Source organism: Choloepus didactylus, chromosome 4 (genome assembly GCF_015220235.1).
Source record: "Choloepus didactylus isolate mChoDid1 chromosome 4, mChoDid1.pri, whole genome shotgun sequence".
NCBI lineage: Eukaryota > Metazoa > Chordata > Mammalia > Pilosa > Megalonychidae > Choloepus > Choloepus didactylus.
This window is the reverse complement of record NC_051310.1, coordinates 5,010,328-5,213,544: the sequence shown is the minus strand read 5'-3', so window position 1 is coordinate 5,213,544 and position 203,217 is coordinate 5,010,328. Positions and strand designations below refer to the sequence as shown.

Sequence of the window (203,217 nt, the reverse complement as noted above, 5' to 3'; positions counted from 1 at the left end):
CTGCACCCATGGAGGGGGGAGAGCACCATCTCCTTCTGCTGTCACCCTTCCCCCCCTCTTGGATCTAGTTTGGGGTTGGGGGATACGGCGATGTGCGTCAGCCCCTTCTTGGTGTAATGGGTGACGGGGTGGCTGCCGTCCTCTGGAGGAGTGGATTCCAGGACCCTCCTACCGCCCCGTGCACACAGTGGAAAAACAATGTGGTGATTATGACATAGGGCAGTACAACATAGTGGCGATTTAAAACACCTTTGAATTGTTTTTTTGTATGTCTTAATTTCAGATGAATTTTGTATATTTTTTCCAAATTATTGATGACACCAGAATTCAAATATTATGGGAAAGAGGCAAGGTACTGAAAGAAAAAAATGTAAACTGAAGGAAAGATGGGCAGAGAATTCAAAACATTAAAAGTTTTTATTATATCTCAAAGAAAACTAAAAATTCTTATGGTTAAAATCACAGAGATAAGGGAAAATATCATGACAACTGAGAAAAATAATGAAAATTACTACAGTAGAGATAAAGAAGATGATGATAATCAGAAAACTCCCTGACAGGAAACAAAAAAGCATAAGGAAGATGGAAATGTATGTATTAGTTAGGGTTCTCTAGGGAAACAATCAACAAGAGATGTCTGTGAATATAAGATTTTATAAAAGTGTCTCATGCAACTGTGAGGATGCATGAATCCAAATTTCCATAAGGCAGGCAGCAAACTGGCAACTCCAAAGAAGGTGTTCAATGGACCCCTCAGAAACGCTTCACTGGCTAGCTGAAGAAATGAAGGCCTCTCTTCCTTAAAAGTCTTCAACTGATGGGATTAAATCCAGCTGACTGAATTCCCTCAATGTGGAAGACACTCCCTTCGTTGATGTAATCAGCCACAGCTGCAGTCAACTGACTGATTCAATAAACCAACCTTCTGGTTTATTAACCAGCCACAAATGTCCTTGTGGTAATAGTTAGGCCAGTGCTTGCTTGACCAGACACCTGGACACCATCACTTGGCAAGTTGACACATGAACCTAACCATCACACCAGAACAAAGAAAAACTTTGATACATACCATAATCTTGCACTGTGGCCTGTTAAAATGAGCCATGTTTTTAAATCTTACAATTATAATTTTTAATTTCTAAAGCGCTTTACTCTTGGGTTTAATTAATTAATTAATTTGTAGAACTTTTTACCCCAAGGTTTGGATCTGAGCAATTATGTGGTCATGATGCTGTCGTCTACGGAGAGCAGAGGACTGGGGAGAAGTAAGTTTAGGGGTGAAAGTCGAGAGTCCTATTTTGTTTTACACCTGGAAAAGCAATAGCATTACGGAATTGTAAGTCGTTCACACACTCCTGGTTTGTCGTAGTACACCCATTTGCTGTGCATCTCATTATTGTCTACATGACTACTACTATCTCGAAGCTATCTGTGCAAGACGTGGAGATGTGCTGGTTAGATACCCCTTCAGGAAATAGCTGCCCGGAGGCGAGGGGCGTGGCTAGCTGAGAGCCTCTAGCTATTATCTCCTTCTCCGAGTCCATCTCAGCTTTCAAGCCAAGGCCCCTCTCTCCTTGGGGCAGCTCCTAGCCAGTGACTGACAAGGCGTGGGAGCCGAGGGCCTGCTCTTCTTTGGGTGGTTCCCATCCATGACTGTCCAAGACAAGGGCCTAGCTGTCCCCCCTCCGCCCTCACTTAGAGACGCCCCCAATCAGCAATCTTTGCTCTACTGCTCCCCGTGGGGCTTCCACCCCTTTCCCTTCACTGTTGCTGTTCCTCCAAAAGCCTTTTGTACCCCTAACTTGATCGCGGCATCTGCTTCCCGGAGAACACAACCTGTGACACTGCTTATTAGGGTATAAATTCCAGACTCAGCTTGAGCTCTGTGCCACCTATTAATCTGATCATATGAAAGACTGACTTGGGGTGATGTATCAGCCAGATATCAACTCAAAAATGCTGTGTACCCAAACAGCTACAGACGCTCGATGACACACAGCAAGCATTTATTCCTTGCCCAAGCATACGAGAGTCAGCTGGGGCAGCTTTGTGTCAGGCTGCAGGTCTATGGTCTCACTCTGGGGCCAAGCTGAAGTTACCAGGAGGAAGCTCTTTTCATGGCAGATTATCAGAGTTTAAGAGATAAGAAAGCAAAGCCCAAATGCCCACGGTACAAGCATATTTTGAGCCACCACTCACATCGTGTTCATTAGCGTTGAACAAAGCAAGTCCTACATGGCCAAACCCAAAATCAAGGGGTAAGGAAGAAAACGGCCCACCTTGACCACCCCTGGGCAGGTGGGTTTGGATGTGCAACACTACTACAGAGGACCGAAAACTTACATACTACAAGGGGCTGGTGTGAGACGTATCATAACCATTCGTTGTTAGTCTGTCAATGCTTGCTTGGAAGGTTTTCCTTGAGTATAAGGCACATCTATGGATATCTGGATAACTGAAGATTTTAGGGGGAGTCCTAAAGATTATCCAGATTAAAATGTTTTCTCGTTGGGCTAATGCAAAATTTAATGCTCCTCTATTCCTGATCTCTAATTGAAAGGTCTGAGAATACATCCTAGTTCATTGAGCACTAACAATTTTGGTGGAATACATACTGTGATTCTGTCTTGCTGTTAAATATGTTTCAGAACACTGATGAACATTTTTCTAATTAGAGGTTCATATGATACACTCTCAGTATAAAAAAAAGTAGACCTCTAAGTTCTGATCTTCTAATGCCCCTGAATCTCATCTTTTGCATGATCACAAACTCCTATCTTGAATCCTTGTTTTCCAGATTTATAGAATTATTAGAACAGAACAGAACTTTTGGAAATAGCCATTGCATCCACAGCTCATATCAACCTAAAATTAATTTTTAATTTAACTTTTTCAAAGTAACATGCAGTTAAAAAAATCAAACTATTCTGAAAAGGTTATAATGGAAAACAGCTGTCCCCTGCCTCACGTATTCCGTTTCCTCCACACTGTTCCACAAGAGGCAATCACTTCCAACTTTCTGAAGTTTCCAAATAATACGCTTATTCAGCTATTTTAAAAATTAACAATCGGTACTACTGACTTCCTGTAATGATAGATGCTGATTTAGCTTTCTTTTATCATCACCAACTCCTGCTTCCCCATCCTGTCGTTCTAATTTATATTTTGACTAAATCAATAATCAGTGTTTACATTAAGGATATGTGAGAATCGCTCAGTGATGAGCCTAGAAGTGTACTATTATAGGAATTGGATTTCAACTATTTGTTATTCTGAGAACTCATAATTGTCTTGTATTTCTATCTGCATTGTTTCAATTTTTCCTAAGGTCCCCAACAGATCTGCCAAATACCTATCAACGCAATGTTTTCAAACACTGAAGTGCAATAGATCATCTACGAATTCCCGGAACCTCTCTCCTGCAGCCTTGCAGCTTCTGCCCAGCCTAGGCCAGATGCACGCCCCAGGGATCCCTTGCATCACTTTCCTTGGTTACAGACCCTGTCTCCTAAATCCACGTCTTCTTTTTTCTTGGTTTCTAGCTCCCAGTTTCGGGGAAGCATTCTCTAGAGGACACGGCGAGCATGTCGGCTGGTGCAGCCCTTCTGGAGAATCATCTGGCAGGTCCAGTCATTCGAAGACCACATGAACCCCCGGACCTGGCAATCCAGTTTCTGAGAGCACTTCCGAGGGAAACGTGTATGAAGATGTCCACCGTGATGCAGTTTGTGCACATGTGTATATGAATGCTTCTGATTTGAGATAAGTTTATCCTCTATCACTTTACTGAATTATTAAAAATTAACTAAAAAGTTGATTCTCTTAGGTTTTCCATGTATTTGATCAGATCATCAACAAATAGCAATTTTTAGCTCCTCTTTTCTAATTTTTATACTTCAAATTTCTTGTTTGGTTGCTATGGCTAATACCTTCGTTGCCATGTTAAACAGCAGTACTGATAGTGGACGTTCTTGTCTTGTTCTGACTTTAGCAGGGTTATGTGTGTGGCATCATTTAATTTTTATTGGAGTTTTTACTTTCTTTTTAACTGAGGTATAACTTACATATAGTAAAGTGCTCAAATCCTAAGAGTAGAGCTTGAAGTTGTACCTATGGACACACCCAAATCAAGATGTAGAATATTTCCACACCCCAGAAGGATCCCTACATCCCATCCCAATCCATATCCCCACCAAAGGTAACCACGATTCTGACACCATTTGGTTGGTTTATCTGTTTTTGAACGTCATATAAATGGAATTGTACAATATGTCCTCTTCTGTCTCGCTACTCTCACTTAACATTTTGTCTGTGAGAGCCTGTGGTGTAAGCGTAGTTGTAATTTTTCTTTGCCATGTAATATTCCACAAAAATGAACAAATATACCACAGACTATTATCCGTTCTACTGCTGATAGACATGGGTTGTTTCCCGTTTTGGGCTATTCTAAACAAATTTGTTAGGAACATTATTGTGTCCATCTCTTGATGAACATAGTACTCATTTCGGTCAGATCTATCCCCTGGACTGGAATTGCTAGGTCAAAGGGTATATGGATGTTAAGCTCATATATATGCTGCTTTAGTAAATACCACTGAATAGTTTTCTAAAGTGGTTGCGCCAATTTACACTTCAAATCACTCCATTCCTCACCAACACTCAATGTTTTAGCCCCATTGTTACCACTCTGGCGGAAGTGCAGGAGGATCACTGTGGTTTTATTTTGTTTTCTCTGATGAGGAATCACCTTGAACAGCTTTTCAGACACTTATTGGCCATTTGGATGTCGTCTTTTGTAAAGTGTCTGTTAAAGTCTTTTACCCATTTAAAAAATTGGGTGGTCTTTTACTTATTGATTTGTTCTGTGCATTTGAAATTTTCATAATGTAGAACTGTACTCTAAGAAGTTTACATCAGTTTGCACTCCCATCAAAAGTTATGAAGATGCCAGTTTCAGACACATGCTCCAATGTCGAGTATGTTTGCCAATACGACAAGGGCAAATGGCATTTCATTACTGTTGTGTTTTAAACTTTCTTCTTAAGTTGTGAAATTATTCATATATACCTAAAATGTATGTAAAATATGTACATATGATTAAAAAAATAAGCATAGAACCTCCCCATGTGCCTCTCCCTGAGGTGGCTACCATCCCCTATCAGTTAGGGTGTTTATCATGCTGTATTAGTTAGGGTGGAGAATAAAGTGCTGTAACCAAGACTCAACTCTGCATTAAGGAACAAAGAAGTTTCCTCCCTCATGGGCCAGGGCCAGTCCACGGGGGAAAGGTCGAGACCGGCGGGGCAGGCCTTGCTCCCCCAGTGGTCACTCAGGGAACCTGACTCCTTCCATCAGCTTTTCCACTCTCCCCTAGGGCACTTTCACCACCCGTGTGGCGCAGGCTGTGGGGCACGGTACTTCTGGGTGCCAGCCAGCAGGAGTGAGAAAGAAATAACGGGAGAGGCCCCCCAAAGTCTTAAGACCCAGACCCAGAAGCAGCACATCACTTCTACTCAGGTTTCATAAGTCAGCTCTTGGCCACCTGGCCATCCTTACCTGCAGGGGAGGGTGAGAAGCGCAGTCCACCTGGACAGCCACAGGCCCACTTACACCTCCACCTGTTGCTTGGAGGATGGGGAGAATGGATTTTGGTAGGCAAAAATCACACATTTGGCAGTGTCCACCACACATTCCCTGGCTTTCCTTTGAGGTTTTACCACCTTGGGGTGTTCCTCACACCTTATCTTTCAGTAACAAACCAAACCAAAAAGTAAGCAGCGAGCATGCACTATTGCTACAATTTGATTCAGGGCTTCCAGGAAAAAAAAAAAACTAAATAGAGGTTCTCAGTCAGTCTGGCTTCAGCCTCCCTACCTCTTTATAAGAGCGTTTTCTGGATAGATCTGTGGGCAAATGTGCAAAAAAGAGGTGTTCTGATTCACTAAGCTGCCGGAAAGCGAAACACTGGATATGGATTGGCTTTTATAAAGGGGGTTTATTTGGTTAAAGGGTTACAGTCTTAAGGCCATAAAGTGTCCAAGGTAATGCATCAACAATCGGGTACCTTCACTGGAGGATGGCCAATAGCATCTGGAAAACTTCTGTTAGCTGGGAAGGCACGTGGCTGGCATCTGCTCCAAGTTCTGGTTTCAAAATGGCTTTCTCCCAGGACGTTCTTCTGTAGGCTGCAGCTCCTCTTCAAAAACGTCACTCTTGGTTGTTCTTTGGGCTTTTGTCCTCTCTCAGCTTCTCTGGAGCAAACGTCTGCTTTCAAAGGCCGTCTCCAAAATGCCTCTGTAAGCTGAAGCTCCTCTCTCAGTTCCCATGCATTCTTCAAAGTGTCCCTCTTGGCTGTAGCTCCTCTTCAAAAATGTCACTCAGCTGCATTGCAAAATGTCACTCACAGCTGCAGTGAGTTTATTCTGTTTGTCAGCTCATTTATATGGCTCCAGTGATTTAATTTAGACCCACCCTGAATGGGTGGGGTAACACCTCTATGGAAATTATCCAATCAGAGTCATCACCCACAGTTGGGTGGGGCGCATCTCCTTGGAAACACTCAAAGAATTACAATCTATTCAACACCGACACATCTGCCTACACAAGATTACATCAAAGGTAATGGCGTTTTGGGGGACATAATACATTCAAACCAGCACAGAGTCAGATCCCACGTAGGGGGAGAGCAGTGTGTTCACCTGCCAAGTGGGCTTAGAGACACAGGCCACATCTGAGCAACAAAGAGGCTCTCTGGGGGAGACTCTTAGACTCTGCCTAAACTATTCATGCTGAACACCTGATTTCCTTCTAGGAGTCTGGAATGTGGGTATATGCTAGGCAGAGGGTGCCCACGTGATTAGCTCCAAATAAAAATCTTGGTTGCAGATCTCTAATGAGCTTCCCAGTAGTCAACACTTCATGCATATTGTCACAATTCAGGGCTGGAGGGATTAAGTGGCACTCCACTGGGAGAGGATTCCTGGAAGCTTACACCTTGTTTCCTGCAAACTTTGCCCCTTTGCCTTTTCTCTTGGAAGATTTTGTTTTGTATCTTTCAGCTGTAATAAATCATAGCCTTGAGTCCAACTACATGCTGAGTTCTGTGAACCTTCCTGGTGACTCACTGAACCTGTAGGTGGTCTTGGGGATGCCCACACAGCAAGATTACGAAAATGTACCAGGAAACATGGGGGTCACCACAGTTGGAGCATTTCTGATGAGAAATCAGCACTTCATCTTCTTGATGCTCCCTTGTACGTGACATGTTGCTTCTCTCTTGTGGCTTTCAGAATTCTCTCATCTTTGGCATTTGACAGTTTGGTTATAACCTCGTGTGGTGTGGGTCTATTTGGGTTTATCCTGTTTGGAGATCACTGAGCACCCTGGATGTTGTTCTGGTTTGCTAATGCTGCCGTCATGCAAAATACCATAAGTGGATTAGCTTTTATAAAGGGGGTTTATTTGGTTACAAAGTTACAGTCTTAAGGCCATAAAGTGTCCAAGGTAAGGCATCAACAATAGGCTACCTTCACTGAAGGATGGCCGATGGTGTCCAAAAACCTCTGTCAGCTGGGAAGGCAAGTGGCTGGCTCTGCTTGCTCCCAGGTTGTGTTTCAAAATGGCGTTCTCCAAAATGTCAGTGTCAGCTTCCAACAGCCGTCTTCAAAATGTGCCTCTCAGCTGCAGCTTCTCTCTAAAATGTCACTCTCAGTTGCTCTGAGCTCCTTCCGTCTGTGGACTCTTTTTACAGGACTCCAGTGATTTAATAAAGAATGGGTGGGGTAACACCTCCATGGAAATTATCCAATCAAAGGTCTCACCCAGATAATTGAGTCACATCTCCATGGAAACACTCAAAGATTCCAACCTAATCAACACTAATATGTCTGCCCCACAAAATTGCATCAAAGATAATGGCGTTTGGGGGGACATAATACATCCAAACTGGCACAGATGTGTGTATGTGTCTTTTGTCAAATCTGAGCAGTGACCTACTTCCCTTTCCTTCCAACCATTACTAATTTCTTGTGCATCTTTCCAGAGATGTTCTATGCAAATATAGGATATTTGTTCTTTGTTTTACAGAAATAGTACATATTGTGCACATACTGTTCTGCAGCCGGCCTTTCCTGTTAACATTGTATTTTAGAAGTCATTTCATATTAGCCTTTTCACAATTGCTTACTATCAGACAGTTGTTTCCTATCTTTTTGGAACTTTGACTAATGCTACAATAAAGATCCTTTTATCTACATTGGTTTGACTTTGCAAGGATATAGGCAGGATAAATTCCAAGAAGTGGGATGGCTGGGTCAAAGAGTACAGACAGTTTAGATTTATGTCAGTTACTGCTAAATTATTCTCTATTGAGCTGGTACCAATTTACATCACCAGGAGCCATTATGAGTACCTGTTTCCTCATACCTTGCAAACAGTTATTGAATTTTTTGACTTTGAAAAAGGGTGAAAAATATTTTACCTATGTTGTTTTAATTTGTATTTTTCCTAAGTTTGAGATTGAGTACCTTTTCATGGCTGAGAGGCATTTGTGTTTCCATTTGTTTCCTATTAAGTGTCTGCTCATATCCTTTGCCCATTAGATTGTCTTTCTTTTATTGATTTCTAAGAGCTACTTTATTTTTTTCAGTTCACTATTTGTTTTGCTAATACAGTATCTTGTCAGACAGAAAACCATTTTTTTTTTTTAAATGTGGTCAAATTTCTTCTATGGTTTCTGAGTTTTGTATTATTTTCAGAAAGGCTTTCCACCTCCTGAGATTATTAAAAAATTATCCCCCACTGGTGGTTTGATGGGTTGAGCCTTCTACCACAGGATTTGCCCTTGGGAAGACTGTTGCTGTAAAGGAGAGGCTAGGCATCCCTATAATTGTGCCTAAGAGCCTCCTCCCGAATGCCTCTTTGTTGCTTAGATGTGGCCCTCTCTCTCTGGCTAAGCCAACTTGAAAGGTGAAATCACTGCCCTACCCCCTACGTGGGATCAGACACCCAGGGGAGTGAATCTCCCTGGCAACGTGGAATATGACTCCCGGGGAGGAATGTAGACCCGGCATCGTGGGATGGAGAACATCTTCCTGACCAAAAGGGGGAAATGAAAGGAAATGAAATAAGCTTCAGTGGCAGAGAGATTCCAAAAGGAGCCGAGAGGTCACTCTGGTGGGCACTCTTACGCACAATACAGACAACCCTTTTTAGGTTCTAATGAATTGGGGTAGCTGGTGGTGGATACCTGAAACTATCAAACTACAACCCAGAACCCATGAATCTTGAAGACAATTGTACAAAAATGTAGCTTACGAGGGGTGACGATGTGAATGGGAAAGCCATGTGGACCACACTCCCCTTTGTCTAGTTTATGGATGGATGAGTAGAAAAATGGGGCAAGGAAAAAAACAAACAAATTAACAAACAAACAAAGGCACCCACTGTTCTTTTTTACTTTAATCGCTCTTTTTCACTTATTATTCTTATTATTTTTGTGTGTGTGGTAATGAAGCTGTCAGGGATTGATTTTGCTGATGAATGCACAACTATGTAATGGTACTGTGAACAATCGAACGTACAATTTGTTTTGTATGACTGCATGGTATGTGAATATATCTCAATAAAATGAATTTTAAAAAAACTATATAAGACAAGCTATTTTTATCCACTGCATATTTATATGTTTTAACTTTAGTTGCATATTCGGCTTGGCAATTTTTTTCTTTAAAAAAAAAAAATTATCCCCCTCATTGCTTCTACTACTTTTTAAAACATCTTTTAATCTTTCATCCACTTAGAATTTTTCCCCAGTAGACTACCCCGTTGTCATAATACTATTTATTGAACAATTCACCTTTTGCCTACAGATTTAAAATACCATTTTAAAAATCACATACTGTGACATGAACAGACATTTGTACACTGATGTTCACAGCAGCATTGTTCACAACTGCCAAGAGATGGAAACAATCCAAGTTTTCCTTCAACAGATGAGTAAACAAAATGTGGAATACAGATACGATGGAATGATATGCAGCAGCAAGAAGCAATGAGGTCTTGATACACACGGCAACATGGATGAACCTTGAAGATATAATTCTGAGTAAAATAACTCAGACACAAAAGGAGAGATATTGTATGTTACCACTTCCATGAACTATCTGAACAATGTAAAATCAATGTGTTATAATATAAGACTACTGGGGACCTAGTGATAGACAAGTAGCTAGTGAGGGGGAATGACAATCTAATATGTTCAGATATGTTAATTAGGGTGAATTCAAAGGTATGGGAATGGATAGGGGTGATGATTGTTTGTTAATGAGATTATAAGTATCAGAGACGTATTGAAGGCCAACAGGAGTGAAAGGGGTTGTTTAAAGGCATGTTTCCCACACATCAGCACCACAAAAGAGATAGGGTCTTGCATGATATACCTCTAAGGTATGACACTAGCACAGGGAGTTGACAACAGAAGGGTCTATGGGAAAATCTACCATATTGCATACTAGGGACTATAATTAATATGGATACCATACTAGTATTACACAAACACTAGGGACAAATAATTAAGGGCTGACAAGAGCTACAAGATGTTTTGGGTCATGAGAATTGTTTAAAATGGAGAGTGATGAGGACTGTACAACTAAGTGATGATAATGTGGGATATGGATGGCTTATCATGGATATAACATATGCTCTGTGAGTTTAGAAACCACCTACTTTATAAGTCAAGCCCTCAATATTGAGGCTTGCTTGGGTGAAACTTATGGCTGTAAAGAGAAGGCTAAGCCCACCTATAATTATGCCTAGGAGTCACCTCCAGAGAATCTCTTTTGTTGCTCAAATGTGGACTTTCTTTCTCTAAGCCTAACTCTGCAAATAAATTCATCACTTTCCCCAATGTGGGACAGGACCCCTAAGATGAATCAGCCTTCCTGGCAATGTGGGACATGGATTCCGGGAATGAGCCTGACCCTAATATCGAGGGATTGAGAATGCCTTTTTGACCTAAAAGGGGAAAAGAAAGGCAACAAAATAAGGTTTCAGTAGCTGAGAGAATTCAAATAGAATTGAGAGGCTGTCCTGGAGGTTACTCGTATGCAAGCTTCAGCTAGATATGCCAAATGGACACAATAAGATAAGCCCAAGTCAACTGTAGTCCCCCAAACCCTAAAGAATACGCAGATCCCTATCTGAGACCCTATAAAGTTTCACTCATTAAGTTTATTCTTCAGAAACTTAAATCCTTCAGAGAGCTCTGATGTTAGCTAAGTTCCAAAATCCAGAGGCAACAGACACTTCAAGAACATCAAGTAGATGTGTCCCCTTTGCTTATAAAGTTGACACCCCTTTTCAACACGAACAGGTCAGGGTGGTCACTGCCTAGACATCCCTGAAGATCAGGAAAGTGATGAAACTAGAGGAAGGCATAGCAACAGAGACGATGAATTTAACAAAGGATGACGAATACTGAATCTTTATATAATTTTCTTTTTCTTAGTTGCTAGGGTATTAGAATAGTTAGAAGGAAAGAACTGAAATAGTGGAATTGTAACCCATAGCATCCTTTGAAATTTGTTCTATAGCTACTTGTTAAATTGTAATTTGAAAGCTATACTTTTGTGTACATATATTTCACAATAAGGAAATAACTGAAATTATGGTACTATAACTCATAATAACTTTGGAGATTTCCTATATATCTACTAGTTAAATCACACTTTGAAAGATATTACTTTTTGGTATACATGTTGTATTTCATAATAAGGAAATAACTGAAACTGTGGAACTGTAACCTATAATATTCTCTGAAATTTGCTAACTACTTGTTAAATTGCACTTGGAAAGTTAAAAAAAATCACATACTAAATTCTTCTGTGTGTATGGGTTTATTTTTGGATTTCTTATACTGTTCTTTTGATCTGTCTATTCATGAGCATGAATCACATTATTTTATTTACTATAATTTTCTCATATCTTTTAAATACCTCAGAGTTGATTCTCTCTCCCTCTCCATTTATTCTTCTTTTTTTCAGAATTTTTCTGGCTCTTCTTGCTTGTTTTACTTCTTCCACTTGAATTTTCAAATCATCTGGTCTAAATTCCAAACTTAATTTGGAACTTAATGGGATCTTATCAACTTCCTCTATGGTGCTAGGTCTTTCTTTTTTTTAAAATGTGATTTCATTGAGATGTATTCATATAACATACAATCACCCAAAGTGTACAATCAGTTGTTCACAGTATCATCATATAGTTGTGCATTCATTACCACAATCTTTGAACATTTTCATTACTAGAAAATATAAAATATTAAAATTAAAAATAACACCCAAAACATCCCATTCCCCTCCTCCCCCCATTGTACATTTACTATTTTAAAAATACAGTTTTACTGAGATATATTCACACAACCTACAGTCATCCACAGTGTACTACCTATTCACAGCACCATCATACAGTTGAGTGTTCATCACCAGAATCAATTTTTGAACCTTTACCTTATTCTAAAATAAAAATAAAAGCAAAAAAGAAAACCCAAAACTTTCCATTTCCTCCATCCCACCCTATTCTTCATCTAATTTTTGTCTCCATTTTTTTACTCATCTGTCTACACACTGGATAAAGGGACCGCGAGCCACAAGGTTTTCACAATCACACAGTCACACTGTGTAAGCTACACAGTTACACAATCTTCTTCAAGAATCAAGGTCACTGGGCTGCAGTTCAACAGCTTCAGGTATTTCCCGCCAGCCATTCCAACACACTAAAGACTAAAAGGTGATATCATATAGCGCATAAGAATACCCTCCAGGGTGGCCTCTTGACTCCATTTGACATCTCTCAGCCACTGGAACTTTATTTTGCTTCATCTCTCTTCCCCCTCTTGGTCAAGAAGATCCTCTCAATCCCACAGTGCTGGGTCCAGGCTCATCCCCAGGAGTCATTTCCTGCATTACCAGGGAGATTCACACCCGAGAGTCGTGTCCCTCGTGTCCCTCGTAGAGGGGAGCATGGTGAGTTCACCTGCTTAGTGGGCTTAGAGAGAGAGGGCCACATCTGAGCAACAAAGAGGTTCTCTGTGGGAGACATTTAGGGACAATTATAAGTGGGCTTAGCCTCTCCTTTGCAGCAACAAGCCTCACAAGGGAAAGCCCCCAGGTTGAGGGCTCGGCTCACCAAATTGGCAGACCTCAATGTTTGCGAGAAAACCAGCTACAACCCAGGTGGGGATGTCCAACATTTCGCATTTCTCCCCAGTTCTCCGGGGACTCTGCAAATATACTTTTACTCTCTGCCCCTAACACTCTGGGATGTATCGGGATTTTACCCCAGCTTGTACAAACTCACCAAATCCTACCAAATCCACTCAAAGCTCCACACATCTATGGTATTCAAACAAACTGATTGAACAAGTTAAATGATCTAGTGTGCTACAGAAAATATAGATCCTGCACCAAATAAACATCTTTTCCCTTGATCTCACACAAAAGTTGTAGTTTTAAAACCCAGTCAGTATTGTCCTTTACCCTTGGGTCTGATTTGCCTTAGTCCTAACCAGACCCGCTTCATTCATATCTCTAATTTAAGTCTGAACTCTTTTTCAGCTCTTTCAACAGTTGCCCTATGGGGTAATACTGACATTCATAGCTGCTGAGCTCTAGCTCCAAGTCTCAGGCGTCACACAGATACGCGAAGTTTCAGAGATCAACCGGGTTATATACAAGGAGATCAGCATCACATGATTTAGAGATAACCATTACAACTCAGGAATAGACGTGACTGTTGTTAAGAGCGTAAATCTAGGGATCATTTTACAATAAGCGTTCCCTTGATAAGCTGTGCCCTAAGATTCAGTTCTGAGTTTACACATTGTGGTTAGTCCATATTAGTGAGGCATTATAATTTTTGTCCTCTCATTTCTCGCGTACTCCACTCAAAATGCTGCCCTCAAGATCCATTCACCTCGCTGAGTGTCTTACAGCTTCATTCCTTCTTTGTAGCCACTCAATATTCTATTTTATGCATACGCCACAGTTCACCATTCTGTTCATCAGTTGACGTACTCTCAGGCCACCTCTGTCCATTGTAAATAGTGAGTACTGTCACCGCAAACACCAGTGTGCAAATGTCCATTCGGGTCCTTGCTCTCAGATCTTCCAACTACATACTCCAAAATGAGGTTGCAGGACCTTATGGCCCCCACATACCTAGCTTCTTGTGGAACCACCACACTGTTCTACACCATTCCACTTCCCCACTAACAGTGAATACATACACTTCTCTCTCCAAGTTTAGGGAATTTTTAATTGGCATGGTAAAACAGAGCAATTCTGATTGACAATGGCCAGCGCCATTCCCAACCCTCAGGCAGAACCCACCACTGTCTCACCCATGCTGCCACTGTTCCTTGCTCCGCAGGTTTACACAGCATGGAGGTGTGGGAGTCTGCCCAGGGGACAGGAGGGACTTATTTCAAGAGCATGGTAAAGAAAATAGCTTGAAAAGGAGAGATAGGTCTTCCTTTGATCCCAGAAGAAAAGAATGAGTTCAGGCAAGAGATAAGAATGCAGGTATATGGTGGAAGTTGAGGGAGGTTCATGCCTTCTAACAGGTTCCCAAGCTTCCTTGGTTCTCAGTGTCTCACTGTCTCAGTAATTTTTTCATGATGTCCCTAGACCAAAGAAATATGTAACAGGTCTGTTCATTAAGTAGTTAAGTAGAAATAAATAAGTATTTATGTCCTAACACTTCAGTAGCACTTGAAAAATAAGTTCGGTACTATACAGAGTTCACTCTAATTTTTATTTTTAACACCACATACAATGCAGCCATTTAAAGTGTACAATTCAATGGTTTTTTTTTTAATCTTCATTTTATTGAGATATATTCACATACCACGCAGTCATACAAAACAAATCGTACATTCGATTGCTCACAGTACCATTACATAGTTGTACATTCATCACCTAAACCAATCCCTGACACCTTCATTAGCACACACACAAAAATAACAAGAATAATAATTAAAGTGAAAAAGAGCAATTGAAGTAAAAACCAACACTGGGTACCTTTGTCTGTTTGTTTCCTTCCCCTATTTTTCTACTCATCCATCCATAAACTAGACAAAGTGGAGTGTGGTCCACATGGCTTTCCCAACCCCATTGTCACCCCTCATAAGCTACATTTTTATACAATTGTCTTCGAGATTCATGGGTTCTGGGTTGTAGTTTGATAGTTTCAGGTATCCACCACCAGCTACCCCAATTCTTTAGAACCTAAAAAGGGTAGTCTAAATTGTGCGTAAGAGTGCCCACCAGAGTGACCTCTTGGCTCCTTTTGGAATCTCTCTGCCACTGACACTTATTTCATTTCCTTTCACATCCCCCTTTTGGTCAAGAAGATGTTCTCCGTCCCACGATGCCAGGTCTACATTCCTCCCCGGGAGTCATATTCCACGTTGCCAGGGAGATTCACTCCCCTGGGTGTCTGATCCCACATGGGGGGAGGGCAGTGATTTCACCTTTCAAGTTGGCTTAGCTAGAGAGAGAGGGCCACATCTGAGCAACAAAGAGGCATTCGGGAGGAGGCTCTTAGGCACAATTATAGGGAGGCCTAGCCTCTCCTTTACAGCAACCGTCTTCCCAAGGGTAAAACCTATGGCAGAGGGCTCAACCCATCAAACCACCAGCCCCCTATGTCTGTGGTCATGTTAGCAACCATCGAGGTGGGGTAGGCCAATACCCCTGCATTCTCCACAGGTTCCTCAAGGGGGCTCTACATATTTTTTTTCCTTGTTTTTTTTTTTTTTTTAAACTTTTTTTTTCTTTTTTAAATCAACTGCATGAAAAAAAATTAAAAAAAAAACATACAATAAAAGAACATTTCAAAGAGACGATAACAAGGGAGTAAGAAAAAGACAACTAACCTAAGATAACTGCTTTACTTCGAACCTGTTCCTACTTTACCCCAAGAAAGTTACCTAATATAGCAACATTTCTGTGAACTTGTTCCTACTATATCATCAGAAATTAACAGACCATAGTCATTCCTGGGCATCCCCAGAACGTTAAATAGCTTATCTGTTCTTCTTGGACTATTGTTCCCCCTTCCTTAATTGCTCTCTATTGCTAGTTCCCCTACATTCTACATTATAAACCATTTGTTTTACATTTTTCAAAGTTCACATTAGTGGTAGCATATAATATTTCTCTTTTTGTGCCTGGCTTAGTTTGCTCAGCATTATGTCTTCAAGATTCATCCATGTTGTCATATGTTTCACGAGATCGTTCCTTCTTACTGCTGCGTAGTATTCCATTGTGTGTATATACCACATTTTATTTATCCACTCATCTGTTGAAGGACATTTGGGTTGTTTCCATCTCTTGGCAATTGTGAATAATGCTGCTATGAACATTGGCGTGCAGATATCTGTTCGTGTCACTGCTTTCCGATCTTCCGGGTATATACCGAGAAGTGCAATTGCTGGATTGAAGGGTGACTCTATACCTAGTTTTCTAAGGAACTGCCAGACTGACTTCCAGAGTGGCTGAACCATTAGACAGTCCCACCAACAATGAATGAGTTCCAATTTCTCCACATCCCCTCCAGCATTTGTAGTTTCCTGTTTGTTTAATGGCAGCCACTCTAATCGGTGTTAGATGGTATCTCATTGTGGTCTTAATTTGCATCTCTCTAATAGCTAGTGAAGCTGAACATTTTTTCATGTGTTTCTTGGCCATTTGTATTTCCTCTTCAGAGAACTGTCTTTTCATATCTTTTGCCCATTTTATAATTGGGCTGTCTGTACTATTGTCATTGAGTTGTAGGATTTCTTTATATATGCAAGATATCAGTCTTTTGTCAGATACATGGTTTCCAAAAATTCTTTCCCATTGACTTGGCTGCCTCTTTACCTTTTTGAGAAATTCCTTTGAGGTGCAGAAACTTCTAAGCTTGAGGAGTTCCCATTTATCTATTTTTTCTTTTGTTGCTTGTGCTTTGGGTGTAAAGTCTAGGAAGTGGTCACCTAATACAAGGTCTTGAAGATGTTTTCCTACATTATCTTCTAGGAGTTTTATGGTACTTTCTTTTATATTGAGATCTTTGGTTCATTTTGAGTTAATTTTTGTGTAGGGGTTGAGGTAGGGGTCCTCTTTCATTCTTTTGGATATGGATATCCAACTCTCCCAGCCCCATTTGTTGAAAAGACCATTATGACTCAGTTCAGTGACTTTGGGGGCCTTATCAAACATCAGTCGGCCATAGATCTGAGGGTCTATCTCCGAATTCTCAATTCGATTCCATTGATCTATATGTCTATCTTTGTGCAGTACCATGCTGTTTTGACAACTGTGGCTTTATAATAAGCTTCAAAGTCAGGGAGTGTAAGTCCTCCCACTTCGTTTTTCTTTTTTAGAGTGTCTTTAGCAATTCGAGGCATCTTCCCTTTCCAAATAAATTTGATAACTAGCTTTTCCAAGTCTGCAAAGTAGGTTGTTGGAATTTTGATTGGGATTGCATTGAATCTGTAGATGAGTTTGGGTAGAATTGACATCTTAATGACATTTAGCCTACCTATCCATGAACATGGAATATTTTTCCATCTTTTAAGGTCCCCTTCTATTTCTTTTAGTAGAGTTATGTAGTTTTCTTTGTATAGGTCTTTTACGTCTTTGGTTAAGTTTATTCCTAGGTACTTGATTTTTTTAGTTGCTATTGAAAATGGTATCTTTTTCTTGAGTGTCTCTTCAGTTTGTTCATTTCTAGCATATAGAAACATTACTGACTTATGTGCATTAATCTTGTATCCCGCTACTTTGCTAAATTTGTTTATTAGCTCTAGTAGGTGTATCGTCGATTTCTCAGGGTTTTCCAGATATAAGATCATATCATCTGCAAACAATGACAGTTTTACTTCTTCTTTTCCAATTTGGATGCCTTTTATTTCTTTGTCTTGCCGGATTGCCCTGGCTAGCACTTCCAGCACAATGTTGAATAACAGTGGTGACAGCGGGCATCCTTGTCTTGTTCCTGATCTTAGAGGGAAGGCTTTCAGTCTCTCACCATTGAGTACTATGCTGGCTGTGGGTTTTTCATATATGTTCTTTATCATATTGAGGAAGTTTCCTTCAATTCCTACCTTTTGAAGTGTTTTTATAAAAAACGGATGTTGGATTTTGTTGAATGCTTTTTCCGCATCTATTAAGATGATCATTTGATTTTTCCCTTTTGAATTGTTAATGTGTTGTAATACATTGATTGATTTTCTTATGTTGAACCATCCTTGCATACCTGGAATGAACCCCACTTGGTCATGGTGTATGATTTTTTTAATGTGTCTTTGGATTCGATTTGCAAGTATTTTGTTGAGGATTTTTGCATCTATATTCATTAGGGAGATTGGCCGGTAGTTTTCCTTTTTTGTAGCATCTTTGCCTGGTTTTGGTATTAGATTGATGTTAGCTTCATAAAATGAGTTAGGTAGTGTTCCATTTTCTTCAATGTTTAGAAAGAGTTTGAGTAAGAGTGGTGTCAGCTCCTTCTGGAAATTTTGGTAGAACTTCCCTGTGAAGCCATCTGGCCCTGGGCATTTATTTGTGGGAAGATTTTTGATGACTGATTGGATCTCTTTGCTTGTGATGGGTTGGTTGAGGTCTTCTATTTCTTCTCTGGTCAGTCTATGCGGTCGCTGTTAACTCTTCTGGGGGGGGGGGTGGCGGCCGGTTGCTAAATCCTAGGCTCTCGGGATTGCTCGGAGGGTACCGGCGGCGGGGGCTCTTTCCCGGAGGCGAGGGCGAGGCGGGGGACTGGGCCCGGTCCCCGGCGGTGGCGTGCAAGGTGTGGAGGGCGGCGAGAGGAAACAGGCGGGACACGTTTCTTTGAGGGTGAGGAAGCCAAGAGAGCTTTATTAGGGGAGAGTACAAGCTTATATCGGGCGGTTTAGAGGGCGGGGTAGCTGTAGGGGTTGAAGGCTTGGATTGGTTCTGAGAGGGCGCGGAGGTTGTTTGAAAAGGGGCGGGAGTTGCTCCGGTAACGAAGAGGGTGGAGGGTGCGGGTAAGGCACGGGGGGGGGTTTTCTCCGGCAAGCCCTCCCCAACGGTTGTACTTTGGGGTGAGGAAATGGGGCCTGCATTCAGCTCCACTTTCTCAGGCCCGGGGGGCCATGGAGGGCGCTACCACCCGTGCCCCACTACCTTTCCTAGGGGCTGATCAGTTCCCCTGGCCCAGGCCCGCCAAGTCGGAACTCGATAACAGTGTCCCGCATTTCCCCCTTCTTTTCTAATTAGAGGAAGAAGCTTACCGGAGAGATCCGCCAAGGGATGAGGGAAAGGGGAGGTGGGGGAAGGGATAGGGGGTAGATGGTAGTTAGAGAGGCTGGAGCTCGACGTTGGTGTGGCGCCCGGGCGTTCGAGAGGGGCCTCGCTGCTTGCGGGATGGACGAGGGTGGTGACGCTGCGGAGGGTCAGTTTCTTTAGTAGAGGTGAGTTGTTGATACTGGACTTGCACAAATGATGAAAAGACAGCATTGGCTTGGTTCTTAGCAAGCTGGACAATTCTGCGGATAATGCAGGGCCCTAGGGTGAGAGCTAGAATAATCATTAGTAGGGGGCCGATGAGAGGGAGGAGGTATGGGAGGAGGGGGGTAAAGATGTGGGACCAATAGTTGGTGGTTTCACGGTTTCTTTTGCGTTGTTCTAGTCCCTCTCGGACCTTTTTTAGGCTGTTTTCGGCGAGACCTGTGGAATTGGCATATACACAGCACTCTTCTCCTAGGGCGGCGCAAAGGCCTCCTTCTTTGAGGAGGAGAAGGTCGAGACCTCGGCGGTTTTGGAGCACGACCTCAGAGAGGGAATTGACAGAATTTTTAAGATGGGAAATAGCGTCTTGTAGGTGACGAATGTCCTCGTCAACAGCCGCCCGGAGGTGAGTTAGGGCGGAGCCTTGACTGGCTAATGCAGCGATTCCGGTGCCAGCGCCTGCAAGACCTAGGAGGGAGGCAATTGTGAGGGCGGTGATGGGTTCTCGCTTTTGTAGAGTGGCAGGAGCTGCAGTTCTTTCCAGGCGGAGGAAGAAGTCTTCCTCGCTGTGGTATAGGACCCTGGGGATAAGGACAATTAGGAGGCAAGTTTCATGAGTTGTATTGAGGGTCTGCACGTTAAGGCAGGGGGTAAGTCCTGTAGAGGAGCAGAGCCATTGGGAGGAGTTGTGAGGAATAAGAAACTTGGCAGAGCTGCTGGGAGATGAGTAGTTGGCACAGGCTGTGGTTGGGAGAGTTGTTTGAGCGAGGGCGGATGCACTTTCCTGTGGAGGAAACTGAATGAAAGGTTAGGGGGACGGTTGAGGTATTCCAATTGCATTCTGAGGGGTTGTCTTCTGCATTTTCTGAAAAGGAGAGGTTGGAGGCGACGGGCTCATACAGTGAGGAAGAGGTGGAGAGGCAAAGCCAACAAGAGGAGGTAAGATTGGGGTAGGAGACATTTAGTGAGGTGAAGGTTGCTTGGATAAGGCTGAAGAGGGGAGAGGAGTAATGAGAGGGGGGTAGAAAAGGTTGGGGTGGTGGGGTTGGTGATACGCTGTTTGCAGCTGAGGTGCAGCTGGAGGCAGCTGAGGTGCGGCTGGAAGGCTGTGGAAAAAGGGGGTTAATGACTTTATTGGGACCAATGGCAGAGGGGATTTTAGTACAGCCTCCTTTTTTATGAGAATAAGTGATCCTTGGTCGGCTCCTTTCTCATAGATTCTGAAGCCCCAAGTTTGACCGAGTAACCAGGAGGGATCAGTGGGGAGCTGCACTGTAGGATTAAGATGTGTGCAGGATCCCTCGCTTTCTTGGCCGAGCCAGTTAACTGTAGGGAGTTTGCACCCTGTAGGGGCCCACTTTAAGGTAAGGTATTGATCAGGAACAGGAGGCTTCCAATTAGTGGCTAATGTTTCACACCCCCAGTATGCACAGTAGTACTCGTTGGGGGAATTGCAGTACGATTTTCCAGGATTTGAGGATGGGCACATGTAATACTGGTCTAGATTTTTGTTACTGCGTACTCCAACTCGGCCTCCCCTTCTAGAACTACCAGAATCGCTATTGGCGGGGGAAAGGTTTTGGGAAGAAACAGTTCAGAGGCATTAAAAGAAAAGGAGGGGGGTTGTGCAGGCTGCGGGGAACCCATGGGAAGAATATGCTTATTGATCTCCCGCAGATCATGGAGGAGCCTAAATTTCCCTGTGGCTTTTTTATGAATAACAAACACTGGCGAATTATAGGGACTAGTAGAAGGTTCTATGTGGCTTGCGTCCAATTGTTCTTGGACAAGGGCTTGGAGTGCAACTAATTTGTGCGTGGGAAGGGGCCACTGCTCCACCCATATAGGTTCCTCAGTATCCCACTGCAGAGGAACGGGCGCTGGAGGTGTTAAACGAGCAGTGGCGCACATTATTGGGGGGGCTGCGTGGTAAGCACTGCCCCAGAGGCGGCGAGGATATCACGGCCCCATAAAATTTGGTCTATGGTGTGTAGGAATAACGGGCGGAAGGTGCCTGAGTGGCCTTCTTCATCCTCCCACTTAATGGGTCCCATGGCCTGAAGAGAAGTGGAGGTACCAGTGGCTCCCACTACTGAGGGACCATCGAGAACCACGCACATGGTGGCATACTGAGCGGGCATGCAAGAGACTTCTGCCCCTGAATCGAGCGTGCCCATGTACCATTGCCCCCCTATTTTTAATTTACGGGTAGGCTTTTCCGGAGTGATAGGGACTGTCCAGAGAAGCGTTTTATTGCCGGTGAGGTGATTAGTTTTATTAGAACCGGCCGGCACGCTGCCTCTTAGGGGCGGGGCTGAGGCTTGCCCCGCTTGGAGTTTAAAGCTTGCTCAGCGTTTTGGCGCTGATTAACACCAGGGCAGCGGCAGAGGGTTTTGGGGTTATTTTTGCAATTGCGCGCCCAGTGATAGCCGCGCTGGCAGCGTGGGCAGGGAGTGGGAGGGGGGGCGCCCATTGCGCTGCATGAAAGGTGGGCGGTTGACTTTTGCATTGGGGCACTCCCGGGCAAAATGACCGCTCTGCCCGCACTTAAAGCAACCGGTGGTGGCGGCTAAGGCGGCAGTGACAGCGCCAGAGACAGCCTGGGCTAGGGACACGGCAGCTGGGTCAAAGGCGCTGCAGGCAAGTACCCAATCGTGTAGGCTCTTCTCCCGTAAGGGAAGGATAGCCTGCTTGCAAGGGGGATTGGCTCCCTCGAGAATGAGTTCTCGAGCGAGGGCCAGTTGGGCTTGGGGATCACTAACTTTTCGAGCGCAGGTTTCTTCAACCCTAGAGACAAAAGTGGCAAAAGGCTCATTTGGCTCCTGGAGGAGCTTGGTGAATTTAGTAGGCCGACAGGCGGAACAGTTGGCAAACGCTCGCAAGGCGATTCCCCGAAGGATAGGCCAAAAGGTGGCAGGTGCATTAATATAGGCGGATGCATTTATAAACGCTCCCGTGCCCAAGTAGGCTTCGGGGTGATGATAGACTCCAGTGGCTGCGTCTTGCTCGCTTTGCTTAGCTGCTTCCGCATGGAAGTGAGCACGCCAATCAACAAACTGGCCGGGGTTAAGAATGGTACGGGCAAGCGAGGCCCAGTCTTGGGGGAGGCAAAAGTCCATGGCGATATCCTGTAGTAATTGGGAAGCGTATGGGCTACCTAACCTGTCCTCCTTGACGGCCCTGCGAAGCTGCTTGGTAGTATCTGAGTCAATGGGATACCAGTCGTACGGTTTCTGCGGTGTGGGGGTAAGGTTAAGGGGAAAGCAGCGAAAAGCATGAGAGAAAGGAGGACGCGCTTGCAGAGGGCCTGGCACGGGAGTGGGGGTAGGGGGAGCGTTGTCCCAAGGGTTGCCTTGAGGTGTAGAAGGCAGCCAGGGGTTGTTAGTCGGCAGGGTGGGAGGAGCGGCGGCAGCTGCCGGTAGCGGCTCCGAGGGGGAGCTCGCCGAAGGGGGAGGCAGAAGTGGGAGGCCCCAAGCGTCGCAAGATGGCGGCGTGGTGGGAGTGGCTAAGGCATAAGATGGCGGACTAGCCCCGTCCTGTGAAAGGGCGGGGCCTAAGGCATAAGATGGCGGACTAACTCCACGCTGTGAAAGGGCGGGGTAAAGCGCATGCGGTTTCCGGCCCGGCTTAGGGCTGACGTCATCGCCGGAGCACTTCCTCCCCTCGATGGAAGAAGAAGGAGGAAGTTCGCCATTTTGGAGAGGCTTAGTATTGCTTTGTTTTTGGGGGGCGACTTCGAGCGCGTTGTTAATCTGCTCGACTAAGGATTCTGTGTCCGAATCGTGGTCCACATTAGTATCGCTGTCTGAATTTGTTGACTGGGTTGATAGGGCCTCCTTGGATTTAATGGGGCCTCGATCAGGGGGGAGGGAGCCTTGAAGGCAGAAGCGGACGGTTATTAAGGTGGGGAGCAAGCCAGGAGGGAAGCGTTTGCTCTCATGTTCCATGGCGTTGGTGACCCGATCAATAAGGCGATTATAAGTGACAGGGTCCCAAAGATGGCAAGTGGTGAGCCATGGGTTAAAGGGCAGCAGGAGGTCCCAGTATACTTGCAGCTGCCGGACAGACACCTTACAGCGATGTGTGTCTAGGAGACCCGCTAGAGCGCGAACTTGAGGTGCTTGGCGTGCAGATAAACGATTACCCATAGCGGAGGGAGAAAGAAAAAAAAAAGGGGGGGTTGATTATTGAGTAAAGAAAATGAGGTAAACCGTGGCCGCGAGGCCGAAGGAGACGGCGAGAATAGAAAGCAGGACCCTCTGGTAGCGAGAGCAGTTTGGGGGGGGGGTTGCAAAGAGGCACACGGCGCCAAACAAAGAAACAAAGACACAAAGGACCACAGCAAAGTAATGGAGGGGAAGAGGGAAAGCTACTGGAGGAAGAGTGTTAGGAGGAATGGGGGGACATAGGAAGAGAAGATGAAAGGTAGTCGGGGGCAAAAGCCAGGTTAATGCGGGAAAGGAAGAGCGGCCCGGGCGCGGAGCGGCGTGGGAGAGGCGGCTCCGGACGTGGAGCGGCAAGGGAGAGGCGGCTCCGCGGGGCGGCGAGGGAGAGGCGGCCTTTACCTTGCAGGCGAGGAGAAGGGGAGTTGGAGAGGCGTCCGGGCGAGCGGGTGGTTTTACTGGACTGCTGCGTGGAGAGGACCGGCCCCACGTTGGGCGCCAGTTGCGGTCGCTGTTAACTCTTCTGGGGGGGGTGGCGGCCGGTTGCTAAATCCTAGGCTCTCGGGATTGCTCGGAGGGTACCGGCGGCGGGGGCTCTTTCCCGGAGGCGAGGGCGAGGCGGGGGACTGGGCCCGGTCCCCGGCGGTGGCGTGCAAGGTGTGGAGGGCGGCGAGAGGAAACAGGCAGGACACGTTTCTTTGAGGGTGAGGAAGCCAAGAGAGCTTTATTAGGGGAGAGTACAAGCTTATATCGGGCGGTTTAGAGGGCGGGGTAGCTGTAGGGGTTGAAGGCTTGGATTGGTTCTGAGAGGGCGCGGAGGTTGTTTGAAAAGGGGCGGGAGTTGCTCCGGTAACGAAGAGGGTGGAGGGTGCGGGTAAGGCACGGGGGGGGGGTTTTCTCCGGCAAGCCCTCCCCAACGGTTGTACTTGGGGTGAGGAAATGGGGCCTGCATTCGGCTCCACTTTCTCAGGCCCGGGGGGCCATGGAGGGCGCTACCACCCGTGCCCCACTACCTTTCCTAGGGGCTGATCAGTTCCCCTGGCCCAGGCCCGCCAAGTCGGAACTCGATAACAGTGTCCCGCAAGTCTAGGTTGTTCATATGTTTCCAGGAAATTGTCCATTTCCTCTACATTATCCAGTTTGTTGCCATACAGTTGTTCATAGTATCCTCTTATAATTTTTTTAATTTCTTCAGGATCTGCAGTTATGTCACCTTTTTCATTCATTATTTTGTTTATATGGGTCTTCTCTCTTTTTGATTTTGTCAGTCTAGCTAGGGGCTTGTCAATCTTGTTGATCTTCTCAAAGAACCTACTTTTGGTGATATTTATCCTCTCTATTGTTTTTTTTGTTCTCTATGTCGTTTATTTCTGCTTTAATCCTTGTTATTTCTTTTCGTCTACTTGGTTTAGGATTGGTTTGCTGTTCATTTTCTAGCTTCTTCAGTTGATCCATTAGTTCTTTGATTTTGGCTCTTTCTTCCTTTTTAATATATGCGTTTAGTGCTACAAATTTCCCCCTCAGCACTGCTTTTGCTGCATCTCATTGGTTTTGGTATGTTGTGTTCTCATTTTCATTCGTGTCTATATATTTAGCAATTTCTCTTGCTATTTCTTCTTTAACCCACTGATTGTTTAGGAGTGTGTTGTTTAACCTCCAGGTATTTGTGAATTTTCTAAGTCTCTGATGGTTATTGACTTCTAATTGTATTCCATTGTGGTCATAGAATGTGCTTTGAATAATTTCAATCTTTTTAAATTTACTGAGGCTTGTTTTATGTCCCAGCATATGATCTATTCTGGAGAAAGTTCCGTGAGCACTAGAAAAGTATGTGTATCCTGGTGATTTGGGATGTAATGTTCTGTATATGTCTGTTAAATCTAATTCATTTATCAGATTGTTTAGGTTTTCAATTTCCTTATTGATCTTCTGTCTGGTTGATCTATCTATAGGAGAGAGTGATGTGTTGAAGTCTCCCACAATTATTGTGGAAACATCAATTGCTTCCTTTAGTTTTGCCAGTGTTTCTCTCATGTATTTTATGGCACCTTGATTGGGTGCATAGACATTTATGATTGTTATTTCTTCTTGTTGAATTGCCCCTTTTATTAGTATGTAGTGGCCTTCTTTGTCTCTCAAAACATCCCTGCATTTAAAGTCTATTTTATCTGAGATTAATGTTGCTACACCTGCTTTCTTTTGGCTGTAGCTTGCATGAAATATTTTTTTCCATCCTTTCACTTTCAATTTCTTTGTGTCCCTGTGTCTAAGATGAGTCTCTTGTATGCAACATATTGATGGTTCATTTTTTTGATCCATTCTGCGAATCTGTATCTTTTAATTGGGGAGTTTAATCCATTTACATTCAACGTTATAACCGTGAAGGCATTTCTTGAATCAGCCATCTTATCCTTTGGTTTTTGTTTGTCATATATATTTTTCCCCTCTCTCTATTAATATCCTTTATTGTACCCATACTGAATCTCTTTAGTACTGAACCTTTCTCCAAGTCTCTCTGTCCTTTCTTTGTTTCTCTGTCTGTAGGGCTCCCTTTAGTATCTCCAGCAGGGCAGGTCTCTTATTAGCAAATTCTCTCAGCATTCGTTTGTCTGTGAAAAATTTACGCTCTCCCTCAAATTTGAAGGAGAGCTTTGCTGGATAAAGCATTCTTGGTTGGAAATTTTTCTCACTCAGAATTTTAAATATATCATGCCACTGCCTTCTCGCGTCCATGGTGGCTGCTGAGTAGTCACTACTTAGTCTTATGCTGTTTCCTTTGTATGTGGTGGATTGCTTTTCTCTTGCTGCTTTCAGAACTTGCTCCTTCTCTTCCGTGTTTGACAGTGTGATCAGAATATGTCTTGGAGTGGGTTTATTTGGATTTATTCTATTTGGAGTTCGCTGAGCATTTATGATTTGTGTATTTATATTGTTTAGAAGATTTGGGAAGTTTTCCCCAACAATTTATTTGAATACTCTTCCTAGACCTTTACCCTTTTCTTCCCCTTCTGGAACACCAATGAGTCTTATATTCGGATGTTTTATATTATCTATCATATCCCTGAGGTCCGTTTGGATTTTTTCAATTTTTTTTCCACCATTCTTTCTTTTATGCTTTCATTTTCCATTCTGTCATCTTCGAGGTCACTGATTCGTTGTTCAACTTCCTCTAGTCTTGTACTATGAGTGTACAGAATCTTTTAAATTTGGTCAACAGTTTCTTTAATTTCGATAAGATTATCTATTTTTTTATTTAGTCTTGCAATGTCTTCTTTATGCTCTTCTAGGGTCTTCTTGATATCCTTTGTATCCCGTAGTATGGTCTCATTGTTCATCTTTAGTTCTTTGAGTAGCTGCTCTAGGTGCTGTGTCTCTTCTGATCTTTTGATTTGGGTGCTTGGGCTTGGGTTATCCATATCGTCTGGTTTTTTCATATGCTTTATAATTTTCTGTTGTTTTTGGCCTCTTGGCATTTGGTGAACTTGATAGGGTTCTTTTAGGATTTGTAGACCAATTGAAGTCCTTATCTCTAATTTATCAGATCTACAGCTTCGTGGAGTACACTTTCTCTAACTAACCAGCAGGTGGCGTCCACCAGCCACCTGTTCTCCACAAGCCAGTTCTCCCCTGCTTTGTCTTTTTGGTGAGTGGGGGAGTGAGTCTTGTGGGGTCCAATTGGTGTACCAAGCTTGCGTGTGTACTTGGTGATGCCCACCCTGTATATGGGGTGTGTTTCTGGGCAGTCAGGGAGGGGGTGTGGCTCTAACAATCAAATGTCCCTGGTGATCCTGGAGTTTTAAAGCTGCTGCAATAGTGTAATCCTTCAGTTCAGTCCTGCCACAGTTTGTCTCTGCCAGTGGCCCACAAGTCATTGGTATTGGCGTATAGCTCCTGAGACTTGCGAGTAGGTCCCTCTTCCAGGCCGTGCACCCCCTGGTCCTCTGTTGAGGGATGACTGTGCTATGTCACAGGTGAGTGCCGTCCCCCCAGGGCAGTTCTGGGCTCCTGGGCTGTGTAGGGAGGCTCCCAGTCTGCTCAAATGATGGCTGAATGGGGCTTTGTTAATTCACACTGCTCCACCTTCCCAACTGTGGGACAATCAGCTGAGGTTGCAGGGAAGGCTAATGTCCACGCCCAGTTTTGTGGTGTGTGCCTGTTATTTGAAGCACTTCCGTCACCCTGGGTTGTCTGGGGCAGCTCTGGGCTATGGGGCTGGCGATGGGCAGGAGTGTTTCCTGTCCACCAGGATGATGGCTGTGAGCAGACACCCCCCTTTTCTTGGGAAGTTGTGGTGTTTAGTGAATTTTCTCAGCCACTGGATTATTGCCTTTTGTCTCAGAGCTCTCTTAGTTCTGCTCTTGTCTTGACTTGCCCAAATTGCAAGTCTTTGAAGCTTTCTGTATTGGGCTTCTTAGAGTGATTGTTTTAGAAAAAGAAAAAAGGATTAAAAAAAAAAAAAAAAAAGGGCCCTCCTCACAGATCTAATAGGTTATTGAAGTGCTAAGAGACAAAGCAATTAGGGCCATTAAGGAAAGGTCCAGAGGGCAGAGAGATCAGCTTTCCTTCGGGATTTGCATATGAGCCTCAGGGCCTGAGCTCTGCCCTTCCCTTTTCTATGTTCACCAGAACTCCAAAAATCCTCCGCTTTTATTTTGGAGTTTTTCGTGCTGTTTTTTTCTATGCCTGTCTCCTCTCTGCTGGGCTGGCTGCTCCCAGATTCTCTGGTGTCTGGTCTCAGTCTATCTATGGTTGGAGTTTGGATCAGTAGAATGAGTTTCCGATAAGGGCTGCCACTGCAGTTCTCCCTTCTCCTTCCCAGAGCTGACACCCCCTCCTCCCACGGGACTGAGCCTGACCGGGGGTGGGGTGGGTCCCCTGGCCACAAAAACTTACAGATTTCGCTGATCTCAGCAATTCCATGTTTTCATGAGTGTTGTATGAAGTATGCCCAAAGTCAGATTGCTCTGTGGTGTCCAGTCCACGCAGTTCCCGGCTTTCTACCTACTTTCCTGGAGGAGTAACTAAAACATACAGCTCACCAGTCCGCCATCTTGCCCCGCGTCCTCTCAATGGTTTTTAATATATTCAGATTTGTGCTCCTAGTGTCACATTTTTGGAACATTTTCATCACTAAATGAAGGAAACCCCGTACCCAGTAGCAGCCACTCTCCATTCCTCTTCATCCACCTCCCACATAACCAGGCAACCACTGATCTATTTTCTGTCCCTATAGTTTTTCCCATTCTGGGCATTTCATATACTTGGAATCATACAATATGTGACTTTTTGAGTCTGGCTTCTTTCACTTGGCAGAATGTTTTCAAGATTCATCCACGTTTTACCAGGAATCAGTACGTCATTCCTTTTTTAAGAAAAAAATTATTGCAGTAACATATATACAATATAAAATCTCCCCCTTTTTGAAAATTAGAGACATTGTAGCTTTACAGGAAAATTATGCATAAAATTCAGAGTTCCCATACATCACACCTTATTAACACCTTGCATTGGTGTGGTACACTTATTACAATTTATGAAAGAACATTTATGTAATTATACTATTAATTATAGTCCACTGTTTACATTAGGGTTTACTGTGCTGTACAGTCCTATGCTGTTTTTTTAAATTTTTTATTCTAGTAACATATTTATTACCTAAACTTTCCCTTCTAACCACATTCAAATATATAATTCAGTGCTGTTTATTACATTCACAACATTGTGCTACCATCATTTATTACCAAAACTTATCCACCAACCCTAATAGAAACTCTTTACAATAACCATCCATTTCTTATCAACACCCCAGTAATGTATATTCTAGTTTTTGATTCTATGAATTTGCATATTCTAATTATCTCATGTAAGTGAGAACATAAAATATTTATCTTTTAGTGCTGGCTTATTTCACTCAGTATGATGTCTTCAAGGTTTATCCATGTTGCTGCATGTATCAGAACTTCATATCTTATTATAGCTAAATAATATTCTATTGTATGTATATACCACATTTTATCCGTTCATCTGTTGATGAACAACTATTGGCAATTGTGAATAATGCCACTATGAACATCAGTGTGTGCAAATATCTGTTTGAGTCCCCGCTTTAAATTCTTTGGGATATTTACCTAGCAGAGGAATAAGGGGATAATTTGGTAATTCCATATTTAACTTTCTGAGGAACCATGAAACTGTTTTCTACAGCAGTTGTACCATTTTAAGTTCTCATCAACAATATACAAGGGTTCTGGTTTCTCCACATACTCCCCAACACTTATTATTTTCCATTTTTTAAATACTAGCCATTCTTGAGGGTGTGAGGAAGTCTCTCATTGTGGTTTGATTTGTATTTCCCTAATAACTAATAATGTTGAGCATCTTCTCATGTGCTTATTGGCCATCTGTGCATCTTCTTTGGAGAAATGTATATTCAAGTCCTCTGCCCATTTTAAAAACATTGGGTTGTGTTTCTGTTGTTGAGTTGTAATAGTTCTTTATATGTTCTGGATAGTAAGCCCTTATCAGATTTATGGTTTCCAAATATTTACTCCCACTTTGCAGGTTTCTTTCACTTGATAATGTCCTTTGATGCATGAAAGTTTTATATTTTGATGTAACCCAGTTTATCTTTTCTTCTGTCACTTGTGCTTTCACTGTAAAGTCTAAGAATCTATTGCCTAATATAAATTCCTGAAGATGTTCCCCTAGGTTTTCTTCTAGCTTATTTATAGTTTTAGTTCTTTGATCTATCATTGGTTAATGTTTGCTTACGGTATGAGATAGGGTTCAACTTTCATTCTTTTGCATGTGGATATCAAGTTTTCCCAGCACTATTTTTTTAAATCAAATTCAGTTTTATTGAGATATACTCACATATCATACATCATCCACCGGTATACAATCAACTGTTCATAATACCATCATATAGTTATGCATTCATCACCCCAATCTATTTTTGAACATTTTCCTTATACCAGAAAGAATAAGAATAAAAAATAAAAGTAAAAAAGAATACCCAAACCATCCTCCCCATCCCACCCTCTTTTTCATTTAGTTTTTGTCCCCATTTTTCTACTCATCCGTCCATACACTACATAAAGGGAGTGCGATCCACGAGGTTTTCACAATCACACTCTCACCCCTTGTAATCTACATTGTTGTACAATCATCTTCAGGAGTCCAGAAGGGTTGGCCTTGGATAGTTTCAGGTATTTACTTCTAGCTATTCCAATACATTAAAACCTGAAAAGCGTTATCTATATAGTGCGTAAGAATGTCCACCAGAGTGACCTCTTGACTTTATTTGAAATATCCCAGCCAGTGAAACTTTATTTCGTTTCATTTCGCATTCCCCTTTTAGTCAAGAAGATGTTCTCAATCCCATGGTGCACGGTCCAGATTTAACCCCGTGAGTCATATCCTGCGTTGCCAGGGAGATTTACACCCCTGGGAGTCAGGTCCCACGTAGGGGGGAGGGCAGTGAGTTCACCTGCGGAGTTGGCTTAGCTAGACAGAGAGAGGCCACATCTGAGTAACAAAGAGGTACTCAGGGGGAGACTCTTAGGCACAATTATAAGCACGTTTAGCATTTCCTTTGCAGCAATGAAGCTTCATAAGGGCAAGTCCCAAGATAGAGGGCTCAGCATACCAAACCGTCAGTCCTAAATGCTTGCCCAGCACCATTTTTTGAAGACATTATCCTTTCACTCGGCCCCCCTGTTAAAAATCAATTGGCCATGGATGTGAGGAAGTATCTCATTCCTATTTATTATTTATAAATAATACTCCAGTGGATGGATATACCTATCTCCTTTTGTTTATCCATTCATCTGTTGATGGATATCAGGGGTGCTTCTATTTTTTTTTGGCTATTGTGAATAATGGTGCTATGAATACGCACGTGCAATATATTTTATGACATTTTCATTTTTCTTGGGTGCATACCCAGCATAGTTTGACAATTCTGTTTAAACTTTTGAGGAACTGCCAGACTAGTTTTCCGAAGTGGCTGTACCATTTTACACACTCGCCAGCAGTGTACGAAGGTTTAAATTTTTCCACATCCTCATGAACACTTGTCTTTTTGATTATAGCAATGCTGGTGGGTATGAACTGATATCTCATTGTGGTTTTGGTTTGCACTTCCCTAATGGCTAATGATGATCAGCACCTTTTCACATGATTGTCGGTCACTTGTATATCTTCTTTGGAGAACTTTCTATTCCCAAGTTTTGCCCATTTTCAATGGAGTTGTCTTTTTTAAAAATTGTGGTAAAATATTTATAACACAAAATCTGCCACTTTAATCATTCAAGTGTACAGTTCAGTAGCACTACTTACATTCACAATGTTGTGCAACCATCATCACTATCTAATTCCCAAATTTTTCATCACCCAAAAACTCTATACCTGTTAAGTAATAATTCCCCATTTCCCATTCCCTCAGCCCCTAGCAACTTCTAGTTTGCTTCCTGTCTCTATGAATTTGCCTACTCTGGATATTTCATGTTTAAGCGGAATCATGTAATATTTGTCCTTTTGTGTCTGGCTTATATCACTTAGCAGCAAGTCTTCAAAGCTCATGTTGTAGCAGGTATCAGTAATTCCTCGCTCTACTAGGGTAAAAACTTGGGCAAGTCACTTCATTATTGTGATCTATAAATTTATCATGTGAAAAAGAGATAACAGTACCTATTTTATAAGGTTTTGTTCTAGTTTGCGAATGCTGCCAGAATGTAAAACACCAGAGATGGATTGGCTTTTATAAAAGGGGGGTTTATTTGGCTACACAGTTACAGTCTTAAGGCCATCAAGTGTCCAAGGTAACACATCACCAATCGGGTACCGTCACTGGAGGATGGCCAATGGTGTCCGGAAAACCTGTTAGCTGGGAAGGCACGTGGCTGGTGTCTGCTCCCAAGTTCTGATTTCAAAATGGCTTTCTCCCAGGATGTTCCTCTCTAGGCTGCAGTTCCTCAAAAATGTCACTCTTAGTTGCTCTTGGGGTGTCTGTCCTCTCTTGGCTTCTCTGGAGCAAAAGTCTGCTTTCAATGGCCGTCTTCAGACTCTCCCTTATCTGCAGCTACTCTCTCAGCTTCTGGGCATTCTTCAAAGTGTCCCTCTTGGCTATAGCAAGCTTGCTCCTTCTGTCTGAGCTTATATAATGCTCTGGTAAACTAACCAAAGCCCATGCTGAAAGGGTGGGGCTACACCTCCATGAAACTATTCAATCAGAATCATCACCCACAGTTGGGTGTGTCGCATCTCCATGGAAACACTCAAAGAATTCCAAAATCTAATCAACACTAATATGTCTGCCCACACAAGACAATGGCTTTCTGAGGGACATAATACATCGAACTGGCACAGGTTGTATAGGAAAATAAGAGCATAAAGAACACTTAGCACAATGCCCAGTAAATTAGTAGAAGCCTGCTAAATGTGCTGTATTTGAAGACAAAAGACCTGCATGCTGAAAACTGCAAAGGACTGCTGAAATAAATTAAGGAACACCTAAATGATTAAAAGACTTAATATTGTTAAGGTGTCAATACCACCAAAAGTGATCTATACATCCAATGCAATACCTATCAAAATTCTAGCAGCCTTTTTTTTTGCAGAAATGGAAAAACAGATCCTCAAATTCATATGGAAATGAAAGGGGCCCTGAATAGCCAAAACAATCTTGAAAAAGACTCACCTTCCTTTTATCAAAACTTATTACAAAGCTACAGTAATTAAAACAGTTTGGTACTGGCAGAAGGATAGACATCGACAAATGGAACAGAACTGCGAGTCCAGAGATAAAACCAAACATCTATGACAAGTTGATTTTTTTTTTATCTTCATTTTATTGAGATATATTCACATACCACGCAGTCATACAAAACAAATCGTACTTTCGATTGTTTACAGTACCATTACATAGTTGTACATTCATCACCTAAATCAATCCCTGACACCTTCATTAGCACACACACAAAAATAACAAGAATAATAATTAGAGTGAAAAAGAGCAATTGAAGTAAAAAAGAACACTGGGTACCTTTGTCTGTTTGTTTCCTTCCCCTATTTTTCTACTCATTCATCCATAAACTAGACAAAGTGGAGTGTGGTCCCTATGGCTTTCCCAATCCCATTGTCACCCCTCATAAGCTACATTTTTATACAACTGTCTTCAAGATTCATGGGTTCTGGGTTGTAGTTTGATAGTTTCAGGTATCCACCACCAGCTACCCCAATTCATTAGAACCTAGAAAGGGTTGTCTAAAGTGTGCGTAAGAGTGCCCACCAGAGTGACCTCTCGGCTCCTTTTGGAATCTCTCTGCCACTGAAGCTTATTTCATTTCCTTTCACATCTCCCTTTTGGTCAAGAAGATGTTCTCCGTCCCACGATGCCAGGTCTACATTCCTCCCCGGGAGTCATATTCCACGTTGCCAGGGAGGTTCACTCCCCTGGGTGTCTGATCCCACGTAGGGGGGAGGGCAGTGATTTCACCTTTCAAGTTGGCTTAGCCAGAGAGAGAGGGCCACATCTGAGCAACAAAGAGGCATTCGGGAGGAGGCTCTTAGGCACAACCATAGGGAGGCCTAGCCTTTCCTTTGCAGCAACCGTCTTCCCAAGGGTAAAACCTATGGTACAGGGCTCAACCCATCAAACCACCAGTCCCCTATGTCTGTGGTCTTGTTAGCAACCACGGAGGTGGGGTAGGCGAATACCCCTGCATTCTCCACAGGCTCCTCAAGGGGGCACTACATCTTTTTTTTTCCTTGTTTTTCTTTTTCACTTTCCCTTCTTTTTTAAATCAACTGTATGAAAAAAAAGTTAAAAAGAAAACAAACATACAATAACAGAACATTTCAAAGAGACCATAACAAGGGAGTAAGAAAAAGACAACTAACCTAAGATAACTGCTTAACTTCCAACATGTTCCTACTTTACCCCAAGAAAGTTACCTAATATAGCAACATTTCTGTGAACTTGTTCCTACTATATCCATCAGAAATTAACAGACCATAGTCATTCCTGGGCATCCCCAGAACGTTAAATAGCTTATCTGTTCTTCTTGGATTATTGTTCCCCCTTCCTTAATTGCTCTCTATTGCTAGTTCCCCTACATTCTACATTATAAACCATTTGTTTTACATTTTTCAAAGTTCACATTAGTGGTAGCATATAATATTTCTCTTTTTGTGCCTGGCTTATTTCGCTCAGCATTATGTCTTCAAGGTTCATCCATGTTGTCATATGTTTCACGAGATCGTTCCTTCTTACTGCCGCGTAGTATTCCATCGTGTGTATATACCACATTTTATTTATCCACTCATCTGTTGAAGGACATTTGGGTTGTTTCCATCTCTTGGCAATTGTGAATAATGCTGCTATGAACATTGGCGTGCAGATATCTGTTCGTGTCACTGCTTTCCGATCTTCCGGGTATATACCGAGAACTGCAATCGCTGGATCGAATGGTAACTCTATACCTAGTTTTCTAAGGAACTGCCAGACTGACTTCCAGAGTGGCTGAACCATTATACAGTCCCACCAACAATGAATAAGAGTTCCAATTTCTCCACATCCCCTCCAGCATTTGTAGTTTCCTGTTTGTTTAATGGCAGCCATTCTAACCGGTGTTAGATGGTATCTCATTGTGGTCTTAATTTGCATCTCTCTAATAGCTAGTGAAGCTGAACATTTTTTCATGTGTTTCTTGGCCATTTGTATTTCCTCTTCAGAGAACTGTCTTTTCATATCTTTTGCCCATTTTATAATTGGGCCGACTGTACTATTGTCATTGAGTTGTAGGATTTCTTTATATATGCAAGATATCAGTCTTTTGTCAGATACATGGTTTCCAAAAATTTTTTCCCATTGACTTGGCTGCCTCTTTACCTTTTTGAGAAATTCCTTTGAGGTGCAGAAACTTCTAAGGTTGAGGAGTTCCCATTTATCTATTTTCTCTTTTGTTGCTTGTGCTTTGGGTGTAAAGTCTAGGAAGTGGCCGCCTAATACAAGGTCTTGAAGATGTTTTCCTACATTATTTTCCAGGAGTTTTATGGTACTTTCTTTTATATTGAGATCTTTGGTCCATTTTGAGTTAATTTTTGTGTAGGGGGTGAGGTAGGGGTCCTCTTTCATTCTTTTGGATATGGATATCCAACTCTCCCAGCCCCATTTGTTGAAAAGACCATTATGACTCAGTTCAGTGACTTTGGGGGCCTTATCAAACATCAGTCGGCCTTAGATCTGAGGGTCTATCTCCGAATTCTCAATTCGATTCCATTGATCTATATGTCTATCTTTGTGCCAGTACCATGCTGTTTTGGCAACTGTGGCTTTATAATAAGCTTCAAAGTCAGGGAGTGTAAGTCCTCCCACTTCGTTTTTCTTTTTTAAAGTGTCTTTAGCAATTCGAGGCATCTTCCCTTTCCAAATAAATTTGATAACTAGATTTTCCAAGTCTGAAAAGTAGGTTGTTGGAATTTTGATTGGGATTGCATTGAATCTGTAGATGAGTTTGGGTAGAATTGACATCTTAATGACATTTAGCCTTACTATCCATGAACATGGACTATTTTTCCATCTTTTAAGGTCCCCTTGTATTTCTTTTAGTAGAGTTATGTAGTTTTCTTTGTATAGGCCTTTTACGTCTTTGGTTAAGTTTATTCCTAGGTACTTGATTTTTTTAGTTGCTATTGAAAATGGTATCTTTTTCTTGAGTGTCTCTTCAGTTTGTTCATTTCTAGCATGTAGAAACATTACTGACTTATGTGCATTAATCTTGTATCCCGCTACTTTGCTAAATTTGTTTATTAGCTCTAGTAGCTGTATCGTCGATTTCTCAGGGTTTTCTAGATATAAGATCATATCATCTGCAAACAATGACAGTTTTACTTCTTCTTTTCCAATTTGGATGCCTTTTATTTCTTTGTCTTGCCGGATTGCCCTGGCTAGCACTTCCAGCACAATGTTGAATAACAGTGGTGACAGTGGGCATCCTTGTATTGTTCCTGATTTAGAGGGAAGGCTTTCAGTCTCTCACCATTGAGTACTATGCTGGCTGTGGGTTTTTCATATATGCTCTTTATCATGTTGAGGAAGTTTCCTTCAATTCCTACCTTTTGAAGTGTTTTTATCAAAAACGGATGTTGGATTTTGTCAAATGCTTTTTCAGCATCTATTGAGATGATCAATTGATTTTTCCCTTTTGACTTGTTAATGTGTTGTAATACATTGATTGATTTTCTTATGTTGAACCATTCTTGCATGCCTGGAATGAACCCCACTTGGTCATGGTGTATGATTTTTTTAATGTGTCTTTGGATTCGATTTGCAAGTATTTTGTTGAGGATTTTTGCATAGCCTTTTTGGTGAGTGGGGGAGTGAGTCTTGTGGGGTCCAATTGGTGTACCAAGCTTGCGTGTGTAGTTGGTGTTGCCTGCCCTGTATATGGGGCGTGTTTCTGGGCAGTCAGAGAGGGGGGGTGGCCCTAACAATCAAATCTCCCTGGCGATCCTAGAGTTTTAAAGCTGCTGCAATAGTCTAATCCTTCAGTTCAGTCCTGCCACAGTTTGTCTCTGCCATTGACCCACAAGTCCTTGGTATTGGCGTATGGCTCCTGAGACTTGCAAGTGGGCCCCTCTTCCAGGCTGTGCACCCCGGGTCCTCTGTTGAGGGATGACTGTGCTATGTCACAGGTGAGTGCCATTCCCCCAGGGCAGTTCTGGGCTGCTGGGCTGTGTAGGGAGGCTCCCAGTCTGCTCAAATGATGGCTGAATGGGGCTTTGTTAATTCACACTGCTCCACCTTCCCAACTCTGGGACAACCAGCTGAGGTTGCAGGGAAGGCTAATGTCCACGCCCAGTTTTGTGGTGTGTGCCTGTTATTTGAAGCACTTCCGTCACCCTGGGTTGTCTGGGGCAGCTCTGGGCTATGGGGCTGGCGATGGGCAGGAGTGTTTCCTGTCCACCAGGATGATGGCTGTGAGCAGACACCCCCCTTTTCTTGGGAAGTTGTGGTGTTTAGTGAATTTTCTCAGCCACTGGATTATTGCTTTTTGTCTCAGAGCTCTCTTAGTTCTGCTCTTGACTCACTTTCCCCAAATTGCAAGTCTTTGAAGCTTTCTGTATTGGGCTTCTTAGAGTACTTGTTTTAGAAAAAGAAAAAAGGATTAAAAAAAAAAGGGCCCTCCTCAGAGATCTAATGGGTTATTGAAATGCTAAGAGACAAAGCAACCAGGGCCATTAAGGAAAGGTCCACAGGGCAGAGAGATCAACTTTTCTTTGGGATTTGCATATGCGCCTCAGGGCCTGAGCTCTGCCCTTCCCCTTTCTATGTTCACCAGAACTCCAAAAATCCTCTGCTTTTATTTTGGAGTTTTTCGTGTTGTTTTTTTTTCTATGCCTGTCTCCTCTCTGCTGGGCTGGCTGCTCTCAGATTCTCTGGTGTCTGGTCTCAGTCTATCTATGGTTGGAGTTTGGATCAGTAGAATGAGATTCCGATAAGGGCTGCCACTGCAGTTCTCCCTTCTCCTTCCCGAAGCTGACAGCCCCTCCTCCCACGGGACTGAGCCTGGCAGGGAGGGGCACGGGTCCCCTGGCCGCAAAAAGTTACAGATTTCGCTGATCTCAGCAGTTCCACGTTTTCATGAGTGTTGTATGAAGTATGCCCAAAGTCAGATTGCTCTGTGGTGTCCAGTCCACGCAGTTCCTGGCTTTCTACCTACTTTCCTGGAGGAGTAACTAAAACATACAGCTCACCAGTCCGCCATCTTGCCCCACCTCCCGACAAGTTGATTTTTGACAGGGATGCCAAGTCCATTCAATAGGGAAACAATAGTCTCTTCAACAAATAGAGCCGGGAGAATTAGAAGTTGACATACAAAAGAATGAATGTAGACCCCTACCTCTTAAGAGGTACAAAATTTAATTTGAAATGATGAAACCTAAATATAAGAGGTAGTACTATAAAACTCTTTCAAGAAAATACAGGGAAACGTCTTCAGGACTTCGAAGTAGGCAATGGCTTTTTGGATTTTACACCAAAAGCATAAGAAACAAATGAAAAAAAAAAAAAAGATAAAATGGACTTCATTATAATTAAAATCTTTTGTACCTCAAAGGATATTATCAAGAAAGTGAAAGACAACCTAAAGAATGGGAGAAAATATTTGAAAACTATATATCTTATAAGGGTTTAATATCCAGAATATATAAAGAACTACTACAACTCAACAGAGACAAAGAACCCAAGTAAAAAAAGGGGCAAGGATTTGAATTAACATTTCTCCAAAGAAGAGATTCAAATGGCCAATAAAATATATGAAAAGATGCCCAACATCATTAGCCATTAAGAATTTCAAATTAAAACTACAATGAGATACCACTTCATACCTACTAGGATGGCTATGATTAAAAAAAAATACTGAAAATAATAAATGTTGGCAACGATGAAGAGAAATAGGAACACCGGTACATTGTTTGTGAGAATGTGAAAAGATGCAGCCACAGTGGAAAACAGTTTGGCAGTAACTCAGAATTACCATATGACCCAGCAATTTCACTCCTATATATATACCTAAAGAAATGAAAGCAGGGACTCAGGTTTATACGTCAACATTCATCACAGCCTTATTCACAATAGCCAAAAGGTGGAAGCAACTCAAATGTCCATCAATAGAAAAATGAATAAACAAAATGTGTTCTATCCATACAATGGAATATTACGCAGCTGTAAAAAGAAGTGAAGTGTTGGTGCAAGCTACCACATGGATGAAGCTTGGAGACATAATGTTGAGTGAAACAGGTCAGACACATAGGACAAATATTGTATGATTTCTTTCACATGAAATAACTTAGAATAAGTAAATCCATAGAGACAGAAGGCAGAATGGTGGTTACCAGGGGTTGGGGGAGGGAAGAATGCAGAGTTATTGCTAAATGAATATGAGTTTTGTTTTGGATGATGAAAATAGTCTGGAAATAGACAGTAATGAAAGTTACACAGTATTGTCAAAGTACTTAATATCAAAGAATTATCCACTTAAAATGGTTAAAATTACTTTTATTTAAGTTATGTATATTTTATCACAATTAAAAATAAATGAATTATAAAAGAGACTAAGATGCTTTGCACAGATCAACTTATTTTAAAATATGACAGCAATTCTGCTGGTTTGTGAGTTTTAACATTCTGTAAATTTGAAGCAGAAAGTAGGAGTGGTGTATTAAGGAATTTTATATTATGTGGTGCTTTCTAAATTTGTTTTCAAGTCCCATAATGGTCTTACAAGGAAGTACTGAGGCATAATATAATAATAGAATAAGCTTGTCCATCGAGGAAATTTGAGAAATTGCTTATTTCACATCATGTGTCAGGGAAGATTTCAAATTTGGTTCTGAAAGACACCCATCCATGCCTATTTCTCTTTATAAGGTCAGTGCAATCAAAACTCATTTTCCTCAAAGTTAAAATAGAAAACATGCTTTTAATCATATTATTGGATTAATCTCTGAATCTAAAAAATGATAAAGTTAGACCAAAGTGAGTAAGTTGTGCAAAAATTGGTTTACTTTAAGTCATCAACAAATATTCCTCCTCTTCTCCCTAACATCTTAGCTTGTTCCGTGGTTCCATTTTTGGTCCTCTTCTTTATCCACACTCGGTCCTTTGGTGACGGGATCAAAGTTTTAAATACCACCTATGTGTTGATGACTGCCAAATACACGTCGGCCACTCAGCTCTCTCTCTCCAGACTTGATTATTCAACCATCTCCTGGACATTTCCTCTGAATACCTAATAGATAGCTCATACTCAACACTGCAAAGTTGAACTGCTCTTCCTTTCAAAACCTGCTCCTCCCCAGACTTCCCTTCTCAGTTAGTGACATTTTCATCCTCCAGTTGCTTCCGCCTACCAGGGACTCATTCTGGACTCCATTTCTCCCACAAGCCACATCCAATCTGCTGGGAAATCCTACTGGTTTTTGTGCTAGTTTGAATCTGTTATGTACCTCATAAAAGACTATGTTCTTTAATTCAATCTTGTGAGGGCAGACCAATTGTAGTGGGGCCTTTTGATTACATTATTTCCAAGGTGGGTCTTAATTAGTTTACTGGAGTCCTTAAGAGAGCTCAAAGATGAAGCCTGGAGTTTGCTCTGTAGAAGCTAAGTGAGAACCCACACACACTTAAGGAGAAAGCCACTGGAGTAAGAAGCTGAAAGCAATGCAACCCAGCAGATGCCAGCCACATGCCTTCCCAGCTGACAGGTGTTCCAGACGCCATCACCCTTTTTCTCAGAGAAGGTATCTACCTCTTGATGCCTTAATTTGGACATTTTCATGGCCTTAGAACTGTACATCTGTGAACTAATAAATCCCCATTGTAAAAGCCAATCCATTTCTGGTAGTGCATTTCCGGCAGCTTTCTCAAAACTGGAACAGTTTTACTTTCTGAATATGTCTAGGACTTTCTTAATCTCTCTGAATCTCAACTGCTACCAGCTCTAGTCCAAAACACCATCAGTCACCTTTAGCCGGATTACTGCAGTTATCCTCCTACGTGGCCTCCCCATTCTACTCTTTCCTGCTTGCTTTGCCCCAGCCACAAAGACCTCCTTGCTATTCCTGGACATTCTTGGGCTCTCCTGCCTTGGAGGCCTTTGCTTGGTCTGCTCTTTTCCCATGGCCCACTCCTTCACCTCTTTCAAGTCTTGGCCGAAACATCACAGTTTCAATGAGGCTTATCTTGACCACAATATTTGAAACTGCAAACTACTCAGCACACTCCCAGTCCCCCTTACCCTGCTCTACTTCTTCCTAGAAGTAATCATTATATAATTTAATTATTTATGTTTACTACTTATCCTCTGTCTTCCGCCCCACCCCGCCCCTCCCAAGAACATAAGCTCCATAAGTGAAGGAGATTTTGTTTACTGACTGATCCCAAAGGCTAGAATAGTGTGGCCCGCTGGAGGCACCCAAATAAATGTGTGAGGATATAAAGAGGAACAAGGTTCCCCTTATCCTTGAGTGTGCTCATAATATGGTTGAAAGGCAGCATGTATGAATTAGAAAACAAATATCAACACAAGATATTAGCATATGCTAATAAACACGAAGATAATAAAAACGAAGATAACATTAGGAGAGTAGCTAGTGTATTAAATAAATGACAAACGAAAACTCAGAGAAGTGCCACAGATATTTAGTGAGGTGATTTTTGGGGGAAGGTGGTCACACTTTGAAAATCTGATGAAAGTTATAGACTGTGTTGATATAAGTGAACATACACATATACTTTTAAATACAATTACAGGGTTAAAACACTTCCGGGAAACAGCCATGGATCCTGAATTGAGAACCCTTGGTTTAAAGTACAGTGTGGTTGGGAAAGGTTTGGTGAAGATGGGCCATGAACTAGTTCTTGAAAAACAGGCTAGGAAGAAGGGAAAAGTCTTTTTGGGCAAGGGAAATAGCTAAGAGTGACAGCAGTACAGATGATAGTAACGGTAGATTTATGTGATAGGTAGGGACAGGCTGAGAATTGTTTGGCGTATGACTTAAATCTTGTGGATGTTGCCAAGTCAGTGAAAGCTTTTGGTCTTTAACGTCTAAAGCAGTGTTTAAAGAAGAAGCAGTGTTTTTAAGAAAATTAGTTTGGTAGTTGTTTATAGAAGAAAAACTGGGAGAAAAACTGAAATGAAGGAAATCATTCATGAAACCATTATAATTCAAGTCTGAGGAAATGGAAAGGGAACTGACAAGGTTTAGAGAACGATCAGTTTGAGGCACAAATTCATTTGGAAATGCCTGGTTTGAAAATGAAATTCAGAACTATATAATTAGGTCAGCCTAGTTATACAGATGTGGGAATTATTGTATCTTGGGAGTGGGAAAAAATACAAGAGAGAAGTACTCAGAATAGAGATTACTCAAATGCTTCAGATAGGACGTAATTTACTTGAATTTATATGCTGAATAAAATATGTTGAATTTATATAGAATAAAAGCTTAATAGAATGCTTAAGGTCTATAGGTATCATGGGTAATTGAATTTTCTGGTTAACTGAAGGCTAAAATTTTTTGTTGAAACTTTTGCTTGCTGAATTTTTCCCCCCAAAAGTATTATTATTCTTTAATATATATATATATATTTTTTCCCTTTGTTGATAACCAGGGAATACAGGTGAACTATTTTCACATAATTCAAATTTTCACTATTCCTTAAGGTAATCATTATAAATACGAAATTTTGATGTAAAAAGCCACAATTATAGCAGATTGTGATAAATCCACGATGACCACAGAACATACTCTGGTATTTTAAAAGACTTCTGATATCAATTTGACTTTTAGAGAAAGGCCAATGATATCAAAACAATTGTAACAAAAAACTTAAGTATTTTAGGGATTTATTAATTAAGTGGTATTTTAGTCCAGTGCTTTTTTGTCAACATGCACAAAGGCTACAGGATGTTAGTGTCAAATGCATTATTACATCATTGGCAGTTTCTACTGGCTGTTTGCTTGTTTTGTAATATATAAGATGTTTATGATTTAGACACTCCTTACTTTAGACTTATTTCCCTCAATTTCTTTTGTGACCTTCCAGCAAGGATGTGAATTTGAAGAAACAGTTCATTCTTGGTGTAAAAAATGTTGGCTTTTTTTCCCACTGGAATTCTATCAGAACGTTTCTATCACTTAGGCGCTTTCTTCTTCTAGAGCAACATGCCAAGAAACTCAGGTCTAAAATGGTGATTAATCTAACTCTAACACCTGTACGTGTCTCTGCACACCTAATCTAGTATATGCATACAATGATACCAACGGATCTCCTAGTAAATATTTCCCAGATTCCACTTAAGCCTTTAAAAAAAATTATCTCTTTTTCTTAAATTAAGAGCTCATAATAAACTATTGAGCATGCTACGTGAATCCTGCATAGATTCAGTCTCTGCTTCCCAAAGCCATTTCCCGCTCCCCCACTTTTCTCTGAACAACCCCTGTTGAAGACAAATTCTAGGTAAGAAAAAAGCGCCAATACGACCTACTCTCCTTAATATCAGCCAATGCTCACTACAGGTAGGAATTCAGATGCTTGACCTGCAAATACAGACGCTAGATATATTTATACCCTCCCCCACCCCTCCCCACCCCCCCACCCCCACCCGGACCCCCAGAAAAGATGGTGAAGCGTAAAGCTCAAGTCCTTGGGTACCTTCTCGGAAACCGAGACTAGGAGGTGCAGGGGGTTTCCGGACCGCGGCCTCCAGACAGTCGGGCGGGTCCGCCTCGGCCCTCGTGGATGGGACGGTCCCTGGGTGGCTGAGGGAGGGCCAGCGACAGGCGAGGCCCCCCTTTCCCAGCGTCCGGGCGCTCCCACACCCTTCCCGAGGGCAGAATACGAGGGGCTTCCGGCGCTCGCTCAGGATCCCACGCGCTGACCCGAATCCAGCGGCGGCCGAGGCGGCTGTCTCCCCGCAATCCTCAGGGCCCCGGTGCCTCCCACGCCGCGGCCGGAGGTGGCTGAGGGAGCTGCCCCGAGTTCACCTCAGCACTCCGGACCCCAGCCCCGTCGCGGCCTCCCTTCGCCGGCTCTCCCCGTTGGGGCGCCGGAGGAGCGGCTTGCCGGCCCGCGGGTCTGCACCAGCGCTCACCTGGGCCGCTGGGCGGAGCGCGCCAGGTGAGCACGCCTGGTGAGCACGCCTGCGCAGTCGGGCCGTAAACAAGCCCGCCCCTGCCCCTCTGCCCGGCTCCGCGGGGCCGACTCGCGGGTGGGAGGGGCTAGAAGGAAGAGGCGGGGGGTGGGGGAGCGAGGGCCAGGGACGGCGCCTGCGCGGTGGGCGTGATCCGGGCACTTAGGGCAGGATGAACGCTGCTTTCCAAGATGGCGACGGAGGGAGGAGGGAAGGAGATGAACGAGATTAAGACTCAATTCACCACCCGGGAAGGTCTGTACAAGCTGCTGCCGCACTCGGAGTACAGCCGCCCCAACCGGGTGCCCTTCAACTCGCAGGGATCCAATCCTGTCCGCGTCTCCTTCGTCAACCTCAACGACCAGTCTGGCAACGGCGACCGCCTCTGCTTCAATGTGGGCCGGGAGCTCTACTTCTATATCTACAAGGGGGTCCGCAAGGTACCGACCCGGGCGTCACCGGGGCTCGCCTGCGGCGTGGGCAGAGGCCGGGAACAGGGCGGTGACAGCGGGGGCCAGGGTGACCGACGGGGGTGGCCGTCGCTCTTACTTTTGAGTGGGCCGGTAACTCCGCTGGGGTGTTTCTGAGGAAGGGGGATTCAGGAGCGCGGAGGGTGGTGGCGGTGGCGTCCCGAAGGGGTGGGGGCGGCGGAGAGGGGCCGTGGGGTGTGGGGTTCCGGCTGGGAGGCCGCGGAGGAGCGAGCTGCCTCCCCTCCGTCAGGGTCCGTCAGGCTCTGACACGGCCAGTGAGCGGGCCTGCGAGTCCCCGGAAGAGGTGGGGTGGCCGTCTTATCTGCCCAGAGCGCCTCGCCTCCCGGGAGGGCTGGGAGTCTCCCGCTGGGTTAGGGAACAGGGGCTCGGGGCGGCTTGGGAAGGTCTCTAGGGAGGAACTGGGGTTGGGAAGCGGAGGACTGAGACTAGGTCAGAAAGGACCTGCTCGGCACGAAGGGCTACTCCACTTGCTGCCGCACTGACACTTCCTCGGAGCCTCTCCTGCTGGTGGTAACACTTTGTTTCCGAAAACATCCGAGGGAGGACGGCTGTCACCGTCTCCGCCGAGGAAGCCTTTTTCGGAGAGATCGTTAGAGAGGAGTATCTTGTCCCTTACAGTGTGGGAAGGGCTGAGTACTAACAGTTAGGAGGTCGAAATGATGTTTCCAACGAACTAAACTGGTTCAGAGGGGTTCTGTGTGAGCGTGCTCGAATTAATCTTGTCCAACAAGTCAGACTGTGTCCCATACAGGGAGGGATATGCCTTAAAAGCTACTTTACAGGAACGATCCTTGGCGGGCGACTTAACAGTAATTCTGTGAAGTATGTAATCATCCTTTAAAAATATTTCTTTAAAAGCAGCAACTTATAGAACTGGTTTTTTTTTTTTTTGTTTTTTTTTTTTTCCCCATTGGCTACGCAACAATGTTCTCACTGAGAACTGCTTGCTTTTGCGGTGATGGTCTCTGATTTGACTCTTGGAAGAGTGAGGAAATTAATGCACCTCACAGCACCTCGTTTTGGGAAAAGGTTATACAAGATTAATTTACAGATGTTCGGTTAGGATGAAAATAAATGGTGCATGTTGAAGACTGAACGTTCTCTAGGATTTAGTGTTTCCAGATCCAATACAGAGTTTTTGCTTGGTTCTGAGAAGTAGGGGAGTAACAATGTTAACTAAATGTATCAAATTTTCTCAGTTCTTTCAAGGTGAATCTTCTTTGTCAGCGTTTGTCGTAATAAGTGTGCTATTGTGTTTGGAGTATGCCATTAGAAGTTACGGGGAAAACCCCGTTTGACCTCGTTTCTTCTTTTGGAATTGGGAAAGGGTGTAGTACTTAGTAGTCTTGGAGATGAAGTTTTAGGCCTGGTCCCAACTTTGTGACTGATTCGTTTGGAAACCTTGGACAAGTTAAACTTCCACCTTCTCTTTAAAAGGAGGAGAATGTGGCAGTGTATATGTTTTAATTGATAATATAATAATTGTGATGAACTTTAAAGCCCTGGAAAACAGTGGATGCAAAATATAGTTAAAATAAGCATTTAGAGTAAGTGTCAAACAGGAAGCTGCCATCTTGACATTGATTTAGGTATGAACAGATCAACTTTTTCTCTGGAAATATGTTTAGGTTTTAAGTTATTAAAATTTGTATTATAAAAATTCAAAGTGTTTAAAAACTTAATTTCACTTAACTTTTAGTGAGCTTAAATTCACTAACAATTAAAATCACTAGGCATTACCCTTTTAAAAGTTTATCTTCTTTTATATTTTTATATTTCTGAGACATTCTAATGGTGAGCCTTATCTGGATGTTAGTCCTGGTTTGCATCATACAAACAAGGCTCTTGCCTCAAAATGTGGTTAGAACAGTGTTCCTTTTAGTGGGATTCTTTATTCCCTGAAGAGTAAAACCAAGAGAACTTTTCAAAACTACACCCCTCCCCAAAAAAAGATCTTAAGACAAATCCTAAACATTTACATTACCTTTACCCCCATAATTTATTTGAGCACTTTAATGTTTTTTTGTAAAATTTTGGTCTTGTAAATATATTTGCATTAAATAGTGGACATATCAAGTCTCTCCTAACCGTTGTAATTTTGTTTTGTTTTTGTTTTCCATGAATGACTTGGCATTTATTTATTGTTATTTCTGAGTATAAGTGATTGTTTTTGTGATTTTTATTTTCTGATTGTAAAACAGCAAATAATCAGAAAACCAAGATTTATGTTTTATGTTAGGAGTTGTAAATTTTTTGACAGTTGGTTATTTTGACTTTTGTCCCCCCATTTTTCCTTGAGGAATATAAAGTTTTACAACAGTTTGGATCATTCAGAAGGTCTGATTTGGTTGAATAAGTTCAACTTCAATCTGCATGTAAAACTAGTGGAAAATAGGTCTTTTAAAACACTTAAGTTCTGAACTGTGTGCTACCATTCCTGAGAGGAAGAAAACTGCTGGGGAGTGGAGAGGATGAGGAAGTGATCTAAAATCTAAGCCAAGGAGTGTTTCTCGGTTGTTTTTAAACGTTTACTCGTCAGATTCTAGAGCTAAAAGAGACCATAGAGTTGATGTAGTCCCACCCTCTCAGAGAAAGCCAGGGCTAGAGAGGTACACACACTTGTGATAGTTTTTCTTATGGTAAGAGAAAGAAACTACGATTGAATCTAGGGAACGGTCTTAGTGAGAAGAGACTGGTCAAGCTTTTTCATTACCATATACTCCAAAAACACTTTAGAATTTACCCCAGCATTTTGCCATATATCACTTCAATTTAATCTTCACAGAAGTCCTGTGAGGTAGATGGCAGCACCTGCATTTCACGAGGGAGTTTGGAATGCAGTTCCTTGTGTGAAGAGATGTAGTTTTGTAAATTTATTTTGCTTAACTAAAGATAGTATGAACATTGATTTAATACTGGTACTAGTCATTTCAGCAAAGATTTGAGTTACTACTATGCTAGCGATTATTTCTGGCAGGGTGATGTGAAGTATTCAAAGATAACTAAGACCCTGTCCAGCCCCCCCAAAGGACTTTCAGCCCCTAGGTTTTAAACATTTCTGTAGCATACTTTGTTTTTCTTTTTTACGAGATTTTTTTTTTTTTTAGGTAGCAGGGCCTTTTGGACTAAACCTCTCATTTTTATGGAAACCTGTTTTAACATAAATGTGACTGGCCCGCATTGAGATCCCAGTTTACACATCACTTCCTTGGCAAATCCTTCTTTGAATTCCCAGGCTAGATCAGTTTTCCTGTCTTACATATCCTCATGGCATCCCGGACTTTGCATTCTTAGCACTTTTCTCAATTTGTGATTTCTGTTGGTGATCATCTGATTGTCTCCTCTATAAACAAACTCCCTTAGAGTGGGGGCTGGGTGTTCCCAGCTCTCACTGACTCCCCCACGCCCAGCACAATACACTGTCCAGCAGAGAGTAGACCCTCACTGTGTATTTGTTGAGTGAATGACTGAAGAAAGCCATGTCCAACTACGTCATACTTTAAAAGATTTTTAGAAGATGGAAAACCTAGTCAATTTGGCCCCAAAAGTAGCTCGGATATTTTTAGTAGCTCACATCCTTTTAAAGACATTTAAAAATGTTGTTGGTAGGTGACAAATTTAGCCTTCTTACAGTTGGGAATTGTGTAGCAAGAGACATTGAAGTAATGATGGGAAGTAATGGAATGCACAGATTACTTTTACTCTAATTTTATCAAACCCTGTTACCTACAAGATCTTTGTACTAACAATCAGCTTTTTAGAACTGTGCTCAGAATAACAACACTCAAACCAAAGAAAGAACTTCCCCCTCCCCCTGCCCCATCTTAAGATTCCAGGCCAGGAACTGTTATTGAAGCAATTCCTACAGTAGGTGGGAAGTAGAATTAGATAGCTTCTGAGGCTTTTTCAGTTTTTAAGGTTGTATGCTTCTGTGTTAAATAATAGTTTTATGAAAATAAATTTGTCTTTCTATTGGGGAGATGTCTTCATGCCTTGAACTCATTACCTACTTCTTGTATGGTAATTGAGAGGGGTGGGGTGTGTTGTGAAAGCATTCTGATGCCAGTTTTCCTTATGGTAGAAAAAGCTTTGTACTCACCACCTTGGGATGAAGCTGGGGCCAGAAGAAAAGTCATTTGATAACCCTAAAATATTTTTAGAGCCAGAGTTACCCAGGAGGGTAATGGGTTGACTTGGGAAAAAATGAGCATTCTGTTCCTGGAAATATGCTGTCTCTTTGTCAAAACTGCAGGACCAACTGTTGGTGACATTGGAAGAATTACTGCTTTGTGTGGGAGGGTGAACTAGATCCTTTTAAAGGTTTTTGTTCCCCCACAAACTGAGTTCAAATACTGCACTGCTCCAGAGAAGGTAGTGGTCACCTCCTTCTCCCATTTGTAATTTTATATATCCCTGTTCCCTGTTTATAATTTAGAAAGAGATTTAAAAGTCTAGAAATGTTTATTATCAAATTTACTTGGAGAGATTTTGTACTTAATTTAGTAGAGGACATGCGGGATTGCTGAATGAGTGGAAACTTGTATTTCTTTTCTATTAAGGGCTACTTAATGACTCCTGAAATGTTGATAGAATCTTTTCTACTGAGGGGAAAGCATCTTCATTGATCACTTAAAGCGGGCTTGAGAAGGTTCCACATGGTAGCATGGTTCTCTTAACCTTGGATTGAGGGTGATGTGAATTTTGAGACTCCACAGGTGAGTGTGAGCAGTGGTAAGCTCCCAAATAGATGAGTGTCACACCTTTGAAATCCATTAGATAGTCATGAATGTCATTCTTTCAGCAAATATTCATGGAGCGTGCCTACCAGGTATGAATACTGTTGTAGTCGCTGGGTAGACAAGAAACATATTTTTATCATCGAGTTAATCTAGTGATTTAGGTGTTATTATGCTTTGGTAGAAACCTTGAGCAAGAACCAAAAACGGGATTTTGTCACTGACTGGTTTGGCTATATGCCTAAAGAAGCTCTTTTTAAAAATAAATATGAACCTGGCCGAGAGATTTCAAATGGAGTCGGGAGGTCACGCTGGTGGACATTCTTACGCACTATATAGATATCCCTTTTTAGGTTTTAGTGTATTGGAATAGCTGGAAGTAAATACCCGAAACTATCAAAATCCAACCCAGTAGCCTTGACTCTTGAAGACGACTGTATAACAATGTAGATTAAAAGGGGTGACAGTGTGGTTGCGGAAACCTTGTGGATCACATTCCCTTTATCCAGTGTATGGTTGGATGAGTAGAAAAATGGGGACAAAAACTAAATGAAAAATAGGGTGGGATGGGGGGATGATTTGGATGTTCCTTTTTCCTTTTTCTTTTTTTATTCTTATTTCTGGTGTAAAGAAAATGTTCAAAAATAGATTGGGATGATGAATGCCCAACTATATGATGGTACTATAAACAATTGTTTGTACGCCAAGGGTGATTGTATGATATGTGAATACATCTCAACAAAACCGAATTTAATTATAAAAAAAAAAAAGGTGAACATTTTTGTAGTGTGGTAGTTGATGTCTTAGAAAGTAATTTAATTTATTTATATTTCAGTGAGGTTAGTTTTTGCAGAAATATGAAATGTGTTCCTATTTGGTTATTAAGGGAGAAGACATTAAAAATAGAAATAACTTTAATTGGTAGGCATTACCAGTTTTAATTTTCAAGACATTTTAAATTAACTGAGAATGTCAGTGACAAGTTACTTCATTCTCTGAACATTTGGCATCTGCTTTTTAAAATGCAGTACAGTAGAATCTTCCTTTTAAAAATAGTAATCCTTATTCATAAGCATTTATTGAGCACCTGTTATATACAAGGCACTGCTGTCTGTTGTGGATGATGTGACATACTTTCTTTCTTTAAGGAGTGTATATTCTTGTGCTGGTGACTGTAATATAAAGCAGAAAGTTTGTGCTCCAGAAGTGGCATAAGTAATACAGATATCAAGTGGAATTAGGGGTAAAGGTGAAGTGGAGAAATATTTCTCTGCCCAGCAGGAAGAATGTTGGGTTAGGTTTCAAATAGATGATTTGCCTCAAGATGTTGTAGACAGATCATATTTTTGTAAAATTTAAAACTTGTTGCCTTATATTTCTAATTTCAGAAATTCTTTTTCTTTATTTCCGATTGAGCTTTAATTGGCAGTTACTCTTACCTTTTAGCATTTTTGTTAATTTTCTCAGTTTTTGTGCAATTGGTAATTTGTAAATCGAGTGATATTTTGTAGTATATCTTGTCAATTCTATTTTGTCATTATGGATTTTCTTAAAATAGGGTATGCTGTACTAAAAACATGCCAAATCAGTCTTGTTTTGTAGCAGTAAGAAAATGTACTTGAAACTATAGGTTTTTATAATAAAAAAGCAAGAATCATTCATAAAGAAGAAGGAATTTATAAGGTTTTTGTATTTAAAAAGTAAGAATTATTCAAAAGGAGAGAGTATTTGAACACACTCTCAATTAATGACATTTTGGATTCTCGCTTGACCCAAAGCTGTTTTTCTTTTCGTTGGTTCATAACCAGCCTACTGTTCCACTGGACTCTTTTTCCTGCTACAGCAAAACTGGTACAGGTGCTCATTCTCTTTTTTTTACTTTGATCTCCGCTTTAGAGGCAGAGAAGGTTCTGTCCTGATGGTTCTTCCACTAAATATTGGAGTGGTTTTTGTGTGAAAAGCTGTGTACCAGACTTTGGGAAGTCAGAGAAGTCTGAGACATGGACCCTGATCTTGAGAGGATTATCATCTAACAAGAAGACAAGCTATCCACTCTGTTCATTCTGTAAAGATTTACTGAGTGCCTGCCCTAAATTGTTGAGACGGTCTCTGCCATTAAGGAGTTCACAGTCCAGTGGAACGATAAATGGCTGATTGGTCCGGCCAATGTGCATTGGACCTGTGGACCCGAAGACAATTTGAGTCCCTGGCCTGAAGCGCTGGCAATCTAGCGGTAAGAGGAGCAAGTAAACCAGCAACTATAGGCAGCACATGGAAAGCTCTCATGATTGAGCATTGCCCGAAGAATTAGCGAGAGGATCAATGCAGAGCCTCAGCAGTTCATAAAGCCTCTTCATTTTCTCCTCAGAACAGTCCTTTGGGGGAAATTTTTTTGTTTTTAACCATTAGAGAGACTGGTGTATCCACAGTTACTCAGTGACTATGGTAGGGGCTGGTGGTGAATCCAAGGTCTCTGACTAGGGTTCCTACATAGGTTTTGTGTCAAAAGTGAAATAGTGCAAGGCTGCAAGGCCTACCTGTTGAGTGATACATCATTCCAGAGAGTGGGAGATGGTGGGCTAGATGGGAAATACTTTATAGAAGAGATGTGACACAGGTACCCTCCTGCTCTCCCTTGGATATAGAGATATGAGAACATCCCTGGATGTACCAGAGAGGGAGAGGGGAAGATGTAATAGCTCATCTAATAAAAATGGCTGGTATTTATTAAATGCATATTACAGGCCTTCTGCTATCTATATTCAGGCATGATCTCACATAATCCACACAGTAATCTTATAAAAGAGACACTATTAATATCCCCATTTTACAGATGAGCAAACTGAGGTATATAGAGATTGAATACTTTGCATAAGGTCATAAAACTAGCAAGCATTTGTCCTGCGGTTTGAGTCCAGGTTTATTTGACCTTACAGCCAGAGTGCTTAACTAGTTAGCTAGACTGCATGTGACTAGGAGTCTCAGTGGGAGCCGTGGCCCAACCAGTGCTCTCTTTAGAAGTCCTTTATACCAGCCGTTTACTCTGCCAGGGATGCTTACCTCCTTGAGTGTGTGCACTGCTGGCTCCTTGTGATGTAGTTTGTGCCCTCAAAGAGGCCTCTTGAGCAGTAATTCATAGTGGCCATCAGTCACTTTCAGTGACATCAACCTGTTAAAAATCCCTTGTGTAGTACTTATTACTGGGAGTTTTCATGTTTACTTAACACATTTACTGTCAGTCTCTCCTACCCTCCTTGTTGAATATAAGCTTCTTGAGAGCAAGGCCTTTTCTGTCTTTCTAATCATTGTATCCCCAGCTGGGTAATTAAACAGTGCTTGGCACATTGTAGGCACTGAGATATTTATTTACTGAATGAATGCATACTGTGTTGCCTTTTTGTTTGTGTTGGTCAGAAGGAGAGACACCTAAAGAGATGTCAACTCACTCTACTATAGGTGGTGTGGTCACCAGCAAAAGCATGACTTGTATAGGCTCTGAGGGATAGACCTTTTATTTATATAGAGAAGAGACAGCAAGGTTAGCTTTTCTAGTGAGCATTGGTTTTCCATAGCCAGTGGGTGTCAGTCTGTGGGCTACACAGGGGGATATTTTAGGTGCTACACTCCTCTTGTGTGTGTGTGCGCGCACACACCTGTGCACGGTAGCTGAGGAGCCCTCTCCTTCCCTGCCAGGGACAGATATATCACCAGGGTATGAGCTGGACATTGTAAAACATGCCCACCAGAGACAGAGCATCTCCAGAGAATGTTTGCACATGCTTGGTATAATAGGGGAAGGAATTTCCCAGCAGTTCCTTACCTAGTGAGGGATTGTGTTTTATCCTGCCGGGTCGACACATCTGAGCACAGGTTGTATTTTGCGGGTTCCAGAGAAAAACAGCAGGCTGCTCTAGGACTGCCCCCTACACTGTTTGTATGGTATCCTTTAGTATCAGTGAGAGTGATAACTTTGCAGTTTATAAACATTTACATAGAGCATCTTACCTGAGTTCTATGAGGGTAAGACCAGGCAGTCATGATTGTTATCCTACTCTGTGGAAGAGGAAATAGAGTCAGAGCACTTTAGGTAACAGGATAATAACGGTAGGATTAGTACTCAGTACTCAAGACTTGCCACCCTTTGTCAAGTGTTTACTGCCTGCTCAAACCTGAAGCTGCCATCCCAGGAGTTCTAAGAATTTTAAATAGACCATCCCATGTTTGGAGTCCTTTTAGCAGTTGAAGTTGAGATTGCTCCCACAGGGTATTTGTTGCCTTTTGCATGACAGCTGTGTGACCCTGAGCAATCGCTTAACATCTCAGCCTTAGTTTTCCTTTTTTGTAAATAATAATGAGGATATCTGTCCTGCCCACTTCACTGTTTTTGTTTTTGCTTTCAGGATTAAATGAGATAATTATGTAAAAGCACTTTAAAAGGTGGCAGGGTTATATATGCAATGCAATATATTATTCATCCACAAAAAGGAATGCAATACTGATCCATGCTACAAAACAGATGAACCATGAAGACATCCTGTTGCGTGAAATAAGCCAGACACCAAAGTATACTATTGTATGATTTCACTTATATGAAATACCTAGAATTAACGAATTCAAAGAGAAAGAAACTAGATTAGTTTACCAGGGCCTGGGAAGAGGGGGCAAGTGGGGATTATTGCTTAATGGGTACAGAGTTTCTGTTTGGGTGGGTGATGAAAAAATTTTAGTAACAGATGGTGGTGATGCTGATACAATACTGTGAATGCAATTGACGTCACACATGTAAATGGTTAAAATGGGAAATTTTGTGTTGTTTATGTGTTGACACAAAATTCTAGTGTCTCTCCCTTCCTGTGATTTGCTAATTGACTGCTATCTTCTTTCATCTGGAGCACTGCAAGAGGAAGGGGAGGAGCTGGGTAAGAATGGGGAGAGTAGAGCAAGCCTTAGAGACCAGAAAGAAATACAAGGAGATTACTGGTAGACCAGTGTGGTAATTTTAAAAGGAAGAAGAGACTCTGGGGAGAAAGAAAATCAGATGCAAGGATTTCAGCCTTATCCAACCCTTTGTGAGAGATGTGCAGATGGTGTCTGCTATTTCGGACAATATTTGTTTATTGGGGCTTCTTAACTTTAAGAGAATTTACGGACTGTTGTCAGCCTCAATGGGAAAAATAAAGATATGTTACATCTTTATTTTTACTAACCCCTAACTGAAATTATGGTAACTAGTGGATCAATATCGCACTAGATTCTGTTATTCAGTGCGTAATAAATTTTTCTAAATCTTAAATTGGTTTAGTATAGTATAATTGTATTTCAGTAGAATTGGTTTCTTTTGTAAACTTAGATATTTAAAAATAGTATCATGAGGAGTTCATGGCACAAAAAGTTTAATTCTGGGCTTACCTCCTTTCATACCGTAGGTATGATTGAATGTAAGAGTTATGTCAAGTTATGAGAAACTTTTTTGTTAGCTGCATGAAGAGGTCTCAGTGGTACCTGTGGTCCTTTTTTATGCCCCAGTCAATAATCTATAGTTCTCAGTTGTCAGTGTCCTTTTCTTTTCCTTCCTGATCATTCTTGTGTCCTTGCTGCCAAGACTAGAGGGAGGAGGCGGGGAACTACTCTACAGGGTTACTTAACGGCTGTGTTCCAATTGATTGGGGTAGTAAACGATTACAGTGTAATGTTTATTTTCCTCAGTTTCAGTGGGAGCTCAGAGGCTTTAGCAAGGTGACATTTGAACTGCATTTGGATGGGTGGGCGGGTTGAGGGGAGGGGTTACTAGACCAAGAGCCAGAAGCCCAGGGTCTTGGTGCGAGCTGTACTGTGGAGTTTGAAGCTCCGCGAGGCTTGGGAGGGGAGGATTCCCTTCCTTAGGGACAGTCACTTAAGTGTTGCTAGATCCTAGCTTCTTTTAGAATCTCTCAGTTGGATTTAACAATTTCGTAGTATATTTTCGTTCTTTTGGTAATGCACAGGTAATGGCCCAATGCATAGGTAGTGGACTGCGTTAGCTGTCCTCCTTAAGGACTCATGGCATCGGGTTGTACCAGTGCTGTCCCTCCGTGCTCCCTTGCTGCTTCCCTCTGTTTCTCGATTTTTCGCTCCTGCCTCTTTTTCGCTCCTGCCTCACCGCTCTCTCCAGCATTACTCCTGACCTTGGCAATTTCAGTAGCTATGCAGGTGACCCTTCCAGCGTGTTAGTGGCTTGGGTTTTTAAACTTGCTCCCCCAGTGCTGTTTTCCTCCATCCGACCTCAGCCATCCACCCCCGTGGTTACACTGTGGACCCTGTCAGCACCAATGACCACAGCCCTGCTGTAATCTCAAGTCTACGTGTTTATGTGGCTCCAACACCGATCTATAAAATGGGGTTATTTCAAAGACGTCTAGTTTCCATTTCTCTCCTTTCCACTCAGTACCCTCCCTCCCCCTACAGATAATCATTTTATTCATTTTGGTCCTGTTTTATCTTTCTGTTGTTATAAGAGTAAGACGTTTGAGCAGAGCTTTGAAGAAATTGAGAGAGTATGTTACATGTAGTGTTTTGTATCTTGTTTTTCTGCTGAATAATATTGGAGATCGTTCCGTAGAGAATTTCTCTGCTCTTTCTTATAACTGCTTTATAGTCCATGCTGTGAATGTAACATAATTTACTTAACCAGATGACTCTTGATTCTTAATATCTTTTTTATTACAAAAAAATGCTGCAACAAATAACCCTGCATGTATATTATTTTGTGCAGAGGCGGGTATATCTGTAGGATAAATTTCTAGAGGAAGTTCTCCTGGGGCAAAGAGTAAGTGCGATTGTATTTTTGATAAATATTGCCAAATTGCCCTCCCTAGGAGTTGCACTATTTTGTACTCCATGTATGTGGGAGTGCCTGTTTCTCCACAGCCTCTCCCATAGAGTCTGTCGTCACACTTTTGTATTTGATCTAACAGGTGAGGAATTAGCATAGTTTGTTTTTTTCTTAGGGATGAGTGAGATTGAGAGTCTTTCTGTATATTTAAGAGCCAGATGTATTTCTTTTCCTGGGAACTGCCTCTTTCCTGTCCCTTGCCCATTTTTCTATTGGTTTGTTAGTCATCTTGCTTTTTAGGAGCTGTTTATATATTAGAGAGATTAGTTCTTTGTTCGTGATATGAGTTGCAGATTCCCTTCTTTCCAGCTTGTCATTTGTCTGTTTTCTGACTTTGTTTCTGATCTGTGTGTGTTTTTGTTTTGGCCATGAAGAATTTTCCTATTTTTTGTAGTTAAATTTATTAATCCTTTTTTTTAATGGCTTTTGGATTTTGAGCCACAATTTTATTATTTATTATGTACTTATTAACTGGTTAATCGGTTGCCCTTTTCCAAGGTTTAAATTAGAGGAAACAGATTTACATTTTAATATTTGGGAATTAGGTTTATGAGAATTTTCTGGAAGTAAGAGATAAACATTGGAATGTACTGTGAAAGGAGTTGGACTATGATTCACTAGTGTTTTTTAGGTTTCAGCATATCCTAGTAAATTATAATGTTAGGGATGTTTTGTTTTGCAAGTCACAGGAAGCCCTACTCAAACTAGCTTAAACTTTGAAGGGGATTTATTGGCTTATGTCACTAAAACTTCCAGGCATGGTTTAACTGGGGCTCTAGCTCTGTTTTGCCGAGATTCTCTTGGTTCTGCCTTCATGATGTGCTCACCTGGCTCTAGTGGGAAAATGGTGATAAAGCCTCTAGGCTTCACGTCTCTGTACCATGTAGACCAGAATGAGAGCCAGTATCCAGGAGAGAGAATACCTCTTTTAGTCACTTTCTCAGGCAAATAAGGAAGCATTTTTTTCACAGAAGCCCCAGCAACACAACCTCCTTTGACTCATTGCCCCAGTTGGATTACTAGTCCCTTCCTGAACCCTCTCCTGTAGCCAAGGAAATATTATGCCCTCATTAGCTGAATTTTGGTTAACTCACAACATTAGCAAAAGATTGGGTTATCCAATACCCCTGATTGCTCTGAAGCCTACTCTGGAGCTGGGATAAGTACGTACCAGAAGAGGAGAACAGATCTAGAGAGAGAACTGGATAGAGAACCAAGAGATGCAAACTACCCTGAGGGTCTCATACTGCATTAAGTATTGGGGATCTAGACGTAATAGACACAATTCCTTTCCTCCAGAGAGGAGCTCGTAGGGAGATGAACCAGTAAAGCAGGGATTACAACACACTGTCATAGACACACTGATTGACTTCAGCTTTGGTTGCACTGCACTCTTGCATGGTTTGGAAACCAGTCTTTCTTCTGCATTAGCTATGTGACTACATTTCATGCAGTGTGGGAATTTTTTTTTTCTTCAAATTTTTATCTCCTCTTCTAGACTGAATCTTTAGGGCAGAGACCATAACTTATTCATCTTTGTAACTACTCCATACTCCATCACAGTGCCTGTACATAGTAGGCACATTGTGTTCGTTAAAAGAATGAATTGTTGAGATAATAGTCCTCCTAGGAGTCCTCAGGTGGGGTCATTAGATAATCTTTTAGGATTCCTTTCACAAGCCATATCTGGTTAGTGTTAGTTACTTGAGGCTCACAGAGATAGGCTTGCCAGCTCCTTTTGCATTGATTGAGAGGCTTGTAGACTGAGTCACAACCTTGAATCTTGAGCTGTTAGAATTCCTATAGGCTAACCCAGGAAATGGCCATGTCTAGTGTTTTGATTGCCTGGAACTAGCTTTGTTTGGAAACATCTTCCTTATAGTGTTCTAGAAGAAAGTGCCCACACTCTCCCTTCCAGAAGCAAGCAACTTTGCTACTACTATCCCTTCAGCTTCTTTCTGCTTAGTTATTGGAATTGCATACTTTCTTATGTTGCTGTTTTCTCTGGCTTTTGGAGTAGGTGTACACATAGTTAGCAAGACTGAGGGTGATATTAGCTCAGATAATTTTAAACTGCTGGGTATTGTGCTCGGGGCTTTCCTTGATGCCACAGTAGTTTGAGTTGCTCAGAGAGCTCAGAGATCAGGGGACAGGCTGAGCTGGAGAGGATTCCGAGTCTGACTGATCCTCTGCAAATCATAACACTAGACTAGGCTTAGGTCCATTCACCTGGCCTCCTGGCCTCCCAGCCTCCCTTTGGGGCCTCATGCCACCTTTCTGTTTCTTCCTCACCATCATATACTGGCTTCCTGGCCACCACCGCTCACTGACTCATAGCCTTCCTTTCCGCTCCTGTTCCACTATTGTCTTGAGTGGTTTCATATCCACTTGTGTGACCCGTCAAACACTTTGGGTCCTCTGTTTCTTGGCTTACATATCTACCTACAGTGACTTCCTCCAGTCCACCTCTGCACCCTTGCCCTTAGTCACACTCTGGATCTTGTTAGCTCCAGAATCACTAATTCAAATAGAAAGAGTTGTTAATCCTTCCACTCCAGTATGACATCAGCACCCCCTGCTCTAATTTCCCCGGGGTACTGGTTACTCAACCTCATGCTGCCAAATCCATCGGACAGCATTTGGGCCACAACTTCCTTGTCCTCTGAGCAGCATTTGACACAGTTGACCATCTTTTCTTTTTTGAAACACTCCTTTCTTGACCTTTAATCCCAATTGTCTTCCTACTTCTGGCCCATTCACTACTTCACCTCCTTTGCCAGTTACTTCTATTCAACCTAGTCTTTAAATACTGGATTTCCTTAAAGACTTGGTCCTATTCTGTTTTCCTTGCTTACTCCTCTGATTATGTCTGAAATTTTGTTTCCCTTTTGTTCCTCAAATTGTTTATGTCTTTTCTCCCACCCCACCCCCTTCCCCCCAAGGAAAAAGTATTTATTGCAGTAAATTAATCCAGTGGGTATTCCTGTGAAAGCACAAATCAGCTGGGTGGGGCAATTAAAACATCGGCCACATTGCCCACATGCTCCAGCAAGGCTCCATCTCTTGTCATTGCCAGCTCTAGATTTTCCTTCTTGATAGTGACCTTTCCCAGTTCCTTCTCCTGCTAGTATTGTGCTCTGCTTTCTGGACATTCTGTCTCCAGTCGTGGATATGGCCGTCTCCAGTTGGAATTGGGCTCTCCTCACCTGCAGAGCTGTGACCTCCAGAGCCTCTGTGGCGCTGTCATGTGTCTGAGGCTTCTTAGGTGGCTTCTCAGGTGCTTGAGTCTTACCTCTTCATTTATATTTTTATTTTTTTCTTGAACAGACTTGCAAGAATTTGTCAATTAAAAGGATTTTTTTTTTCCTGAAGAATCACCCTTTTTTTTTTTTTGTTTCCTAATATTTGTTATCTTTATTTCCTTTCCATTTTCTTTAGTTTACTTTGTTCTTTTTCTGGCTTACTGAATTGAATACATAAGTTTTCAGCCTTTCTTGCTTTTTAATGATTTACTTATGTATACATACATGTACTATACAAATCCCTCTAAGTTTTGCTTTAGTATCTTCCCATTTAGTTAGATATGTGGTAATTTCTATCCTTAAGATGTAAATATTTTATTTCCATTTTTATTTCCTCTTGGGTTTCTAAGCATGTATTTTGTTTTGTTTTGTTTTGTTTGTTCTTATTGTGTTTTTTTTTCCTAAGCATGCATTTTTGAGTTTCTAATCCTGATATCTGACTTTTGTTTTGATAGATTATTTTATTTATTTGCATTCTTTGTTTATAGAATATGTTTAATATCAGTTACTTAAAATGTGATGAGACTTTCTTTGTGATCTAGTTAAAATGTTCCATGTGTACATTACATATAGAGAATGTATATTCTCTATTTGTTAGGCCTAGGGTAACATATCTGATTGTGTGTGTAATCAGGTTTGTTAATGCCGTCGCTGTTGTCCATATCCTTGCTAATTTTATGGCTGTTTTATTTATCAATTTCTGATAGGTATGTTAAAATACCTTACTGTGATTATGGACTTACAGTTTCTCCTTGTCAGTTTTGTGCTTTATATTAAGTTCAGGATTGTTAATCTTTGTGGTTTGTTTTTTGTGTTAGTATACTATACTCCTCATTATTTCTATTTTTACCGTAAATTCTGTTTTGAGAATTGGAAAATCAGTTTGTTTTGGTTGGTATTGGCATGGAATGTCTTTCTCTCCCTATCTTAAACTTTTCTGTGTACTTTTATTTTTGGTATGTCTCTTTGGTCCTCTTAAATAAAGTTTTCTATTTCGTTGTCATCTATGACCCTTGCTTCTCATTTAACTCTCCTGCCCCCCACTTATTTTCACCTATTCCTGTGGACTTGATGTCTACAGTAGATCTTGAGCACATCTGCATCTCTTCCCACATCCATCATCTGTGTCCTCTAATCTCTTCTCTATACAGCAGTGTACACAGAATGATCTTTAAAAAGATCTGTGAATGTCACTCCCAGACTTAAAATCTTTCATTGGTTCTTGTTGTTTTTAGCACAAAAAACAAAATTATTAAATTTGGCCCTACTAGGCCCCGTATGAGCTAGCCCTTGCTTGCCTTAGCCTCTCTTTTACCATCTTTCAGACTCACTGAAAGATCACTTCCTTTTAATTCCTCTAACAAGCCTTACCCTCTTGCCACAGATTCTTCTGTGCTGTTTTCGTTGTCGAGTATGTGCTTCCACTTCTCACTCCCTGTCCCCTTCACTTGATTCCTGCTCCTTCAGATCTGAGCTCATGTGTCATTTCACCCACTCCCCTTGTCCTGACCCCCCGACTGGGTCAGGTCTCCCTGTTATCTTGTCACGTCTTTGCTCTAACACAGGTAACAACAGTAAATAGTTAAAATGTGGTATTTATTGATCCATGTCACCCCCAACTAAGGTGCAGACCCAAAGGGCTGACTTTATATGTCTTATTCACTGCTGAGCCCCTTGAGTCTAGGTCAGCAGCTTTGATACAGCATAGGCATTCCGTAAATACTTGAATGAATGAATCAATATGGAAGTGACTTTGTTGTTGGTTTTATTGACAGTGGACTACCGTGGAAAGCATGGTAGCATATGTAATAGGTATTTGGTTAACCATCCTGAATGAATCAGTCTCTCGTCTCATCTTTCTGATCTGTATTTGGCAAGATCATGTATTTAAGGAGTGGCAAGCTGTTACATGTACCCCATCTCTCTCTACCATGTTCTTCTTTTCCCCTCTTCTCTCTTCTATATATCTTATCTTAGCACTGGCAACAGGTAGAGGCATAAAAGAAAGACCTGAGAAATCTGTTCAGTTTAAAAGGTTTTCTTAAAAGGAAAGACTACTAATCGTTCAAGTCACTAATAAGTTTGCCCTGTAGGAATTTTTCCTTAATTGATGACAGTTTAAAAAAAAGAGATTTTTTTCCCTTAAAGGTAAAAATATTTTGATGTTTTTTCTGCAGTCCTTTTTGGCTGCTCAGTTATACATTTAAGTACAATTGGATCCCTAGATCCGTTGCACCTGCCACAGTGCTCAGTAAGTATTTAGAGCATGAACCCATCTTACCTGATATTTTCAACTTTAAAAGGCTTGCAGCTTCCTAATTTGGTATGTAGATAAGCATTGCTTTTTGTTGATAGAGTTTGTAACCTATTTTAGAGTAGATGAGAGTGTGGCTTGTTTTTTAATGAAACTACCACTACATCATTGTAGAAAAGCTGCTTGGGCTTAATTGGAGTCACCTGTGACTTCTTTTTTTCTCCAAGTCTACTTACAATCCTTCAGTAAAGTCTGTTGGCTCAGCCTTAAAACCTGTGTAGAATCTGATCACTTCCTGCCTCCACTGCTTCCACTTGAGTTTATGGAAGCCTCTCCTCTCACTTGGATTATTACAGTGGTCTCCAGCTGGGCTTCCCTGCATCTACCCTCACCTCGTACAGCCTGGTCTCCTGATCACAGCCAGCATAGGCCAAATCATATTTTTCCACTGCTCAAAACTTCCTAATGCTCTGCAGGGTCACTCAATGAAATCTAAATTTCTTCTTATGCTCTGGTACCCCACTCCATGTGCTCAGTGTGATTTCCTCCCACAACCCCTCCTTACTTCCTCATCTGTTCTCACTGAGCACACTCCAGCCCCAGAGCCTGTTGCAGAGCTCTTCTGACTGCAGTCCTTCCCTTGAGTAGCTGCAGGGCTGGCACCTTCACTTCTTCACATCTCTGCCCAAGCCCGGTGCTGCCAAGGAATCCTTTGTTCCCCCGTCCTGAAAGGCACTGCTGTCACCTTCCTCCCATCATTGACTCTCTGTCCCTGTAGACTTTTCTGCAGTTCTTACTCCTCTCTGATCCTCATGTGATAACTTGTTTACTGGCGATGTCCTTCCTCAGCTCCATGAGAGGAGGGAATAATCTGTCGTCTTTGCTGAGACCCCAGTGTCTAAAACAGTGTCTGGCAATAAATATTGATGGAGTGGATGGTGAAAGAAATTCATTATCTCTAGTAACTTCATGATAAATCTGCATTTAAGACATAGGTATTACAACTTCTCATAAGCATATTTTAGTTTTTATATAGCTAGTACGTTCATGTGGTTAAAATTCAAAGGGCACGCAGTTAGAAGTCTTTTCTCATACCCTGTCCCCTAGCCACCCTGCTCCCCTTCTCAGAAGAACCAGTGTTAAGTGTACATTTCCAGAGACAGTTAGGACTATATGCATAAAATCATAGATGTATTCCTCTCTCCTTTAAAAAAAAAAAGGCAAATTTTAACATCTGTACTGTTTTGCACTGTTTTTGTTTAGTTTTATAAAATATATTTTGATTATTGTTCTTTTTCAGTTTGTAAAGAACTTTATTTTTTTAAATAACGGTATGATATTCTGTTGTATGGTTGTACTGTATTTAATTTAACCAGTATCCCTTTTAAAATTTTTACTTTGAAATAATATCAAACTTACAGAACGCTTGAAAAATAATGACAAACCCCATACAGAGAACTCCAGCTTACCGCCTTACCTCCCTAGATACCCAGATCTTCCAATTTTAACATTTTGCCAACTTTGCCATATCATTCTATTTATCTATTATCTACTTTTGTTTCTATTCCTCTATCTTATTTATCCTCTTAACATTTGAGAACAGGCTGTATACATCATAATTATGGAGCACATAATACTTTCATATACATTTTCTATGAACAAGGGTATTCACTTACGTAAGTACCTTAAGTGCATTTATCAAGGTCAAGAAATTTAATATCGATATAAAGCTTACAATCTATATTCCAATTTTTTATTTCTCTTGAGTCTTTTCTCCTCCTTTTTTAGATCTCATCCAGTATTATGTATTGCATTTAATTGTCATTATCTCTTCAGTTTTTCTTTCTTTTTTAATTGTGGAGACAACATAACATAAATCATCTTCCTGTCTCAGCAGATCTCAAGCATACTATTCAGTGGGATCAGTCACATTCACAGTGTTGTACCTGCAAGACCTTCTTTGCTAGAACTTTTCCTTGACCCCAGACAGAAACTCTGCACTTCTCAATAACTTTCCATTGCCCACTGCCCCCTACCCCAGGTTACCTGTACTCTACTTTCTCTATGAGTTTCCATATTCTCTCATATTTTCTTTGTGGTTACTATGGAGCTTAACTTTAACATCCTAAATCTATAACCATCTCATTTGCTTTGATACCAGTTTAACTTCAACAGCATACACACACTATGTTCCTACTATACCCTTCCACCCCTCTACTCTTAGTAGTTCTTGCCACAAATTGCATATTTATACATTATGAATCCAAAACCATTGATTTATCATTACATTTTATGCACTTACCTTTTAAATCCTGTAGGAAGTAAAAAGGGGAGCTACAAAACAAAAATACAGTATTATTATCATTTGTATTTCCCCATATCATTATCTTTACCGGGGTTCATTATTTTTTCAGGTTGCTTCATTCCATTGTCTAGTGTCCTTTCTTTTCGACCTGCAGAACTCCCTGTAGCATTTCTTGAAGGGCCAGACCAGTGGTAATGAAGTCCCTCAGCTTTTGTTTATCTGCGGATGTCTTAATCCCTCCCTCATTTTTGAAAGACAGTTTTTTTTTGCCAGATATGGAATTCTTGGTTGGCAGTTTTATGCTTTCAACACTTAAATATGTCTTCTCACTGCCTTCTTGCCTCCATGGTGTCCACTGGGCAACCAGCACTTAATCAGTGATGTCCCCTTGTATGTGACATGTTGCTTCTCTTCTGTGACTTTCAGAATTCTCTCTTTATCTTTGGGTTTCAGCAGTTTGATTATAACATGGTGTGGTGGGGTATGTTTGGGTTTATCCTGTTTGGAGGTCATTGAGCAAACTGGATGTGTATACTCATGTCTTTAGTTAAATTTGGGAAGTTTTCAGGCATTATTTCCTTGAATATTCTCTCTGTCCCTTTCTCTTTCTTCTCTTTCTGAGATTCCCGCAATGTATATAGTGTTACACTTGATGTTGCCCCAGAGGTTCCTCAGGCTCTGTTTACTTTTCTTCATTTTTTTCTTCTTTCTGTTCCTTAGACTGGATGATTTCACTTATCTTCAAGTTCACTGATTCTTTCTTCTACCAGCTCCAATCTGCTGTTGAACCCCTCCCGGGAATTTTTTAATTTCTCTTACTATGGTCTTCAGTTCTTTTTTATTCCTTTTCATGATTTCATCTCTCTGTTGCTGTTCTTTGTGTTCATCTGTCATTTTCCTGTTTTCCTTTAGTTCTTTGTCCATGTTTTCCTTTAGCTCTTTGGGCATATTTAGGACCATTTTTTAAAACTCTTTGTCGTGAATGTTCCAGGTCTGATCTCCTCATTGATGGTTTCTAATGCTTTAATCTTGTTTGCCTGGGCCATCACTTCCTCTTCCTTTGTCTGTTTTGTAATCTTTTGTTGAAACCAGAACATTTTGATATTTTAATGTATTGTTGCTGGAATTTAGACTCTGAGGCGTCTGTTCTTTAAGGTTGATCCAACTAATGTCACGACAGAGCTTTCTTTGAATGCCGATAGCTAACAAAAAAAAAAAGGGTGTGTGGGGGGTGGAGAAAGTGTCTTTCCCAGTCTTTGCAGATTGACCTGTGCTAGTGCTTTCCTTCAGAATTTATTCTTACAATGAGAGTAGCTCCAGCCCAGAGTGTAGAGGCTGTCCAGATTCTTTCTGCATGCACTTGGCTCTAGAAATTCCCCCTTTTACATGGGACATATGTCTCCGTTTCCCTAGGAAACAGTTTCCTCACAGTCCTGGGCACTGCACCCATGTCCTGTGCACTGCACCCATGTCCTACAGCCAGCAATCCCTTGCCTTGGGGAGCCAGTTGACTGCTCTCCTGCAGCTTTCTTGTAGGAGAGGTCGATGAACCGCCTTCTACACACAGGGCAAGTTCTGGGACGGTGAGTCCCTGAGGCCACAAGCAGACAGATTGGGCCAGACATACATCCTCCCAGTATGTGCACAAGGGTCACGTGTCACCCACCGCAACCAAGGACCCACACTGGTAGCATGGGCTGGCTCCACCTAGCCAGTGAGGGGTTGGGGAAGGAGCCAGCCAGGGCATCCCAAGCCCGTACCCTTTTTAAGATGCTTTTTTTTTTTTTTTTTTTTTTTTTTGATGGACCATTTTTTTTAGTTTTTAGTTATTACAAACTATGATGCAGTAAATAATCTTGTACGTATATTGTTTTGCCGTAATACTAGTATATATGAAGAATTGAATCCTTTGAGTGCCTTGCTGGCTCAGTGGATATGTACATTTGCAATTTTGATAGACATAGTCAAATTGTCTTTCACAGGTTATACCAGTTTAAACTTGTACCAGTTTAATAGATGAAAAATATTATAACACTGCAGTTTTATTTGTATTTCTTTTAACTGTGAGTTTAATCGTCAGTTCATTTACTTAAAGGCCATTTGTATTTTCTTTTTTGTGTTAGTTGAGTGTCTGTTCATATCCTGTGCCCATTTCTCTATTAGGATTTTGGTGTTTGTTTTTTTTCTCTTGACTCTGTAGAAGTTCTCGTTTATGTAAATTAGCCCTTAATCTGTGATCTGAGTTGCAACCGTTTTGTTCTGTTTGTCATTTGTCTTCTGATTTTGCTAGGTAGAAATTTTATTTTTTTTTATAGGCAAATTTATTAATCTTTTCTGGCTGTGAGTTTTAGGTCATATTTAACCTTCTTAACTTTATCTTAAAATATCCCCATGGTTTCTTTTTATGCTTCTGAGGTTTCCTTTTTTTCCATTTGATATCTCTTTGATACCTTTGAGATTTATTCTGGTATAAGATGTGAAGTGGAATTTCAACACCCACCCCCTCTTTTTTTTAATAATCTTAAGATTTCTTGCCCACTATGTCTTGGAAAATAATTTGTTGGCGTTTTTCTGGTACATTCTGAGTTGTGTAGACTGGTGGACCATGTCCTTTTATTTTTTTTAATGCAATTTTTTTTGAGATATAATCACATAACATACAGTCCTTCAAAGTGTACAATCAGTTGTTCACATTATTGTCATATAGTTGTGCATTCATCACCATAGTCAATCTTTGAACATTTTCATTACTCCAAAAAATAAAATAAAGATTAAAATAAAAAAGAATATCCAAAGCATCCCATTCCCCTCCTCCCCCCCATTGTTCATTTGCTTTTTCTAAAATACAGTCTGAGATATAGTCACACACCTGACAGTCATCCACAGTGTACAATCAGTTATTCACAGCACCATCATACAGTTGTGCGTTCATCACCAGAATCAATTTTTGAACCTTTTCCTTACTCCAAAATAAAAATAAGAGCAAAAAAGAACACTTAAATCTTTCGATCCTCTCCATCCCACCCTATTCTTCATTGATTATTTCTACCCATTTTTCCACTCATCTGTCCATACACTGGATAAAGGGAATGGGAGCCACAAGGTTTTCACAATCACACAGTCACACTGTGCTAGCTACATAGTTATACAGTCATCTTCAAGAATCAAGATCACTGGGTTGCACTTTGCATGTCCTTTTATTTTTTAGTGTAAAGTGTGGTTACATTTGTTTTACCAACATGGACTTAAAAATAGTGATTGAAATACAACCTATTGGCATTTTAAAATCGAATTTTGTAGTGTTTTTCAGTTGGTAAAGATTAATGAGATTAGAAATAGTAGGTGCAATGATAGCTAATTAACATTATGCACTACACTTAAAGGACATGCTTAGTGGATTGTATAAAACTGGAGAAGTAAGGGATTTCCCTCTCTAATTTGAGTGGATCATGTTTCAGGTCTCTTTGCTTCCGTGATTAATGCCTGATAAAGCCAAGTTAATAATTGGAGGGATTAAAATGAGGTTAATTCTCATGTAGCTATATTTCTCATATACAGTAGTCTCCCTTTGTGGCCATCATTTTGCAGGATGACATTTCTGGAGTCGCGGCTTTCATGGTAAAGGGTTTTTTTTGGGTCACCTGTGTTGGAATCAGTGATGGTTCTTCCCTGCTTTTGCCCTTTTGTTCCTTTTTCCATGCCACTTAGTCTGGCCTTATCATTTGGCCCTTCTTTCTGACAGCTCTGTTTGCAGCTGCCATTTTCAACAGGTGACTAAATTTTCCAAGATTCAGAATGGCTCACTGTAATAACATCGAATCCAACTTGGCCTAGGAATCAAGCTGGCCTACTAACAGTGTCTTCAGAGTCTCTCCATTGTCATTTCTCATGATGAGATTCTCCCACATAGATGTTTAATTCTGACCAAGCTGACACCATTGTTGTCCTGTGCAGACTCGCATCTGTCTGACTTGGTCCTCTCTGAAGTGCCTTCCCACACCTTTCTGCTCATTATATCATTGCCTAAATATCCGACCTCCTACATTTGCAAAAAAATTAGCAGGCTGCAGGAACTTTGAAAAATTTCAGTAGTTGTCTTAGCCACTTAAGGGCTAGTTATCACTGGAACCTGACAGTCCCATTTTTTATAATATGAATTTGTACTTTTTGTAGGGTGGTAGGGTGCTAAGGTCTGAATGTATGGAGTTAAATTGTTCTGGAGGTATTTTCTACCTCCACCACTTTTCTGCTCCTCTTCCGTCTCTCTTCCCTTGCAGCAGTAGTTCTCATCATTGTGATCCCCAACCACCAGCAGCAGCATCTCCTGGGAACTTGTTAGAAATGCATATTCCTGGGGCTTCACACTTCCCCTGGGAATGGGGCCTGGCAATCTGTGTCTTAACTAAGCTGGCCAGGTGATTCTGATGTCCGCCAAAGTGTGAGAGCCACTTATTTATAGGATGTAATTCAGAGCTCCGTCACAATAAACAATCAGTAAAAGTTTATTGGCTATTTAATTTGTATAATAATAGCCATTGGATAATTTGTATCTCATCATAGCTACCATGTATTGAATTAGGTGTTCAATTATGTCGCATAATCCTCACTTAATACATAGAGGACGAAGTGAAGGTTCTGAGGAATGCAGTAACTTGCCAAGGCTACCCAGCTGGTGAGTGGCAGTTTGAAATTTAAACAAGGTTTGTGAGACTCCAAAGCCTCTGTTCTTTCTAGTACAGCGTACTGACTTTCATAGAAACTCTTGTTCTCAAAGAATAAGTGTGAATATGTGGCTGTCATATGGTCACATAAATTGTTTTGAAACCCATACTTCTAGACAGCCTCACCTTTTCCACATCATATACATAACCCCATCCACTGAGCCAGCAACCTTTCCACTATTTTTTAAAAATAGAAACAGATTATTTTTCTTTTCTTAATATTTATTTACTTATAGTATGTCAGAGAATTAAGGAGATAAAAGAGGCCTTTGAGATCATAGTCCAACTTCTGCATTTTCACATATTTAGATATCACATTACATGTGCTATTCAGAAATGAACTTGTACTTTCATTGAATTGTAAATTGTTGTACTACCACAGCTCTGACCTCTGAATATTATTTTTTTAAAGCAGTTTTGTTCATGCACCATGCAGTCCATCTAATGTGTACAATTGGTGGCTCTCAGTATAATCACAGAGTTGTGCTTTCATCACAACAATAAATGTTAGAACATTTTCATTGCTCCAAAAAGAAAAACCCGTAACCCTACCCCCCCCCATTGTTGACCCTTAGTATTGGGCTGTTAACTCTGTTACAAATGATGGAAGAATTAATATTACTGTTAACTGTAGCCCATAGTTTGCATTAGATATGTTTTTTCCTATTATTAACGCCTTGTAATAGAGACATGCATTTGTTCTGGTTCATGAAAGAACATTCTTATATTTCTATTATTAACCACCTTTGTTGTGCACAGCAGGGTCCCATGTTTCATCCTCTGGCTTTCCTTCTAGAAACATACACAACCCTCAGTTTCCCCTTTCACCCACAATCACACGTGATTCAATGCTGTTAATTATGCTCACAATATTCTGCTGCCATCACCGCTGTCCACTTCCAAAGATTTACAATCAAGCTTATTAAAATTTCTGCACAAAGTAAGCATCAGCTCCCCATTCTCTACCATTATTCTGTCTTCTGGTAACCTGCATTCTAGATATTAACTCCATGAGTTTGCTCATTATATTTAGTTCATGTTAGTGAGCTCATACCACATTTGTCCTTTTGCATCTGGCTTATTTCACTCAGTATAATGTCCTCAAGATTCATCCAGGTTGTCACATGCATCAGGATTTCATTTCTTCTTACAGCTGAACAATATTCCATCATATGTATATATCACGTTTGGTTTATCCTTTCATCAGTTGATGGACACGAGTTGTTTTTAATCTTTTGGCAATTATGAGTAATGCTGCTGTGAACATTGGTGTGCAAATATCTGTTCGTGTCCGTGCTTTTGGTTCTTCTGAGGATATACCTAGTAGCAGGATTGCTGGATCATATGGCAGCTCTATACTTAGCTTCCTGAGGAATGGTCACACTGTCTTCCACAGTGGCTGCTCCATTTTACATTCCCACCAGCAGTGAATGAGTTTTCCTATTTCTCCACATCTTCTCCAACACTTGTAGTTTTCTGTTTCTTTAATAGTGGCCGCTCTAGTTGGTATGAAATGATGTCTCATTTTGGTTTTGATTTGAGTTCTCCTGATAGCTAGTGATGCTGAGCATGTTTTCATGTGCTTTTTAGACATTCATATTTCCTCTTTGAAAAACTGTCTATGCGAGTCTTCTGCCCATTTTTAAATTGGATTTTTTTTTATCGCTGAGTTGTAGGATGTCTTTATAAATTCTGAATAGCAAACCCTTATCAGATATGTGGTTTCCAAATACTTTCTCCTATGGAGTTGGCTGCCTTTTCACCTTTTTGACAAAGTCCTTTGAAGCACAAAAGTCTTCAGTTTGGAAGAAGTCCCATTTATCAGTGTTTTTTCGTTGCTTGTGCTTTGGATGTCAAGTCCATGAAACCACCGTCTACCACAAGATCTTGAAGATGCTTCCCTACATTTTCTTCTGGGAGTTTTATGGTCCTTTCTATTATATTTAAGTCTTTGATCCATTTTGAGTTAATTGTTGTATAAGGTGTGAGGTAGGGGTCCTTGTTCCTGTTTACTGATGTTACCATTATGCAAAATATCAGAAATGGATTGGCTTTTATAAAGAAGATTTATTAGGTTACAAATTTGCAGTTCTAAGGCCATAAAAATGTCACTAAAAAAAAGGCCAACAGTGTTCGGAATACATCTGTTAGCTGGGAAGCATGTGGCTGGCATTTTGCTCCCAGGTTGTGTTTCAAAATGTCTTTCTCCAAAATGCCTCTGGGCTTTGATCTTCGCTCCTCTCTCTCCCTGCTCCTGTGCATCCTTGCTTCTTTCTCCCAGGGTGTTTCTCTCTAAGCATCTGAGGTTCCTCTCTTAGCTTCTCCAGGGCAAACTCTGGGCTTCATCTCTTAGCTTAAAATCTCCAAGTGTCTCTAAGCATCAGCATCTGTGTCAGCTCTTGAGCTTTCTTAACCAAGACCCAATCGGAATGGGCAGGGCCACGCCTCCATGGAAATAACTCAGTCAGAGTTGTCACCCACAGTTGGGTGAGTCACATCTCCATGGAAACACTCAATCAAAACACTCAACAAGATTGGGTTAAAAGCTCATGGCTCTTCTGGGGTCTATAACAATTTTAAACCAGTACAGTCCTCTTTCATTCTTTTGGATATGGATACCCAGTTTTCCCCAGCATCATTTGTTGAAGAGCCCGTTCTGTCCCAGTTGAGTGAGCTTGGGAGGCTTTTCAAAGATCAATTGACCAAAAATGCATGTTTTTTTTTTTTTTTTTTTTTTGGTTAGGTACAAAATACTTAAGACCAGATTAAATCTGAAACCTTGTATAAAGAGGCGCATGTGTGTGTATGTGTATGTTTTCCTCCCCCATGCTCCCATCCTCTTTTGGAAACAGCTCTGATAAGTTCAGGGGTATACACTCTTGCTCTGAAACCATTCCTTCCTTTCTCCCTTTATGTCTTCTGGCCTGCCCTGCATAGGTGGGTTTCATGCTTTTGACTCCCCAGGTTTCCAAGTGCCAGATTGATGGGGGATAGGAATTCAGCACCTCCTTCCCCTCCTGCCCTTCCCTTCCAGGGAGAGGAGACACCAGCTTTGGCCTGGCACCATAGTCTCTGAGGGTTGTTTCTCTGAGGGGCACCTGGGGCTGCTGGGCTCCAGTGCGGTAAGGGTTGGCTCTGACAGAGCTGTTGGGGAAAGGGCGGTGGGTCCCTGAGGGGTTCGCTGGCCCTGGCTGCTGGAGTGATTCTGTGACCGCAATACCATGGGCTTCCTCCAACTCCTTGGCCCACCTGCACTTTCTCTCCCCCACTGACCTTCCGTTCTCATCATCAGTGAACCCCAATTGCTCAGCCCTGCAGGTGCCTGGCAGAACCATTTCCCTTCCCCTTGTTCTCTTTGACAGTGCTCTCCCTCTCATCTGCACTTCCCGAGACCCTGTGAGCCCAGGTGTGCCACCATGGGTCTATTTCTGAACTCTCAGTTCAGTTCCATTGATTAATATGCCTATCTTTATGCCAGTACCATGCTGTTTTAACCACTGTAAATTTGTAAGATGCTTTAGAGTCAGGAAGTGTGAGTCTTCCAATTTCTTTTTTCTTTTTCAAGATGTTTTTGGCTTTTGGGGCCCCTTACCATTCCAAATAAATTTGATAATTGACTTTCCATTTCTTCAAAGTAGGTCTTTGGAGTTTTGATTCTGAACATCAGTTTGGGTAGAATTGACATCTTAACAGTAGTCTTCCAATCCATGAATGTGGAATGTTCTTCCATTTATTTAGGTCATCTTTGATTTCTTTTAGGAATGTTTTGTAGTTTTCTGAATATAGGTCCTTAACTGGTTAGATTTATTCCTAGATATTTGATTCTTTTAAATGCTATTGTAAATGGATTTTTTTTTCTTGATTTCCTCCTGACATTGCTGATTACTACTGTATAGAAACACTCCTGATTTTTGCATGTTGATCTTGTATCCCACTACTTTGTTGAACTCATTTATTAGATCTAGTAATTTTGTTGTAGATTTTTGGGGGCTTTCTAAATATAAGATCATGTTATCTGCAAATAATGAAAGTTATACTTCTTCCTTTCTAGTTTGAATGCCTTTTACTTCTTTCTCTTGCATAATTGCCCTGGCTAGAACTTCCAGTACAATGTTGAATAACAGTAGTGACAATGGGCAAACTTACCTTGTTTCAGATCTTAGAGGGCAAGCTTTCAGTCTTTCACCATTGAGTATGTTAGCTGTGGGTTTTTCATATATGCCCTTTATCATGTTGAGGAAGTTTCCTTCTATTCCTATCTTTCAAAGTGTTTTTATCAAGAAGATAACATGATCCTATTTTTTTTTGTTGTTGTTCTCAATTTCATTTGTTTTTGCTCTAATCTTTGTTATTTCTTTCCTTCTGCTTGCTTTGGGATTAGTTTGGGATTTGTTTGGCACTATAAATTTCCCTCTCAGCACTTCCTTTGCTGCATCCCATAAGTTTTGATATGTTGTTTTTTTGTTTTCATTTGTCTCAAGATAGCTACTGATCTCTCTTGCAGTTTCTTTGTTGACCCACTGATTGTTTCAAGAGTGTGTTGTTCAACCTTCATATATCTGTGAATTTTCCAGTTCTCTGCCCATTATTGATTTCCAGCTTCATCCCATTATCATCAAAGTACTTTGTATAATTTCAATCTTTTAAAATTTATTGAGACCTGTTTTGTGACTTAACATGTCATCTATCCTTGAGAATGATCCATGAGCACTTGAGAAGAATATGTGTCCTGCTGTTTTGGGGTGCAGGGTTCAGTATATGTCTGTTAGGTCTAGATCCTTTATCATATTAATTCAAGTTTTCTCTTTCCTTATTGATCTTCTGTCTAGATGTTATGTCTGTAGTTTATTACTCCCTTCAGTTTTGTCGGTGTTTGCCTCATGTTTTTGGGGGCACCCTGATTAGGTGCATAAATATTTAAGGTTGTTATTTCTTCTTGGTGGATTGTCCATTTTATTAGTATATAATATTCTTCTTTCTCTCTTACAACAGCTTTATATTAAGTCTGTTTTGTCCTATATTGGAATACCTACCTCAGCTCTTTTTGGTTAGCATTTGTGTGGAATATCTTTTTCCAGCTGTTCACTTTTAACCTACTTGTGTCCTTAGGTCTAAGGTGAGTCTCTTGTAGACAACACATAGATGGATGATATTTTTTTAAATCCATTCTGCAAATCTGTGTTTTTTGATTGGAAAGTTTAAGCCATTAATGTTCAATATTATTACTGTAAAGGCAGTACTTCACACATTTTATCCTTGGGCATTTATATGTCATATCTTATTTTTGTCTCTTTTTACCCTTTTAGTTACCCTTACTGATAATCTTCATTTTTACACTCTCCTCCAAGCCTCTCTCTTGTCTTTTCTTTTCAGCTAGCAGAACTCCCTTTGGTAATTCGTGTAGGGCAGACCTCTTGTTAACAAACTCTCTGAGCTTCTGTTTAACTGTGAATATTTTACACTCTCCCTCATTTTTGAAAGACTGTTTTGTTGGGTAAAGAACACCTGGTTGGCAGTGTTTCTCTTTCAGTATCTCAAATATGTCATACTACTGCCTTTTCACTTCCATGGTTTTTGAGGAGAAATTGGCACTTAGTCCTCTTTAGCTTCCCTTGTATGCATCACTTTTCTCTTGCTGCTTTCGGGATTCTCTTTATCTTTGGTGGTTGACAGTCTGAATAGTGTGTGTCTTGGAGTGGGTCATACTTCTGTTGGGAGTATGTTGTGCTTCTTGGATATTGTTCTATTTTGCTAATGCTGCTGGAATGCAAAACACCAGAGACGGATTGGCTTTTATAAAAGGGGATTTATTTGGTTACACAGTTACAGTCTTAAGGCCATCAAGTGTCCAAGGTAACATATTAGCAGTCAGGTACCTTCGCTGGAGGATGGCCAATGGTGTCTGGAAAAAACTCTGTTACCTGGGAAAGCATGTGGCTGGCGTCTGCTCCAAAGTTCTGGATTCAAAATGACTTTCTCCCAGGACGTTCCTCTCTAGGCTGCAGTTCCTCAAAAATGTCACTCTTAGTTGCACTTGGGGTGTTTGTCCTCTCTTAGCTTCTCCGGAGCAAGAGTCTGCCTTCAATGGCCGTCTTCAAACTGTCTCTCATCTGCAGCTACTCTCTCAGCTTCTGTGCGTTCTTCAAAGTGTCCCTCTTGGCTCCTCTTCAAAATGTTACTCTCAGCTGCACTGAGTTCCTTCTGTTTTGTCAGCTGATTTATATGGCTCCAGTGGTTTAATTTAGACCCACCCTGAATGGGTGGGGTAATACCTCCATGGAAATTATCCAATCAGAAGCATCACCCACAGTTGGGTAGGGCACATCTCCATGGAAACACTCAAAGAATTACAGTCTAATCAACACTGATACCTCTGCCCACACAAGATTACATCAAAGATAATGGAGTTTTGGGGGACATAATACATTCAAACCGGCACAGATATGTATTTTTATGTCTTTCATAAGTATTGGGAAGTTTTTGGCTCTTATTTCCTCAGATATTCTTTCTGCCCCCATTTCCCTTCTTCTCTCCTTCTGGGACATCCATGACGTGTATGTTTGTGTGCTTCGTGTTATCATTCAGTTCCCTGAGACGCAGCTCAAATTTTTCTAATGTTTTCTCCAGCTGTTCTATTGTTTGTTCAATTTTGGATGTCCTCTCTTCTAGTTTGCTGGTCCTTTCCTCTGCCTGTTCAGATCTGCTGATGTATGCCTCTAGCATATTTTTAATCTTATCTGTTTGCCTTTCATTCCCCTAAGTTCTGTTATTTTTCTTTGCATGCTTTCAGATTTTTCTTCTTGCTCAGGCATTGTCTTCTTAATATCCTTTATCTCTTCAGTCATATTTTCCTTCACTTCCTTGAATTCGTTTCAGGGATTTGTTTGAACATCTTTGGTTAGTTGCTCCAAATTCTGTATTGCCACCTGCTTTTTAATTTGTTCCTTTAACTGGGCCATATCTTCTTGTTTCTTAGTATGGCTTGTAAATTTTTTGCCGATATCTGGGCATCTGATTACCTTGATAAGATTGTTCTGAAAGTCAGTTTCTCTGTCTTGTCTAGAATTTTGTTGTTGATTGGGTTTGTGTTAAGGCTCTTCTTTGACCCTTGGTTCATTGGTATTTCCCAGCCAAAATAGGGGCAGGGACCCACACTGGGGATGCTGACCAGTTCCAAAGGTCCCTGAGGAGAGGGTCAGGAAAGACTCCAAAAAGCCTTTATTTCAGCTCCCCAGGGTTGTGCTTTCCTGGCCTGCCCAGCAGATGACGCTTTTTGGTAGCCTATTCCCCATAGCCCTAAGAAGGCAGGGTACTTCTTGCCCTATGGCAGTTCCACCTCAGAAGCAGGTTGAAACAATAGTGCATGCAGTGTCTGTCTGGGACCGGCTAAAGCAGTGGGGCCCAGCAGTCTAAATTACCCAGCTAATAGCTGGCTCGGTACTGGGCCATGGCCCCCTCCGTTTTGGGGGAGGAGGGCTTCTGCAGACCTCCCAGTCCAAAGCAGCCCGCCAGGCAGAGACTGGACCGACCTGCAGCTGCTTGCCTTGAGGGTGGGGATGGGCACCAGGAGCCTCGGCCACACAAAGTACTCACAGTTTTCCTCAGTCTCTGAGTCCTGCTCTCCCTGGATATTGTGCAGTCCGGCCCTGCTCTCTGAGCCCAGAATAGTGGTTTTGGACAGTTTCCGCCTGTACCTTAGCAGTTTGGGGGAGAGGAGAGAGCCCTGCAATTCGCAGTTCCACTCCCTTCCCAAAAGTCTGAATGTTGTTCTTATAACTTTAAAAATACGCTACACTGAATTTAGTAAACTCTTAATTGGTCAGTAAAAGCAATTTTGCTGGCTTAACTTTAGGCCAGCTGTGTTGCAGAAGTGAAGTGAGTATGATTAGCAGATTGATCACGGCTTTGACCGGAGGAACATTTATCGTCTCTGGTGAGAAGGGAAGAGAACTTGTCGTTATGGCTCAGTGTGCTTCCTTGTAGCTCTTTACCTTCCCCCATCTTTTCACTTTCATTCCCAAGCATCTGCCTCCCCACCCCCTTATTTATAAATACATACATTTTTGGATGGGCAACTAAATGGAAAAATAAACTTATTTTTAAAATGCCTTGTGAGGAATCAATGGTTTGCTTCCATGCTAGCTCACTGTACTTGATTTGAATGCATTTAACAAATGTAATTTGATGTTATTTACTTAATAGTGATAATAGCTATTATTTATATAGCGCCAGACACAAATCTCATCACTCTGCATACATTAACTCTTTAGTCCTCAAATGTTGTATAAGGTAGTGTTCTGGTTTGCTAATGCTGCTGTTATACAAAACACCAGAAATGGATTGGCTTTTATAAAGGGGATTTATTTGGTTACAAAGTTACAGTCTTAAGGCCATAAAAGTGTCCAAGGTAAGTCATCAACAATAGTGTACCTTCACTGGAGAAAGGCCATTGGCATCCGGGAAACCTCTGTTAGCTGGGAAGGCATGTGGCTGGCATCTTCTTGCTCTCAGGTTGTGTTTCAAAATGGTGTACTCCAAAGTGTTGCTCTTTGGGTGTTTTGTTCTCTCTTAGCGGCAGCTGCTCTCTCAGCTCCTGTGCGTTCTTCAAAGTGTCCCTCTTGGCTGTAGCAAGCTCGCTCCTTCTGTCTGAGCTTATATAGTGCTTTAGTAAACTAATCAAGGCCCACGCTGAATAGGCAGGGCCATACCTCCATGGAAATACTGAACCAATAGGTTCCAACCTAATCCACATTAATATATCTGCCCCCACAAGATTGCATTAAGGAATATGGGTTTTTATGGGGGGCATAATGTATATAAACCAGCACAGGTGGGAACTATTTTATTATCTCCATTGTCCCATTTTGTGGAAACAGAGGTGTGAAATGGTAGATACTTGTCCAGACTCAGGGTAAGGAAGGGCAGGGCCCAGATTCCAACCCAGGCAGTCTGACTACTCAAAATGTAGTGCATTATTTTAACCAGAGCTTTCCCTGTAACATGTCACTTTATACTTTGCAACACTGAATATTTTTGTTTCCCTGGGGTAGGACCTGTGTGGAGGATGGACTGAGGTATGATTTCACATGTGGAAATAATTCAGTTCCTTTTAAAATGTTAAATGACTCAGCTGTTTGTCATGGAATTGGGTAGAAGAAGCTGTCCTGCAGTGAAGGCACGGGGCCTTGGGATGGGTTTAAATACTGGCCGCACAGTGCCGTTTTTCAGCCTGGTCTTGCATCAGCGAGTCCTCTCTGGCTCTGTGTGCTCTTGCCTTACTGTTCCCATTGCATTTCCTTGACTAGGCAATGATTTTTGCCCAGAATTCTTCCATGTTGCTTGGGGTCTGAGAACTTTGTGAGAACACAGGTACCCAGACTTGGTGTGGACAACAGGAAAGTCAGGGTACATTGTGTTATTGAGTCCCTTCAAATTTAAAGAAAGGCTAGATGCAGTACTGTTCAGAGAAGAGAGATCAGAAGATCTTTCTGTCACCACTGTAAAGACTGCCTTTTAATCCATGGCAGCTGCATGTGGGACCTGCTGGGGTTTGGATCCTTAGCCTTTTTTGTATGTTACCATTTTTGGTAATAAAACCACATTTTCACATGCAAAATACTAACATTTGAACACAATCTATGTTCATAAATATTCATACTATTCTTTACAGTTTCCTAGTGTATATTTGTCTTTTGTTTTTAAAATATTCATGTTTTTAACTTTTTAATTTGAAAGAATTATGATTCACAGGGGGTGGTTCCATGTCCCCTTCATCTATTTTCCCCATTTTGCATAACTTGTACAATATGAAAACCAGAAAACTGACATTGATAAAGTCTGGAGAAGTTATTCAGCTGTCACCAGTTTCACATGCATTCGTATGAGTGTGTATTTCTTTCTGTGGAGTTTTATCACCTGTGTAGAGTCATGCAATGAGTACCACAAGAAAGTGTCCTTTTACCACTGGTTTATTCAAATCCACTTACAAACATTGCATTTAGTTTGCATGCCTCCTTAGGCGTCTCTCTTTTTTAAAAACAAAACAAACAAACAAACACAAAATCTTATTTTGCAGAAAAGTTACAAGACTAGTACAAAGAACTCCCAAATATCCATTACCCTGATTGACCAGTTGTTTAAAATTTGCTGCATCTGCTTTATCTTTGGTATGCTCATTGGCACACTCGCCCGGGCGCACTTGCTCTCTCAGTAATGTGTGTGTGTGTGTGTTTGAGAATAATTTGCAGACATCATGCCCATTTATCTATTAAAAACTCTTGTATCTATTTCCCAAGAATAAGGACATTCTCTTATGTAAACATAGTACATTTATCAAAATCAGAAATTTAACATTGATATATTATTCTTACTAATCCACAGACTGCATTAAAATTTCACCAGCTGTCCCCCAGTAATGTCCTTTAATAGTTTTTTTCTTCCAGATTTGAGACTCAGCCCAGGTTCACACAATACAGTTAGTTGCAGTCTCTTTACTCTCCTTCAATCTGGAGTTTGTTCCTCAGCCTTTCTTTGTTTTCATGATTTTGACATGTTTTTAGAGTTTGGGCCAGTTATTTTATAGACTATATCTCTATTTGGATTTATGTGATATTTTTTCATGATTAGATACATGTTCTGCATCTTGGTCACCATACTGCAGAGTTGATAACATGTCCTTCTTGAGGACAACATGTCAGGAGGCACCTGGTGTTGATTTTACCAAAAAAGATTGTTTGCTAAATTAATCCATTGTAAAGTTCCGTTTTTTTCCCTTTGTAATTGATCTGTAATATTTGGGGGAATACTTTGAGATTACATAAATATTCTGTTTAACATTAAAGCTTCACCCACTAGTTTTAACACTCACTGATGACTTTGCTGTATTAGTATGATGGTTGTAAAATGGTGATTTTCAAATTCTTCCCTACATTTACTAGGTAGTTTTCAACTAAAAGGGGAGCTTTCCCTTCTCTGCTATTTACTGACATTAGTATGAACTCAGATTTTTATTTTATTCCATGAGACTTCTTCAGTAGTATTTTGATTTTTAAATTGTCCCATCCTTGGTTAATGGTAGCCCCTTTACCTTGCCTTTCCAGTCTTTTTGGCCCAACTTCAGTAGTCTTTGATAGCTTCCTTGCTCTCTAGTTCAAAAAGATGTTCCAGATTCATCTTGTACATTTCCTGCCCCACATTTGGTGTCAATGATTTTTCTAAAGAGCCATTGTTGCTTTAAGTGGCAAATAACATTTGAGACAGTCTGGACACTGGTAGTTCCTATTGCTGTTTGGTTATTGTTTTTAAGCCATGGTAAGCTTGAAAATGTTTGGTTGTTTTTTTTTTGTTTTGTTTTTTGTTTTTTTTTTTAAAGAAAAAATACATCATGGGTTCATATTGATGTTTCTTATTCAAAAATTAAAATTAATGATTTCTGCATTTGTACCTCTTTTATGTGCAAAATCTTGGTTCCTAATGACATTTACATAATTGACTTTTTTGCTTTATTCTGGAAGATATATAATGGTTTCAAAATAACAATATGTTATGATTACCAAAATTATGATTGCAGTATGAACACAATTTAAAGACTTTTTTGTAATTCTTTTGTCCTTAGGTAATTTTTTTTTTTATTTTGGCATTTTTCAGTGATATAGCATGAGCATCCTTCTTTGCCAATAAACATCTTCATTTTAAATAACTACATAGTATATTTGCCCATTGCCTTTTGGGGCACTTAGGATATTAATAATGTTTTGTTATTAAAAAAACTGAATTGACTGTCTTTGTTCATTAATTTTTTTTTATTTAAGGATAACGTACAAAACAAGAAAGTGTATAAATCATAAATGTAAAGCCCAATTAATTTTCACAGAGTAGAATCAGCTCCAGATTAAGAAACAGCATGCCCAGAAGCCTCCCTGGGCCCCTTCCCTTCCTCTCATCCCTAGAGGTGACCACTCTCCTCTCTCCCTATGTCAAGGTTAGTCTTCCTCATTTCTGAATGTTATATAAATAGAAGCATTTAGTGTCCACTTTTTTTGTATCTAGCTTCTTTTGCTCAAGAATATGTGTTTTGAGGTTTGTCCATACTCTCATCATGTTCCATGTTATGGGCCGTTACTTAACCAGCCTACTGGAGATGTATGTTTGGGGTGATCCAGTTTTTGGCTATTAAAAATAATTTTCTCACTTTATAAAAATCTTGTCTAGGAAAAATCCCTAGAGTTGAATTTGTGTTGAAAGGAAAGGAGGCTTTTGACACGTCTCCAAGTTGTGGGAGGCTTCTCCACGTTCCTGTGTGTGCCAGTCTCAGTAGTCCACGTTTTGAAGCCAACTGCAGTTAGGACTAGGGCCATCCCCAGTACCTGATTTATTTCAGGGGCCTAAAAAGTTTTTTAATATTGTAGAAAGAGCCCATTGGAAATGTTTAACTTCTTGTTACTGAGGTGGCCTATAGGACAGTTACACCTTTAGAAAAATTCAGATTAATTGAGAGATGAGATACACATGAAACATGAAATATTTCCAACACCAGATGGATGCTGTAGGGCCTGGGGTGGAGGGGAAAGCAAAGGCTTTGCCCCACCCTGGTGTTCAGCATAGTGGTCACTCCTTACCCTCGTTGCTTGGAGGCCTGGCCGAACCAGACACTCACTGCCTGGATTATAGAGGACAAATTGAATAATTTGGCTGCTTGTGTTAGTGACTGCTCTCCTTCATCAATGTGTGAGTTAGATTTAGTGTTCTCTCACTGTCTCTAGCTTTCTTGTTTCCTGTTTGAAAACACGGCATTGTCCTAGGTTCGGAATGCTGTCATTTGATATGAAATCATTGGTACCTGTCAGTGTCAGTTTTGAAATTTCATGTTGCAGATTCATAAGTTATTTGTTCTGACTGACGTTGGGTGCTTGAAAAGGGAGTGACAGCTCGGTGTGGTTGGAGAGCAGCAACTCCATCCTGTTTAAGTCCTTGGGCAGGTCCCCACCTGCCGTGGGTTTCTCTGTGGGATGATGGCAGGGTGGTGGGCACAGCTCACCTGGCGGGAGCTCTTCTGCAGGACCTGGCTGATGTGACTCGGCCATTTGAGTTGGAAAGTATAAAAATCATCTTTGTGCTCTGCCAAATGAAATAAGCGCATGGGTCATCTAAATGTCAGAGAAACAAGAGCAAAGTGGTTCGGCAGTACTTAGGAACGCCTGGCTGCCCGGGAAGGGCCTTTAGTCCACCAGCCATGGTCACAACATTTCAGATGAGCCTGGACGGTGCCCCTCCTCTGCCTTTCGGGGGGAGGGGCTGAGGCTTTTTGAAAAACTGTGCTTTAAGAATTTAAAATGGGTATCTTTGCAGAAATGAAGGCATCTTGCCTTTCTTCCCTTCGAGATGCTGGTATTCCTTCAGGAATAGGAATCTATTTCCATGCATATATAGCAGAAGGATTTAATAAAAATCGGTCATTTGAATATGTCATCATGTTAATGTGATGAGCTCTGTTAGAATGTGTGCAAATTGAATTTATCTAATGTTTATTCATAGTTTTTCTTTAATGAAGAAATCAGTGTTTCATTAGACTAAGCCCGGGCGTGGCAGCAGCCGTTTGTAGTGTCTCACATTGGGTTAGGGACTTGACCTACACCAGGAGGGCAGCCCCAGAAAGTGAGGAGATGGTGGCGAAGAGGTTGTGGTTTAGCAGCTTGTTAAGTTCATTTTTAAAATATACTCTGAGGGAAGAGGAGCAGATTTTCATAGCTAATAGTTTTTAAGTGACAGGCTGCCTGGGAAAAAGTGACTAGTGGTAACAGCAGAAGCTAGTTGTTTCAGGAGATGCTTGACGGACAGTTTTGGGCAAGGGGAGAAGATGCTGGCACCTGAACCAGCCCCACTGCTTCTGCCTTGGCCGCTGTCCTGCCCCGGGCAGAACCTCCAAAGGAAGAACTTTACCTTGACTCCTGGGAGAATCCTTCCTTTGGTGAAGAGCAAGCAATTCCAAGGAGATTGTTGCTGTGAAAATGTCATTTAACTTAATGCATTCTGTGTATTTGGTGACTGTGTACTCTCACCTTTTGGAAATGTCACAAAGGTGTGGCGCACCTGCATTCTAACATGGCACTGCATCCTGACCAGCTGGTGTCTGGCTTGTGGTCCTGCCCATCTCCCCTCCATCCAGTTCCCTGCCCCTTCTCTGCTGCCCTTGCTGAGGCCAGGCCTCTGAGAGGTGCCCACTGTGAAGCCTGTCAGAAGGATGCTAGCCAGTGACATGCCTGTGGCTTGTGGTCAGCAAAGAAGAGGGTGGCTGCTGGGTTGCTAGAGCAAGTGTGGGCTGTGAGCTGCTGCTTGTGAGCAATGCGTTGTTCCGGACGATTACGGTGGAAGGAAAACACACTGTATCCTTGGCTCCTGCTGTTGTTATCTTTGTCCAGGAAATATAGGGCAGAAATATTTCTGGTTTTCCTTATTTATATTTCTTTGGAGGTTTAATGATGAGAATTGTTAAAGCCTGTAAGACAAGCAGCAAGTGAAACACCTTATTATTCAGAAGGGGAAACACCAGTTTAAAAGACATCTAGGGAAGGAGGGGAAGGCTCTTTGCCCATGAGCCTCCTAAGTGCCAAGCATTATTCTGGGGACTGTGTGTCTCTTACTCCATTTTGATAAAACAGCCCCATGAGGTACAGGCACTGAGAATGTAGAGCTGAAAATGGGACCAGGCTGAGCAAGGCGGGGATATTTGATTCCCGCTTCAGCAAGCATAGGAACGTAGAGTCAGGTGCCACCTCAGATGTCCCCTTGTCAGCTTCCCTCCACAGCAGCATGGGGCAGGGGAAAGCACAAGGCTGGAATGGGGATGCCTGGACTGCACCACTTGGTCTCCTGGGGGCCCGATTTGGGTTTCCCATTTCTTGTAACGAAGGGTGCAGGAACTGGTGCGTGAAGGTGCTTTGTGAACCTTAAATGACGTACCAGTATTTGCTAATGGAGGTTGTTTTCTCCCACAAATGGGCATCCAAGAGGGCAGCTGTTGGATTTGGGCCAGCAGAAGGGTTCTGTATTTGCTGGAGGTCTCTTAGGGTTCCTATTGATTTAGTTTTCTTTCTACCCGTTTTTAAACGTGTTTCATTTCTGCAGCAGGTAATTACTGATGCCTCCTGTGTGCCAGGCCCTCCACTAGGAGTGGAGTGGTGAATGAGGCAGCTAAGTCCCCAACACTATACAACTGATTGACATTTTCTTCCTACTAGAATAAGTGATCCCAAGCCTAGCTGACCTCTCATAGCCCTGATACGTTTCTTTTTAGAGAAGTGTTGGGCCCTTTAAACACCATTCATGTCAACTATGTAGATATTTTGGCAGTGACTATCTAGCTGAGGAAAGAAATCATGTGAGAAAGATGGATTATGTGGGTGTTTCCCAAGAAGAGACAGTTTTGTTTCTACTTCAGGGGCAGGTGGGCTGGACTATAGAATTGGCATCAGCACAGTGCCTTACAGCTCCATGCTTCTTGAATGTAAGCTTTTCGCTGGCCTGTGATGTGTGAGCAGTGAAGATATTTGGAAATCAGTGTTTGGTATTTCTGTTATTGGGCCATGGTTATTTTCCACAATGTTGAAGGAAATTTTAGTTAAATAGGACATTGAGCTTTGTTCAAAAAGTGAGTATATCTCAGCTCAGAGTAGTCAGAGTCCAATTTCATTCATGCCTGCAACTTGGGAGGCATCGGTGTCCCCAGGTTTCAGCAGGGTGACCAGCCCTGGGGGGCCCAGCCTCATGAGTAGGTGCTTGGGAACCCTAACCCTGACTAGTTTAAAAGTATCCCCCACCCCACCCCCCAAACAAACTCTGCAAAATCTTTATAATGTGGGATTTGGGGAGATCCTGAGTCTAAGATATGGCCTCAGTTCCACTCCTTCCAAGTTGGTGATCCTTTGTGGCCCTGGGAAATAAGCCCTTGATCACCTTGTTTGAGATGTGGTCAGAGGTAATAATAGAAAGCACTACGCAGTCCTCTTCCGGTTTGCAGAATGGCAGTAATGGAGACCTTTGATGAAGCCATTCAGACTGCCTGACTCCTTTGTTTCTAAGGAGCAGGACTTTAACAGTGTGTGGACGACAGTGAATGTGCTGCACCCGGGAAGTGTGGCACCCAGTGATAGGAGCAGTGCGGCTGGGTGAGACTGCCACGCCAGGTGAAACCAGGAGGAAGTGGCATTGTGCTGGGTTGGGGTGGGGGAGGGGTTTGAGCAAGAGTTGCGTGGCTGCTGGAGGTGGGGAAGGTATTCAAGTAAAGACAAGAAGGTGTAAAGCTCAGGCAGTGAATGAACAAATGCCTTGGGGACAAAGTGTGAGTACAGGAGGGAGACCATAAAGCCAGGTCTGGTGGCGGCCTGTGAAGGCCACACCCAGGAGCTCCGCTGTGGTTGTGTGTTGCCGAGTGGCTGAGGACCAAAGGCTTCGTGGAGATGAATCTAGCACAGTGCAGGTAGAAAGGGGCAGAAGCAAGGCTGATGCAGAGCCAGGGCCACCTCAGCTGGGCAGTGGACCGGGAAAGGAAAGGCTGGGGGAGGTCTGTGAGGCCCTCGTGGGGGCAGGGCCACCACGTGGGGAAGTTGGCCGAGATGGCGGGTTTAGAGCTTGGAAGAGGGGAAGAGACATCCACGGGTGTGAAAACTGAGTATGGGAGGATAAGCTGGAGGGAAGAGAGGAATTTCAGGTCTAGGAAGGGTGGGCTTCTGAACTGGATTGGACATTTGGCAGCTGTTAGATATGCCGGTAAAAGGACTTCTTACTCTTTTCTAGCAAGAGTCTGCGCAGCTGGTTCTCTCTGCATTGATTCTTCTGTGGGGAAGGGAGGGAGGATGTGAAATTTCAGGAAAATAAAGTCCACCTTTATAACCTAGAACCACCCCCCATCCCCAAATACATTTAAAACCATGTCTAAAAGCCTTTTTAGGTTGCATCAAATGCTTCTGGGCACTCAGGAGTAATCACATAGCAGGTTCCCATGCAAAGGCTTGGCCACATGCTCACAGCCCTCCTGTCGGCCTCCTGCCACCATGCCTGGGCCCTCACGGGGACAGCTGCTGCCGGTGGCAAAGGCTGGCTTCCCCCAGCCCTGCCTGCCCTCCCAGCAGTGCCAGCGGGTCTGCCGGGCACAGGCGCCTTCCCTGGGTGGGCCAGACCCTCTCAGGTTGAAGCAGCGCCACCTCCTTGCTGTTGGGGGAACGTCAGGGACAGGGTTCTGGGTGAGGGTTGTGGGCCCGGGGAGAGATGTTCCTTTGCACGCCCATCGTGGTGCTAGAAAGATATGTCCTGGTGTACCCATAGCCTCATTAGTGCCTGCTAAACTAAGCTGACTCCCTGTTTCAGAAGTATTCATCATAAAAACAATTCCAGGGATTTTAAGGATTAAAAGCCCAAGGAAAAGAGAAACATGAAAATTAATGTGTACTTTTTCCCTGAGGCTTTTGGTGACCAGCTCTGTTCTGTAATAGGAATTTTTAAGCCATCATTTAAATTTTTTCTATTAAGTTGAAAACCTAATAAGTATAATGATTTATAAACAGTAACTCCTTAGGCAGAAACTAATGAGCATAACGATAAGATTTAATCTTACCATGAAAAAATTCAGAAGCAGTCATGGCTTCATTCATTTAACAAATACTACACATCTGTGACCTACTGGATACTCTGTAGGACTGGATAACCAAATAGAGAAGTCTAATTCTTAAAATTTATAAAATTTTTGATAAATTGGTTCTACTATAAATTCATGTTTAAGAACTCAGATAATTGGCAATAGTTAAGATGCAGAAGCATAAAAGAAATTCCCAAAGTGTCTGTAACCCATCTATGCTGAGTTCTGCAGAAAGCTGAAAAAATGAAAGTTAATTTTGTGTAGCAGTACAGTGATAACTGTTTAATAAAGAAGTTCTATTCCTTAAAGGAGTTTTTGTTTTAATTGTAATAATTGTACTTTTATTGCAAATGATAACAGACAAAATAGTTCTGTAATCATATAAGTGAGTAAATGTTAAAAGTTGTGGAATGCATTAAGTACTTCCAAATTGAGATAAAGGAGAGAAGCGCAAAGAATGGTGATTGGGCCTTGAACTGCTTGGAAGGATTCCTGGGAAAGGGAGACCAGGAGACTGTCTTGCAGAGGAGGGCAGCTCATGAAGCAGGGGAGCAGGGCCATTTGCCTGGACCAGAGCTCGGGAAGTGGAGGGAAGCCAAGGGTGGAGAGGCAGGACAGCGCATAGTGGTCAGGGACATGGGCTCTGGATCTTTCATCCAGTCCCAGTTTCCTCATCTGTAAACCGTGGGGAGTAACGTTCATACCTGCTTTGAAGGGTGACGCTGAGGTTAGATGCGATGGTGCATGTGAAGTTCCTGGGGCAGGGCCTGGTACATAGAAGGTGTTCAGTAGATGTCAGATGGTGTTGCTGCTAAGTGGGATGTGGAGGCTGTCAGGGAGCTATGGATGCATTTTGATCAGAGGCAGGATGTGCTGGAGGTGAATTAATAACGGTAGCTACATGGGAGTGCTTCCACGTGCTTTGCGTGTAACAGCCGTTATCCGCAACCCCGCCATTGCCCTGCAAGAGAGGGAACCCCAGGGAGAGTCCTCAGAGGAGAGGCCAGTGAACAGAGGGCAGGGCTTGGACCCATGCTCTTTGCCCCTCTACCTGGGAAGCCTCTGTCAGGGGCTGTGGTCCCATGGGAGAGAGGAGTCACCAGCCCAGCGGTCACTCCTGCTACAAAGTGGGTACGTGAGTTCAGAGTGCATTTTGTCCCCCCCACACCCCCTCCAAAAAAAAGGAGAAAGGAAATAGAACAGTGACATGTCCATGGAAAAAGAGACAGAGCTTGATGATGGGCTATAGAGAAAGGAAGACAGAATGAGTTGGAGTTGATCATGCAGTCTGAAATTAAGGCAGCACCAAAACGGAGTCAGAGCTGCTCATGGAGCCCAGGGGGTTCCCAGAAATATAGTTTCTTATGGGCACACACCTAGCAGTCACTTCAGCTTCTCCGTAATTCCCGCTTGGTACAGGTGACGGTTGCCTGGACTTACGTGTTTTTCCCGTTCGATTAGTGCCACTGGGGACTGGGGAGAGGTAACCTTCACCAAGAGACATTCCAAGTTCTCCTTTGGCTTAGGTTGTACTTTGGTGCCTTCTAGGCACCACTTGTGTTGAAGGACCAGTTTTTTAAAATGTCCAGTCTTCCTGAATTGATACTTTTGTAAGACAAATGAATTACTAGAAAAATGAAACTGAAAAAGAAATACATAATAGAAACTCTAGTTTTTTAAATTTTAGTTTCAACAGATACAAAATAACTCAATTATGTCAAATTGCCATAAAAACTTCTAAATGCTTATCCTCAATTTGTGTACCTAATTTGACCCACAGACCTAGTAAGCTGTTTGTGGGCAGGCACACTTTGAATAGTCATGGTCTAGGAAGAAAGTTTGTTGAGCAAATTAATAAGCAGATTATTTTTGGAATATCTACCTGATATAAGAGTAAAAATAATCCTTCAGTTGGCATTTAAAATACTTTAGCTGTCTGTTCACATATGATCTAATTACCGACAACTTCTCAGTAAAGTTCCGTGTTGGAGGCTGAGAATGTAAAAGAAAGATGCCAATAACGGAGGCTAATATAGCTGTTGTAAGGCATCCATAAGTTTAATTCTGAACTGGTAGCAGTGCTTGGAAAAACAGGCACCTTTACTGGTGCTGTGTTGTTTCTGAGAATCACTGTAAGTTCTTTTGCTCATTTAATTTATATTTGTATGTTTTATCTGTTAATTTTTGGTTTGTCTTTGAGTTGATTTTTATATTTAAGTACCTAATTTTAGATATATCCTTTTAGGGGAAAATTCCCCAAGCAAGATTTTTTAAAAAATCCTGAGTTGCATATGCTGATGCAGTGATCATGTAATAATTTAATTGTTCATTTATCAAATTTGATTTTTGTCTTTGGCTGCTGCTTGTATCTTATTTTGTATTTTAACTTTTGCTGGTCTTCCTTGCTCTGGGATGACCTGCCCATGTTGTCCCACGAGCCTGACCTCTCCTTCCCAGCCTGGGGCCTCACTCAGGAGCATGTCCCTGGGGCAACTGTGCCCGGCCCCCTCTGCCCAGCCCTGGACCACTGTTACTCCTTTCCCCATTCGCTTTCTCCTTGCTCCAAAGTCAGGAATCCCTCTTCTTTTGTCTAGTACTTATGTTACACTTCCAGGACTCTTTCATGTATGTATTCTCATTTCACCCTCCAGGCAGTGCGGTGAGTTGGTAGAGCAGAGAGTCTCATCTCTGTTTTGACCGAGGTGAGGCTGGGAGAGTGTCCGCATGGCCTGTGCCCTTCTTCCCTGGCCCCGGGGCTCCCCAAAGAACTGGAGTTGCTCCGGGCCAGCCTTTTGAGTTTGCTCAAAGATGCCTGCAATTTTGAGGGCTTTCTTTTCTATTCAGTATTTATATTTGTTACTTGAAAAATCAAGTATTAGAATACTCGCCACAGCATCACAGGCCTGTTTGGAAGAAAGAACGTGGGGAAGGGGTGCTCAAGCACTGGACCCCAGAATGGTTCTCACGGCCTGAGGGGCCGTCCGGGGGATGTTTTGGAGGACTCGGCAGCTCTCTTAGTTGGCTCCTCTGGTGATTTTCAACCAGGCCTGGGCGGGGGTAGGCGCCCTCAGTTCACAGTCGGGATCGCCCAGAGCATTGCTGTGGAGAAAGGAGTCCTGCTCAGGGGACCTTGAAAACCACATTTCCCAAACCAGAAGTCGTTTGGTTTCGACTTCGGGGTGTGTGCACCCTTGTGTACTTGTGTTCCCCTTCCACTCCACGTTCAGAGTCCACTTTCTAGGCAGGTTTGTGGCCTGGACTTCCCTTGTTTTCTCCTTTGTACAATGGGAAAATACTACCTAGTGTGAAGGGTTGCTGTTCAGGTTAAAGACAATGCATGCCAAGCACTTGGTGTGGGTTCTCAGGGAGAGTTCTTTCTGAAAGCTAGTACAGAAGAGGGAGCGCCACCCCAGAAGCAGCAGTTTCCAAATCTGAGTGTCAGAATCACACGGAAGGCTTTAAAAATGCAGATCGTCGGGCCCCACCCCATGCTTTTCAGCTCTTTTGGTCTGGGGTGGGGCTTGAGAATTTGCATTTCTGAGTTTCCAGGTGATGCTGCTGTTGCTGGTGGTCTGGGGGCCACACCTGGAGACCCACGGGGCTGCAGGTAACTCACCATGGGTGTGGTGGGGCTCAGGTGTGTTTAAACGCTGAGCTTTTTTGTGAGTAGAGTTACTCTTTGGAGTACGTTTTGCAGATACTGGTTTTAGTACCTCAGCGATTTTTCCTCCTGAAATCCAGGAGTCTTCATTACATGTATTTGAAGGAGAATAAAATAGGTTGTGAAATTAACAGCTATAAACATATTATGGGTAACCTAACAATTTCTAATTGGCTTATGAATGTGAAAGTGCTTTTATAAAATGCTAGATGAGTATTAAGTCACAACTGAAAAGATATTTTAAACTTAGTTTTTAAGATTAAGCATCATAATGCAGTATAAAATGGTGTAACTTAGATTTTTCATCTCAATATGCTGTTTACCATGTGTATTTTTCTCTTTCTCCTCCAGGCTGCTGACTTGAGTAAACCAATAGATAAAAGGATATACAAAGGAACACAACCTACTTGTCATGACTTCAGCCACCTAACAGCCACAGCAGAAAGTGTCTCTCTCCTAGTGGGCTTTTCCGCAGGCCAAGTCCAGCTTATAGACCCAATCAAAAAAGAAACTAGCAAACTATTTAATGAGGAAGTAAGTAGCACCCTCTCTTAGTTGTTAAGAATCCCTTTAAGAATGTGTATGTTCTTACCAAGGGCAGCGGGCCTTATGTTATACTTTGAGCTAAGCCCATTTTTCATTCACTCAGCTGTCCTACCTAGTAGTACCCAAGTTTAAATGTGGTAAATTAATTTGTTGCTCTTTACCTGTCTTTCCTTGGTGTTACTGTTTTGTGCATTTTTGTAGAGCATGCTTAGGTGGCAATAGCAGGTGCTTTTAAAAACTCATAAAGATAGGGATGAGACTCTATCCTGATATTTATAATTCAGATTTTAAAAATATAGACTTCCAAACTTTGTTCACATTGCCAGAAAACTTCACGCAGATCCAAGAACTTGATGACATTTCCTTAGGGTGCGTACATGGCAGCTTAAGCTTTTTTGTGTGTGCTTGATGGGCATTTGACTAAGGAGTAGTTGTCCTGCTCTTGAAAATATTTTCTGTAAAATTATTTTTGCATAGTTAGAAATCTTGGCACATAAAGTTGGATCACGGGACAGAGCTATTGCCAGTGCTGTAGTATGCACCGGGGCTTCTAGCATCTTCAGTTTCATACTGGAAGGAGCCTGAGATACGGGGCTGTCTGTTCAGGAACATGTCAGGGCTCCGGAATGCAGCCAGTCAGGGTTGCCAGAGAGATTATATTTGTCAAAGCCATGGAGTGGCTTCCAGCTCCAAATACTGCCATTGGATGTTTGATGTTCTTCCTCCTCTTTGTTCCAGTCTGACTTTCCTCGCACCTGGAAGCCAAGGTGGGAGAGCTGAGGTGGAAGCTCTGGATTTGTGACCAGGGTCAGGTCACTTGGGATCCCTCTTTCAAAAAGGAACAGGTGGTTTTGTATTATGGCTTTAACAACAAGAACTTGAAACAGAAGCACATTAGAGATTCTGGCTTTTAAGAAATAGTATCTGGGGGAGAATATTCAACTTGGAAAATTTAGTTAAGATTCTGATTCTTTTGCACTCTTTCTAGTATGTGCTGCCTGAGCATAGCCAGTACCCATCCAGGGTGTGCCTGCCTGACATTGCCAGTGGATTTGGTGAAACCTTTTGAACCATGCCACCTCCTCTTCCAGTTTCATTGGGTTGACTGGAAACAAAACTTGCCATCTGGATTGACAAACTGTAGAGGAAAAGTATTCCATCCCATTTCCCTTTAAAAAAAGTCTTATGCACAAAATGTTCTGTTTACATAGAAGTTTTATTAATATCATCTGAGAAAATTATTTATTGATTTATTGTTTGTTTATTTGTGAAAGGAGAGTGGGATCACAAAAGCAGCCTTCTCTATTACAACAGAAATTGTAAATCTGTTTGTGTTTAGGTAAGGGGAGGCTGATTGAGGGCGAGGGATTAGAACCATGTAAAGGCTGTTGGGAACCAAGATCCCAAGGCGGCTCTGGCTGAGGACGGCACAGAATGCCACTTAGAGAACAAGAAAGGGTTTGTGTAGTCATCAGTGGGGGAGGGCAGAGAGCCAGGGACCACATGTCCCCTGGTGTCAGGGCCCTGGGGGACTTGTACTGCATCAGCCAGCCTGCCCAGACGCTGGGTGGCTTCGAGCTGCAGGGTAGAAAGCGGCTCCTTACTCTTAATTCTTACTGGGTGAAGCATGAGTTAGCTCATCCTCTTTCTACATTTTATTCAAAAAATGGCCATTCAAAATGCCAGCTTGGCATTTACAGCTTGAGGCTGAAATTGATTGCCCTTTGGTTCCGTGGATAATAGTTCCATCAGATTTTGATCAGGATGACTAAGAGCAAGGGTCATCAGGGATTTGTTTTTCCGAGAGTGCAGGAATGGTTGTTGGAGTAATCATCATGCTGTGCTTTGCACTGGTAGGAGCTTCAGAGGCTTCAGAGTACTTTCACGTATCCCTCTACCGGGGAGGGTGGAGAGCTGGCCTCATTTCACAGGTGAGGACATAGTCCAAGAGAAGGTAAGTGACTTGTCTAGATCAGGTAGCAAGTCTGGCCTGGATGACAGAATCAGAACCAGCAATCACTTCCACAGGCACTTTATTGATCACAGGCTGTAAGCCCCTCCACGCGATGGTTGCCAGACCAGTCTGTGCCTTCCCAGGAGCTCACAGTTTAGTAAGGATGGACAGATAGGCTGTTGGGACATGTGTTATGATAGCTACATGAACAAAATGCTTAAGAATATATGCTAAATGTATTCTTTAGTCTGTATCGAATATCATATAATACAAACAAAAGTTAAGTCCTGTGGAGAAAGTCAAAAGTCTTGCAGAAGGTCATTTGATTTGAGTCTTGAAGGATACATAGGAGTTGGAGGAGGATAAGAAAGGCCTTGAAAGCTGGGGAAAATAACTTGGAGTGGGGAGGACCACAGAGTAACCAAGTATGGCCACATCAAGGTGTGGGGGTCAGACTGGCAGGAATCAAAGCTGGAAAGATAAATTGAAACAAGATTACAACAGCCCCTTCATGTCATGCTAAGAAATTTGGATCCGACAGTATAGGCTGTGGGGGACCTTTGGGTTTTAATCAAGGGAGTGACAGGATCAAATGTGTTTTTTTAGAACTCTTGTCAGCCCTTGTGGAGGTGGATTGGAATGAAGAAAGAGAGAATGAAGGTAGCAAGACCAGTGAGGAGGCTCTAGTAACTGTCCAGGTGAGAGCTGAGGGCTTGAACTAGAGTTGTGGCCATCCTTTCATTCATTCACCAGACCTTGATTCCCTGCCATGTGTCCACACATCCCTTCCCTCCTGTTCACACTCTCAGGAGGGGGAGTGTTGATAGCACTACCCAGACACGCCTGCCCCAGCAGATGATGGCATGTTGTGATGTAAGAGGAGCAGGTGGGCCCGAGAGAGGCAGGGACACAGAGGCAGAGGGCCTCACCGAGCCTTGCGTGAGCCGGGGGTCAGCCAGGTAAGGAGTTGGAGGCAGTGCATTCCTGCAGTGAGGCTAGCCATTGAAGTCCTGTGGTAGGGGAGCTTGGCTCCGAGAGGAATTGAGAGAAGGGCCCAGGGAGGAGACATGAGATCAGAGAGCCAGGTCATTCCGGACCTGGTCCAGTTTGCTCTTTTAGCCCAAGCCGTGGGATCCTCTAGAAAGGAGTGGGAGGCTGAGGCAAGCAGATGTGTGATTTTGAAGACTACCCTGGCTGTTTTTTTGGAGACTGAATTAGAGAGAGGTGTTTATGAAGCTTAGTTGCCCAGCTGTCATTTTACTGCATTGGGTAAGACGGTTAGGAGTAGGGAATGGAGGAAAAGATCAGAGGTTCCGTTCTGTCCTGGTTAAGTTTGGGTGGCTCTGAGACATCCAAATGGAGATGGCAGGTGGGTGACTGGACACAGTTCTAGTGTGGAACTAGAGATCAAAATCTGGGAGTGGTCAGCATGTCAGGAGTAATTGATTTTCTGAGATTAAACGGTCTGTGGAGAGAGAGTAGTAAAAGAAAAGGTTATATTCCAAGTTTCTGGCCATCTCATCACGTTGCAACCAATGGAGCATTTAAAACAATCAGTTTGTTACCATACAACTTACAGATTTTCAGCCCATGGCTAAGAGCAGTCTCTTAGGATGTAAACACCAGCTCTGCCTCTTACTGCTGGCAGGACATCAGTCTGACTCTGCCTCTCTTCTCAGCAATAAAACAGGTCCCTGTCGTAGTACCTACCTAGAAGGTTTGTGGTGAGGACGAGGAGTTCATTCAAGGAGCTTGGTCAGAAAAGGGCCTGCATGAGAGCTGGGAGACACCCAGGGCTCAAGGTGTAGGAGAAACCCTGGAAACGGTTCCTTGGAACGTGAGATACCAACAGTTTTGAAAGATAACTAGAAATTTTCCAGGGCAGGAAGGTAAGAGCAGGGCAAGCCAGGCAGAGACTCACCTGGGGTGGCGTTTGTGGCTCCGACTGACCCCCCCCCCCAGAATCCTCCTCTCATGTGCCCCCAGCCCCACCTCCCGCCCACACCCAGCACTACTTACTCTGACCTTTGCCTCCTCCCAGCACCTCGAACATGAAGATACAATGAATGTTTGGATGGATGGAAGGATGGGTGGATGGATGGAAGAAAGGAAGGATGGATGATGGATGATGGCTGTGGATGGATGAAAGGATGGGTGGATAGATGGAAGGAGGATGGATGATGGATGATGGATGTGGATGGATGGAAGGAAGGATGGATGATGGATGATGGATGTGGATAGATGGAAGGATGGATGATGGATGTGGATGGATGGAAGGATGGATGGATGATGGCTGGAAGGAAGGGTGGATGATGGATGGATGGAAAGATGGGTGGATGGATGGAAGGATGGGTGGATGGATGATGGATAGAAGGATGGGTGGATGGATGGAAGGATGGATGGAATGGAATTGTAAATTTTGGAAATCCACCTAAAATTAAGGATAGATGAAAATTTTCTGTCTTGGAATCAAAGAATATTTTAATGTGATTTTTTCATTAATTAATTTAAATGTTTCTTCATAGAAAAATTAGAAAATAGAGAAGTACAAAGATGGGAAACTGTCCCCTCTACATCCCACTGCTGTTGCCTTTCATGGTCTATAATTTTCTTTAATGAGGTGAGACTGTAAGGATTTGCGCCTTCCATTGGTGGGGGCCAGTGAACCTCACCTCCACCCCCAGTCAGCGCCCCTGTAGCTAAGGAGACCCGCTCCCTTCACACCCGTGGCTCCCCCTGCATCTGTGGGACCTTGCTGCTCGCCCTGGCCAGGCCTGAAGGAAGGAGAAACCGGGGACTTTCTGGCCTGGGAAATGGACCCTGAACAGCCTCTGCTTTTCCCTCTTGGGAAATTAGACACAGCTCTCCTGAGCCTCTTTCTCTAATCTTTTAAAGTAGATTTTAGGATTCTATTTGTAATGTTCTGTACTGAAGTGTATTACTCCCTCAAAAATGTCTTAACAGACCTTTATCGAGAGTACTTTGGTGCACAGTTTATCTGACAAGCTCCCGGGAAAGGGGGTCTCCCCGTCAGCAGGCGGCCTTGCAGAAGCACCCTGGAGGGTGAAGGCTGACGTTTGTGACTGGTGGTCCTGACCTGTTCTGGGAGGAGGAGTTGTAGAGGACACTTGTGTGTGATAGTGGTGATGAACACAGCCTTGTTTGTCTTTAAATTTCTGTTATCTCAGGGTTGTGTCCACTAAACAGTAACTCGAAAGGGTTTTCAAGTGTGGTTTGATGGTTGGTTAAAATGTATAGTCCAAAAAGAACTTGTCCTCTTGGCTTTTTTCATCACTGATAGTAATGAGGGCTTCCTTCCTTCACCTTCTCTCCCATAGGTTCAAGGCCACGGTGAATGTGCTTGGACAGCCCTGGTCTCCTTGGCATGTTTGGAGCAAACCTACTTAAAGGGCACGCTGGGGAGGAGGGACCCTGCAGCCTGGGCTGGCGAGAGCTGCCCGCGGGCTCCAGTCTTCCCCTCCTGCATCCCCGGTGCCCCCTGTCCACCTCTAGGACAAGAGCGCGGTTCTGCGCCTTCTGTAGTTCTGTTTCTGTTGTTGCTTTTGTTAATCAAAGGAAAGAAAAGATCTCCTTAAAGTTTTAACACTGGTAACAGTGACTTTGAAATCTTGTATCCATGGCTCTGAGACCCCCTCCCTGATGCTTCCCAAGGGAAGCCTGAGCCCTCTCCCAAGGGCCGTGACAGGAGAGGCCTTGGCCAGGGCTTTCCCAGCAGCTGCCATGGGCTTTGAGTTTGTTCATCTGAGTATTTTTTATAAGTTAATATCTGTACTGTAAAAGGCATACTCACTCCACCCCAAATAATTTTTTCCTGCTTGTCACGTTGATAGTGAAAAGAGGGAAAGACGAAGGGAGGAAGGAAAGTAAGTGCTTTAGAAAGCTTCAATTAAAATTAGTCATTTTAGCAGCAGCACTTTAAGGTGGTTACAGATGTATTTTTATTCTTCTTTCCTTTTAAGGTATAGTATATTTAGAAAATCTTTTATCTGTTAATTAATTGTAGGTAGTGTCTTTGTGTCTTATTTGCTCGTTCACTGGGTTGATACCCTGCAGTCAGACAGTTTATTTGGCCTTCAGAATTACAAATGTGGGGTGGCCTTCAGTGACTACTCAGCGGTGACATGGAGCAGCCCCCACCCTCCCACCCGGGAACACCAGCCCAAGGAGAGGTGTTCTCACAGCCACGGAAAGGGGCTGACGTGCAGACGGCGTGACCAGAACCGCATGGAGCATTCTGTGGTTTGACTCTGTCAGCCAGGCTGGGCGACCTCCCGCCCTCCTGCCCGAGCACCTCGCAGTCCGCGGGGACACCACCCAGACCCAGACCCCACGGACTTGCAGAGTCGCCTCACCTCTGCCTGTCATTTTCTTCCCTGTCTCTTTTTCCAGCCTGAGGGGCAGGGAGCTTTCTTTGGGATCCCTCATGAGTCCTGTGCCCCTCTCTTCCTGATCCTTCCTCACTCGGCCAGGCATCTACCCACCACCCTCCTACTCCCCCAGCCCACCCCAGCCCCAGCCCCTTGCCCTTAGGTCCTTTTCTCAGCCTGCAGACTTCCTTCCCATGCTCTCTCCAAAGGACACCTCTGTGCCCTGCTTGGCCCACTGCCCTGTCACACTTGTGCGTCTGTGTGTATTGGAGGTGTGAGTTCTGCCACTTGCCAGTGGGATGCCCTTGGTAAATTGCTGTGCCTCTCTCCTCATCAGAGAACCCGCCCACTGACTGAGGCAGGCGGGGTGCAGAGCAGGGCTCCAGGCCTGGCACTCATGCCCCCCACCAGCCTGCCCCTCTGGGTTCCCTTCTGCTCTGCTGGTCTCCGGCCCACTCCCTCTAAGGGGGCTTTTCCTGGGGTTTCACACCTTCCTCACCCTCCTCCTCATTGTCTTCTGTGGAGACCCCCTTGGGTGTCACACATCTGGTTCTTCTAGCCCTCGCTGATTTCCTTGCCTTCCTTGGTCACGATCGTCAGCTGCAGACCAACACCCTGGCTGCCTCCTCGGCCTCCTCCCGCCGGCGTATGTGTTCTTGGAGCCTCAGCGCCCGCTCTGCCACCCCCGCCCCTGCCCCATCCTCCAGGGCCTCTGCCATCCCTCCGCTGTCACCTGTGGCTCTCCTGGTACACCCCACCCCAGCCCACCTTCGTTCTGGGCCCCCTGCCCTTCCCCTTTTCAGAAACCTTTAGTGCCCCCACTGTCTACAGCAACGCTGCCCAGTAGAAGTATAGTGCAACCCAAATTTCCATTTTGAATTTCCTAATAACCACATTACAGAAGTAAAGCGTAGGTGAATTTTAATAATATTCTTTAATTCATGCAGCATATCCAAAGAATTATCATTTCAACGTATAATCAGTATAAAAATTATTGAGATGTTCTGCCTTCCTTTTTTCACACAGAGTCTTTGGAATCCGGAATGTGTTTCCCACTCACGGCACATCTGCAGGCACACCTGCCTCATGCCAGGCCCTTGGCAGCCACATGGCTCGGGACGCCCGCTGGATGGCACAGGGCTGCGGGGTTAGAGCCGGGCTCCTGGGTCAGGGACGGTGGGGCCCTTGGGACCCCACCACTCACATGTCCAGGCTTAATTGTCCCTGCCCCTGCACTGCAGCCAGAATGGGTGCTGCTGGTTTCCCACAGCCTTTTGCCTTCCTGTCCCGAGCCCTTGCCTGGCCCCCCATGGCCCACCAGTCCCCCTGCCCCCTGCGCCGTCCTCAGAGCCCAGGCCCTCGTGCCCCTGCCCGCCGGGCCTGCTTCTATCTCCCCACCTCCCAGGCTGCCCTCTTGTCCGAGAGCATCTGAGAAGGGCCCAGGGTTTGCTGAGGGCATTTTTCCGACACCCTCACTCAGATCAAGGTCCTCTTGTGGTGAAGAATTCCAGCCCATTGGGGAAATTCCGTTACCAACACCTGACCACTGCTCAAGAGCCGTTTCTTTTTTTGCTACATATTTTCGGGAACAAAAATATACTGGATCCTTATGTTACAGAAACTGAGCTGCCTAATTTTAATTTTTTTATATTTGTTGAATAAAATGTTCCAGTTATTTTTGTTTCATAATTTGAAAGACAGAAGTAAAATGCTTTCTGTTGTTAAACCCAAACCAAATAATAACCCAAAATAATTTAAATTAAATGATCAAGGATTTTACCAGATGGTTTTCGCCTCCTTTGGGAACATCTTAGAGGAATGGCCTTGGGTGGTGCCCTCACACCACCAACCCCTCCCATGGGCCTTCCCTCCCAGACGGTCCCCAGAGCTGGTCCCCGTTGTCTGGGCCACAGAAGATGGGCGCCCACTTTGGGATCTGAGGGCCCTACGCTGCCTTTCCATTTTGCCACTTGGGAGCAGCGTGGCCTCCCCTCCTGCCCCTTTCCTGGCTGTCCCACCCCCACTGACCTCTCTGCTGTTTCTCTGCGGGCTTGGTTGGCTTTGCCTCGGGGCCTCTGTGTTGTCCCCTGCTTGGCAGCCTGTCCCCCAGCCTGCCCCCAGCCAAGGAGGCCTTTACTCTGCTGTCCTGCCGGAGATCACAGTCACTGCAGCCCCCCACCCCCCACACACACCCGCACACACACTTCTGTATTTTCTACTCATTGTGTTTTTTTCTTCATAGTACTTATTACCATAAGATCTTACAAACCTTATCTTCTCATCCCACTGGAACAAATTCCACGCAGAAAATCATTTCTGTTTTATTCCCAGCTGTTTCAGTGCCTGGCACATGGCATACACTCAGTGAATATTGGATGGATGGATGGATGGATGGATGGATGGATGGATGGATGGATGGATGGGACCTCTCAGAGCCTTTGTTTCCTCACATGTGATGCAGCTCTCACGCCTTCTGTGGAGAGACAGGTGCTCCTGCTTTACTGATGAGAGTATGCATCCTTCCAGCCTCCAGGAGAGGCACTTTGGAAACTCGGGAAGAATTTGAAATGTGTGTGCCCTTTGGCCTAGCTGTGCCACTCCGCACGTGTCCAGGCCACGGGGTCTCACTGCCTCGCTGTGATAACGGAAGACTGGAAAGGGCACAGATACCCTGCAGTGGGGGACTCTGAAAGTAAACTACAGCGTAGCCAGCCATCTCGTCGATGCCATGCAGCTTTAGGAAGGTGGGGGGAGGCACCCTTTGTCCCGACACAGGTGTCTCCGGAGTGTCACTGCGGAGAGGCTGGGTGCAGGGCGCAGTGCGCTGCCTTCTGTGGAGGAAGGTGGGGTGGGCGCCCGGTGTGCATGCTTGGCTTGTGCCTGCACGGGAGGCCTGGGAGAGGCAAACGGGACGGGCAGCAGTGACTGGGGACAGGGCTGGAGAGGAGCGGGACACAAGGGGGGCTTCTCACTGTGAGCGGTTGTGAATTACGGGTGGGCTGCCTGCTGGCCAGGTCTGTGTGCAGAGCTGCCCTCCCGGGGCCTGGCACCCAGAGTGGATCCTCAGGGCCTGTTGTTGACGTAGTACATGGACATTGGTGGGTATGCCTCTCCCTCCCAGACATGCTGAGACACGGGGGACCCCGGGTGAAAGACACGTTTTTTTCCCTGCCCTCGAGCACACAGTCTGGTAGGGAAGTCAATTGATGATGCACAGTGAGCAGGCCGTTCCCCACGCCGTGTTAGAGCTGGGGCCTCCGCTCCTTCTTCCTGCTCACCAGTGCTGGAGCGTGTGCCGGCACGGCCCCAGCAGGGCTTGGTGGGTGGGGTTCCCCGTTCTCCGTGAGGTTCATCCATACGTCTGCTCACAGTGTCTCCATGAAACATTTCAGTGTGTTTTATCATAGCAATAACCTTTCTTTTAATAATGGTGCTATAATTATTTATCTTTGTATCTCACAATTTTGGAGCAGTACCATTTGTATTTAACATTTTATAGTTTTCAAATTCTAATGAAATTTTTTGTTGTGTTTTTTAAAAATCAAAAATGAAATTTACTCCTGACCATACTGCTGGAATATGTTATGTCCTTAAAACTTTCCATGCACAATAAATACTCTTACACTGTTAATGCAGAAATGATCTTGGAAAAATGGGAATTTGGTTTAGATGTGATAAACCAAAGGTGTAAGGTGCAAGAATGGGGAGCCCCTCGGACGGGGCAGCAGGCTGGCCTCGGCCCTCAGCTCCTGTCGGCCCCCTGCCGCTGCTACCGGGGTGGGAGCCACGGGGGGCCGCAGGCATGGCCAGTGGGCTCAGTGAGCACATAACACAGGCTTCTCTTACCTCCTGCCAAAGACACTCTGCAGGGCTTCTGGAAACGCTGCCAGGGTGCTGCCAGGCCTTCAGGTGCTGGCATTAGGTGGGTCAGGTGCCTTTTACGGGTTGGTCACCTGCAGGGAAGGAGCGAGGCAGGGTTGAAGCCCCGACCCGGTGGGTGGGCTGGCCGGGCCGCCCGTGACGACATGCTGTGGAGTGGCAAGCTGTGCACTTTCTGCCGAGTGGCCTTTGCCTGACCCCTGTCCCTGAGCCCTCAGGGCTGCAGGATGGGTGGGTTCCAGCCGCCCTGTGCAGGCCTCCCCCTTCCTCCCTGGCTGGGGTCCTTTGTTAGTGACCCCCTTCTGAAATCTGGGGTTCTGCACCAGCTTGCCTGGCTCACTGATTTCTTCTTTCTCAGCCCTGCTAGTAAAGACCAAGTTTTCTCATCTCCATAGAGGTAGTATCCACAGCAGACACACAGCAGCAGTGTAGTCTAGACAGGATGTGGCCTGTTTCCAGGAACGCCTGTGGAGGGATTGCATACACGTGCCCCAGCGCCCCCGAGACGCAAGTGAGGCAGTCCCAGTTAGCTAGGAGGGTGGTCAGCAAGAGCCACCTGGGCTCCCAGGGTTAATGGTGAGGGGGCAGCAGAGTGCCCTTGGCAGTGGGGGTTTCTAGGGAGAATTTGGGATCTTGGGCACTTCTGGATGGTGTCTGGGTGTGATACCGAGGTGAGGCAGTTTGAGGGGATGTCCGGGTGGAGGAGGCTGCTGGGCCGGCGGTCCTTGCAGCAGGGTCTGCTAGCAGCGAGGGCTGCAGGTTGTGCCTCTGGTTTTTGTTCATAGTTTTTGCCTTTTGCTCTTTTGGTTTTGAAGGCAAGACTACTGACACATTCCTGTTAAACATTTGGGTCACTGGACCAAAAATTGGCCTGAAGTGCAGTGATATACACGCCTTCCGGAACGTGCCATCTACTTGTTTCTTTAACGACCATCTTGTTCCAAAGAGGATTTTGCGGAAGTGCTCACAAAGATGCACACAGGACAGTGTGTACGAGCGAGGAGGTGTCCCCGGAGCTGGGTTTGGACACTGGATGTGTGCTTTGAAGGCCTGTGTGCTCTACCGGCAGTAGGGGCACACTGACTCCCCCCTGGGGCAGCCAAGCCGAGAGGCAGAGCAGTCGGCACGTGGGTGCAGTGACGGTAAAACCCAAGGCCCCCGAGGTCCTCACACAGGAAACACTGTGTGTGTAGGCCGTAGGTTCGAGATGTTCCTGCTGTACAAATGAGAAAGTCCCAAGGGCCGTGTCTCCACAGTGCTCCCAGGGCCCAGTTCTGTGCCGGGCCCTCATCAGACATCTCAGTGGGAGCCCGTGGCCTGATCCCCCGAGTGCCATCCCCAAATGCCAGTCTACAGCCAGTGCTTCCCATGACTCGGCTGGCCCTGGGGGCAAAATGTGGGGTTCCCAGGGTGAGCTCCCCCCTTCTCGCAAAGAAGCTGGCAAGTCTTCTTGCTGGAAAAGTGGAACTTTAAAACTTCTCAGCTGTGATAATTTGTTGTTCTTTGTCTTCACAGAGACTAATAGACAAGTCCCGAGTAACCTGTGTCAAGTGGGTGCCCGGTTCAGAAAGCCTTTTCCTAGTAGCGCATTCGAGCGGGAACATGTACTTGTATAATGTGGAGCACACTTGTGGCACCACCGCTCCCCACTACCAGCTTCTGAAGCAGGGCGAGAGCTTTGCTGTGCACACCTGCAAGAGCAAGTCCACGCGGAACCCTCTCCTTAAATGGACGGTGGGCGAGGGGGCCCTCAACGAGTTTGCTTTCTCCCCAGATGGCAAGTTCTTAGCGTGCGTGAGCCAGGACGGGTTTCTGCGGGTGTTCAACTTCGACTCGGTGGAGCCGCACGGTACGATGAGGAGCTACTTCGGAGGCTTGCTGTGCGTGTGCTGGAGCCCGGACGGCAAGTACATTGTGACAGGCGGGGAGGACGACCTGGTGACCGTCTGGTCTTTCGTAGACTGCCGCGTGATCGCGAGAGGCCAGGGGCACAAATCCTGGGTCAGCGTCGTGGCGTTTGACCCCTACACCACCAGTGTGGATGAAGGCGACCCTATGGAGTTTAGTGGCAGTGACGAGGACTTCCAGGACCTTCTGCACTTTGGCAGAGATCGGGCAAATAGCACACAGTCTCGGCTGTCCAAACGGAACTCTACGGACAGTCGCCCCGTAAGTGTTACGTATCGGTTTGGCTCCGTGGGCCAGGATACGCAGCTCTGTTTGTGGGACCTTACGGAGGACATCCTTTTCCCCCACCAGCCCCTCTCAAGAGCAAGGACGCACACCAATGTGATGAACGCCATGAGCCCACCTGCCGGCAGCAACGGGAGCAATGTCACGGCCCCGGGGGGCCCCGTGCCCCCTCCTCTCCCGCGGTCCAACAGCCTCCCCCACTCGGCAGGCTCCAGTGCCGGCAGCAAAAGCAGCGTCACGGACGGGGCCATTGCTTCCGGGGTCAGCAAGTTTGCCACACTCTCGCTGCATGACCGGAAGGAAAGGCACCACGAGAAGGAGCACAAGCGAAACCACAGCATGGGGCACATTTCTAGCAAGAGCAGCGACAAACTGAACCTAGTTACCAAAACCAAAACGGACCCGGCTAAAACTTTGGGAACGGCCCTGTGTCCTCGTATGGAAGACGTTCCCTTGTTAGAGCCGCTGATCTGTAAAAAGATCGCACACGAAAGACTGACTGTGTTAATTTTTCTTGAAGACTGTATAGTCACTGCTTGTCAGGAGGGATTTATTTGCACATGGGGAAGGCCTGGTAAAGTGGTAAGTTTTAATCCTTAATGCTGCACCAGACCAAGAACTCGACGAGCTAGTGATTGTTTTTCTTGCGGGTGGGATGGGGTGTACAATGAATGTGAATGACACTTCTTATTCTTAGTGTAAATCTAAATGCATCAGAGCCATAATTTTGGATACTGCATGCCATGTAATTCTGAATCATTTGATAATTCACCTTAGAGCGTTTAAAAAGTATATAATCAAACGAGTTGCCAGCCAAGACAGTCATCCTCCTGGGAGTATATAGTGTCCCCAGGTTAGTGCTCCTGTATTAGACTATTTCAATTTTAGGATAATCATGCCAGTGTGGGGAAAACAATGACTTAAAATGCTAAAAATTAAAATTTCTGCTTTAACTGGAATATTTTTGCTTAACTACTCAATTAGAATATTGTACACCTAATCAGAGTGTGTGTTCAGTACAGACGGCCATTAATTGTCATTTATAATCCAATTTTTTATCTTAATCACAAAATGTTTAGAAATCTATGAAATTTAACTTTAGGAACAAAGCATTCAGCAGGGTTGATTGATATTATTTTTACATTGTTCTGGCAATCCACAGAAAGAGAAGAGCCTTAATTTTTAAAACTCATTTTAGTCATTTTATGACAATTAAAATTGTTTAATAAACATCTTTTTTCAAAGAAGCAGTTTGTAGCACTTTGATTGAGATTCCAGCCAGATCCGTGCACTGAGGTACTCACACGCTCGTCCTCGGAGCCTGGGCAGAGCACGCGCTCCCGGCTACGGCGCCAACAGCAGTTGTCCAAAGTGCCTCCTGCCACATTGGCCAAGATCTTTTGTCTGCTGAGCTTTGCTTATGTTTTTTCCAAGGAAAAAGGAGATTTTTGTTTTCCTTTTGATCAGAAAGGCCCGTGGTGTCAGGCCGTGGCAGACCCCGCCGGTGCGTTTTGTGGAGACTGTCCCCGCCCCGCAGAGCTTCGGAGGACTGACTGACCCCGCACGTGGTTGGAGTTCGGTCCCCCACGCCCACCCCAGAGGAACAGGCACAGGTGCAGGTTGTCCCTTTTCCTGTCGGGTGATGGCAGCTGGGATTCCGGGATGATCTGGGATGCTGATGGCTCGGCTTGCCTGGCCCCAGCCCTCGCCCCTCGGGGGCTGGCAGCCTGTGTCCTCCGGGGGCTTCCCCACTGCCGGGCAGGACTGTCAGCTCCCGAGGGAGGCTGTGGCATTTGATGGTAATTCCTCATGTACCTTCGCGGCTGTGGAAGGAATTATTTTCAAATTCCGGTTTTCACGATTGATGAGATGGTTCTTTGAGTTATATATTTTATGTCAACTTGGTAATGATCTTATTTGTTAACTTATTTGGGACATTTAGGTTTGTTTTTCTGTTTTGCACACCTTTGTAATTAAACACAAAGAATGATAATTTATACTGCTTTGAGTAGTGAATGCGACTCAGAAAAGTGAAGGTCTGTGGAGACTGCTCGATGGGGCAGCAGCCTTCCCAGGAGAGCCAGGCTGGCCTGGGGCCACTCCCCCACTGTCCTGGCTGGACCTGCTGCGCTCTTCGTGCCAAGCGCTTTCTGTCACCCAGTGATAGACATGGCCAGGGTCTGCCCGGGGAAAGCCCTTCCCTGCTGCCCGCGGGTCACACACATCACCGAGCAGGTGCTCATGCAAATGCGAGCGTCTGTCCACCTTTATGTGGGCCCTTTGTTCCCAGATGTTAGCTGATCTCAGGGTCGCTGAAGACAGCCATCCGAGTGACTGCTGAAACTTGGGAGGATAAATTGGGCTGTCAGGGGAGAGGCTAGTAACCATCATCCCATGTGCAATTTTCTGCTTCTACAGAGCTTTAGAAATTCAGTTTCAAATGCTTCTGAGACATCGAGTGTGCAGTTTCAAAATTCAGGGCTCTGTATTTGGCCCAAATGGAGAGTGACCAGTCACAGGTAAGAAGTGTTTATGGTGAATCTCATCGGGGCAGAATCTGCTGCTCGCTGGCAAGTCAGTCCTCAGCTGGGTCACCCCCTGACACTGTGTGGTGCCCCCTGACATTCTCGGTGGCATCCGGCTGGGCAGAGGAGTTGCTGCGGGGGGCATGGGCTGGGTGATGTGGGGGTGGGAGAGGCAGGAGGAGGACACTTAAAACCAAGCTCTGAAACTGCTTGTGCTAGAAGCCTTGGTGTGTCCTCTCCACCCACCTCCAATTTAAAAATTGCGGTGGTGTCAGCGTTTCGGGTGCGGGGGGCTGGCCACAGCCTTCCGCCCTATTTCTGTGGGTGGCTGTGTCCTCAGTGCTGCCCTCATTCCCCGTCCCGGGCGACACGGCCTGGTCCCTGCCTGGCACAGGCTGCCCCCTTCTGTGACAGCCGGGTCAGGAGGACAGAATGTAAGGTGCTCCCCGCAGCTGGAAGGGGGGCGCAGAAGGGGCCCCTCGAATATTCTGAGCCATGAATGGTCTTGGAGGGGAAGGAGGAGGGGGCACAGGGCTCCCCATCCCAGCCTGAGTGGGTGCAGCACCGGCTGCTTCCTTGTTAGCCTCAGAGCTTTGGGGAGTGGTTTTTAGTCTATTCTCACCCAGCTGAGCTTCCCCATAGAAAATTTTCCAAGTTTTCTAGGTCAAACATTACCACGAGCAACAGTTTCTCTCCCCGTCTGGAAAGAAGCGCGCAGTGGCTGAGGGGCTGGGACCCCGTCAGCCTTCCAGGTTGTCCTGCAGCCACCGAGAGGGTCCCCCACCGCCCACTGCCCACCGGGCTGGACCCCCGGTGGGACCCGCGGCACAGGGGGCACTTGTCACCTTAGTGCCTGACCTGGGGCGGGGCCCGGGACACCACGGGCAGCTCCAGCCCCAAGCCCGCTCTGACGCTTCCCTTCTCTTCCCTTGCCTCCTTTTGGAAACGAATTCTAAGAAGGAGTAGGCAGACACTTTAAAAGTAACCAGCATTTAAATAAATACTGGTAAAGAATCTTAATTTTATTTTGGGGGGCTGATTGAATCCAGTGAAGCACCGTGAGAAGGCAAAGAACGTTACCCGGGCGCCCTCCGTGAGCCTTGGGAGCGCGTTGGCTGAGGCCTAAGGAAGCGGGGACGAGTGTCGCTGTCAGCACTTAGGGCGCCCGGAGGGCTGCGACTCTCGCCCTGAGTGGAGCCAGCCCCTGCCTCCCACATGGGGCCGACACCCAGCCCGTGGCTTCTCCCAGCCCCCCTGCACTTCTGGGGAGGTCTGGGGTTTTTAAGAGATTTTAAATGGTGACATTTGCACTGAGGTTGGTGAAGCTGTTTTATCAGGTGTGAGGAGGAAAAGGCCCAAGGGTCCGAGGGGGCCGGAGAGCGGGTCCTTTGGAAACCCTGATGCCACACTGTGCATCTGCCTGTCCCGGAGGGCGGGAAGCGGCGCTCAGCCAGGGCTCGCACGTCCCAGCAGCGCCCCTGACTGCCCTCGGGTGCGTGTGCCCCTCACGGTGAGGCCCCGCGCGCAGCCTGGGGTGCCCCTGCCCGGCCTGGCCTTGCTGGTGCCAGCGCGGGGGCCTGGCGGGGGCCCACCAGGGGAACTGGCCGCTTGAAGACATTCGTACTTGGCTGTGACCTTAGACACTCAGACCCCAAGTTGAGAGTGAGGAAGATTCTCCCGGGACAGGGAAGCTGTCCCTGTCGGTGACGTGAGTCAGTCAAATTGCTGTCTCTCAAAAGTGTAAAAGAAAAACTTCCTGCATTTTTAGGATTTCTGTACACCTGAGTTTAATAAAGATTGCTGTGTTAGGTGATAATTGTACAAAATTAATTGTATGAATATTTACCTTCAGTGAAAACCAGAAGTAAGATGCATATTTTTTTACCTTTATATCTAATTTCTTGATAACATGAATAAATTTCATAAAGAGCCTTCCTGACATGAAATATTGGTAAATTAACTGTTGCAATAATTAATGAAGCTTTACTATCAGTATTGTTTTATAATTTTAAGAAAATCATGTTTCTGTTCTCACTGCTTTGTTCTTTAGCTGTTCACTTGCCACAACTAAAGACACTTACTAAATACTTGATATTACAAAGTACTTGGGGATAGACTGCAAACGTAGATAATTTTCAGTAGTCGTTTTCACGTGCATCTGGGCTTTTAAAAACCCTCAGTGAAGCAGGGAAGAAAAGCTTTCAGCGCTGCACAGCTGACAGAGCAGACGGCCCAGGCGGGGCCGCCTCGCCGCAGGATTCTGCGTTCCTCCGAGCTGGAAGACGACCCAGCGCAGCGTTTGTGGTGGGGAGACCCTCACCCCACGGAGTCCCACCGCGGCGCCAGGCGGGCAGGACGCTGCCAGGAGACGTCGTCCCCTCACTCGACAGTGACACGCGCGGCGCCCTGGCCCCTCCGTCCCTGAGAGCCTCGCGCTGGGGCTTCCGGGCCGAGGCCCACAGGTCCCCACCCCGGCTGCGTGTGGCCTCGGGGCAGGTGGGGCCCCAGCACCCACTCTCTCGGCCCCTCTTCTCAGCGTCTGTCACCCTCCCGCCCCCACAGCGTCCTTGTCCTCCTGTGTTGAGGCCTGGAGCCCTGAGGACTTCCCAGGTTGACAGCAAGATGTTTGTTCTAAACATAAACAGCATTTGATCTTTTAAAACTAGCTTGGAAAGCTCTCGGGCAACCATTGCTCCATGTGGAGAAGCCGGGCAGGGGTCTTCTCTCAAGAGGACAGACCAACTCAAGGCACACACACCCCTCAAAAAACAAACCCAGCCTCTCTTTTCGGGGTGGGGTGGGGGCAGCGACGCAGGCCAGAGGCCATGGCCGCACTTCCCTTTCCCTGTGCGGAGGGCCTCACCATGACCGCGGCCCCTTTTCCCTGGCCTTTTGCCCACATGGGAGGCTTTTCAGAGACCAGGCTGAGTGACCTCTTCAGGGGAACGTGCTGCCTCCAGCATGACCTGCCACTGGGTGGGGACGTGACCGGCTGCCCAGTGGGAGCCAAGGGCCAGGCCCCACGGATGGTGAGTCTGCGGGGAGGAGGGCCTGGTCCCCGCGGACGGCCTGGGCTTCTCCACCTGGGACCAAAGGTGCCCACTGCTCCGCCCAGGTTTTCTCGGGCTCTTCCATGCAGGACTTTGCAGAGTGTGAGGAACAGGATTCTTGTGAACAAGCAAAGTGTATTCAGAGCTAGGAGCCTTCTTGGAGGAAGTTAGCCTGGCAGTGTCGCTCATCGCTTTTATGCCATCTCTGAGAGGGCGTCACTCCGTGGGAGATGGTGCAGAGTCTCGAGAGAGTGTGCCCTCGGGGGCTGCTCGGACACCACATGCTGCCAGCTGGAAAGGCCAGGCCTGGGGACCAGGAGGGCCAAGGGCCCCTCGCCTCAGCAGCCTGCCCTGGGCTCCGAGATGAGGGGCTGCAGGAGACGCGGGCTGTGGCATCTCGCTTGGTCCTCGTGCCTGGGGCTGGGCAGTGACTGACCGTGTCAGATGACTAGAAGAGGACTTCGGGAAAAACCCAGGTAGGTGACACGACTTCTCACTCAGCCCCAAATCTCATGCCTCATCCCCAGAACTCTCTTCCTGAGGCTCCGTGACCTCAGGCATTTACAGGCGTGTCCAGGGGGCTCCGGAGGCCGCCACCGATCACCAGGCTCCGGTCCGGCCGTCAGAGCCGCAATCCCAACAGCCTCCATGAAGCCATGGAAAGGGACTTGTTCCCTGGTTGCGATAACTGTTCTTAAACTGAAACAGTGTTTTTCCTGTACAGTCTTGTGCAACATGGTTCAACTCTATTATCTTAGTGCTGTGAGTTATAATCAAACCCAAACTAAGAGCTGGAGCACCTGATCACTTCACTCTCGGGTGAGGGCTCTAGTGTGAATAAAAGACGACTCTGGTGAGAGCAGAACAGCCTGTTAAATGCTAGAGCTGTGCCCTGGTAGGTCCCTGTGACAGCTCCTCCCTGGGGGCCGAGGACCCTGCGCACAGCCCTGACTGCTGACCGCCCCGGGTCGGGGGCCTGCCCTGGTAGGGTGGGACAGGGCCTGAAGCTGCCCCCTCGCTAGGGGCGGGCATGGATGGCGACGGGAGCAGACCCTCCACACTTAAAACGCGCCCAAACTGTGCGTGCCCCAAGAGAAGCCCAGGAGGTCTTTGCTGGAGAACTGTAGTAAGTGCTTGTTTTCCGTCTTTCTTTGTCATCATCTGTTGGTCTTTAGACTGACGCACAGGCTTATATGAGGAGATTTTTAGGTTTTCTTTTGAGCAGCCGCCTTCCCTGACTGCCACCCCTGTTCACGACGCCAAAGTGAATCCCCCAGAAACGAGCGGGGTGGAGGCCAGTGGTTCTCAGTCCCCGGGTGGCCCATCAGGCCTCTGGCTGCCGTCCCCTCCCCGGCCTCCAGTCACTGCTGCACCGTCCCGGGGATGCGACACCCCATCTGCAGGTGCCACGTCATGGGACCTTCCGAAGTGGACCCTGCGTCCACCCTGCTGGGGCTGTTGTGGCAGCTGGAGGCTGAGCCCCTGCTCTGTTTCACTTTCTGCTCATTCTTTGCGCCATGAGCCCCTGACCGAGCCCCCCACCTTCCTCCTGGGCATTCACCAGCCCCCTTGGTTTTGACGTCCTGGGGGAGCGACGCGTCCTGGAGGAGGTGTTCATGACGGCTGATGGCCAAGGGCCTGACCCCGCCAACCAGGTTAGCGGGGGGCAGGCTGATGAGGTGACTTCCCAGTACCTCAAACCAGGGGACAGTGGGCAGGGGCTCTAGCTGCTCCTGCCTTTGCCAAGTTGGAGAAGAGCACGTGTGTGTTTTGTGCTAGAAGGAAAGTGGGGGCCCTGCAGCCCCTGAGGACTGGATGGCTCTTCAGGGACAGGAGACAGCCAAGGAGAGGGACAGGTCCTGGGGCTGCCACAGGCCGGCCCATCGGGCAGAGGACGGGCTGGAAGGGGACGGCCTGCGCTGTCCCTGGCGGTGGCCACGAGCCCCCCGTGGGCCCTGAGCACTGGGAACGGGGACGGGGGGGGTGCTGGACGCGTAAACCACACACCAGATTTCCAAGGCACCCCGTGAAAAAAGGTAAAAGACCTCGCTCGTAATTTTTCTTACGGGATACGATGGGTTATGTAAAATATGAAAATTAACTTCACCTGTTCAGATTTTTTAGTGTGCTGCTAGAACATTTTAAGTCCCACGTGTGGCTCACACAAATTCCTGTTGACCAACACCGGGCTAGAGATGCCACTTCCCCTAACCGGGGGGGCAGCCAGGGCCAGGCCCGGAGTCCCCCCCCCCCCCAGTAGAGAAGGGGATCGTTGGTGTGCAGGTGACGGCACGAGAAGGGCCGCGAAGGGGCGCCCACTCGGGGCTGGGTCCTGGGTCTGGCCTCACAGGAGGGGGCAGAGGCCCTGCCCGGACACACCTGAGCTCACGGAACCCCCCTTCCTTCCTCTTCACCTCCTGAAACCTCGTGGGGACGTACGTGCAGCTGGGAAGGCAGCGCGTCCTCGTGCTGCAGGTTCCTTCAGACGCGTGCGGTGGGGTCAGAGCAGGGATCTGCTCCGGATCCGCGATGAAGGGCCCCGTGGTCCGGGCAGGGGTCACCCCCACATCCCAGCTGCTCCTTGCCAGTGGATCTGGTCTAGACTTAGCAGGTTTCAGTTTAAAGGCAAGAAACTAACTGCGGATAAGATGGCCCCAGCGGGACAGCCAGGTGTGGGCAAAGCCGGGGTCGGTCCCAGACGGTCGCCCCTCGTTCTGTCGGCCGCAAGTCCAGTAACTGAGAAATGCACGTTTGCTCCGAGTTGGAGGCTTCGCATCTGCAAACACTGAGCAGCTGAAGCAGGGGGTAGGTTTGTGCTCAGAGAACTGAACATTTGTAGCTTGTGTTGCAGTGTCGTGACCTTAAAATTATTCTTGATCCACGAATGCCAAACTGGTGTAGCTCTGTGCATCCCATAATAAGCTCTGTGCCATGTAAGGGGTTAAACCCTCTTGGGGTAATCCAAGTGTGTGCCTGTGCTGTGACAACGGGGTGCGAGGCTGTGGGAGCCCCCTGGTGGGGGAAGGACTGTGGGCCCCCAAATCCCGCCGGGGGAACCCCCTGTGGCTGGGGCCTCCTGTCTGTGCTGGGAAACCCCGCAAGAAGTGCCCAGGAGGCCGCCCAACCTTTGGGGCCCACCCCTGGGGCAGGGGTCCTTGGCCGGTGAAGTCCCAAAGGGCCGGCTCCTTCCTCAGGAACAGAGCCCCGAGCCCTGGGGGTCCGTGTCCTCCCTAAAGGCCCCAACCGCCTTCTGGGGTCGGGGGGGGACCCAAGGAATTAGACCCAAGGAGGGGGCCAAGTTCAGCAGATTCCGATTACTTAGAAATTTATCAAAACGCTCTGGTGGATCCGGGGGATGAAAGTGGAGGATTCGCTAAACCGGAGGGTTCAGCCCCACCCGACCCCTAGCCCGACCACTGAGCCTGGGAGAGGACGGGTCGGCCCCCGCCGCGCGGCGTCTTGCTGGTTACCGTGATCTGCTTTGTCCGCTGGGCGTGTGGTCGTCCCCCAGCCAGGCCGGCCCCCCGGGGCACCGCAGTGTAGCGACCCCCCCGCATTGCAGACCCCCACTGTCCACCCCGGCGCCGCCCACCGGAGCCCTGTGCGGGGTCTCGGCCGCTCACCTCGAGGAGTCGTGTCTGTGTTTAAATCACCTTTGGGGCTGCAGTAAAAATAAGAAATGGTTTTTTTTTTTTTTTGCTTTTTGCTGTAAAATTCAATGTAATTAAATCTTAAATATAATATTTACGTATATGCATAGTGTAAAAGAGATTTCCTGGACAAGGAATACCCTTAAGTTCAGCTGCTATAAATAGTGCCTCACCGTTGGCTTTTGCACTGATTTTTTTATACCTTAGGTGGTCAGAAGACAGCTCGTAACTCAGTCATAAAGTTCTTTCTTTCTTTCTTAAATCTGTCACTCAGGAAGAGGGACGCTGCGATCCTAGGTGTGTGAAAGTGGTTTGCACTTGAACAGCTCGGTGCTGACACAACATCACTGTGAAGAGGTGGACGGGCTCATGGCCCCATGCGCGGAGACACCCTTGTGATCTGCGGACATTTGTTTGAAGACTCTTGTTTCCAAGGCAATCAACGCTGCATCACATGTATAAATTATGCAATTCTGCAGTTGGGGGAAAGTGGTTATTTCACTGGTCATTTTCATCACTTACGAGCACTATTTCTAATTCATGAAGAAAGTTGGTATTAAAACTGTTGTTTTTCGTCCGTTAAACCGGCTCGGGCTGTCATGTCATTTCTTTTTAAAATGTCTGTACAGAAGGATCCAGCCTTCGCATGCCACGTTCCGCCAGGCCCAGCTGGAGCCGCTGCCCCTCGCCCACGGCCAGGCGGGTGCGCACAGGGGGCGGCTTCAGCCAAGCACTTTTTCTTCCAGCTAAAAGTCAAGGCGTCCAACTTTTGTCAGGGAAAGGCGCGGACCACCGGTGACACGGCCTCAGGTAAGTGGGGAGCGGCTCGTTGCCCACCCACGGCCTGACACAGCGGAGGGCTAGGAGGGCTACAGCACTGAAGCCAGCCCCCGAGCCTCCCTCGAGCTCCGGTCGTGCCCACACCCACCTGCAGACCCCTCCGTGTCTAGAGCCGCAGCAGAGCGCACAGCTGCAGAGCAGGATGCTTCTCGCTGTCACAGTACCAGGCAGCAGCGCCTCGGAGGCCTCTGTTTGGGAGACTCGAAACCATGAAGTCTCTGAAACACATTTCTCTAAATGATCACATTAAATCTGAGCACATCAGGGTACGTTTTGCATTTTAGGCTAGAAAACATGAGTGTGCTCATTACCTCGGGAGAAGTGCTACCTTTTCATCATTCTCTTGAATGCAGCACGGGATGACGTTAATGTTCCAGAAAAGTCTGCAATGGCCTGCGCCTCAACTTTCTTCGCCTTCCGGGGAGAAGCTGCCCCACCACTGGCTGGGAGGGCTCTGGCTGTTTGCAGAGAGAGCCTCTTGTTTGTCAGGGATGGGGCACTGGGGTGGGGCCTCCCAGGAAAGGAGAGCGACACAAGACATTGGAGCATTTAAATGAGGGGACTGAGCCTTCATGAACACATACACGATGAAAACAGCCTTCATGTTAACATCAAACACTAGCAAATTTTAGACATTTTGACATTTGGTATTTTTGTTGGCTTAGTGACATCACTGGCTTCCAGATGCTGTCACAGAAAACCGGACCCACGAAGGGTAGGGTCAGAGTCAGGGATTAGTGACAGGCTACAAGGAAGCCATGCATTTTTAGAAAACCAGAGTGACCTTTGAAAATCACATCTATAATTCATAATCCACTGACCCTCCAGCCGTCGGTGGACAGTGGACGCGTGACTGACACCCAGAGCCACGTTTTGTGTGTGGAGCTGCAGCCCAGCATGTGCGGCAGCTCTGAGAGTCACACACTCTGTCCATCCCAGCACCCATTGCTCTCAGTGGACTCTGAAATGCAGTTTGCATTTGGCCTTCGTGGCACCAAAGCTGTCAGACATGTCCCAGCTTACAGGCTCACCTGAGCCGAGAACCACCCTATTTTAACGGCTCCATTCAAACAGTCGGCCCCTGGCCAAGCGGTCCAAGATGGCTTCCCAAAGCAACTGCTCATTGCTCCCTGCCCCAGCCCACCCGTGCACCCAGGAGGCTCTGGCAGGTGACAGCGAGGCCAGTCTCAAGGCCGGTCACGCCCTCAGAATCCATGGAAGAAGCTGGAAGTCTGCATGGGTCACTGGTATGATTTGCATGTGTACTTTCCTCATCTCCTGCCTTGTGCGTGTGCACACTCTGGGAGCGCAGTGTGGGGAGCGGGTCTAAGGGAAGCCAGGAGGTAGCCTGGCAGGGAGAACACATGGCCGGTGGCAGGAGCTCCCCCCGCCTTGAGTTTACACACTCCCCGTGGCGCGACCCAGCTGCATGCTGCCCTCTCCCCACTGGACCAGTGCTCCTGGAGAACCGAGACACCCTCCCAGTTTGAATCCTTGGGCTGAGGTGTTTGCTTGGTGCCTCTGCCCTGAGCCAAGCCCATCAGGACCCATGTCCGTCGTGGGCGGCGTCACCAGGCGCGGGCACGGAGCGTGGCTCTGCACCTGCTCCGTGGTCCTCGGGCCGGCACCAAGTAAACTCGCTGAGGGGAGGGCCCTCACAGGCAGGGGGAGAGGGCTTCCGCCTCGGAGTTCTGCGCCGCAGGAGCCGCTTAAAACGTCATCCTGAATGGCTTAAACGATCCCTCCCTCCCGGTTTGTGAAATGAAGCAAAACGAAGCCACATCGATGGCCTAACGCGTGTAAAAGCCTTAAAACAGACAGTAAGGACAAATGTAACTCAGAAACGGTAAAAGGAAACCCTGTCGCAATAGCTTGTTCTTTAATAGAAACCAGGAGCCTCCAGCAGCGTCGTCTGAAGAGGCTGGTACACGAGGGCTGAGCTCACCACCGGAAGGTGCAGCCGCTCACGGAAACCACACCTCGGTGGCACGTGCTGTACATTCTGGTTGATCTGCTACGACTTGTGTAAAAAAATTTCAAAATATTCTCTTCTCCAAATTCTCACGTTATGAAAATGAAGCAAACCGTAGAATGAGGTGGTTTCCAAGTGTCCTGGAACGGAGCTCCTGGGCAGCTCGGGCCTGACTGCCTGGGCACAGTGGGGTCTGCGGGTGCGGGGAGCACGGCGGGGACCCCCACACTCGGGAGCAGAGGGCCCGGGGTGCTGCCGCGTGGTGCCGGGCTCCCTCTCCGCGAGGGTGGGCGCGTGCTCAGTACCCTCCGCCTCTCCTTCCGATCATGGGCAGGCGATACGGTTTCAGGGGGGGCTTCACGTCCTTGGCTGTGTCTGTCTGTTAAAAAGAGACCACGGCCGTTCCGGGAGTGTGGAGACTGGGGTCCCAGGGCCCCCCTCTGAGAAGCGAGTGAGGTGCCTACCTTCCGGCCGACACGCTTCAGGGGCTGTAACAGAGGCTCTCTGCCGTTCGTCCCAGCTCCGAGCACGGACTGCAGCGCCGGGCTGGAGTGCGACGACAGTTTGGTCACTCCTGAGAGCTTGAGTTTGGGCAGTTCCATCCGGCAGGCGCGTCCCCGTTCCCTGGCGTGGCCCTCCTCTGGCTGCAGGGGCTGTTTCTTAAAACAAAACAAAGGTCAGAATGTAAAACGGCTTCCCCTTTATGGAAATTAGGAAAAACAAGAGGCTCTCCTGTGCTACTCTTGGGTAATACAACTTCCTGGCCATGGGGTGTGCCCAGGTGAGCCGTCCGAAGTCCAGGTGGTCAATGGCTGCAGCCCACTGCCACCCTGCAGGCTCCCAGGGGGACCCGCACTTCTCACACACCCACCCTGGTCAACAGCTCTGTCCTCTGCCAGGCCCCACATGCCAGCAGGCACTGAGAGGCCCCGGCTCAATGGGTGACAGGTGGGCACAGGCGAGAGGGGCCTGCAGGGCTCAAAGGGACTCAGGGCCCCGGGGTTGCAAGCTCAGGCCCTTCAGGCCCGATCTGCCCACCTCCTGTTTCTGTACGACTCCTGAGCTGTGGATCATTTCTACAGTTTCTAACAGCTAGAAAAATACTTTGTGACACATGAAAATTATGGGAAATTCAAATTTCAGTGTCTACAAATAAAGTTTTATTGGAACACAGACCATCATTCCCTGATTATCATCTGGGGCTTCTTGGTGCTGCGGCAGCAGAGCTGAGGGTCCTGATGGAGACCTATGGCCTGCGAAGCCTGAATACTACCTGGCCCTTACTGACAAAATGGGCCAACCCCGATCTACCGAAGGTGGGGGGCCAGCTAGGAGTGATGTCATCAAGCGGGAACGGGTCCTCTGGCTGCTGGGTTGAGAAGAGAACCCGGGGGCAGGGGGCAAGTTTAGGGGGAGAGGTCCGGTGATTGGGTTTGAACAAGTCTGCCTTTTAGACATCCAGTGGAGTGGCCAAGTAGGTGGCTGGGAATGAGAATCTGGATTTCTGGAAAGCAGCCTGGCAGGGAGAAACATCTGGGTCCTCAGCTCCCAGCACACAGTAAGCCGTGAATTACTGCCGACAGGAACGGATGTGGGGGTGACTGGAGACATCAGTGGCAAAGGGCAGTTACCCAACTGGAGCAGGGCACAGCCCAGAGCTTGGCCCCAGGTGGCCTGAACAGACGCAGCTGGGGCACAGTGTCCAGACTAAGCGAGGGAGCGGAAAGCAGAGGTGACTCTATCACCAAATGAAGGTCTCATTTCTAACCCCAGCACTGTGACACCATCTCTGCTGGACTGGACGGGACCTGCCTCTGGTCACTGTGCTCGGGATGGGCTTGGAGGGTGAGCTCAGCCTGGAGCGCAAGGGCCTGGTGACAAGTCACTTGCTCCCTGGGTGGTGCGGGCAAGTTGTTTGGTTTCTCCCAGCCTCCTGCTGGGTTGGTCTCCACCTGGCATGTGCGGCCTGACCCAAGAAACTGTGAACAACTCCACGCCCCTCTTCTGGGCCTGGCTACGTGGGGCGTGTCACCAGTCCCTAGCCGGTGGGCAACTCGAGCTGGGTCTCGCCAGCCTTTTGGGATGGGGGTGGGTGTGGCCTGCACGGCTCTCCCAGGCCCGGCTCGGCGGCCAGTTCCAGCAACCTGATCTCACTCGGTACCTGCTTCCTGCCTCCCTTCGAAACGTGCCGGGTGGTACGGATCCACGCTGGGACCACGGGGTGCTCAGGAGAGGCGGTTCTTCTGCGGCCAGCCAGGGCCTGCTTCTCAGCTGCCCTGCAGGGAAGGAAAAGACAAGGGGCACCCTCACTGAGAACGCAGGGCCGAGCCACCTGCTCTTTGCTTTTCTGGTCTCCAAATCCGTCTATTATCTGACTTGTCACTAGCTCTCCTTTTCCACGTGAACTGTTATGAGGAGCCCTTTCCCCTTTTCCGTCCCAGCCTCATGGCAAACTCACGCAGGGCAGATGTCCTGCTGTGTCCCCGAGGGGAACTGTGCGGCCTGCTGCCCGCCCGGTCCCTTCCACGGTCACAGACATGGGAGCGGGCCGAGGTCTCCGATTAGACAGGCTCGGGGCGGGCACTCTCGTGTCTGCATTTGGGCCCAGTCCACACAAACACCAGCGAATCGGAAGGTCCTTCCAGGGCAGGGTGCACCCTCTGCTCCCCACAACCCCGAAGGGTGTATCCTTCACCCAGGCAGCACAGCGTCTCTCCCCCAGGGCTCAGTGATGACAGCTTTGGCACCACCACCCCCCCCCGCAGCCTGCGAGCCCCTGTACCCTCTGACGTGGCACCGCTGGCAGCTTCACTTGGTGGAACACGTCCCTGAAAACAGCCCGGCACACTTTCTAAGCTGCACCGACGAGTCTGTTTTTACCCAAATTCAAGGGAGAACTGTTCCAGGGAACCAGGGACCCCCGGAGCTTGCCCACGTGCCGCTGCGGGTCTCCCCGGGGTCTCTTACCCACCCCCCAAGTTCTGATGCGCCCACCTCTGCTCTCGGAAGAAGGGGTGCTGCAGGGCCTGGTGGGCGCTGATCCTCTCGTCAGGGTCGTAGGCCACCATCGCACAGAGGAGGGAGAGGCAGTGCGGGGACAGATTGGCTGTCAGGAGAGATATTCCTGATCCCTTTTTAAAAGGAAAATCAAAACTCATAGCTCTCGACCTGTATTGAAAGCCCAACGATAATAAACAATACGCCATTACTCAGAGCGTGGCCGCTGGTCACCACGTCTCTGGTGGCATCCCCCGCCCTGGGGGAGACGGTTCCTGATCTAAAGAGCGCTGAGACCTATTATGCTACGAGGGTAACTAACTACCTGTCCTAGAACAGAGTGACACCGCTTTCCGGGTGAAAAGAATGAAGTTAAAAAAAAAAAACAAAAAAAACCGGAAAGGGCCGCAGAGCCCTGCCCTTCCCTGCCGTTCCCGGGAGGCAGCGGCCTGTTGCTGCCCCCCCCCCCCCGGGCCCCTCGGCCCCTCGCCGCCCCCCTGGTCTGGATGCGGGCTGCAATGGGGGGTCCCTGGGGAACAGAACCCCTCCGAAGGCTCAGGGCACTAAGGGTGGCCGGGGCGGGGGCTGGGGGCGCCAGGGGCTGCACGGGGGAGGGGGGCGCCGGCGGGGCGCACCTCACTCACTGTTTGAACTTGGCGAGGGTCTTCTGCGCAGGCGTGCCCACCACGTCGTGGATCCTGGAGATCTGGTCCAGTTCGTTGGCCCCAGGGAAGAGGGGCTCCAGGCTGGGGGCCGAGAAGGCGGCGCTGAGGGGGCGGCGGGGGCGTGGTCCGGGGCTGCCCTCCCTCTGCGCCCCCTGCCCAGCATCGCCCCGCCCTCGGCACCCTCTCCCAGGGCTGCGCACCCGCCCTCCCTCCGCACCCTCTCGGAGGGGCTCAGCCGGCTGGAGGTCCACGTGCAGGGAAGAGAGCCCCGCCCACCCACAGCGGGCCCCGCCCCCACCGCCCAGGCCCCGCCCACCCACAGCGGGCCCCGCCCCACCCCCCGCCAGCGCCCCCGGCCCCTTCCTCGCAGAGCCTCAGGGACTCCAGCCCCTCCCGAGGCCGAGGCCCCGCCCGGCTCCCCCGCCCCTGGGCTCCCTCCCGCTCCCTCCGCTTTCGCCCTCGCTCGCCGCCTGAAGCGCAGAACAGGACCCCTCGCCCTGCGGCTGCTCCGTCCCCCGCAGCTGCCGTCTCCCCAGTTCCCCGCCCTCCGCGCGCTCCCCGCAAGCCCGGTGCCGCCTCGCCACCTCGCACGGGAGGAAGCGATCCCGGAGGCAGGGCCTGGCCCCAACCTGCCCCAGCCCGCGCCCCTCCCCTGGGGCCCTCGGAAGGCCGGGGTCGCCCACCGAGCCCCTCCCCCAGCTCCCGAGCTCCACTCGGGTCGCCCCGCCTGTTCCCCACCTCCCCTCCCTGGAGTCTCCTGCGAAGCCCCGCACTCCGTCCCCAGGGAGTCACGCAGCTGGGGACCCGCAGCTTTCAGTCTCTCCTCCCTCCCTCTGCGTTCAGACGGCGCCAGGTCCCTCGGCCACCTCTCTGCCCGCCTCCTCCATGTGGCTGCAGGCAGGCGCCTGAGAGCCCCCATGGCCGGCCCCAAGTGCAGCCACGGGGGTGGGGGGCTGAGGGCCCCTCCAGCATCACCAACGGGTAGCTCCGCGGCTGTGGGGGCCAAGGCCACGGACTCCGCTGACTTTTTAAGAGAAGCCAGAAATTAAGATTGTTCTGTGAATTCTAATTTCATCAGTTGGTTGAAATAACAAAACAACAACCAGACACTGCAGGGCAAGCAAGACACAACTGTGGCCCAGACAGCCCAAAGGCCACCCCTCGGCCCTCTGGCTGGCGAGTTTCTTAGCCTTTCCGCAAACCCTTCTTGGGGACCGTCCCCCATGATGGCAGCAGTGAGCCTCACTTGGGGGCATCAGCATTTCTAAAGCGAACTTTTCTGTAGCACCAAATGGTACCGTGAGGTACTGAGAATAAGGACAGGAAGCCAGAGCAGAGGGAAATTTTCTTTTTCTGGATCATAAGTTGAAGTGCTCTGATTTCAGTCTATTTTATCGAGACAGCCACTTAGTACTCGCATTTTTCCTGCCCACTAGTGACCCCCATGTGACACAGCTCAGCTCCTCTGGGCACCGAGGGAGTTCACTGCAGATGACATCCCCAGGCCAGCACTCTGCTTGGGGCTTCAAAGCTGAAAGATCTGCAGTCAACTCACAGACACACCGTGTCTGTCTGTCTCAACCCAGTCAGTCATTCACCAAACCTCCAAAACCACTGAGCACAGAGCACCGGAGCTAACTCCCTCCTTCAAAACTCTTTTACTAGGAAGACATTAAGTATCCGCCCCTTTTATCTCCAGGCCTGAAGCGTAGAAAATTTATTTTTACTATTATATTCATTCTAACAAAATTCTACTACAAAAAATAATTTGAAGCTTAATCTCCAGTGACATTTCATTATATTGGTATTCTTTAATCTTTTAAGATACTTGAATCTATGTCCGTGTTTGCATGGATCTACTTCTGGATGTTTTGTTCTGTTCCACTGATCTACAGATCTTTCTCTGACAATACTACACTGTCTTAGTTAACCTACCTCTACTGTAAGTCTTAAAATGGGTAGAGTGCAATACTAGTGGTCAGTAAGAGGGAGGCATAAAGGGTATGGGATGTTTGGGTCTTCTTTTATCTTTTTCTTTCTTTTTCTGGAGTAATGCAAATGTTGTGAAAATGATCATGGTGATGAATCCACAAATCTATGATGATGCTGTGAACCATTAATCAGCTGTATGCTCTGGATGGATTGATGGGGTGTGAGTATATCTGAATAAAAGTTCAAAAAAAAAAAAGATACTCAAACCGAGTGAACAGGGACAGACCGTCCGAGAGGCTCTGGAATCACATGGGATCACGTGGGTCGCGGCCAGCAAAGACTTGATTCCCTGCCCGGGGAGCAGGTCTCCTTTGGGAAATGAGCCACCAAGACGCATGGGGCCCACCAGGAAAACCCCGGCCGGTACGAAGAGCGCGTGATCGGGAGCCGGCGGCCCCCCCTGCTGGGGCCTCTCCAGCCTGCATGACCACAGGCCCCCGGGGCCTTTGCTGAGGGACAAGACGCAGACCCACTGCCGGGACCTGCACCCCCCCAGCGTCTCCACAGTGAAATGGGGACTCTCCCAATAACGGTGACAAACTGCCACCTTAGAGAGCTTCACGTCTCCCAGCAGCTTTTGCTGACAAACTCAGGTCAGGTCAGGTCAAGTGAATGAATTCTAAGAAAGCGTTTGGTTTTCAGAGTTTTAGTAAGTTTTGCAATTAAGGAAAAAATGTTTTAGATGCCTATAGATAAATTCAATTCGTATTACATGCCACAAATTTAGCTTCTATTCAAGCAAAGAGCAATATTTTGTGCCCAAAGGACAGAAAAGGAAATGGGGAGTGGGCAAAACCAGCTCTGAGGTGGGGGAATAAATGTGACTGTAAAGCACAGCTGGCTCTAACAACTGAGTCATCTCAGGGCAGACTCGAAGCCCTCGGCCATCATGCTCTTAACACAGGCGTCCTTCAAGAGCCCTTCCAAATTAATTCAAGGGTCAAGTTTTAGCAGATGATGAAGAATCGTCTGCTGGCACTTTTAGGTTCACTTACACTGCCACTCAGCTTTCTAACTCTGTAATGGAGCCAGGTAGCAACGTGAGTGATCTAGAAGCTAAAGAGGACGGGTCCTGAAGGTCCCCTCCCTCCACACTGACAGCGGTCCGTCGGGCAGTATGGGGGGACCCTGGGGGCCCTGCACACACAGTCGCCACACACTGACGCGGTGGCCTCCAGACGGTCACTAAGTGGCACCCTCCTGAGAGTCCACTTCTGCCCACACCCTCCAGAGGCTCCTCTGACTCGACGCCCCGCTCACCTCGAGTGGGACAGTCCCCTGCTCTTCTTCCCTGTGTCTCATCACACCGGGGGCTGGCAGCCCTCTCCCAGGGGGCCACCTGCTCACCCCTTCCCACGGCAGGCCCCAGACAGCAGTGGCGGGTGTCTCACCTGCTCCTGGACACTGGCCCCTACGCCCCTTCACTTCCCAGCCCCTTCACAGCCAAACTAGGGGCCTCAGGGAGGGGTGGGGTGTGATGCGGGAAAAAGTAACTGATGATGCACAATTACCCCGGAAAAAGCCAGGAATGGTATTTGATGAAAAATAAAATGAAAGCCTAGTAAATTTTCTGTTAAATGATAATTAAAAATTAAAACAAACCAACCGAGAATGACTTTAAAACATAAAACATAAAGGAACCAACGGGTAGGAGCCATTCAAACCAGGCGAGCCCCCCTGCCAGGCGTAACTCCACCTGCGGCCCGAGGACACCTGGGACGGGGGCACAGCCACCACCCTACCTTGCAATCTCGTAGAACACGCAGCCCGCGCTCCACAGGTCCATCTTGTAGCTGTAGTGGCCGTCGGTGAGGAGGCATTCGGGGGCCCGGTACCAGCGGGTGGAGATGTATTCGGTATACGGCTGCTGGGAATAGACGCTTCTGCAGGAGCCGAAGTCCCCCAATTTCAGGACATCCTGCTGCAAGGGGGGAGACAAGAGAGCAAACAGCATCTCCTCATCTAGCTTGATAAATACTAATGGTGTCAAATATTTATGCACCTAGGTGTGGTGATTTGGAGCTGTTATGTACCCCAGAAAAGGCCACGTTCTTTTAATCCATTCATGTGGGTACAGACCTATAGTGGGTGGGACCTTTTGATTAGGTTATTTCAATTGAGATGTGACCTACCCCATTGTACTGGTTTGTATATATTATGTCCCCCAGAAAAAGCCATGTTCTTCGATGCAATCTTGTGGGGGCAGATGTATCTGTGTTGATTAAGTTGGAACCTTTGGATTAGGTTGTTTCCATGGAGATGTGACCCACCCAACTGTGGGTGATAACTCTAATTAGATAATTTCCATGGAAGTGTGGCCCCGCCCATTCAGCATAGGCCTTGATTAGTTCACTGGAGCACTATGTAAGCTCAGACAGAAGGAGCTAGGAGGAGCTGCAGCTGAGAGACACATTTTGAAGACAGCTGTTGGAAGCTGACACTGACATTTTGTAGAAAGCCATTTTGAAACCAGAACTCTGGAGCAGACACCAACAACGTACCTTCCCAGCTAACAGAGGTCTTCCGGACGCCACTGGCCATACTTCAGTGAAGAAGCCCTATTGTTGATGCCTTACCTTGGACACTTTATGGCCTTAAGACTGTAACCCTGTAACCAAATAAACCCCCTTTATAAAAGCCAATCCATTTCTGGTGTTTTGCAGAATGGCAGCATTAGCAAACCGGAACACCCATTAAAGTGGGTCTTAATCCTCTTACTCAAGTCCTTTATGAGAGAACGAAACACACAGAGAAGCAGAGAGATGAAATTCAGAGAAGCACCGAGAGAAGCTGGGAGATGGAGCAGCCAGAAGCTGAAGCAACGAACCCAGGAGAGAAGGACCAGTACCCGTCACCATGTGCCTTGCTGTTCCAGTTCGCTAGAGCTGTTGTTATGCAAAATACAAGAAATGGATTGGCTCTTACAAAGGGGATTTATCATGTTACAAATGTACAGTTCTAAGGCCATAAAAGTGTCCAAATTAATGCATCAACAAGAAGATACCTCCTCTGAAGAAAGGCCTATAGCGTCTGGAACACCTCTGTCAGCTGGGAAGGCACGTGGCTGGCATCTGCTGATCCTTTGCTCCCGGGTTGTGGTTTCAAAATGGCTTTCTCCAAAATGCCTCTGGGCTTCTGTCCCTCTTAGCTTCTCTCAGCTCTCTGCTTGATTCTCCCATGGTGTTTCTAAGTGTCTGGGAATCCTCTCTTAGCTTTTCTGGAGCAAACTCTGGGCTTTGTCTCTTAGCTTAGCATCTAAAAACACCCTCTGTCTGTGTCTCCCAGTGTCTCCAAGCATCTGGGTCTGTGTTGGCTCTGAGCTTCTGCCAGGGGCAAATTCTGGATTACATACCTTAGCTTCTCTCCAAAATGTCTCTCTCAGCTTCTCTGAGTCCTTATCCCCATGAGCTGTCTTAAAGTACTCCAGAGATGTAATCAAGACCCACCCTGAATGGGTGGAATCCACACCTCCATGGATATGATCTAATCAAAAGGTCTCACCCACAGTTGGGTGGGCCACATCTTCATGGAAACATTCAATCAAAAGTTTCAACCCTAATCAAAAGACTAATAAGTCTGCCCCCACAAAACTACATTAAGGAACATGGCTTTTCTGGGGGCATAATATATCCAAACCAGTACACCTGCTATCTGACAGAAGAGCCCAAGCTTGCCAGTAACTGGTCTTCAGAAAAGGAATCATCCTGTTGCTGCCTTAAATGGGACATTTTCATGGCCTTGGAGCTATAAACTTGTAAGCTAATAAATCCCCATTTTGGGTGTTCTTTTTTATTTTTATTTTTTTCTTTATTTTGGAATAATGAAAATGTTCTAAAATTGACTGTGGCGATGAATGCACAATTATATGATTATACTATGAGCCACTGATTGTACACTTTGGATGGATTATATGGTATGTAAATATATCTAAATAAAACTGCATTTTAAAAAGTGAGGGAGCATTTAAAATTTTCTCAAACAAATGCTGAGAGAATTTGTTAATAAGAGACCCACTCTGCAAGAAATACTAAAGGGAGTTCTGTAAGGTGAAAAAAAAAAAAAAAAAACAGAAGAGAGAGGTCTGGAGAAGGGCATAGAACTATAGAGTATTAATAAGAGCTACTTAAAGGATAAAAACAGAGACAGAAAAAAATAGATCTGACAAATAAAAACCAAAAGATAAGACAGTTGAATCAAGAACTGCTTTTACAGTAACAACTTTGCTGACAGATTAAACTCCCCAATTAAAAGATACTGATTGGAAGAATGGGTTAAAAAAACATGATCCATCTATATGCTGTTTACAAGTTGTAACCAAAAGAAAGCAGGGGGAGCTATACTAATATCAGCCAAAATAAACTTTGAATGCAAAGATGCCATAAGAGACCAAGAAGGACACTATATATTAATAAAAGGGACAATTCACCAAGAAGAAACAACAATCATAAATGTTTCTGCACCCAATCAAGGAGCTCAAAGGACACGAGACAAACACTGGCTAAAACTAAGGGAGCAACAGACACGTCTACAGTAACAGTGGGAGACATCTGTACACCACTCTCTTCTATAGACAGAACAACCACAGAGAGGACCAATAAGGAAACAGCCTAAATCACGTGATAAATGAACTAGACCTAACAGACACATATAGACCGCTGCCTCCCAGAACACCAGGATATGCATTCTTTTCTAGTGCTCATGGAATGTTCTCCAGGATAGATCATATGCTGGGGCACAAACAGTCTGAATAAATTTAAAAAGATCGAAATTATTCAAAGGACTTTCTATGACCATAATGGAATAAAGCTGGAAATCAATAACCACTAAAGAACCAGAACTTTCACAAATACATGGAGTTTAAACAACACACTCTTAAACAATCAGTGGGTCAAAGAAGAAATTGCACAAGAAATCAGCAAATATTTGGAGACGAGTGAAAACAAGAATACAACATATCAAAACCTATGGGATGCAGCAAAGGTGGTGCTGAGAGGGAAATTTATAGTGTTAAACACCTAAATTATAAAGGAAGAAAGAGCAAAAACATCCTAAAAAAGAGGAATGAAGTGGCAGGGCTTAAACTTCCCAACTTTAAAGTTTATTATAGAGCCACAGTGGTCAAAACAGCATGGTATTGTCACAAAGATAGACATATTGACCAATGGAATCGAATTGAGTTTGGAAATAGACCCTCAGATCTACAGTCAATTGATTTTTGACAAGGTCCCCAAATCTACTGAACTGGCACAGAAGAGTCTCTTCAATAAATGGTGCTAGAAGAATTGGATATCCATATCTAAAGGAATGAGAGAGGATCCCTACCTCACACCCTATACAAAAATTAACTCAAAGTGGATCAAAGACTTAAATATAAGAGCTAGTACCATAAAACTCCTAGAAAAAAATATAGGGAAACATCTTCAAGATCTAGTGATAGGAGGTAGCGTCTTAGACCTTACACCCAAAGCACAAGCAATGAAAGAAAACATAAATGGGACCTCCTCAAGATTGGATACTTCTGTGTGTCAAAGGACTTTGTTTAAAAGGTAAAAAGGCAGTCAACTCAATAGGAGAGAATATTTGAAAACCATATATGCTGGTTTGGATTTATTATGTCCCCCAAAATGACATGTTCTTTGCTGCAATCTTGTGGGGGAAGATGTATTAGTGTTGATTAGATTGGAATTCTGGGAGTGTTTCCAGGGAGATGTGACTCTGTCAACTGTGAGTGAAATGACTGGATAATTTCCATGGAGGTATTGCCCCACCCATTCAGGGTGGGTCTTAATTGGATCACTGGAGTACTTTAAAAAGAGCGACAGAGGCCCAGATGCTTGCTGCAGATGGGAGACAGTTTGAAGACAGCCATTGAAAGCAGACTTCTGCTCTGGAGAAGCTAAGAGAGGACAAACGTCCCAAGAGCAACTAAGAGTGACATTTTGAAGAGCAGCTGCAGCTAAGAGGACAAAATGCCCCAAGAGCAACACTTTGGAGAATGCCATTTTGAAACGCCACCTGGGAGCAAGAAGACGCCAGCCACGTGCCTTCTGAGCTAACAGAGGTTTTCCAGATGCCAGTGGCTTTTTTCTCCAGTGAAAGTACCCTATTGTTGTTGCCTTGCCTTGGACACTTTATGGCCAAATAAACTCCCTTTATAAAAGCCAATGCATTTCTGCTATTTTGCATCCTGGCAGCATTAGCAAACCGGAACACCATATATCTGATAAAAGACTGATATCCTACATATATAAAGAAATCCTACAACTCAACAACAAAAGCACAAAAAACCCAATTATAAAATGGGCAAAAGATATGAATAGACATTTTTCCAAAGGGGAAATACAAATGGCTAAAAAGCACAAGAAAAGAGGTTCACCTTCATTAGCCATTAGAGAAATGCAAATCAAAACCACGAGATATCACCTCACAATTATAAGAATGGCTGCTATAAAACAAACAGGAAACTACAAATATTGGAGAGGATAAGAAGAAATTGGAACACTTATTCAATGCTGGTGGGAATGTAAAATGGTACGGCCACTGTGGAAGACAGTTTGGAGGTTCTTCAGAAAACTAGATATTGAGTTACCCTACAATCCAGCAAATCCACTTCTCGCTATATACCCAAAAGATCTGAAAGCAGTGACATGAACAGACATCCGCTCAACAGTGTTCATAGTGACATATTCACAATTGCCGAAGGATGGCAACAATTCAAGTGTCCATCAACAGATGCAGGGAGAAACAAAATGTAGTATATAAATATGATGGATACTATGCAGCAGTAAGAAGGAATGGTGTCCTGAAGCATGCGACAACATGGATGAAACTTGAGGACATAATGCTGAGTGAAATAAGCCAGACACAAAATGATAGGTATTGTATGATTTCACTAGTATGAACCACCTACAAAATATAAACCCAGAGTCTTAAAATGTAGAATATAGGGGACCTAGAGATAGGCAGAAGCTAGAGAAGGGGTAGTGGTTACCTATTTTGTACAGAATTGTTAACAAGATTGAACTTAAATGTTTGAGAATGGATAAAGGTGATGGCTGCTCATTCTTGGTATTATAAGAAACAGTAACGTATTGTAAGTGAATTTGATTGAAAGTGGTTGTTTAAAGTCATGCACGTAAATAAGTTTTTGCATGAACCACTACAAATGTAAAAAAAAATAACACAAGGATATATGGGAAAAAACATAACTACTGCAAACTATGAACTATAGGTAACAGTAATATTTTAATATTCACTCATCAACAGTAAAAAATGTACCACACCCAAAACTATGGGACAACAATAGGGGGGGATAAGGGGTAGGGAAGGATTTGGGTTTTATTATTTTAATTCTTATTTCTGTTCTGCAGTAATGAAAATATTCTAAAATCAATCATGGGGATGTATGCACAACTATGTGATGATACTATGAGGCAGTGATTACATATTTTGGATGATTTGTGTGGGGTATGAATATATCTCAATAAAGTTGGAAAAAAATGCTTAAAAACATATAAATACATAATCACGTTACATGAAATATAAGTAGCCTCTGACAGATGAGGAAGTAGTGCTTCTACTCAGCGGAACGTGTTTACAAAGTTGTTGGCTCTCTACGTTTTACATGTATTTCCAAATGTCTAGAGGTGTGGAAAAATCTCAATCCCTGGTGTAACCCTACAGATGACTCACACAATGACAGTAGGTTCTACTACAGCTCCAACAGGCCCGGGCCCTGGGCTCTGCTCGCAGACTGTTCTCAGTCTGGGGAGGGGGTGCAGGGCCCAGACCCACACTGCAACAGGCCCTTCCTCCATCAGACAGTTGCAGGGGAAACAAGTTTCAGGATATTTTCTAAGGTAGGACTTTTCTGCATTTTCTTTACCCCTCACATTTCAAAGCAACCAAATGTAGGCCTTAAGTGAACAGAGCTTATTAAAGGGCCTGACGCAACCCGACCCCTAACGGGTGGAGACAGTGGACGCTAAGAAAGGTCCAGAAGCCTGGGAAGATTCTCCCTCGGCCCGGCAGCGGGTGCTTGACCCTGGGCCACACGGGTGTGCACGCGTCCCGTCACTTGTCCTCAAAACTACCCCACGAGGAAGGGAGAATGATCATTCCCACGTTCAGAGGCTGGGCAGTGCGCCCATGTTTGCAGAGCAGGCGATGCCAGTGCTGGCGGAAGCCCGGGCCTGCAGGTGCACACCTGACCTCACAGCGGCTGCACGGACCTGCCCCGGCACCACCTGGCTCTTCCAGCTGCACCACGGCTGTAGGACATGAACCTGTCAGCACTGTCATTTCTCCAGCCCAAATATCTAAAAGGCTATCCAACATAAAACCAATTACATTTCCTGAATACTCGGAAATCAAGACATTTTATTTTCTCCAGTGTAAAAATGACAGACTTCCACTCCCAGCCAAGATGGAGTAACAGTGACTGGCTTGGCCCTCCCGCCTCAAACAACCAGAAAAAAGACAAACTGCATGAAGCCATGGTTTTGAGACACTGGGCATCGGGCAGTGCAGGACAGTGGTCCCTGCAATGAGGCAGGGCAGGTGAGCCCTGCGGTGGGCCCAGCTTCAGGCCTCCAGAGAAATCCAAGACCAAGACTCAGGGCAGTGAAGCCTGAGGGGCCTGGCTGTGTCCCTGTGGTGGGGTCCGGGGAGACCAAGGGGACAGGGTTCTCCTGAGAGGAGAAAGCTGCCCGGAGACAGAGCCCCAGAGGTCTGCAGAGGTTCCCCAAGTCCTGAGCCGAGTGCAGATCAGTGCATGCCTGGGAAGGAAGTACAGAGGCCTGAAAAGAACCCAAAGGGCTGGCAGCACCAGCGCCCGAGCCACACCGGGCAGGTCACCACCTGGGGGTGGGGAGGGGGGCGCTGCAGGGAGGCCCCAGGCAGCTGTCGGATGTGGGTGATGATGGTTCCTGAGTGTGATCACGTGGCAAAACCCATCAACTGTGCACATTAGGTAGGTGCCGTTTAAGGAGCTTTGGAGGAGGCTCAAATTCTGTCTCCATCACTTTTACATTTGGATCTTTCAGAATGACTATTTGAATGGCATTTATTTCGACCATAGAGTAGGAAGGGCACCTAAGATTATGTTCTTCCAGATGACTGTTCCATCGTGTAAATGGCATTTCTTTAAGACGACACTCTTCCACACCGGAAACCACAGCAAACGTGGTAGCCAGCTAACAGGAGGTGACAGTTCAAATCATCTGAGTAGGGTTAATGTTCTACTTCTATTGTGATGACAGTTTTTCATGTAAAAGTTCTTACCTTTATTAATATATTTTCTGGCTTTACATCTCTGTGAAAGATTCCATTTCTGCATTCAATACAAAAGGAAGGATAGAATTAATCCTACCTCATTAATTCAAATTCTTTGACACTGTACTTTTAAATAAATGCTAATGCGTTTTATTAACACACGAGCTGCCAAACCTCCAGGCGCGTACCTGTGCATGTGATCCAGGGACTTACAAAGCTGGTACATATAGTGCATAATTTTTCTTTCTGATAATGGGTGTCTTCTCCCTGTGCAATTCAAGAAATAGGCAGAGATAATTACAATGGTACATATCCTTTGGGGAAATCTAAAATACAATGCATATTTATTTAATGCTGCATGAAAATCCAACTTCCTCCATTAAAAAAAAACAAAAAAACAAACCTGAAGTAGTTCTAGGAAATACTGAGTGTACCTACAAAATATACCATTTAAAATTCCAGATACTGGCAGGATTTCATGCAAAATCACCTCGTACGCACCGTGATTTCCGTGAGCACAGCACTAAGCTACAACCGCACCAGGCACACGTTGATCCCAACGAGAGCAGAGCGGCAGGCGAGCCCTCCCGGGCTCTCCCTCCAAACCGTGCTGATGAAGGAAACACCATCGGGGTTCTCCTAGGCTCCTTGTCAGTTCTGAAATTTCCACTTTATAGACAGGTTGATCACAGTTCAACGGAAATACATCTTTAATCCAAGCAGGCCGCCGACTCCTCTGAAGGCCTGTGAACGACAGACCCGCGCTCCTCTCCCACGGCGGCCGAGACCTCTCAGTGCCTGTTGACCCGACCACGGGGTGCGTCTACCCGGCAGCGCCTGCAGTGCCCGCGCAGCCACCACGCCATTCCACCCTGTGAGCTACAACTTCCTTTCTCCAGCTTTTTCTTTTTTTTTTTTAATTAGAGAAGTTGTGGGTTTACAGAGCAATCATGCATAAAATACAGAACTCCCATATACTATACTACCTTATCATTAACCCCTTGCATTGGTGTGGTACATGTTACAACTGATGAAAGCACATTTTTATAATTGTTCTATTAACTATAGTCCATGGTTTGACTAGGGTTCACTGTTTGTGTAGTGCAGTTCCATGGCAGCTTTTAAATTTATTAACAGTTTTATTAAGACAGGCATCATTCACATATCAGAAAATTCACCCATGTAAGTGCATAATTCAGTGGTTTTTAGTACTTCCACAATCACCTGGTGTGACGTCTTTAAAATCACCAAGTGTATGTTTATGTGTAAACATCACTTGTCAACTTTAAAACATTTGCATAAACCAAAAAAGAAACCCTTCCCCTTTAGCTATTATTTCTGTAACCCTCATTCCCCCACCCCTAAATAACCACTGATCTATTTTCTCTATATACAGATTTACCTCTTCTGGACATTTCATATAAATGGAATCATATAATATGTGGTCTTTTGTGACCTAGAAAAGATAAGTTTTCTAGGTTCATCCATGCGGTAGCCTGTATCAGAACTTCATTCCTTTTTATAGCCAAATAATATTCCATTGTATGGATATGCCACATTTTGTTTACCTATTCATTCATCTGTTGATTGACATTTGGGTTGTTTCCCCCTTTTGACTATTCTAAATAAAGCTTCCATAAACATATTTGTGTAACAAAGTTTCTGCGTGGACCTATGTTTTTATTTCTCTTGGGTAGATCCCTAGAAGTGGCGTTTCTGGGTGATGTGGTAATTCTATGCTTACACGTTTGAGGAACTGCCAGCATGTTTCCCAAACTGGCTGCACCATTTTATATGCCCATCAGCAGCAGCACATGAGGGTTCCAGTTCTCCACACCCTCAACAACACCTGTTATTATCTTTTGGATTACAGCCATCCCAGAGTAGATGTGAAGTGGTACTTAATGGTGTGTTGATGTGCTTTTCCCAAATGACTAAAGGATGTTAAGCATCTATGTGTTTTTGGCCATTTATTGCTAGTGCTTTTGATGTGATAACTAAGAATCCATTAATCCATCACCAAACTCGGGGTCATACAGAATTACCCCTATGTTTTCTTCTAACATTTAGGTCTCCAATCCATCTTGAGTTCCTTTACGTATATGGTGTGAGATAAGCATTCGACTTGATTCTTCTGGATGTGGCTATTCAGCTGAACCAGTGCTATTTGTTGAAAAGACTCTTCTTTTCCCACTGAATGGTCTCAGTACCCTTATTGAATTTCAGCTGACCATAGACACACGGGTTTATTTCCAGCCTTTCAATCCCATTCCACTGATTTATATGCCTTTCCTTATGCCAACACCACATTTGCATCATTACTGCTTAGTAATATGTTTTGAAATTTTAAAATTTTAGTCCTTCAACCTTCCTCTTCTTCAATATTATTTTAGCTATTCTGGGTCCCTTGAGATTCCCTGTGAATTTTAGATTCAGCTTATCAATTTCTTCAAAGACGCCAGGTGGGATTTTGAGAGGGATTGCATTGATCCTGAAGATCAATTTGAGTACTGCCATCTAAACAATATTATGTCTTCTCATACATGAACATAGAATGTTTTCCCATTTAAATAGGTCTTCTTTAATTTCTTTCAATAATATCTATAGTTTTCAGGGTGTAAATTTTACATCTCTATTAAATTTATTCCTCAGTATTTTATTCTTTTGGGATGCTATTGTAAATGGAATTTTTTAATTTCATTTTCAGATTGCTTAAAGTATATAGAAATACAATTAACTTTTGTATATTCTTGTATTTTAAAACCTTGCTGAACTCATTTATTTGTTCTAATAGTTGTTTAGTGAAATAGTTAGGATTTTCTATACATAAAATAATGTCATCTGCAAACAGAGATAGTTTTACTTCCTTTCCAATCAAAATGCCTTCTATTTCTTTTTCATGCCTGATTGCCCCAGCTAGAGCCTCTAGTACAATGTTGAATCAAAGTGGTGAGCACGAACGTTCTTGCCTTGTTCCTGGTCTTAGAGGGAATGCATGCAGCCTTTCACCATTAAGAAGGGTATTAGCTATGGGTTGTTCTTTATCAGGTTGAGGATGTTCCCTTCTATTCCTAGTTTGTTGAGTGTCTTTATCACGAAAGGGTATTGGATTTTGTCAAATGTTTTTATTACAACTATCGAGATGATCATGTGTTTTTTTGTTTTTTATACTATTGATATGGTGTATCGCATTAATTGATTTTCAGATATTATATGAACTTTGCATTCCTGGAATAAATCCCACTTGGTCACGGTGAACAATTATTGTCATATGTTGCTGGATTCAGTTGGCTAGTATTTTGTGAAGGATTTTTGCATTCATAGGCATAAGAGATACTGGTCTGAAGTCTCCTTTTCTTGTGATGTCTTTGTCTGGTTTTGGTATCAGGGTAATGTTGGCCTTATAGAATGAGTTGAAAAGTGGGCTCTCCTCCTCTACTTTTTGGGAGTGAATGTGAAGGATTGGTATTCGTTCTTTAAGTGTTTGGTAGAATTTTCCCCAACTGGGCTTTTCTTTGTGAGTAGTTTTTCAACTGCTAACAGAATTTCTTGACTTGTTATGGGTCTACTCAGATTGTCTATTTCTTCTTGAGTCAGTTTTGGTGTCTTGTGTCTTTCTAGGAATTTGTCCATTTCATCTAAGTTATCTAACTAATTGGCATACAATTTTTCAGAGTATTCCTTTATAATCCTTTTTATTTCTGTAAGGTCAACAGTAGAGACCTTCTTTTTATTTTCTTTGTTAAACTAGCTAAAGGCTTGTCAGTATTGGTGTCCTCTCAAAGAACATGCTTTTGATTTTATTACTTTTGTCTACTTTCTATTCTCTATTTCATTCATTTCTACTCTAATTTTTATTATGTCCTTTCTTCTGCTTGCTTTAGGTTTATTTTCTTCTTTTTCCTAAATAAGTTAGGTTATTGACTTGAGATCTTTCTTCTTTTTTAACATAGGCAATAATTTATACCTATGAATTTCCTGCTAAGCACCAGTTTAGCTGCATCTCATAGTTTTTGGTATGTTTTCATTCTTTTTTAAATATTTTCTAACTTCCCTTGTGATTTATTCTTTGACACATTGGTTATTTAGGAGTGTGTTGTTTAATTTTCATATATTTGTGAGGTCCCCAAATTTCTTTCTGGTACTGATTTCTAATTTCATTTCATTATGGTCAGAGAACACACTTTGTATTATCCCTATCCTTCTAAATTTATCAAGGTTTGTTTTACAGCCTGGCATATGATCCATCCTGGAGAATGTATGCACGTGAGAAGACTGTATGTTCTGGTGTTGTTGGGAGGAGTGTTTTATAGATGTCTGTTGGGTCTAGTTGGTTTACAGTGTTGTTCAAGTCCTCTATTTCCTGTTGATCTTCCGCCTACTAGTTCTACCCATTACTGAAAGTGGGGTGTGAAGTTGCCAAGTATTATCACTTAATTATCTACTATCATCATTTAATTATCTATTTCTCCTTTCACTCCTGTCAGTTTTTGCTTCATATATTTTAGAAATATGTTGTCAGGTGCATTCATGTTTGTAATTGTTATATATTCCTCATGGATTGACTCAAATTTTATCACTACAAAATGTCACTTTATCTCTAATAACATTTTAAAGTCTTTTTGGTGTGATAGGATAGTCACTAACTTTCTTGTGGTTGCTATTATCATGATACACTCTTTTTTTATCCTTTTACTTTCAGTCTATTTGTATCTTTGACTCTAAAATCTGTCTCCTGTAGACAGTATATAGTTGGATCTTGTCTTTTTAATGCAGTCTGAAAATCTCTGCCTTTTGATTGGACCATTTAATCCATTCACATATACTTTTCTCTGATAATTTCTTTGTGTTTACTGTGGGGCTTAAATTTAACCTCTTAAATCTATAACAGTCTTGTTTTTCTTTGATACCAACTTAACTTCAATAGGACACGTAAACTATGTTCCCATGCTCCTCCATTCCCCCACCTTTATATAGTTGTCTAAAATTACATATTTTACATTGAGTTCAAAACCACTGATTTGTCATTAGAGTTTGTGTATTTCATATCATGTAGGAAGTAAATAGTGGAGTTACAGTTCAAAAATTATTGACTTCTGTGCCGGTTTGAGTGTATTGTGTCCCCCAAATGCCATTATCTTTGTGGTCTTGTGTGGGGCAGAAGTTTTGGTGCTGGTTGGATTTGCTTGGAGTGTGCCCCACCCAGCTGTCAGTGATGATTTTGATGAGATGTTCCCATGGAGGCGTGGCCCCGCCCATTCAGGGTGGGCCTTGATCAGTGGAGCTATATAAATGGGCTGACTCAAAGAGAGGAAACAGAGTGCAGCCGGGAGTGATGTTTTGAAGAGGAGCAAGCTTGCTAGAGAGGAACGTCCTGGGAGAAAGCCGTTTTGAGGCCGGAGCTTTGGAGCAGATGCCAGCTGCCTTCCTAGCTGGCAGAGGTTTTCCGGACGCCATTGGCCATCCTCCAGTGAAGGTACCCGATTGCTGAGGTGTTACCTTGGACATTTTGTGGCCTTAAGACTGTAACTGTGTAGTGAAATAAACCCCCGTTTTATAAAAGCCTATCCATCTCTGGTGTTTTGCATTCTGCAGCATTAGCAAACTAAGACAACTTCTCTTTGTGTTCCATTGTGGTTGGAGAATGTGCTTTGAGTATATTCAAAAAATTTTTTTTAATTTATTGAGGTTTGTTTTATGTCCCAGCTTATGGTCCCTTCTGGAGAAAGATCTGTGATCACTAGAGAAAAATGAGTGTCCTGGTGATTTGGGATGTAAGGTACTATATATGTCTGTTAAAATTCTCTATATCTCTTTCTCCTTTCTTTGTTTCTCTGTTGGTAGGGCTCCCTTTAGAATTTGAAGTAGGGCAGGTCTTTTATTGGCAAAGTCTCTCAGCATCTGTTTGTCTGTGAAAAATTGAAGCTCTCCCTCAGATTTGAAGGACAGTTTTGCTGGATAAAGTATTCTTGGTTGGAAATTTTTCTCTCTCAGAATTTTAAATATGTCATGCCACTGCCTTCTCACCTCCATGGTGGCCGCTGAGTAGTCACAACTTAGTCTTATGTTGTTTCCTTTGTATGTGGTGAATTGCTTTTCTCTTGCTGCTTTCAGAACTTGCTCCTTCTCTTCAGTATTTGACAGTCTGATCAGAATATTTCTTGGAGTGGGTTTATTTGATTTATTCTATTTGGAGTTCTCTGGGCATTTATGCTTTGTGTATTTATATTGTGTAGAAGGTTTGGGAAGTTTTCCCCAACAATTTCTTTGAATACTCTTTCTAGACCTTTACCCTTCTCTTCCCCTTCTGGGACACCAATGAGTCTTAAGTTTGGACGTTTTATTTTATCTATCATATCCCTGAGATCCATTTCGATTTTTTCAATTTTTTTTCTCCATTCTTTCTTTTGTTCTTTCATTTTCTGTTCTGTGGACTTCTAGGACACTGAGACATTGTTCAACTTCCTCTAATCTTGTATTGTGAATATCCAGAGTCTTTTTAATTTGGCCAACAGTTTCTTTTATTTCCATAAGATCTTCTATTTTTTCATTTACTCTGCAATGTCTTCTTTATGCTCTTCTAGGGTCTTATTTATGTCGCTTATATCCTGGGCGATGGTCTTCTTGATGTCCTTTAAATCCTTTGCCATGTTTTCATTCCTCGATTGTAGTTCTTTGATTAATTCTGCCAAGTACTGAGTCTCTTCTGATATCTTGATTTGTTTGGAGTTGGATTCTCCATAACTTCTAGTTTTATCATATGCATTAAGATTTTCTGTTGTTTCTGGCCTCTTGACATTTGCTTTGCTTGATAGAGTTCTTTCAAGTTGTAAAAAAAAAAAAAGATACCAATCTAATTTTTCAGAAACACAGTTTGGTGACGTACACTTTCTCTAACTAACCAGCAGATGGCGTCTGTGAGTCACCTATATTCCTCAAGTCAGTTCTCAACCTTGTCCCTGTGGTGTGTGGGGAAATGATTCTTGTGGGGTTCAGTTGGAGAATTCAGTTTGCGTGTGTTGCTGGAGCCGTCCGCCCTGAATGTCAGGCATGTGTACGGGTGACCAGGCAGGAAGGGCAGCTTTACTATTCAAATTCCCCAGTTTCCCAGAGATTCAAGGCCGCCGCCAGAGTCTAAGCCTTCACTTCATTTCAGCCCCAGACCCTCTCTCTTGCTGTCCCACAAACCACCGGACTTGGCGTAGCGTCCCTGGATTCTCCGAGCGGGTCCCCCCTCCCCGCCGCAATCCTCGAGGATCTCTGCCGAGGGAATGCCGTGCTACGTCACCAGTGCGCGCCATCCCTCAAGGGAAGCCCTGGGCCGCCGGGCCGTGCAGGGGCGCTCTCAGCCTGATGCAAAGATGGCCGAACGGGGTGTCTCAGCCCCCTCCTCCTCGCACAGTTCCTCCTTCCCAGCTCCGGGACAACTGGTGGGGCTTTGGGCTGTGGGCACAGCCTCGGGCAGGAATTTATCCAGCCCTCCGGGGAGCCAGCTGCTAGCCACGGGGTTTCTTTCAGCTTCCGGCTCTCCCCTCCATTCCCCCGGCCCCAAGGGTATCTGCAGCGGACTATCCTCCAGGCCAGACACCAAGAGGCCAGCCCAGCCCCCTCTTGCTGTGTTTTACTGAGTGGTGCCCACTCCTGCAATTGCAGCCGCTCCTGGGTTTTTCCTTTTTTTTTAAAAAAAGAGCCCATCGGTCTCCAAACACCAAGCCCTGGCTTCCCCACAATGCCGTGCAGCTGCGGGTCTTCCAGCCAGCTTACTCACTCGTTTCAAAATGCAGACTCCCGGTTTCACCAAGTATACGGCCCCTATGATACTAGCAGACCTCGTCCAGCTGGTGCATCGCTGTAACCGGTATTCTGGGTCACTTTCTGGTTTTTATCTAGTGTTTTTCACAGAGGTGTTTTTTTGCCCTGTCTCACCTAGCCACCATCTTAGTTTCTCCCATTCACATATACTTTTATTATTGATATAGTTGGATTTAGGTCTCCCATTTTACTTTTTGTTCTCTATATGTCTCATCTTTTTTGTTCCTCTAGTCATTCTTTACTGTTTTTTTTTCGCATTAAGTGAATATTTGTATTGTAGCAATTTAATTTCTTTAATGATTTTTCACTATATCTTTTTCAGTTATTTTCTAAGTAGTTGCTCTAGGGCTTACCATATACATATTAACTTCTCAGAATCAGCTTCAGATTTATACTTAGTTCCAGTAAGACACAGAAATGTTACACCTATATAATTCTGTTCTAATTCCTTTCCCCACTTTTTGTGATGCTGCTGTTAAACATATTACATCTATAAATACCATGGATTTCTTTGTGTTTATCCTACTTGGAGTTTGCTGAGTTTCCTGTATGTGGAGATCAATGCTTTTCAATAAGTTTAGGAAGTTTTCAGACAAACCTTCTTTAAATATTTTTCTGCTCCTTTCTCCCTCTCCTCTCCTTCCGGTATTCCCATTACACATGTGTTTGTGTGTTTAGTGGTGTGCCACATTTCTCTGAGGTTCATTTTTCTTCATTCTTTTTTCTCTTTGTTCTTCAGCTTGCATAATCTCTATTGATCTATCTTCAAGTTCACTAACTCTTACTTCTGACAGTTCAAATGTACAGTTGAGCCCCTCTAGTGAATTTTTCATTTCAGTTTTTTACTTTTCAAGGCCAGAATTTCCATTTGGTTATTTTTTTATAATTTCTATCTCTTTGATGCAACTTTGTCATCACACCTTACTTTACTTCTTTAATCATAGTTTCCTTTAGTTTTGAACACATTTATAATAGCTATTTTAAAGTCTTTGTTAAATTCAACATTTGGTTGCTCTCATAGGTTGTTTCTGTGGCTCGCTTTTTCTTGGGTGTATGGATCACACTAAGTTAATTTTCAGCTACCAAGGTAATTTTTACTAAACATTCTCAGTAAGAAGATTCTAAAGGATAACGTGTAAAAAAGTTAACTGAACAAATGATAATCTATGCCACTCACTGTCAATACCAACTGAAGGAATATGGCTGCCCACGTAAGAGAACGCCTAACACCCGCCTCTTCCCACAAGCTCTCCTGACGGGACTGGAGGGCACGCAGGGGGCCGCTGCAGCACAGCCAAATGCCCGTCCGTGTCCACCTCTGCCCCGAGGCTGCGCCCACAGCCCTAAGCATGCGCGTCCGCACAGATGCACACACACACATGCTTGCCATACGTATGACCCAAAGAAGAGCCCTGCATCATGTCATGGACACAGTGTTCCAAGAGAGAAGCCCGAGGCCTTGACAGGCAGTGGGAGGTCAGAGTTCGGCGTGGAGCCTGCGCCCCCTGAGCACTCCTCTCTCATCAGCCATGCAGAACGCAAGGAGGAGAGCCTCCGCATCCTACCACTCTGCAGCTGGGTCATCTCAGGCAAGTGCTGTAAGTTCCCTAAGACTCGATTTCCCTGCCTGTAAAAGGGGCTTGAGCTCACAGGACTGGGAAGATCAAATTCAGTAATATAAGACAAGCATTCTGTAAACTGTAAAGTAATCATAATAATTATTATTGAAGACATTATGAGCCAGGCACCACTCTAAATACTTTACAAATATTACTTTACTTAATTCTCATGACAACCCTTCGAGTTAGGCACTATGATTATCTTCATTTACTGACAAGGAATACAGCACAATGAGGTTAGCCAAGAATTACCATCATTCCACACTTCTAGAAATGTGCATGCTCTAAGCGAAAACGTTGTATCATGGGAGATTTGTACTGCATCAGCCTGTATAGAAAGGAACTGCCTTCCTATACAGTTCCAGGTTACTGTGGACCACAAGATACTTCGCATGACACTTGGAAGGCAGAAATGAAACAACAGCCATGTTCTTTTTCTGCTCAGATGGTCAGGCAGGCTGTCATAGCTCACGCAGGCTGCTGCTTTTCTACTGGTTCATCTTGCGGTCCCTCTGGGTCCTCCTTTTCCCTTAGCTTCATCACTGTGAGGAAGAGGCCAGCTCTCCCTACGGGCCACCACATCGCTGAAGCTGGAGGCGAGAGTGGAGAGACGGAAGCAGGTCCGATCTGTCTTTTTTTTTTTTTTTTTTTTTTTTAATCTTCATTTTATTGAGATATATTCACATACCACGCAGTCATACAAAACAAATCGTACTTTCGATTGTTCACAGTACCATTACATAGTTGTACATTCATCACCCAAATCAATCCCTGACACCTTCATTAGCACACACACAAAAATAACAAGAATAATAATTAGAGTGAAAAAGAGCAATTGAAGTAAAAAAGAACACTGGGTACCTTTGTCTGTTTGTTTCCTTCCCCTATTTTTCTACTCATCCATCCATAAACTAGACAAAGTGGAGTGTGGTCCTTATGGCTTTCCCAATCCCATTGTCACCCCTCATAAGCTACATTTTTATACAACTGTCTTCGAGATTCATGGGTTCTGGGTTGTAGTTTGATAGTTTCAGGTATCCACCACCAGCTACCCCAATTCTTTAGAACCTAAAAAGGGTTGTCTAAAGTGTGCATAAGAGTGCCCACCAGAGTGACCTCTCAGCTCCTTTTGGAATCTCTCTGCCACTGAAGATTATTTCATTTCCTTTCACATCCCCCTTTTGGTCAAGAAGATGTTCTCCGTCCCACGATGCTGGGTCTACATTCCTCCCCGGGAGTCATATTCCACGTTGCCAGGGAGATTCACTCCCCTGGGTGTCTGATCCCACGTAGGGGGGAGGGCAGTGATTTCACCTTTCAAGTTGGCTTAGCTAGAGAGACAGGGCCACATCTCCGATCTGTCTTGTGGGTTCCGGTTTGTTCTTGCTTCTCCCGTTCACACCCTTTTTCCCTCCCCTGCGGCCTGCCTGGCAGACTTCAGGCTCCAGCATCAGAGGAAGAGGCAACCACCTCACTGCTGGGGGAGCTGCCCTGCATTTGCAGAACTTCAAGTCCCTACAGAAAATCCCTTAGTTTACGTCGCTCCCAGTGGTTGTGCTTTCTGACCAAATTCTGGGTCCATATGGGTAACACCAGTTTGGCCACAGAGAGGCACAGCTGTTAGCTAATGCACTCATTAGGGCCGTATCTCCTTTATTTCCATTCTTGCCCAGAGAACAATGGATTGCTCAAATGTGAGTACATGGCAAGAGTATTGCCTCTGTGCTAACATGGCATAACAATAAAATCTACAATTTACTCAACATCTCTGAGCCTCAATTTTCTCATCAGTGAAATGGGGGTGGATAATCCCCACTTCTCACAGTTCCTGCAATCTTAAATGTATGAAGATGATGGTTCTTAAAAACTGAACTTTGTGCAGAGAATGAAAGGATCACCCAGAGGACCATGAGCAGCACACAGAGGGGCACTTCGGCTTCTCCATGTAAAACCCCGTCCAGTGCCCACGACGCTGCTGCAGCCCGTCCTGAGCGCAAACACACAGGGCACCACCCACAGGGCCTGAACTTAAACACTGCCTGACAGCGTGTTGTTCTTATTGCATGTTTATCAAGCAGAGGACAAACACGCTCCTTCAAAAAGGAACCGATCCTTTGATGTGCTGAGCCCTCGAGCATGGGACTTGCCCTTATGAAGCTCATTACCACAAAGGAGAGTCTAAAGTTGTATGTAATGGTGCCTAAGAGTCTCCCCCTGAGTACCTCTTTGTTGCTCAGATGTGGCCCTCTCTCTCTCTAACTGAGCCATCTCGACAGGAAATCTCTCTGCCCTCCCCCCTATGTGGGACCCGACTCCCAGGGGTGTAAATCTCCCTGGCAACACAGAGTATGACTCCCAGGGATGAATGTGGACCCGGCATCGTGGGACTGAGAGTGTCTTCTTGACCAAAAGGGGGATGCAAAATGAGACAAAATAGTTTCAGTGGCTGAGAGATTCCAAATGGAGTCGAGAGGTCACTCTGGTGGACATTCTTATGTACTATATAGATAACACCTCTTAGGTTTTAATGTATTGGAATAGCTAGAAGTAAATACCTGAAGCTACCAAACTCCAACCCAGCAGTCTGGACTCCTGAAGACAATTATATAATAATGTAGATTACAAGGGGTGACAGTGTGATTTTGAAGACCTTGTGGATCACACCCCCTTTATCTAGTGTATGGATGAGTGAAGGAATGGGGATAAAAACTAAAGGACAAATGGGGTGGGATGGGGGGATGATTTGGGTGTTTTTTTTTTCACTTTTATTTTTTATTCTTGTTCTGGTTCTTTCTGATGTAAGGAAAATGTTCAGAGATAGATTGTGGTGATGAACGCATAACTATGTTATCATACTGTGGACAGTGGATTGTATATCATGGATGATTGTATGGTGTGTGAATGTATTTCAATAAAACTGAATTTAATAAAAAAAAAAAAAAAAGGAACCGATCCTGCTAATGAGATCAAGTACTATCTAGGAAGACAGAAGCCACAACCAAAACGGAATGTTCCTTCCTGTTTTTCAGGCAGTCACCCTCGACTTTCCTCTTTCTTACATCCCACATCCGATCCTTCAGGAGGAATGTGTCCAGAGTCCCTCTCCCCACCTCCCAGCCACCCCCTGGGACTGAGCCACCACCACCTTCATCGGGGTGACCGCACCAACCTGCTGGCTGGCCTCCCGCATGGAGAATCTATGCACAACTCAGCAGCCAGGGGGATCCTTTCACAACATAAAACATCACGTTCCTCGTCTCCTCAAAATCTGCTGTAAAAGCCAATGTCCTTCCCCAAGCTGATGGGGCTCCAAGGATCCCACCGCCACGGCTCCCCAAACGCTCCCTCTCTGGCCTCTTCCCCTCGCTCCCTTCAGCTCCCCCTTCCCTAGTCACTGCCACCATCCTGGCCTCCCTGCTCTTCCCGTCAGCGTCCACCTCGGCCTCGGCCATCCTCTGCCTGGACATGCTTCCCTGGACTGCCAGGGACACACGCTCTTGCCTTCTCTAAGTCTTTGCCTGCTCAGTGGCGCTTATGTCCCTGCCGTCTCCGGAGGTAATTCCGGACCTGGAAGTTCCTCCACCCCGTGATGCCTGACACCCAGAGCCATCACTTCCATTCCTCAGAGCCAAAGTCACCTCTAATCCTCTAGAGATGTCCACAGAGAACCATGATGTGTAAGCACCAAATCGTGAAGACGGCACCACGTGAACAGCCAACTGCTGGACTTCCCCGATTCCCAGCAACTCTCGCCTGCCGGCAGCTCTGCAAGCAACACCCGCCCCACGGTCGCCGTCAGCCAGGAGGCACACACGTGAACGCGGCCGCGACTCCCGGGCCTGGGCAGCTGTCCCCGTGAGGTTTTAGTCCCCAAATCACATGAGGACATGTGAGCAAGGAACGCGAGTCCGACTGTTGTTGTCTAGACCCTTCTGCTTTCATCTTCTGGCTAAATCAAGAAGACACTGGCATTCAGCTAACAGGACGGGTGCTTCTGGACGGGAAGAAAATCCTGGTGACAAAAATACTGCATCACCCACGCTCTCAATGGTACAGATCCTGATATTGGAAGGAAAACAAAGACAGCAATCTCTGAGTCAAAACATAAGGAAAGAGATTGTGGTGATGAACACATAACTATGTTACACTGTGGACAGTGGATTGTATACCATGGATGATTGCATGGTGTGTGAATGTATTTCAATAAAACTGGATTTAATTAAAAAAAAAATAAGGAAAGGTTAAGAATGCCACCACACATTCATTTTATGTCTGTTTTCCTTTTTATATATGCACAAAGTGACAGAGGGAAAAAATGTCTAAATACATCTAAAAGGGCTCTTTCAATAAGGATAAAATGAAAAATGTGAAATGAAAGGAAAGCTGAGTCACACCTGAATTAGCAATGTTTTCTTTTTTGTTGGTATATAAAAATGGTGCATCTTATAATTAGACGAAATACAAAGATACAACCGAACTAACCTGATATGGAAATGTTATGCAAAATAGTTATCACGTTGCGTGGTAATAAGGCATAAATTCTGAGCCATTCGTGGAAATGAGCTGGAATGCTACTTTTCCATCAAACTAAGCCGGTTTTGTTTTGCTTTCCTAGTTGGTTTGTTCCCCCGTATCCTGGACCTTATTTAGGATGCCTGCCCCACCCACAGCCTCTAGAAGGAATAACCCACTGGGCCAGGAAGAGCCCACGCTATGAAAGTGACCAGGATTTCTGGGCCTGGCCCATGGCGTTTCCTCCATCCATAATTTGAACTCAGAACCCAAGTCTGCCCAGAGAGGAGAAGGAGCCAGGGTCGGAGACCGGAGGGCCTCAAGGGGTCAGCGGAGGCCTCGGCGCCAGAGTGTTCCTGGTCCGGGTCCCGGGAAGCCTGGCCGGCCTTTCCGCAAGAGCTCTGTGTGTCTACAGTAAACTCTGTCCTCTGACTTGAACAAGCTGGGGCACATGCTCCGTGCAACGAGAACAGTCTGACCACAGCACTCGGTTCCACCGACAGCACCCTGGTGGACCAGCCCGAGCAGAATCCTCACTCAGCAGCAAGACCCGAGGCCCAGCTGACCGGCCCCCGTCAGAGGGCTTCACTGGGCTTCGGCTTCAGTGGAGAGTGTCAGACAAGCAATAAATAAGCAAACCCGAGTCAGGCAGAGTACAGAGATAAGGAAATAAGACGGGGTAGGGGAGCAACTCAGCAGAAGGGGAGCACCACGGGGCTCCGGCGAGGGCTGAGGCAGGTCCTTGGCACACAGGCCCCTGAGCCTCAGGGACACGGGGTCTTGGGTCCGGCTCCAGCTTTCCCAATCCACGGTGGCCTTCTCCTACCTACCCCCCACCCCTTTATTACAGGGTGGTTCAGTCCACAAACACTCCTTGCTGGGCCTGGGGTGGCTCAGACAAAAGCCCAGATGGTGCCTGGGAGCCCGTGCCAGTGGCGGCCCAGAAGGGTGAATGCCACGCTGCGGCAGGGGCAGCGCAGCTGGGGGCTGTGGGGGCTGCCCTGGGCTTGGTGGGGGTGGGGTGGGGGCAGGAAACAGAAGGGCGAGGGTGGCCGTCACCCAGCAGGCGAAGGCCCAGGAGCCCACAGGTTCTTCATCCGGCTGGAGTGTGGAGTGAGGGTGGGAAGACTGGTGGCAGGCTGGACCAGCCCATGACCCGGGAGAGTGGGCGGAAAGCACCGGAACTCAGGCTCAAGAGGCAGGGACAGCCAGCCCAGGCAGAACCCGGGCCCCGTGTGCCAGGTGAGGAGGGGGATGCGTGGGAAAGGCAGAAGCACGACCCGGTTCTTCTGGCCACCGTGGGCCCAGACACACAGCGAGTCTGGGGGACACGGGTATCGACGGTTCCATTCTCACTGAGCGGCCACTGGTCGGAGGTGCACTCATCCTCCTGGTCCCCAACCTAGAGCCACCTTGCCACGTCCTCTCGGCCTCCAGTCCTCTCCGGTGCTTTCCAAGGGCACAGGTGGAGACGGGGGGAGTTACTGAGCTCTCCCAGAAAGTGGCCAGGCCCTCTGCCGCACACAGCCCGCAGGGTGCCGGCCTCTCCCCAGCACCCTCGGCTTATCCCGCCAGCTGCCCACATCACAGGTGCACGGTCCACCACTGTCCAGTAAGGGATCCCAGCGGGGAGAGACAGTAAAGTAAATCACAACCCGGCAAGTGGCGGAACGTGTGGCGTTGAAGAATCAAAGCAAGGAAAGGGGGAGGCAGATGGCAGGGGGTGGAGTCCAGAGGGAGGCAGGGTCCGGAAGGCTCCCGACCAGCAGACCTGAAGGAGCAGGTGGCCACCGTGGGTGGCAGGTACGGACGTGCAAAGGCCCTCAGGCAGCCTCGGCGCAGGAAGGAGGAGCAAGGAGACCACAGTGGGAGGAGGAGCGGGGTGGGAGCGGCAGGGCTTTCAGGCCTCACAGCTCATGGCGAGGACTTGGACTCTGTGAGCAGGAAGCTGCAGGGCAGGAGGGACACGATCCAACCTGTCTTTAGAGATAATTGTGATCATTCTGGCTGCATGTGAAGAAAGACTGCGGTGGGGTAGGGGGTCAGAGGCAGGGCAGCCTAAGGGCACGACAGAAGCAGGGAGGCCCAAGGACACGACTGGTGTAACTCCGGCAGGAGGCAGTGGTGGGTGGGCCTGGGTGGGAGCAGCGGTGGTGAGCAGTCGGAAGACGGGGGTACACTAGGCAGGGAGACTGCTGACAGCGCGTCAGGGATGAGGCAGGTGGACGGGAGCCCAGAGCCTGAGCAGTGAGGAGGCAGAGCTGCCATCAGTGGTGTGGGGGTCTCTGAGGAAGGTGCAGGCACGGTAGGGAAACCAGGGGCTCAGTGCTGGGCAGGGGGGCTGTGAGGTGCCTCTGGGACCTGCAAGTGGCGACTTGGCATGAAGCGACATGGGTCTGGAGCTCAGGGAGCAGTCAGAGCTGGCACCTGCCTGCAGAAGGTGTGAAAGGCGCGGGGCTGGGTGGGTTCACGCAGCAGGGCCTGCAGACAGAGAAGGTCCAGCCTGAGTGGGTCCGGGTGAGACCAGGGGAGAGAAGGCAGAGGGGGCAGGAGGGCATCTTTGTGGAGGAGACTGGTGGTGAAGGGGGCAGAGATGGGGCAGGGGCTGGAGGCCCTTGGTAGCCGAGGGGCCGTTCCGTCCTGTCTGCTCACTGGCGAAGGCGAGGGCAGAGGACTCCAGCCAGCGGGAGGTGCCGCACTCGCATCAGGGGCAGACCGGGTGGCAGATTCCACGGTGGGGGGCACGTGGACATTCCCTCTGGTTGCTGATGTTTCCTCAGTGAGCTAAGAGGAGTCTCTCCGCTCTCACACATGCTTTAATATCTCCATAATGAAAGGTTTCAAGAAAAGCAGCAGGGCTAGCAGCCGAGAGCAGAGGAGTGAGTGAGCTGGAGGTGTGAGGAGGGAGAGAAGGTGTGGCCCAGGGTGGGAGGGGGGCTGGGGCAGCCAGGGCCATGGGGGTCTCCCCTCTGAACCCGGCTGTGACAGCAGGGTGCCACCTGACACACACCTCCTGCAAACCCCTCTTCTGTGCTTGTTTCCAAATGGCAGGGAACCCTGAAAGAGCGTCCGGGACCTGGGCACACACTGGTCTAGATGCTGAGACAGCGCAGCTGTCTCACTCCCGAAGTCGTGGCCCGAGGTATGTCGAGGGGTGCCGGCTCCCTCATGACAGTCGCGGCTGCACCTGAAGGTCTGCTGACCCAGGCCACCCACAGGGGCCGACTAGGTCCCGGGCTGTGGGGGCACACGGGAGAGGGGAAGGCCTCCCCTTAGAGGTCTCGGTTCCGGGAGGAGGCAGGCTGGTGCCCGGGCTGGCAGTGTGCAGAGGGGGCAGCAACAGCTTCTTCCTTTCCCAGGGGCCGAGGTGGCAGCCTCCTTGGCACCTAACCTGCAGAGCCATGTTCGGAGGGTACTTTCTAGAAGCTAAGCCTAGGGTCTGTTTCTTCATTCCTCCCAACGATTCTGTCAAACTCCCTGCATCACACTATAAACTCCTTCTGGGTTAAACTCGTGAGGGTGGACGCTGCTGTCTGCGGCTAGAGAGAAGACAGTGAACGCATCCCCCTTCAGCTCGCTGCCTCTTTAGACAGCAGCCGGAGAGGCCCTCACCGCGGCGCTGCTGGAGGATGGACTGTGGGTCACTGGCCCCGAGGAGCGGAGGGCCGACGCCAGGAGCGAGTGCCTGGAAACCTGCACAGCGACTCGATGTTGCTGTGACAGCCAGGTGACCATTTTCCTGAGAATTCATTTCTGTTGAGTTTTTACAAAAGCACTGCTCCACAGCTGTGACAGCTAAGCACATGACCATTTTCCTGGTAATTCTTCTCACTGTATTTTCTAAAAGCACTGCTTTTCAACAGATTAGGGAAAAAACCTGGTTTTCCACAATAGATGGTTTCAGAAACACCGGTCCAAGCATCAACTGGAAGACACCTCCTCCCCACTTTCAGACCCACCAAGGGCCCCCACAGCACTGGGGCTCCCCGCAGGCCCTGGCCTCTCTCGCTGTGTGGTCGCAGGGCCTTTGCACTTTGCCTCCCTCCCCATCGCCTGGGCCTGCATCGTGGTAGCCCTTGACCTTGTCTGACTCTCCACGGCAGCATGTGGCCCCTGGGGGCAGGTATTGTGCCCACTGTGGTCCCATGTGGCCCCGCTTCTAGAATGGCCCACGGCAGGCAACAGCCAACAAGACACCCTCACCTGCACTTGGCTAATTCTCCCTCTATCCCACGGAAGCCACCACTCCTCCCCCACACATTCTTTCCGTACCTCTCCAGCCCATAACCACTGCTGCCTCAGGTGCTGGCTACTGGACAAAGAGAACCCCAAGCAGTTCGTTTTCTCTAAAGTTTGATGTTCATTAAGTTTATCTCTACAGTAAACTATAAACCCATCGAATATCTAAAAACACATCTTCTGTGCTGCTTCTCTCCCTCCACCAGCACCTTGCACACTGCTGGGCCCCTCGACACTGCCAGGCACCTTGATCCTCTGCCAGGTCCTCTCACACACTGCCAGGACCTGCGGCACACTGCTGGGCCCCTTCACACCACTGGGCCCCACGACACTAACAGGCCCCTCGGCACTGCCAGGCCCCTTAATACACTGCTGGGCCCCTTGCATGCTGCCGGCCATGTAAATAGGCAACTCAATAAACATCATGCAGTTGATATTTTCTCTATTCCAATATACTCTTTTTTTGAGTATTTTATAGTGCTTCAAAAGTCTAATAACATGAGACCTAGTAACTGAAGTCCCACAGGTTTTTCTATCAGCAAAAGCACTAACTGATGCAGTTTTCAGTAGGTCGACATTGTCATTGGCGAGAGCAAAGAATCCGTGAGGGCCTCCTCGTTTGGGCCAGGGCCAGAGACCCAGGTTTCAGGATCACACTTGAGCTTAAGTCCTGGTCTGCATTTATTAACAACCAAGCTTTGCATTCTGACTTAATCCTCCCAGCCTCAATGTCCCCCTCTCTAAAACGGGGGTGATGCAGCAGTGCCCGCCACGTGGGCTGGCAAGGGGCCGGATGCCCTGTGGGCCCGGGCTGCCTGAGTGCAAACCCAGTTGTTCATCTTGATAACAGAGACAGCGTTGCGTGAAGATAAAACACGTCAACTCATACACAGCACCAAGAAGGAGCCCGGCATGCAGTCAGCTCCACAACGTCTTAGCTGTTGTCATCATGATGCTACTTTAGCAATTCTAACATTTTGACTCTTCACATCTTATGAACTCTGAAATCAGGATACATGCTGTATTATTTAGTGTCCTACAAACCCTGCCAGCACTGCTGACAGACTTTAACATCTCTGAAACTAGGACATCCTTGCCAGTGGTGGCATCTCAGATCCGAGGCACTCAGCACAGCACGTGGCCTGGGAGACACTAGACATGAATGGAGTGAATGAATCAGCATGGTCTGAATGTCCATCTATCTGCAATAGTCTGTTTTCCAGTCTCTCTCTGTAGACAGACACTGAAAGAAATGGATCTGAGCTCTCCAATAACACCATTCCCCTCCTACTGGAAATCATAAGATATTTCTTTCTAAACAAACCTTTCTCAAATGTCTAAACATACAACTTGCCAGAAATTCTCCCCACCTTGAGCTTTAAGATGTCACATGTTAGGAAGCAAAATATAAGAGTTCTAATAAAAGACATATATCTTACGTGGAGAGAATTGTCACTAAACAAAAGACGTGATTATATAGGTTCTTTAAAAAGCAAAACATTGGCTTACTGGTAAAAAGAACACTGCAAATGAAACTAATAAAAGATAGTGGTTATCTCACTTGTACTTGATTCCCTACACAGATGCTGTTAGATATAAATACACAGAGAGCTTCCAAGTGAAAAATCTCTATTAGATATTACGTATCTGAAAATGTAACCAGAGAGTAACACCTCATTTATCCAGTCCATTTGGAATAAGATGTTTAACAAGTGAAATTTCCAGATAAATGAGCCTTACTCCTTGAACATAAAACTCTTTTTTATTCTAACCATTTAAAATGGGAATCTTTCTAAACCACTGAAGTATCCTGGCTACCATAATCCACGATGGACTGTGCTCTTCCCAGCAATCTTGGGGAATCTGGAGGCTTGCGACTGTTTACCCAGACTGCTCTCTGTCTATATATAATTTTTGTTCTCATGTACATGTTTTACATTTTCAATCTCCTCCCTCTCTATTGGAATGTCAGCTGTCACTTTCTGCCACTACTGTGTACCGGGTTCTAGAAGCCTCTTCCAACAGCTCTATTTTTAATAGGTTGCAGGCCAAGAAACCAGATCGCTAAGTTTGTTAGAACTGGACTTACAACAAGATTAAACTAAGGTCAGAGTGAGGGGCTTGCCTACCAATAAAGGATACAAGGTTTGTAACTTATAAGAAATACTTTATATTCCCAGATACAAGGCAATCTCTCACTTTGCCAATGAGAAGATCCCAAAGTTTTTCAACCAACTTATATATATAAACTTTGATGAATGTAAAAAAACTTGTCTAGTTGGTGTAGGTATTTTATTAGTAATTTGCCAACCTAGACACATTTGAAATCACAAATAGAATATATTAATTTTGAAATAAGGCTTTTTTCCACTCTTCCATTTCATAAAAACAATTTTATTTGAACTCTTCACGTGCATCTTCAACATCAGTGCCTACTTCAGCACAAGTATAACTCCTTGATCTCACAGTTTTCATAGCATATCGTCTTCCTTTGGGTCTAAATTGTTTGTAATAATGGCTGATTTTAAATCATCTATCATAATGTCACTAAAATCCTAATTCAAGCCACGAAGCCACTCACATGACTTCTGGGCAGCTGATTTTTTCCTTCTGTCCTGTAGGTTTAATGTGATCAGGAAAATGTAACCCTTCCTGCGTTGCTGTTTTAGGGACAGTGACAAGGCGCACTTACCCTGACACCAAATGCCTGCAAGGGTGGGGTCGGGCCAGGAGCACCTTCCAGTGTGGGCCAAGTCCTCTCCCTTCCCTCCTCTTCCCATCCGTGATTTCCAAACCAGCCCTGACTGCGGCTGTTTCAGGCCAACGTGGTCCCCAAACAGTGCTGTGTTGTCCCAATAAGCGAATGCACACACACCCTGGACCAGGAGAGACTGTGTGGGGACCCACAGAGGGGGAGGCCCCTCTCCACTGAGGGGCTTGGGGGTAGAACAGAAGGCTGAGGAGCAGAAGGGCCGTGGCGAGCCGTGACCCCCCCGAGTCGGGCAGGCCTGGGAGCAAAGCCCCCTCCCCAACCGCCTGCGGGAATCAAGGCCTGAGCTGTGGGGGCTCTGTCCGGCCACCACAGCCTCCCCCTGCACCAGGCTGACACCCCGAGGCTGTAGCTGTGCTTCTTGCTGGCAGCCAGGCTCTGGACAGACGGGATGGAGAACCACCTCCGGAGGCCAAGCAGGGCTGTTCTAACATGCAATTACCACACTATGGGGAGGAACGCTTTTGAGAACTAAAACTAGGCAGATGTGAACCACAAGCTTTAAGAGAGGATTTTAGATTAGCTTTCAGATTATTCTACGTACCTCGTATTAGCTCATAAATATTCATGTCCATAAGTTCACATATTAGTGCAAGAGAACCAGATTTTCTGTCACTGAAGAAGAAAGCAGTTTTTAAAACATTTTTTCTTGTCTTAATCAGAAAATATAATCAAATCTTTAATTAATATTTGTCCAAATAAAAATGTGACTTAAGATAAAATGAGAATCTTACTCTCTAAGCCACAAAGCAAATTTAAAATGCCTACCATGGTTTCCTTTCTTTTTTAAAAAGAGAATTAATCATCATCAAATGTAGGTAATTTTTAAAGCCCCGAGCATACTTACAAAACAACTTCATGCAATGTAAGGATATTTGGATGTGGATTCAGGCGTCTCAGAGCTTGAATTTCTCGTAGGTTGTTCACTTGCTCAATACTATTTTGTAACAAAGGTAAAGACAAATAACTAATTTACAATTTGGGTCAGCTTGAAAATTAGGGTTATTAAATAATTAATTATTATCCTTGACCACAAGTGAAAAAAAAAAAATATTTCAAACAAGTTAATCAGGTTTATTTCTCCTATTAGAAGTTGAAGTTAAGCACACCTCCTTTCTGCATTATCTTATAAATACATTAAAATGTTTCCTCTCTAAGCTCCTGAAAGAACACCTTGGTAGTTTCTTTTATAATTAATAAATGTAGAAATAGATACTAAAATTCCTATTAATCAGTTTATGGGAACTTCCCAACTGAGCAAGGTACATGCAATCTGAACAGAAGCATTTTAAAGTACCATGAACAGACCCCTCACCTCCTTATTTTAATGAAGGCTGGACGTTTTTCCATATCCTTCACCTGGTGTCAGGTGCTCTCTCAGCAGGTGCATCGGAATCGCAGGCTTTTCTTTATGAAAACTGCTCTGACACTGTACTCCCACTGAGAATCACGCTGGCTCCAAGTGTGACAGAGGCTGTGGCCTGGGTGGACTGTCACAGCCCTCTACACAGAATCCTGGTGAGATACACACTTCCCCACGGGGGTTGAGGGGGGGACATGGATTCACCCCCAACTAATCAACCAAGGCAACCAGGAGCGTCCATCTTGGAGGCTATGAAAGGAACTAATTATGAAAATATTCTTTCTTTGAAGTGACAAAACTCTGTTCTACTGACTTTTAACATATAGCATAAGGCTCAGCTTCTGTTTGGTTACTCAGAGTACTTACACTTAATAGTACATTATTGTTGTTTTAAGTCGACATAGCTGAATATTCTAAGCCTTTCCCATGCTAACCAACAAATGGGAGGCTGATACACAAGAACAGCCTGAGTGTCCTTCCAGGTCTGAAGAAGCCACTCAGCCGCAAAAGGGCATTTCTCTGAACTATCAGAGAGTTAATGACTTTCAAAGATGTAGCTGTAGACTTCACCCAGGAAGCGTGGGCTTTGCTAGACACAACACAGAGAAAGCTATTCAGAAAAGCGACATGCGACAATATCAATCATCTGGATTCACTGGGATGTCAGGTGTGCAAATCAGATGTTCTTTCCCTGATGGTACAAGGAGAGGATGTGTGGAGAGAAGGAATAGGATTTCTTCAAACTCAGAGTCCAGGTGAGCTCCAGAAACCTATGCATCAGTAGTGGAAGGGCCTCATCAGTTAGTGAGTAGGTTCTAGAAATAGCAACCTCAGGTCTCCTTCAGTGACTTATGACTTCTCAAATGCAGGTGAGGCTATTAGTAATTATAGGCTGCAGAAGTGCCACTGAGATGCAAGAAATGATACTCCTGCAATTTACCTACCTGCAGAAAGGACAATTCTAACCTCATGTCATTGCAGAAATCATACACTCAAAAGAATTACTTTCAATGTAATTATTTCCAAGAAGTTTCCACTCTCAGATCCACACTGACTCAACATGCATTATTTCCCACGACAAGGAAACTGTATTTAAGCAAACCACTTGGAAAACTCCTTGGTGACCACTCATCTTTTAATCAACATGAGCATATTCCCACTGAAAGTAAATCATATGAGAGCCATCGACGTGTCATACGACATGAGAAAACTCACACTGGAGAGAAACACTATGAATGCCATACATGTGGGAAAACCTTCAGTGACTATGATTATCTTAGACAACATGAGAGAATTCACACTGGAGAGAAACCCTATAAATGCCACACCTGTAGGAAAGCCTTCATTAAAAGCTATGTTCTCAAATATCATGAGAGAACTCACACTGGAGAGAAACTGTATGGATGTGATATCTGAGGGAAAGCCTTCATTCAATGCTGTTCTCTCAGAAAACATGAGCGAACTCACTGGAAAGAAACCCCATGAATGTCATCTATGTGGGGAAGCTTTATCTCAGAGTTATGGCCTCAGGAGACAGGAGAGAATGCACAGTGGACAAAAGCCATAGGAATGCCATCCATGTGGAAAATCATAATTTTTCTATTCTTTGACAACATGGAATTATTCAAATTTGAGAGAAAGCATAAATGTCATCAATCTGAGAAAGCATTCAGTCAATACTCTGACCTTAGATGGAAAGAGAAAACTCATATTGCATACATTTTTAGCACGGATGGGCTTTAGCCCTAACTTTAACATTAAACACACCAGAGGACTCACATACTGAAGAAAAAACTTTGTAATCAATATGGCGGAGCCTATAGCCTTTGTACTATTTTAGTTGCTATAAAAAAATCCATGCAGGTGAGAATCTGTATGAATGTTATTTATGTAGCAAAGTCCTTAGATGGCCTGATGATAAATCCTATGAGACCTCATGATATAAAATAATTAAACAGGAGAGTCCTCATTTACCACTTGAATAAGAAAAATTAACACATGAGGAATTCTGTGTATGCAATGCTGGAGTGCCTTAATTTGTAATTAATTATCTAAAGTAAATAAGTGGGCTCCATAGGTATGAAACACCAGGTTGTAATTATTGTGCACTATTATTCAGTGACACCCAAGGCTTGGTGTGCTTAAAAATTAATACAGAAATAATCATGAAAACATTAAATAAGATTAAAAAGTCATAAAAATATGAAATAAGAGAGAAAAGCCTTCATTATGAGGATGAAACCCCTTGGCAGATACCGAGAAATTTCATGATGGAGAACGTATTCAATGTAAAATCAAGGGAAGTCGTTTACTGGGACTTGCGGAAGCTGTGGACGAGAGTCACTGTGTCTCCGTGGGTGCACTGTTTGAGGGGACTGAGGAGATTACTGGCTATCTGGTGACTGCTATGGAAATGGAAATGCTATACACGTGGGGATAGGAATATGTGAAGCTTGTGATTCAGGGTAAATGAACATGCTTCTGTGGGTACTTCCAATGGATCAAGGGTGGACATTTTTGGGGTTAGTAATTAAATATCTGCAGAGTAGGAAAAAAAAAAAAGAATAACCTGAGTAAAGAGAACTATAATAACAATTCTGATAAAAAAGGACCCCTTTCATTACCCTACCCTATTTCCTTCCTCATACCCAGGATGATATTCAAAATGTTAACCACAGGCCCCGCATGGCCAACCCACCCCACCAGCTGAGCAGAGTCCTAAAGGGCTGCTGTTGAACTGGGAAAAAGCCCTTCGGCTGCTGGTTAGATGGGAGGTCTGGGGACTCCCGGGTGAGGGGCAGGCAGCAGAGAGGTGGGGGGCCGGGGTGGGGCAGCACGTGGAGGGGCCAGACAGCAGCAGTTTACCACCGAACATGAGTCTGTCGATATTCTAGCAGCCACCCGGCCAGAATGGCGAGGCCAGCAGCCAGATCTCAGCTTCCTCTATTCCCCAGGCCTTCTCACGCCTTCTCACCCCAAACTTGCTCCTCACTAGCAAGCACCCTGACCCACAGAAGCAGGGCCCAAAATATGTCCCACAGAATGTTATTTCTCAGGAAAATGCTTTCTGAAGAACTTTCATCTTTCAAAAGCCTGAGAACATGCCCACTCCAGTCATTCGCGGAGAGTCACAGTTTATAATGGATGTTATAGATCTCAAACATCCTACAAAATAAAGAAAGGAGTTCACCCTTGCTTAAACCAACATTTCCTCAACTTTTTGGCCCCAGGATCCTTTTGTTACCTACTATCCGCTGATCCCGATCACCCTGGAAGTGACGTGCTAAGAAACGCCTTTTTTGCCTTGTGGGTGGGGTGGGGGGGTAAATAAGGACGCCAGTAAGGCAAAAGGAATAAAAATATCTCGTAAAGTATTCCTTTGGAACAGCCACGTGCCTGATGGCAGAACATTCTTCAGTCCCCTCTCAAGGGTCCTTCTGGGGAAAGGCCACCAAGGCCCTTACTCATGCCTGACGGGTCCCTGACTCAGGACCAGGCTGCCGAGGAATCCCCACCCCACCCCCACCCACCATGGCGGCTGCAGGTCACTGGTTCTCACCTGGGGAGACATTTGGCAACGTCAGGAGACGTTTTTGGATGTCACGAGCTGGGGAGGGTGATACTGGCATCTGGTGTGTAGAAGTCAGGAATCCTCTATGTAACCCACCCTGCACAGGCCAGCCCCCCACAACAGAGAACCATCTGCCAACAGTGCCAAGACTGAGACACCTGCGTTAGGTGGAAAGAGCAGGGAACTGACTGGAGCTAACAGTAGTTCTAATTTTTGAACACCTTATCTGAAAAAGAACTGGGTAGTCAAACAGCTGTGTCATTTAGACAAAAAAAATCTACTCTTCCCATCTTTATGTGAAAACCAGTCACCAAAGCCTGAAACATATTCTGCTTATTGCAGTAAGAATTCTTTATGCCAGCAAAGACATTACTCAGAAGTAGAAGAGACAAACATTGAGAAAGGTACATTTATCTGGGTATTGCTAGCCCTTGTTCAAATAACAGTGCTTAATAAAATTCAAATCAACTCTGTTAATTCTTTAAAAATTATAAAAAAAAATAGTATAAAAGTACTGAAAGCAACCACTTTGCTTTGGAGTAGCTTTGGATTTTGTGGTCATGTGCCATTCAGTATTCGCTTTTATTGTTCTGTTGAAAACAGAAAATATCATGGACTTGAACACAGAGGAATGTTGCCAGTCTCTACTACAAAAAAATCCAGATGATACCTATCATAAACGGAGTTTTTCTACAACCAGAAAAGGTATAATTATCAGGACTAAGTCTTTGTAAATTAAAAAAATGGTCAGTTATAAAATTTCAACATTTCAGTTTTTGGAAGAATTTTATGGAAAATAAATTTATCTAACCATCTAATCGGTAAAAAAAAATTCTCCGTAAGGTGAAATGGGAAAGTAACACCTACTAGCACCTAATAAATGCCAGGTAGTTGACACACATACAGAGTGATGGATGGTTTTCTAATCTGAAAGCACAAATACCATAAATTTTAAAACTGGAGTTGGCCTAAGTTAAGAGGAAATACAAAACTATGAGGAAAAGTATAGTCAAACAGAAACCAAAAGCATGGATACACTGCTTAAAAATTCCCCAAAGCAGCTTCAGAACATCAACAGTCTATTAGTATCCACGTGAAACAAACTTAATATATGAAAACACTGACTTAGAAAATCAGGGAAAATTAGGTAGTAATGCTTCCTCTCTTCTCTTAAGAGTTCTTCAAATTAGCAAACATCTCTATTACATTTAAAGGCGATTTGATCATAAAATCTGATGTACCGTAGCTTGAGTATAGTTATTTACTATGTTAATCAGGTCACAACTGAAGTTAAGTTTGAAAATAACACCTTAACTTCAATTATTTTAATTATTTAAGTTATAACTTTAAAAGGCTCTAGAAAAATTTTACCCTTAGAAGCTAGCTCTCATAACAGTTACTTGGAAGTCTCTTGTTATTCTTTTCTCAGTCATATAAAAAATAATTCCAGTCCAAGAAAACAGGGGAATAGGGAAGGAGCTGCAGAACCTACTCCCCTCCCCAAAGCAGTGAGTGGACAGGCAGAAGAACTGTCCAAACCTGGGTCTCCGGAGACAAGGGGAAGTGTGGGACAAAGAGACTGGGAAGCTGTGGTCAGAGACTGTCATTCCGTCTGCAGCTCCCAGCACCCATCCCCACCCACAAGGGAACCAGCGGTGGGCAGCCCAACCATCCCTGGGGGCAGCTGCAGAATGGGATGGCTTGGGGAGTCTTCAACCCCAAGTACAGAGGGGGACACAGCCCCACACTGAACCAGATATTGGCTGGTAAATTTAGACTGGTGGATCCTGCTGTTCTAGCCCAAATTGGTCAGACGCCAGCCGGCACCAGAGGCTGACCTGGGAAAGGGCCAAAAATAGCATGCCTCTGAGGGCTGAGGGGAACAGCAGGGTGTCCCTTAACACAAACCCAATCAACAACAAAGATGAGGGAGAGAAAACTGACCTTCAGAATAAACCCATCAAGATAATCAGATGCCCAGATATCAGCAAAAAATCACAAGCCATACTAAGACTCAGGAAGATATGGCCCAGTCAAAGGAACAATTTTAAGAGCTAGAGGTGATACAGAATTTAGAACAACTAATCAAAGAAGATCAAAGAAATATCCTAAATCAATTCAAGGAGTTGGCTAAAGAAATAAAGGATATTAAGAAGACACTGGGTGAGCATAAAGAAAAATTTGAAAGCATACAAAGAAATATAACACATCTTATGGGAATGAAAGACACAATAAATGAAATTAAAAATACATTAGAGGCACACAAAAACAGACTTGGAGAGGCAGAAGAAAGGATTAGCAAGCCAGAAGGCAAAGCACCTGAATTTGAATGGACAAAAGGACAGAGAAAAGAATGGAAAAATTTGAATAGGGTCTCAGGGAAACGACTGAAAACACAAAGTGCAGTTATACATGCCAGGAGTGTCCCAGAAGGAAAAGAGAATGGAACAGGAACAGAGAGAATATTTGAGGAAATAATGGCTAAAAATTTCCTCTTATAAAAAGACATAAATATGGATATCTGAGTGGCGCAACACACTCCAAACAGAATACATCTGAACAGACCCACTCCAAGACAAATACTAAGCAAGCTATCAAAAGACAAAGAGAGACTTCTGAAAGCCACAAGAGAAAAACAATTCACCACATAAAAGGAAAGCCAAATAAGATTAAGTGTTGATATCTCATCAGAAACCATGGAGGCAAGAACCCAGTGGTGTGATATATTTAAGATATTGAAAGAGGAAATTCTCAGCCAAGAATTCTTTATCTGACAAAGCTATCTTTGAAAAAAGAGGGAGAATTTAAAATAGTCACAGATAAACAGAAGCTGAGAAAGTTCATTAATAAGAGATCTGCCCTACAAAAAGTACTGAAGAGAGTTTTGCAGGCTGAAAAGAAAAGAAAGGGGAGAAAGGCTTGGAGGAGAGTATAGAAATGAAGATAATGAGTAAAAGTAACTAAAAGGATAAAAAGAGAAAAAAATAGATATGAAAAATAAAAGCCAAAGGATAAAATGGTTGAAGTACTGCCTTTACAGTAAAAACATTGAATATTAATGATTAAACTCCCCAATAAAAAGACAGATTGGCAGAAGGGAGAAACACATGATCCAACTAATACGCTGTTTACAACAGATTCATTTTAGACACAAAGATACAAATAGGTTGAAAGTAAAAGGATGGAAGATATTCCTTGCATGAAGTAACTGAAAACAACAAAACAACAAAACTGGGGTAGCTATACTAATATAAGACAAAGTAGACTTTAAATGCAAAAATGTCATAAAAAAAAAAAGAAGGACATTACACATTAATAACAGATGCAGATGTCATCAATGTGGCAATATAAATAGCAACTGAAAACGTCTCCCCAGAGATTCAGAGAAAAAAAAAAGGACAATTCTGAATTGTTTAAAACTCTGGAGGAGGATATAGACTGGAGAAGGACCCTGCAAGTGCCAAATTGAGGAAAGAGAAGAAACATCAGTCATCATTTTTATTTCTTTTTCTTTTTTTCTTCTTTCTTTTTTTCCCTCTTTGCTGAAGAAATGGAAATGTCCTCATATAGACTGTGGTGGTGAATGCATAACTACTTGATTATACCAGAAAGGGTGTTATCAAACTTCAACTTCTGAGTGAGACCAAAGGAAGAGATGCTTATTTGGTGCAAAATCTGTATTTTTTATAACACATTATAAAATTTAACTTGTATGGTCAGTTTATTCAAACACAATAATTACATGGAACATTGAATAGGGAGTGAAATTGAAGAAAGAGAATAAACGTTAGGTAGGAATCTCCGTCCCAGATGGGCTGGTCCTCTGCCCGCCCCCTCACTTGGTCTCAGTGTGGGAAAGGCACAGAATCAGCAGACAGGCCCCTCCCACCAGGGACACAGACTTTAAAATCTCTCAGAGCAGTGAGACATACCTCCACCGTTTGAAGACCTGGGGGACAGGTGAGGACAGGTCAGTGAGGGACAAAGAGACTGAGGAAATGTGGACAGTGACTGTGTTTTCAGCCCCGGGTCTGAAAGCCCTTCCCACCCTTGAGAGAAGCAGCAGCTGGAGGCCATTTCCTTGCCTTGGTGACAGCTGGAGTACTGCATCGGCTGAGGGAGTATGCTGCAACAGGTGGAGCACCACATCGAGCCAGTTTTTGGCCAGCTTTACAAGCAAGGGCATGGGAATCCCGCAGTTTAAGCCCGGCTGGGTCACACAAAGCCTGGGCTCAGAGGCCAAGCAGCCTCTTAGGACAATTAAGTTACTGAACATCGCCATCTGCTGGACAGTCCAGAAGATGCAAAGGAAGTAAAACACTTTTAAAAAGATGCTTCAGACCTTTTCTTAGTACCACAGGAGCTGGTCTACATGCCCTTCATGGAAACCCAGCCCTGTTTTGGCTGAGAAATACAGACAATCCAATTGTTAAAGCAGGGCTCTAAAACAAACCCAGTTCAGTGGCTGAGAGATTCCAAACGGAGCCGAGAGGTCACTCTGATGGGCACTCTTACACATAATAGAAATAACCCTTTTTAGGTTCCAATGAATTGGAATAGCTAGCAGTAAATACCTGAAACTATCAAACTACAACCTAGAACCCATGAATCTTGACAATGTGATTGGGAAAGCCATATAGACCACATTCCCCTTTGTCCAGTACATGGATGGATGAGCAGAAAAACAGGGGCAAAAAAAAAAAAAAAAAAAAAACCCACCCAGTGATCTTTTTTACTTTAATTGTTCTTTTTCACTTTAATTTTTATTCTTATTACTTTGGTTTGTGTGGTAATGAAGGTGTTCAAAAATTGACTTTGATGATGGATGCACAGCTGTATGGTGGTACTGTGAACAATTGACTGTGCGCTTTGTATGACTGTATGGTGTATGAATATATCTCAATAAAATTGAATTTAAAAAAAAAATAAAAAAATAAAACAAACTCAGGTCTTGCTGGCCAGCAGAAAACAACATCACTGGAAGCCAGTAGACTTGTTTTACCCCACACAGTGAACTTGCTGGTGTGCCCACTGCCTACCTCCCATCCCTGTGACAGGCACTGTAGGCCTATGATTTTGGGGGGAAGACTGGTGGGTAGAGCCAATCTGACAACTGGCCAGAGAGAGAAACAAGGAACAGATAGAGATCAAAGACAATCAACAAGAAAACCCTAGGCAAAAGAGAGAAAATGAACTTCAGAATAAACTAATCAAGAAAATCAGATGCCAGACAGCAAAAAATCACAAATCATACCAGGAAACACAAAAATATGGCCCAAAGAAACAAACTAACACCTCAACTGAGATTCAGGAATTGAAAAAACTAATTAAAGATGTTCAAACAAACATGCTAAATCAATTCAAAATTCAAATCAATAAGCTGAGGGAAAATATGGCAAAAGAGATGAAGTATATAAAGAAGATATTGGGCTAAATTAAGGAAGAACTTAAAAGACTGAAAAACAGCAGAACATATGGGAATGAAAGGCACAATAGAAGAGATGAAAAAGACAACAGAGACCTACAACAGCAGACTTGAAGAGGCAGAAGAAAGGATTAGTGAACTAGAGGACAGAAAATCTGAAATCCTACATACAAAAGAACAGATAGGGAACAAACTGGAAAAATACGAGCAAGGTCTCAGGGAACTGAATGACAACATGAAGCACATGAATACACCTGTTATACATGTCCCAGAAGGAGAAGAGAAGGGGGAAAGGGCAGAAATAATAGAAGAAGAAATAATGAAAATTTCCCAACTCTTATGAAACACATAAAATTACAGGTCCAAGAAGTGCAGTGTACCCCAAACAGAACTGATCCAAACAGATCTACTCCAAGACACTTACTAATCAGACTGTCAAATGTCAAAGACAAAGAGAGAATTCTAAAAGCAGCAAGAAAAAAGCAATCCATCACATACAAGGGAAGCTCGATAAGACTAAGTGTGGATCTCTCAGCAGAAAACATGGAAGCGGGAAGACAGTGGTATGATATATTCAAGATACTGAAAGAGAAAAACCGCTAACCAAGAATCCTATATCCGGCAAAACTCTCATTCAAAAGCGAGAGGGAGAGTTTAAATATTTACAGATAAACAGACAGTGGGACAGTTCATGAACAGGAGAGACTTCCTCTACAAGAAATACTAATGGGAGTGCTACAGACAGATAGAAAAAGACTGGAGAGAGAGTCTTGGAGAAGATATAGAAATGAAGATTGCAGTAAGGATAACTAAAAGGATACACAGGTTACCAGGAGATGGAAAGAGGGGAGAGAATGGGCATTTGATGCTGAAGTAGTATAGAATGTTCGACAGGATTGATTGTATAGATCCAGAAATGGATAGCACAATATTGTGTGATAGTAGCACAATACTGTCAGTACACTGAACAAAGGCGAGTAAGGTTCAAAGAGGAAGGTTAGGGGCATGTAGGACACCAGAAGGAAAGACAGACGAGAAAGTCTGTGACTGTAAAACTTAGTGAAACCTTGAGTAGTCAATGATGGTGCTTAAATGTACAAATATAAGAGTCTCTTTACATGAGAGAGAACAAATGAATGTCAACTTTGCAAGGTGTTGAAAATGGAATAGTATTGGGGAAAAATACAACCAATGCAAACTAGAGTCTATAGTTAACAGTAACATTGTAATATGCTTTTGTTAATTATAACAAAGGGGGATATAAAGGAGGGGTGTGGGCTTCTTGGCAGTGGTGTTGTTGTCCGAACTATTTATTGTATCTTATTTTATTTTTATTTTTTCATTTCTTTTTTTCTTTTCTCCCCTCTTCCTCTTTCTTTGCAGAAGAAGTGGAAATATCCCCATATAGACTGTGGTGGTAAATGCATAACTGTGTGATTACACTGGGAACCACTGATTGTTTACTTAGGAGGGAATATATGAGGGTGAATAAAACTTTAAAAAATAAACAGAAGGATACAAGAGCTGGAGAAAATCTGGAGAGAAGGATGTACCTATTCACCGTGTGTGGGGAAGTACAATAGTGCAGCCCATCCGGAGGGCAGTGTGGTGGACCCAGCAATCCCACTACTAGGTATGTACCCAACAGAACAGAAAGCAGGGACTCAAACAGATATTTGCATACCAGTGTTCATAGTGGCATTATTCACAATTGCCAAAAGAAGGAAGCAACCCAAGTGTTCATCAACCAATGAATGGATAACCAAAATGTAGTATATACACACAATGGAATATTATTCAGCCATAAAAAGAAATGAAGTACTGATACATGTGACAACATGAATGAAATTGAAGGCATCATACTGTGTGAATAAGGCAGACATAAAAGACAAATATTGTATGACATTACTGATATGAAATAATTAAAATAAGCGAACTCATGGAGTCAGAATCTAGAACAGGTTACTGGGGGATGGGATGGGGATAGAGAATGAGTAATTAAGGCTTAAAACATACAGAGTCCCTATTTGTAATGATGGAAAGGTTTGGTAATGGATGTGGTGATGGCAGCACAACACTATGAACATAATCAACAGCACTGAAATATATATCTGAATATGGTGAAAAGAGGAAACATTAGTTTTATATATATGGTAACAACAAATATCTTTCAAAAATCAATGGAATTGTACTACACAAACTGAATCCTAAATTGATCCATGAACTACAGATAACAGGACAATTATAAAAACGTGCTTTCATCAATTATAACAAATGTTCTACAGCAATGGAAGGTATTAATAATAGGTGGTTGTTAAGTTTCCAAAGCTGCTCAAGAAATACCATGAAATGGGTTGGCTTAAAGAATGGGAATTTATTAGCTTATGGTCTGGAGGCTAAAAGAAAGTCCAAATCAAGGCATCATCAAGGTGATGCTTTCTCCCTAAAGACCAGCGTTCTAGGGCTGGCTGCCGGCGATCCTTAGCTCCTCTGTCACATGGGAATGCATGTGGTGGCATCTCCTGTGGTTTCCCTTCTTTTCCAGGTTCCGTCAAAGTCCAGCCTCTTTCTTCCTGTGGCCTTCTCTCTCTCTCTAAATTTCATTCGCCTATGAAGGACTCCAGTAACTGGATTAATTCCATCGGACACACCTTAACTGAAGTAACCTCATCAAAATGTCCTACCTACAATGGATTCTCACCCACACGAATGGATTAACTTAAAGAACATGTTTTTCTGTTCTTCAACTTAAGAACAGTGAAACATGAGAATCCTGTATTTTATGCATGGTTGTTCTGTAAATCCACGACTGTTCTAACAAAGAAAAATTAAAAATTGAAATATTTTAAAAAACCAACAAAGACTTTCAAGAAAAGAAACTTATCTATTGTGAACATAAATGTAAAAATACTTGATAAAATAACACCAAATCCAGCAATATATAAAAAATATAATACACCAAGACCAAAAAAAGATTAAGTTAAAATCACAGGATTGTTGTTTCTGGGTGCTGGGTACCTGGGGTTCTCTATTCTATTTATTGTAAATGTGTGAAATTTTCCATAATTAAATGTTTGCTTTCAAGTAGAAGAGTTTTCAGGTGACTCATGAATTTTTTGGCTTTGTTTTTATTTATAACCTTAAGAAAACAGACTTTATTTTTGTAAAAGTAATTGCATCGGAGAACCTAAGATGGCGACTAGGTGAGACAGGGCAAAAAAAACCACCTCCATGAAAAATACTAGATAAAGGCCACAAAGTGACCCAGAACACCAGTTCTAGCGATACACCAGCTGGACAAGGTCTGCTAAATCCACAGGGACTGTGCATTTGGTGAAACCAGGAGTCTGTGTTCTGAAACAAGATGGGAACGCCCCTGCATGGCTTGGCAGCCCAGGGCTTCCCTGGAGGGCCAGTGCGCACTTGTGATGTGGCACAGCCTTCCCTCAGCAGAGGTCCTGGAAGAGCACGGATGAGAAAGGGGACCTGCTCGGAAATCCCGGGGACCCTACGCCGATACCAAGGACTTGTGGGTCAGTGGCAGAGACAATCTGTGGCAAGACTAAAATGACGGCTTAGACTCTTGCAACAGTCTTAAATCTCCGGGAACACCTGGGAAGCCTGATTATTAAAGCTGCCCTTCCTCCCTAACCACTCAGACATACGCCCCACATTCAGGGCGGAGAGCACCAACAACACACCCAAACTTAGTGACCAATTGAACCCCACAAGAATCAGATCCCCACACACCACAAAGACAAAGTTGGGGAGAAGTGACTTGAGGGGAATAGGTGACTCACGGACGCCATCTGCTGGTTAGTTAAAGTGTACGCCACACCAAGCTGTAGATCTGACAAATTATAGATTGGTATTTTTTATATCCTGAAAGAACACTATCAAGTAAAGCAAATGCCAAGAGGCCAAAAACAACAGAAAATTTTAAAGCATATGATAAAGCCAGACGATATGGAGAACCCAAACCCGAACACCCAAAGCAAAAGATCAGAAGAGACATAGTACTTGGCACAATTAATCAAAGAACTAAAGACAAACAATGAGAGCATGGCACAGGATATAAAGGACATAAAGAAGACCCTAGAAGTGCATAAAGAAGAAATTGCAAGAGTAAATAAAAAATAGATGATCTTATGGAAATAAAAGAAACTGTTGGCCAAATTAAAAAGACTCTGGATACTCATAGTACAAGACTAGAGGAAGCTGAACAACAACTCAGCCTCCTCGAGTTCTACAGAACGGAAAATGAAAGAACAAAAGAAAGAATGGGGAAAAAAATAAAAAAAATTGAAATGGATGTCAGGGATATGATAGATAAAATAAAACATCCAAATTTAAGACTCATTGGTGTCCCAGAAGGGGAAGAGAAGGGTAAAGGTCTAGAAAGAGTATTCAAAGAAATTGTTGGGGAAAACTTCCCCAACCTTCTACACAATATAAATAAACAAAACATAAATGCCCAGCAAACTCCAAATAAAATAAATCCAAATGAACCCACTCCAAGACATATTCTGATCAGATTGTCAAATACTGAAGAGAAGGAACAAGTTCTGAGAGCAGCAAGAGAAAAGCAATTTACCACATACAAAGGAAACAACATAAGACTAAGTAGTGACTACTCAGTGGCCGCCATGGAGGCGAGAAGGCAGTGGCATGACATATTTAAAATTCTGAGAGAGAAAAATTTCCAACCAAGAATACCTTATCCAGCAAAACTCTCCTTCAAATTTGAGGGAGAGCTTAAATTTTTCACAAACAAATGCTGAGAGATTTTGCTAATAAAACACCTGCCCTGCTTCAGATACTAAAGGGAGCCCTACTGACAGAGAAACAAAGAAAGGAGAGAGAGAGATAGAGAAATTTAACAGACATATATAGAACATTACATCCCAAATCACCAGGACACACAGTCTTCTCTACTGATCATGGATCTTTCTCCAAAATAGACAACATGCTGGGACATAAAACAAGCCTCAATAAATTTTTTTTTTAAAATTGAATTTATTCAAAGCACATTCTCTGATCACAATAAGAAAAAAAAAAAGGAAATACAAACAGAAGTTAATAACCATCAGAGACTTAGAAAATTCACAAACACCTGGAGGGTAAAAATGAGGGGAAGATGAAAACATTCCCGGATAATCAAAAGCTGAAGGACTTCATCACCAGTAGATCAGTCCTGTAAGAAATGCTAAAGGGAACTGAGCAGGCTGAAAAGAAGGGACACTAAACAATTGACTGAAACCACATGAAGAAATAAAGATTTCCAGTAAATACCACATGGTAAATATAAATACCAATACTACTGTATTTTTGATTTGTAACTCCACTATTTACTTCCTACAGGATCTAAAATACATGAATTGTAATGATAAATCAGTGGTTTTGGACTCAGTGTAAAATATGTAATTTTTCACAAGAACTAAATAAAGGTGGGGGAATGGAGGAGTATAGGAACATAGTTTATGTGTCCTATTGAAGTTAAGTTGGTATCAAAGAAAAACAAGATTGTTATAGATTTAAGAGGTTAAATTTAAGCTCCACAGTAAACACAAAGAAAGTATCAGAGAATATGACCATAGAGATGAGAAGTAGAGTATGGGTTAGGAGAAGTGAGGGAAGGGGCAATGGGGAGTTAAAAAATGAGTGTAGGGTTTCTGTTTGGGGGAAGGGAAATTTCTAGTAATGGATGGTGGGAAGGTGATGGCATTGCAACATTCTAAATGTGATTAATCCCACTAACGGAATGCTAGGGAGGGATTGGAACGGAAAGATTTAGCTGTATATGTTTCCACAATTGGAAAAAAAAAAGTCTAAATAGATAATGACAATTAAATGCTAAGGATGATCCTGGACGGGATCTGAGGATGGAGAGAGGAGGCTCAAAGGGACACAGTTGGGACATACGAAAAAAAAAAAAGGAAATACAGAATGTAAGTTTTGTATCACTGTTGAATTTCTTGAACATCTTAGCTGTGCTTAATGGGATTGCTTAAAAGAATGTTATTGTTCACAGGATATGTATATGTGAATTATATTGTTTCTTCACGGAAGTGTGCAGCTTGCTCTCATATGTTCAGAAGACAGAGCAAAAGATGATGGATGATAGATAGGGAGAGAGGGAGGGAAAGAAATGGTGGTGTGACAGGATGTTAAAGTTGGTGGATCGGGGTATGCTGGAGTTCTGTGTATGGGGTTGTTATTGTTTTTGCAACTGTTCCTGTAAGTCTGAATTTATTTCAAAATAAAATTTAAAAAAAAAGTAATTGCATCACATTTTACAGCAGCGAAGAACATTGGAAAGAACACAGGCTCTGGACCCCTGCCAACCTGGGTCCCACACTCAGCTCTCGCACTTTCCAACTGTGGGCTCTGGGCAGGTTAGGGAACTTAATTTCTTTAAACACTGGGTCTCTAATCTGAAAGATGGTAACAACAGTCTCTTTCTCCTAGGGCAGCAGTGAGGATTAAATGCCATTTGTACATAATTTTCCCTAGTATGGAGCAGGCACCGGCAGACAATTACTAACGAGTGCTGTATGATTCACCATTACTAGCAAGTATTCGCTTACTTCAGTTTTCAAAATATTCTTCATACCCGACACTTGTCATCTGTGGCATAAGAGCTGATCTGCATGGCAACTTATTTTGTGCTGGCACTCTGCTAAGTGGTTTACGTACATCATTTAATTCAACCCTCCCTCACAACAACCTTTCAAGGGAGATACTGCTGTTATCCCTTTTATTAATGAAGAAAGTGAGACCCAGAAAGAGTAAGGAACTAGACCAAGATCACACAACCAAAGGAGGCAGAGCTGTTAGTTCCGAGCTAGTAACCCCAGGCTGAGTACTGAGTGGGGTTAGCAGATGTGTGTTAATGAGGATTAATCATACTGCTTCAGGAGCACGGCGAGAGAGCCTACAAATACCAAGACTAGGACTTTGTCTTTTAAAGAAGTTCATTCCATTTCTTTATAACTTTTCTAAAGAGAGAATACAGAATAAAACTGTAGCAAAAAAAAAAAAAAAAAAAAAGCTGCTTCTTAATTGTGATCTGCTAAGTACAGGTGGAAGGAAATTCTAAAGATACACCAAAAAAGATACCAAAAGCTCATGTTGCAGGGCTCCACAAGGAACTAACTTTGTTCTCCCTGAACAGCCTCTAAACAACTAACTCTGGAGGAAAAGAAGCCCCGGGAGCTGGGCGTGCCCTTCCCCACACAGCACTAAGGTGATCAGTCATTTCACCCTCCCTGGGCCTCCTCCTGTTAGCAAAGATCATTGCACAAGTTACTAAAACCAAGCATCAATTTCTATTTCAACTAAATTCAGCAGGAAAGGAAGCAGAAGTAAACCTTGGAGGGGTGGGGTCAGAGGCTCCAAGTGCCATTCTGCCTTCCACCAGCGTGACTTTCCTGTCAACGCCACCCACACGACTGTGCGAGGGGGCCCTGAGGACCCACTCAAGTGATGCCAAATGCAGCAGGAAGGGTGGTTTTGCTTTCGTTTTTCAATTTTTATTATGGTAACATATATACAACATAACATTTCCTATTTTAACCACTTTCAAGTACACAATTCAGGGGTGTTAATTATGTTCATGCTATTGCGCTACCATCATCACCATCCGTTACCAAAACTTCCCCATCACCCCAAAGAAACTTTTTAAAATGTACCTAAAATTAACTCATGGGTTATTCTTCAAGGCAATAAGGTCACTTTAAATTGCTTAATAATAATGATAGATATTCCAGAACTCTAAATGCTAGAAATATGAGTTTCATGGTTAAAAAACTAAATGGAAAAAAAAACAAATAGCATTCAACTTGTGGCTAAGTGTGACACATCTAGTAAACTGGCAGCAATCTCAACCCTAAAGATGACACCAAAAGCAGTCCTCATTTACTCCTACAGATCAGAAAGAACAGCCATGCTTTTATCCATGGAAGAGGCCTAGGAGCCATTCAGGCCATCCCGGTCTCCTGTGGTTGTTTTCTATTTTGTTTTGCTTTGTTTCAAATCTCATTTTGAAACTACTGTAAACTGACAAAAATATTTGCAAAGCTAGTACAGAGAGTTCCCTTCACCTGGCCTCCCAGAAAGTTAACCTCTTACAAAGCCATGTACATTCCTCAAAACCAAGAAATTAACACTGGCACAACAATACTAGCTAAACTAGAGACTTCAGTGGGATTTCCCCAGTTTTTCCATTAAGGTCCTTTTCTCTTCCAGGATCCAGGGCACCATTTTTGGAATTAATTATCACTTGCCCTTAGTCTCCTCCAATCTGTGACAGTTCCTCAAGCTTTCCTTTTTTTCATGACCTTGACAGTTTTGTGGAGTACTGAGTAGGTACTTGGTAGACTGTCCCTCAATCTGGGTTTGTCTGGTGTATCCTTATAATTAAACTGCAACTACGTATTTGGGGGAAGACTACCATGGAGGTAATCTCTTTTTCATCCGACTATTTCAGGGGGTACATGATATCAATACGTCTTATGACTGATGATAACCTTAATCATTTGGTTAGGTATCCTTACTATGGTTATTTTTTTTAAATCATTTTCTCATTTATTATCACTATTTCTCATTGTAAAGTTACTATCTTTTCCTTTCTATTTTCTGTTTTAGAAGCAAGTGACTAAGTCCAGCCCACACTTAAGCGGAGGGAATTAAACTCTGCTGTCTGGGGGGAGAAATATCAAAGAATTTGTGGACCTACATTAAACTACCCCAGTAATTAATAAATATCTAGGGGGAGAGAAGAGTCTGAGGCTGAGCAGAATTCCCATTTTGCCTACTAACTGCAGCATTCACGAGTGGCTCCTGCCTGCAGAAAGGCACTGCATTTCATCGGCCACTCTGGGTTTACAGCGCAGTTCTCAGCGGTGAAAGTTTCAGGAAGTCTGTTCTCTGGGTATCCCATAATCAGCATGCTGGGCATCAAATTCTCTCTTAGGTTTAGTTTAAAGGTGAAAATGGAGACGGGGATAAATGTGGAAGAAACACAGAGAGTGCAAAATACACAGAGGAAGAAGAGAGAGAACAGAGAAAAGGCCTGAGTCCTGGCAGTGGGCGCCAGCTGCCATCTGGGGAGCAGCCAAGAATGAGGACCCTGCCTCAGCGCAATGGGCTCGAGTCCGCCATGCCCGCTGCAGACCTGGAGCACACCGGGCAAGGCAGCGCTCGGCCCCGGTCCCCGGCCCTGCCCCGGAGGACGTCGTGAGGGTGCAACGATGGCAGACGCTGTCCTCATGCCCTCGGACATGTGGCCTCTCCTACACCCCTTTCCTCATCTGAGAAATAATTTTTCATACTTCAAGTGTGAAATCAAGGATTATACTCCAAAACACTTCAGAACCCTCCACATCAATGTGGAGGAATTGCTACTTTTTAACAATTTGCTTTGGATATTTGGAGGTTTAAATTCCTTCGATCTTTAAAAACAATTAAAAGCTGGGCTTTGTCCTCCTTATTGAAAAGTGTGAGAGTTATGATCCGGCTAGCATTTACTCGACTCTGCTGACTGAGTTGCCTAACTACCTCTGGTTTTCAACCTGTTAGTATGAGATATGCTAAGAAGAGACCGCTCCGAAGAAACAAGTGCCAGCAGCCCTCCGGGGAGCTCCTCTCCATGAAAGGCAACTCATCACTCCAACACACAAAAGTTCCCCATCTGTTCTCCGAAATTATTTTCAATATATTAACATATTAATGCTTCACAGTGGAATTCCTTTAAATCATAAAGGCCTCTAATACATTTAGATGATCATTACACTTATAAAAATCCAACACACACACACCACTTTTAGAAACACAGAGACTGTTGAAAGTGAGACATACTTTTACAATTTAAATTTTTTATGACCATTAATCATTTGGGATTATAGTAAGGCTGCATATGAGTAAACTCCAGAATCATAAACATAAAATTAGCCTGTAATCCTCAATTTCTCAATGCCCAAAGAACTCTAATTGTAGCTTACTCACTAAATGAATACAATTTTCTCACTAACATTCATTTGGCTTTATTGATTGAAACCTCTCTCTGCATGTAGCCTTACCCACGTCTCCCAACGCCTACCTTTCAAAGCGCTGTTTCATTTGCTTACACGCATAGTAGTTTCCATCTCTCAGGCTCTGCATCTTCATCACTTCAGAAAACGTTCCCTCTCCTATTTTGCCAATTGCTTTATAGTCTACAAACAAAAATAATTACGAAAATAAAATTTTATTTATGATTATATTTTATACCCATTTTCAGACAACCATTTTATCTGAAAAATAATTTAACAGCCATACATTCAGGATTGTTTTCCTTATTTTCTTTAAAGTTTGCCATCCATGTAAGAGAAACTTAGTGCTGGATGTGTGCTGGCCATGAGGCCCATTTCCTCCTGGCCCTTGCGCTCCGTTGTCTAGCAGCATCCTGGCCCGTGGCGTACGGTCGGCTACCCACAGAGGAGGAGACCTGGAGGCAGGTGGCTCCAGCAGCCTCTGGGCACTCTCCTGATAATCACCCTCTTTGATGCTACAGAGGCCCAGTAGATCTGTGGCAGTTTCTGACAATTCGTGCATTTCCTGATTTTCTGAAAATGGACAGCAGCTTTTCCTGGCTTCGGCAGCCCCACCTCTTCCACCAGCCTTGACAATGGTTTTGTAAGCCTCGAACTCCCTAGTTAAATCCCTTCCTGCTTGCAATACATGGAGAGGTCTCTATTCTTCTGACTGCACCCAGACTGACACAGAAATGAGGACCTTGAAGTGGGCTGCAGCTGTGAACACAAACCTGAAATACGTGCCTGTCCAGGCCAGATGGCAGGCTGGAAGGCTGGAGAGCCTGTGGGATCCTGACAAAACTACTGCCTGCAACTAACTCCTGCCTGTGACAGACCAAGTGTCTACTGAGACTGTTGCTCTGGGGAAAGTGACAGAAAGAGCCAGAGAGATGGAGTGTGTTGGTCACTACTGGCTGTCTTTAGCAAGATATTTCAAGAAAAAGACAAGCTCAAGTGAGAACTGCTGCTTTTCAAGCAGAAATGGAAAGAAGTGAGAAAAGTACAGAGAGCAAAGGTCTCACCATGCTAGGAAAGCTTCTGCAGCCCAAATAATTGGAGAAAAAACTGTAAAACATCTGGACAGAGAGCAGTCTGGGAGACTTCTCAGTTACACAGATGGCTCAGTCTTGCAAAAAAGAGCTCATGAAGGTAGGTCCCCTCCCACCCAGACATTTGTTTCAGAGAGCCTTGAGGACGTGCCGTCAACTGAGACAGAGAAGCAGAAGAGCAAGGCCACAAGGATACGGGGCAGGCTTGGAACTCTGCCTAGAATGCTCCTGGAGGTGGCTAATTACCACATGGAACAGGCCAGAAGCAAGCAGAGCAGAAACCTCTTAAAGTTCTGCCATGTTGCTTCAGAAAGCAGTCTGGACTAAAAGGCCTGTCATCTTTGGGCCCCAAACCTGAATCAGGTAAAAGCAGGCTTTAAAAGCCACACACCTGTCCCAAAGGCGGGCACCCTCCTCAACACCCATTGTGGACACGGCACATTCTGAGCACCTTGCTTGAATTCTGATTTGAACAAACCAACAGTAAAAAGGCACTACTTATTTAGAAATGATGACAATTATGTTAAAAAAATGAAAAAAAGTCCTTATCTGATGCAATAAAAAATATTTCTGGGTGAAACGATACGATGTTTGGGATTTGATTTAAAATACTGCTGTACATTCCCATTCACCATTGCTGAAAGTGTGAATTGGTATAGTCTTCTGGGAGGGCAACTTGACAATCTCTATTAAGTCTTTAAAACACATTGATCCTATGATCCAGCAATTCCAATCCTGGAACTTATCCTGTAAAAAATATTTAAGTGTATATTATACGAGGATGTTTGGTGCAGCATTATTTAGGAAAAACTGATAACACAAATGCTCATCAACTGGGAACTGAATAAATTAAGTATGGTTTATCTTTATAATGGAATATACTGTAAATGTTTAAAAGAATGACATACAAATAGATACACAAATGCTTAAAAATTACATTCTTAAAGAATGCATGTACATACAATTAACAGTGGCTCCCCCTGAGGAGTGAGGTTACAGGTGCCTCGTTTTCTAAGTTGGATATTTTCCATAATGTTACTTTTTATGAAAGCACATACTTTGAAAAATTAAAAAAGAAACAACAACAATAAAAGCTACGGAAATACTCCAGAAAAAAAAAAGTGGTGGGCAGAAAAGAATGGCAACATGTTGATAATTGTTGAAGCTAGGAGATGGGTATACACAAGGGTCCATTATATTATTTTCTCTACTTTTGGCATGCTTGAAATTTCCCATAATAAAAGGTTAAACAAAACATGAAAAGCAAGAACAAAGCTCCTGTCCATGGTCCTCCATGTCCATTTGCCCTTCTGACTGGCCAGAATGGAGATGACCCCAAGGAGGCCTTGGGAGCTGGGACAGTGGAAAAGCAATTCAGGAGAGATTTCCAACCAGGCACACCCGCATGGGACTTTACACAAACAAGGAAAATACCTTTACTGTGTAAAGCCCCTGAGGTTGAGATTTGTGGGGTTATCCATTACAAAACCTACCAAGCATTACCGTAACTAATATACCCAATACCGAAAAAACCATAATTTATGAAAAAGACCAATAGAACAATAAAATTTTGAGAATAATAATTTCTATTTACAAGATCTCACTTCGGTTTCATATAAAAGGTCAGATATGCAAAAACATATTTACAAGATTTTCAAACTACACAGAATTTTTCTGAACATGGTTTATATTATGAACAATAAAGGACCTGAGACTTTACACTACTTCAAGCCACCACGTTAGCCTGTTACTCTTTCATGGCCACTGGCAGAAGATGTAAAACTCTTGGGTCAGAGACACAGGACTTTCTCACAGTACAGCAAGCACTTTGTGCACCAATATATTTGAATCAACTCCCCTTGCCCGGAAATCCCATGGTGGAGATTGCTTTAAAGGAGAGGAACCAAGAAACCCAGAGCCTAGGGCCCAGCACTTCTTGAGAAAGCAGCAAACAAGATGGAAAAACCTTTCAGTCAGGCACACACAGCAAGAACGTGCAGGGAAGCACAGGGCCCATGACAGTGTATTACAGTGTTAACACCTAAATTAACCAGCTTTACTAATACAGGATATGTGGTATTATATTATTCCTACTTCCAAATATTCATGTAAAGGTAATACTGATTTTAATGCCACATTCAATCTTATTCAAAATAATAATCAGACAGAACCTAAGATGGCGGCTAGGTGAGACAGGGCAAAAAAACACCTCCGTGAAAAATACTAGATAAAAACCAGAAAGTGACCCAGAATATCAGTTTCAGTGATGCACCAGCTAGACAAGGTCTGCTAAAACCACAGGAACCGTGCACTTGGTGAAACTGGGGGTCTGCATCCTGAAACGAGTGAGTGAGCCAGCTGAAAGTCCCGTGGCCGCACTGTGGTGTGGGGAAACCAGGGGATGGCGTTTGGAGACGGACTAGCTCTTTAAAAAAAAAACAAAACCCAGGAGCAGCTGCAGTTACGACGGTGAGAACCGCGCAGTGAAGCACAGCAGGACCGGGTTGTGCCAACCTCTCAGTGTCTGGTGTGGAGGATAGACCACTGCTGATTCCCTCGGGGCCAGGGGGCAGAGGGAAGAGCCAAAAGGAGAAAGAAACTGCACTGCTTGCAGCCGGCTCCCCGGCAGGCTGGAGACACTCCTGCCCGGGGCTGTACCCACAGCCCAGAGCCGTGCTAGGAAACCCAGTGTGAAAGGGAGTGTATCCCACAGCACTGCGCACACACCACAATATTGGCCATGGACAGTGGCCTTAGGTGCATACACAGCTAGTTGTCCCGGAGCTGTGCGAAAAGGGGGGGGGGAGCATTGAGACACCCCATTCAGCCATCTTTGCATCAGGCTGGGAGCACCCCTGCATGGGCTGGTGGCCCGGGGCTTCCCTTGAGGGACAGCGCGTTCTTGTGATGTAGCACACTTCCCTCAGCAGAGGTCCTGGAAGACCACAGCTGAGAAGGGGGACCCACTTGGAAAATCCAGGGACGCTTCGTCAATGCTGGGGACTTGTGGGTCAGCAGCAGAGAAAATCTGTGGCAAGACTGAATTGAAGGCTTAGACTCTAGCAACAGCCTTGAATCTCTGGGAACACCTGGGAGGTTTGATTATTAAAGTTGCCCGGCCTCTCTAACAACCCAGACACACGCCCCACATTCAGGGCGGACAGCACCAACAACACACCCAAACTGAGTTCACCAATTAAACCCCAAAAGAATAATTTCCCCACATACCACAAAGACAAAGTTGAAGAGAACTGACTTGAGGGGAATAGGTGACTCACAGACACCATCTGCTGGTTAGTTAGAGAAAGTGTACGCCACCAAGCTGTAGATACGAAAAATTAGATTGGTATTTTTTACGACTTGAAAGAACCCTACCAAACAAAGATAATGCCAAGAGGCTAAAAACAACAGAAAATCTTAAAGCATATGATAAAACCAGATGATATGGAGAACCCAATCCCAAACACCCAAATCAAAATATCAGAAGAGACACAGTACTTGGCACAATAATCAAAGAACTACAATCAAACGACGAGAGCATGGCACCAGGATGTAAACGACATGAAGAAGAACATGGCACAGGATATAAAGGACATAAAGAAGACCCTAGAAGAGCATAAAGAAGAAATTGCAAGAGTAAATAAAAAAATAGATGATCTTATGGAAATAAAAGAAATTGTTGGCCAAATTAAAAAGACTCTGCATACTCATAACACAAGATTAGAGGAAGTTGAACAACGACTCAGTATTCTAGAGGACCACAGAACAGAAAATGAAAGAACAAAAGAAAGAATGGAGAAAAAAATAAAAAAATTGAAATGGATCTCAGGGATATGATAGATAAAATAAAACATCCAAATTTAAGACTCATTGGTGTCCCAGAAGGGGAAGAGAAGGGTAAAGGTCTAGAAAGGGTATTCAAAGAAATTGTTGGGGAAAACTTCCCAACCTTCTACACAATATAAATACACAAAGCATAAATGTCCAGCGAACTCCAAATAGAATAAATCCAAATAAACCCACTCCAACACATATTCTGATCAGACTGTCAAATACTGAAGAGAAGGGACAAGTTCTGAAAGCAGCAAGAGAAAAGCAATTCACCACATACAAAGGAAACAACATAAGACTAAGTTGTGACTACTCAGCGGCCACCATGGAAGTGAGAAGGCAGTGGCATGACATATTTAAAATTCTAAGAGAGAAAAATTTCCAACCAAGAATACTTTATCCAGCAAAACTCTCCTTCAAATTTGAGGGAGAGCTTCAATTTTTCACAGACAAACAAATGCTGAGAGATTTTGCCAATAAAAGACCTGCCCTACTTCAGATACTAAAGGGAGCCCTACTGACAGAGACACAAAGAAAGGAGAGAGATATAGAGAATTTTAACAGACATATATAGAACCTTACATCCAAAATCACTAGGACACACATTTTTCTCTAGTGATCACGGATCTTTCTCCAGAATTGACCACATGGTGGGACATAAAACAAGCCTCAATAAATTAAAAAAAAAAATTTGAATATATTCAAAGCACATTCTCTGACCACAATGGAATACAAATAGAAGTCAATAACCATTAGAGACTTGGAGAATTCACAAACACCTGGAGGGTAAAATTGAGGGGGAGATGAAAACATTCCTGGATAATCAAAAGCTAAGGGATTTCATCACCAGTAGATCAGTCCTGTAAGAAATGCTAAAGGGAACTGAGCAGGCTGAAAAGAAGGGACACTAAACAATTGACTGAAACCACATGAAGAAATAAAGATTTCCAGTAAATACCACATGGTAAATATAAATACCAATACTACTGTATTTTTGATTTGTAACTCCACTATTTACTTCCTACAGGATCTAAAATACATGAATTGTAATGATAAATCAGTGGTTGTGGACTCAACGTAAAATATGTAATTTTTCACAAGAACTAAATAAAGGTGGGGGAATGGAGGAGTATAGGAACATAGTTTATGTGTCCTATTGAAGTTAAGTTGGTATCAAAGAAAAACAAGATTGTTATAGATTTAAGAGGTTAAATTTAAGCCCCACAGTAAACACAAAGAAAGTATCAGGAAATATGACCATAGAGATGAAAAGTAGAGTAGGGGTTCTGAGAAGTGGCGGAAGGGGCAATGGGGAGTTAAAAAATGAGAGTAGGGTTTCTGTTTGGGGTGAAGGGAAACTTCTAGAAATAGATGGTGGGAAGGTGATAGCATTGCAACATTCTAAATGTGATTAATCCCACTAATGGAATGCTAGGGAGGGAGTGGAATGAGAAGATTTAGGCTGTATATATGTTTCCACATTTGAAAAAAAAAGACAGTCTAAATAGATGACAATTAAATGCCAAGGATGATCCTGGATGGGATCTGAGGATGGAGGAGAGGAGGCTCAAAGGGACGCAGATGGGGCATAAGAAAAAAAAAAAAAAGGAAATATAGAATGTAAGCTTTGTATTAATGTTGAATTTCTTGAACTTCTTAGCTGCACTTAATGGGATTGCATAAAAGAATGTTCTTGTTCATGGGAAAGGTATATGTGAATTATATTGTTTGTTCAAAGATGTGTACAGCTAGCTCTCATATGTTCAGAGGACAGAGCAACAGATGATGGATGATAGACAGGGAGCGAGGGAGGGAGGGAGAGAGGGAGGGAAAGAAAGAAATGGTGGTATGACAGGATGTTAAAGTTGATGGATCGGGGTATCGGGGGAGGGGGGTCGGGGTATGCTGGAGTTCTATGTATGCGGTTTGTATTGTTTTTGCAACTGTTCCTATAAGTTTGAATTTATTTCAAAATAAAATAAAAAAAAAAAAAAAGAATCATTGGTGTCCCAGAAGAAGAGAAGAGAAAAGGGCAGGAAGAGTGTTTAAGACATAGTTGGAGAAAACTTCCCAACTCTTCTAAATGATGTAAACATGCAAATCAAAGATGACCAACAAACTCCAAACAGAATAAATCCAAACAAATCTACTCTGAGACATATACTGATCAGATTGTGAAATGCTGTAAAGGACAAAGTTCTGTAAACAAGAGAAGCAATTCACACTATACAAGGCAATCAACATAAGACTAAGTACTGACTACTCAGTGAACACCATGGAGGTGAGAACACAGTAGTATGACATATTGAAGATTCTGAAAAAGAAGAACTGCCAGCCAAGAATTCTTTATCCAGCAAAGCTCTCCTTCAAAATTGAGGCAGGGTTTAAAGTTTTCAAAGACAAACAAATGCTGACAAAATTTGTTAACAAGAGACCTCCCCTTCATGAAATACTAAAGGGAGCTCTATTGGATGAGAAGAAAAGAAAGGAGAGAGAGATCTAGAGAAGGACACAGAATTGGAGCGTATTAATACAGATAACTAACAGGAAAAAAAAGGGAGGGAAAAAATAGATCTGATTACCAAAAACCAAAGGATAAGATGGCTGGGACAGGAACTCCCTTCAGAGTACTAAATTTGAATGTGAATGGATTAAACTCTCCAATTAAAAGATACAGACTAGTAGAATGGATTAAAAAGTATGACCCATCAATATGCTGTTTACAAGAGACTTAGACCTTGTGACACAAAGAGACTGAAAGTGAAAGGATGGAAAAAATATATTCTATGCAAGGTGCAACCAAAATAAAGCAGGGGGAGCTATGCTAATATTGGACAAAATAGTCTTTAAATGCAAAGATGTCATAAGAGACAAAGGAGGACACTATATATTAATAAAAGAACAAATAACAATCCTAAATGCTTATGCATCCAATCAAGGAGCCCCAAAATACATGAAATGAACATTGGTTAAATTGAAAGGAGCAACAGACATCTCTACAATAATGGTGGAAGAGTTTAATACACCACTGTCATCTAAAGATAGAAAACTAGACAGAGGACCAATAAGGAAACTGAAAACCTAAACAATATGTTAAATGAACTACACTTAACAGACATATATAGATTGCTACATCCCAAAGAATTAGGATATACATTCTTCTCCAGCACCCATGGAATGTTCTCCAGGATAGATCATATGCTGGGATACAAAAGAACTCTTAGTAAATTAAAAAAGATTGAAATTATTCAAAGCACATTTTCTGACCATAATGGAATGCAACTAGGTATCAATAACCACCAAAGAACCAGATTTTTCACAAATATATGGAGGTTAAATAACACACTCCTAAACAACCAGTGGGTCAAAGAAGAAATTACAAAAGAAATACGTAAATATCTAGAGACGAATGAAAATAAAAACAGCGAAGGTGGTGCTGAGAGGGAAGTTTATACCGTTAAACGCCTAAATTATAAAGCAAGAAAGAGCTAAAATCAAGGACCAAAGTGAACAAAACTGAAGAAGCTAGAGAATGTTCAGCAAATTAACCCTAACGTAAGTAGAAGAAAAGAAATATCAAAGATTAAAGCAGAAATTAATGAGCTGGAGAACAACAACAACAACAACAAACTATGGAGAGAATAAATAAAACCCAAGTTGGTTCTTTGAGAAGATCAACAAGATTGACAGACCCTTAGCTAGACTGACAAAGTCAAAAAGAGAGAAGACCCAAATAAACAGAATCAGAAATGAGAAAGGGATAATCACTACGGATCCCGAAGAAATAAAAAAAAATTGTAAGAAGATACTATGAACAACTGTATGCCAACAACCTAGACAAGTTACAGGAAATGGACAACTTCCTGGAAACACATGAACAACCCAGACTGACCCAAGAAGAAACAGAAGATCTCAACAAACCAATCACAAGCAAAGAGATCCAATCATTCATCAAAAATCTAAGACTATAGGCCAATCTCCCTAATGAATACACATGCAAAAATTTTCAACAAAATATTTGCAAACTGAATCCAAAGGTACATTAAAATAATTATATATCATGACCAAGTGGGGTTCATTCCTGGCATGCAAGGGTGGGTCAACATAAGATAATCAATCAATGTATAATCAATAAATGCAAAACAACACATTAGCAAATTGAAAGGGAAAAATCAAATGATCATTTCGATAGATGCTGAAAAAGCATTTGACAAAATTCAGTATCCCTTTTTGATAAAAACACTTCAAAACATAAGGATTGAAGGACAATTCCTCAACATATTAAAGGGCATACATGAAAACCCCACAACCAGCATAGTACTCAACAGTGAGAGGCTGGAAGCCTTCCATCTAAGATCGAAAACGAGACAAAGATGCCCAGTGTCACCTCTATCATTCAATATTTTGCTAGAAATTCTAACCAGAGCAATTCACCAAGACAAAGAAATAAAGGCATCCAAATTGGAAAAGAAGAACTAAAACTGTCATTATTTGCAGACGACATGATCTTATTATTTGGAAAATCCTGAGAAATCAAAGACAAAGCTACTTGAGCTAATAAACAAATTTAGTGGAGGGGTGGGACACAAGATTAATGCAGATAAGTCAATAATGTTCATATACACTAGTAATAACCTAATTGAAGAGACACTCAAGAAAAAATTCTATTCACAACAGCAACTAAAACAATCAAGAACCAAGGAATAAACTTAACCAAGGACATAAAACACCTCTACACAAAAAATTACAAAAATTTACTAAAAGAAATAAAAAAGGACCTAAATATGTGGAAAGATATCCATGCTCATAGATAGGAATGCTAAATGTTGTTGTCAATTCTACTCAAACTGATCTACAGACTCAATGCAATTCCAATCAAAATTCCAACAACCTACTTTGCAGAATTGGAAAAGCTAATCAAATTTATTTGGAAGGGAAAGGGCCTCAAATTGCCAAAAAAATCCCCCAAAATAAGAAGGACTTACACTCTTACACTTCCAAACTTTGAAGCATACTATAAAGCCACAATGGTCAAAACAGCATGGTTTTGGCACAAAGATAGACATATTGATCAATGGAATTGAATTGAGAATTCAGAAATAGACCCACAGATCCATGGTCGACTGATTTTTGATAAGGCCCCCAAATCCACTGAACTGGGACACAGCAGTCTCTTTAACAAGCGGGGCTGGAAGAACTGGACAGCCATAACCAAAAGAATGAAAAAGGACCCCTACGTCACATCCTCTACAAAAATTAACTCAAAACAAATTGAAGACCTCAACATAAGAGACAGCAAAATAAAACTCTTAGTAGTAAACATAGGGAAACATCTTCAGGACTCAGTATTAGGAGGTCACTTTCTAGACCTTATACCCAAAGCACAAGCAACAAAAGAAAAAATATATAAATGGGAACTCCTCTGTTCTGGTTTGCTAATGCTGCCAGAATGCAAAACACCAGAAATGGATTGGCTTTTATAAAGGGAATTTATTTGGTTACACAGTTACAATCTCAAGTCCATACAGTATTCAAGGTAATACATCAACAGTAGAGTACTGTTCTAGCTTGCTAATGCTGCCAGAATGCAAAACACCAGAAAGCATTGGCTTTTATAAAAGGGGGTTTATTTGGTTACACAGTTACAGTCTTAAGGCCATAAAGTGTCCAAGGTAACACATCAGCAATTGGGTACCTTCACTAGAGGATGGCCAATGGTGTCCGGAAAACCTCTGTTAGCTGGAAAGGCATGTGGCTGGTGTCTGCTCCAAAGATCTGGTTTCAAAATGGCTTTCTCTCAGGACATTCCTCTCTAGGCTGCAGTTCCTCAAACATATCACTCTCAGTTGCACTTGGGGTATTTGTCCTCTCTTAGCTTCTCCGGAGCAAGAGTCTGCTTCCAACAGCCATCTTCAAAATGTCTCTCATCTGCAGCTCCTGTGCTTTCTTCAAAGTGTCCCTCTTGGCTGTAGCAAGCTCACTCCTTCTGTCTGAGCTTATATAGTGCTCCGGTAAACTAATCAAGGCCCATGCTAAATGGGTGGGGCCACACCTCCACGGAAATTATCCAATAAAAGATCTCTCCAGACAAAGGAGTGAGGGCTGCTTCCTCAGGGGAGGTGATTACAGGATTAGCAGGCACTGACGGATTAATCTCTTTAGGTGTAGGTTGGATGGCAGGCTTCTTAGGCCAGACTGGAGGTGGGGAAGCTGTTTCCTCAGGGTGGACTGGAGGTTGCGGGGCTGTTTCCTCAGGACAGCCCACTACAGGTAAATCTAACACTGACTCAGCAGAATCCAGGGTTCCAGTGTCCTCACTGCCATTATTATCAATCCATATGTCCCTGTCACAAGTTTCAGGATCCCATTCTTTTCCAATCAACACCTTTACTTTAACAGCAGACACCTTGAGAGGTTGAGATTTTAGTTTACATTGTAAATCTGCTACTCGCACAATGAGAGTCTGTCTGCATCTGGTTTTCAGAAATCTCAAGCCTGTGGCCACAGGAAATAAGATTTTCTTTCAGAGCACACTTAGAAACCTTTACATCTGTCATGTGGCGCTTAAGTTTTAAATTTGAAGCCTTTAACTCATCCCTTTCTCTTATAACTTTATCCAACATATCTAAGAGCAGCCAGCCAACAACATTATACCTCTTAATTCTGCAAAACTCTGTGAAGGTGTCGAAAACACTGTCACCCAGAGCCTTGCTTCGTACAAGAGTATGATTAGGAGAATCAAACGGTGCTCTTTTGCATATCTCCATTGTCAACTCATGTCATGGACTGTCAGTGCCATCTTGATTATTGGAAATGCAGTCATCAGTGCCTTTGAATCTAATCTAATCAATTTTTAAACAAATTGTAAAAGTCCATTTTAAGATTCTGTTTCTCAAGAACCACTCCTGGTACCAAGTTGTATTAGTTAGGGATCTCTAGGGAAACAATCAATGAGAGAGATCTATAAATACAAGATTTATAAAAGTGTCTCATGCAACTGTGGGTATGCACGAGTCCAAATTCTGTAGGGCAGGCAGCAAACTAGCAACTCCAATGAAGATGTTTGATGAACACCTCAGGAAACGAACTGGCAACTTTGATGAACTCCTCAGGAAACGCTTTGCTGATCAGCCGAAGAAGCGAAGGTCCTCTTTCTGTCTCGCTTAAAAGTCTTCAACTGATTGGTTTAAATGCAGGTGACTGCATTCTCTCATTGTGGAAGACACTCCCTTCATCGATGTCATCAGTCACAGCTTCAGCAAATTGACTGATGATTTAATAAACCAGCCTGTTAGTTTATTAACCAGCCACAAATGTCCTTGCAGCAACAGTTAGGCCAGTGCTTGCTTGACCAGACAGCTGGGTACCATCACCTGGCCAAATTGACACATGAACCTAACTATCACATCCTCAAAATCCAAAGCTTCTGTGCCAAAAAAAGACTTTATCAAAAAGGTGAAGAGGCAGCCAACTCAATGGGAGAATATATTTGGAAACCATATATCTGATAAGAGACTGATATCCTGCATATATAAAGAAATCCTACAACTCAAAAACAATAGTACAAACAGTCCAATTATAAAATGGGCAAAAGATATGAAAAGGTATTTTTCCAAAGAGGAAATGCAAATGGTTAAAAAACCGAATGAAAAAAATGTTCATCTTTACTAGCTATTAGAGAAATGCAAATCAAAACCACAATAAGATACCGTCTCACATCAATAAGAATGACCACCATTAAACAAACAGGAAACAATAAATACTGGAGAGGATGTGGAGAAATTGGAACTCTTATTGCTGGTGGGAACTGTATAATGGTGCAGTTTGCTGTGGAAGACAGTTTGGGCGTTTCTCAAAAAGTAGATATTCAATTACCCTACGATCCAGGAATTTCACTTCTCAGTATATACCCAGAAAATCTGAAAACTGTGACATGAACAGACATTTATACACTGATGTTCACAGCAGCATTGTTCACTATTGCCAAGAGATGGAAACAATCCAAGTGTCCTTCAACAGACAAGTGGATAAACCAAATGTGATACATAGATAGGATGGAATACTACGCAGCAGTAAGAAGGAACAAGGTCCTGAAACTATGGCCACATGGATGAACCTTGAAGATATAATGCTGAAGGAAATTAGTCAGACACAAAAGGAGAGATGTTGAATGTTACCACAATTATGAACCCACCCACCCCCTGAAGAACATAAAATCAATGCCTTATAATGTAGAACATTGGGGACCTAGTGATAGACATAAGCTAGTGAGGGTGAATGATAACCTAATATGTTCAGATATGTTAATGGGGGTGAATTCCAAGGTATGGGAATGGTAGGGGTGACAACTGTTTGTTAATGGGATTATAAGTATCAGAGTTGTATTGAAGGTGAATAGGATTGAAAGGGGTTGTTTAAGAGCATGTTTCCCACAGATCAGCACCACAAATACAGGTAGGTGCTTGAATGATATACTTCTAAGGTATGACACTAGCACAGAGAGTTGAAAACAGAAGGGTATATCTATAGGAAAAATCTACCTATTGCATACTAGGGACTATAATTAATAGGAATACCTAACTGGTATTACACAAATACCAGGGACAAGTAATTAAGAGCTGACAAGAGCTACAAGGTGTTTTTGGTCATGAGAATTGTTTAAAATGGAGAGTGATGAGGATTGTACAACTAAGTGATGATAATGTGAGATATGGATGGATTATCATGGACAGAACATATGCTATGTGAACTTATGAATCCCCTACTTTATAAGTCAAGCCCTCAATCTTGAGGCTTGCTTTTGTGAAACTTAGAGCTGAAAAGAGGAGGCTAAGCCCACCTATAATTAAGCCTAGGAGTCACCTCCAGAGAACCTCTTTTGCTGCTCAGATGTGGACTTTCTCTCTCTAAACCTAACGCTGCAAATAAATTGATCACCCTCCACCCAATGTGGGACAGGACCTTCCAGATAAATGAGTCTTCCTGGCGACATGGGACACGGATTCCAGGAATGAGCCTGACCTGGCATCAAGGGATTGAGAATGCCTTTTTGATCAAAAGGGGGAAAAGAAAGGCAACAAAATAAGGTTTCAGTATCTAAGAGAATTCAAATAGAGTCATGAGGCTACGCTGGAGGTTACTCCTATGTAAGCTTCAGCTAGATATGCCAAATGACCACAGTATGATAAGTCCAAGTCAACAGCAGTCCCCAAAATCTTAAAGAATACAAGATCCCTATCTGAGACTCTATAAAAGTTTTATTCACTAAGTTTATTCTTCAGAAACTTAAATCCTCCAGAGAGCTCCTATGCCAGCTAAGTCCCAAAACCCAGAGGCAACAGCCTCTTCAAGTACATCAACCAGATGTGTCCCCTTTTCTCATAAAGTAGACACCCCTTTCAAACATGAACAAGTTAGGGTGGTCACTGCCTAGACATCCCTGAAGATCAGGAAAGTGATTAAACTAGAGGAAGGGGAAGCAACAGAGAAGACAGAATTTAACAGAAGATTATGAATACTGAATCTTTATATAATAATTTTCTTTTCCTTAGTTGCTAGGGTATTAGAATAGTTAGAAGGAAAGAACTGAAATGGTGGAACTGTAATCCACAGCATCCTTTGAAATTTGTTCTACAGCTACTTGTTAAATTGTAATTTGAAAGCTATCACCTTTTTGTATATATGTTACATTTCACAATATGGAAATAACTGAAATTATCATACTATAATTCATAATAACTTTGGAAATTTCTGTGATAGAAGCTAGTGGAGGGGGAATGATAACCTAATATGTTCATATATGTTAATGAGGGTGAATTCAAAAGTATGGGAATGGATAAGGATGATGATTGTTTGTTAATGGGATTATAAGTATTATAGACGCATTGAAGGCAAATAGGATTGAAAGGGGATGTTTAAAGGCATATATCCCACAGATCAGCAATATAAATATAGATGGGTGCTCACATGATACACTTCTAAGGTATGATACTGGTACAGAGAGTTGACAACAGAATGGTATATGGGAAAAATCTACTTATTGCATATTAGGGACCATAATTAATAGGAATACCTTACTAGTACCACACAAACACTTGGGACAAATAATTGAGGGCTAAGAAGAGCTAGGTGGTGTTTGGGGTCATAAGAATTGTTTAAAATGAAGAGTAATAAGGCCTGTATAACTAAGTGATGATAACGTAAGATATGGTTGGATTATCGTGGACAGAATGTATACTATATGAACTTAGGAACCCTCTATTTTATAAGTCAAGCCCTGAATCTTGAGGCTTGCTTTTGTAAAACTTATAGCTGTGTGCTAGTCTGGATACATTATGTCTCGCCAAAAGCCATATTCTTTGATGCAATCTTGTGGGGGGTGTTGATTAGATTGGAATCCTTTGAGTGTTTCCATGGAGATGTGACTCAATCAACTGTGAGTTAAATGTCCGATTGGATAATTTCCATGGAGGTGTGACCCCGCCCATTCCGGGTGGGTGGCAATTGGATCACTGGAGTCGTATAAAGCAATTCATACAGAAGGACCTCAGAGCAACTGAGAGTGACATTTTGAAGAGGACATGTAGCTAAGAGAGGACAAAATGCCCCAAGAGCAACACTTTGGAGAACGCCATTTTGAAACACAACCTGGGAGCAAGGCACCAGCCACGTGCCTTCCCAGATAACAGAGGTTTTCTGGATGCCAATGGTCTTTCTTCAGTGAAGGTACCCTTTGTTGATGCCCTACCTTGGACTTTATGGCCTTAAGACTGTAACTCTGCAACCAAATAAACCCCCTTTATAAAAGCCAATCCATTTCTGGTGTTGTGCAAAAGGGCAGCATTAGCAAATCAGAACAAGCTGTAAAGGGGAGGTTAAGCCCACCTATAATTATGCCTAGGAGTCACCTCTAGAGGACCTCTTTTGTTGCTCAACTGTGGACTTTCTCTCTCTAAGCCTAACTCTGCAAATAAATTCATCACCTCCCCCATCATAGGACAGGACCCCCCAGGTGAATGAGTATCTGTGGCGACATGGGACACAGATTCCGGGGGTGAGCGTGACCCTGGCATTGAGGGGTTAAGAATGCCTTTTTGATCAAAAGGGGGAAAAGAAAGGCAACAAAATAAGGTTTCAGTGGTAAGAGATTCAAATAGAGTCGAGAGGCTGTCCTGGAGGTAAGTTCTATGCAAGTTTCAGCTAGATATGCCAAATGACCACAGTATGATAAGCCCAAGTCAACAGTAGTCCTCCAAACCCTAAAGAATACCCAGATCCCTATCTGAGACTCTATAAAAGTTTCACGTACTAAGTTTATTCTTCAGAAACTTAAATCCTCCAGAGAGCTCCTATGCCAGCTAAGTCCCAAAAGCCAGAGGCAACAGCCTCTTCAAGAACATCAACCAGATGCATCCCCCTTTCCCATAATGTCAAAACCCCTTTTCAACATGAACAAGTTAGGGTGGTCACTGCCTAGACATCCCCAAAGATTGGAAAGTGATCATACTAGAGGAAGGGGTAGCAATAGACAAGATGGAATTTAACAAAGGATAATGAATACTGAATCTCTATATAATTTTCTTTGTCTTAGTTGCTAGGGTATTAGAATAACTAGAAGGAAAGAAGTGAAATTGTGGAACTGTAACCCATAGCATCCTTTGAAATTTCTTCTATAGCTACTTGTTAAATTGTAATTTGAAAGCTATACCTTTTTGTACATATATTTCACAATAAGGAAATAACTGAAACTATTGGTACTGTTACTCATAATAACTTTGGCCTTGAAATAACAGAGCTGGAGGAAAAGGGTACACCAGGAAGATGAATGAGTCCATTTCTCAGTTAAGATTCTATTCACTTAAAGTGGAATTTAAGCATGATTTAACGCATGGAAATGAAGGTTAAATTCACTTCTTTTAGAGAAAAACGAAACACGTCACATCCAAGTCCAAACATTTTTATTCATACATTGATCCTAAAGACGTTAATCAAGACAGGTGACAGGCATCTGTGCTATGAGGCTACCCAAGCATAAGAGCTGAAAAGAATTAGGGGAGGCTAATTACCAAGTACAACTCTCCATTAGAGTTTGGAAGGCAGAGGGACTTAGCTTCTTTCAAATTTCCCTTTTTCAGAACATTAACTAGTTCAAACCAAATTAGTGGAACAAGGTCAGGAACCTTCTAAAGAGGACTGTATTCAATACTTACTTGGTATAGGGAGGAAAATTGTGACCAGAATTGCCAAACATAATGAAAACACAAAAGGACATAAAATTAACAAAAGCTTATAAAACTATTTAAATTGCACCCTTTGTCCCAGCAAGTCCACTGCTAGGAATGTATGCCACTGACAAACTTGCAAAATTACTCAAGATCTATGTTCAAGGATCTCCAGTGGAGCATCATGTTAGCAAGCTGCAGTATGTAATTTAATAGTTGGGTCTTTTTTAAGAAACAAACATTTGAACAAACATATATACATACAAAACATGCACCAAAAAAAATCTGGAAGTTCATATAAGAAAATGGTCACCAAGATCAACTCTGCAAAGTAGTAGAAGAACCTGAAACTAACTTAAAACCACTACTGTTTGGATTCATCACAAATCCAGTATTACTTTTACCTAAATTTTTGTTAATTTAAGAAGTTACTAGTTGAGGCCTCTGTATAAAAATAAACTGACATGCAGGCTTAGGAAAGGGAAGATGGAAAATGACTATCTGAGGTAACTTGCAACTTTGATTCTATGAAAACACTGACATTTATGAGCGACACTGCAATCACAACAGAATTTTTTAAATTCTCTCTGTGATATAATAAGAAACTTTCTTGCCTTAGAACATGTAGTTTTTTTCTCTCTTTTTAAAAGTATCTTATGAATAGTCAATTTCAAAGTTGACAGGAGAAAAAGTGGTACTCAAACTAGATTAGATAACAGTGAAAGTTTTCAAAGCAAGGATATGACAGATGCTTGTTATTCTTTACACTTTCATATCCTGCCTTCCATTCCCCAGGATCACAAATAATAGCAGAGTAACAATTCACCATGTGCCCTAGCACACTATACTATGGGTTTTAAATAAATTACCTTATTTCAGCTTTAAAACGCTCCCGTGAGATATGTACTAGCATCCCTGTTTAAAGATGAGAGTGGAAGACTCCTGTATGTCCCGTTCCACATCCCTCTTACCAAGTGACTTTGATCTACGCTCTCCCCCCTTGAGTCTGGGGGGGCTGCAGAAGTAACACTACGTGACCTCTGAGGCTAGGTCAGAAAAGGTCACACTCTGGGATGTTTGCTCTCAGAATCCACCTGCCACATGGGGGGAAGCCCAGGTCACAAGGAGAGGCCACCGCGCAGCGTCTGGCTGACAGCACTGACCGCCAGGCGTGCAAGGGTCAGCGCGTCTGAGGTGACTCCAGGTCCAGCCACCATCTGGACACAACTGCAGGGGAACTGCCGCAAGATCCGCCTCACTGGGCCCAGCAACTCAGGAACCCTGAGCGGTAATGGCTGCTGTTATTCAGGGCACTAGGATGGGGTGACTAGTGGCACGGACTAAGAAGGTGGATGCCTGACTCCTGAGCCCACGTCTTAACTACATGACAGCACTCCTTGCTCCCAACGACTGCAAATGACACGAAACTAGAAGGACAGGGGCGGGAATAACCCCAGATTGATAAGAACATCCCTAAACACTTGGGAATTGCCTAGAAAAAATAAGAAAAAGCATCTAGAAAACTCTAAAGTAATGAAGACATGAAACCTGGCATCCCCAGCCCCACTCTTTGACCTGAGCTTTCAGTTCAATTTTATCGTTACTCACTTTCCCTGTTCATTCTACTTCCATGACTCGGTCTCTGTGAGTCTCTGTACTGAAATATTTTCTCCACTGTTAACAGTTTGTTAACAGCATTTAATTATTGATCAGGACTTATACCAGGAGAAAATACATTACACTGGCTCTCAAACTGGATTTTACGGTGGTAATAAAAAAGATGTCACCACTAAACCAAATGACTGAAAACTACTAAAATGACCATATAGAAGAACCCATATTTCAAATAATTCCTAGTATATTAAAAAAAAATGTTAACACATTTAATTATTGATCAGGACTTATACCAGGAGAAAATACATTACATTGGCTCTCAGACTAGATTTTATGGTGGGAATAAAAAAGATGTCACCACTAAACCAAATGACTGAAAACTACTAAAATGACCAAATAAAAGAACCCATATTTCAAATAATACCTAGTATATTAAAAAAAAAAAGTTTAAAAGATATAAATCATAACATGTAATTTTAAATATATATGTGTGTATACATACATATACACATATATGCACATATGTATCTCTCAAGCTCTAACATTAGTGAAAAAAGGGGGGAATATAAATACATATTTAACCTTGTATGTATAAAAATCTCTCTAAAAGGACACACAGGAAACTGTAAGAGTGGTTGCCTCTGTGGAAGGGAGCACAAAGGACCTAAGAGGCAAAGATGGAAGAGGACTCACTTTTCTACCTTATACGGTTTGCACTGCACACATTTTGTACCATGTACACATAGAACCTAGTCAAAAAATTAACATTTTTTAAAAAATTCTTTTTAATTTTGATACACTAAAAATCACAACTGTATATTTTAAAGGATAATTTTAGCAGTTGCGAAGTATATATCAATTTTAAAATGTAAAACCAAAAGCGAAAAACAAAGGAATGTAGCACCATACTGACTACTTGTTCTCAGAAAGGGCAAAAGGTACCTTTACAAAGGAGACAGATACGAAGATATCACCTTACACCATCATCAAATGACTAAACTTAGCTTCACCAAAACGGAGGCAAGCAGACGGCAAGCAGCTCTGGGTGGGACACAACAGGGCCACGACATCACCTCCGACATATTCCTGACAAAAACTATTTAAGCTAAAGCTAAACCATGAGCTAAACAGTCAGGCAAATGCAAACTGAGGGACATTCTGCAAAACACCTGGCCTGGATTCTTTAAAAATGTCATTGAACAGAAAGAAACAAAAGACAGGGGCACTGTGCCAGATTAAAGGACACCAAAGAGAGATGACAACAAGAGTTTGCAATTAGAATAAGCAAACTCACGGTCAGAAACCGGTAACCAGGGGCTGGGGTGGGGGTAGGGAATGGGGAGTTAAGGCTTAACTTGTACAGAGTTTCTATTTGGGCTGATGGGAAAGTTTTGGTAATGGTTGGTGGTGATGATAGCACAACATTGTGAATGCAATTAACAACAGAGAATTATATATTTGAATGTTGTTAAAAGGGGAAATTTTTGGTTTTTATGTTACTTGAATAAAACATTTTTTTAAAAATCCATGGAACTGTATAACGTAAACAGTGAACCCTAATGTAAACCATCGACTACAGTCAACAGTGCAATTATAAAATTTTTCTTTCAATAGTAACAAGTATACCACACTAATTCTAGGTGTTAACAAAGGGGTGGTATATGGGAAATCTGTATTTTCTGCATGATTTTCTGTAAACCTACAACTTCTCTAATAAAACCATGCAATCTGTGGTTGTTAATTGGATCCTAGAAAAAAATTAAAACAGCTATATGAATGTTACTGGGACAACTGGGAAAACTTCAAATATGGGCTGCACATTAGATAACAATATTTCATCAATACTAAATTTCATGAATATGCTATTTATATCATGTGGAGATTGTCCTTGGTATTAGCAGATACTTGTTGAAGTATTAATGGTGAAATATCATGATGTCTACAATGAAATCTCAAAACATTCAGCAAAAATACAGGGAATTATATATTTGAATCTGGTTTAAAGGGGAAATTTTAGTTTGTATTTATGTTACTAAAATAAAAATTTTTAAAAATAGGACTGTACAGTACAAACAGCAAACCCAAATGTAAACTGGGGACTACAGTTAATAGTATACTTATGACAACATTGTTTCATCAATCATAACAAAGGTATCACACTAATGTAAAGTCTTAATAATAGGGAAAACTGAAGGGGAGGTATATGAGAACTCTGTATTTTCTGCATGATTTTTCTGTAAACCTACAACTTCTCTAGTAAGAAATATAAAAATAAAAAAATTTTAATGCTAATAAATAAATACATAGAATGCCAGATGCAAGAGGGCACACAAACATAGAACAAAGTAGCGAATTTAGATGATAGGTACATGGAAATTCAATATACTCTTTTTGCAACTTTCTGTAGAACTTGAAGTTTTCAAAATAAACAGTTGGGAAGAAAAAGGCAATAGAGTAAGTATTTTACACCCTGTAAGTAAAAGTGTAAAGCCTTTTGTAGACCATGTATTCTAACTAGAGTTCTGTAGTGTATTGACGAAAAAGATAAACACGTAAATAATAAACATTTAACAAAGGAAATTAAAATGCCCCGTAAAAGGTAAATGAGATGAATTGTTTCAAATATCATAGTTTTGCAATTTATACTACATACAAATTAGCAACAGACAAACAATGAGGATACAAAGCAAATTTAACATTACAATTACACCTAACAGGATTTAACCTTTTCACAGCAAAGGATGTCGGAATTTTTCTGGACCTCTGGCTTGCAACCATAAAAGACAATTTTATCTGCTGAGTAATGAAAAAAATTCTAATTGGTTGCACTTGGCTTGTAGATAATCCACAAATCCAAGCATAAGTATTTTTTTCTGTGTGACTATCTCATTTGCCAACTTCCCAGTAATAGTTTTTAATTTCAGTAAAAGACTGTTTCAAGGCTCCTATTAAAATATTTCACATAAAAACACTACTCGATCCAAAAATAATAATAATAAAATAAAATATACAGCCCACTTTTCCTCTTAATTGTATACGAAACCAATGCTGTTAAGAGCCAGGGAGCCAGGGGTGTAAATCTCCCTGGCAATGAAGAATATGACTTCCAGGGATGAATGTGGACCCGGCATCATGGGACTGAGAGTATCTTCTTGACCAAAAGGGGGATGCAAAATGAGACAAAATAGTTTCAGTGGCTGAGAGATTTCAAATGGAGTGAAGAGGTCACTCTGGTGGACATTCTTATGCACTATATAGATAACACCTCTTAGGTTTTAATGTATTGGAATAGCTAGAAGTAAATACCTGAAACTACCAAACTCCAACCCAGCAGTCTGGACTCCTGAAGACAATTATATAATAATGTAGATTACAAGGGGTGACAGTGTGATTGTGAAGACCTTGTGGATCACACCCCCTTTATCTAGTGTATGGAAGAGTAGAAAAATGGGGATAAAAACTAAAGGACAGGGGGCGGGGCAAGATGGCGGACTGGTGAGCTATATGTTTTAGTTACTCCTCCAGGAAAGTAGGTAGAAAGCCAGGAACTGCGTGGACTGGACACCACAGAGCAATCTGACTTTGGGCATACTTCATACAACACTCATGAAAACGTGGAACTGCTGAGATCAGCGAAATCTGTAAGTTTTTGTGGCCAGGGGACCCGCACCCTCCCTGCCAAACTCAGTCCCATGGGAGGAGGGGCTGTCAGCTCCGGGAAGGAGAAGGGAGAACTGCAGTGGCAGCCCTTATCGGAAACTCATTCTACTGATCCAAACTCCAACCATTGATAGACTGAGACCAGACACCAGAGAATCTGAGAGCAGCCAGCCCAGCAGAGAGGAGACAGGCATAGAAAAAAACAACACGAAAAACTCCAAAATAAAAGCCGTGGATTTTTGGAGTTCTGGTGAACACAGAAAGGGGAAGGGCAGAGCTCAGGCCCTGAGGCTCATATGCAAATCCCGTAGAAAAGCTGATCTCTCTGCCCTGTGGACCTTTCCTTAATGGCCCTAATTGCTTTGTCTGTTAGCATTTCAATAACCCATTAGATCTGTGAGGAGGGCCCTTTTTTTTTTTTTAATCCTTTTTTCTTTTTCTAAAACAATTACTCTAAGAAGCCCAATACAGAAAGCTTCAAAGACTTGCAATTTGGGCAGGTCAAGACAAGAGCAGAACTAAGAGAGCTCTGAGACAAAAGGCAATAATCCAGTGGCTGAGGAAATTCACTAAACACCACAACTTCCCAAGAAAAGGGGGGTGTCCGCTCATAGCCATCATCCTGGTGGACAGGAAACACTCCTGCCCATCGCCAGTCCCATAGCCCAGAGCTGCCCCAGACAACCCAGTGTGACGGAAGTGCTTCAAATAACAGGCACACACCACAAAACTGGGCGTGGACATTAGCCTTCCCTGCAACCTCAGCTGATTGTCCCAGAGTTGGGAAGGTGGAGCAGTGTGAATTAACAAAGCCCCATTCAGCCATCATTGCAGCAGACTGGGAGCCTCCCTACACAGCCCAGCAGCCCAGAACTGCCCTGGGGGGGACAGCACTCACCTGTGACATAGCACAGTCATCCCTCAACAGAGGACCAGGGGGTGCACAGCCTGGAAGAGGGGCCCACTTGCAAATCTCAGGAGCCATACGCCAATACCAAGGACTTGTGGGTCAGTGGCAGAGACAAACTGTGGCAGGACTGAACTGAAGGATTAGACTACTGCAGCAGCTTTAAAACTCCAGGATCACCAGGGAGATTTGATTGTTAGAGCCACCCCTCCTCCCTGACTGCCTAGAAACACGCCCCATATACAGGGCGGGCAACACCAACTACACACGCAAGCTTGGTTCACCAATTGGACCCCACAAGACTCACTCCCCCACTCACCACAAAGGCTAAGCAGGGGAGAACTGGCTTGTGGAGAACAGGTGGCTCGTGGACGCCACCTGCTGGGTAGTTAGAGAAAGTGTACTCCACGAAGCTGTAGATCTCATAAATTAGAGATAAGGACTTCAATTGGTCTACAAATCCTAAAAGAACCCTATCAAGTTCAGCAAATGCCAAGAGGCCAAAAACAACAGAAAATTATAAAGCATATTAAAAAAACAGACGATACGGATAACCCAAGCCCAAGCACCCAAATCAAAAGATCAGAAGAGACACAGCACCTAGAGCAGCTACTCAAAGAACTAAAGATGAACAATGAGACCATACTACGGGATACAAAGGATATCAAGAAGACCCTAGAAGAGCATAAAGAAGACATTGCAAGACTAAATAAAAAAATGGATGATCTTATGGAAATTAAAGAAACTGTTGACCAAATTAAAAAGATTCTGGACACTCATAGTACAAGACTAGAGGAAGCTGAACAATGAATCAGTCACCTGGAAGATGACAGAATGGAAAATGAAAACATAAAAGAAAGAATGGGGAAAAAAATTGAAAAAATCGAAACGGACCTTAGGGATATGATAGATAATATAAAACGTCCAAATATAAGACTCATTGGTGTTCCAGAAGGGGAAGAAAAGGGTAAAGGTCTAGGAAGAGTATTCAAAGAAATTGTTGGGGAAAACTTCCCAAATCTTCTAAACAACATAAATACACAAATCATAAATTCTCAGCGAACTCCAAATAGAACAAATCCAAATAAACCCACTCCGAGACATATTCTGATCACACTGTCAAACACAGAAGAGAAGGAGCAAGTTCTGAAAGCAGCAAGAGAAAAGCAATTCACCACATACAAAGGAAACAGCATACAACTAAGTAGTGACAACTCAGCAGCCACCATGGAGGCGAGAAGGCAGCGGCACGATATATTTAAAATTCTGAGTGAGAAAAATTTCCAACCAAGAATACTTTATCCAGCAAAGCTCTCCTTCAAATTTGAGGGAGAGCTTAAATTTTTCACAGACAAACAAATGCTGAGAGAATTTGCTAACAAGAGACCTGCCCTACTGGAGATACTAAAGGTAGCCCTACAGACAGAGAAACAAAGAAAGGACAGAGAGACTTGGAGAAAGGTTCAGTACTAAACAGATTCGGTATGGGTACAATAAAGGATATTAACAGACAGAGGGGAAAAATATGACAAACATAAACCAAAGGATAAGATGGCTGATTCAAGAAATGCCTTCACGGTTATAACGTTGAATGTAAATGGATTAAACTCCCCAATTAAAAGATATAGATTCGCAGAATGGATCAAAAAAAATGAACCATCAATATGTTGCATACAAGAGACTCATCTTAGACACAGAGACACAAAGAAACTGAAAGTGAAAGGATGGAAAAAAATATTTCATGCAAGCTACAGCCAAAAGAAAGCAGGTGTAGCAATATTAATCTCAGATAAAATAGACTTCAAATGCAGGGATGTTTTGAGAGACAAAGAAGGCCACTACATACTAATAAAAGGGGCAATTCAACAAGAAGAAATAATAATCGTAAATGTCTATGCACCCAATCAAGGTGCCACAAAATACATGAGAGAAACACTGGCAAAACTAAAGGAAGCAATTGATGTTTCCACAATAATTGTGGGAGACTTCAACACATCACTCTCTCCTATAGATAGATCAACCAGACAGAAGACTAATAAGGAAATTGAAAACCTAAACAATCTGATAAATGAATTAGATTTAACAGACATATACAGGACATTACATCCCAAATCACCAGGATACACATACTTTTCTAGTGCTCATGGAACTTTCTCCAGAATAGATCATATGCTGGGACATAAAACAAGCCTCAATAAATTTAAAAAGATTGAAATTATTCAAAGCACATTCTCTGACCACAATGGAATACAATTAGAAGTCAATAACCATCAGAGACTTAGAAAATTCACAAATACCTGGAGGTTAAACAACACACTCCTAAACAATCAGTGGGTTAAAGAAGAAATAGCAAGAGAAATTGCTAAATATATAGAGACGAATGAAAATGAGAACACAACATACCAAAACCTATGGGATGCAGCCAAAGCAGTGCTAAGGGGGAAATTTATAGCACTAAACGCATATATTAAAAAGGAAGAAAGAGCCAAAATCAAAGAACTAATGGATCAACTGAAGAAGCTAGAAAATGAACAGCAAACCAATCCTAAACCAAGTACAAGAAAAGAAATAACAAGGATTAAAGCAGAAATAAATGACATAGAGAACAAAAAAACAATAGAGAGGATAAATATTACCAAAAGTTGGTTCTTTGAGAAGATCAACAAGATTGACAAGCCCCTAGCTAGACTGACAAAATCAAAAAGAGAGAAGACCCATATAAACAAAATAATGAATGAAAAAGGGGACATAACTGCAGATCCTGAAGAAATTAAAAAAATTATAAGAGGATACTATGAACAACTGTATGGCAACAAACTGGATAACGTAGAGGAAATGGACAATTTCCTGGAAACATATGAACAACCTAGCCTGACCAGAGAAGAAATAGAAGACCTCAACCAACCCATCACAAGCAAAGAGATCCAATCAGTCATCAAAAATCTTCCCACAAATAAATGCCCAGGGCCAGATGGCTTCACAGGGGAATTCTACCAAACTTTCCAGAAAGAACTGACACCAATCTTACTCAAACTCTTTCAAAACATTGAAGAAAACGGAACACTACCTAACTCATTTTATGAAGCTAACATCAATCTAATACCAAAACCAGGCAAAGATGCTACAAAAAAGGAAAACTACCGGCCAATCTCCCTAATGAATATAGAAGCAAAAATCCTCAACAAAATACTTGCAAATCGAATCCAAAGACACATTAAAAAAATCATACACCATGACCAAGTGGGGTTCATTCCAGGCATGCAAGGATGGTTCAACATAAGAAAATCAATCAATGTATTACAACACATTAACAATTCAAAAGGGAAAAATCAAATGATCATCTCAATAGATGCTGAAAAAGCATTTGACAAAATCCAACATCCGTTTTTGATAAAAACACTTCAAAAGGTAGGAATTGAAGGAAACTTCCTTAATATGATAAAGAGCATATATGAAAAACCCACAGCCAGCATAGTACTCAATGGTGAGAGACTGAAAGCCTTCCCTCTAAGATCAGGAACAAGACAAGGATGCCCGCTGTCACCACTGTTATTCAACATTGTGCTGGAAGTGCTAGCCAGGGCAATCCGGCAAGACAAAGAAATAAAAGGCATCCAAATTGGAAAAGAAGAAGTAAAACTGTCATTGTTTGCAGATATATGATCTTATATCTGGAAAACCCTGAGAAATCAACGATACAGCTACTAGAGCTAATAAACAAATTTAGCAAAGTAGCGGGATACAAGATTAATGCACATAAGTCAGTAATGTTTCTATATGCTAGAAATGAACAAACTGAAGAGACACTCAAGAAAAAGATACCGTTTTCAATAGCAACTAAAAAAATCAAGTACCTAGGAATAAACTTAACCAAAGATGTAAAAGACCTATACAAAGAAAACTACATAATGTTACTGAAAGAAATAGAAAGGGACCTTAAAAGATGGAAAAATATTCCATGTTCATGGATAGGAAGGCTAAATGTCATTAAGATGTCAATTCTACCCAAACTCATCTACAGATTCAATGCAATCCCAATCAAAATTCCAACAACCTACTTTGCAGACTTGGAAAAGCTAGTTATCAAATTTATTTGGAAAGGGAAGATGCCTCGAATTGCTAAAGACACTAAAAAAGAAAAACGAAGTGGGAGGACTTACACTCCCTCACTTTGAAGCTTATTATAAAGCCACAGTTGCCAAAACAGCATGGTACTGGCACAAAGATAGACATATAGATCAATGGAATCGAATTGAGAATTCAGAGATAGACCCTCAGATCTATGGCCGACTCATCTTTGATAAGGCCCCCAAAGTCACTGAACTGAGTCATAATGGTCTTTTCAACAAATGGGGCTGGGAGAGTTGGATATCCATATCCAAAACAATGAAAGAGGACCCCTACCTCACCCCCTACACAAAAATTAACTCAAAATGGACTTAAGATCTCAATATAAAAGAAAGTACCATAAAACTCCTAGAAGATAATGTAGGAAAACATCTTCAAGACCTTGTATTAGGCACCCACTTCCTAGACTTTACACCCAAAGCACAAGCAACAAAAGAGAAAATAGATAAATGGGAACTCCTCAAGCTTAGAAGTTTCTGCACCTCAAAGGAATTTCTCAAAAAGGTAAAGAGGCAGCCAAGTCAATGGGAAAAAATTTTTGGAAACCATGTATCTGATAAAAGACTGATATCTTGCATATATAAAGAAATCCTACAACTCAATGATGATAGTACAGACAGCCCAATTATAAAATGGGCAAAAGATATGAAAAAGACAGTTCTCTGAGAGGAAATACAAATGGCCAAGAAACACATGAAAAAATGTTCAGCTTCACTAGCTATTAGAGAGATGCAAATTAAGACCACAATGAGATACCATCTAACACCCATTAGAATGGCTGCCATTAAACAAACAGGTAACTACAAATGCTGGAGAGGATGTGGAGAAATTGGAACTCTTATTCATTGTTGGTGGGACTGTATAATGGTTCAGCCACTCTGGAAGTCGGTCTGGCAGTTCCTTAGAAAACTAGATACAGAGTTACCATTCGATCCAGCGATTGCACTTCTCAGTATATACTCGGAAGATCGGAAAGCAGTGACACGAACAGACATCTGCACGCCAGTGTTCATAGCACCATTATTCACAATTGCCAAGAGATGGAAACAACCCAAATGTCCTTCAACAGATGAGTGGATAAAGAAAATGTGGCATATACACACGATGGAATACTACACGGCAGTAAGAAGGAACGATCTCGTGAAACATATGACAACATGGATGAACCTTGAAGACATAATCCTGAGCAAAATAAGCCAGGCACGAAAAGAGAAATATTATATGCTACCACAAATGTGAACTTTGAAAAATGTAAAACAAATGGTTCATAATGTAGAATGCAGAGGAACTAGCAATAGAGAGCAATTAAGGAAGGGGGAATAATAATCCAAGAAGAACAGATAAGCTATTTAACGTTCTGGGGATGCCCAGGAATGACTATGGTCTGTTAATTTCTGATGGATATAGTAGGAACAAGTTCACAGAAATGTTGCTATATTAGGTAACTTTCTTGGGGTAAAGTAGGAACAGGTTGGAAGTTAAGCAGTTATCTTAGGTTAGTTGTCTTTTTCTTACTCCCCTGCTATGGTCTCTTTGAAATGTTCTTTTATTGTATGTTTGTTTTGTTTTTTTTTTAATTTTTTTTTTCATACAGTTGATTTAGAAAAGAAAGGAAAGTTAAAAAAAAAAAAAAAAAAAGAAAAGAAAAACAAGGAAAAAAAGATGTAGTGCCCCCTTGAGGAGCCTGTGGAGAATGCAGGGGTATTGGCCTACCCCACCTTGATGGTTGCTAACATGACCACAGACATAATGGACTGGTGGTTTGATGGGTTGAGCCCTCTACCACAGGATTTACCCTTTGGAAGACGGTTGCTGTAAAGGAGAGGCTAGGCCTCCCTATAATTGTGCCTAAGAGCCCCCTCCCGAATGCCTCTTTGTTGCTCAGATGTGGCCCTCTCTCTCTGGCTAAGCCAATTTGAAAGGTGAAATCACTGCCCTCCCCCCTACGTGGGATCAGACACCCAGGGGAGTGAATCTCCCTGGCAACGTGGAATATGACTCCCGGGGAGGAATGTAGACCTGGCATCGTGGGACAGAGAACATCTTCTTGACCAAAAGGGGGATGTGAAAGGAAATGAAATAAGCTTCCGTGGCAGAGAGATTCCAAAAGGAGCCTAGAGGGCACTCTGGTGGGCACTCTTACGCACACTTTAGACAACCCTTTTTAGGTGGATACCTGAAACTATCAAACTACAACCCAGAACCCATGAATCTCGAAGACAATTGTATAAAAATGTAGCTTATGAGGGGTGACAATGGGATTGGGAAAGCCATAAGGACCACACTCCACTTTGTCTAGTTTATGGATGGATGAGTAGAAAAATAGGGGAAGGAAACAGACAGACAAAGGTACCCAGTGTTCTTTTTTACTTCAATTGCTCTTTTTCACTTTAATTATTATTCTTGTTATTTGTGTGTGTGTCCTAATGAAGGTGTCAGGGATTGATTTAGGTGATGAATGTACAACTACGTAATGGTACCGTGAACAATCGAATGTACAATTTGTTTTGTATGACTACGTGGTATGTGCATATCTCAATAAAATGAAGATTTAAAAAAAAAAACAAAATTAAAGGACAAATGGGGTGGGATGGGGGGATGATCTGGATGTTCTTTTTTCACTTTTATTTTTTATTCTTTTATTATTCACTTTATTCACTTTTATTCACTTTTATTTTTTATTCACTTTTATTCACTTTTATTTTTATTTATTTTTTTATTCTTTTATTTTTTATTCTTGTTCTGGTTCTTTCTGGTAAGGAAAATGTTCAGAGATAGATTGTGGTGATGAACGCATAACTATGTTATCATACTGTGGACAGTGGATTGTATACCATGGATGATTGTATGGTGTGTGAATGTATTTCAATAAAACTGAATTTAATAAAAAAATTAAATTAAATTAAATTAAATTAAAAATGTAATGGGACCCGGTTCTTAGGATCAACTAAATAAAGCTACATCAGAATTTTCAGTATCTGACAAAGAAAAAAAAAAGAGGCAGGGAGCGCACGGTTTAAAGGCTCGCTAAATTCCTGCTGAATGTTCAAGAAAAGAATCTCACGTTCAACCCAGCATTTAAAAGAAGAAGAAGAAGAAATCATAATCAACGACCGAAACTCCAATATAACAACCTCGTCCCAAAACATGCCTCAGCCCGGCCCGGGTCGGCGCTCTGAGACCCAATGTTCCCAGGCCTGCCCCGAACCCCTTGAGCTCCTGCGGGGGCAGCCGGCCCGGCCCGCTGAGGGGGTTCGGGACCTGCCACCCGCGGCGCCTCCCCCGGGACCCGACCCCCGCCGCCCCCGGGTCCCTCCAGCCCCTGCCCGGCCCCACTCACTCTTCATCCCGGAGGCCGACGCCGGCGGCAACCCCGTGCCGACCCTGGAAGACGAAAAGGGCAGGAGGCGTGGACCCCCGCCTCGGACTCCCCAGAGGCGTGGTCCCGCCCTGAGACCTCCGCGGTGGGCCGCAGACGGAGAGCGCTAGGATCCCGCCGTCATGGTGTAGCGCTGTCACCCTAGCAACCGTCAGCCCCGAACGCCCGGGCTGCGGCCGGCGCGTGCGCACAACGCCCCGCCGCGCCCGCCGGCTTTACGTTACGCGTGCGCAGTGCAGCCCGCAGCCTCAGTCTGATGCTAGGCAACGGCCCTCGCGGCTTTGAACTAGGCGCCGCCTTGGCGGGTCGGCGAGCTTTGCGGGCGTCGCTTTTCCCAGCGGTCTCGAGAAGTTAGCCATTTGGGGCCTCATGCATGGGGGTTTGCTGGGTGGGGCCTCGCCGAATACCTGTCCTTTTGATACCTGTCTTTTGCATACAGTCGAGTATCTATTTGCCCTTAAATTTGTAAGCTTTTTATTCCAACAATGTATATACTGTGAGACATTGCTTGTATACTTTGGATGGAATATATGTTATGTGAATATATGTCAATAAAATCTGCCCCCCAAAAAAAGTATTTAAGGCAATTTTTTTAAAAAAATAGAAGTATATAGAGTAAGACATGAAAACAACCTTCCAAAGTATTCACCTCCAACTCACATCCTTCCCCAGAACCGCCAACTCTCCTCCTTGAGCCCTGTATTAGTTAGGGTTCTCCTTGGAAACAGAATCAATGAGAGATGTCTCTTATTATCAAAT

At 43.7% G+C, this 203,217-nt stretch overlaps 2 protein-coding genes across 33 annotated transcripts; one reads left to right on the top strand and one right to left on the bottom strand.

Moving 5' to 3' along the window:
• Nucleotides 1-44,541: 44,541 nt before the first annotated feature.
• WDR20 (WD repeat domain 20) lies at nucleotides 44,542-105,316 on the top strand. 26 transcript variants are annotated; one of them, XR_005216181.1, is made up of 7 exons: nucleotides 44,542-44,831; nucleotides 90,713-90,895; nucleotides 91,646-91,674; nucleotides 92,765-92,838; nucleotides 93,468-93,559; nucleotides 96,200-99,759; nucleotides 101,944-102,712. XR_005216181.1 is itself a non-coding variant. In XM_037831824.1 (7 exons), exons 1-7 carry the CDS (start codon nucleotides 44,583-44,585, stop codon nucleotides 103,919-103,921), a joined length of 1,815 nt encoding a protein of 604 aa, XP_037687752.1. In that variant the 5' UTR covers nucleotides 44,542-44,582; the 3' UTR covers nucleotides 103,922-105,316. The 26 variants fall into 26 exon arrangements, 16 of the variants coding, with proteins under 16 accessions (XP_037687752.1, XP_037687751.1, XP_037687763.1 ...); XM_037831824.1 differs by lacking the exon at nucleotides 96,200-99,759 and adding an exon at nucleotides 103,388-105,316 and having other exon boundaries at nucleotides 102,644-103,297; XM_037831823.1 differs by lacking the exon at nucleotides 96,200-99,759 and having other exon boundaries at nucleotides 102,644-105,316.
• A 9,912-nt stretch (nucleotides 105,317-115,228) lies between these two features.
• Nucleotides 115,229-202,620, bottom strand: MOK (MOK protein kinase). Of its 7 annotated transcripts, none has more exons than XM_037831815.1 (12): nucleotides 202,420-202,620; nucleotides 171,696-171,810; nucleotides 152,085-152,174; nucleotides 151,782-151,852; nucleotides 130,474-130,552; nucleotides 130,295-130,343; nucleotides 122,755-122,933; nucleotides 119,000-119,101; nucleotides 118,353-118,526; nucleotides 117,520-117,634; nucleotides 115,823-116,017; nucleotides 115,229-115,737 (listed from the first exon to the last, which is right to left on the bottom strand). In XM_037831815.1, the coding sequence occupies exons 1-12, from the start codon at nucleotides 202,424-202,426 to the stop codon at nucleotides 115,657-115,659; spliced, it is 1,257 nt and encodes a 418-aa protein (XP_037687743.1). In that variant the 5' UTR covers nucleotides 202,427-202,620; the 3' UTR covers nucleotides 115,229-115,656. The 7 variants fall into 7 exon arrangements, with proteins under 7 accessions (XP_037687743.1, XP_037687744.1, XP_037687747.1 ...); XM_037831816.1 differs by having other exon boundaries at nucleotides 122,755-122,930; XM_037831819.1 differs by lacking the exon at nucleotides 151,782-151,852 and having other exon boundaries at nucleotides 171,724-171,810.
• Between the last annotated feature and the right edge of the window lie 597 nt (nucleotides 202,621-203,217).

Bases quoted from the DNA above. Each gene is read 5' to 3' on its own strand.
- WDR20 (XM_037831823.1), top strand. From the start codon at position 44,583: ATGGCGACGGAGGGAGGAGGGAAGGAGATGAACGAGATTAAGACTCAA. The intron at 90,896-91,645 runs GTAAGTAGCACC...TCTTTGTTCCAG, and splicing joins GCAAACTATTTAATGAGGAA to TCTGACTTTCCTCGCACCTG. The intron at 93,560-102,643 runs GTGAGAGCTGAG...TTGTCTTCACAG, and splicing joins AGGCTCTAGTAACTGTCCAG to AGACTAATAGACAAGTCCCG.
- MOK (XM_037831815.1), bottom strand. The intron at 130,553-151,781 runs GTACGTAGAATA...TGAATTGCACAG, and splicing joins TATTTATGAGCTAATACGAG to GGAGAAGACACCCATTATCA. The intron at 130,344-130,473 runs GTACGCGCCTGG...TATTGAATGCAG, and splicing joins TCCCTGGATCACATGCACAG to AAATGGAATCTTTCACAGAG.